The 288,358-nt window shown below is 44.2% G+C and overlaps 2 protein-coding genes and 1 pseudogene across 9 annotated transcripts; 1 reads left to right on the top strand and 2 right to left on the bottom strand.

The window, feature by feature from the left end:
• Window positions 1–46,137: 46,137 nt before the first annotated feature.
• LOC147880642 (uncharacterized) lies at window positions 46,138–214,447 on the bottom strand. Of its 8 annotated transcripts, none has more exons than XM_087371004.1 (13): window positions 214,233–214,446; window positions 185,772–185,863; window positions 185,430–185,532; window positions 185,007–185,188; window positions 184,725–184,860; window positions 167,352–167,453; window positions 158,198–158,254; window positions 137,849–137,976; window positions 128,137–128,326; window positions 101,908–102,094; window positions 101,469–101,524; window positions 62,930–63,013; window positions 46,138–46,456 (listed from the first exon to the last, which is right to left on the bottom strand). In XM_087371004.1, exons 1-13 carry the CDS (start codon window positions 214,389–214,391, stop codon window positions 46,295–46,297), a joined length of 1,638 nt encoding a protein of 545 aa, XP_087227130.1. In that variant the 5' UTR covers window positions 214,392–214,446; the 3' UTR covers window positions 46,138–46,294. The 8 variants fall into 8 exon arrangements, with proteins under 8 accessions (XP_087227130.1, XP_087227129.1, XP_087227132.1 ...); XM_087371003.1 differs by having other exon boundaries at window positions 46,138–46,462; XM_087371006.1 differs by having other exon boundaries at window positions 46,138–46,462; window positions 185,430–185,522; window positions 214,233–214,398.
• Window positions 123,640–127,735, top strand: LOC147880643 (uncharacterized; annotated as a pseudogene).
• Window positions 214,448–246,483: 32,036 nt separating the features above from the next.
• LOC147880644 (uncharacterized) lies at window positions 246,484–249,104 on the bottom strand. The gene has a single exon (XM_087370988.1). It carries the CDS (start codon window positions 248,958–248,960, stop codon window positions 247,362–247,364), a length of 1,599 nt encoding a protein of 532 aa, XP_087227114.1. The 5' UTR covers window positions 248,961–249,104; the 3' UTR covers window positions 246,484–247,361.
• Between the last annotated feature and the right edge of the window lie 39,254 nt (window positions 249,105–288,358).

Below are 288,358 nucleotides of genomic sequence, written 5' to 3' on the forward strand. Positions count from 1 at the left end.
AAGGGTCTAGGTGTAAGGGAAACTGATGCAAATGACTTCGTTAAAAGTATTTGCTACAATTGGGACACTAATACTTAGTTCATATACAACGTATTTAGTATGTAGTCCTTCATGACCTTTGCTCAGCATATGGAGATTCAAAGCTGCTTGCTTGATTCTACTGATGGTGAAACATGTGCAAGAGGCGGGATGGGGTGATTGTGAAATGTTGGATGATGGCTAGTGAGGAATGTCATACAATGTGCATGCATAATAGTGCTAGAATGTTGTATCCATGAGAGGCCATGGGGCTTATCAATTGAGAAGCTTCCAACATATATCTTTAGAGTTGTTACTAAATAGAATATTTATAAATTCTTAGTTATGGTGAATGAAAGCTTGCTTGTTTCAGAGGACCAATTGGGTATACTCGCATATCATCTCCGCATCACTTGAAAGGTTATGATTAGCCTCAAAATTGATTTCACTGCATAGAGCATCATTGTACCAACTATTGTAGGTTATTGAATCAAGTGGATGAAGTGTATGTGAAGGCACACAAGGTCACCTCATGAAGGAGGCAGGTGATCAGAGTAGCTTGATCTTCTAGAAGCGATGTGTCCTCAAGATCTGTAAGTAAATTGTAAAGGCATGCAAAGTACTCAGGGAAAGAGGTTGTGATCAAAGTGGATGTCATAACATGTAGTATGTGTGGCCAATGTCATGGTGTGTGTCGTGTGGTAGAAGACAGATATAGTAAAGATAAGATAGGTGTGGTTAGCTCCTAGTGCAAGGATGGCAACCGTAAGAGTAGTCATTGCTATGGCTACATCAAAGGGATGGTCTTTACATTAGATGGATGTAAAGAATGCCTTCTTGCATGGTGATTTGCAAGAAGAGGTCTATATGGAGTAGCCACCAAGTTATGTGCATGCTGTTCATCCTGAGTTTGTTTGCAGGTTGAAGAAAGCCTTGTATGGCTTGAAGCAAGCATCCAGAGCATGGTCTGACAAGATATGATAGTATCTTGTCACTATTGGCTTTTAGATTTCCACAGTAGATTTCTCTTTATGTGAGAAAAATAGAGAAAGGTATTATGCTGCTTGTCATTTATGTTGATGATTTGATCATCACAGGTGATAGTGATGAAGATATCCTTCATGTGAAAATGCTATTGAAGCAGAAGTTTGAGATGAAGGATTTGGGAGAGCTGCGTTATTTCTTGGGCATTGAGGTGATTAGATCCACAAGTGGGATATGGCTCTTGTAGAGGCAGTATGGATTGGACATGCTATCCAATATGGGATGACAGGCTGTAAACCTATTTCAATTCCTTTGGACCAAAATATGAAGTTGAGTGCAGATGCAGATGAGCTTTTGGAAGACCCTACTATGTACAGATGCATAGTAGGAAGTTTGATTTATATGACTATTACCAGGCCACATTTGAGCTATGCTATTAGGTTGGTAAGTCAATTTATGCAGGCTCCAAGGAAACCGCATTTGGATGTGGTTAGATGCATATTGAGGTATGTGAAGTCCACATTGCAGTATGGACTATTTTATGGACTGAGGTTTAGATACAGTTGCATGGATACACTGATGCTGATTGGGCTAGTAGTATTTTTGATAGATGATCTACTAGTGGATATGTGTTCTCTTTTGGGAGTGTTGCAGTCACTTGGAGCAGCAAGAAACAGCCTACAGTTGCCTTGTCAAGCACAGAGGCTGAGTACAGGGGTGCATCAATGGCTGCATGTGAGGTAGCTTGGTTGTGTAAGCTACTTTATGATATGCATCAGTCTACAGATGGGCCAGTTGTCATTTATTGTGACAACATGAATAGTATACACTTGGCAAATATGCCAGTCTATCATGCTAGAACAAAGCACATTGAGGTGCATTATCATATGTGCGGGAGAAGGTTCTAGTAGGTTTTATTGATCTAGTTTATGTCAGCACGGAGGATCAAGTAGCTGACATATTCACAAAGGCATTGGGTGTAGAGAAGCTGCGCAAGTTCAGAGACCTACTTGGTGAGAGTGCTCTCAACGGAAGCAAGAACGGAAGAGGGAGAGAGAGCGAGAGAGAGAGACAGAGAGCCACACAAGTTTTGGTGGGTGCAGAACCACCCTAATCTTCTTTTTCATTCATTTATATATGTGTTTGAGTATTGTACATAACTGGGGTTAAGGCACAGTGACCTTTAACCCCCACAACCTCCCACTTAAAGGACAATGTGCCTTTAAGGGAGAACAACCAGTGAGCATACTATCCAATGCCCATCAATACACGACAATACTCAAACCGCTGACTAGGTAGACTCTTCGTCAGCATATCTGCAGGGTTATCATCTGTATGAACCTTGACAAGCTCTATGCGCTTGTCCTCAAGTACCTCCCTGATGAAATGGTACCTGACCTCAATGTGTTTGGTCTTTGCATGAAAGACCGGATTCCGTGCTAGCTGAATAGCACTCATGGAATCACTATGCAATGTCGGTACACCTATATGAATCCCCAAATCTCCCACTAGCCGATCAAGCCATATAGCCTCCTTGCAACCCTCTGTGGCTGCAACATACTCAGCCTCTGTGGTAGATAAAGCAACACACTTCTGTGCGCGAGACATCCACGACACTGCACCACCTGCAAAGGTGAACACATAACCAGAAGTGGATCTCCTACTATCCACATGCCCTCCATAGTCTGAATCTGTGTACCCAAGTACACGCATGTCTCCTCTACCAAAGCAGATGCACATCTCCTTGGTACCCTTCATGTACCTCATGATGCACTTAACTGCCTCCCAATGCCTCTTTCCTCGATTAGCCATATACCGGCTAACAACTCCCACTGCAAATGCAATGTCTGGTCTAGTAGCTATCATAGCATACATAAGACTCCCAACTGCTGATGCATAAGGAACCTTGGCCATCATGGCCCTCTCCTCATCTGATTTGGGACTATCTGTATGACTCAGTTTCACATATGGAGGCAATGGAGTACTCACTGCCTTCCCCCCCTCCATATTGAAATGCTGCAATACTTTTGTGACATACTCTTTTTGTGAAAGCCAAAGGAGTTTCCTACTCCGATCACGCGTGATGTGCATACCAAGAATATGACCTGCAAGTCCCAAATCCTTCATATCAAAGGAGACATACAGGTGTACCGACATTGCATAGTGATTCCATGAGTGCTATTCAGCTAGCACGGAATCCGGTCTTTCATGCAAAGACCAAACACATTGAGGTCAGGTACCATTTCATCAGGGAGGTACTTGAGGACAAGCGCATAGAGCTTGTCAAGGTTCATACAGATGATAACCCTGCAGATATGCTGACGAAGAGTCTACCTAGTCAGTGGTTTGAGTATTGTCGTGTATTGATGGGCATTGGATAGTATGCTCACTGGTTGTTCTCCCTTAAAGGCACATTATCACCTGTGACCTTCATTTTGTAGACCCATTTACATGGCAATGCTTTCTTTCCATGTGGCAAAGAAACCAAGTCCCAAGTCTTATTCTTCATAAGTGAACTCATCTCTGATTGCATAGCATACTCCCACTTGCGTTGATCCTCACGCATCATAGCCTCTCTATAGCAAGAAGGCTCCCCGCAATCAGTAAGCATCACATAGTCTACCCCTGGAACAAACCTATCAGGCGGTCTAGACACTCTAGATGATTTTCTCAATGGCATTTCAGCTTGCTGTCCCATTTGCATATCAGCCACATTTGGCTCATCATTTCCACCAATAGATGATCCATCATCTACCCTTGATTGTATACCTGTGGGAGTACTTGGTTGTACCATTTCTTGCACATTTGGTGCATGGACAGCTTGCTGTCTATCAACATATGTAGGTGGATTCACATCCTGGAAAGTGATTCTCCTCATTTCCACATCCCTCATGGGTGCCTTATGCATCTTCTTCTCATTGAAGACCACATCATGGCTGCGTATGATCTTCTTTGCTTCTGGATCCCAGAGACGATAGCCCATCTCTCCACTTTCACCATAACCCAGAAAGATGCATTTCCTAGACTTAGGATCTAGCTTCTTTCGAAGCTCTTTTGGCACATGTGCATATGCCTCACACCCAAATATACGCAAATGAGAGTAAGAGGGCTTCTTGCCACTCCATGCCTCTTCAGGAATACCACCATCCAAACTCTTACTAGGTGATCTATTGATCACATGTGATCACATGCACTGCAGTCTTCATTGCCTCAGCCCAAAAACCACCAGAAAGACTTGCATTGGAAAGCATGCATTGCAACCTTTCTTGAATGATACGGTTCATCTTTTCTGCAACTGGATTTTGCTCTGGAGTACGAGGGGATGTAAGCTCCCTCTTAATCCCACGAGTATCAGAGAAATGCTGAAAGTCATGAGAGAGATACTCTCCACCATTGTCAGTCCGTAGGCATTTAAGCATTCTAGCTGACTGATTCTCAACCAAGGCCAGCCATTTCTGAAATACCTGGAATACATCACTCTTCCGAGCTATAGCATAAGCCCACACTTTCCTAGTTGCATCATCAATGAATGTCACATAGTATTCAGCCCCGCCTAATGACCGTGTAGGCATGGGACCACATACGTCTGAATGCACCAAATCAAGCATTTCAAACTCTTTCTTTCCCCTTCTTTTATGGGCTGATTTAGTCTGCTTCCCATAGAGACAGTGCTCACAAAATTCAAAATCAGAGAAACTCAAATGCGGTACATAACCCAAACGGCATAAGAGTTTCATTCCATTCTGGCTCATGTGCCCCAACCTGCAATGCCACAAAGAAGTGCTTGGCTGCTCGGTTATTGCAACAACATGATCAAATACCCCTGATACATGTAAGGGATACAAAGTCCCACACTTGGCACCCCTAGCCAAAAGCATAGAGCCTTTCTGAATTTTCCAACTCTGAAAGCCAAAAGTGGTGTGAAAACCATCATCATCTAGCTGACCCACTGAAATAAGACTCTTGGTCAGCTTAGGCACATGTCTCACATGTTTCAAAACAAATGCAGACCCATTTGCAAAAGAAAACTTTATGTCACCTGCTCCCACTATGTCACATGCATAGTCATTTCCAAGATGCACACAACCTGTCTTTCCACTATCATAAGTGGAGAACCATTCCCTATGGGGAGTAACATGGAATGAAGCACCAGAATCCAAAATCCAATCCTGGGAATATGCATCATCTGAAGTGGTAAGCAACTCTGCAGATAAACTAGACATGAAGAGAACATCATTGTCACTATCACGTGTGACTGCATTGATCTCCTCGATCTTCACTTTTCCTTTGTCCTCCCTTGGACTCTCTTCCTTTTGATTTGCACCCCAATTTGCATTCTTTTTCTTATCCTTTTGCTCTCTTTTCAGCTTGTAGCAATCCTTTTTCATATGGCCCTTCTTGCCACAATGGTAACACTCAATGTTCCGTGCCCTGGATTTGCTACGAGACTTCCCTCTTTCTTGGGACTTCCCCCTAAACTGTGATCTGCCCCTTTGCACATTTAAGGCTGCATCCTGCTTGTTGCCATCCATAGACTTCTGTCTAATCTCCTCGGCCAACAAGCTACCCACAACATCATCAAATTTCAGTACTCCACCAGGTGCAGAGTTACTGACAGCTGTACGGAAGGTATCCCATGAGGATGGCAATGAACATAAGAGAAATATTGCCTTAGTCTCCGCATCAAAATTCATTTTCTGAGCCTGAAGCTGGCTGAAAATATTATTGAATTCATTCAAGTGAGAAGCAATGGAGACCCCTTCCTTCATCTGCAGCTCAAACAACCTCTTCATGAGGTAAACTTTATTAGAGGCAGTTTCCTTTTCATAAGTGGCACACAATTTCTTCCACAAATCTTCCGTAGTCTGCTTATTTACTACTGTGAAATAAACTGACTCTGCAAGATGAAGTCTAATAGTAGACTTTGCTAATGCATCCAACTCATTCCAATCATCCTCAGACATATTTGCAGGCTTAGCTTCAATCCCTGCCAAGGGTTTAATCTGCTTCTTTTGAATAAGCACATCCCTTATTTGTTCTTTCCACAAAGAAAAGTTTGTCCCATCAAACTTTTTAATGCTGAAAAACTCCTTTTCAGGCATGGAAGAGGATGCCATGATGCAAATGAAACAAAATCCCAAATGCTAGTCCCTGCAACAGAGAATCACACCAAATACCAGGTGCACCCAAATGTGTATGCCACAATAGACTGAAATATCACAAAAAACTCAAAGCTCAAAGCATCAAAAGATGCATCTGACTCATGTGCATATACTATGCATCCATATGAGCAAATCTGGCCCAAAAGAAAATGCCAATAATTGCCAAATGACTCAAGCATAAACACTGTCCATTGGCATATGCATCAATAATGTCTCATCCAAGAGAGCATAGCACTATCAGTGCATCACCTGCAATGTTTCAAAGCTGTCCCTCAGCTTAAAATAGCATCCATGTGCAAAGCGCCCATAAAAAATAGCATCCCACAAGGCAATTTGGGCCTATCAGCGCATCCAACAAGGACCGCAATGCATCCAAATGGCCTATAAATCATCCACTGCAACCCAATGCATACCACGAATGAGCGCACACTGCTCAAACTGCAACCAGAGTGATCTGCATAAGGTATGCTCAAGAAATCATAGTCCCACGGTAATGAGCGCTACTGAAAATAGAACCTGAGATGCTTCAAAGCATGGGCGCCATTGCATAATCGGACTAAGCAAGAAAATCTGCAAATATCTCTCTTCTGCCAGAACTCCAAAATCCCAACCGATGAATGAGAAATGGGAGTCAACACTTATCCACTGCCATGTGGCATAAATCTAAGGTTTCAAAACCTTAGCATGAAAAATGCATAACAGAGAGACGAAATCGAATACACAGAGATTTATAACTCTGAAAATCCTCCACCGAATCACGCAAGAATTGATAGGTAGGGGTTTTTGGGCGTCCGGAACGTTATGGGACAGACGGTTTTGGAAACCGTGGTCTCAATCACTGGGTCCAACACACGGACTGAAAAACGTTTTTGGAAACAGAGCTATCTGTAAACTCCACCGGAGTGCGAATGATGAGCAACATAGAAGTTTTAGAACCTCCTGAGTCCATCGGAACTGACAGATCTGCAAATGGTTGCTCCAAACTTGAGTTCCAACACCCGAGCAAAAAACGCAGGAACTGACACAGTGAGTCAGAAATCCAATGAAATGATCTCAGATTCAAGAATGAAGATGTTTCCAAGCTCCTGAAGTAATGTGGATACCAAAAGCAAGCAATAGTTGCCTCTACAAGTCAATATGGAGTCTCTGTCATCGAACGGAACAGGGAAAAGCTCAAAAAACGACTTTTTCTTTGAAAGCTCTTAACAGGCTCTCAAAACCACTTCGTAAAGCCAAAGTGACTTTTCCAAAGGTTCCTCCAAGGTCTTTGCACACTCGGATGCAAGTAAAGTCACCCACAAAGCTTCCCACAGAGCTTCTCCTTCCTCCCACAGAGCTGTTGAGCTTCCAAGCATTCACGCACGCTCAGCTAGATCACCCGAGCTCTGATACCAGTTGAGAGTGCTCTCAACGAAAGCAAGAACGGAAGAGGGAGAGAGAGCGAAAGAGAGAGACAGAGAGCCACACAAGTTTTGGTGGGTGCAGAACCACCCTAATCTTCTTTTTCATTCATTTATATATGTGTTTGAGTATTGTACATAACTGGGGTTAAGGCACAGTGACCTTTAACCCCCACACTTGGTGTGCAGGAATTGGGATTGAGCTCGAGGGGGAGTGTTGAGATATCGAGCTCCGCCCATGTGTCAAGGTGACCATTGTGCATTTATGTCACCGACTTGTTAGCTACAGATGTGGTTGGTACACCGCCCATGAATAATAGCTGGATGATAGCTATCTTTATGCACTCTAGTTAGTAGTTCAGTTAGTATGCCACCTAGGTTAGCTGAGTTTGGTTTTAGACCCACATATAGGGTTCATCTATTCCTTTTGTACTAAGAGAGAGTTCTTTTGGCTTTCACAACTAAGAAGAGGAAAACTATTTTCAGCCTCCACCTTTGTGTGTATTCCCCCATTGTGTATGTGAGAAAGCTACAAGTGAGACTCCTTACCTCTCTCCCACTCTCTTCACAAGTGATACATCCCTACTAAACGAATCAAGATCGACCCATTTGGCACTTTGAGCATTGTTTATGCATTGAGTCAATGTTATGTTGTGGTCTCTCAATGATCTCATGCTTGGAACCAATCCTAGCTATTATGTCAAGTTTTGGTTGCTTTCTCTTAGTTGTATATGGCATTGTGTAGGTGCCACCCAATGCTACTAATTGCTAACTCATTTGCTACATGTTCTTTTGGCCATGGACTATTATGACACATATGTTATCTATTGAGTTGCCCAACTATGGATATGATTGTTGCTAGAGGTTTATCAACTATGGATTACTTCGACAACATCATAAATTGTCCAAGATCTATCCAGAAGTGGCAAAGATCTCCTTCGTTGGCTACTTAAAGGTGTATTCTCAAGTAGTAAAGCGAGACTTGTAGTAGTTTGTTGATCTGATCAAGATCCTCTTCAAGCGACTATGTAGTGTGAACATGAGTCAAACTATTTCAAAGCACAAGAGATGAAAACATTTGGATGAAAATGTAGAAGGGAGTGAAACCTAGCTAGAAATAAGTGGCATCCATGGCACAAGTATCTAGCTTCTTGTTGCAAGTCCTTTCATGCAGCACTGATGCAACTCCAAGCTTGCTCAAGTCTCCTCAATCTTTCTATTACTGCGACTTCCCATCCTACAACATTCTCTTGAGATCTGTGAAATTGTTCCCACTTTTTTTTTGGGGCTTTTCCAATAATCATGGCAAGCTTGCACAAAAGTGCAATCCAATTTTAGGGAATTGTACGCACCCTTCCAAAATTATACATCCTCTTTTTCTCCTCCACCGTGGCTACTCTTTGTTCGATCTGCATCCTTCCTTGACTTGAGGATGTCTTGCAACTCCTACATCAATGCTCCGGTTTTTGCATTCTCCCTTTTTAGTTGCTCTACTATCATTTAATCTTTATCAATGTTCATTGTGTTTTGCATTTACAAAGCCATTGGTAAAGAGCCTCCTTGTCGGCTTTTTGATCTTCAAGAACTTTTTCCATCCGTGCTAGCTCTTGTTACTCTCCTCCCTCCATACCCCCTAACTCTCTTCAGCCCCCATCCCCTTCCTCCCACCATCTCTCTAGTCTCTCTACACCCCCTTCCTCTCTCCACCCCGGGCCTCTCTAAACCCCCATCTCCCTCCACCCCACCATTCTCCCTTCCTCCCACCATCTCTCTACCCCTCTCTACACCCCCTTTTTCTCCCTCCACCCCACCATCCCCCTTTCTCCCACCATCTCTCTAACTCCCTCTACACTCCCTTTTCTCTCTATACCCCATCTCCCTCCATCCCCCCCTTTCCACACCACCCGCTCCACCCTCCCCTCCTCCACCACCACCCCCTCCATCCCCCCCCCCCCTTCCACCACCACTTTCTCCACCCCCCCACTACACCCCCCCCCCCCCAACCCCTCCCCTCCACCCCCCCCCTCTCCACCCCCCCCCCTCCTCCACCACACCACCCCCTTAACCCCGCCCTCTCCTCGGCCCTCTAACCCCCACTGGCCTTCTGCACCCGTCAATGGTGGAATGCCCAAGGTGCGATCGCACACACAACGACACAATTGCATCGACTGTCGCAGCGATATAGTGCATAAGGCATGCCTGCATCCATCAAGACACGTGCCCATGCCATGTGGTCGGGATGTCGTCTCCTCTGTGTCACACCACCTACCATCTCCTCCATGTCACACCCTCGACAGTGCAGTGCCCAAAGTGGCCTCACAATGACTAGCTCCCCCCACCATCGATCCACCGTAAACACGCTCGACTCGCCTCAAAACACACCTGCTCTACCACCCGCTCCCTCTATCTGCCTCCAACCTTGCGCCACCATAACCACGTCCACATACAAACCCTAATCAAACTAACTAACCCTAACCTAACTGAGTTTTAATCATTTAACCTTAGTTAACCTAGTTTAATTAACTACAATTAGATACTAACCTTACTTAGTTCACACTAACTATAGTTAGGTTGACTAAACCACACTAATCCTAGGTAAGATAGTGGTGACTATAGTTAGGTAAAGTCAACTTGTGGTTTGCATGCAGATTAGTTGATCCAACCAAACTGTGATTAGTTAGTCAATCCACATTAGTTAGCTTAACTACGTTCTCTTAAGGCTAAAGACCATTCAAACCTAGTCTTAAAGACTAAAGTCCCTTCACAACTAACCTAAATTCAAGGGCCCTTCAAAAGGCATAACTTTCACCCTAACTTCAATTAGCCATAACTTAGTGATTTGAAGTCCAAATTGGACCCAGTCAAAGCAACTTTCACACCCTAAAAGAGAAAATTTTGTAGAGACTTTACAACTCATTTAACCTAATTTTGTGCATCATTTCCAAGGCCAATAATTGCACCAATTATAGGCATAATTTGAAGGAGAAATCATCATAACTTTCACTATACATATCAAAACTATGTGGAGTCTTCACCAACAGTTTGGCTATTCAAAGGAAACATTTGTACAACAACTCTAAAGATTTTTGGGCAATTTTATCAAGGTATTACTCAAACGGAAACACTTTGGTGAGACGAATTGACATTGCTTGACAACGTCCTCATCCATTGAAGAATTTCTACATCAAGACCCAATGAGGCAAATAAGGGTCAACCAGTAGTGAAGCATAATCCTTGGACTTTATTACTCTCTAACAAGACATAGCCTTAACAAGTGTAAAATCTTGCAATGGAACCCATATGGGATTAGATTCCAAAAGACTACTTAGACTACATAGACATGTGTACCAACAATACACTCACAATACAATGGACCAGATGGAGTCAATTCCATAATAACTTGATACACAATGAGATCCATTTGTATGCCTACCTATGCTCTTAGGAAGAGGTAATCCCAAAGGGGTTTTGACATTTTGCGAGTAAAATTTTTTGTGAGTTTGCGAGTTTTTCAAGTATTTTATGTGTGAATTTTATACCTATTGGCTAGTTATTTTTCTTGCATATCACCATGCAAGTATAAATAATAATAAAGCCAGGCAATATATTTCATAAACATAGGAAACACTCAATGGGAACCATGGAGCTAGTTCTATTAGAGGACAAGATCTCATCATAGATACCTTGTATTAATAGATCACCATTAAGCTATAAAGGGAAGCAAGCAGTAGCCAAGCATCATTGCATTTATAATGGTTGAGACAAGCATAAATAGCTGAAATAATAGCTCAATGGCGGTGGCGACCTATAAAGACAGGGTGCCAAAAACTTTTTTTCCAAATGGCATTTTAGGGTTTCATTTAAAGGTACCCATGGTTGCAGTTGTTTTCAAGGTTTTTGCGCCTTCTAAGCTCATTTCTGGTGTCAAAGAGGTCATATTGTGAATGTATCAAAAGTTTTGTTTCTTCAAATGAATTTATACCCCTCTAGCAACATAGTTCAAGTTTTGTTTTGTTCCAAGGAATTTGTACTAATGGAGCAGAGTAACGATGGTCATCCATAGGTCAAATATTTGAACATCTATAATTTCTAGTTTTGTGGGAGATGTGTATTGGGTCCTTTGCATGTAAGAATACAAGTTGTGCATAAAATAATATTTTAAATTTCTCCCAATGCTAAATGTATAGTTCTGCTTAAATTTTACCATTAAAAAAAATAATTATGGTTAAGTCAAATCAATCCTTGTAGTTAGAGATCAAGGTGGTTGTAAGAGTTCTACATAAGAGTTCTACACCATACGACCTTTAATGGCATGCCATGAGCTATAGAAAAAATTCAATAAAAACTCACAAAACTCGCAAAAACTTACTCACAAAATGCCAAACCCCATCCCAAAGAATTCATTTCTTTGTTTGAGTGCAAATGGTTAGGGGGCACCTCAAGATACTCTATCTGTTGTTGCCACATTAGCACAAGTGGCTCAGTGCTACGTCAGTACACTAGCCATATTGCCACATCACATGGATTACACGTCAGCTCTGTTAGCTTATTGGCCACGTCAGCTCACCCCATCAACACCTCCCATTGAGTGCCACATGGTACCTTATCCACATAGCTGCCACCTAAATAGGCCCATAGGTGCCACATCATTAGCTTAGCACACACATTAGCATACCACTTAGCCTGCTACATGAACTACCACATTAGCCACTATCCAAGTCATCACTGGCAATGCCCAGTCAACAATGCCATGTGGCCCAGTGCCAGCCAGGCACCGAGCCTCTCCATAAGCACACCTTAGCATCTTTCATGTGCATCCATGTGCCACCTAAGCGTAGAGTGCCTTGAGGGAGCATGGACTCAAGGAGAACAAGCACATGAACACTAAAATGAACTAAACATTGAACCCCAAAGGAGTGGGAGCTTCATTCCATTGAGAGATGTGTATATATGGTCTCTACACAATCTGTAGGTACCTCCATAGTGGGACCTCTTTTGTAAGAGACCTTTTGGACAAGAGTCCCTCCACTTTTTCTGGGGACCTTTTCGGTCTCTACACAAAGTGGGGGGACCTTTTGAGTCTCTACAAAAAGTGGGGAAAACTCATCAGTCCCTACACAAGGGGACCTTTTGAGTCTCTACACAAAGTGGGGGGACCTTTTGAGTCCCTCCACAAAGTGGGGGACCTCAAAAAGTGTAGGCTTGTAGTCTTTCTCTCTTTAGATCCTATTTTTTCAAGTATGAGTGGATCTTTTCTAAAGAGGATTTTTGCTATTCTCAACCTTTAAGATTCATCATACCATCTTTCATGCTCAAGATATTACAAGCGGAGCTTTGCTATTTTGCACACACAATGATCTCATCTTCCTTGCTCTAGGTTGTAATTGTCCCTTGTTGCCGTAGAGTGAACAATGTCATAAGTCACCACAAACTGTGCATCTGCTCTATAGAAGAGGCATGTGGATGTGAAGCTAGTCGATGTAGCTATGGATGTGTGATCTGGTAGTTATGACAAACAAGGGTGTCACCAACCCAAAAGGACTGACATCAATATGTGAGGTATGCTGCTGCAGTAGGACTATAATCTCTGTCAAATGATGCAGGGTTGAGGAAGATTGCATAGTCAGCATGGACAAAGTTATCCAAGGTCTGAAAATATGGGGTTGAAGGTGTAGATATGATACTATGCTGTACTGAAGAAGAGGCCCATAAAACTGACAAGGTATGGTGGCTTGTCAAACCTGTATGCTCAACTATCATGAGCTAAAGGTGATCTGATGTGTGCATGGCTAAACATCCGTCAGCATGGGATGGAGCATCTATCATAGGCTCTTTAAGAAAGACCTGACAATATAAAGGCCTAGAAGCCTAAAATAAAACTGAGAATGCATAAGATGCCCCTGAGGCATATGAGGTGCCAAATGCTGACGTAGGGGGATTGATCTAAAGTTTTGGATCCACAACCACGAATCTGCATCAAATATGGATTGTATACTATAGCCATAAGATCATGCTACATCACTGAGGCTGCCCTGGTTGCACTATAACCTAGTGATATCGACTGCACTGGGGGAAGATTGCATTGATGCATAAATGTCCTCGTGATGATGATGAGGAATGATCTGCTAATCAAAAGAGGTGGTGATCACTAGATCCAAGCACGATGCAATGCGACATGAATGATTTGATGTTGGAATGTCTTAAAGACTAATCTACTGATCTGTACTACTAATGGGAACTGGGTCTAAAGTATGCTCCATGTTAGAGGTGAAGGCATCGATCAAGGATGCTAGAATGAAATCACCTAAGGAGTTGAATGCACTATGGCATGTATCTTTGCATGCTGCTAGAGATGTGAGTGCCTCATACTGAGGAATTGCCTACTAAATAATTACATGATCATGGGTGAACTCTTGTTGTGTATCTATTTCATATGTGGCAAAAGATGGAGTTGGATCCATGCATGAAAATGATGGTTGTACATCACTAGAATCAGACTATGCTGATGTAATGGGAGTGCCTCATGCTGAGGGCTTACCATCAAATGTGCCTCATACTAAGGACTTACCATTGAATGTGCATGATCAAAAAGTGTGAATTGATCCATGCTAATATGTGGTACATCCGCATCCAATCTCTTGAGTATAATGATGCTTAAATCTACATCATAAAGTGGTACATGCCCTGTGGCAATGAATGGTTGGAGTAGGTTCTCTTTCCACTCACGGATCTCATCCATGTATCATTAATTGTGTGATGTGCATAACTCCATGTTGGAGGCGGTATGGTGCTCTATGCCAGAGACTTACCTATGTACCAGCAATGAGAGTGTCTACCCATGAGAACACTACAAGTGAGGTGCCACGACTATGGTCTGATGCTCGAGCCACCACTGGGGGCTTATGATAAACCTATAAATGTGTGAGCCAAGTCATGTGATGGAAGAACAACTATGTGCCAAGGATCAAACCTATAATAAAGTGATGACAAATGTGTGTCAGAAGTAGCCAAGAGGTTGTACAAGGCTGATGTATGTGTGTAGGAACCAATGCCGAAAGATAGTCACTAACAATGATTGTACATCGGTGGCATATGTGCATGCAAGAAGAATGAAACAATCTTGAATCCGAGAGGAAGATGACTGCTCTATGGCTATGCTTGTGGTATCCACCTAATGTACTGCACTTACTTGGCTTCATGGATTTTAATCTCCTCTATGGCTATGCTTGTCTAGAGCTAGACTTTTAGCCTCAAGATAGGCTAATAAGTGCATGGTCATCGAGCTTCAACTCGGTTGGAAGTAGTGGAGTTGGATGAGTACCCATTTTGTAGGAGAGTGCAGTTGATCGTGGCAACATAGCCAATCAAAGGACATAGGTTGGTGTACCAAGCACACACTCTTTTAGAAGGTGGTTCTTTAGGTAGTTATCTGCTTGTAACAGGCAGGGAAGAGAACACCAGAGCAGTGTGCCGAGTTCTCTTCCTCTGACTTGAGTTGCTAGGATAGGGAGTGTTCACTGCAAGCCAAGGAAACTTGGTTGTATCAAGAGTTTTTTATTCAATAGAAGTGAATCAACAACAATTAGTTCTCTATTCTCTTCAATACTATTGTGTTTACTCCATTGTCTAAGTGTGTTTATAACTCGGTGTTCTCCTTTCATCACACAGTTCTTATCCAATAGCTAACCTCAACCTTCAAGTGTTTTATATGTTGGCACCTGTCCTGCACATGAGCGCACTCTCCTTGGCACTACTAGAGCAAACATATTCACCAAGCATAGCACTAGGTTGGTTTGTAAACCAAGCACTTCTGAGTTAGTCGGGTGAGAGGTCACGACCATCAACATTTTGGCCATCTTGTTGGGGAAAGATTAAGTGAATTTCAAGTTGATGAGCTATCAGGATAGGAGATTTAGAGAGCCGAGTTAGTAAGATTAGTGTTAGAGTAGGACAAGAAGAGAGTTCATGTTGTCCCATGACGAAGTGAAACAGCTGTGGGAAATCGTGGGCTACTATAAAAAATTCATTCAAGTAGCTTTAGATGAGTGGCATCAATTGGTGGTGTGCTTGAAGACTAGTGTGTACTTAGAGTTCTCTTTGACTACTTTCTGACTTAAACAATGGTTGGCACACACTCAGAGAGACAAAGAAGATACACGGCCAGGTGTGAAGAGTATTCGACCCTGAGGCAATGGTTACATCCGACTATGCGAAGTGGAGCAGTCTCAGAACCAAAGTTCAATGCCCGAAGGATGATGGCAGAAGCAACTATCCAATAGGAGCAACAAGCATGAGAAGAGAGACTTAGTTACGGTACCCCAGAGGTGGAAGTTGACTATTATGTAGATCTATAAGGTCAAAATGATGGTATCAAGCCAAGGTGTCCAAAAAGATTGGCAGGTGAAGGATTGTCATGGCAAATGGAATCCAAGCACTCATCTACGGAGAGTTTGGAATTTGAACAGATGGCCATCTCCTCAGTAGAACATCAGAATGAATGAGGAGATGACTCAGAGAGCAACAAGAACATCTTCAACGATACTCGAGATAGGTATGAAGATAGAAGATCAACTATGTGGCTGATGGACAAAGAAAGATAGGCGTGCCTCTGATGGAGAGAGGCACCACCAAAGATCCGAGGTGAATGAGGAGTAGCTAAGGTAGTTCACCAAATTTCCTCTCACAACACATAGAGATACCACTAGGCTGACAAGAATGCGTCAAGATGTGCCCTTAAGGCTTGAAGACAGTACCAACGGAATTAGGAGGAGTCTGCAATGACCATGAATGTGATTATGAGGCGTGGGGAGCTAGTGAATCAGTTCTTCCTAGTGTAAGACCTACCTACTCGATTTTTGGAGCAAAAAACTTTAAGTCAAGCTCCGACATCAAGGTAAAGTTTTAAATTTTCAAAGGCATGGATGATGAAGATCCTTATAGTCACTAGCAGAGTTATTTGTGTGTCTGCCACATCAATGGTGCAACAATAGATGAAGAGTATATGGACTATTTCACATTTACCTTAATTAAAAAATCTCAAAGGTGGTCCAATTAGTTCTCGATTGGGTATTTTCCCAACTGGTATGCAATGTCCAAAGCTTTCTTGAGAAGGTTCTAACAAGAGATTAATGAGGACGATGTGAGAATAAAGTAGAGTGAACTAAAGCAAAACAAGGGAGAACATGTCCAAGACTTTGTGCTTAGGATGAGACCTCCCATCAATCAGTTGAGTACATTTCCAAATGACAGGTCCATGTGAGCCTAGTTAATTAGAGGATGTACCCAAGTAGATTTGTGCAACCCACAGAGATAGTCAATCCAACTAGAACCTATGAGGAACTTTTAAACTAAGATAGTCAATCCGACTAGAACTTATGAGGAACTAATATGTCGTCTTGGAGAAGAGCGAAGGTTTGAAGAACAAGGTGAAGAAGAAGGACGTTAACAGTGACAACAAGGAGACGCCAACAAAGAAAGATAAGTTGAAAACCGAGCTGAAGAAAGCCTTAAAAGAATTGGCCATTCGAGGTAAGCCAAGTAACAATGAGAAATGGTGTAATAGATGTTCTAGAGGTGGGCATGTGGAAGAGAACTGCAAAACTAAATATTGCAATACCTACACCAAATTTGGCCATGATGAGTTAGATTATTGGTTTAATGGGAAAAATCACCAAGTCTTAGCAAACCAAGTGTTGACTGATAACCAAGCAACGAGAGGAAAACCACCGTGTCCCAAGCAAAAAGGTAAGGGTAAGAATGGTAAGGAGAAGATTGATCCATCTAAAATCAATTGCTTTTATTGTGGAGAAAATCACTTGCTTTCTGATTGTCCTATTTGGGTGGAACACTTGAAGTTCTTGAAGAATAACATGAAAAGAAAAGAGGTGGATCCAAAATGCCAACCAACTATAGATGAGTTTCTAGATACAGTTGATGCTCAAGTTATCACTTGGTTAAGAGGGCCATTCCCAATCGCTAAAGACAATGATGCTTCAAGTAAAGACATCAATTGGAAAGCACAAAAGGAGTTGGTAGCTAAAATTGCAAGGGAATTGAAAGGAAAAGCTCTAGCAGTAGAAATGCTCAAGTAGACTCAATACTCTGTCACTGAGCATGGGGAATCCTTGAAATCTGGGACTAAAGAAGAAAAAATAGACACTTCACAAGAAACTAGCACAGATCTAGCCTGAGTATGGGAAACATTCAAGAATAGGCAAGTTAGTTTAACCTTTTCTGAGCTAATGCAAATAGCCCCATACTCTCATGACTTCTTTGCTTCAGCAACAGATCAAGAAGTCAATCGAGCAATCAAAGGAAGTATAATCCTTAGCTACCATGGTTGTGATTGATACTCCGATAGATAACAAGGAAGTTCTGATAATCACTATCAAGATTAAAAAGCAAACTATACCGGGTGTGATAGTAGACGGAGAATCATATTTCTGAGGAGATAGCATAGAGGCTAATGCTCAAATCATATATTAAGCCATTGCCATTTTGAGTGCGCATGGTAGATTAACAACCAGATGACCCCAAAGGGATGTTGCAAGATTTAGTCATTTCGATAGGCGGTATCTATTTTACAGTTAGTTTCATTGTGATTTCTATGGAACAACATGATTACCCAATCTTATTGGGAAGACCTTGGCTAAAGAGTGAAAAAGTACTAAATGAATGGGGTACAGAAGAGATGACTTTCAAGATAGATAGTCAAGATGTGTGTACCGACAAATCCTTGAAAAGTCCCGAGTTATTGTCTATCTAAGAATTTGGAAGTCAAAGATACATTTTCGCAAGATGTTGAGCCTCGGTTAATGGAGTTGTACATCTTACCTGTTGGTGAGTTAGACATTTTTCAAGTGGCTGCATACATCAAGCAAAAGTTAAGGGATGAGCAAATTGCTAAACCGAAGGATCTCATTCTGAGCACCTTCACTGAAGACATTGAAGGAGAAAGGGAGATTGTTGAAATGCCAGTGACTATCACTCGACTCAATACTAAAACATTAGTTCTAGAACCTACACAAGAATTCAATCTTGGAACACAAGATCACCCAACTATGGTAGTGGTGAATGCCAATGTATCTACTGAGCAACTCGAAATGACAAGATATATATTTGTCAGATATAAGGATGTGCTTGCATGGAGTTACACAGATTTAAGGGGGGTTCCTCCTGAGTTGTGTCAACATAATATCCCTTTAGTGTCAGATGCTAAACCAATACAGAAACAAAGGTACAAAATGAATGCTAACTATGCTAAGAAAGTCAAAGCCGAGTTGGATCAACTCTTACGTGTTGGGCCTATATATTCCATTGATCGTAGTGACTGGCTCTTTCCTATTGTGGTTGTGCCTAAGAAAAATGGCAAACTCTGAGTATTTGTGGACTATAGGAGATTAACTACCCAGACAACAATTCCTGATCCATTTCCCATACCCTTTAGGAGGTAGTCAATAGAGCGAGTGGGAAAAAGTGAGCGAGCCCAAAAAAGTGAGCGACAATTTGTTGAAGTGATAGGAAAATCAAGCAAGAAAGAAAGAATCTAAGTATCCCATAAAATAATTTCTTGAGGTAGAAAGTATACAAAAGGGGGGTTATGTGTCACGTTTCTTGAAATTAAGTAGTCCAAAGTTAAGGACTATTTTTATGTGACCACATTTGGGTTTGGCAATTACCCCAAGGGGTCACTCATAAGAAGTAACATAGCACTTTATTGCATTGAGGGGTATTTTTTTAATGGGGGACCTACATGCCGTTTATCTACATTAGAGGATTATAAATAGCAACTTGATGTAATTTGTATATGTAGATTTATGAAGGAGTATCATGGTTTTAAGTTTGAAAATGTAAACGTGTATAGTGGTTCAACCAATTACATGAGAAAATGTTAAATTACAAGAATATGGGTAATTTTTAACCCATGCTTGCTCGAACGTGCTTTGAAGAGTGAACCCTCGAGTGCAATTAAAAGGTAGAGTATTATAAAGTTTGCCTTTTTTTTGCTAAAATAGACAGTGGATTCTTGCTCCCTATTGTGGCTAACCTTGCTTTAAATTTGGTGCAACAAATTGGCCAAAAATTCACAAAGTTCATATTCTAATGCACATAATTTTTTTAGATTGTGCAAAAGGCATGATATTCATTTAAATCATGCCTTGTCATTTGATTTGACATGTAACATTATGCCATTTGTTTTTTATAATCAAAATATGCAGGGATGTTCAAAACTCTTCTTTTGGGCCAAAAAAACCAAAATTTGACAACTTGCACGGATAGCAATATGTGATGCCATCTTTTGGGCCAAAATAGGGAGCGTGTTAATGTGCTCCCTGTTTTGGCCCAAAAGATGGCATTTTCACGCCTTTCTATCTTTTAATTTACAAGTCCAAACGGGATCATGTTACATATCAAATCAAATGACAAGGCGTGATTTAAATGATTATCATGCCTTTTTGCACCATCTCGTAAAAGTTCATGCACCAAAATATTAATTTGTGTGGTTAATTTGTTGCATTAGTTGGGTTAGTGGGATGTAAGAGTGAAAATTTGGGGAGGGATGTTTTTGCAAAAACAAAGAATTGTTCCAAGAGTAAATAGAGTTTAAAAAGCTAAGAATTTAAATATGCATGGAATGTAGACTAATCCATTCAAGGATTCCTTGGAAACACCCCACTTGTGTGGAAGGTTGCATTGATGATCTCAAGTACTATGGTGGAAAGAGATAACTTGATTTAGCAATAGGGTTTGCATTTGGTACTAATGATGACTTGGCAATGAAACCAACTCCCTTATAGTTTAAAGTTACATGGATATTTAACCTTCTAGCATTGAGGAAACAAATGTACTTTTGAATAAATTATATATTTTTTCTACTCAAATAGGCAATTTATAAATCTTTTATTGTTTTTTAGCGCTCGCTTTTTTTGGCTCGTTCGCTTTTTGGTAATCCTCACCAGATTACAGTGGCTCAATAGGATTTATTAAATATTGCTTCTATTATTGAATGGGGTGCCTATGCAACCAAAGTAATGCCTTTTGGATTAAGAAATGCCCCATCAACCTTCTAGAAGTTTATGGTTGATACTTTCCATGATTACCTCACTGGATTCATTGCTATTTATTTACATGATTTCTGTGTATTTTGCTCAGATGTCAGTCATCTTGGATACCTAGAGAAGGTCTTTTTGAGATGCAAACAAGTGGGTATCTATTTGAATCTAGCTAAGAATGTGTTCTATGTTTGAGCTGGTATTCTATTCGGCCATGTTATTTCCAAGGATGGTATCAAAACTGAGCTAGGTAAAATTAAAGTCATACAACAAATGCCTCAGTATCAGAACTTAACTCAATTACATTCTTTTTGGGGTTTATTAGTTTCTATCAAAGATTTATCAAAGACTTTGCCAAGATTGTAGCACGAGGATGAGCTCTATGTGAAGAGTTGAAGAAATCATGAAAATGCCTCAATGAGAGGGCTTGTGCCTTGATGGAAGCAAGGGCTTAACACTTTGATGAAGCAAGGGCTTTCACTCTCTCTGATGGAAATCTCCATTGGACCAAAATGAATTAATGTCTTTTATAATTAATTTTTTTTAAAAATGAATGCAATAACACTCAACTTACTTATAGTGGTGGTGAAAACTATGGCATTCATACGAATATGACAACTTACATACAAATATGAACTTAATATTAGAGTTGAAACTATATGTGTACGGCTTACACAAAATTAAAAGATCCACAAATTCTACAATGTAAAAAATGAAGGTAAATCAAAATCACACAAGCACTTATAAACCCCAAAAAAAAATATAAGAAAATATAAGTAAAGAGACAGAATTGAAGTAGGTAGCTTTGGTGCAACTCCCTGACTAGTGCTACCCAATCATATTACAAAAAATAAAAATATTCACAATTTCTATGATGTAAACAATTTACGTAAATCAATATCACAAAGCACTTGCAACAACAAAACAATAACAAAATATCAATAATTAAAGTAGGTAGGTTTGCTACAGCTCCCTCCTATATTGTGATGACAACCACCCAATCATGTTACAACCCCTCCATTACTTTTTAATTGAAATTCAATAACCCATTTCATATGATTGCTTCACACTCGACAAACTCTCCCATTGTTAAGTTTGCTACCACACATTCCTAAGTCATGCTATAGCCATCCCTTACTATCATTTAAGTCAGATTAACCTACCCTAACTACTTCTCTACACTTGTTTTAAGTTCCTTCCCATGCAACCTCTTATTATACTACCTACTCACATCCTAGCCAAATTATCTTAGATTGTGACCATGATAGGAAACATTTAACTACCAAGTTTATCCTTAATATCATCTCTTAGAGGATTATCAGAAACTTGTACTATTTGATGTGGGATTGAGGGCTTACTTTGAATCATCCAAGATCCCACAATCATGTGTAGCTTCTCAAACTTCCTCCAATCAGTCATCGAAAAATCACTCCCCTAGAAGGGTGCTACATACATGGTTGTTGGCCTCCATATCTTCTTCGAGGAGTCTTGAAAGTGTGTCTAGAAAATCATAACCTTAGTCTTGCCAAGGTTTACTGTCAAGTCTAATCTCGGAGATCTTTGGCAAGGTCAAGATTGCATGCTATCTACTCAACAAAAGACAATTTGAGCTTGCATAAATGTAAGAGCGTTCACCTAAGGATGGCAGTAACATAAAGTACCTTCTAGACTTTGACAAATGCTTCAATATGAATGTGGAGATAAAAATGAAAGCCAATATACATGCATCAAATCAATACTCATGCCACATAAAGGATAAACCTACACACGACAATATCAAGATGTGAAACAAAATAAGAAGCTTTCATGATACATTTTCTTTCAAAAAAGAAACAAGAGAGTGGTTCTTGTATGGTGCGTCATTAAAAGAATAATTTCAAATCAGAAGATGAAGAGCCAACGATAAACCATGACTCAAGCCAGTCACACTTCATGATGAAACCAGGTAGAAAAAATGAAGAAATAATCTGAACCACATGACAAGGACCACATTGACATGGGGACATTCGCCCAAATGCAGCTTGTGAGAAGACAAAAGTTAAACAAAGTTTGTGTAGACCCTGTCCCATCACTTTTGTAGTATGGGAAAGCTATGGGGCGTGCACGGTGGTTCCAAAGCTTTTTGTCACCTACAGATATATCGATGTCATTGTTTGTAGTATAAGTGTAGTAGTGTAGGACCTTGGGTCGTAGTCCAATGAGAGACATAGGTTCAAGTGTGTGGAGCAAACATCACACATACTTGTGTGAAAGGAACATTCATCAACATGGTTGGAGTAATGAAGGCTTTCACCTCCATTGGGGTTTTTAAGGTTTAGAAAAAGTTTCAGAGTTCAAAATGGACTTTAGTATTAGAAGGAGATTCCTAGATTCAGAAGAAGGCTCGAGGTTTAGGAGGAGGTTATAGGGTTCAAAAGGGAGTTCAAGGTTAGAAGGGGGATCCAAGGTTCAGGATAGAGTACATGGTGGAGAACTCATCTCCCTCATAGATCATGGAGGTCAAGGGTCGCGGAACTAATCTAAGAGGGTGAGGGATTAGGGGAAGCATAAGAGGGGGAGAGAAGGAAGGTGTAAGAGCATGGGGGTGGGGGAGGGAGAGGAGAAGGGTAGAGAAGAGGGAGGGGAGGAATTGCAAGGTTGGAGGAGAGGGGAGAATAGGCAAGGTTAGGACATGCTTTTGGATGTGGAGTTCAAGGGAGCATGGAAACTTGAAGACAACAAGTTGGAGAGGTTCTCTCTGCATGTAGGAATAGTAGACTTTCTCTCTTTACATGTAGAACTTGCATCTAAGATGTGCATGTAAGAGTTTCATGTTGCATGTAGGAGTTTCATGTTGCATGTTGAAATTGCATATAGGAATCGTATGTAGAACTTGCATGTAGAACATGCAAGTAGGAGTTGCATGTAGAACATGCATGTTGGATTCCTAAGGGAGATTTTATTCCTAGCCCTATGCAAGTACAAGTGGATCTTTTCCACTATTCCACACACATATTCTATGCTACTTGTCCATGTAGACACAGAGTTAACACGTCCCCGAAACCATTTTATTACCCATCCTTGGGTTAGTGATCACAGAGTTGGGATGCCATGCTTGTAACCAAGTGGATGTGAAATTGTGGCACATAAGTTGATCATGCTGTAATGTCTTTGCACCATACAATCTCTTCTTTCTTTTCAGAAAGCTTTTATCCACTTGAGGCGAGGTAGATGATTGTGAATTTTGGAGGGGTTCTCATTGTTGAGGCTACGGACTCTGTCATTCAATCTTCTTGAGAAGAGGTTTCGCAGTGGTCTCATTGCTAAGGTTGTGGATTATTTCAGCCAATCTTCTTGATATTTGCACTTCTTCCTATCATGCATTCATGTTTGATGGGATTGCACCTGGATTATTGAACTCGTAGATCAATTTATATGCGGGTGTGATATTTGTGCATGAGGAGACAGCTATGATGTTTGGCGGGGGTCTCATTGGTGTTGACATTGTAGACTCGTTCATCAAATATTCTTGATTTTGGACATAGCATCTTGTCCTACAATGCTCTCCAAAATCTTTGTTGATGTAACGGGATTTTTGGGGGTGGAAACGGAAGGTGGGTGGATGGCTAGGTCATCGCAAACGAGAAGGGCTCGAAGCAAACTTGAAGAATGAGGATGGGAGTAGGATGGCGTTTGATGGAGAGGGAGGAGGGTCTTGTGTAGGGCTTAAACTTTAGAAGATGATGGAGGCTAGATGTGGAAGAAGAAGAAAATGAAGGGGTGGAGAGGGTTTTTATAGGAATCTAGGTAGGTTGGGGTTAAATTTTGGAACCTTCTCGTGCCCATAGCTATTCATGGTTATCTCATATCACTTTTTTGTAAAAAGGAGAATTGTTTGGAATTTTGAGTTCTACAAAATGCTACCCTTAGATGGCTTGATTTGTTCTTTAAGTGGCATCTTTTTAAGAAGTATAAAATTTCTTAAGCTAGTAACCCAAGCTTTATGCTTGGGATACATATTCTAGGCTACAGTTGGGGAAAAAAATAACTCTCCTAGCCCTTGAGTGATATGTCTGTGATAGTTCGTGGTGGTTTGTTCTTCACACATACTTGCATGTCTACCTTTTACTTAAGACGCTAGTCTCCTCGACAACGGTGCCAAATGTAGGCTCTATCCCACAGCTTTCGCAAAATGAGTAGGGTATGTAGGGTGTGCAAGGTTTTGCATCTTTTTGTCACCTATAGATATATCGGTGTCATTGTTTGTAACATAAGTGTAGCTTAGGACCTTTGTTTGTATTCTAGGGAGAGATGTAGGCTCAAGTGTGGGGAGAAAACATCACACATGCTTGTGTGAAAGGAATATTCATCAACATGGTTGGAGTAATGAAGCCTTTAACCTCCATTGGGATTTTTAAGGTTTAGAAAGAGTTTCACGGTTCAAAAGGGGCTTCAGGGTTAGGAGTTTTCAGGGTTCAGAAGGAGGAACCAAGGTTCAAGAGAAGGTTCCATGGTTCAAGAGGGAGTTCAATGCTAGAAGGGGGATCAAGGATTCAGAATCATGAGTACATGGTGGAAACTCATCTCCCTCATAGATCATGGAGGTCAAGTTTTGAGGAACTAATCTAAGAAAGTAAGGTTTTAGGGAAATCATAGGAGTGGGAGAGTGTAAGAAAACAATACAATGTCTATGCTCAATAGATAACAGGATCTCGTATGCAAGAGAGAAAAGCAGATAGTATGGAGAATAAAAATTTTGATTACTATAAAACTGATACAATAGATGGTGCTACCTCCCAGCCATGCACTCTTGTGTGAGAAGCTTCGATGGCGTGTTGGAAACAGTAGAGGACGGAGGCTGGATGCTAAGGAATCAGGGTTGCTATAGCCAGTGATGAATATGGGCTTCATGGGCTTGCTCTTATATAGCCACCAGTCGTAGTCAGTTAGACCCAATCGGGAAACCGACCCAGTCGGCCCAAAATGGCCGACTGGAGGTCGGTCCCGAAATAGGCCACTGACCACACGTTAGAATCATGGTGCAAAATAGAGCAATTGACCTACGATTGTCGTTTGGCCCAGAGCCATCCAGGATCATCTGAGGCTCCAAATGGGCCTCGCAACTTGAGTGGGTTGCCCCGAGAAATGCTCCGTCTACCCTCAGTGCGGTCAGTCATGGGATGCTTTCCCGCACTTGCATATAGCCTATTTGGTAGTGTGCCAACTCTATCTGAAGCCGTCCAGCCATCAGGCCACACATGGCCCCCATCTGGTGTCTAAACTAGGACCTACCGGATAACTGAGCTACTCAAATGCCTTCTCCTCATATGGGAGGGCTTACAAGTAGAGTTAGCTGGTTCCCGCGTAGTTACACGAGAGTGGAGCATTGATATCTAACACCCTCCCTTAATGTCCACCTGTAAGTGAACTACTTTTTCGGCCCAATGCCAAGTCGATGAAGATGCCTCTCCAGCAAGTCTCTTCCAAGAGCCTTCGTGAAGATGTCTGCAACATTCTCTGTAGTCGGATAGTACACCAAGTCTCCATCCATGATGAGCTCGCATACAAAGTGATATTGAATCTCAATGTGTTTTGTGCAAGCGTGGTACATTGGGTTCTTGGCAATTGCCATGCAACTCTAATTGTCACATGATAACTGCGTAGGCTTGTTCTGCACTACACCCATGTCCCCTAAAATCCTCAACCACACTGCCTCACAAGAAGCAAAACATGCTGATTTGTACTCAACCTCGGTAGAAGAAAGAGCAACTGTAGGTTGCTTCTTGCTGACCCATGACACAGCTCCAGATCCAAGTGAGAAACAGTAACCTATCATTGATCTCCTGCTGTCCACGTCTCCTACCCAATCCGAGTCACAGAATTCGGTCAAGATGTTTCCCTTGGTATAGGTGATCCCATAATTAAGTGTGCCTTTGATGCATTTCAGCACCCACATCCCTGCCCTCCAATGGTTCTCCCGGGACTTATTGGAAAACCTGCTTAGTACACCAGTCACAAAACTGATGTCTGGCTGCGTGTTGCACAAGTAAATCAAACTGCCCACAAGCCTTCTATACTTTGCTTCGTCCACCAGTGGTGATGAATCCTCATTTGAGATCTTCACGTCAACCTCCATAGGGGTGCCAACTGTCTTCCACTCAGCCATGCCAAATGCCTTTAATATGTCTCCAGCATACTTCAGCTGTGAGATGAAGATTTGTTTTGGCTCTTGCCAAACTTCAATCCCCAAACAGAAATGCATCAGTCCAAGGTCTGTCATTTCAAACTCTCTTCCTAGCAACTGCTTTGTCTGCAAGATCTTTTCTTCATGGTTCCCTATTATGACAAGGTGGTCCACATAAAGGACCACGATCATACACCTGCCTCCTTCTTTGTAGATATACAAATTTGCATCAGATGGTCTCCTCCTGAACCCATTTTGCAGAAAGTAGGCATCAATCCACTGGTACCATGCTCGTGGGACCTGTTTCAGCCCATAAAGTTCCTTCTTCAGTTTACAGACTTTACCTTCTGAACTAAGGATCACAAAACCTGGTGGTTGTTCCATGTATACCTCCTCATTGAGATCTCCATTCAAAAATGCAGATTTTACATCCATCTGAAACACGGGCCAACTTTCCTGTGTTGCTAAAGCCAAAACACTACGAATTGTGGTTAGTCGAGCTGTGGGAGCAAAAGTATCATGACAATCAAAACCATGTACCTGTACGAATCCTTTTGCCACGAGCCAAGCCTTTACTTATCTAACGTGCCGTCGGACTTGTACTTGGTCTTGTACACCCACTTGTTGCCGATGACCTTGCGTTTTGGTGGTCGATCCACAAGGTCCCAAGTGTTGTTCTTCATTATGGAGCCATACTCCGACTGCATATCCTCCATCCACCTATCATCACCCTGTGCCTCTTTAAGACACTTGGGTTCTTCAGCACGGATCACCTTTATCATCAAAGCATAGTTGACCAAGTGTTCTTGTGCCCTTCTTTGCTCCCTTAATCTCTTGGACCAGCGGTGTTCAGATGGTTCCTCCTCAATGGCTGGAGGTTCTCTGCTGTCCAAAAGCTGCTTTACCCACTTCGGGAATGGCCGTTGCCGTTGTGGTTCTATAGGCTCTTCTTCCTCTTCTTTATCTTGAATCCTCCCAAGCACCATTGGGGGAGTTCGATTTGCTGTTGGTGGTTGTACTAGATGGATATCCTGGTCCTGGTTGTCTGGGAAGGAAACATCCTCCTCCAATTGATGCGGCTATTCTAAGAAGACTACATCGCGACTTACTATTACCTTCTTGGTAATAGGATTATAGAGACGGTAACCCTTTGCCTCTTCACTGTAGCCCAAGAAAATACACTTTCGGCTCTTCAGTTCCCATTTGGTCCTGTTAGCATCAGGGACATGCACAAAACAGTCACATCCAAAAACTCTGAAATGTGTAGCTGAAGGTTTCTTACCAGAAAAGGCTTGCAGTGGAGTCATCCCGTTCACAGCCTTTGTGTAGCTACGATTCAGAATGTAAACTGTCGTGTTACATGCTTCAGCCCAGAAAGTCTTTGGCAAATCTTTCCCTTTCATCATACTCCTGCCCATTTCGCTGCCCATTTCGCAGATGCATTTCGCAGATGACGCGCATCTTGCGCTCTGCTACTCCATTTTGTTGTGATGTATGTGGCGGGGGTTTTTGCCTCTTGATCCCGTGACTTTTGCAGTAACTTTTGAATTCACTTGATGTGAACTCACCACCTCTGTCTGATCTCAACTTCTTCACCTTCCTCCCCGTTTCTTTCTCGACCATTACATGCCATTCTTTAAACTTACTAAAAGCCTCATCTTTAGTCTTCAAGAAGCATATCCATATCCTTCTATTGTAGTCGTCGATCAGCGTCATGAAGTAGTAGGAACCACCCAAAGCTTCCATCTCCATCTTTCCGCAGAGGTCCGTGTGAACGAGCTCTAGAGGAGCCTTTGCCCTGCTATCCTCTTTAGGAAAGGGCTACCGATGCTGCTTGCCCATCATGCAAGCTTCACATACATCGGGCAGATCTGTAATTTCTGGTAGGTCTACAATCATTCCACTTTTATGCATCTTCTTTAAAGAACTAAGGTTTAGATGACCAAACCTCTCATGCCATAGCTTAATGTTGCTCACATCGGCTCGAGCACTGAAAGCTGAGAGTTCGTAGATGTTGTTGCATCATGTAGCTTTACCAATGACCTTCCCTTGAAGATCCAAAATTTGTGCGCCATTCTTATCGAAGTGAACTTTGAGGTCCCGATCCGTGATCGCAAAAATGGACAACAAGTTCCTCTTGATATCTGGCACATAAAGAACATCGGACAACTGTTTTACAACTCCATCTGACTTGAGAGCAATCGTATCTTTTCCTTTTGTTGGACATTTTGCATCATTACCGACTGCTACCAGGATGTCATTCCCTACCGGATGTAGAGAGGTATACCAATCCTTACGACTGGTCATGTGGCGCGATGCACCACTGTCAATAATCCAAGGTTCATCTATGGGTACATGAACTGCCTCCGTGCAAATCTCGTCAATTGCTACGAACAGCTCTACTAGTACTGCCTGCGCGCTGTTGCTGGACTCTTTCTTTACTCCGTTCTCATCTGCAATCTTCTTTTGGCACTCATTCTGCTTGTGCCCTACCTTGTTGCAATAGAAGCACTTGATCTTCTTCTTTCTCTTTTTATCGTTAGAAGAAGATGGGTTACCAAAGTCCTTACCCTTACCTTTCTTTAATCCAGCCGAGAAAGCCAAATCTTCTCTAGTCCTCGTCTTTTGACGCATCTCCTCCTCCAGAAGCATCGCGCTGAAATCCTCAAAGTTAAGGGGTGGATTTTTATTCTATGTATTCAGCGCCATAACAAGACCGTCGTACTTTGGTGGGAGAATCCGTATGCACCTTCGTGCTAGATTCTCGTTGGTGATGGTAATGCCAATCACAGTCATCTGATCGCACAGATTCTTCACCCTGGTGATAAACTTCTCTACTATTTTAGACTCAGACAGTTTCTCATTTGCGAGTTGAGTCTCCAGATTCTGAATCCGCATCTGATTCATGGCCTTGTACTGATTTTTCAAGAGCGGCCATGCCTCCTCTGTTGTGGTGACATGTTGAATTAATGCCATGAAGAATCACTTACATTGCAGACAATAGAACACAGCGCATCTGCATTTCTTTTTGTCCACACAAGAATCTGATCCGCAGTTGGTACTATCTGTTGTCCTACTTTGGTTAGATCCAGTCTCGCAACCGGCTTCATGTCCACCCCAGTAGCAGTATCCCAAAGCTCGTATGCGCTTAGGATGGTCTTCATCTTGAACTTCCAGAGTGGATAGTTAGTGCCGTCTAACTTTTCGCTTTCGCCGAACGGTGGGATTCACAGTCTTACGGGCTGGGCCATCTCTCACAATTGCTCGCAAACAGAAACACACTATCAAATCTTCTTGCTAGAGCCCAAGCTCTAATACCATGTAAGAAAACAATACGTCTGTGCTCAACAGATAACAAGATCTCGTATGCAATGGTGTAATGGGATTGTTGGGGGCAAATATGGAAGGTGGGTGGATGGCTAGGTTATCGCAATGAGAAGGCTTGAAGCAAACTCGACGAATGAGGATGGGAGTAGGATGGTGTTCGATGGAGGGAGGAGAGTCTTATGTAGGGCTCAAAATTTCGAAGAGAATGGAGGCTAGATGTGGAAGAAGAGAGAGAGAGAGAGAGAGAGAGAGAGAGGGCTCAAAATTTGGAAGAGAATGGAGGCTAGATGTGGAAGAAGAAGAGAGAGAGAGAGAGAGAGAGAGAGAGAGAGAGAGAGAGAGAGAGAGAGAGAGAGAGAGAGAGAGAGAGAGAGAGAGGGACACACACACACAGACACACACAAAAACATTTTGGGAGACCTCGTGGGCCTATGAGACAAACTAAAATCAAGAAATCAGCTCATACAAGCCAATGTGGGCTGAAGGAAAGGGCTCGCTAAGCCCTTTTTGAGTGCTAAGATGATAATCTCAAAACTAAAACATGCAAAGCTAGTGCTCCAAATACATACCCAAGCACCATAATGGCTCTTCGATGAGACACAAAAATGTCTCGTATTTGTTTCTGTCAAGTCATCCCTCACTATGATTCGGAGCATGGTATTCATGATCTATGTATTCAATGGGTCATATCAAGAGTGGTACCTTGGCTAATACGGTCTCCTCCAATTAGAGCACGAATGGGTTGGACCTCTATCATGTGTGGTTTTGTTGGCCTTTGCCTCGTGCATGTTGTTTATGTCTCTGGCTTCACCACTTCATGCCATCAATTCCTATTGCTCCATGATGTCCTCATGACAGCTATCTCATCCTCCTCTACTCCATTATATATTGGGGTTGACTTGAAGGCATAGATATTGGTAACTTGCTATTATGGTCGACCAATCTCTTGTGGCACTGTCATGTCCTTATGTTTAATCTGCTACAATAAGGTCTCCCTCTATTGCTGCATCTCCATCAAATAGAGGCCAACACAGACTTGTCCATGGAAGTGCATCAACTAGAGAGTGGCCCACACCTGTGTCCCTCCTGAAAGAGCATTAGGGGAGAATCGGGGTCTCAAAAGGGCCTCATAAGGAATGGATTAAGAAATGGATTAAGTTAAGAACAAGTGAACCTACTATGGTAACCCATGGGCTAAGGGTCCCTAGCATTTACTCAACTTACATGGTTACCTTTATTTTGAAATTAATCAACCTTGGCCTTTGGATGGAGGTGGATGGTGAATGGATCAAAGGCCTAGGATGCTCAAAATGGTTGGAGGCCACTTTGGTGGGCTCCAAACTGGCAAGAGTTGACAAAAGGGGGGTCTAATAAAGAGGGAGAATTTGCCATATTCTATGGACCATTAGATCTTGGACAAATCAAAGGTGGAGATGAAGAGATCAAATCAAGGGCTAAGATCTAGGCGCATTTTGGAGGGTGGAGATGAAAGCAACTGATGGAGATGAGATCAAGGGCTGAGATTGAGGCTCATTTTGGAGGGTGGAGATGATGGAGATGAGATCAAGGGCTGAGATTGAAGCGCATATTGGAAGGCCCAAATTTCAACGCCTTTTGCATCCATCTCCTCCACTAGATCTTGATGGAATCAAGGGCCCGAATTCTAGCGCCTTTTTCTTGCATCTCTACCCTTGGATCTATTTCTTGATGGATGGCTAAAAATGACCCTCCTTCTATTTTGATCTCATCCATTAGATCCTTCCCTTTTTTAAGGGTTTAGATTTAATCCCTTTATCATCTGATGGTATCCCTTGGATCTAGACCTTGATCTAATGGCTGGAAGTGTTCTACCCCACCCTTGGATTGTAGATGAGATCAATGGCTAGGAGTGAAGATCAAGGTCTAAACCATGGGTGAGATGTCTACCACCCATAAATGCTCAACATGGCCTTTTATACACATCAACATACCATTTCCCCACACAAAGAAGCACTCTCATTGGTACACCTCAAATCTCTCTCTAACCCTTTGAAATTAGGAAACACTAATCGGAGGCTCTTTTGAGACCCCATTTCTTCCCTACCAGACAATGGTACCATCCTTGGGTCTCTTAGCATACAAGGCAAGTATAGAAGAAGTAGTCCTCTATCTCCACTTCAGCCAATATGCAAGTTTTCATAGCGATTCATGTAGCTCGATCATAGCTTACATGAGGTCAAGGATCTATAGCCCAACTCTAGCGAGAGTGCTTCCAGGAACAATTCCAAGACTCCCCAATGAAGGAATGATTGCTTGATACACTAGTGAGGTGGACAGCCATGTATGCAACACTAGGAGAGTGATCTCTCGACCACTAACTAGAGGTGATCTTAGAGGCTACATGTGATTATGGAGCCCCGAATGATTTAGAGTAAGCTCTCAATCCCTCAAATAGTACAAGTTTCTTGTAATCCTCTAAGAGATGTTAAGGATAAATCTGGTAGTTAAATGTTGCCTTTCATTGTCACAATCTAAGGACATCTAGGCTAGGATGCAAGCAAGTATTATGATGACAAGTTGCACAAGAAGGAACTTAAAACAAGTGTAGAGAAGCAGTTAGGGCAAGTTCATTAATGTAGCTTAAAACAATAGTGAGGGAAGGCTACAACATGTCTTATAAATGTGTGGTAGTAGACTTAACAAGGGGAGAGTTTGGCAAGTGTTAAGCAATCATATGAAATTCATTTTTAAATTTCAAGTAGAAAGCAATGGAGGGGTTGTAACATGATTGGGTGGCAATTGTCACAATATAGGAGGAAGCTATACGTACCAGAGCTACCTACTTTAATTATTACTCTTCACTAACATTTTGTTATAATTTTTTTTTTGGGGGTTCTTGCAAGTGCTTTGTGATATTGATTCACGTAAATCTACATCGTAGAAATTATGGGTCTTTTTTGTTTTTTGTAACATGATTGGGTAGCATTAGTCACATTATGGAAGGGAGCTGCACCAAAGACTCATACTTTAATAATAACTCTTTACGTATATTCGATTATAGTTTCTTTTTCGATTTACAAGTGCTTTTGTGATATCGATTTACCTAATTATTTACATTCTAGAAATTGTTGGTCTTTTTAGTTTATGTAAGCCTTAAACACATAGCTTCAAGTCTAATCCTAAGTTCATATTTGTATGAATGCCAAATTGCCGCCACTGTAAGTAAGTTGAGCCCTATTGCATTCATTTTGTTTTCTTTTTTTGAGATAAAGGACATTGATTCATTTTGGTCCATTTTTGTTTGGAGGCAAGAATGGATACTAGTCTTAAGGAATTGCTCCACAACTTGTATTTGGGTGCATAGAGGCCTTGTAAAAGACAAGAGCGACTTGTAGAAATGTGGAGTGAAAGTGTGCAAGATATAAAGGTTGATTCCATGGTTACAACACTTGCAAAGAATGATCATCTTCGCCATTTATTTTGAATCACAAAAATGATTGGTTTGAACTGATCTGAATCTGGAGATATTACTTCCCTTCAGGTGCATTGGTTTTAGAACCAAGAGTCATGAAGCATACAATGGAAAGTAGACCCCTGAAATGGTCACAAATGCTCATGGTAGAGGACAACAAACAAGGAGGGGCAAAAACCCATCCTCATGTAAGTGTGCTTGTTCTATATATATATATATATATATATATATATATATATATATACAAAGTGTGCTTGTTCTTGATGGGGTTGACATTCTTGTTTATTACTTCCAATCAACCAATGCCGAACATCTTCGCAAGGACACAATCGACATCATCAAACAAAAGCTTCCCTCTAAGAATTGCTTTAATGAGGTGAACCCTCTTCAATAGTTACTTGAGGACAATAAAAGAAGCATCATTAGATCGCTTTTCGATAAGGATGAGGGAGGATGATGTCCATAGTCAGAAACTTACGGTATACGGATATATACAAGGATGTAATACATGATGATTTGTAAGCTCTTTGTATGATTATTTGGACTACAAATATGCTAAAGATGTATTTTAAAGAATGATTATATGCTTCCTTCATTTTGATATGATGGTGTTTAAAAATTTGAGATCATGTTAACTTGTTCCCATGTGCATACCATGGTTCAGTGGAGAATAAACTAATTTTATATATTTAAGCAAATGTAGTCCAATAAAAATTTACATTTTCCAGTGTTTTTTTCTTGGGACTTATGATAAGAAGCCATGTTTCTAATAAAAAGGATTTTTAAATGGCAAATTTTAATGATATGAAAAGAAGTATTCCATTTAGTTCTCATTTCTACGCAATATTCTCCCTTCATCCGCAATAGTGTTCCCTTTAGTGATGGATGTTAAAGCCCTAATGATTGCTTTGAATATGGTCTCATAAGGGCCAAAGCTAGCTCCTTGTGGTCAAGAAACAATGAAGGATGTGATTGCCCCTTAGAGCATGACACATACACTGACTGAGGCACAAGTGGAGTTTTGTATAAACTAGGTGTGCAATATATTTCCACATTTAGAGGCAAAATCATCTACTATCAACTTCAATATGTTTGAAACTAATCATTTCAAGGAAATGTGGATTCTTAGCATTGCATGTGGAATCACAAATAATGAATGCCTAGTACTACACATCTTTGGAGCAAAGATCACTGACTCCTACTATTCATGCAACTGACAACATTATGATGTACTTCCTTTGCAATGTGACAATGACACCTTTGTAAGGTATCCCATAGAATGAAGTCTTGACTTTGATTCCAACACTAAACATGTAGAATTATGTCGCATCAATGTGTTGCCTCATCCTTAAATGGCATTGTCCTCTTGAGCCTCTTCTTCAAGCTCTCATCTCCGATGTAGAGGACTAGAAAGAAAACATAAAAATGCACACTCCGACACAAATGCTCGCTGTAGTAGAGTCTTGCATGATTAATTTATCTCAACCATCAAGAATAAGTAGAGAGAATATGACCAAAATGAGATGGTACCCAAGGTAGGACATTCATTGTGATAAGAAAACAAACAATTACAAGAAAGGGTGGGAAGTGATGTGGATATTTTGTAGGCAATTCAAAGTAAAAGAGATTGGGTAGGTTAATAATCAATGTTGATTACAAACACACTTGACTACCTTCTATCGTCACCTCTTGCCTATTTCGCATGCACTCGTATAGGTTGCTCGTACTTCTAATCAGGTCCTAAATCTGTTCACCCATTGCTACCCCTACCTTATGCTATCATCTTGTGCCGTCTTGCCATGATGCCCTCACCTTCTACCACTTCCATATGACTATTGTTTTTGCTCACTCTTGCTTGTCTTTCACCCACACTTTGTGTCACTTTTCTTTCCTCCATCCCTTTTTTCTTGCCCCACCCACAGTTCACACTCTCCTCTTTCACCTTCCATTTCCTGATGATGTTAACAATTGACATATGAAATTTAGAATCAACATCTGCCTTGAACTGACAAAAGGCAACCTACTCAACCCACCATTCTTCTGCCATATTGGCCATGAGAATGTGTTTATTCTCAAAAGTGCAAGTTACAACAGCTACATAAAGATGTGGAAAGCTCCATTTTCACACGCATTCATGGACCCGACCCCACCCTTCAATAATTCAAGCTCAAGATTGCACGCTTTCTACCTTACCTCTTGAACTCTCCAACATTTATCAAATGTTTTGATTTTTGCATAGTCATTTTTTAGCACAAGTACTTCAGGCTAGCCCTCTTCTCAAAGATGGCAGTCCTTTCTCCTTATACCTTCGGGCTTGATCCAGTAGAGGAGGACAAGTGGATCACCACTTTGTTTACCAAGCTTCTAGGCCTTCCACACCTTAATCAAGTATGCCTCTATCAATAGTAGAGAAAGTTAGATCAGAGGAGGTCCCTTGTGTTAGATAAAAAAAGTTAAGGTCATATTTCTAACCCTAACATCTCTAAGGATCACATCATGCTTAAAAAATATGACGATTTCCTCTATCAATACAGGATCGAGATTATGGTCATCAAGGTCAGCATCATTGTAGATTCTTTGGGAATAGGATCCCCCCTCCAGATAAGCCAAAATAGCAAAGAACTAATTACCCCCACTTTTCTTTTGATAGGATCCCTCTTTGGCCTCGCTCCTCCTCAAACCTAGAGAGTAGTAAAGGATGGCAAGTTTGTTGTTCCTGCCCCCTAGGATCAAGAGTCCCTTGCTCATGCCAAGCCTTCTTAGACTCTTGATCAATCTCTCTCCCCTTCATCTCAACATGTTCTTCAACATGTTTGGGCAACGCTCATATAGTTAGGTCCCCAGACAGTACTACTAGAGTGGAGTCCTCATTTTCTTCCTTGGCTGCCCCATTACAGGCTAGGGCTCCAACTGCCTTTTAGCTGATTGCTTTTACTCCACTAGATGATTGTGGAGATATCTCTGAGTTCATGACTTTCACTCTTTTGATGCTCTAGATATTTGGAGAGGGCATTGACTCCCTAGCATGAGATACTATCGTATCATCCATTCTCCGGTGGATTTCCTGCACCTCACCTATGCCAAGAGAGGTTCCAAGAGAGAAAATTCTTCAGTCTCACTAGGTAAGGGAAGCAGTTCTAGGCTTTTCTTTTCCACCGTTGAGTGCTAGTCAGAACATCAGGTTCTTCTTGGTGGTGTTTCTTGCTGTCGAAGACAATTGATTTGTAATTAATTGCATCATACTCAGAGGGGGGACCATTGATATTATTTTTCTTCTGTTCGCACCCAGGGAGGGACTTGCATTTCAGTTTCATCCTCTATTTTACCCCCATCTAGGGTTCAGTACATTATTTTACTAATAGATGGATGTAAGATCCGCTTCTTAACCTCTAGAGGGGAAACGGATCTCTTTGGAAGGAGCTACTCTCTAGGGCCCCTATTCTGGCCTCGTGGGGTAATTGGAGGTGCCTTCCACATGGAGGAGTTGCATAGAGACAGAAGAGGGTAGGAAGATCTCTTAGGGGGATATCATAACCATATCAAATGGATGAGTGCTTTTTGAGGCACAAGTGTCCCTCTTCAGGTCATAGGTGCCTTGTGGGACAATGGAGAGGACAATTTGGTTTGCTGTGTGCAATTTGGAGGCAAGTTAGTTAGGTCCTCGAATTATGACACGCTTTTCAATGCACACTTGGAGCTAGGCAGAGTTGTAGCCATTATTTAGCAGCCGTATGTTTGTGTCCGGCTGGATTGTAGACCTTTGTCCAGAGGATATCCCTTTGAAATCCTACGAGCATGTGTGTGCAGCTCAAAAACCAAAATAAAAACCAAATAGTGCTAAGAAGTAGATACCATAGAAACAATATAAATAGTACCACCTCTATCCAATGTTTAATCATCCTCAATTCGTGTATGGATGGAACTCAAGCATCTCCTATTTGACCAAGAAAATAGGAGCACTTATGACAAGGTATGAAAAGCATCATCAATCCAACAATCTCTACCTCTGAACTGCAAAATGAATGCATCCTCGGAAGCTCAGCAATAGGAGCCTAAGAGAAGCTCCTTCCAAAAAATAATTCTTTCCCCTCTTTTATTAGCAGCATACAGGTTGAGGAAGCAAATCCTAAATCCATCTGTCAAGAAAATATCCACTCAACCTTAGATGGAATGATGATTACCACATGGGATAGAATAGAAGCCGAAGTGCCAAGAAGAAGCTTGGAACTGCTTCCTAAATGTAGTGAAGGGAGCATCTTCCCTCTCTGAACCTCTATTGGTATAGGTGGGAGGGGATGCTATGCCCCTATCTCATGCTAGTGCGACAAATGAGTTCGACTACCAACAAGAGTAGAAGGTACTAACTCAAAACAATCTCCACGATTAGCAAAAGCGCAAGGCATTGCTCTACATGCAAATATGACACTGATTCTAACGACTAGTAATCTCAAAACTCTTTCGAAAGAGGTCTTCGAAGAACGATGCGATCATCAAAGATGTTAGGGTCAGAAGCGATGACCCTAACATGTGTGACTCCATCTGACTTAACTACTTCTGCCGCTAAAGAAGGCAAACCAAGGAGAGGAGGAACCTTTGTAACCACTCCGAAAGTGGGGGGAGGCCGATGAGACCTGTGGAAGGTCTAGAAACCTGATAAACAAAAAGGTGATTTGCTTGTCCTCTTCTACTGGCTCAAAACCGAGGTATAAGGAGAAAGGAACACCATCTTTGAGGAGAGGGCTAGAGAGCTAGCTTGAAGCACCTATATTATGGCATCTGCTGAATCAAAAACCACCAAGAAAAGAGGAACTGGCAACTGCTGCTGCTCCCCGCTCCTCCTGCTCCCCTCCTCACTGCTCTCCCCGCTCCCTGCTGCTGCTGCTCCCCCGCTCCCTGCTCCTCCTCCTGCTCCTTCCCTCGCTGCCCCCTTTCTTCCCTCCTGCTGCTGCTCCTCTCCCCGCTCCCTGCTGCCTCTCTCCCCGCTCCCTGCTGCTTGCCCCCTCCCTTCCCTCCTCGCTGCCCCTACTACCTGCCCTCTCCCCCACACTGCCCCTTCCCCCGCGCTGCAGCCTCCCCCCCCTGCGCTGCAGCCTCCTCCCCCCCCCCCCCCACGCTGCTGCCCGGAGCTGCAGCCCGCTGCTGGCCTGCGCTGCAGCCTGCTGCTCCCCCCCCGCACCCGCTGCTGCTCTCCCCCCGCTGCAGCCTGCTGCTCCCCCCCCCCCCCGCTCCTGCTGCTGCTTTCCCCCCGCAGCAGCCTCTCCTCCCCTCTCCTTCCCCTCTCCTCTACTCCTCTTCTCCCCCTCTCCTCCACTCCTCCTCTCCCCTATCTTCCCCTCCTCTTCCCTCCTCCCTTCTTCATCACCCTCTCCTTCTTCTGGATTACCCCTATTCTCCTATAGGGGTCTCCTGGGATTCAGGAAAGCGGATGGAGTTTCTATTTTTTTTGTGTTTGAATCGGCCAACACACCTCGATTGACGAATCGGTTCCCATTCAGTCAATCCGTCTCTGCTCACACCGGCCGTGAGAACTGTCACTTTTTCAAAAGATGAGCTACAGCAGTTGCAAAAGGATTTCGAACTTGAGTGTTCCACGACTCTCTTCGCACGCATTCATGGCTCACACCCCTCCAGGTTACAAGCTAGAGATTGGATGCTGTCGGCGCTTCCTCAGGACCTCGCCCCCCACCTCAAGGATGTTCGTTTGTTGGGATGGGGTTTCTTTCAAGTGTGCCTAGATTCCCCGGACGTCACGAGAGACCTGCTACACGCCGGGTTTCTACTTCTAGGCTACAGGAGGATGTTCTTGTTTCCTTTCCAACTCGGATTTGACCCAGTGATGTTGAGATAAGACCAAACATCAGTATGACACAATATCATTGTTTTTAATCCAAATTTAATAAACACAATAAGAAATGGTTCTAGTACTCATCAGGTTCCCTGGTCTTCCCTCAATTTATCACCGGCTTCTTTCACTTATTGGCGAGAGGTTTGGTGTGGTGGTAGAGATCCCCCCTCTCCCTGGCGAGCCCTCTTCGGCTGCTGAGGCGGTCAGGATGGACGGGGTTCCCACGGTTAGGGTCATTGTCCAGGACCCCAATATTTCAGATGACCACATCATGCTACAACGACCCGATGGGTCTTTCTTCCGCCACAGATTTGAGGTTGCAGGTCGGCAGGACCAGCAGTGCAGGATTTGCAGATCCTCGGGGCACTTCGCCAGAGATTGCCCAAAGAAGAAAAAGAGGCCCACAAAGCAACCAGCTCGTACTAGTTTACGACAGAGAGCTGGAGCAGGACATACCGCTCCATAGACACGGCCTCAGACACGGGCTCCCCCCTCTCCTAGGGCTACTCGAGTCCCTTCGGCACCCCGTGCCACCTCTGGCCCACGGTGGGTTCCGGTCGCGGCTAGGCCCTCTACTCTAGTTCACTCCTCCACCTCTTCGGAGGCTACCCCCTTGGAGCCTCAGGAGGAGACTACTGTTTAGGAGCCTTGTTCGACTCCACCCTTGGATCAGGCTGTACCTTCCTCAGCAGCGCAGGTTGTTGGCACCTCGTCTGCACCACTTTTTGATCAGGATCCAGTACAAGTGCCTCCCTCTTTGGACAGAGGGAAAGGGGTTTTACATTCTCTTCCTGCTTCGGTAGGAATCCTTCGTACCCCCTCTCCAGGACTGGCTCAGGGGAACTCTTTTTCCGCTTTGGAGGACCTCTCTAGCCTCCCAGATGATGATTTTGTACCCTCTACTTTTGGAGAGCCAATTATCGGCTTCCCTGTTGAGAGATCCTTCTCTCTCTCACCTGTGGACTTTCCTCCCCTCGGACCTCGTGTGTATGGCAGGAGGGCTGCTCCGGAGGCTTCTGTTTCCGCCACCAGGTCGGGTAAGGTTTTCCAACCCACTTCCTCCCACCGATGAGGATAGCCAGTTGGAATATACAGGGATTGGGCGGCATCCCTCATCGCCGTCGCAGACAGCTGATCAGGAATCAGCTCCATCCAGGTGTTTCACGTGGTTCCCTAGACATTCTTTTTCTTCAAGAACACAAACTGGATATAAGAGATTGCTCCAAGTCAGGAAAGCTGCTCTCAGGCCGGACTTTTTGGCTTCCTGCCTTGGGAACCAGAGGAGGTACATGCATTTCAGTTTCAGACTCTGTTCTCCCTCTGGTCATTGGACACGGTACCATAAGCCCCTCCAGGGTCCAGTGGGTTTTACTTCTGATTGACGGACGTAAGGTTGGTTTCCTCAACCTTTATGCTCCGAACAACAGAGGGGACCGTGTTTTGTTTTGGAAAGAGTTGCTCTCGTGGGCTGACATTGCGGATTCATGGATTATTGGAGGTGACTTCAACATGGTTGAGGCACCTTCGGATAAGAAAGGGGGTAGAGAAGGTGGTATCCACTCCCTTGAGAGAGCAGCCTGGGATGCCTTCTTGTTCAGGTTCAGTGGCAGAGATGTCTGGTCAGATGATGCATTTCTTGTTCAGTCTCAGTCACTTTTGTTTTCATGGTCGAACCATAGGGTGCAGATGCCTATCCATGCTCGGATTGACAGATTCTATGTGGGTGACTGGGCTCTTGATAGAGGGGGGACAGTTTGCATTGCACCCAGTGTTTCCACTTCAGACCATTTTTCGGTAATTTTGTCCATTTCAGAGCCTCATCTGAGAGGACGGTCTCATAGTATCAGGATCCCAGACGCCTTATACACGGATGAGACTCTCACAGAGGCAGTGTTGGAGATCTGGGTTTCTCACATGCAGGGGGGGTGGCCGGTCCTTCACATGTGGCCACAACACTTGACAATATCGACGACTTCTATCACTTAGTTGCTAGTGCTTGGCGTGGTGAGGTACTCAGGCGAGAGATCGGTATCCGCCGGAAGTTGGCAGCCCTTCAGACGGAGGAGCAGAAACGACCTTCAGATGCTTGGATACAGGAGCGCCTTGCTGCGGCAAGGGCTCACTTGCATACCTTGCTTGATCAGAGAGCAGAGTATGCCTTCCATGCACGGGAGTCCTTTTGGATACGGATGGGAGGGAGAGTCAATAAACACTTTTTCTCTACACTTAGCCCCAGACATAGTAGAGAGAGTGTCAGGCAACTTATTGACTCTGACGGCGTTTTGCAGTCCCATCCGGAGACCGTCATGCATTTAGCGACAGATTTTTATACCTCCCTTCTTTCCGCAGATCCGAACTCACAGGCCAGAGAGATGGCTAGAGATGAAGTTTGGCAGAGTTTACCTGTGTTGGTCACCCCAGAGATGTTATGCTCACTCGATGCACGCTTTACCAACACAGAGTTCAAGATTGCTCTTTCTGCCCTTCATAAGGGCAAGTGCCTTGGTTCCGATGGTCTTACTCTCTCTTTTCTTATAGCCTTTTGGGATATGATAGGTGATCATATTACTTCAACCCTGCAGGGCATTTGGGACTCGCGCGAGATGCCTGACTCACTGACCGAGGGACTCATTCACCTTATCCCGAAAGGTGGCAAGAGGAATTTTGTATCCCATTGGAGACCCATCACTCTTTTGGGCACTCTTTACAAAATCCTTGCCAAGGCGATCAGCATCCGACTACAACCCCTTCTTCCAGATCTCATCCATGATACTTAGACAGGCTTTGTGCATGGCAGGAGCATTTTTGATAATATCTTTTCCTTTTGGTGGGAAGCCACAGAGTGGGCTATGCAGAGTGGACAGAGGCTAGCAGTTTTACTCTTGGACTTCGAGAAAGCCTATGACAGAGTAGATTGGGGTTTTCTTGAGGGCACTCTTCTACGGTTTGGATTTTCAGATGCTTGGATCAGAGGGGTGGCCTCCCTTTACAGATCAGCCCACAGCCAGGTTTCGATTGAAGGGGTAAGGGGTGACAGGTTTCAGATTTCCAGATCAGTTCGCCAGGGATGTCCTTTATCCCCCTTCCTCTTTCTTTTTGTGGCAGAAGCTATGAGTATCTTCCTTAGATCTCAGGCTGAGCTTTTTGGGCTGAGACTGCCCTTGAGACAGGAGCAGGAGCTTTTTGACTGTGAGTTGGCTGATGACACTGCTATTTTTATTCAGGCCTCCTTGCAGTCACTTGATTCTTTCTGGACAGCCTTGGATATCTTTTGCTCAGCTGCAGGGGCACACATTAACTGGCATAAATCCTTTGGCTTTTGGATCAGTGATGAGGACACTCCAGGCTGGGGAGTTGACATTGGTTTTTCTTGGATTCAGAGGGGTGTTCCTATCAGGTATTTGGGATGCCAGGTAGGATTGGACATCTCTCTAGCACAGCAGTTTGCCCCAGTACTAGAAAGTATAAGGAAAAAGCTCCTTTTCTGGAGCTCTACCAAACTCGACCTTGCATCTAGAGTTGTGGTAGTGAACCAGGTTCTCTTGGCCACCTCCTGGTTCGTGTGTTCTTGCTGGTGCCGGTCTAGGGATTGCATCACTCAGCTCATCAGACCAGTCAAGAATTTTTTATGGAGTGGACTTGATGGCACAGCAGATGTTGCAGCAAGGGTGGCCTGGGAGACTATTATTCTCCCTACATGTGAAGGGGACCTTAATGTCATTGACCCGGACTTGCAATGTAGGTCTTTGCTTTGTAAGGTGGTGGTGAGGGGACTCATGCCTGGGCAAGAACCTTGGAAGGATATCTTTTTTGGACGCATTCAGGCTTGCACACCAACCTTGGGAGATGATTGGGTGGACAGCCCTCGATGGATTTTCACATCAGCCCCTCTCAGATCTCCTGCCTCTCCTCTCATGACTGCCATCCTGAAAGCTTGGGGGAGCTTCAGGAACACTCTTCGAAAGATTCCACCTTCTACCATCGAAGAGATTGATAGGCAGCCGATCATTTGGAATAATAGTATTCTTGACGAGCATGCCACACCACTGGGCACTTCCCATTACATGCAGTGGTCTAAATGGGAGAGAGGCCCCGCCTACATAGTAGGCACTTGGAAATCTTTTATTAGGCTACCTGTGGATCAGAGACTGCAGTCCGTGAGTCACCTCAGAGGGGTAGCATGCAGGATTCAGCAGATAGATGCAGCCATCCCGGTGGAATGGACAGTTGAGCTGCCTATTACTTCCACCACTTAGATGGGGGCTTTTTCGAGGACATCAGTTCCTTTACAGGTCATCGCTCTCCGAGGTCTCGGGGAAGACGCACTAGTCTATGATGTTGGGGATGAAGGTTTACTTCCTACATCCAAGGATGGCATTCTTCTTGAGGTTGCCTTTCAGCCTGTCAGGATTGCTGGTTTTGTGGACCTTGGAGCGGGCTTGCAGTGGTACTTAGACCCCGACCCTCTACTCTTGGCCTTGGGATCCTGGAGGTTGTGGTTATATGGAGGTGCACCTATCACGTGCTTGCAGTGGGACCCAGGAGAGTGGGAATGGATAGATCATGGGCACCGAGAGAGGGGGATTCCCTTCTTTCGTTTCACGGTTGGTAATGCCAAGAGGTTTCAGCTGAACAGTAGGGGTTGGATTCCCTCCAGAGCCCCCCATTGGGAAAGCTTCTTCATCACTACAGACTTGCGTAGAAATTTCTGGAGGAGGCTCTGGAAATCCCTTAGAAATAGAAAGATCACTCTTTTCTTTTGACTTTCTATTCATGCAGGGATTGCAGTGAACCTGTGGAGATCACGATTTGGGGCTGATCCCACTTGTCCTCGATGCCATTCTGCAGAGGAGTCAGTGCAACATTGCCTTTGGGACTGTAGTCAGGCGATGACTATTTGGAAAGGGGTTGCTCGGATACTCAGCATCTTTCACACTTCCCCTTTCTTCATGACTTGGGGCTCGGTCGCATGGTTATCTCTTACCGGGCCCCAGGTGTTTTATGAGGGTGAGCCTTCTTCTTGGGCACTCTCGGTCCGCCGGTAGGTGATAGAGCCCTGCTCTCTACAGGATGTACCACTTACTCCCTTCAGAGCTTCTCATGTTTCAGTGGACACCTCTTGGGAGATTTTGGCTAGCATTTCCTCTTGGCATATTTGGAGAGCCAGATGTAATGAGGCCTTGGATGGCACCCAGATACACCCATTACAGGTGTTCACGGGTATTTGGTCTGACACGGTTCACACTTTGATAGTCATATGGGCTAGCATGCAGGGCCCTTCACGGGCAGCCTCTTCTAGAAGGACTATATTTCTTCGAGTTTGGAGAGGTTCTCCCTTTTTCTCGGAGGTTTCTACCGGATTGAGATGGCACTATCAGCCTCAATCCTTTCTTTTTGGCTCTTGAGCTTTTCGTGCATTGCATGATGTATCCCGTATGGAGCTTGCTCTAACGGTTTTTCTTTAATACTGAATAGAAGTCTCTTTTTGCAAAAAAAAAAAAAAACCACCAACGAGAAACCTCTAACCAGGAGCAAACCATCTCTTAAATGTCTAGAGAGGTCAAGAGGTATGGTAGAAAGCATCCAATCTTGAGACTGATTTCTTGAGGGGTGAAATCAATGAATGAGTACAAAAAGGGTATCCTAGAATTTCATTTTAAAGGGTAATTTAAGAGTTCTACTTCTAGTTAAGCTATTTTTGAAGGGTGACATGGCAATTCTTTTCAAAAAAATTCCACCGTGGCACTTCTTTTGAAAGTTCATTTCTGTGCTTCGGTGTTGCAACCTTCAAATTTAAGCACCTGATCGTCTTTTAACATGTTCTCAAGATGTAAGGGCAACTTGAAAACTTGAGTAGTCTGTCCGAAGCATCACCTCAGCAAGTGAGGGGGGGAGGAGCAGCAGCTCATCATTGAAAAGCAATCACCTTTTACTCTCAATGCATCCATAGTTGACAAAGCCTCAATGCATCCACAGTTCACCTTTCCCCTTAAGTCATCCACAGTTCACATTGGCTGTGTATTCACAGTCTATCCCAGTAGCCCTTCCAAAGTCAGATATCCCATAAGCACCAGCGCTTCAACAGTGCTTCAAGAAAAGAACTCCTGTTCCTCTTGTTTTTCTCAAAATATATGTTACTTTTGTGTAGGTCATCGATGTGTAGGTTGGTGTCATTAGTCTTCTGCATCAGTTGACGGCTATTCAGCTGACGGTGTTGCTTCAGTTGTCCACCGCTGCAGTGATTGTTGTCCTTCGTTGGACATGCTGCAGATCGTCATAGGAGTTTTCCACTGCCCTCTTTGCCGACTTCAAATTTGTACCAGACCGATTTTACATCTAACAATAATTGTTCTAGTCTATTGGTAAGACTCCCTAAGCGGGGGGTCATGGTTTAAAATTCATTGGAGCTTATAATAAAGGTATTGGGTGGATTGGCATGGCCCAAATGTTAGCTGAATTGGGATATTCTACACAGCATCACGCTATGACAGCAGGCAAGATTGATAGAGCAAAAGAAGAAGAAAAATGTATCCATATCAAATTCCACACAGAAACTGATTGATTTCTCACCCCCCAAAAAATTTGTCGTTCTCCTAGGACAAGGGAAATTGGATAGTTTTGTGAAATTAAGCATCTTTAGAATAGGTTAATGGGGAGTGCAGGTAAGCAAACTAATGGTAAAATCAAGTGAGAGCCATATTCAACTAATAGTCATTCTTTTAAAATTGGCTTCCTTACAAGAACTTTCAATTTCATAATTTGACCTTCTACAAAGAATTAATCCCAGGCATTAAAATATATGGATTTGAACATCAGATACGACATCTGTTTTGCAGAACATTTTTTACTTTTGACTTGTATCACCCTTTGGAACAATCAATTATCAGTCATATTAGTAACCACCCCATGAGAATGAGACATTATGCAATGGGAACCATTGTTTGAGGAGCGTAACTGTCACTGAATGATTAGCTTGCCCATAAGCTTGGGAGAATCCATAGACATGAATGTTGCGCTCTTGAAGATGATGTTCTATTCGTCCCCCACCTAGCACCTTGCCCTCAAGCATTCAAGACATCATTGCAGACTGATTAATGATCTCATAGTTTTGCAGTTAAAGATCTGCCTAGAAAATCAATGACTGAAGTCCTATATGTGCTGACCAAAATCTTCCCTACATCCCTAAGCCATGAGATCGAATATTATCACGAGATTCAGATACAATCATTATAAATCTGTTCACACTACGATTAAGCAAATTCACTATGCCTCAAAACAAGAGCGCTAAGAAGGTAGCAAACATGTTATAATTAGGCAAAATCTCTATGCCCCCAAACAAGAGCATTACATATTGGCATACTATGCAATGCAGAAAGAAATTATGGCCTCCTGTGGCTTGAGACAATGGAAGCTACATAGCTAACACACTGTGAAGCACCTGCTCTTGCCTCGTCTCTCCAACAGATGCACGGATCAATGAGAAGGTCCATGGAAGCTGCGCTAATGTGTCCTCCAATATTTGCTATGTGCTAGCAGCTCACAACAGCCATGCTAGAACACCATAAGATGAGGGGCTCTGAGATCCTCTCGTGCTTATGAATTCGACCTCGGCTGCTCACTACATAACCGCCGTAATTATTGGTTTCACACAAATAGACAATCTCTGGAACCCATATTTATGAGCTTCTGATGGTGCTCCTTGTATGTAGGTATCACCTGCAAACATGTGGGAGCTGTCAATGCAGGAAGAAGGCAAGCTGGGCCTGCCTACAAGTCCACCCTTGCTTCCTTCTTCGTGCCACTCACCTGTTTACATTGTTGACCACCGGATCATTGCCTGGGCCAAAATGAATGACCATCTAGGTGGGTCCCTCAATGGCCTGGTGGGCCAACCTCTTGGAAGGCTGTAACATGGAGCATCAAGATGTATATTGCTTGGAGGCCAAACTGTGCTTTCTGTCTCTGCTCCATGGTGCTCCCACAACGACTATCTTCCACTGGCCTATCATAGGCCTCAAGGCTCGTCTAAAATCCAAAACTTGTATAAGTTGTATTTTGCAGTCTCTTGATTAGAGAATTACCGCTCAATCTGCAGCATTGTTTCACTATAAAAATTCGCCAGAATGCAGTCTCGTAAGGCACACATTGTGTCCCAACACAACTTGCTAATTCTGATACCAGACCAAAACATGATGCTCGTGTACCATAATCTAGCATATGTCCAAGTCGGTCATCCAGTGAAATTTTTGAGGGAATGGTTTCCGTAACAAGCATTGTCAGATCATCACTGCTGCAATGAAACCAGCTTCCTCACTCTTCCTGGTTCCTCATCTTTCTTCCATCCTGGACTGCTGCCGTCTCCAGCTCTTCTCTATTCTACTTCTCTACCTCCTCTCTTCCCTTGTTGTCACCTTTTCTTTTCATTTATGGGCCATTTCTCATCTCCCTTTCTTGATGGTGTCAGGCTGCTCACTTCTCTCTGGATGTCTTTTCTCTTGAGGCTTTTTTCCCTTCTCAGGGCACAGACCAGTCTACCAGCCAGTCCCACCCCCTCCCTGAATACCCCTTTACATATGCTTCATCGTATCCCCCCATTTATTGGTTTGCAGATCCATTAATAAATCTCCTGCAGCAAGCACGCCTGCCTTCTTCTGTCCTGGTAATCTGTATTTGAGCGTCCGTTCTGTTTATAGGCCTTTATTCTGCATTCTTTGTGAGGGGTTTTTAATAGCTCTCTTACCTACTCTTTGTTCTCTTCTTTCAAAAGATTCTATTGTTAATCCCCCAGTTGCGCTGAATGTCAGAAAATCAACCAAAGAAAACTTAGGGCATTAAAGGACTGCAAAAACAAAAGACCAACGTACCATACTCTCAACCAAGATGGTCAAAGTAACCTATGGTAGTGACAAACAGACTAGACAGAAAATAGCCACCCTGAAGAAGAGTGATGCCAAGTCACGTCATGTGCCGTGGAAAAAAAGAGGAAGTCACAGCTCCAAGTCCGCATCACAACAATCTTGAGCTGTAGGTGAGCTACCCTAGCCGTGATCTCAGATGCCTTGAAAAATGTGTAGGAGGTCAGTCCAGATAGATTAACAATATCTTCAATATCAAGAAACTGGCCACCCATCACCTGGAGGCAGCTGCCACATAGTTGATGCTTACTATGAGCTCCATAAGCAAAGGGATACATAAAACCCTTGAATCTCTGGTACGAAGTTACTATCCTGCACTGATTATAGCAAGCTCTAAAGCCTGGCGCTCTTCCAAGAAAACCAGAATTTCTTGCGTAAGTGATGCCACTGTCCCTCAGTAACAGTGGAAGGTGGATATCCGGATGTGGCTCAACAAGAAATGACTTCTCCAAATCTAAGTGACTGGGCAATCCCTGAGGCAGTGGTGCTAAATCTTAGCCTTCTGTGAGACATTGATGAATCATCCAAAGGCTCACAAATTTCATTTACGTCCCCACTGCCAAACCACCATGGAGGGTAACCAAAACAAGGGGAGATTTTCCAAGGCATTCTTCTACCCTCTCAAAGTTGCAACTAGAACTGGTGATAAAGATTTTTATGGATCTAAAGGGCCTCTTAGTGAGGGGACTATATGCCTGCTCTGCCATAGGGGTGAGCTGACATACATCACCAGTCCACATCACGTAGGAAGGAAGTTGGGAGGTCTCTTGAAGATCCTCCTCTCTTCTGGGTCCCACAGTACATGAGACTAGGATCTGCATACACCAAATACGCCCCAGGTTGCCAACCACGATGACTGTTGAAATGACATTTTTTTCCCCTCCAAGAGAAAAGAACCTTCTATTAAACTTGAGAGTGAACCATACAAATCAGTGATCCACAAGGCGCTGAGCATGGGGAAGAGAAAAACACACTGGTTGTTAGAAAATACTTGGAGAACCCAGCTTAGTGCCTAGGGAATCTCTAGAACAGGGACTAACAGCAAGGAGAAAGTGTATGCAACCACCGAATACCTCTCACTGTGATGATATAAAAGATACCGACAGACCAAGCCTTGCATAAATGCTCCTGCCTTTCGGCAGTAGCTCTAGAATTTGGAGTCCCGCGCTCCCACATGGCACGCACAGTGTAGATGATATCTTGCTAGATGGCAACCAAAGTGGCCTCATGGGGGGCTTCATGTCCTCCCATCACAAAACTGCAGCGGATAACCCAGATGTTCCAAGCATTGATACTGGACACCATCTCCCAAACCCTATCCTCTGGCGAAGGCTAAGAGCACTGATGAGAGGGACTAGTCGCATCGTAAGCCTCCGTCCTGAGAACATGCTGGCTCTAAATCCTGTAGGCTGGGGTGGCTACGTAAATGGAAAAGGCATGCCCTCCCTCCGTCAACCACACGACCATCCCCCAAATGAAGTCATGCTTCATCCTCCGCATGCTGGCCAAAATATGGAGGGCTCCCAACCATATCCTTTGCATTGCCAGCAGCCCAAAGACAATGCAGAATCATGTCTAGGACTCTTATTTGCACAATGAAGGTGTCTACCTTCCTCCCGCATCTGCTCCACCCATGGGTCAATGGGCAAGCCTCTGTGTGCCACCATTCAAAAAAAGCAAGAGATCTTTCGGGGCCTAAGGCTGATCCATTAATGTGACAAAAAGTGGGAAACCACCTCCAAGGGAGCCTATTACTCCAACCAATGGTGCTCTCGCGAGGGGGACCAAGCCAATGCCTCCAACTGCAGCCGTCATCCAATCCGAGTGGTGTAAGACCTCAAGTTTGTTTGAAGTGGTCGTAGAGATCCCCCCTTCCCTAGTTTACCCTCTTCAACAGCAGAGGCGGGTTCCCAGAGTTAGGTTTGTTGACAACAACCCTAATATATCCAATGACCATATCATGCTCCAATGCCTAGATGGTTCTTTCTTTTGGCACAGAGTCAAGATTGCGGTCAGACACAAGACCAGTGCAGAATTTGTAGGACCTTTGGGCATTTAGCCAATGCCTCCAACTACAGCCGTCACCCAATCCGAGTGGTGTAAGACCTCAAGTTTGTTCGAAGTGGTTACGGAGATTCCCCCCTCCATAGTGCACCCTCTTCAGCACAGCAAAGGCGGTTTCCCAGAGTTAGGGTTGTTGACAACAACCCTAATATATCCAATGACCATATCATGGTCTAGCGCCTGGATGGTTCTTTCTTTCGGCAGAGAGTCAAGATTGCAGTCAGATACAAGACCAATGCAGAACTTGTAGGACCTTTGGGCATTTTACCAAGGAATTCCCGAGAAAGAAGAAGAGGCCCAAAAAGCCTTCTGATGCAACTCCTCGTCCTCGACATGTGCCACACGACCTGCACCCGTTGCACCTGTCGTCTCCCACTGGGTTCCGATTTGTGTCTGTGCTCCTCCACAACCAAGAGGTGCCCTCACTCATCCCGGGCAGTAGAGGTCGGGGCTACGCACATTCATGTTCTGATTGCGACTAGTGACTCTCTTGGTCCTCTTAAGGCTGCGACCACAACTGTACTTGAGGCTACCCCCTACTTAGCTCAAGACACTACTACTCCAGATGCTGCCTGAATTACAGCTCCTCCCATTGATCCGATTGCAATTCCGTCCACTGACCCGATTGCAGCTCCTCACCTTGACCAGGTCGTTATTGTTGATGATTATGTCTTGGATAGGACCAATCCTGGAGCCTCTATAGTTCTTCGTAGTCATGGTTCGTTCAAGAAGCCCCATTTTTCATCCGCATCCCCCCTCACGGAGCGAGGGAAGGGGGTTGTGCATACTGTCTTCCCAGATTCGACTACGGGGATTTTATGTACCCGAGAACTCTTTTTCGGCCTTGGCAAATCTACTGGACTATCATACGAAAGAATTTGTACCCTCATCTTAAATGAGGCAGTGATTGGCATTCCTTTTGATAGGTGTCTTCCTCCTCAAGTGGACAAGCTCTTTCCCCCGTGGATTTTCCTCCACTTGGTTCTCTCCCTCGCCCTTCGAGCAAGTGGTCCTTGCCCTTGGAGGGGTTTGTTTATGCCACTAGGTCGGGTAAGGTGTTCCATGGTACTTCCTCCCGTAGATGAGGGTTGTAGTTGGAACATACAGGGCCTTGGTGATGTGCCACATCACCACCGTAGGCAGATTATCTGTACTCAACTTCATCCAAGTGTTAAAGGGCGTGCCATGATATTCTCTTTATTCAAGAACACAAGCCGAATGCCAAAGATTGTGCAAAGTTAGGTAAATTGCACTTAGGTCATATGTTGTGGCAACCTACTTTGAGCACTAGGGGTGGGGCTTGCATTGCAGTTTCAGATTCTATTCTCCCCCTGGTTGTTGAACATGGTATCATTTTTCCTTCTAGAGCTCAATGGGTCATTCTTTTGATTGGGAGACGTAAGATTGTTCTTCTCAACCTCTATGCCTTTAATAATAGAGGGGACCATGTCCTTTTTTGGAAGGAACTTCTCTCTTGGGCCCCCATTGCAGATTCATGGGTTATTAGAGGCAACTTCAACACATTGGGGTTGTCTTCCCACAAGGAGGAGGATAGAGAAGGAGGCATTCACTCTTTGGAGACAGCAGCCTAGGATGCCTTCCTGTTTCAGTGTAGAGGCAGAGATGTTTGGTTAGATGACGCCCTTCACACTCCGTCATAGTCACTCCAGTTCTCATGGTCAAACAGGAGACCTAAATGCCCACTCATGCATGCATTGACAAATTCTCTGTTGATGATTGGGCTTTGGATAAAGGTGGGTCAGTATGCATTGCTCTCGAGGTTTCTACTTAAGACCACTTTCCAATGGTTTTGATAATTTTTTAGCCTCATAGGCGAGGTCACTCTGTGATGCCTTCTATGCAGAGGAGGACCTCACTGAGGCAATTTTCTACATTTGGGTGTCTCATATGTTGGATGAAATGCCGTCCCCTTCACATGTGGGAGCAGCCCTTTTTGGTGTTAGTAGTAACTTCTATCACTTGGTCGCGAGTAACAGAAGGCATGCGATTCTCAAACAGAAGATTGGCCTTCGCCAACAGTTAGCAACCCTACAGAAGAAAGAGTAGAAACAGCCTACACTAGGATACAGGAGTGCCTTGCTACAACAGTAGACATTGTTAGATCAAAGAGCAGAGTATGCCTTTCATGCACGAGAGTCCTTTTGGATTCAAATGGGTGGTAGAGTCAATAAGCATTTCTTCTCTACTCATGGTCCGAGACATAGTAGAGAGAGTGTCTCATAGCTTATTGACTCCGACGGGGTATTACAGACACATCCGAATGCCATCATGCGTATAGCTACTAATTTTTACGCCTCCCTTCTTGCAGCACACCAGGGTACACCTGCCAAAGATGATGTCAGGTCTCCTATTTGGCAGCATATTCCACTTTTGGTGAAACCAGATATGACAATCTCGCTAGATGCACCTTTCACCAATGTGGAATTCAGGACCGCACTTCTTGCTCTTCATAAGGGCAAGTGCCCAAGTTCGGCTAGGCTTTTACCATCCTTTTGCATTGCCTGTTGCATGAGACTAGGGATCACATTACCTCAGCCCTACAGGGCGTTTGGGACTCTGGTACTATACTTGACTTACAAAGAGTCTCGTCCATCTCATTCCAAAGGGTGGGGTTGCAAAATTTTGGTGTCACAATGGAGACCTATCACTCCTTTGGGCACCTTATACAAAATTCTGGCACAAACAATTAGTCTATGTTTGCAGCCCTTTCTCCTGGATCTCATTCATGCCACGCAAACAAGCTTTGTGCATGGTAGGAGCATTTTTTATGATATCTTTTCCTTTTAAGAGGCTTCACATTGGGCTATAAATAGCAGCCAAAACCTAGCCATTCTACTCTTGGACTTTCAAAAATCTTATGACAGGGTAGATTGGGATTTCCTAGAGGGAACTCTTTTATTTTGGATTCTCAGATGCATGGATTAGAGGGGTGTCTTCTTTGTACAAATTAACCCACAGCCATGTGCTTATCAGAGGAATCAGGAGAGAGAGATTTCAGATTTCTAGATCAATCCGTCTGTGGCGGAAGCTATGACTTTCCCTGAGAGACATAATCAAGAACTCCTAGATTGTGAGTTAATGGATGATACTACTGTCTTTTTTTTACGCCACTCCTCAGACTATCATTTCTTTTGTGCCAGCCTTGGATATGTTTTGTACTGCAGCTAGTGCACACATTAATTGGAAAAAATCTGATGGCTTGTGGATTAGTGATGAGGACACTCCAGATTGGGGGGCTGATTTTGGATTTAATTGGATTCAAAGGGGTGTTAGTATCAGATATTTAGGATGCCAAGATGGTATGACTATCTCTTCTTCACAGCAACTTGCTCATGTTGGAGAGCATCAGGAGAAAACTGCTTTTTTGGAGTTCAGCCAAACTAAACCTTGCTTCCAAGGTGGTGGTTGTCAAACACGTTCTATTAGCCACAGCTTTGTATGTTTGCTCTTGCTGTGCAGCTCTAGGGATTGCATTACTCAGCTCAAGAGACCCATAAGGAGAGCTTTTTATGGAATGGGCTAAATGGCACCTCAGACATTATAGCTAGGGTGGCTTGGGAGACCTTGATCCTTCCCACACAAGGAGATCTCAATATCATAGACCCAAACTTGCAATGCAAGGCCCTATTTTGCAAGTTTATGGTAAGGGGGCTTATGCCTGGGCAAGATAGGTGGAATGACCTTTTTTATTCAATGCATATAATCTTGTACCGCTTCTTCAGGTGGAGATTGGAAAGGCATCACCAGATGGATTTTTACTTCACCATACCTAAGATCTCCTTTCTCTCCTCTTATGGCTACTATTCTGAAAGCTTGGAAGAGCTTCAGTAATACTCTTCGGAGAGTTCCCCCAACCTCTCTGGAAAAGATTGATAGGTAGCCTATCATGTGGAATGATAGCATACTCGACAAGCATGGCAGACCACTTGGCCAGTCTCATTATATGCAGTGGTCCAAATGGGGGAGAGGCAGGGGGAACCTGGAAAGCTTTCAAAAAGCTTCAGGGGATTGCCAACATCAATGGGTATGCCACCTCAAAGGAAGTGCGGGGATGATTCAGCAGATAGATGCAGCCTCTACCCGAGGATTGGGTGGATACAGATGATAGGCCGGTTGTTTGTTCTATTGAATGGGGGCTTTCTCGAGGGCAGGTATCCCTCTTCGTGTCATAGCCTTTCGAGGAGTACATGAGGATGCCTTGGTCTTTGATGCCAGTCGGATGGAGGGCTCTATCTAGATCTTCAAATGATATTCTTTTGGGCATTCCCTCTCAGCTTGTCAGGATTGTAGGGTTTGTTGGGATCTTGGAGGATTTGGCTATATGAAGGGCTCCCCATCAAGTTTTGAAGTGGCATCTAGGAGAGTGGGAATGGATTGATGCAAGGCACCAAGAGGAGTCTCCCTTTCTTTTTATTATACTGAGAAGTAATGCCTGGAAGTTTCAGATCAGTTTTAGAGGGTAAAGACTCTCTAGAGCCCCTCATTGGGAGATCTTTCATGTTTTTGCCAACCTGTAGAGAGTCTTTTGGAGAAGACTCGGGCAATCCCTTAGGAATAGAAAATTCAATGCTTTCTTTTGACAGTCTATTCATGGAGTCATGGAGGGAGTGCAGTGAACTTATGGAGGTCCAAGTTCGGGGTGAATTCTACTTGTCCTCGCTCTGCAGGTCTGTTGATGAGGAGTCAATTCATCATTGTTTATGGGACAGCAGACAAGCGAGGGTTATTTGGAAGGGGATTGTTAGGATCTTCAGTACTTTATCTCCTTCCCGTTTCTATATGACATGGGGTTCCAACGTTGGCTCTCCCTCTTTGAGAGGCAGGACTCTTCTTGAGCTATTTCAGTTCGACAACACTAAGTTGAGTACTGCTCTCTAGATGACATTCCCTTCTCCCCCTTCAAACCAGTGCATGCTTATGTGGATATCTCTTGGGAGATATTGGCAAGTACTGCAATGTGGCATATGTGGAGAATCAGATGCATAGAGGCATTGGATGGATCTCACGTCCATCCCTCTCACACCACGGCCAGTATTTGGACTGATACCATAGATACTTTAATGACCATTTGGGCCACCATGCAAGGTCTTCTCAAGCAACCTCTACCAGAAGCGATATTTTTATCAAAGAATGGAGGGGCTCTCCCTTCTTCTCAGAGTCTATAGTAGGACTGAGGTGGCACTCTCAACCTCCTCCGTAGTTTCTTTCCAGTTTGTACTGAGGCTTTCTATTGATCCATTCTAGGTGACTCTTTTGTTCATGCAATGCATGATGTATTTCCGCTCTGAGCTAGCTCTTGCGGGGTTTTTTGCATTTACTTAATAGAAGTCTTTTTCATTGTTTTTTTTGAAGTCTCCGAGCATCCTATGCGAACTACTTAAAACCAATTCCTCAGATCTCACTGAATCTTTTTGAGAGGCCAGTCCTCCCATAACCAAAGGTGCCATTCTGCCCCTCCCAACCCTCCAAAACCTGAACTAGCTTAATGGTCCTATCCTTGCCTGAGTGGCCTATCACTCCAACTCTGCCACTCAAGCAAATCCAAAACCCTTCCTCTGCTATACTCTATAGAATCTAAATTGGTAGGAGTCAAGGAACTACCACATAAACTGAGTCGTCAGAGGTACCAAGGTCCTCAAGAGCTGCCCACACCAATGGTGGAGGGCCGAGGCATATAGTCCCTCCACCATGTGTTTGGGATTGAAGCAGGGCAATATGTTACTCTTCTGAAATGCAATGCCAACCTGGCAGTATATATATATATATATATATCACCTGTGGAAACACCAGCGTGAGGTTATGTACCACGCCACCGTCAAGAGGACTCGATTGACCACAAGGGCCCCTCCTACTACAGAAAGTTTGGCTGAGCTCCAATACAAAAGCTTGCACTGTGCACTCTCCAATATTGGGGCAATATGCTACTCTGCTGAAATGTCAATGCCAACCTGGCAGTATATATATATATATATATATATATATATATCACTGTATGCCCCATCAGAATCCATCGGAAGCCAAGCGCAGTCCCCTAATGCTGGCCAGATTATAGGATCAGGCATGAGAGTAATGGGTCTCCAATCTGCAAAAGACTCACACAAATGTTTTTTAAAAATAATTTAATCAATCATTTCTTCCAACTGGCTGGCATCTTTTGAATTCAACCATATATAATAATGCTGGAGAAATGGTATCCCAATATTGTAGGAAAAACTCACCATGAGACCATTCCAACCCGGATTTTTCCACTTCCCACATGTTCTTTTGGCATCTTTGAGTCTCTCTCTTTGAAAGGAACTTCAGGACAAAAAGGGAGTGACATATTGAAGAAGCTCCTGCCGAGGTGACATCACATCATGAGCCTGTGAATCAACCTGCTCAAATTATGTAGCAAAGTGGCCAGCACATGCCTGAGCAAGTTGTGCCCGCGAGTTAGTCCAAGTACCATCCAAATTTTTAACTGGGCATATATTTGCATATTGCCTCTTATGATGCAAGCCTTTAAAGAACTCCTTAGAGGATCAGCCCTTATCAGTGAAGGCCCTCTGCCTGGCCCTGGTCTCCCACTACTCAACCTTTCTACGATCATTGCATCGAAGAAAGTATGTAGCCCGACATAGGCAAGCAGCTTCGGCTTGAGATAAGTCCTGGAAATGATTAATTTCTGTCAACTCCTAGCAGGTACTTTTAGCCTTGGCAACATCCTCTCTAAGATTATGCATGTACTTATTGCCATAAAATGCTACATATAAGGAACAAAATCCATCCAAGCATAATCAGCATCAATGTGACAGTGTGTCCAAAGAGGAGCTATAGCATCTTGCACCATACTTTTGTATGCCTCATGCTGCAAATAATTGTTGTTTGCAAGAAGCAGCATTTTATCTGGCAATGTGTCAATGTGCATATCATAAAAGGACAGCTGCAACCAAAGAGAAACATGATCTGAATGCAGGAAAGCATAATCAGCCCACATATTGCAAGTGAAGGCGCCATATTGATGTGCATTAAACAAATATAAATGACAAAAAGGAACTCAAAATGCAAACTGCAGTTTATCCTAAAAAGCATAACCTGGAATCTCTTTCTAGAGATCAACAAGGCCACATTTGGAGAGTAAGTGAGTCCATTGCACTCTCTCGGAGGAAAGCATATACGTATGGCCAGATATGTTGTCTCCTGGCTCTTACACATTATTAAAATCCCCAAAGAGAGAGGCATTTTGCCTCCAAGGATATAGCAATATATCTCGCCAAGTCAAAACTCTAGAATGTGATGTGCATTAAACAAATATAAATGACAAAAAGGAACTCAAAATGCAAACTGCAGTTTATCCTAAAAAGCATAACCTGGAATCTCTTTCTAGAGATCAACAAGGCCACATTTGGAGAGTAAGTGAGTCCATTGCACTCTCTCGGAGGAAAGCATATACGTATGGCCAGATATGTTGTCTCCTGGCTCTCGCACATTATTAAAATCCCCAAAGAGAGAGGCATTTTGCCTCCAAGGATATAGCAACATATCTCGCCAAGTCAAAACTCTAGAATGTGATGATTGCGGAGCATAAACCAAAGGAAACTAAAAAATGTCTCCCACAATGCATTGCATAGTAATCATAGTTACCAAGGAACGGTGTTCTGACATCCGGAATGTCTGGAACGCCATTCTAGGGAAGGAGGGCGAAACCGGAACGGCCTCGGAACATCCCAAAAAACATTTTTTCCCCCTTTTTGCACTTTGAAAGTTTCAAATGGGTATTCTAGAGCTTATATGGAAAGTTTAAAGCTGTAAAATGTTAGTTTCTTTCATTTTCTAGCATAATCTTATGTCATCTAATGACGTGTCGTGTATCATGTGGCGTTCCAATTCCCATTCCCCCGTTTCCCCTTCCAGGAACGTTCTCGTTCGGACACCTTAATTTCTGGACGTTCCTGTTCCCTGGTAACTATGATAATAATCCAACAACCATTCCAGTCATTAAAAGCCACAACTAGTTGAAGGGCATGTTTTGTAAGAAGAACCACAAAAAGGAGTTCTCAGCCGCATAGAAAATATCGTATCCCACAAAATGCCCAGTTTGGCCTGATGATCATGCCCCTACAAGGCCACTATATCAGGCTACAATCTCTTGACATAAGCCCAAACGGTCTTCCATTTCGTAAATCACACAATCCCTGTACATTATATGTCAAACACTGTATTTTTGGCAACGTATTTACAGATATGTACAAACTATCGCACATGAAAAGATAGTTAAGATTGCATATCCACCTCAAGATCCAATACATGATCCTCAAGGCCAAGTGATCAAAGGGAAACCTCATCTAGGAACAGAGTATGGCTGGTAGTCACGGCAGCCCAAGCAATGCCCATACCAGAATTCTCAGCAGGGGAGTACCCATTAGAAGATTGACCCATCCATGTACAATGAGGAAGATTCCTCTTGGCCATAGACAGTTTTCCTCAAGGTTTGCCAACCTTCATTCAAGGATGTATCATGTGTCCTTTGCTATTACTTGAGCTGCAGGAGTCATTTGAGTATTAACACTGCTAGTAGAAAACGACCTTAGCCTTTACTTTATCCTAGACAACACTAGCCGGCTTATTCATTTTACTTTTAAGTCCAGAACGCCCAAGGGCATCCTCATTTTGCATGGAAGCAGGTATTGCTTTAGGAGGCATCTTATGCAAGGCCAATGGACATTGTGAAGCCATATGGCCAAACTCCTGCATAATCATAACAAGCTCCTGCAAAAAGACCCCATGTGAGCTTGTAAAATGCCTTGCCATTGCTACATTATTCATACTAATAGAGTACGGTTCTGCGTAGGGACATCCGTATCCATTAGTATGCAAAGCCTGTTTGAATTTTCCATCCTGCCTAGGCTGACACACCGCCTTGCCTAATGAACACACACACACATTTTTTAAATTAAAAAAATTGCATTAAGAAAACATTACATTCATAGTTGTCCCAAAATGGGACAGCTACTACTCAAAACTAAAAACAGTAATAAAAAACCTCCAAACTAGGCCTGAGGAAGGTCTCCAAGGGAATGAGCATCATGTAGAGCCCGAAGCAAAGAAGCTCGAAAGTATGGAAAGGCATTCATTGAAGAGTGTTCCTACTTTTGAATGGTACGAGCACAATACAATGACCAAAGAGCCCAATATCAACACAAGAAGAAGAAATGATCATACTCCGGGATGGGAGCATATCTTCCAAACAACCAAAAGTGCTTCCCAAAGGAAGTGGAGGGAAAACGAGCTCGAGGCCCTGTCATCAACCTGAAAAAGAGATCCCGTGCAAGAGGACAGGTCCAAAACATATGCAAGCCCCTCTCTCGTGAATGAGAACAAGTGGGGCAAGCCGAAGAAGCAATGCACATGGCAAGCAAGAAATATCCCGCTGGAAAAGCCCCAACCAAACAGTGCCATTGGAAGACTCTTTACTTGACAGGTACTTTACTGCTCTAGATGCACCGAACACAAGTTCTCTACCAAGAAAGGGACTTATTCAAATGCCAAAGTGATTTCCATGGTCCTGAATCCAAGGTCGTGGAAGCAAGAAGCGATATGCCCTCTTGGAAGAAAGATCCGCGAATGAAAAGGAAGAGTAACCTGGAATCTCACGATCAAGCCGCCAATCCGGTAAGGGGAGAGTAGAAAATAGGCGAGAGACAGGCTAAAGAGGCTGCAACAAGGTAGTAATATTACGCCAAATATATCTATAATGCAGCCCTAAGCAATGTTGTCTCCTGGCCTGTGGAAATGAAAGTGTGTAACCATGATCATCCACAACATATGCCACTATAGAAACTCCCAATGGATACAGGAAATACACCTTGCGAGGCTACAAGTGAGCTAAAGGAAGAGGGAAGACCCGACTCCAATGAAGACTCTAGAATCAAAGTGTGTTACTAGGATCTGGAGGTCTACCGGACTAGTGGAGATAAATCCAGAAGCTGATGCCAACCCTGAATCAATCGAGAAGAGAACGGACATAAATACTAACAGAAAAGTGACCAAATATCACATCAGAAATAGCCAAGACCAAAATGGCCAAAAGCCTTCATATGTAGAGAGGTGAATAAACAAGACAACATGAGGGTCCATAGCTGATGCTTTTCCAAAAAGGTAGGCAAGAGCGCAGCCTTGTGGGTGAGCAAGTAAAGATCAAGAATGTTCAAATTCCATGGAGCCTGCGCAAATAGACATAATTGCTTTTGAGAAGGCGGAGAGCCTTACACACACGTTTTTTTTTTTTTTTGCAATAAAAAGCATTTACATTCATAGCTGTTCCAGTGTGGAACAACTACTACTCATACGAAAAAACTGACAACTAAAAGCAATAAAAGTTGTTCCAGTAAAGAACAACCAATACAAAGGCCCTAAAAACACTCAAAAAACACTTCTAGTTGAATCACCGAAAGGTCTCCAATACAATGTGCATCCTGCAGAGAGTAAAGCAAGGAGGAATGGAAAAAATGACAAACATCCACAAAAGTGCCTTACACACACACACACACACACACACACATACACCTTCACCTTTTTTTAATAAATAAAAGCAATTCTCATTCAGCCAAAATGTACACTCATAGCTGCTCCAAAGCGCGCGCACACACACACACACAAAGCAGCTATTTACACACATGTGCGTGAGCATGCACGAACGCATGCATGCATGCTTGCACACGCAAACGCATAGCGCACACAAAAGCACACGCACAAACATTTTTTTTTGTGAGAAGAATATTTTATTGCTGTGAAATAATTACATTCATAGATACTCCAAAAGCGGAGTAACTACTACTCAACCGAAAATCTCAGTATAAGGCATATATACATCATGGTCAATCAAATGAGTCTGAAAGCAATCATAAAATGATTGCCGCAGAGATCGTTTGAAAAAAACAAAAGATGGAAAAGTAGGATCACCAAAGACTCTATGATTTCTATCCATCCATAGAGTCCTAAGTGCCCAGTAGCGCACCCAAACAAAAAATAAATCAAAACCCTGTCCAGCTGGATGAAAATCAAATAACCAGAAGAACCTGCCAAAAGTAACAGTAGGAAATCTCGCTCGAAGCCCCTGACGAATGAGAGCGAGGAAATCACAAGTATGTGGACAGTGCCAGAAAATGTGAGGCACAAATTTAGCAGAATGTAGACATCTGTGACAAACAGCCGAGGCAATATGTCTATGCGCGAGTAACTGCCTAGATGGAAAAATGCCAAGTAGGACTCGTCACAGGAAAACCTGTTGCCGAAGAGGAACTTTATAATGCCAAAGGAGACGTAGCCGCTTCCTCCACCACTTTGATGGGCAATCCATATGCCAAACAGAATTGGCTCTGTCAAAAACCCAAGACGGAGGTAACAACACTTTATATAGAGAAGGCATTGTGATATGTGACGGCTTCAAAGGACGAGTTGAAGAAGAGGAAGAATAAAGAGTCCAATCCTCAAGCCTATCCTGAAGTTCCAAACGAGGTACCGGCAAGAAAGGTTGAAGTATTTATAAAATTTTGTGCCATAAAGGACAATAATGAGCTCCCAAACTGTACTTACTCGCAGCCACAGAAAAAGATAAAAGAGAGCCATCATCCTGAATTACATCCGCCACAGAAGCAATAGCTTTGAAAGATGTAAAATAAGAACACTTGGGTTCTTGTATAGCCAAAGGAGGGTGGAATACTTTGGACCAATAAATATTCTCAGCCCTCAAAAAATTTTCCACCAAAGAATCCCTGCCATTCCATTCCAAGTGGGATAAAATATGCTTCCAATCAAGAAGCAAATGAGAGACAGAAGGGCAGTAGCCTCTGATCTTGCCTTGAATAGAGCCAAGTAGAAAATCCCACTGTGTAGACTGCCAATGCCCAAAAGCAGAAGTATCAATATGCAACAAAAGAGAGCGGATCATGAAAGCCCAAGGCTAATCCCCTTCCATAAATTCCAACATCATTTTCTCCCTATCAGCAAGTATATGCACTTGAATATTGAGTATGTTCAACCCCCGTGCATCTTTGGAGAACAGAGACGATGCATAGAGAGTAATCTGAGACTTTTCTTGCCATTTTTTGAATGCCAAAAAATCTCCATGATAGCAGACATAAAGGAAGCCAGATCTGCCTTAGTAAACAAACACACACACACACACACACACGAGATGCACCTATGTAAATAATAACTCTTTATCCTTGCCGTGTCGTTCCTGTTACAAGCATTCAAAGATGTAACTACTCCAATGTCTTCAAACCACTGCTTACACCTTGCTATCAATGATGCATGCATTATGATTTTCAGCAAATAGAATCATTAAGAAAATAAGGACCACCTTAAACTGTGAGAAGCGCATTCTTCTAGTACACCTTTATTACATCTATTTTGAGAATATAAGTGAGCTTAAATGTGTGCGTAATCATGTATTAAAGCACAAGTGCAATGAGAAACATGTTTGCAAGCAAGAATATTTTGGTTTGCTTCAGCAAATTGTTAAAGCATAATCTTAAAAGCCATACCTGAAGCTTTAGATGCTTGAGATTATCTTGTGTATGATTGAATATGTCTGCATGATAAGCCATTCTTCTGTCACCTCTCACTACCTAGAAAAATAAATCAAAATAATTCTTATTAGCAACGCACTTGTTACCATGCATCGATGTTTGTTTGCCACGTGCACATGTGCAAGTCCATGTTTGTGCTTGTATGGTTGTCAAAGGGTTTGGGTGTGGGTATTCATATTGTGTATGTGAGTGGGGGGGGGGGGGGGCAGAGGTGGGGTGCAATGTGTGTGTGTGTGTGTGAGAGAGAGAGAGAGAGAGAGAGAGAGAGAGAGAGAAAGAGAGAGAGAGATTGAAACAGATTTGGCACTCCAAGGTTCCACTATGCCAACATGTCTTTTTATGGTGTGTTCTCTTGGGGGTTGTTCCGTCCGGATAGCTTTTATCATGCAGACCTATTGCTCCAGCTATATGTCGTCGGTGTTTAGCTCCAAGGGAATCAATATCTCGTATCTTTTGGCATTAGCCTTACACACAGAGCTTCTTGGGCATCCTCCGACACAAATTGAGAATGCGATTTTCTCAAGCTTCTTTTGGAAAGCCTTTTTGGTTGTTTGGGATCTATCCTAAACGCCTAGATTTTGATTTGTTCTTTACCTGGGTTAGCTACTGGGCACTCTAGACTCTCTGGAAAGCTAGAAACCACAGAGTCTTTGGTGATCCGGTTTTTTCTACTTTTGTTTTCTTCCATCACTCTTTGCAACAATCGCTCTTCGATTGTTTACAAACTCACTGCATAGATCAAGATGTATATTTGTCCTACATAAACATTTTTGCTTGATGTAATATTTCAGCTTGCCAGTTTTTTTCTAGATAGCTATCTTGTAATATAAAGCATTCAAAGTTTTCACGAGAGAGAGAGAGAGAGAGAGAGAGAGAGAGAGAGAGAGAAAGATGTATTAATGTCTTCGACAAGCCTCACGAGCAAATGAGACAAAAGTACAATAAAAAAAGTAACTCATACAAGCCAGTATTGGTTGATGCAATGGCTCGCTAGGGCCCTTGCTGAGTGCTATACTAAGAAACTCAAGTACTAGAACTAGAACTCAAAAACCAAAACTCATAAATCCTAAGATTGTAGAAGATGTGATTGCCTATGTGATCGGGGAGATCAGCTGTGATCCTCGTGCCATGACAGCCCTCTGGTGGGATATGATTGTATCTGTCTCTGCCAGGTCGTCTCTCACTAAAGCGGGGGGCATGGCCTCCGTGATCTTTGTATCCGGTGGGCCATATCAAGTGTTGACACCTCGACTCTAGGGATTCCCTCAAAGTAGAGTCGGGATAGGCCAGACCTCCATCGTGCATGTTGTGGTCAACCTTTGCCCTGTATGTGGTCTCTGTGTGTCTAGATCCACAACTCCACGTCTTCTCTTCCGCTAATTCACTATGCCCTCATATCAGCTAGCTCCTCCTCATATGTTCTGGGGCTGACTTGAACATGTAGAGGTCTGTGGCAAGTCCTTATGTCTAGTCTAGCGCTGTCCCTTGTGCCATCGTCACCTCCTATTGTTTCATCACACCTCAATCAGAGTCTCTCTATCATCACATCTCGATCAGGTCTAGACCAATGCAAACCTGATCATGAAATTGGATCCACCGAGAAAGCGGCACAAAACCAGGCCCCTCTTGAAAAACGCAGTGGTAACATTCAGGAATCTCTAGTAGTAGGCATGTACATAAGAAGTGCTCCTCTATCTTCACCTCCAATTTGCCTAGTCTACACATCCACTACTCTTTAGGTGTGCTCCTGGCTCTCCCTGCCTCAATCCTCAGCTGGTGGGAGGAGACCCGTAGATGGCCAATGCCAATCCTCAATGCATGTGAGACTCCTTTGTCTTTGAGGTACTCAGGTCCAGTAATCACTCCATTCTCTGATAGTCTCAAGAAGTGATTGTGTAGAGCTGGATCTTGGTGGGGAACTCCTGGTCCCCCCCAATCCGCGACATATAGAGCTAGAGTAGATCCAACTATATGATACACTTGGTCTCATCTCGTGGGATAGGAGGTATGGTGTGTCAAAATTGTACTGAAAAGGGGATAGTTGATCCATCTGAATACCCTGACTAGCAAACATCTAGATATACATGCATACCGTGCTAATATCTCTATTTGCAAGTCATTTGGATGACTCTAGTGCAAATCTCGATAGCCTCAGCTAGGCAAGCCCAAACCCTATGAAGGTGCATCGTTATCTGAAAAATGGCATCAATTTGGACTGGTGTCATTGTAAACTCTACATGTACTATCTATGAGGGGCTAAGGGCTTACTCCGAATCATCTAAGATCCCATAATCACCTGTAGCCTCTCAAATCTCCTCCAATCGATCGTTGAGAGATCACTCCCCCAGAAAGGTGTTGCACCAAATGGCTGACGGTCTCACTAGTGTATCAAACACCTGTAGCCTCTCAAATCTCCTCCAATCGATCGTTGAGAGATCACTCCCCCAGAAAGGTGTTGCACCAAATGGCTGACGGTCTCACTAGTGTATCAAACAGCCACCCTTTCATCCGGAGGGCTTAGATGTGTGCTTAGAAGCATTAATGCTCTAGTCGGTCCGAAGCTCCCTGATCTCTTGTTAAGTCATGCCCTGGCTGCATGAATCATCATGAAAATTGTCGCGTCAAGACAGCCCTAGGTAAGTCTATGACTCCATGATCTCCATTGGCTCCCCTAAAATCTTCTAGTGGCCTCATGGGCCTATAAGACAAAGTACAGCAAAAAATAGTTCCACATACAAGCTGCCATAGACTGGCTCAAGGGCTTGCTAGGGGCCGCTGAGTGTTCGCCACCTAACAAGTGTTGTCATTAGTGCTCCATCACACATGATCGCTACCGCTTGGAACACATTTCACAAAAATCCATAGTCTGCCTAACGTGGCCGTCCATCTATGGGTCAAAGTTAGATCTCTAATGCCATGTTGTGTTCAAAAGGACCCACGCGTCCACTCTACTCCAAGTGCTCCAATGAGCCACCTAGCCACCCACCTCATACCTTCCAAAAGAGGTCCTTGCAAAAATGCAGATGAGGGAGGGGGGTCTTCAGCCCATATATTACAACCACATTTGAAAAGGAAACACTTAGTAACTTGACCTAAGGATATTTCAAAGAAAGAGAAATCTAAAAGTTCAAGGGTTTCACAAACGAGTAAGGCCTGAGAGATTGATGGCTATCTCTGGTGGCTATGCCGATTCAAGATTATATAGCCATATTTACAGCCAAGCCACAAAGTAGATATAATTTAGACTAGTTACATGGTCTAACAGCATACATGCAAAGTTGTGGTAGTCAGACATGGCATCCCGTGATGCTCTAACAACCCTCACTAAGCTTAGTGAGACTCCTTGCTCCCGCCTATTGAGAGATGCAAATCGGTATTTGTCTTTTAATTTTCCATGCTTTCCTTGTATTCGATTGGCTCTCACCTTATGCATGCCTTGCTTTTGTAAAGGCCTTTCGGCAAGCATTTACTCTCATGTTGATCATCTTTTGTCAAACAGGCTAATCACACCGTGTTGACTAGCTAGAATACAGTCGCTCCACCTTGCAATACCTACAAGATCCTCACAAAATCCTTTCATGTTAACCTTAGTGGGTTCTATTAGACACCTCTTGTCTAAGTCAAACGTCATGTAGATAACAATTTTGCTTTTGGAAAGTCATGCAGTATCATCGTAACTCTTACAAATACAAGACTATGATTTCAAGAAGGCTAGTGAGAGAGTTGCTTGGTTTTACCTTGAAAGCAAAAAGATCTACACTAGAGTCCGTTGACAACAGGATTCGTGCATCTCAAGTTTGTATTCATGTTCAAGTAGTGAGTTTTCGTTTGTGGTGGCACGAGCAATCCTCTTGAGATATTTGGACTAGTCACAAGATGCCCTTTTGGGCCTTACCTTTTCTCTAGGCTCTAAGATACATTTTGCATGCAAGGACTCATAGGAGCTTGATCTATTGTAGCCTATGAAAAGTAAGAAGAAGCTACTCGACCCAAGATTTTACAAGACATGGGTCCGTACTCTATCAATACTTATAATAGTCAAGACTACAATGGACTTCTTATCTATCTCCAAGGAGTTTGTCAAATAGGATGAAGAATGAGGGTTTCTACATGGCACCAAAGAAGGACACCCTAGATTGAGGAACAAAGGATGGTTCTTATTGGGTTCCTCATAGCTTCCACTTAGAACTAGTAGTAGCAAAGCTCAGTCAAATTCTGGTGCTGTATGCAGAGGGCGGCAGGTCAAAGTCTACAATTGACTACACAAGAGCCAAAGAGCTTCATGTAGAACCATCTCAAGCATTCAAGAGTGGATTACATTCTGGATCATGGAAGTATGAAGTACTAACAACTCAGATAATATGCAGTCGAGTCTCACTGGAAGAACACATCAAACCTAACAGAGTAAGGGGAGCAAAAAAACTTATAGTATTCCACCAGATAACGGATATAGCAGGGTCATACATTGTTGCAGCCATCCTGTGGCTTCTTGACACAATTACCGTCAAAGACCCTAATAACATTTTGTGAATACATGGCTGTCTAGCATGCTATCAGTTCCTTTATGGGATGCTAAAACAGCTGTCTCTAGCCATACATGTGACACAGTGCTTCCAATACAAGCTTAAAACAGCCAAGCAACTCCCCAGTTCCTTGGGTACAAGACTGTGGATACATGTTTTAAAACCACAAGATAAGCTGCTATGTAGCAATGCAGACTAAAATGAAGTTACATGGCAGACACACATGCTAATGCATGCCAACAAGCTTATAATAGGCAAAGGCTTCAAAAAATATTTGCAACATGATGAGATACAATGGTTAAACCATAGAATTGCAGAAGGATAAAAAAGAAGCAGTAACGAGAATGTATGTTTCATCAATTCGAAAGTGCTGATCATGTCGTTAGTAGATAAGATGACGAATATTTACAGCCTTGGTAACATAGACCTTATACACCTATGCAGACAAATTCTGGACTTCAGAATTTATGGCCTGAGCTCCACTACTACCTCAGCATGCATGTTTATGGACTCAGTGAACTCCTCCATATGGTTCATGATTGATCACAGAGCAAAAATATTTGTATGCAAGCAACACAGGTCCGATTTCACTTTTTTCACTCATGGGATCACTCCCATGCTTGGGACACAAGAATTGCTTCCTTGAGCTCCTTTTTCCAAATCACTCATCCTTTTTTTTTTTTTTGCAAAGAAAGGAACATTCTATTAATGCTCGAAAGACTTCATACAAAACAACAGCCCCGAAGGTGCTGAGTATGGAAAAACTGGAAAAAGGCTGAAAGAAGAAAAAACCGGCCTGTTCCAGAGAAACTTTGCTCACTGCCTAGGGGATCTCTGGTAGTGCGGCTAACACCCAGGTGGGGGGACTATACAAGCAACAAATCCCTCGCGGAGTGAATATGTAAAAAACTCCTACAGGCCAAGCCTTGCAGAATCGAGTGCTCCTCGCGACAGTTGCCCTAGAGCCTAGGGTCCCACGCTCCCAGGTGGAGCGGAGGGTGTACATGATATCCTGCCAGATGACGACCAAGGTAGCTGAGGGTGCAGACAGATGCTCACCCATCACCAGATTGCAACAAGCAACCCAAATGTTCCACGCCGTGATACTGGCTACTACCTCCCATACGCTGTCCTCCGGAGGAGAATGAGGAACAAGGCTATCAGGAGGGACCACCTCATGAAGCTCTATCCTCTGAATGCTCTGACCTTGTATCCGGTAAGCAGGGGAGACCTCATCAATCTAGAACGTGTGTCCTCCCTCAGTCAACCAGGCCACCATCCCCCACGTGTAGTCCCTCTGAAGGCTCGGCATATGGGTCATAATCTTCAAGGCTCCCATCCAAACCCTCGCTGCGCTACGACAGCTCCAGAGGCAATGAGGGATCATCTCCACAAAACCAGCAGAGCAACAATGACACTGCCCCTCCACCCGCATCTACTCTAACCACGGGCCGATGGGCAAGCCTCCGTGGGCGGCCAGCCAAAAGAAGTAAGAGATCTTCCTCGGCTGCAAACTTGACCATAACCGCGTCCAAAACCTAGAATGGACCTCCTGGGGCAGTCTCTGGGCCACCCAATGCCTCTCCCTCAAAAGGGTCCAAATCAAAGAGTCCATCTGAAGCCTCCAGCCAATCCGCGTGGTGTAGGAAAATAAGGGCAGCTCATCCACCTACTCGGCAAGGCCGCCCCCGGAGGGCCAGAACCACTCTCCCGGATCCCACTGGACCTCCCTCAAGGGCCTTCCCTCCCAAAGCCAAAGGGCGCCATCTGGGGGCATCCTGCTCTGGGATACTGGGAGGATCAACGTGCCACTCCTTCTCCAAACATCCCACCACTCTTATCATCTGCCAATGAATCCCATCCAGACTCCCACCCATCTCTAGGTCTCTCTCAGTGAGTGCCTGGAGTAGGCCTCTAAGTCCTACATGGAAAAAACCAGGCTGCATGTTGACTCGCTGCATCATCCTCAAGGGGACACCAATCCGAGAAAACTGACCCAACCAACTGCTGTCCCTGCACACGCGAAGTCCCTCCTACCAAGACCTAGGGATGGCTAGGTCAATCTCTCTCATCCACTGCCCTGCCCCTCGCAAATGCGCTAAGGCACCAAGCCTCGCCTCTACCTCCATGGGTAATCTACTCCATATTCCAAAGGAGTCGGCCGGTCCACTGTCCCACTGTGCCCAACTAATGTGAGTCCGCTACCCGATCATACACGCATCTTGATCCCTGATCTTTGGGTGCCAAACAAGGAGGCGATACACAAGGCTGTGGCAAGAAGGACCTGGTTCGCCACTAAGGCACGGCCCGCTAGGGAGAGTTTAGCCGAGCTGGTAGAGAAGCTTGTGTCCAACACTCTCAAGGACCGAGGCGATCTGCTGCTCTGTTGTAATATCAATACCCACCTGGCATCCGAGGTATCTCACTGTCTGGCCCTGCGGTATCCAACGGAAGCCAAAGTAGCATCCCCACTCTCGAATCTCCTATGTCTCCTCACAGCCTGTGAAGAAACCTATGGATTTTGTCCAGTTGATCCGTGCACCCGAGGCCTCACAGTAGATAGTCAGGGCTACCCTAACTCTCTCCAAGCTCGCTATGGTGCCCTCTACGTACAAGGCCGTGTCATCGGCAAACTCAGAGTCTAGCAGCTCCTCGTCCTGTCTGATTGGGATCCTCAACTCTGTGAGGCCTTCCGCCTGTGATCTCAAGTAGTAGCCCAAAGCCTCCACCACAAACAAGAAGAGGAAGGTAGCGAAGAGGCAGCCCTGGCGGACCGAGTGAGAGAAAGGAAGGGCCTCACCCGTGTTTCCACCAATAAGGAGAAACTCCTCTGATCCATCTGCCTGAGAAACTCAATCTCCACATAGTACCCTCCAGGAAAGACTACTCCACCCTGTCGTAAGCCTTCTCAAAATCCAAGAGAAGGACAGCCAACGATTGTGACTCCTTCCTGGACCAATCCACTACTTCCCAGAATGCGAAGATGCCAGGATACTGCGCTCCTGAACAAACCTGGTCTGTGTATCGTGGATGATGTCAGTAAGATGGGACCGTAACCACAAACTCAAGACATTGGCGAGGATCTTGTATGCAATATCAAGCATAAGTTATTGGTCTCCACTGCCGGATGTCAGACCTATCTCCCCCTTTCGGGATCAAATAAATCCACCCCCTGCTCATGGACTGAGGAAGGGAGCCGGCGTCGAAGATCTCCTAGCAGGCTAGGCAGAAAGGTGTGGAGATGATCTCCCAGGAGTTCCGAAAAAAGGTCAAAGTCAAGCCATCTTTGCCACGACACTTCTGGGTCAAGAGAGCCTTAAAGGCTTCCCAAAGCTCCTCATCCATGAAAGGCTTATGGGGGTTAAAGGTCACTGTGCCTTTACCCCAGTTATATACAATACTCAAACACATATATAAATGAATGAAAAAGAAGATTAGCGTGTTCTGCACCTACCAAAACTTGTGTGGCTCTCCGTTTCTCTCTCTCCCTCTTCCGTTCTTGCTTCCATTGAGAGCACTCTCAACTGGTATCAAAGCTCGGGTGATCTAGCTCAGCGTGCGTGAATGCCTGGAAGCTCAATAGCTCTGTGGGAGGAAGGAGAAGCTCTGTGGAAAGCTTTGTGGGTGACTTTACTTGCATCAGAGTGTGCAGAGACCTTGGAGGAACCTTTGGAAAAGTCACTTTGGTTTTGCGAAGTGGTTTTGAGAGCCTGTTAAGTGTTTTCAAAGAAAAAGTCATTTTTAAAGCTTTTCCCTGTTTCGTTCGACGACAGAGACTCCGTATTGACTTGTAGAGGCAACTATTGCTTGCTTTTGGTGTCCACTTCACTTCAGGAGCTTGGAAACACCTTCATTCTTGAATCTGGGATCATTTCATTGGATTTCTGACTCACTGTGTCAGTTCCTACGTTTTTATGCCCGAGTGTTAGAACTCAAGTTTGGAGCAACCATTTGCAGATCTGTCAATTCCGGTGGACTCAGGAGGTCCTAAAACTTCTATGTTGCTCATCATTCGCACTCCGGTAGACTTTACAAACAGTTCAGTTTCCAAAAACGTTTTTCAGTCCATGTGTTGGACCCAGTGATTGAGACCACGGTTTCCAAAACTGTCTGTCCCATTGCGTTCCGGACGCCCAAAAACCCCTACCTGTCAGTTCTTGCGCAATTCAGTGGAGTATTTTCAAAGTTATAAATCTCTCTGTATTAGATTTCGTCTCTCTGTTATGTATTTTTCATTCTAAGGTTTTGAAACCTTAGATTTATGCCACATGGCAGTGGATAGGTGTTGACTCCCATTTCTCACTCATCGGTTGGGATTTTGGAGTTCCGATAGAAGAGAGATATTTGCAGATTTTCTTGCTGAGTCCAATTATGCAATGGCGCCCATATTTTGAGGCATCTCAGTTTCTATTTTTAGTAGCGATCATTGCCGTGGGACCATGATTTCTTGAGCATACCTTATGCAAATCACTCTGGTTGCAGTTTGAGCCGTGTGCGCTCATTCCTGGTGTGCATTGGGTTGCAGTGGATGATTTATAGGCCATTTGGATGCATTGCGATCCTTATTGGATGCGCTGATAGGTCCAAATTGCCTTGTGGGATGCTATTTTTTATGGACGCTTTGCACATGGATGCTGTTTTATGCTGAGGGACAGCTTTGACACATTGCAGGTGATGCACTGATAGTGTTATGCTCTCTTGGATGAGATATTGGTAATGCATATGCCCATGGATGGTGCTCATGCTTGAGCCATTTGGCACTTATTGGCATTTTGGATTGCCATTGCAGTTGGCATTTTCTTTTGGGCCAGATTTACTCATATGGATGCATAGTACATGCACATGAGTCAGCTGGATCTTTTGATGCTTTGAGCTTTGAGTTTTGGTGATATTTCACTCTATTGTGGCATACACATTTGGGTGCACCTGGTATTTGGTGTGATTCTCTCTTGCAGGCACTAGCATTTGGGATTTTGCTTCATTTGCATCATGGCATCCTCTTCCATGTTTGAAAAGGAGTTTTTCAGCATTCAAAAGTTTGATGGGACAAACTTTTCTTTGTGGAAAGAACAGATAAGGGATGTGCTTATTCAAAAGAAGCAGATTAAACCCTTCGCAGGTATTGAAGCTAAGCCTGCAGATATGTCTGAGGATGATTGGAATGAGTTGGATGCATTAGCAAAGTCTACTATTAGACTTCATCTTGCGGAGTCAGTTTATTTCACAGTAGTAAATGAGCACACTACGGAAGATTTGTGGAAGAAATTGTGTGCCACTTATGAGAAGGAAACTGCCTCTAATAAAGTTTACCTCATGAAGAGGTTGTTTGAGCTGCAGATGAAGGAAGGGGTCTCCATTGCTTCTCACTTGAATGGATTCAATATTATTTTCAGCCAGCTTCAGGCTCAGAAGATGAATTTTGATGCTGAGACTAAGGCAATATTTCTCTTATGTTCATTGCCATCCTTATGGGATACCTTCCGTACAGCTGTCAGTAACTCTGCACCTGGTGGAGTACTGAAATTTGATGATGTTGTGGGTAGCTTGTTGGCCGAGGAGATTAGACGGAAGTCTATGGACGGCAATAAGTAAGATGCAGCCGTAAATGTGCAAAGGGGCAGATCATAGTTCAGGGGAAAGTCCCAAGAAAGAGGGAAGTCTCGTAGCAAATCTAGGGCACGGAACATTGAGTGTTACCACTGTGGCAAGAAGGGCTATATGAAAAAGGATTGCTACAAGCTGAAAAGAGAGCAAAAGGATAAGAAAAAGAATGCAAATTGGGGTGCAAATCAGAAGGAACACAGTTCAAGGGAGGAGTTCAAGGGAGGACAAAGGAAAAGTGAAGATTGAGGAGATCAATGCAGTCATACATGATAGTGACAATGACATTCTCTTCATGTCTAGTTTATCTGCAGAGTTGCTTACCACTTCAGATGATGCATATTCCCAGGATTGGATTTTGGATTCTGGTGCTTCATTCCATGTTACTCCCCGTAGGGAATGGTTCTCTACTTATGACAGTGGAAAAACAGGTTGTGTGCATCTTGGAAATGACTGTGCATGTGACATAGTGGGAGCAGGTACGTTCTGCAAGCGAACACAAATTCCGTGCAAACTTAGTTTTGGCATATTGTCAAGTAGCTTATGGGGCAAGTATGCATGGGATGGATAGTCTAAGAATAGCTAGTGTAGATCCCTTCGTGTAAAAATCACAGGGTTCCATGCTTCCATGTGCTCAGTTGAGCACTTAGCACCTCCATTACGACAGAATCGAGCAACCTGTCGAGCTAGGGTGGAGGAAGAGAAGAGGGGCTTCTACTCTACTTATGTAAGCTCCGGGCAGCTCAAGTCTCAACCTCCCACCATCATTGCGCCCACTATGAGCGCTCAGCCATGGAGGTTGGAAGATGGGCAGGGTGGTAAGGGAAGAAGAGCATGTTGTGTGGTGAAATAGCAAGAACAAACTACAACGGGTCTGTAAATGCTCGATCCTCTTCTCGGAGAACCTGCTGACCTGGTTGGCTTCCATGCTTGGTGTTGTTGTCGATGTAGCATGTGGAGGTGTTGTGGTTTTGCCTCAAGCCCCGAGAAGAGTCTTATTTCAGTGGGTCAGCTAGATGATGCTGGTTTTCACACCATTTTTGGCTTTCAGAGTTGGAAAATTCAGAAGGGCTCTATGCTTTTGGCTAGGGGTGCCAAGTGTGGGACTTTGTATTCCTTACATGTATCAGGGGTGTTTGATCATGTTGTTGCAATAACCGAGCAGCCAAGCACTTCTTCATGGCATTGCCGGTTGGGCCATATGAGCCAAAATGGGATGAAACTCTTATGCCGTTTGGGTTATGTACCGCATTTGAGTTTCTCTGATTTTGAATTTTGTGAGCACTGTCTCTATGGGAAGCAGACTAAATCAGCCCATAAAAGAAGGGGAAAGAAAGAGTTTGAAAAGCTTGATTTGGTGCATTCAGACGTATGTGGTCCCATGCCTACACGGTCATTAGGCAGGGCTGAATACTATGTGACATTCATTGATGATGCAACTAGGAAAGTGTGGGCTTATGCTATAGCTCGGAAGAGTGATGTGTTCCAAGTATTTCAAAAATGGCTGACCTTGGTTGAGAATCAGTCAGGTAGAACGCTCAAATGCCTATGGACTGACAATGGTGGAGAGTATCTCTCTCATGACTTTCAGCATTTCTGTGATACACGTGGGATTAAGAGGGAGCTCACATCCCCTCGTACTCCAGAGCAAAATCCAATTGCAGAAAAGATGAACCGTACCATTCAAGAAAGGTTGCAATGCATGCTTTCCAATGCAAGTCTTTCTGGTGGTTTTTGGGCTGAGACAATGAAGACTGCAGTGCATGTGATCAATAGATCACCTAGTAAGAGTTTGGATGGTGGTATTCCTGAAGAGGCATGGAGTGGCAAGAAGCCCTCTTACTCTCATTTGCGTATATTTGGGTTGAGGCATATGTACATGTGCCAAAAGAGCTTCGAAAGAAGCTAGATCCAAAGTCTAGGAAATGCATCTTTCTGGGTTATGGTGAAAGGGGTGTGATTTTTTGGTGAGCTTTTTGTCATGAGCTTTTTTTCAATTTTCATGAATATTGTGAGCTTTTCATTCACCTGAGAGAGAAGAAGAAGAAGAAGAAGAAGAAGAAGAATATATTATCGTCCTCTGAAGACCAAAACCGGCCTATGGGACCTGAGCAATACAATATCACAAGTACATGAAAGCTCCTCCCGAAGATGGGAGGGTGGAAAGAGAAACCACCTTCTAGGATTCAGGTGGATTCCTATGCTTGAAGAGCTTATACACAAATGTTCCTAAAGCTGAAGGTGACCCTTTATGCAGCAAATCAGCCAGTTTGTTATGTCCCTCAAGGAGGTGATTGAACTCTTCCCTAATGTGTGCATAGTGAGGGCATATCATTACCATGTGTTCTTCTGTTTCAACCATACCTTGATCACATAGTTGGCATATTCTACTCTCCCTTGGCATCTTTTTCCATCCCCCTGTTTCTATTTGCAGCTGGTGTGATCAGGTGCGAAGTGAGGCTAAAGCCCTCCGTTTATGCACTGCTATAGGTGTACATATGTTTGGGGGGGGAGTTCATGGAGTCGGGTGGGTTGAAAGTTTGGGTTGTGGTTGCAGTTAAGAGGAGAGAGGGGGGGGAGGGGAGATAAAGGAAAGGGGGAGGGACGGGCACATGGATAAGGTGGCATGGAGAAGGGAGGGAAGGGGAGTTGGAACATATATTCGTTATCATAATGGAGAACGTAGAGGGGGAACTTATAAGGTATGCAAAGAGGAGTGCAAGGAGGAGAGAGAGGATGAGGAATGTGAAAGTTATGTTCATCTACTAAATGTAAAGGGGAAGGGAGAGCATGTGGGAAATTTGTTTATTTTCAAAGTGTACAATTTGACAGATTTGACCTCATATTTGGATTCCTCGTCGAATTCCGGTCATTTCGAGTACCAACATGACCATATTCCGATAAAAATTGAAAAAATGGTATTTTTGTCATTTTGGCCAAAATGACAAAAATACCATTTTTTCAATTTTTATCGGAATATGGTCATGTTGGTACTCGAAATGACCGGAATTCGACGAGGAATCCAAATATGAGGTCAAAAGTTTCAAATTATACAGTTTTAAAATGTACATATCTCCCATAGTTCCTCCCTTCTACTTTGAATATGGACATATCTTCCATAATTTTTTGCCTCTTACTTCCACTCATATCCGCCCCCCCCTTGTGCATAGTATATACTCTTCCACCCCTCCCACATGCTATGAAAATGAACATATCCTATATTCTCTCCCCCTCTTTCTAACCTCCCCATCTTTCTTATAACAAAAACATGTATGGATTTCTAAAAAAAGCTCGCAAAAACAAAGGAAATGGTAAAAAAGCTCACATTAAAAAGCTCGCCAAAAGATTTCCCCCTGGTGAAAGTGGAGAGATGGGCTATCGTCTTTGGGATCCAGAAGCAAAGAAGATTATACGCAACCATGATGTAGTCTTCAATGAGAAGAAGATGCATAAGGCACCCATGAGGGATGTGGAAATTAGGAGAATCACTTTCCAAGATGTGAATCCACCTACATATGTTGATAGACAGCAAGCTGTCCATGCACCAAATGTGCAAGAAATGGTACCACCAAGTACTCCCACAGGTATACAATCAAGGATAGATGATGGATCATCTATTGGTGGAAATGATGAGCCAAATGTGGCTGATATGCAGGTGGGACAGCAAGCTGAAATGCCCTTGAGAAGATCATCTAGAGTGTCTAGACCGCCTGACAGGTTTGTTCCAGGGGTAGACTATGTGATGCTTACTGATTGCGGGGAGTCTTCTTGTTACAGAGAGGCTATGATGCGCGAGGATCAACACAAGTGGGAGTATGCTATGCAATCAGAGATGAGTTCACTTATGAAGAATAAGACTTGGGACTTGGTTTCTTTGTCACATGGAAAGAAAGCATTGCCATGTAAATGGGTCTACAAGATGAAGGTCACAGGTGATGATGTGCCTAGGTACAAGGCCCGTTTGGTCGCTTAAGGGTTCAAGCAAGAGAAGGGTGTGGACTTTGATGAGATATTCTCTCCGGTTGTGAAGATGACCACACTTAGATGCATGCTTGGACTAGTGGCAGGAGAGGATATGGAGCTTATGCAGATGGATGTCAAGACAGCTTTCTTGCATGGGGATCTGCATGAGGAAATTTACATGGTGCAGCCGGAAGGCTTTGAAGAAAAGGGCAAAGAGCATTTAGTTTGCAAGCTGAAGAAGAGTCTCTATGGTCTTAAGCGAGCGCCTAGAGAATGGTATCAGAAGTTTGATGCTTTCATTCGGTCCTAGGGTTTAAGAAGGAGTGAAATTGATCACTGCCTCTACACTAAAAGGGCTAAGGATAATAGCATGATAATCCTGGCACTATATGTGGATGATATGCTATTGGCTAGCAAGAATACTTATGAGCTAGATGCATTAAAGGCCAAGTTGCATGAGGCCTTTGATATGAAGGATTTTGGACTTGCAAGTCATATTCTTGATATGCGCATCACGCGTGATCGGAGTAGGAAACTCCTTTGGCTTTCACAAAAGGAGTATGTTACAAAAGTATTGCAGCGTTTCAATATGGAGGGGGGGAAGGCAGTGAGTACTCCATTGCCTCCATATGTGAAATTGAGTCATACAGATAGTCCCAAATCAAATGAGGAGAGGGCCATGATTGTTATGCTCTAGCCGAGATAGCATGACCTCGGAAAGATCGGTGGGCATTTTCTCTTAGATGACCAACTTTTGTAATAGTTAATGTGCGTAATTGAAATGGTCAAGAGAAGTAACTGCCAAGGTCCTAGGTGAGGGTGAAATGGCATTGACTAGGTAGTTCTGAGTGCTAAGGCCTAGGTGCACCTAAATGTGCAATAATGCCAAGGGGCAAGTGGTTTTTAATGTGCCCCAAGAGAGGGGTAAAAAGGTGCACCAAGTGGAGAGGCTAAAATGATGACATTTGGCAAGGAGAACTATCTAGGGAAATGAGGGTCTCATGGATAAGCATGAAAATAACGAAGGAACGAATTAATCTGATGATCTGTGATCCACGAGAGTAGGCTGGGTGGAACAAAAGAAAAGCCATCGCCCGTGATTGTATTAACGCAGGAATAGAGATTCAGGACCTAGCGATAGAAGGGTCTGACAGTTGGTATCAGAGCCAGGTTGAGAGGTAAAGGACCAGAGAGGGGTAAACGTGTGAAACGAGGTGGTCACGGAGATGCTGGCGACGCCTGATCGACGGCGTTCTCGACTGTCGATGTAAAAAGTCTAGCGGGGTGACCTGGGGGTCCCGTAACGCGCTGACGCGCAAGTGGCCTATGTAGCGTGGGCACTGGACTACTGCGATGGAGGTCGTCAAGGTTGACGATGTTTTCCCAAGCGGGGCTTGAGCGCATAGGACGCAAAGGTTGGAATAACTTGGGACGGATGGTCGCTGAAAAAAAAAAAACGTAGGTGCAGATTTAAGTTCCAGATCGTGCGCGGTCTTACAGGATTAGGCCGTCGCTAGTGAGTTGACGTAAGTTTTGGTTGAACGGCGTATACTTGACTGTAAGCTGTAAAAACAAAAGGGGATACGTGTTGACGCCTTTGAAAAAAAAAGCAATTTGGAGAAAAGATTATAGACATCACGACCTGCATATAAACATCAGAATTGAGTACGCTGTGAACGATTGACGCTGAGCAGCTGGGATCGTTGCGAACGTCTTTTGAAGACAACCAGGGAGCATCTTTTCTCTTATATATACATATGTTTCAGGTTTTCAGTTTGCAGTAGTTGTTCCTGTACAAAAAGGGATTTGGAAGTGCTGTACTTTTGGAGTTTTCCTGTGAGAAAAGAAGAAAGAAAAATTATAAAGACTGAAAAAAAAAAAAAAAACCATCTTCTATTGTGAAACTATGGAGGCAGAAGGGCAGAATTCTAGGATGAATCCTAGTGAGTCTAGAGTGCAGTCTACACAACAGATGTCACATCATGCAGCACCTACTTTGATCGGTAGGATTTTGATATTAGAAGATGCTTTACAGCAGATTATGAACCAGCAGTTTCAAGTGAATGCTGGTCAAAATGAGATCAGGGAGATGGTGCAAGCCTTGTCGGCTAGACCGTCTAGAATTGATAAGGGCAAAGCTCCAGCAGAGCCAGAGCCCAGTATACATTCCTTAGAGCGCGCAAGGGTCAAAGTGCCTAATATCGCTAATTATAGACCGGAGAAGTACGCTGGTCGGATGACCGAGCGCAGCTCTGATGTGATCGAGGTTTGGTTACACAAGTGGGAAGAAGCCTTCGCCATTTGTGAAATTAGATCCGATCTAAAGAAAATCCGCGAGGCCACACACCTGTTTATTGAGGCAACGGACAGATGGTGGATAAAGCGACAGAAGGATCAAGTTGCTCCAACCATCTGGGAAGGGTTTAAAGCTGAATTCAAGAAACACTTTCTCCCACCTGATGAAGAATCCCGAGCTTGGGATGCTTATAGAAATCTTCGTCAGAGGAGTCTGTCAGTGGCAGAGTACACTGACAAATTCAGGGAATGTGTCATGAAAATAACAGACCCTCTCCCTATGTCGGTTCAGTTAAAAGACTATATCTATGGACTGAACGACAAAATCAAAATGGAAGTTCGGGCTAAATATGTGACTACATTAGATAAATCTATTGCAGTACCCCTGAACTATGAGGATGCCAGGGGCAGATCTGGTGGATTTGTGCAGGCAGGGACTCAGTATGAGTACCCGAAAAAAGGGGGAGTTCAGAGGAAATGGATTTCAAAGACAAGTGTCTCGCAGCCAAGTGGCCAAACCAAGCAGGTGAAGCCGGTTGAGGGACCAATAAAAACAAGTACCACCGTTGGGGTGAAATAACTCCAATGGCAGCCCAGGCTTGGTCAAAGTCCTCGTTGACCCCTGAACAAAAAGAGAAAGCTAGAAAAGAAGGATTGTGCTTTGGCTGCCTTCAGCGACATCAGTGGAAGGATTGTCCACTGAATAAAGACCGTCGCACGGCTAATATGATAATATCTGAATGCGACGTGGAAATGCAGGAGAGTCCCAATGCGGAACATATGCAGATGCAACTGGCGGGACCTTCTCAGAGGTTAGTACCTTGTTTGTTATGTGTATCTGTTGCTAAGTTAGTGACGAGTGCACCTGATAACATCCTATCTAAGCCCGCAGCAACGGGGTATACGGCCTTTAATGATACGGAGTTAATTAAAATGAAAGGGCAAGTGGCCAGACATGATGTCATTGTGTTGTTTGACTTGGCGTCAACCAAGCCCATCTGACTATGCGTATACAGTCAGAATGGCCAGATAGAAGTTCAACTGAAGTATGGGACCAAAGGGTTACCCAGTTGGAGCTTGAGATTCAGGACTATGCTGAGAAGCTTGATTTTGAAATGACCAAGCTTGCTCATGCAGATATAGCCCTGGGTATGGCGTGGCATTCTAGGAAGAATCCAGCCATTGATTGGAAAAAGCACGTATATCAATTCAAGATGAATGGAGTGCTTTATGTCTTGCGAGGGGAAAAAGATATACCTCAGGGACCGTTGGTTTCTGTGATGGAAATCAGAAAAGCTCAAGTAGAGTTTTTATTCCTTTGCACAGCAGCATCGGTAGAGCCGGTGGATGATTCTTCGGCTAGCACTGATGTTACGCAAAGTGGTGAGATGGCCAAGCTGGCTAATCTTATAACAGAGGAGTTCTCTGAATGTTTTAGGGATGAACTACCTTATGGGTTACCTCCACAGCGGAAAGTTCAGCATAAGATTGAACTGATCCCGGGGGCAGAACCTGTAAATAATGATTTGCTAGATGCATTACATGGAGCCGTGATTTTTAGCAAGATAGATCTTAAGTGTGGCTACCATCAAATCCGGATTATAGAGCCGAGGATGTGCACAAAACCGCTTTCAGAAGCAGGTTTGGTCATTATGAGTTTTTGGTAATGCCCTTCAGACTTACCAATGCTCCAGCGACCTTCGTCATGCTTATGAACGATTTACTACGTCCGTATATCGGAAAGTTCGTAGTACATTTTATTGACGATATCCTGATATTCAGTAAAAGTGTTACTGAGCATTGTGAACACTTAAGAATAGTGTTCAGTACTTTGAGGAAAGCCAGTCTTTATGTGAATAAGAAGAAAACTATACTATGTATGGTTAGGCTTGAATACTTAGGGTTCATAATTACTCCACAGGGGGTAGAAATGGATCCGAAGAAAGTGGCTGCGATACTAACTTGGCCAATCCCTCAGAGTCTGACCGGATTGCGATCATTCTCGAGATTTGTCCAGTTTTATAGAAGGCATATCAAAGGATATTCCGGAATAGTATCACCATTGACTGATCTGACTAGTTACGGAGAGTGTTCCCAGATTTCATCATCAAGGACGCTGATGCTTGAAGAGGGAAGGAATGTTATGCTCTAGCCGAGATAGCATGACCTCGGAAAGATCGGTGGGCATGTTCTCTTAGATGACCAACTTTTGTAATAGTTAATGTGCGTAATTGAAATGGTCAAGAGAAGTAACTGCCAAGGTCCTAGGTGAGGGTGAAATGGCATTGACTAGGTAGTTCTGAGTGCTAAGGCCTAGGTGCACCTAAATGTGCAATAATGCCAAGGGGCAAGTGGTTTTTAATGTGCCCCAAGAGAGGGGTAAAAAGGTGCACCAAGTGGAGAGGCTAAAATGATGACATTTGGCGAGGAGAACTATCTAGGGAAATGAGGGTCTCATGGATAAGCATGAAAATAACGAAGGAACGAATTAATCTGATGATCTGCGATCCACGAGAGTAGGCTGGGTGGAACAAAAGAAAAGCCATCGCCCGTGATTGTATTAACGCAGGAATAGAGATTGAGGACCTAGCGATAGAAGGGTCTGACAATGATGGCCAAGGTTCCTTATGCATCAGCGGTTGGAAGACTTATGTATGCTATGATAGCTACTAGACCAGACATTGCATTTGCAGTGGGAGTTGTTAGCCGGTATATGGCTAATCTAGGAAAGAGGCATTGGGAGGCAGTTAAGTGCATCATGAGGTACATGAAGGGTACCAAGGAGATGTGCATCTGCTTTGGTAGAGGAGACATGCATGTACTTGGGTACACAGATTCAGACTATGCAGGGCATGTGGATAGTAGGAGATCCACTTCTGGTTATGTGTTCACCTTCACAGGTGGTGCAGTGTCGTGGATGTCTCGTGCACAGAAGTGTGTTGCTTTGTCTACCATAGAGGCTAAGTATGTTGCAACCACAGAGGGTTGCAAGGAGGCTATATGGCTTGATCGGCTAGTGGGAGATTTGGGGATTCATACAGGTGTACCGACATTGCATAGTGATTCCATGAGTGCTATTCAGCTAGCACGGAATGTCACGGGGGCGTGAAATTCTAGGTACTTTAATGTACTACAAGACCGTGACAACTTTGGTTTTAAAAGTCCAAGCGTGGGCTTAATAATGTGTAATTAAACGCGGCATGGTGCCTAGCACATAAGCGTAATTAATCCCTAGGCCCAAAGGCATTCCAAGGAATTAAAAGAGTGGTTGTTGGGAAATGATGATGTGGCATTTTTAATGGGCCCCCTAGAGGGCCATGTACCTTCAGTGGCCCCCCTAGAGTTCCAGGTGGCTCTAGTGCCTTCTACATGCTCCTTTGCCATTCCTGGACCTTCCTGGGCCTTCTAAACTTCACATGTGTGGTTTTCTCTCTCATCTTCTTCCTTTGTTGAGATTTTGGACTGGTTTTTCAGCCTCCTCCAGCTGAATTCCGTTTTTCTTCATAACTCCTCACCCGTTTGGATTCCTCGACTTCCGTTTGGCCCGATGGCTTCCCCTCTGCCTCCCCTTCGTAGTGATATGCTTTTCCCTCTGTGCGTTTGGTAGAACGCGCAGAGCTGAGCACTTCTTTTGCTGGTCGAATTTGCAAAAGTGGCTTTTTCTGGACTTTTTTTCTTCTACCGCCTCCTGGGCCTCTCCTCTTGGAAAGCTACAGCTTTCTGTTGAATTTCGAGTGGTCCGACGCGCTGGTTGACTGGTTTTTCTCAGTTTTGGAGGACTTTCCGGCGATGAAACTTCTCCAAAACCTTCTCAATGCATTCCTCTCTGAAGCACGCTTCTTTTGAGCCCAAGAACTCCCACTTCTTCGCGACAGAAGTGTTTCTTTTCGCATTTTTCAGTGGAATTCTTGCTGGTCGGCTCTTGTAAATGCTCTTTCTTCATGCCTTTGCACTCCTCTTTGGCTGAGAATGCAATTGGGCATTGGCTACTATGTCCTCTTGGTGATTGAGGACTTGGTTCGAGTCTTCAGGGCTTGGTGAGTTGTGATTTTGCTACTGCAATTTCTTTTTGCCATAAGCTATTGGTTGGCCTCGTGTGCCGCCTCTTTCTTGGCTCACAGGTGCCCAGGCAGTGCTATATGAGTCATTCTTTGGTTGGGTACTTTGCTGATTTTATTTTGGAGCTTTGAAAAGCTTTGTGAATGCCATCTGGAAACCACTCAAAGAGAGTGCAGCTGGGGTGCAGTGTGATTGCATCTGGACAGCCAATGGAATTGCACTCGGAAAAGAGAATGCCTTTGGGTTGAGCCTACGGGTTAAGTGCACTCATGTGATGGTGTTATATGCTTGAAAGCCTTGCGAAGGCTTAGTGAATTGGGGCTGCGTGCTCGATTACAGGGAAGGTCTCCCAGATGCAACTTGTAATCATTTCACTGTGAAATATAAAGAAATACCGAAAGGGGCGCCACGGTGTTTGGGGCCAATCGGGTGCACTTGTCTATGTCTGTTGAGCAGGGGCATTCTAGCCTCCATCCCTTTTTCAGTGGTTTTGTTTGTGAACAAATGGGTAAATGCCAAATGGTGATCATGCAATGGTTAATGGTTGTGATATATGCTTTGTGAGCTGTAAATAAGTGCTGAAGTGATTAAAGGTTTAGTTCCACTGCCCTCTGAGTGATTAGAGGCCGGTTTCATTGGTTCCATTGCCGGGATACCACACACTCTTTCTCAAGAGGTGGGCCTCGGTAGTTTGGTGGAAGGATATCTTTGCTGCACTTTTTGACAGCTGAATATTACAACCATAAACATGGTGAGTACCCATGAGCAAGAGAGCTCCACAACTCCTCAAAGGAGAAGGCAGGAAAGCCTTAATGATCCAGCTAGTGTACAGCTGCAGGGAGCACAACAAATGCCTTTTGAGCAGGCCACACATGAAGCTACAACTGAGCTCAACGGTGATACTAGTTCTAGCAGCAGTGAGTCAGATGATGCTACTATGTTGAATGCACAGCTTGCAAGTGCAGTGACTGCTTTGACTCAGCTGGCTCAAAATTCGGCTCAGATTGTGCAAACAAATGCCAAGAAGAAGAAGAAATCAAGAAAGCACAAGCAGGGAAAGAGTGAGTACACACATGCATCAGCTTCTCATGGCGGACCGCACACTCATGCATCAGTTTCCCATGAGGGACAGCCATAAAAAATGACTCAGAAAGTGACTTCCAAGAGAGAGCACTTGAGAAAGAGGTACAAAAAGTACATCCAGTGCAACAGTATGAGCAGCCAGCACAAGGCCTTGGTTTGGGTATTTCTACTCCTCAAAATAATAATGTGCAGTCCATAAATGTGGCTCAACCACCTCAGCCATATTTGAGGCAGCAACCTGAATATTTTGGTACAGATTCAATCTTTGATGCTATGTTGATTTCACCGCCAATTGGGCATAGAAAACAAGCCATGTATGACAATGTGGGAATGCAGCCAGGCATGCAAGCCACAGCATATGCTCCCATGCCTAATGTTCAGCCATCTTTGGGACAGCCAATATCAAATGTATATAAAGAATTTAAAGATGGTGGTTCTCATGTCAAGTTTGATACATATAATGGAGTACAGGACAGGTACAAAGCCCTCACATTCCTTCAACAGTTTGATGCTGCATTTCTTGGGGGTTTGTTTACAGAAGCATCCAAGATGAGGAAGGTTGCCACATTTTTGAAAGGCAATGCACTTAAGTGGTACACCAACCTTATGCTTCATGGAGATGCACCTACTACTTGGCTGGAATTTAAGCAAGTGTTCTCTTCTACTTGGCTTACTCCAACTTTTGAAGTTGAAGTACTTTCACACTGGCATGACTTGTCATACAAACTTTGCAAGAATCTTGATGATTACACCCAGAGGTTTTGGGATGTTTTGCTGCCATTGAGCTCTTACAGGCATGTTTCTTTGAAAGAGCAAATAGAGAGGTACTGTTGTGGATTGCCTAGTGAGCTACGTGATTATTGCATCAAAACCAAGGTGGGTTCTATGACTCAATTAATTGAGAATGCAAGGACAGCATATGCATGGATGCAGGAGAAGGATTTGGGCTTTATGGACAGCAAGAAAGAAGACAACAAACGGGCTGCCAAACACCAAGATAAAGACATCAAATCTGAAAATAAAAATTATGGCAAACGACCGTTTCAAAAGGGAGGAAAAGCCCAATTCAAAGCTGGTCAAAGGCGTGGACAGCCTAATAAACAGCCCCGTACCAAGTTATCTGATGAAGAGAAAAAGTCACTCATGGAGCAAAACAAATGTTTTATATGCAAAGGAGAGGGACACCGCTCTTATGATTGCCCATTCAAGAAAAGAGACAGGTCAGATGATGATAAGAATGGTGATAAACAGGCTGATCGGAAGGGCAAAAAGCCTAAACCTTCTGCAGGACTTCTTCCAGATGTGATAGGGAGTTTGCCACATGCACATGATGAAGAGGAAATGAAAAAGACAGAGATGTGCAGAGCATGGGTAAAAATCAGAAATCAAAATTGTTTGTTTTTCTTTGATTCTGGGGCAAAGGCAAATTTCATAACTCCTGATATGGCAGGAAGGCTTGGCATTGAGCCTGAGGAAATGGGGCCATCCGGCATGTGTGATATGGCCAACCCTGAACTCAACACACCTGTCACTCCTATCATTGGCAAGTTGAGGATGCATATCCAGGGATATCAGGATGTAGAGGACTTGGATGCTTTGCTTGGGATGCCTTGGATGTACAGGGTGGGGGCTGATGTGCAGATGAGAAACAAGAAGATTTCTTTAACTCATAGAGGCAAAAATCATGTACTTGATGTAAAGTTGAAAGGGGAGTCCATCCCTATAGTTTCAGCTTCTTGTATTTCCAATGTAATAAAGCGTCATATTTCAGCGTACTTGATTTTTGTCAAAGAGGACAGCCAACCAGTTCAGGAAGGCTCTACTCTTTCTGCTTTAGATAGAGAAAGGGCTGCTTTTATTTCAGATTTTCAGGATTGTTTCTCAGATGCACTTCCTCAAGAATTACCTCCCAAGAGGCCCGAGGATCATCAAATTGATATAATTCCAGGAAGCTCACCGCCTAATATACCTCCCTATCGTGTCAGTAAGGCACAACAGGAAGAGATAATGTCACAAGTGAAGGAACTCTTGGAAAAGGAATTAATACAGCCAAGTAATTCTCCTTACTGTTCCCCTGTGTTGCTTGTGCAAAAGAAGGATGCCAGTTAGAGAATGTGTATTGATTATAGGGCTTTGAATAAAGTCACAATTAAGAACCGTTTTCCAATTCCACGCATTGATGATATATTGGATCGGTTGGAAGGTTCCTCAATGTTCAGTTGTATTGACCTTAAAAGTGGATACCATCAGATAAGGATACGGCCTGAAGATGTCTACAAGACTGCCTTCCTCCGCACTTCATTTGGCTTATATGAGTTCCTTGTGATGCCTTTTGGTTTGACTAATGCACCTGCCACTTTCAATAGAATGATGGACAGAATTTTTAGAGCACACAGAAAGTTTGTGGGCACTTTCTTCGATGACATCATTGTGTTCTCTAAAAATGAGCAGGAGCACAGGAAACACCTCACTATTGTGTTTCAAGAGTTGAAAAGACACAAAGCTGAACATGCGTTACTATGGTCCTTTCCAGGTTTCTGAAAAGATAAACGAGGTAGCTTACAGGCTGAAGTTGCCTCCGCATTGGAAGATACATAATGCCTTTCATGTGAGTTTATTAAAGCAATATCATGGAGATATTCCCGAGGATGTACCTGATGAGGTGCAGCCTGAAGTGGAAGAACAGGATGAACTTCTGGTCCCAGAGCAGATTCTGGCACACAGAGATAGAAAGCTCAAGGGTAAAGTTATCCGTCGCTACTTGGTAAAATTTCAAAATTACCCATCACTTGATGCGAAATGGATGGAGGAAGGTGAACTGGCAGATTCACCTGGGATATTGCAGCTTTACCTTGATGCTTTCCAATTAAAGCCGACTGCGGCCCGGGCTCCTACAGGTAGTTCAGCAGAGCGAGCGTCTGGAGCATTACCTGATGTTCGAGAGGGGGGTAGTACCTCCACTCCCTCAGTACAGACGGGCTCACTGTGATTTCATGAGGTCGCTTGATGACAGTGTATGTTTCATCCGAGATACTGAGCTGACAGTATTTCTGCTGTGAGACTTCATGATATTGATGCATCTTGACTATTGATCGCCGAGGATCACATAGATTTTGAGCAGTATATATGGATGGATGCATGCCTCTCCTAGCCATATTTTCACTGTCTCTGTATACTATAGCTGCGGCTTTCTTGTATACTCTTTTATGCTATATTTCATGCTCGCTCCTGTGTTTTGGGGCAGCAAACTGTGGTTTGTTGTTTCAAGAGAGGGGTATGTCACGGGGGCGTGAAATTCTAGGTACTTTAATGTACTACAAGACCGTGACAACTTTGGTTTTAAAAGTCCAAGCGTGGGCTTAATAATGTGTAATTAAACGCGGCATGGTGCCTAGCACATAAGCGTAATTAATCCCTAGGCCCAAAGGCATTCCAAGGAATTAAAAGAGTGGTTGTTGGGAAATGATGATGTGGCATTTTTAATGGGCCCCCTAGAGGACCCCCTAGAGTTCCAGGTGGCTCTAGTGCCTTCTACATGCTCCTTTGCCATTCCTGGACCTTCCTGGGCCTTCTAAACTTCACATGTGTGGTTTTCTCTCTCATCTTCTTCCTTTGTTGAGATTTTGGACTAGTTTTTCAGCCTCCTCCAACTGAATTCCGTTTTTCTTCATAACTCCTCACCCGTTTGGATTCTTCGACTTCCGTTTGGCCCGATGGCTTCCCCTCTGCCTCCCCTTCGTAGTGATATGCTTTTCCCTCCGTGCGTTTGGTAGAACGCGCAGAGCTGAGCACTTCTTTTGCTGGTCGAATTTGCAAAAGTGGCTTTTTCTGGACTTTTTTTCTTCTACCGCCTCCTGGGCCTCTCCTCTTGGAAAGCTACAGCTTTCTGTTGAATTTCGAGTGGTCCGACGCGCTGGTTGACTGGTTTTTCTCAGTTTTGGAGGACTTTCCGGCGATGAAACTTCTCCAAAACCTTCTCAATGCATTCCTCTCTGAAGCACGCTTCTTTTGAGCCCAAGAACTCCCACTTCTTCGCGACAAAAGTGTTTCTTTTCGCATTTTTCAGTGGAATTCTTGCTGGTCGGCTCTTGTAAATGCTCTTTCTTCATGCCTTTGCACTCCTCTTTGGCTGAGAATGCAATTGGGCATTGGCTACTATGTCCTCTTGGTGATTGAGGACTTGGTTCGAGTCTTCAGGGCTTGGTGAGTTGTGATTTTGCTACTGCAATTTCTTTTTGCCATAAGCTATTGGTTGGCCTCGTGTGCCGCCTCTTTCTTGGCTCACAGGTGCCCAGGCAGTGCTATATGAGTCATTCTTTGGTTGGGTACTTTGCTGATTTTATTTTGGAGCTTTGAAAAGCTTTGTGAATGCCATCTGGAAACCACTCAAAGAGAGTGCAGCTGGGGTGCAGTGTGATTGCATCTGGACAGCCAATGGAATTGCACTCGAAAAAGAGAATGCCTTTGGGTTGAGCCTACGGGTTAAGTGCACTTATGTGATGGTGTTATATGCTTGAAAGCCTTGCGAAGGCTTAGTGAATTGGGGCTGCGTGCTCGATTGCAGGGAAGGTCTCCCAGATGCAACTTGTAATCATTTCACTGTGAAATATAAAGAAATACCGAAAGGGGCGCCACGGTGTTTGGGGCCAATCGGGTGCACTTGTCTATGTCTGTTGAGCAGGGGCATTCTAGCCTCCATCCCTTTTTCAGTGGTTTTGTTTGTGAACAAATGGGTAAATGCCAAATGGTGATCATGCAATGGTTAATGGTTGTGATATATGCTTTGTGAGCTGTAAATAAGTGCTGAAGTGATTAAAGGTTTAGTTCCACTGCCCTCTGAGTGATTAGAGGCCGGTTTCACGGAATCCGGTCAGATACCATTTCATCAAGGAGGTACTTGGAAAGACCAAACACATTGAGGTCAGGTACCATTTCATCAAGGAGGTACTTGATGACAAGCGCATAGAGCTTGTCAAGGTTCATACGGATGATAACCCTACAGATATGCTGACGAAGAGTCTACCTAGTCAGCGGTTTGAGTATTGTCATGTATTGATGGACATTGGATAGTATCCTGCCTGGTTGTTCTCCCTTAAAGGCATATTGTCCTTTAATTGGGAGGTTGTAGGGGTTAAAGGTCACTGTGCCTTTACCCTGGTTATGTACAATACTCAAACACATATATAAATGAATAAAAAAGAAGATCAGGGTATTCTGCACCCACCAAAACTTGTGTGGCTCTCTATTTCTCTCTCCCTCTTCCGTTCTTACTTCCGTTAAGAGCACTCTCAAGGCTCATCCGGAGTCCTGCACAAATCTTGCGAGACTACCGTCGGAACGTGGTCCCAAACTGACTCACGGGCCACAAGACAAGATGGAGTCATCCTCTCCGTCTAAAAGAGCTGGCTGTAGAAACCTGTGGTCAGGTCTAAAATCTCCTGCGGATTAGTGTGCATAATGCCCTGCGAATCCCGTAGACGCTACAACTGTGTGCCTGCCAATCTGGACCCGGTGGTTTGAAAGAATTGTTTCGTCATCCTGTCCCCCTGTTGTACCCACCGGGTCCAAGAGGATTGATAGGAGAACTCAGCCCGCTGAATCTCCGTGTCCTTAAGCTCAAGGTGTGCGCTCTCAAACTTGCCACTAAGCCACTGGGATCCTGGGTCCTGCTTCCTGAGCCTCTCTATGGAGGCAAGGTCTCTTTGTAGTGCCCGCTCGCACTCTTGCAGCTCCTCTGGATCGCGTCAGCCACCCAAGAAGCCCTCGTAAGGTGCCGTCTCTGATTGCTGCCAAATCTCTGCCATGACTTGTTGAATCTCCCCATCCTGCAGGAGGTCCTCTGGAATGCGGACCCCCTTTTAAGGAAGACCTCGGCGGGGCTGCTCTAAGTGGAGTACTGTTGGAGACTGCTTTGACAACGTGGTCCTGCCAGAATCCCGGTAGAGCCGCCTCTGTGCAATGCCCAATCCCCAACGTAGAAGCGGTCCAGCCTCTCAAGCAATCCATATGTCTCCTCTATTCGAAAGAGAAGAGGAGGCTAGTAGGTATCCTGTTGAACTCTTGCTCTTGCCACGAGTCTATACCACAGATCATGAAGATGAACTACTCCCAAGTCATAGTTGCACGAAACGGCCGTTTCGTGGCCGGAAACAGAAACGGCGAAACGGAAACGGAAATGCCGTTTTGTAAAACCTGTTTTTGCCCTAAACCCCCAAAGGCGTGATTTCGCCGCCTGGCTCCATCTTTCGCCGCCTCTCGCCCATTCCACTCCTCCTGTGCATCCTTGCTACTCTCTCCACCTTCTCTAAGCTCTCTCCATCCCTCCATCCTTTGCTCTTGGATCAGTAGTCCTGCTGCTTTTTTTTATATCATCCATGGGTGCTTTTATTTTGAGTCTTGCATGACTCATGAGTCATGATCATGAAATTTGTGGATCATGAATCATGATCATCTATGGAGTCTGGACATTGGATACTTTCAAGTTTCAAGTTTCAACTTGTGTGCTAAGTTTAAAGTACTTCAAACTTCTGAATTTCAGATTCTTGTAATGCCAAACTTGTTAGTCATGACTCATGATACATGTTGATTTCAGATTATTGAAGCATCATTCAAGAATTTAGAATCATAGAGGCATGAATGCTTGAAGGCTGAAGCTTCAAGTATAGATAATTGTAATTTGTATTATGTATGATTTGCACTCTATTGATAATTATATTATGTATAAAAAATAAATTCTTATACATAAATTGTATCATATTGCCGTTTCTTCCGTTTCTGTTTTGGCGGGGCTCGAAAACTCCGTTTCTTCCGTTTTCGTTTCGGCTGGTAACTATGTCCCAAGTGCTCCGCTCTGCTGCTCGCATCTCAGAGAAAGAGGCACCGCCTTGCTTCTCCTCCCAAACCTCCAGGCTGTTCCAGTCTCCTCCAACAATCCAGGAGTCTACATCCGCGAGACACTATGTCAGCCTCCTCCAAAAAGGCGAACGGTGCTGTCTACACGCTGGGGATACACGTTCAGGATCCCAATCTTGAACTCTCCCATCCTAACTCCCATCCAAATTGCCCGTCCTAAAGCTCGCCCTAATCATAAACCTCTAGAGACACTGTCTGTGAGACCGAGATACAGACCCCTTTGCTTCGTCCTACTGCAGGGGACAACACCTCCGAGCCTTTCCACGAGAGAAGGTGGTCTCGCCATCTAATGTTTGATGCTGAGAACATATGCTCTTGAATCAAAAGGAACTCCATTGCCCGCCCTACCACTGGCCTCTACAGCTCCAGCCGAAGGATCAGGTACTGCACTTCACTATGAGCACGGTCATAGATCCCGTGCATGTTCCAACTCACTATGGTCCAACTCATGAGGACAAGAATGTAGAAAACAAGTGGGTGCTTGTTCCAGAAAGACTGCCTTATGTGACTTTGCCGGCGGTTTGAAGGGCGAGTAGTCCATGTCTGTACATCGGCGTACAAAGGTGTACACCGGCTCAATGCCAATCTTCCATGCCCACTTCATCATGAAGGAGACTTCCACCCCGAACAACTCTGCACACTTCTGAAGTGGCCACTAGTATGCTTGATCAACCTTTGCCTCAAGCGGCAATCTAAAAACTCGTACTGCTAAACCACACAACGGCTTCTCCCGTATGAAGCACAACTAAAAAATCACCTCAGCACCATGGGCGTGCCAAAGGTCCAGTCCCTATGGCCCCATCCACTCATCCATCATGCGTGAAATCTGATCTCCCAGCATAGCATCAAACACCACTAGAGACCACTTCTCCAACCCTGTGGAGGCAAACTGGAATCTCCAAACCGGGTGTGTCTGGGAACCCACTATGCTGATCGAACCCCCTTTCTGGGGCAGCAAGATCACAAGCGTTACCTCTAGGGATAGAGGGTAAGAGTCTGGAATCTCTAGATAATTCCAGGGTCCCAATCTCCAAAAGTCTCGCAGTAAGGGATGCCCAAGCTAAAGATTGGGAGTTGCTGACTGGGACGATGAGCCCCTTCCCTCTAGCTCCCCCCCCGAATGGAGAGAGGGGACGAGATGCTACAATGAGGAAGTGGAAGGGAGCGTTTTCTTATCCTTGCCCGCTAGCAGGGGAGCCGAGGTAGGGGGAGGAGGGGAGGCTGAAGAACCTGCTAAGGAGGTGGAGGGGGGGGCTGAGGGGGAGGGGGAGGGGGACGGAGCGTACGGTTGGTGAGGATGACCATAGTAGGATGGGCGAGGGGGGGGGGGGAGGGGGCGGAAGGAAACCCAGGAGGAAAGGGGTGGAGTGGAAGGGAGAGGGATATGGGGGGGGGGAGGGGGGGGGTAGGGGCGACCACAAGCCCACCTACTGATCAAGCTCGCCAAGGTGATCCTCCTCAACCGCTGCCGAGGTAACCCATGCAGCCTCGGCCATTGCAACAGCAAGGGTGAATGCAGGTGCTGGACGTCCATCACGGGACGATCACCTAGCTGAGCAGTGGCCCCTATCGCTTGGGGGGGGGGGGGGTTCTCCACGTATGCGCTCCTGCTGTTGCTCCTCCTCAAGTGTCTCTCGAAATACTCTCTCTCTCTCTCTCTCTCTCTCTCCCTCGCTGCCCCCCCTCGCTGCTCCTCCTCTCCCTCTCTCTCTCTCTCTCTCTCTCTCTCTCTCTCTCTCTCCCTCGCTGCCCCCCCTCGCTGCTCCTCCTCTCCCTCTCTCTCTCTCTCTCTCTCTCTCTCTCTCTCTCTCCTGCCTCGCAACAGCTTCAGCCCGCCACTCACCCGCTCCCCTCTCTCCCTCACCCGCTCAGCCTCAGCCCGCCACTCACCCGCTCCCCTCTCTCCCTCACCCCCTCAGCCTCAGCCCGCCACTCACCCGCTCCCCTCTCTCCCTCACCCGCTCAGCCTCAGCCCGCCACTCACCCGCTCAGCCCCTTTCCCTCCGCCTCAGCCTCTCTCGCAGCAACAGCTCCCTCCTGCTCAGTCGCAACAGCTCCTCCTGTCGGGCAGCCAACCCTCACTGCGCAAGCTGCTCCTCTCTCGCCTCCTGCCTCGCAACAGCTCCCTCGCCACAGTCTCTGCTGCTCAGCCCCGCAACCTCCCTGTGCAAGCCAGCAGCTCAGCTCCCTGCGGAAGCCTCTGTTGGAAGGGAAGGGGGTTTAAGGAAAGTCTTAAACTCCCCCCCCCCCCGGTGCGAATAGACTTACAGCAAGTGTCCTTAAAGTGCAGGAAAAACAGAAAAGGGGCAGTTTTTGAGGGCAAAAGGAGGCAGTTTTGACAGTTTTGAAAGCAGAGAATTTAGCAGCTCCACCATGGCCCTTAGAGGCAGTTTTGAGCAGAGAATTCAGCACTTCCAGGAGTAAGGAGATGCCACAAACAAGGAGCTCCACCATGGCCCTCCAAGGAGCAAAAGTAGAGAAAGATAAAAGCATAGGCAGCAATACAAGAGCCGAAGAGGCAAGTTCTTCTTTACCCTTAACATCTCCTTCCCCACCACCTCCAACGACCTCCCTTGCCTCCACCCCAACCCTTTCCTACCCATCTACTTTACTCAATCCTCCTGTGGCTCCGACCCCATCTCCTTTACTTCCATCTCCCCCATCACTTCCGGTTACCTCCCTTGCCTCAATCCCAACCCTTTCCTACCCACCTCCTCTACTCAATCCTCCTCCTCTCCCTCCTTCAGTCTCACCTCCTCCTCTTGCTCCCGTTCATTCCTCCCTAGCCCTTTCCCTTGCTTATTCCTCCCCTCTCCTAGTCCCTACCCATCCTCTTCCTTCCTCTTCCTCCCCTCCCCTAGTCCCTATCCATCCTCTTCCTTCCTCTTCCTCCCCTTCCCTATTCCCTACCCAGCCTCCTCCCTCCTCTTCTTCCCCTCCCCTAGTCCCTACCCAGCTTCTTCCCACCTCTCCCCACCGACCCTCCCTTTCAGCCCCTTCCTCCCCTAGTGCAGGCTCTTCTTCGGTCCCTGACTCCCTACTTCCTTCTACCGGATCTCTCTCTTCAGGACCTCCATTTTCTGCACCCCTCCTTTACTCACCTTCTTACCCTCTTACCCCCTCATCCTTGTACCCCCTCTCCCCTTCACCCTCCACAGCGGAAGCAGTCCTGGCAGATAATCTGCGATTGAGAGATTTAGTTATGCAGTGCATGGAGACTTGCAGACTTCAGGGCGCTGCGATTCAGTCTCTCACAGCACAAATACACACACTGACTGATCAGCTATCGACAGTTGAGAGTCATAGATCTGATCAGGACTCCCATATTCGCCAGCTTCATACCAGAGATATTGATCGGGATATCCAGTTACGGACACATGCTGAGCGCATAGTGCAGCTGGAGACACGCATTCAGGAGCATGTTGTGGCATGCGATGATCGCCTCCAGCAGCTGCATGTAGCTCCTCCAGCTAGTGCAGCAGTTGAGGAGAGGTTGGCCACACTGCAGACAGAGGTACAGAAGACCTCAGAGTGGGTGGACGTTGTGCGTAGAGCCCCACAGGCCCAGCAGACCACAGTCTCTGAGACTATTGCCGAGAGTCAGCGGCGAGCTCAGAAGGCCCTCAACATCCGCATCCGCGGAGTTGAGCGATCAGATACGAGATCAGCCATGGATCAGGCGACAGATTTCATATCTGGGACACTCGGAGTTCAGGATCATGGCATAGTAGCTGCATATCGAGTGGGCCGGGATCCAGCACGGCACCAGCCACTTATCATCAGATTCAGAGATGCTGAGGCCCGTCTCGCAGCATTACGAAGGAGATCCAGATTGAGGGACCATCCACAGATTCACATGGATGAGGACCTTACAGCTCTTCAGTGGGAGGAGCATAGACGTCTCATTGCACAGAGGGATGTTGCCCGTCGTGAGGGCAAGTGGGCCGTGATCAGAGAGGGCAGACTTTTGATAGGAGCTATGCGATCTAGACCGGCTGGAGCCCACAGTTGACGACACGAGGCCTATGGGACACGTAGTCTGCCAGATAGCTTGAGTTTCGCAGTTTGGAACTGTAATAGTTCCCTCACAGCTCAGCCTGGCAACTTACGAGAGGCCTTTTTTGATCAGGACATCGTCTTCTTTACAGAGACCCATGAGAGCCCAGAGAGAGGCTTGCCGCAGGTGACAGGGTATGCCTGGGAGTCTGTCTTTCGACAGCAGACTAGACGATCAGGAGGAGTCAGAGGATCTTGCGGTGTGGCAGTTCTTTATAGAGAGCATCTCAGATCGATACTCACAGTCATGAGCAGAGACCATCGGGCCAGATATCTTTGGGTACGGATCAGGAGACCCCCCCTGAGAGACTTGTTTATTGCAGTATGCTACTTTCCCCCGAGACAGTCTCGTTATGCCTCAGATGGACCAGGACAGTCACCTTTTGAGGATTTGTCAGCCGATGTATTGGAGTACTCACGCCGCGGAGAGGTCATCCTTTTAGGAGACTTCAACGCGAGGACATCAGACAGACAGGCAGAGATTTTGGACTTTGCTGAGGATCCAGTCTTAGTTCCAGCTGCCCCAGATGAGAGTTTTCCACGCTTATCTTCAGATAGAGGGGTAGAGGTGACAGATCAGGGACATCGCCTATTGGAGCTTCTCTCATCGCACGGCATGGTCATTTATAATGGACTTCGACAGTGGCCGCATTCATCCACAGCCACATGTTTTCCCTTCGCGGGTGGTGGCACGAGCGTCATTGATTACGTCTTGGGTCCCCCGACTTTAATCCCTTTTGTACATAACCTCACAGTCGACCCTTTTATGCCTTCAGCCGATCATGCACGTCTGCACTTTATTCTTACCCAGATTCCTCATGCCCCCCCTTCTAGACATCATGAGCGTCAGCCATACTATGAGGTTCATTTTGACCACCAGTTTGATGATATTTATAGCCAGCACCTGAGTGGTCTTCTCCGTCCGCACCTTCTCGATGCCCTACCCTCCACACAGGATCGGTGGGACCTTGTACATACCTCCATCATCTCAGCAGCCCACAAGTCCTTCCCCGTCACTTGCCACACATCCAGTCCTCCACCAGTCGGTCTTGTGCCTTGTAATGGATGGTATGATGAGGAGTGTAAAGAACTCCGCAGGAAGCTTCGCCTTGAGACACAAGAGAAGTCTCCCCTCCTCATTGAGACCAAGAAGAGTTACAAGCGTTTGGTGCGACGCAAAAAGTGCCAATTTCTAGCCCGGAATGAGGAGGAGCTGAGAAGTTTACTTTTCAGCTGTGATTCCAAGGAATTCTGGAAGAAATTCCTTCGCTTGAAATCTCAAACTCCTCTTACAGACCCGCAGGTTTGGCTTGCCTATACTTCCACTTTATATGATATTCCAGACCAGCCACAGATCGACTTATCCCATGTGCCTAGACCCACCTCCTCTGCCTTATTCTCATCCAATAGTGTCCGAGCAGCAGCTCATCGTTTGAAGACTGGGAGAGCTAAGGACCATGATGGATTGCAAGCGGAGTATGTAATCCATGGGATTGATGCCTTAGCTACAGTCCTCTCCCGTCTTTTTAACGAGTCCATTTGTACAGGTCTTCCACCTAGTTGGCTAGAAAATACCATAGTACCCATACACAAGTCGGGGGATCCTTTGGAGGCGTCGAACTACAGGACCATTATGATTGGCCATGTCATGGCCAAGATTTATGCGACCATTCTAGAAGGACATATAAATGACCATGCCGAGGCGACAGGCATGAGAGCTAGAGGGCAGGCAGGATTTCGTGCAGAGCACTCGACTCTAGATCATATCTTCACACTCAGGGCTTTGATTGAGGAGGCGAAGTCACGTAAGCAACGGCTCTATTGTTGCTTCGTGGACTTCAGAAAGGCATTTGACACTGTGCCGCGTTTCAGACTCTTCCAGCGACTTCGTGACTTGGGATTCAATGGGGAGATTCAATGGGCGATCATGGCCTTGTATGAGAGAGTCACAGGTAGAGTCAGGACACGGGCGGGGCTGTCGGCGGAAGTACGCAGTACGATAGGGGTGAAGCAGGGGTGTCCTTTGTCTCCGACACTCTTTGGTCTCTATATCGATGAGTTAGAGACGTACATACAGACGATGGGTGGTACAGGTTCTTTACTGGCAGGATCCACGATACCGATTCTCCTCTATGCAGATGACGTGGTTCTTATTTCTTCCTCCCAGCAGGGTTTACAGGCACATCTCCATGCACTCCACAGCTTTTGTCAGGACAGAGGGTTGTCTGTAAACCTTGGGAAGACCAAAGTCATGGTCTTCAACACGTCATACCAGGTTTATAGGAGAGGCGAGTTCTCTTTCACATTTGATGGGCAGGAGGTGGAGCTAGTTAGGGAGTATACATATTTGGGTGCCACATTTAGAGGTCCAGTCTTCACCATGACGCATGCAGCACGAGATAGGATCAGTAGAGGGTATGCCGCCTTGGCTCTTCTCGAGAGGCAGTGTGCACAGTCACATTTTCAGCATCCCGACACGAAGTCCTTACTTTTCGATACGCTGGTGAGACCTGCAGTCATGTATGCTAGCCCCTTTTGGGCAGGAGATCTCAGGGTTGCAGATTGGAGACGAGTAGAGAGGTTACAGATCATCATGTTCTCCAGATTGATCAGAGCGAAGCCCACGGTACCGCATCAGATTACGTTCGCAGAGTTCGGAGCTACACCCCTAGCGCTAGATGCAGCATTTCAGTCAGTTACGTACTTGCATAGGATCAGGGCGCTCGGAGACTCAGCAGCAGGCAGAGCACGATTACCGTGGCTAGCACTGACATCCTCGCAGATGTTAGCGGAGAGAGGTCATACTTTTTGTTGGTACCACACACTCTCCACATGGCTCACCTCGCTGGGCTTGGATATGGATAGGCTGCCACCATTTCGATACAGCATAGATGCCCCTCGCCTCCCTCTCACTCGACATGAGCTCAGCCAGGTTATCAGGGCAGATTTGTTGCAGCTATACACGTTTCGCACTTGGGTTCATCCCACGGAGCTTCCTACGAAGATGGCCACATATCGTGACCATTTTCTCAGGATTTCAGAGGATGGCTTCATCATATCCCCAGGATATATCGGCGTTCATATGTCGCACTCACTCAGGATTGCCTTGGGCCAGCTCAGGGTATCTTCCCACAGATTAGACGTTGAGGCCGGCAGGATGCGTCGTACAGCTACCGGACATAGACCCAGGCGAGAGACTAGGATATGCCCTTGTTGCACTATGGGGGAGGTGGAGACTGAGGAGCACTTTGTTTGCAGATGCCCTTTATATTATGAGATCCGTGGCAGATTTCACTGTTTATTTGGGCACGGATTTGGACCTCTCTCTCGGATTATGGAGTATGAGGATCAGTATTGCTTAGCGTTGTTCATCAGGGAGATCACCAGATACAGAGAGAGATTCCTCAGAGAGCACCGTCGCATCCCTGCCAGAGACCTGGTTATTCATGAGGAGCAGGACGAGGCGCAGGACCATGAGCACAGAGATAGCCCATCTTGCCAGAGAGCACCGATGGTTCCACCCCGAGGATGTACATATGACATGATCCGGCACAGCACCGCAGGATGATCTTACACAGAGGCCGTACCCGTCGCTTTATTTCTAGACGACGGAGGATGATGGCAGATTTTCGGAGGAGATTGCTCCATGGAGACTTGGCACCGCCAGCAGCCCATTTGACACTTGCCCAGATCTTCACACTCATGGCAGGAGGCATGGTCGATGGCCATGACTTCCATCATTTCTTTGGATCACAGACCCCTTAGGGAAGACGATGTTCCTCATATTCCATATTTTACATTTTGTATCTAGGCAATTTTGGTACTCTATTTCATTTCATTTTGTATCTAGGATTTTTGTAGCCATTTTTTGCATCTTAGCGGTATTACGATGAGGCCACCTAGTTGGCGCATCGTTGATGATGTATTTTCCTTTCGGATGATTTTGTGTCCCATAGGCCATGTATGGCCTTCCGTGGACCTTTAATAAAATTTCTTTCTTTCTTTCTTTCTCTCTCTCTCTCTCTCTCTCTGCGTCTAGCTCTCTGCCTGCAGCGCTTTCGAGCCTGTTTGCTTGGTTTCTTTTTTGTTTTTAACCTAGGTCTAGTCCCCTTCTAAAGGGGTCACCCAGGGGATCTGAGACTCATGTTGCTCCTGTCTGGGGGGTGCTAGGCTTTGACCTGCTGACTCTGCCTGCTCCGCGGGAGTGGGGGGGAAGGAGCTCAACCTTGGCCACGGGGGCGATGTTTGGCTAGGTGACCCATCGTAGCTGTAGGGGCGATCTCTGGCTAGGTGACCCATCTGTCTACAACGAAGACACTGGCCTGGTGACCGAGAAATCTCCACTCCCTGGCGAAGTGTACCCCCTTCAAGGATCTCTAGGAGGATCAACTCTGGGACGAACTCTGGGCTCTTAACCACTTGCCTGATCTTGAGGACCCCGTCATCTGCTACCACTAATGCGGCCAAATCTGATGGAGACTCTAGCACAGTGCCAAATGCTCGACCAATGGAGGGGAGGATGGCTCTATATTCCTTTGGGAGCCCTGGGAAGCGGAGCGTAACCGAAAAACGGGAAACATGGTGTGTCGTGTCCAAGTCCTCCACTGTAAAGCTATGGTACCAAGGGAAGAGGTATACCAAATGCGGGCCAAGGAGGATGGGGCTCTACTCCACAAGTGTCGAGTCAGTATTGGGGGAGCTTAGCTGGATGAGGAAGACGCCTCCTCCATAGATGGCAACCTCCTGAACATGGTCAACCTCTAGTGCCAAGCTCCCCTCGATCCACTCTCGCACCTGTCTCCTTGTGGGTGTGAGGCCCACAATTCTGCCCACGATCGCCTTGTCCTAGAGGGACTAAACTACTTGATGTACCTGTTTCTTGTCGGATGGAGAAAGAAGGACCTTAATGGCTGTGGGATTCGAGGGTGTTGCCATAGAGCCCCTCTGGCCGGACCAAGAGTCACCACCAAGATTTTCTTTCTCCGAACAGGCACAAAAGCTCCCGCTGGAGGGAGATAAAAATAAAAACCCGGGTAGGGAGGTGAAGAGGAGGGGCGGGGTGAGGCGGAGAGATGTCTGAGGAGGAGGCAGAGAAGAGGCGAAGAGGGGAGCAGAAGAGGACAAGCTGAGGGAAGGAGGGAAAAGGCGGGGAAGGAGGCGGGAAAGGGGCGGTGGGGCAGCGGGCGATGGCAGGGAGGAGGGGGCGAAGAGGCAAGGGGGAGGAGGTGGAGAAGGCGGGGAGGAGGAGGCACGGAAGGCGAAGAGGAGACAGGGGGCAGCGGAAAGAGGAGCGGGGGGGCGACGGGAGGCAAAGGAGATGGCGGGGGGGGTGGAAGAGATGGGGGGGGGAGAGCAAGCGGAGGGGAGGAGGCAGAGAAGAGGACGGGGGGGAGGTCGAAGAGAAGGTGGGGGGCAGAAGAGATGGCAGGGGGAGGCAATGGCGGGGGGAGGAGATGACGGGGAGAGGGGAGAGGCGGAGGAGGAGGGCGGGGAGGGAGGCGGAGGAGGAAGAGATGGTAAGGAGGCAGCGGGCTCAGCCAGGCAACAGCTCCTCCGAGGTCAGGCCCTCAAGCTCCTCCTGTATAATATCACTCATCCTTTTTCGGAAGGTCATAGTGACAGAGAGACCAAAGCACAAGATTGTCACACTCACCTCCTTATATTGAAAGACTTGCAATATACGAAACCACGGCTTATGCTCTTTTTTTATTGTCAAACAAAGAGCTAGCAAGTGCTACATCCGTCTCTTGGACGGAAGACAGTCCTTCTAGCTTCTCCAAGTGCAGAGATATTTACTTAACCACTACATTGATATCACTTGTTAACTCAATAGTCACACAATAATTGATGTGAAAGTCCAACATGTTATCTGCCTTAAACTAGTAATGATACATATGTTCCTTGCTTTCAAAAACCCAATCAAAACTGGAATAATCTTGCAAAGGAAAGTATGTTATTCTCAGGACTACCAAAAGAAAAAAGTTATGCATAGGGATCTTTACCAGTTTCTGATTCCCACAATTATCATACACACGAATGAGGACATATTTAAAGACACCTGCCAATAAAAGACTTGATTTAAGATTTTGGAGTAATTGTCACTCTTTACAAAAACAAAAGGTTTAAACAAGATATTTAGCATGTCTACATGTTCCATAACAACAGTGGAAGAGTGCTCACAAAGATGTAGTACAAATATATGTATATCATCCAGAAGGCAAGAGGCAATGACTCCTTGTACACGTTACTAAAAATTCTTTTTCCCAGAAAAAAGGGAGAGCAACTACACCAAATTGCATGCAAAGATGAACCTTTGAATCTCCTTAAAATTATTTTTCCCAGAAAAAAGAGAGCGACTACTCCAAAGTGCATGCAATGATGAACCTTTCAATCCCCTTAAAGTATGACAAAAATACATGAACTCCATAGCTGCACAGATACCTTCATCAATCTCTATGGTGGGCAGATGGTTTCCGGACCAATCTGTATCTTTATGATGCGATATCCACCACTGCATGAGAAAGTGAGCAATAGCATTCTTCCCAGGAATGCTAAAGACTTCATTAAAAGGCAACGGAACTCCTTGGAGGACTGCTTGAAGAAAGCTTTTGTGTACCCACCTTGCATCCTTGAAATTCAAATTACTGAAATTAATATCCTCACTGCTTTGAAGAGATTTATTTCACTCTTTTCACAATCAACAAAAAGGTGTTGCAACCCCAACAGTTTGTAATCTAGTATATGACTCTAGACTCAAAAAATACCACTTAAGCTACTATCCTGTATTTTGTGTCACACCAATTGAATTATGTCTTCCTCTCCTTCTCCTTGACAAGGGAATGTTAGAACCTTTCTTAAGAATCATAAGCATTAAAATTGTAATCATGTAACTGAAGAAAAATAGCTAGCCACTTATTCTTTGGACAAAATATAAAGCGTTAGTTTATAGGTTAGAACTCGAAACCAAAACATATCCAAGGACATTCGAAGGATTTAAGAGTTTGGAGGAAGGCATCCAAATAGACTGTTGTATCATCTAACAGTTCACGGTCAAGCAGCTCCTCATCCTGTCTGATAGGCAATCAAGCCTAGAATCCCAGACTGAGATCTCCAAGAAAGCCTTGTAGCCTATGCCACAAAAAGATAAAGCGATTGAGCAAGCAAGCATCCCTGGCATACAGATATAGCAATCTGAAGTCTGTCGCCTCTGGTACCCCTGATCATAACCTACTATGGACTGTCCCCAGTAAAGTGAGGATACATTTCTGGCCTAAGAACCTGAGTAGCCTAGACGTAGCAAAGTACCCTCCAAGATCACCCTCTAGAAAGCCCAAATCTATGCACTCATAGGCATTCTCCAAATCCAAAAAAAGGATAGACAAATCCTGATCCCTGCACTTGGCCCATGCTGAAGCCTCCCAAAAGATAAAAATATTATACAAAATTATCCTGCCACGCACAAAGCTCATCTATTTATCATGAGTCAACTCTAGAAGCAAGGGCTATAATCGGAGGCTTGGCTAATATTTTGTAAGCTATGCCAAACAAAGTAATAGCCCTCCATTGTGTGAAGTGACAAGGTCACCAATGCCATCCCAAAGGGTGATGAAAAAGAACGGTGTCAATCCATCTGATCCAGGGCTCTTACCCTTACGAAGGACAAGTACAGCATCTCAAAACTCCTTGTTGGCAAGGAATACTTTGAGTGAGAAATGGACATTCAGGCTCAATAGGAAACTCTGGATCCCAAGAAGCTCAGCTTCCTCCCCGTCACAGTCTCCCCTCCTGCTGCCCCCTCCCTGCTGCTCCACCCCTCCTGTTCTCCTACCTGCTGCCACTGCCCCCTGCTGCTATGTCTCCTGTCTTCCTGCCCTGCTGCCTCTCTCCCCTCATCCGCCTCATCTCCCCCTGCCCGCTTCTCCTCCATCCACCACCCCTCCACCCCCGCTGCTCCTTTGCCTGCCCCCTGCTGTCCCTTTCCCTGCTCTTTCCCCCACCTCTCCTCAGCCTCTTTCCACCCTCTCCTATTAGATCAAACAGGGATCCAAGTCATCGGAATCCTTGGTACACCCAAGCATAAACAATTTGGCTCCAAGCTAGGCAGATCCCCCACACAAATCAATGAGTTGGGCAATACATGATGAATGGGCTGTAGGCTGTTCAAGACACCTACCACATTCACGATTAAAAAACAAGTCCAAGTCAACAATTGCCATCCTTGGCACACCCAAGAATATATTATTTGGCTCCTAGCTAGGTAGATCTCCTCCACCAACTAATAAGTTTGGGCTATATCTTGATGAATTGGGCTGTATGCTGCTCATGACACCTACCATATGGATGATTTGAATGTAGGCCCAGATTTTTGCCATTGGTTGCCTTTTTCATAGTTAGCTTGCCTTCCAAACAAGCATACGTCCTGAATAAGCAGGACCAAATCAATAAATCACTACCTTAAGCGCACACAATGGCAACAATGCATGATGTGTTTGTGTTTTTAAAATCATGATGAGGCTTTGGATTCGTTGTTTGAGAATTGGGCTTCCTATCCTCAAATCACAGTTCAAGTCTTGGAGGCTGGTCCTAGTGTCATAGCTCATGGTTGTGTGCATGTGTGTGTGTGTGTGTGTGTGTGTGAGAGAGAGAGAGAGAGTTAATGTTAGCTGTAGACCTTGTGCCCCCTAGTCCAGGGCAACGATAAGACCATGGCTGGGTGAGTGTGGATGTGGGTGTGTTTTTTTGTTTTTTTTTAAGCCTAGGCAAGACAATCGATGCTAGTCAATGTGGACAAGAGGAGAGACACACATACCCCCCTCTTACAAAATATTCATTCATATACATCAATGGATATCATTTGACTACATTAGGTCTCTTTTTTTGGAAACTATGTATTTAAGTATTGATTGTTCACCTTTTGGTTTGGATTCTAGATGTATGACACACGGGATTAATAAGTTTCAGCCTTGAGGTCAGGAGTGTCTCCTCACCAAATGTGAGTCCTATATATGCTTGACATCACGAGTGGCTTGTCACAAAATCTGAGTTCCATACATGCTTTTCCATAGAGGTTCAAGTTCTTGGATAACTAATGCATATTATGGATATATAGGATCCAAAATATAAGGTTTCTGGGTCCACTTATCTAAATTCTAGATTTGTCAAATAACCTTATGATAGGGCCAACTTATTCAAGATTTTTCATAAGGAAGACCAGGTACGACATTCTCAAACCTAATGTGCCTAGTTTTGAGTCCCAATTGACCTAAATCGAAGTTCAAGGTTTCCACATTGCCGAGGAGATAGTTCTCTTGGTAATCAGATACATGCATCCCATACCGCAAGAACCAATTGCCAAAACCCAAACAACTCCAAAGCCCATCAATTCTAGGCTTTGGAGAGACACCTTGAATAATGAGCCCTCCACTTATGTGGCTCAGCTATATTAAGCATGCAACCCTAAATACGAATGATGTGTCCTAAATAGCCCAATATTCCCAAAGTAGCCATGCTTATCCTAGAGAGCCCTGCTTCCCTAACTAAAGCCTCCTTGAGGGATCTACCTCGTCCAGCCCGAAAGCTAATCTAAACCCGGATTGTCGCCAACCACTGGATATTAGACTACACTCATCCCTCTAGATCAATACGAATCCTAGATGAATCCAGCCTCAACCTTAAACTTAGTTCATCTATGGTTAGTTCGACTGTCCTAGCCTCGAAGGTTAGCTAGCTTGCATAATACCCATCCCACCTAGCTAAGTACATTAGATACAAGCTTACCAGAACTAGTTAGGGACATAAAAGGTGTGTATTGGAAATTGGTATCCCCCTTTAGTCACATGCCATCAAAAATGGCATTCTAGAGAGCATGTCCTCCTACAAGAGGATGGCCTTATTTAAGCGATAGCAAACTTAGAGATCCACTCTCACATCTAATATGGATGGTGGTGGGCCAGCTCTAGAAATCATTCACCTGGTTCTAGATTAAGGCAAGACAGGAGGATGAGGTCACATAACACCATGACACTTGAGCCTATGCACTCTATGCAAACATGCACAAGGTAGATACTAGAGATGCAAAAGCATGTACTAATGAGATGACCCACATCCTACGAGATCCACGTTCAATGTCACTACTTGTCTAATCAAGGATTTCTAGACATGAGTTAGATTGCTAATAATTTGAAACAGCATTGTATTGCTTTCTTTCTATCAAAGATTACAGATATACACATTTTTATGCTTTTCCGCTAACCTTAGTCAAAGGTTGAGTTTGTGTGTTAGTCACCACACATGTTTTGACCCTAGTTAGGGTCGAGTTGAGATAACATGACCTCAGAAGGGTCAGTAGACATTTTCCTTTAGAGGACCAATTTTTGTATTATATTTCATTCCGCTTCAAGCATATGGTTAAGGAATTAATGTCAACGTCCTTGGTGAGGGCGAATCGACACGGACTAGGTGGTTCTAAAGGTCAGGGGTCTAGAGACATCAAATTATGTAATTGCCAAGGGGGAAATGAAATTTAATGGTACTCCAAGAGAGGGCTGCATGGTGCACCAAGGATCGACCCTAATATTGTGACATGTGGCATGTAGAATCATCTAGGGATTTGTGGGCTTTGTGTATAGCATGTAGGTGGAACACACATGAGAGATTATGAATACGAGCTTGCTATCATAGAGATTGGCTTGGTGGAACAATCGTGTGTCATAGCCCGTGATTTACTTGAGTTTAGTAGTGGTGTCTAACATTTGGTATCAGAGCAAGGCTACGTTCAGCCGCTAGATGTTCATGTAACCTTGTGATGGTGAACGAATGTTGTGGCGGTGCTGCTGATCTGCAGATTTCCATATGCAAGTAATTCGGAGAAGTCTTTGACGATTGTTGTGCCATGATGACCAGAGAGAAAAATCTGATGTGTTGACGGCGATTTGTTTGCGGTCACAGGCTTTTTCTGGTGAAGGCAGCTCGCAAGGCATATGACGAGTAAATGTGATCAATGAATGGGGTTCATAGCATATGGGTTGAAGGCTTGTGCACTTGAGCAGCACGTTTGTCTTCTGTTTCTTCGCTATGTTGTCCCAGTCATGTAGCGCAGATAACTCGTAGGTGGAACAATCGCTAATATGGGTTGACAAATTTAGGAATGGAAGGTCTTGTGAATTCTGGCTCTTCGCTTTTGTGGAGCTTGATTGGTCGTAGCATCGTGACACGTGAGAACGAGGAATCCATTGTAGAACTTGAAGCAAGCTTCGTTGGTTACAAGGTCAAAGAGATTTTGCTACGTATGCTGGGACGAAGATTACTACGATTCATTTTTCATACGCTCTTGCTAACGTCATCCATCACACCTTCCTTCTCCTGATTCGATTTGCCTCACCTAAGCTCTTTCTTACAAGTTTTCATGGTTCATTGAGCCTAAAGGACAACTACGTTGTATAGCTTGATTGCAGCACCAAACTCTCTTTCAACCAAGTAGCAGCCACAGCCACTCATCGTTGTTGGGTGTTGGAAGCAATGGAAGCTCAAAAATGGAAGCACAAAGAAGAAAAACGAGATGCTGTAATAGATTGCTGCAAAACTGAAGTGTGGAGGCTCAAGGGAGAGCCAACATAACAAAAACCTAGGGCTAACTGCGCTAACTGGACTAAGTGTCCTAACTGACCTAGATGGTACATAAACTAACTGTACCAATAGTCGTAACTGACTATAACTAGGCCTACAAGGCTCATACCAAGGTATAAGTGGCATCTATGGATAGCCCATGAGATAGCCTACAAACCCCCCTCCATGGTATGGGCTGAAGTATCCTGGACATGGCTCAGGATACCTAAATATCTAGTGTCATGATTGCACATGTTCGTCCTGTAGGATATAGCAACCTATGACTGTACAAAGTACAACAGATCAAGTTACAAAAGGTACTAAGTTTAAAGCTTGCCGAAAAGCCTCATAGGTCGAGGTAGAGCCTTCGTAAAAGATCTGCCAAGTTGTCTTCAGTGGGAACATAAGACAACTCAATATCACTTGCCGATAATCGCTCTCTGACATAGTGATAGTGAACCTCAATGTGCTTTGTGCGAGCATGGAAAACTGGATTCCATGCAACAGCCAAAGCACTCTGACTATCAATGAAGATGACGGTAGGAGCAGTCTGACATGCACAAAGATCTGCAAGTAGCTTCCGAAGCCAAACACACTCCATTGTAGCTATAAAAGCCGCTCTGTACTCAGCTTCACAGCTAGAGGTAGCAATTGTACTCTGCTTCTTGCTGAACCAAGAAACACTTGAAGTACCAAGCATAAAACAGTTCCCACTATGTGACACACGAGTGTCAGAACAACCAGCCCAATCACTATCAGTGAACCCATGCATGACAAGTGAAGTATCAGCCCCACAAAGAAGGCCTAAATGCTGAGTGCCTTTAAGATATCTGAAAACACGCTTCACGGCATGCCAATGGTGCATAGATGAGCTATGCATATATCTGCTCAACCGTGAGACAATATACTGTAGATCAGGTCTCGTATGGCATAGGTAAATCAAACAACCAACTGCCTGCTGATAGAGAGTGACATCACATGTACCGCTGCCATCCTCAGAAGAGAAATGAAAACCAGTCTCTAATGTTGTGGATACTCGCTTGCAATCCTCAAACTGAAAACGGTGCAAAAGCTGTCCAATGTACTTGGATTGTGACATCAAAATGCACCCCTCACTGCTAGCAAATTGGATGCCCAGATAGTAGTGCAAAAGACCAAGATCAGACATAGCAAATGTCTGCTGCAAATCAATTTTAAAATCTGCAATTTGCTGAGCATGTGTCCCAATCACAAGCATGTCATCCACATAAAGGACTAAAATCAGCAAATCTATCCCACGCTTGCAGATGTAAAGGGTAGCCTCTGTAGGGCTGTTTTGAAAGCCACATGTGAGCAAATGAGAATGAATTCTCAAATACCAAGCCCGAGGTGCCTACTTCAATCCATAGAGGGCCTTTTTCAAGTGGCATACCTTGCTTTCAGAACCTTCAACCTCAAAGCCAGGAGGTTGGGAAACATAGACCTCTTCCTGCAAATGCCCATGAAGGAAAGCTGTCTTAATATCAAGCTGATGTATCTGCCAATGAAAGTGGGCAGCAAAGGCAATAACAATGCGAATGGTAGTGATCCTGGAAGTGGGAGCAAAAGTCTCCTCAAAGTCAATGCCATGCTGCTGAGCATAGCCCTTAGCAACAAGACGGGCTTTGTAACGGTCCACTGAACCATCAGCTTTCCAATGGCATTCTTGCCATGAGGCAAATCACACAACTCCCAAGTGTCATTCTGATGGATAGAATCCAATTCAGGTTGCATGGCCTTCATCCAACAATCATTCTGAAAGGCATCTTGATGACATAAGGGCTCTTCATTGCATGCTGTAGCAATCCAAGCATAAGCAACAAAACTAGCATGCTCTTTTCGGACAATTGCTCTCGTACGGGATGGCAGAGAGTATCTTGTTTGCTGTCTTTTAATGTGTCAAGGAGCCAACGGGGTGCCTTTTTAGGCTCCTGAATTTCTGCTCTTTTCTGGTCAAGAGCCCGGTGCAAAAGATCCTGATTAATGATAGCCATATCAGGCTGAATTTCTGCATGCACATGTGGCTGCAAATGACCAATAGATGGAGGAGGGACAACCTCAAATGGAACATCATCCTGAGCATCGGATGGAAACAAAGGCATCAAGCTGTCAAATATGTCTGGGGCATCAACAACGGGCTGTTTTTGACAGTCCAACAAAGGCATCGTGGAAGATTCATCAAACACAACATCCCGACTTCCGTGCGGAGCTGATATAGCTTATATCCCCTGCTCTCTGAACTATACCCAAGAAAAATGCATTTAACAGCTTTATCATCCAACTTAATGCGTCTCCGTGAAGGCACATGAACATAAGCTAAGCATCCAAAAGTCCTCATGTGGGAAATGCAAGGCTTACGAGTCATGACCCATCCAAGGCTCATAAGGTGTGATAGTCTGCAATGCCTTTGTAGGACATCTATTCAAGATGTAATTTGAACACATGACCTCATCCAACCACAACTTATTAGGCAAATGTTTGCCTTTCAACATGCATCTGGCCATTTCCATCACTGATCTATTCTTCCACTCAACCACGGGATTCTATTGAGGAGTATAAGGCACCGTGCATCGATGATTAATGCCACGGGAAGCCCAAAAAACAGCAAACTCCTTCGACGTGTATTCACCCCCCCCTGTCTATATTAATGTGAGCAATGTGCAGCCCACTCTTATTCTCAGCCAAGGCAATAAAGTGCTTGAAGCATGAAGAAACATCAGAATTGGATTTCAATGCGAAAATCCTAGTGCACCTAATGAAATCATCAATAAAAGTAACAAAATAGTAGAACCCCCCAAGAGCTGCAACCCTCATGTGTCCACAAACATCACTATGAACCAGATAAAGCTTACGTGAAGCACCAACTCTCCCATCCTTGGGAAATGTACCACGGTGCATCTTACCAAGTAAGCATGGTTCACAAACATGTTTGGTAGGCATATGCGTTTTGAGAAGATCCACAACCATATCTTCCTTATATAACTTCACCAGGGCTCCAAAATTGAGGTGTCCAAACCTCTCATGCCACAAATGAGTATCTGCCATGGTAGAATCAACAGCAAAGGCATGTGCATCGGCAAGTACAACATCATCATTTGAACATCTGTCATAAGCATCAAGTCTGTATAGACCGCTAGACAATGTGCCAGTCAAAACCAGGGTAAAGGCATGTGTAACATCATACACTGCACACCTCACACCATCAAAAATAACCTGAAAGCCACATGTAGCAATGGCTGAAATAGAAATGAGTTTCTTACGAATGCCTGGAACATAAAGCACATGCTCTAGAGTAACAATACCACCAAAGACAGAAGTAAGAGCAGCTTGCAGAATACCTTACACGGTATATGATGCATTATTGGCACATGTGACACTGCCCCCCTTAGTTGTAAGCTCCAATCAGTTGAATAACTTCCTGCAGGAAGTGATGTGCTTGCTAGCACCAGTATCAAAGAACCAGGCATCACGAACATTTGAAACTGCCATACAAGCATCATGAACATCAGGATTATACCGACATAAAACCAAGAAAGCCCAATGGTGGTCTTGTGCGAAATTAGCGGACTCATGTCGATCTTCTGCACTAGAAGAACCAGATACTGCAAGACCAGACTCTTTCTTTTTCTTTTCAGATGCTATGCGCTTCCTGCATTCAGAAATATCATGCCCAGGTTTCCTGTAATAATGACATCTCTTCTTCTTTTTGTTATCCCCTGAAGAAGAGGCACAGCATGGGAATGAGAGGACTTTCCAACTAAAACCTTGCCTTTACCTTTTTGTTTGTGATGGGCAGCAAATGCTTGATCACTAGCCATAGTAGCATTGCGATTCACACGACTTTGTTCCTCCTGAAGAGAGCAACAAGCTGGTCAAAAGAGAAATGATTGGCATCACCCCCTGCAACTAACCTCAATGTAGTAGCAAAGCCTTGATATGAATCAGGCAACCCATCAAGGGCATTAGAAATCAGCTAAGAATTAGGCATAATCTCATCAATGTTGGCCAACTGTTCTTTCAAATCCTTTACATTAGTGAGATAGGCATCCATGTTACCACCCTCATCAAGCTTTAAATCTTTCAACTGCCTGCCAAGATAGGCAACCCTCGCCTCATTCCGCACCCGATACAAAGATGCAAGCTGATTCCATGCTTGCTTAGCTGTCTTGCAAGACCGAATACGAGGGATAATAACCCGTTTCACTAAAGAGCAATCAAGGCATGTGCTTTGGCATCACGACCATCCCACTAAATTTACTCTTGTGAAGGAGGCAAAGCTCCTGGAGCAAGAGGTGCAAGAGTCTTAGCTGTAGCATTAGAACCATCACCTGAAGAAGCAGAGGCTGCAGGTGTAGCACCAGTAACAGTGCGTATAGGCCTAGCATCAGAACCTAAAACAATATGCCATAGATTCTTGGCAACCAAAACATGTCCCATCATGTATGACCACATGGGGTAATTGGTGCCATCAAGCTTGTCATCGGCCCCAATCAGCCCAAACAAACCATCTTTGCCACCAAACATGGTGCTGAAATACAAGGCAAATGCACCAACTAGCAAAGCAAATGAGAGAAAGGCAACCTCTCAAGATCAAGTGCCAAAAATCTGCCCAAGCTTCAAAGCTTAGGTCTGCAAGAGACTCTGTTGTCCCAAGGTGTACCTGTTGCAAGAAAAATCCCCAAAGGCAACACGAGGCCTTTCCAAAATGCAAATGAAGCAGAAATTGAAAAAAGCCAATGCAACAAGGGCTTACCCAATGATGTACAGCAGTGACAGGCTCTAAAAGCGAGCAAATGAGGGCTGGAAATGAGAATTACAGCAAAAAAAGTGCTCCCACGAGGTCGAGAGCACGTAAAAATGGAGAGAAGCTCGCAGCCTAAGGCAAAGGGATGCCAAATGAGGAGGGAAGGGCTCAAAGAGAAGTCTCCGGATCAATTCAGCAGTTCCAAATGGCTCCAAATGCCGGCACACAGCTCGAGGCAGCTCCAAAATGCTGGCACGCAGCTTGAGGCAGCTCCGAAATGCTGAGAAACCTTCAATATAACTGGCACGCACCCCGAGGCAGCTCCGTACTGCAGTAAATGCTTGCTGATGCAGTCCATACAGCCTAAAATGCAGTAAATGCTTGCTGACGCAGTCTGTCAGTCTGACAGGTCCGTACAATCCGTACAGTCTGAGAGGTCCGTATAAGTGTACAAAATTCGTCCGTACAGTCAGACAGATCTGTACAGGTGTACCGAATTCACACATGCGAAAATCCATACAAGGTGTACGGAATTCCGTACAGATGCTGCGAACAATAAATGTGCAGTAAATGCACCGATCTCAGCAGGAAAAGCTCCAGAACACTGATTTCCCATGCCAAAAGTGAAGTTCCCGCGACAGAAATGCTCGAGCAGGTTCTAGGTCCTCACAGATGTGTAGAAAACCTCGAAAAACTGAGCAAATCAGCAAGAATGAGAGCTCAAAAGGCTGCCAAACAGCTCAAGGCAGCTCCAAATTGCTGGCCACAGCTCGAGGCAGCTCCGAAATACTGAGAAATCTTCAATATAACTGGCACACACCCCGGGGCAGCTCCGTACTGCAGTAAATGTACGTAATTTCTGACAGTCCGTACGGAATTTCTGACATGTCCCTACGGTTGTACGGAATTCGTACATAGGTTTACTTCAGTTTGTAGTAGTTAATTTGAGGTTGCAATTTCAGTTGTGGTAACTTGTATATGCCGGATAGCTAGAATTTGAGCATTCGGAGTTTACAATTGCAGTTGGAGGTTTCTTGTATTTCAGGTTATATGGGAGTAGGGGTGGTTTTGAAGTCAAAGTTATAGATGACTTGTACATAATTAGAAGTTGGGATTTCCCGTTGTAAAGGCACTTTTTTTATAAAAAAATCACTCGATGGATAAAGGTGAAGCTATAGCAATGGAGGTTGAAGAAAAGACTTCAAGGGTCGATCCCATAGAATCGGGAGTCGCGCCAACCCCGCAAGTGTCGCGCCCAGCGGCTTACACACTATCAGCTAGGATTGCTTTACTAGTGATGCCTTACAACAAATTCTGACTCAGCAACTGCAAGCAAATGTAAGGCAATCCAAGCTTAGAAAAATGGTACACAGTATGTCTACTAGACCATCCCGTGAGGAAAAAGGAAAAGCTCCAATAGAGCCTGAAACCAATGTTCATAAGGTCGAGCCTAGGAGGGCTAAGATACCTAATATTGCCAATTATAGACCAAAAAAGTATTCTGGTCGAATGAGTGACCGTAGCTCTCACATCATAGAAACCTGGTTACACAAATGAGAAGAGGCTTTCGCCATTTGTAAAATTAGGAATGACATGAAGAAAATCCGTGGGGCCACCCTTATGTTTAATGAGGCAATGGATAGATGGTGGATTAAAAACAAAGAGATGGAGTGAAACATTCCATTCTGTTTTCTTCCAGCTTTTCGTTGAATCACGGGCACAAGCACTTGGTTTATCCTTCCAGCCAACCTCGTTGGTTGCAAGCTTATCTGCTAAAAATCCAGAAGGATTCGTTTTTCGTAACAGCTTTTGCTTGCTTAATTCTAACGAGCCCCAAACTCCCTAGATTCATCTAGTATGCCACATGTCTTAAATTTAGGGTCCTTCCTTAATGCATTATTTACCCCTCTCTTGGGATATCTATGAAACATTTGCCCCTAGGCACATTTCATGCATTTAGGTCCCTTAGCCTTAGATCCACCTAGTCTAGTGCCATGTCACCCACACCAAAGACCTTGACCTTTATTCCTTTTTTATCTTTTACATGAAGCCCAAACAAATATAATACAAACATTGATCCTTTAAAGGAAAATGTCGACTCACCCTTCCGAGGTCATGTTACCTCGACTTAAGCGTAACATTCCTTCCCTCTTCAGCATCAGCGTCCTCGATGATAAAGTCTGGGAACACTCTCCCTAACTGATATACGGATTCCCAGGCAGCTTCTGATAGAGGTAGACCATGCCATGCAACCAACACCGTGGGTATCTTCCGATTGCGTACTTGCATTGTTCCTCGGTCCAGGATTCCTGTTGGTTTGAGTCTTGCATTATCCTCTATCTCTTGAAACAAAACAACACCCTCGATTAGTGAGTCACCTGTATGCAAAATTTTCTTTAAACGAGAAACATGAAACACTAGGTGCACCTTACAACCCTGTGGCAATTCTAATTTATAGGCTACCTTGTCTATTCTTTTTAGAATTAACCATGGCCCACAATATCGAGGTGATAACTTAGCACACTCTCCTGTAGTCAAAGACTTAGAGTGCAAAGGAACTCTGAGAAAAACTTTTTCTCCTTCCTTAAATTCTCTAGTGGATCGGTTTTCATTCGCATACGCCTTAGCTCTATCCATAGCTTGGCGGATGTTAGCTCTCGCAAGTGCTAGCATCTCCCGCATCTGAATCACAAAGTTCGCGGCATAGGCACTTTCTGAGGTACTCCAACTATAGTTGGGTTCGATGGCCTATAACCATAATTCAGCTCAAACGGACTGAACCCTGTAGAGGAATGTTTTCTATCATTGTAGGCAAACTCTAACAATGGCAACCACTTGTCCCATGTATGTTGCCTCAATGACACATATGCTCTAAGCATATCCTCTAAAATTTGGTTGATTCTTTCCGTCTGACCATCCGTTTCTGGATGATCCCCACTGCTCATTCCCAACTCAGTCCTTAGTGTCTCAAACACTGCAGCCCAAAAATGACCGGTAAATTTGACATCTCTGTCTGACACTATGGATTTGGGTAATCCATGCAAACGAAATATATGTCTAATAAACAAATCCGCCACTTGCGGGGCACTAACAGACTCTCTAGTTGGAATGAAGTGAGCCATCTTGGTAAGACGATCAACCACCACAAGGATAGAATCATATCCACCTTGTGTCGTATGCAAACCTACAATAAAGTCCATGGAAATGCTCTCCCACTTACTTAGTGGTATCTCCAAGGGCTGTAAAAGTCCGGGTGGCTTCACCCGTTCTACCTTACTTACCTGACACGAAAAAAAAACGTGTCACATATTCATAAATATGCTTTTTCATCTTTGGCCAAAAGAAATCTCGCTTCACGAGATCATATGTCTTCTCGACTCCTGGATGTCCCGCACATGGGCTATCATGGCATTGTTGAATGACTCTCTGCCTGAGATCATTCTGATTAGCTACTACTACCTTGCCATTTCTTTTCAGCATACCATCCCTTATGGCATATCTTGCATAAGTTTGGCCTTTTCTGGATGCCAGGTCATCCTTTTTCCCAGGTTTGAACACATGAGCCTTAGACCAAAGGCTCTGGACGAACTCGTTCACCTTTTGAGTTTCTCTAATCTCGGTCATTAGAGCACTCTCTAACACCGTGAAACTCATGTTATGCATAATGTGTGACAACGCATCAGCAACCTTATTATCCTTCCCTCTTCGGTACCGAATTGTCAAATTAAACTCCTGCATGAGTTCTGCCCACCTAGCTTGGCGGCCTCTCAAGTCAGGTTGTTTACAAAAATGTTTCAGAGTATCATGATCAACATCCACATAAAACTCTGATCCATACTTGTCTCCATGTTTTCAAAGCATGGACAACAGCATACAACTCCAATTCATGAGTTGGCCAATTTCGTTGAGAGGGAGAAAGCTTCTTGCTTTCAAAGGCTACAAGCCTTTCCTCTTGGAGGAGAACTGCTCCTACCGCAATGCCACTTGCATCGGTTTCAAGAAAAAATGGTTTCTAGGGATCAACTATTTTTAACACCGGTCCTCTGACCACAGCTTGTTTTATGGTGTTAAAACTTTCCTGTTGATACAATCCCCATATAAAAGATACTTTATCTGAGGTCAGATCAGTCAATGGCGATACTATTTCGGAATATCCTTGGATATGCCTTCGATAAAATTGGACAAATCCCAAGAATGATCGCAAAGCGGTCAAACTCTGACGGATTGGCCAAGTCAGTATCGCAGCCACTTTCTTTGGATCCATTTCTACCCCCTCAGGAGTAATTATGAATCCTAAATATTCAAGTCTTACCATACACAGTATAGTTTTCTTTTTATTTACATAAAGACTGGCTTTCCTCAAAGTACTGAATACTATTCTTAAGTGTTCATGATGCTCAATAATACTTTTACTGAACACCAGAATATTGTCAATAAAGTGTACTACAAACTTTCCGATATACGAACGTAGTAAATCGTTCATAAGCATGACGAATGTAGCTGGAGCATTGGTAAGTCCAAAGGGCATTACCAAAAACTCATAATGTCCAAACCTGCTTCTAAAAGCGGTTTTATGCACATCCTCGGCTCTAATACGGATCTGATGGTAGCCACACTTAAGATCTATCTTACTGAAAATTACGGCCCCATGTAATGCATCTAGCAAATCATCGATCCGAGCCATCGGATACCTGTGCTTAATAGTGATATTATTCAATGCTCTGTAATCTATACAGAGACGAAAAGTGTCATCTTTCTTCTTCTTTAATATCACTGGCGAAGCAAAAGGTGAAAAACTTGGTTGAATCTGCCTCAACTTGAGGTATTCTTCCAGTTGTCTTCGCACCTCCGCCTCTTCAGTAAAACTCAACCTATAGGGAGGTCTATTTACAGGTTCTGTCCCCGGGATTAGTTCAATCTTATGCTGAACATTCCGTTCTGGAGATAACCCATAAGCTAGCTCATCCCTAAAACAATCAGAGAACTCCTCTGTTATTTGATCAGCCAACTTGGCCATCTCTCCATTTTGAGCAACATCAGTGCTAGCCGAAGAATCATCAATCGGCTCTACCGATGCTGTACAAAGAAACAAAAACTCTTCTTGAGCTTTTTGAATTTCCATCACGGAAACCAACGGTCCTTGAGGTATATCCCTTTCACCTCGTAAGACATACAGCACATCATTCATCTTGAATTGATAAATGTGCTTTTTCCAATCTATGGCTGGATTCTTCCTAGAATGCCAAGCCTTACCCAGGGCTATATCTGCATGAGCAAGCTTAGTCATTTCAAAATCAAGCTTCTCAGCATAGTCCTGAATTCGAAGCTCCAACTGGGTAACCCTTTGGTCAAATACTTCAGTTGAACTTCCATCTGCCATCCTGACTGTATATGCATAGTCAGATGGACTAGTTTTTAGTTTCAGCCTCTTTACGAGCTTGGAGTTAATTACATTGTGCGTTGACACTGAGTCAAACAACACAATGACCTGATGATTAGCTACTTGCCCTTTCATCTTAATTAGCTCCGTATCACTAAAGGTTGTATGCCCCGTTGCTGCGGGCTTTGACAGGATATTATTAGGTGCACTAGTTACTAACTTAGCAACAGACACACATAACAAAAAAGGTACTGACCTTTGAGAAGATCCCGCTAGCTGAATCTGCATCTGTTCTGCTCTGGGACTTCCCTCCATTTCCACATCGCATTCTGAGACCATCATCTCAGCCATCCGACGATCTTTGTTCTGTGGACAATCTTTCCACTGATGAGCCTGAAGGCAACCGAAACACAAGCCTTCTCTCCTCGCTTTTTCCCTTTGCTCTGGGTTCAAAGAGGACTTCGACCAAGCCCGGGCTGCCATTGGTGTTACTTCTCTTTTCATTCCAATGGTGGTACTTGATTTAGGAGTCTCAACTGGTTTAGCCTGCTTGGCTTGACCACTAGGCTGTGAGGCACCTCCTTTGCTAATCCACTTCTTCTTAAACCCAGTTTTCTTCGGGTACCCATACTGAGTCCCAACCTGCACAAACCCACTTGGTCTGTTCCCTTTTGCATCTTCATAGTTCAGGGCTATGGCAATTGCTTCATCTAGCGTGTTCGCATACTTAGCCCGAACTTCCATCTTTATCCGATCATTCAATCTAAAGATAAAATCTTTTACTTGGATTGACTGAGGTAGGGGTTCATCAACCTTCATTACACTTTCTCTGAACTTATCGATAAATTTCTCTGACGAAGGTTTCGATATTGATCCCAAGCTCGAGATGCTTCGTCAGGAGGTAGGAAGTGTTTTCTAAATTCCTTTTTAAACCCCTCCCAGGTAGTGGATGCTACTCCATCTTTCTGTTGTTTTATCCACCACCTATCCGCTGCCTCATTAAACATATGGGTGGCCTCTCGGATTTTCTTCATATCATTCCTGATTTCACAAATGGCAAATGCCTCGTCCCATTTGTGTAACCAGGTATCAATGATATCGGAACTACGGTCAGACATCCGACCAGAATACTTTTCTGGCCTATAATTGGCAATATTAGGCACCTTAGCCCTCCTAGGCTCGACCGTACGAACACTGGACTCCGGTTCCATCCGAGATTTACCTTTCTCCTCACGAGATGGTCTGGCAGACATACTATGCATCATTTTCCTGAGCTCAGACTGCCCTACATTTGTTTGTAACTGCTGCCCTAAAATCTGTTGCAAGGCATTCTCTAACATTGCAATTCTACCAAACAATGTATGACCTGCTGGGCGCGACACCTGCGGGGTCGGCCGGACTCTCGACTCTACGGGATCCATCCTAGAAGCTCCTTCTTCCACTTCCATTTAGGTCAATGGGTGGTTTTTTTTTTTTTTAATAATAAATAAAACACCGCTTGAAACTGTAATTACAAATCGAAAGTCCAACTTCCAACTTTACAGCTGACAAAGCATATATCACACTGTAACCAAACCCTCTTTTCCCTATACTAGGGAAACTCCTGCAATCCAAGAAACCTCAAGCCCTTAAATCCAAAGGCATAAATCTGTTCCCAATCCAACTCACACACCTCAAAACTACAAAAATTTAACCAAATAAAATAGAGGGAATAAAGAGTCGAAAGCCCCCTGGTATCTCCACGCGAACAACACACGCTGAGGTATGCTATAAGCGTGATTCTGCGCAGTGTTTGCAATTGACTCCACCAAGGTACGCTTCCTACTTCTAAGGACCTGTTCACGCGCAAGGCCTCGAGCTAGGCAACTGCCAGTCTCGAGTGACTACGCTTTGGTCCTCTGTCGATCGAATTTTCCACGCAGCCCCAACATTAACGATCTATTGTGAACAAAATAAAAACGTGATCGTTTATCACGTCCACAGCCAGCATCGATTATCACGTTGAAGGACTTCCATGCCACGCAAGTATCAAGAGTCAAAGTTCCCTAGCCCTGAGCTAGCTGTAAACCAGCGGGTGTCCAAAAGATACGTCTGCCTTCCGTCACCTATTTCGTCACCAACCTACGCGAACCGTACCCTCCTGCGACAGCTAGTGCCGTGACCAGCACTACAACGACGTGCGTGAACCGTCAGTTGCGCCAATACCTGTGGCAGCTAATCTCGTGACCACCCGATAGCACAGCTGCGTCATCACCTGCGACAGCTAATCCTGTGACCACCCGATAGCCCTCGTCGCGCGTCGTTCATCCACGCTACCCAGACTTACGTGAACCGTACCATCGTCCGTCGTCAAACGCCCCATATATTCTGCGCTCTGATACCAAATGAAACATTCCATTCTGTTTTCTTCCAGCTTTTCGTTGAATCACGGGCACAGGCACTTGGTTTATCCTCCCAGCCAACCTCGTTGGTTGCAAGCTTATCTGCGAAAAATCCATAAGGATTCGTTTTTCGTAACAGCTTTTGCTTGCTTAATTCCAACGAGGCCCAAACTCCCTAGATTGATCTAGTATGCCACATGTCTTAAATTTAGGGTCCTTCCTTAATGCATTATTTACCCCTCTCTTGGGATATCTATGAAACATTTGCCCCTAGGCACATTTCATGCATTTAGGTCCCTTAGCCTTAGATCCACCTAGTCTAGTGCCATGTCACCCACACCAAGGACCTTGACCTTTATTCCTTTTTTATCTTTTACATGAAGCCCAAACAAATATAATACAAACATTGATCCTTTAAAGGAAAATGTCGACTGACCCTTCCGAGGTCATGTTACCTCGACTTGAGCGTAACATGGAGTGGCATCCACTACTTGGGAGGGTTCAAGAAAGTATTTAAAAAACACTTCTTACCTCCTCACGAATCATCCCGAGCTTGGGATCAGTATAGAAACCTTTGTCATAGAAATTTGTCAATGGCTGCATACACTGATAAATTTAGAGAATGACTAATGAAAGTTTATGAACCTCTTTCTCAGTCAATACAAGTAAAGGATTTTATTTTCGAACTGGATGATAGAATCAAGATGAAAGTTCGGGCTAACTACACAAACATTCTTGTTACCTCTGTGGCCCCAAGGGCCAATCAATGCGTGCGTGGAGTAGCGGCAAAGCTCTGCTTGTAATATCTTGAGCTTGGAATACAACTTGACAAATCTAGTGGGACAAAAATAGAAAAAATCATCTCTAGAAAAGATCTGGTCATACTTGTAAAATCAAGATCTAGAGAGAAAAAAGACTAAAACTAGAGAGAGGAAGACTAAAGCCTTCACTCTTTGAAATATCTTCAAAATTACCTTCACAAGTGAAGGGACCCAGAGATATCTTGACAAGTACCTTCACAATTGAAGGGACCCAAAGGTGCCTTCGCTTGTGAAGGGACCCAAAGGTATCTTCACAAGGTACCTTCACAAGTGAAGGGACCCAAAGGTACCTTCACAAAGTACCTTCACCAATGGAAGGGACCCTCATAAATAAATCTCTCTCTATGGAATGAAGCTCCCACTCTTGAGTGGCTTTGTGTTCAGTACGACTGGTGTGTTCTTGCACAAGTGTCCATGCTTTCTCACGCTATTGTGTTCTAGCATGCTCTCTCTCCTCCTCCCTCCTCCTCTTTCGCCCTCTTTCCTCCTCCCTCCTTCTCCCTCCTTCTCCTTCCTTCTCCTCCCTCGTCCTCTTTCCTTCTCCCTCCTCCTTCTCCTTCCTCCCTCATCCACTTCCTCCCTTCTTCCTCCCTTCCTCCTCTTGAACCCCTTCTAAACCCTTAACCCCGTGAATCAGTGAAGGATACTAGCTCTCCACTCCTCAACCCTGCAATCCTCTCTCAACCCTAAACTTCTTCTAAGCCCTGGAACCCTTAGTTAGCTTCCTCAACCCTATCCTTCTTCTAAACCCTGCAAATCCTTTTCTAAACCCTTGAACTCCCATGGAGGAGAAAACCTCCACCTATCCATGTGATCAACTCTTCTTTCATGTTTTAGCCTACACCTCTCACAGGAATACGACCCCAGGACCTATGCTACACTTGTCAGAGCACCTATGCTACAACGAGCGACAACACGATTGTAGGTGACCAAAAACCTTGGACCTTGGAAATGAGAGAAAAAGTGACTATTTTGGTGTCGTTGCCGGGGGTGTTAGTACCTGAAGCGAAAGCGGAGCACGTGTTCGCATGTGTGAAAAAGAACCCCTTCGAAAAACCGTTCAAGACACATCCCTCAAGGCAGACATGAGGAAATGATTCCAATTGGTGCAAAAGGATGAGATTTACGTCCTAAACAATGTTGACTTACACAAGCATATTAAACAGAAGAGTCTCACATGCATTGAGGATCGCCATTGACCAGATGCAGGTTTAATCCCATCAGCGGAGGATTGAGACAGGGAGAGCAGCACGTATATCCAGAGAGCAACAGACCTGCACGCTATGCACACTGGGAGTGATTAGGACAGAAGAACACTTTCTCTGCGCGTGCCCAACCTACTACAAGATCCAGGGGTAATACCACTGTCTCTATCAAGATGGGAGTGGCTTCAACCCACTATCTCGATTGATCCACTTTCATGAACAGGTCTGCATTGGGCTCTACCTGCTTGAGATGCGCCGACACAAAGAGATCCTGCTATGACAGATCAAAGAGCAACATGAGGTGATCAAACCACAGGACACAAAGGAGGCTGACCAGACATAGCGGCATGTCACAAATTTCTATGCATTTGAGTCCAGCTCCAGGACACATTGGAGTGGAGGAGGAGGAGCTAGCTGCTATGCGGTCAGTCTGGATTACCTAGAGAGGATTGCACAGACCACCCACGACACAGAGAGTGACCAGAGTACACTCAATTGAGGTATGCCCTCTCACAGCTTTCCTCAGAGGGGACCGCCCGAGACAAGGGGTCACTCTGAACATAGCTCAGCAGGTTCAGAGATCGAGGAGACCACGCCCCCCTCCGACACCACACCATAAGATAGTCAAACAGAGTCAAATCCGAGACATTTTCACCGCTCATAAACGAGCCACCGTAGTGCCGGGTTTTGGTTTTTGAGTTCCAGCTCCTGCTGCTCTCAGCTTGCTCCAGATAGCAAATAGCACACGATATGATATGATATGATATGTATTGTACTTGACTTTGCTTGACCTACTGAGCTCTCTTTATTTCAGCATAGTACTCAGCAAGGGCCTTAACACGCCCTTTGCTCCAACCCTTTGTGGCTTGTATGAGTTTTTTTCCCTTTTGGCATCACTTTGTCCCATAGGCCCGCGAGGCCTCCCGTGGACGTTAATCTCCTCTCACTCAGCAGCCTTTCTCTACTCCCCTGCCCTATACAGCCAGCATATCCCCCACGCCCCCCCAGCCATACGCCATGTCCCAGTTCGCATCCACCCCATCATCGGTATTCATCTCATACATATCCATACCTATTTCATCCATTGACAGAGGGTAGGGTCACTCTTGTTGAGTCATTTTGCATTTTGGGTTACTGATTCAGGACAGTTGCACATATTCGACTCGCATGCCACCTTGTAAAGCCACTAGTTGACTATTTTGCATTAGTTCTTGCACTATCTTCTTAAGTCTTGTAAAGGCTCTCGCTATCACTGGCAATTAGTTGCTATTCATATATAGGTTTTGATTCTTGGTTCATACAACTTGCTTTGGTGAATCACATAATAATCCCACCTGAGACGCTTGATTACATCTTTATGGAGCTGCATCGGCTACGGGATCGTATCGTAGCACAGGACCAACTTATCCAGAGCATGAGCCAGGAGATCACTCACCTCCGTCAAGAGGTGGTCTCCCTCACCGCTACAGTCACAGCGGTCCCGCGCACCACACCAGAGGTGGAGGAGCGGATCGCCACCATCCAGACAGCTATTGAGGAGACTACCAGATGGGTAGATGTTGCGAGACGCGCACCCAAAGCAGCAGTTTCAAGTAAGGCTCTCAACATCCGAGTTTGAGGTATCCCCCGAGCAGATTCACTTACCCCCCTCGTGGACGCGACTGCTTTCGTGACCTCTACCCTCGGCCTCGCCAAGCATGGGATCGAGCATGCATGGCGCACGGGACGGGATCCCACACGTCCACAGCCACTTATCATCCGATTCAGGGACACTCAGGCTCGACTTGCAGCACTCAAGTAGCGCGCTACACTGCGGGACCACCCTACCATTTTCATGGATGAGGATCTCACACCTATGCAGGTAGAGGAGCGGCGCACCCTACTTCAGCAACGAGATGAAGCCCGTCAGGAGGGGAAGTGGGCTGTCGTCCGAGATGGCCGCCTGCTAGTTGGCCCCCGCCGCCGAGCCCCACCAGGTACTCAAGACACGATAGCAGGCTCCCCCCCCAAATAGGGAGACATGGTCTATGAGATTCAGACTCAGCACACAGTACCCTTGTCATGCACCATATGAAACTGTAATGGTACCCTATGGTCTGACCCTGGGAATTTCTCAGAGTCATACACTGGACGTGACATAGTTTTCTATACAGAGACACACCAGAGCCCCAAGCGCCCTCTCCCCTCGGTCAGTGGCTATACCTGGAAGTCAGTATTCCGTGAGGAGACCAGAGATACTAGGGGGGTCCGAGGCTCAGGCGGAGTTGCAGTACTCTTCCGTTCAGCACTCATTAGTCTGATATCCGTTGTCAGACGGGATGTTCACGCCCGTTACCTATGGCTCCGCTTACGACGCCCTTCCACACGCGACCTTTTTATTGCAGTCTGCTACTTCCCCCCTGAGACGTCACACTTTGCACGGGTGCTACGCGAGGATACGGGGGTATCCCCCTATTTAGATCTCCACCCAAACATTGTGGAGTTTTCCAGACACGGAGAGGTCCTCCTAGTTGGGGATTTCAACGCACGGACAGGCACACATCAGACATCCCTCCTGCATTTCCACTCAGATCCGGTCCTATTACCTGAGATGGACATAGAGGACTCAAGCTTCCCCCGCTCCTCGGCCGACAGTCAAGCCCTCGTTACTGCATATGGGCAGGCTCTTTTGGATCTTGGACGTATACATGATCTGGTCATCTACAATGGACTAGATCGGTGGCCCGTCTCCTCTGGTTTCACATGTTTCCCACATGGCGGAGGAGCCAGTGTCATCGACTACATTTTGGGATCTCCTGCTTTAGCCTCACAGATCACTGACTTCCGTACCGCACCCTTACCCCCAGGAGCCGACCACACTTACCTTTTCTTTCATCTCCTTATGCCTCGAGCCCCTTCCAGCCACACTCCGCACTACACCACCTATCACGATATACACTTTGATCATAACCTCTCACCTGACTACTCAGCCCACCTAGCCTCTCTCCTCAGACACATAGACACCATACCCTCTCTAGATCACCGAGCCGCCCTCATCACCCACTCTCTCCACAATGCAGCCCGCCACATCTTTCCTTACACTACTCGGTCTACCCGCCCGCCACCCGTTGGCTCCACCCCTTGCAATAGCTGGTATGATGATGAATGTAAAGACTTACGCCGCACACTCCAACTCACAACCCAGCAAAATGCTAGGGCTGACCCACACCTCACCCGGGAATATCGCCGCCTAGTCCGTCGCAAGAAGCTAGCCTTCCTGCGCCAGAATGAGGATACGCTACTAAACATCCTGTTCAGTAGCAACTCCAAGGATTTCTGGAGGAAATTTCTAGAACGCCGATCCCCTACCCCCCTCACAGACACTTCCCTCTGACACTCCTACGCACGCACACTCTATGATATCCCTGATTAGCCCCCTCCTGAACTCTCCGCCACCCCCTGCCCCACATCTTGCACCCTTTTCACAACCGAGGGAGTCACCCATGCAGCGCACAAGCTTCACAACGGCTGAGCCAAGGATCATGAGGGCCTATGCACAGAGTTTGTCGCCTATGGTATCAAACTCTAGCCCCCATCCTGGCAACGTTGTTCAATGAAGCTGTCTGCCATGGATTCCCCAGAGCTTGGACCCTTGAACACTATCACACCCATCCACAAAGCAGGAGATCCCATGGATCCAGGGAATTATAGGACCATCATGATTGGACATGTTATGTCCAAGATCTATGCATCAATGTTAGATGGTGAGGTCAGCACTCGTGCAGAGATATGAGGCCTCAGGGCATCTGGACAGGCCGGAGGACGGATCACTCGACTTACGATCACATTTTTACACTTCGAGGGATCATTGAGGAGGCCAGACACAAGAGACAGAGGATATACTCTTGCTTTGTGGATTTCTGCAAGGCATTCGACACTGTTCCTCAGGCCCGCCTTGTCAGACGCTTGCAGGAGTTAGGTTACGACTCGGAGGTTATATGGGCGGTAGTAGCTCTCTATGAGAGGATGACGGGCCGGGTCAGGATTGGTACCAGCTCGACCACAGAGATCACGAGCACTATAGGAGTCAAACAAGGATGTCCCTTGTCACCGATTCTATTTGGCCTCTACATCGACGAGCTCGAGACCACCATCAGGACACTCGGAGGTGCAGGCTGCTCTCTTGCGGAGGCTGTCATCCAGATTCTCTTATACGCAGACGATGTAGTACTACTATCCTCCTCTGCTACTGGTCTTCAGCGACACCTGGATGGACTTCAGATCTTCTGTGATACCCACGACTTGAAGGTCAACCTTGGGAAAACCAAGGTCATGATCTTCAACACCTCCCGACCAGCTATGCACCGAGAGCAATTCCTCTTCGCCGGCGACCTTGTTGAGATGGTCGACTCTTATACATACCTGGGCGTTGTATTCTCAGGCCCGATCTTCACGATGCGCCCGGCCATGCAAGCCAGGCTCAACCGAGGCTATGCCGCTCTTGCCAGACTGGAGCGACAGTGCTACCACTCACTTTTAGGACCCGCAGACCAAGTCTCTTCTTTTTGATTCCTTGGTCCGCCTAGCAGGCATATACGGCAGCCCATGGTGGGGGGCCGACCTTTCAGACACAGAGTGGGCACGCGTCGAGCGCCTACAGATACTGATGTTTGCTCGGATGATCCGCAGCAAACCATCGGTACCTCATCGGATCATCTTAGCAGAATTTGGCGCCTCACCAGTACAGCTTGATGCGGCCTTCCAGGCTATCACTTATCTACACAGGGCCAAGGACTTCAGCTCCTCTTCCGACAGTCGCTTCCGCCTACCCTGGCTAGCCCTATCCTCCTCTATGGCCTTATCCGCTGATGGGGACCAGCGATGTTGGTATAGATGCCTTTCCAGTTGGTTCACCCGACTGGGCCTCGACATGGACCGGTTGCCTCCTTTTCAGTATAGCCTCGACGCTCCACCATCCCCTTTCTCCCCCACTGACCAGGAGGTCAACCAGATCATCCGAGAGGACCTGCTCCAGCTTCACACCTGGAGGACTTGGTTTCTTCATCCCGAGCTTCCTGTGAAGCTCGATTGCTATCGCCGACACTGCCTCCAGATCTCACAGGAGGGTTTCATCACGCCCTCGGACTATACACAGATTCATCTACCGCATGCGCTCCGGATTTCACTCGGCCAGTTTAGAGTTTCGTCACACCGATTACGATCACTGATTTCTTCCAGTCACAGGATACCTCTCCTCAGTCTAGCCGACGACGCGGACGTGAGCGAGAGCCAAAGCCACGACAGCTCCGCCAGCGGACAGACTCACACATCCGGGTCCATAACATCCCTTCTATGCTCTCAGCACGCCCTACCGGGGTCACCGTCGCTCTCGTTCTTCAACATAGGGCCTCCCGCCGCCCCCGACGACCGAGCTCGACTAGGCAGCGTGACGTCAGAGGCCAATCATCCATCACAGGGTTTTTTCGACCTCCCATTGGACGGGCCCTCTATGATTGGCCTCTGACGATCACCACAGGCATATATATATATTTGTATCTCCCCCCTTCTGCTCCATTTTTTTGTGCCATTTTTTGTATCATCTGGAGATAGATACACATTTTTTGCACCAGGACTAGACACACCGTCCTTCATAACTTTTTTGAAGAAACGGTTGGCCGGACCGTTTTGAGACCGCCACCGTTATGCTCATTGTACTAGTTATCTTTAGTCTCATAGACCTTCACGGTCTCCCAAAGACTTTAATAAAATTTCTTTCTTTCTTTCTTTCTCTCCTGGTCCTACACACAGACACACACACACACACAAATTTCTCTCTCTCTATCTGAGTACACACATGTACGTGGGCATTTGCGTAAAACTGTTTATATAATACTTTGCTATTCAAAGAATTATTGGTTTCAGTTGCATTTTTATCTATCTCCATAGCAAATTTTTCACCTCTTGCCTCTAGTTCATATCATTTGGCAGGAGGAGACTTTCTCATACCATAATCAAAGGTCAAAATCTTCTTATCAATCGGTTCTATCTCTATTAGGTTTGGACTTGAGATTGGTGAGGTCATTTCCTAACAGGTCTTTTTAAGGGGGCCTGAACTCCTTGTTACTTTTACATTCTAGGCGCTTACCTTGAAGGACTTCACTAATTGCTTGAGCTGGCATATTTTTGGTCCACTCAATCTTGTCTCCACCAGTATGAAGTCATGCACTTGCTATACCATCAAGCCTGCTCTTTAAGTGCAGTAACCCTAGGGATCTGTTGAGGAAGTTACACATTCTCTATTTATCTCTTCAATGTATCCAAGAAAATTCAAAAGTTTTTATGTGAAAGAAAAACAAACAACAGTTTTCACAACTCATGATACTCACCCAAATTGTTGAAAAGTATCACCTCTAGCACATATGAAAGGGACTCGCATTACATTACAGGTTCTTTTGTCCTTTTCCTTTTTATGGATTAGTCATGAGCCCCTTTTCCACATGTGTATTAGAAAAGGCAGTGCACTCCTTTATCTTCTTACCTCAAGTTCTTTTGAGTCTACTTCAACCTTTGGAAGAGAATGCATTTCTGTCACCACATGCAGGCTTTCATTCCCAACTGGCACAACCTCATCAGGCTCAAAACATTGCAACGTGGGATTTTGTTTGGCCTTTGCAGTGAAGCCCACCATCAGAGATGAAGGAAATGGCCAAGGCTGGCTTGCTACATACCTAAGTACCATAATGTGAATAACAAAAGAATTGTGATTGATCGGTAGATTTACATTAAAAACACTTGCTCAGAAAAGAAGATATTGTCTCGCTAAAAAAGTGCCCATAATAATTAAGATGTTGACTATCTGAATACCAAAAAGAAGGACGATTGATAGATTACAAAAAACACATGCTCAAAAAACAAGATATTGTCTCACTACAAGAGAATCTAAAGCAACCAGAAAAAACAAGAAACAAAGAACGAAAGACGATAGACATCATTTCCTGCTTTCTAAACTCATTCCATGAAGCAACAAAACAACGTACCAGAAATGAAATCCAAAGAGCAGCGAGATTTAAAAAACGTGCCTATGGGCAGCCTGCCTTTGAAACAATAGCTTAAAAATGCTGGCACTAGGTAATTCCAGCTCACTGCTACCTACTGCAGACACCCAACCCCTAGACTTTTTTCTTTATCTCATAGAAGGCTTGCTATTGTGCAGCCTCTTCTTAGAGATTCTCTCTACTACTCCCTTCTAACGTGCCCCCTGTGTATCCCCTTGCTGCCTTCACCCACTCCCTACTGGCCTCATCTGTGCTGCCTAAAGCTTCTGCTTTTGGCTCCTGCAGCAACCCTGTTTCAAGCCCTCCCCTTCCCCCTTCCCCCTTCCACCCTTGCTCTCCAAATTTTACAGCCCTCCCTTTCTTCCCTCTATGAATCCTCCTTATTGCCCTCTCCTCCCTCTTTATTGCTCTTTTTTTTGTCACCTATGCAGCTTGCAGCTGAGGGGGACGAACAATGCTGGTACACACGAGTATCCAGATGGTTCCAGTCGCAAGGCAATTCTATTGACCACTTACAACTACTTACACACAACTTCTTACACCAAACACGAAGGACATTGATCAGATCATTCAAGATGACCTTTGGCAAGTATACATCCATAGGACCATGATATCTTCCCCATAGACACACGTCTCCATGTGGAAAGCATGTGAAGCCACCTAAGGAGGGCCATATACTTATACCTAGATGAATCCAGGAACATTCCCAAACTCATCCTCTGAAAACACAACATAGTGCAGTTTCAATCTCATGATAGTCACTCATAAGGTTGAAAACCATAAACTCCATCACGCATAGTAGGGACTAGCTACTATAACATCCCCACTGACGTCAGCAGCGCCCAATAGTGGGTGTAGACCATAGTATAAAAATATGCTCTCACACATACAAATCCACACACCCACATACTTGAGCATCCATTTATACAAAGTCTTGTACTGAGTTTTTGTTGGCACTCTAGAGGTGAAGGGCAGAATCAGCCATGACGAAGGCTAGCACTAAAGGAGAAGGCTTAGCTTAAGACCATTATTTATGACAAGACCATGCATCCTACCCATATCCAAAAGTGTGTGACCGTTTATTAGCAGGTACTCGTGTCAAGCCTGCCTCATCAAGGTCAATATCTGGCAGCAATATGGCAACATCTCAAAAGTCCAGAAGTGGTACTTGACGTGTGCTCGTCCTCACGCTGAAGTCCCCAACTAGAAGGACTTCCCCGCAGCTCGAGAGATCTAGATGAAGATATGCTTCCTCGCGTATATCCCTAGCAAAGTGAGATGTCTCAGGTGGAAAGTAGCATACTGCTATATAAAGATCGCGGCTATCTGTACGCCGGATCCGGACCCCGGATCCGGACCCATAGGAATCTCGAATGTACATCCCTCCTCTCCACTGAGATGACTCCAAGGAGAGATGACCTGTAAGTACTGCCACACCTCCAGACCCTCACACTTCGCCTGTCTCCCTCCCCTCATCTCTAAGGGTTGACTCCCATGTGTAACCGCCGCTGACGATCGGCAACAGATGCTCTGGACTCGTGTCTTTGTGTAAAAGATTATGTCTCATCCTATGTATGACTTCGAGAAATTACCTGCATCTGACCATAAGGTACCATTACAGTTCCAAATGGTACACGATAGGGTCTTGATATCCTGAGTCTCATAGACCCCGGCCCCCTATGTGGGAGAGCGGGCAGGTGCCCGGCCGGGTCAAGAGTCTACCATCACAAACAACAGCCCACTTCCCCTCCTTGCAGGCCACTTCCCACTGCTGCATAAGGGTACGTTGCTCCTCTATATGTAAGGGTGTTAGGTTCTCATCCATAGATATCTCTGGGTGGTCCCGTAGGGACGATCTACGTCGGAGTGGTGCTAGTTTTGCTTGGGTGTCACGAAAGTGAATGATAAGTGGCTGCTCTCAATTGGGATCTCTCCTTACTCGCCAGGCTCCATCAATTGCATGCTCTAAGACCCCCAAAGTGGTGATCACAAAGGCAATCGCATCCTCCATGGGCATGCTGTCTGTGTAGGGGACCCCCCGTACTCTGATGTTGAGGGCCTTATTGGCCCTCTGTTTCGTGGCCGAGAAGGTTGCCTTTGCAAGTGCTCGCTTCGCCACATCCACCCACCTAGATGTCTCCTCGATAGCTGACTGCGTCATGGCTATCTGAGCCTCTACAGCCGCTTGAGCGTCTCCTGGTGCTGTCCTCAGTGTGGTCACCTCCTCTCTAAGCTGCATATATCCTGTCTGAGTCCGTGGATAAGCCCCCCTACTTGTGTATAATGTGAACCAGCTCCTGGGTGCAGCGGGTCTGCTCCTCCGTGAAACGGGTCAGCTCAACCTCTCGTGCTTGAACACTATGTACCTCCACCAAGAGGTTCTCCCAAGCGTTGGGTGGGGTGGCTCTAGGGAAGGCGGGCCCCTGTGGTAGCTGGAACTCAAATGGAGCTGGTACAAATGTGGTGGGTTGGGGCTGAATAGTAGGTGGCTGTAGTAAGGGATAGGTGAGCTGAGCGGTGGGCGACAAAGGCCTCTACGTGGACCTGGTGAGAAGCGTGGACCTAGCGAGAAGCATGGACGTGGCGAGGCTTGCTGATGAAGGGAAGGGTGGCTGGCTGAGAGGTAGTGGTGATAGGAAGGAGGCATAAGGGGCAGTCCCTGGCTCAGCTGGTGACGCTATCACCTCTAATGTCAGCGCTACCATGTTTGGGGACACTGGTGCTGCTCCCCCCTAGGTGACAAGAGTGATGTCACTGGTGATAGTGATGATGTGGAGATCGGTGTGGAGGCTGAGATAGGGGCTGTTGTGGGGGTCGATGGAGAGGTCGATGTAGATTCCAGTGCAAGTGTCGATGTAGAAGTCGGGGCTACTCATGTAGAGGCCTTGGTGGCTTGCCATTTTGTGGCAATGCTATCCACCTGGAGGCCACTCCAATTGCTGCATTTATTCATGTCATCAAGTGTGAGTTGCCTTTGTTGGTGTTGCTTCCCCTTCTCTTTTGTCATTCTTCCTTAGTGTTTTCCAAGAAAGCTGGGGGTCAGAGTGTTGGCCATAGGAGGAGTTTAAGGTGCAATGGGATGCAAGGTTAAGGGGTGTGAAGAGGGGCTGAGAGGCTCAGCAAGGGGCCTGAGTGCTGACTAGGGGGGAGGGACTGAGAGAAGGAGCAATGGAGAGGGAGGGGGTTAGGCCAATGGCAAAGGCAAGGGAGGGGCCGGGGCAGCCACAGCTCGAAGGAAGCAGCAGCAGCAGCAAGGGCAAGGCAAGGGGGCTAGGCGGCGGGTCAGCAAGGCGAGCTAGGCAGGTCAGCAAGGCAGGTGACGGAGCAGCAAGGGGCGTGGGGGCAGCAGAGCAGCAGGGCAGCAAGGCGGCTAGAGCGTGGTGCGCAGAGCAGCATGGCAGTGGAGCAGGGAGGAGCGGGGCAGCGTAGGTGGAGCAGCTAGGGGCAGGGTAGGCGGAGCAGGGCAGAGCAGCATGGCGGCTAGGCGAGAGAGAGAGCCAGCAGCAACATAATGGGACACAAAGAGTGAGACACAAGTAGATGTGATAGATTAGGCATAGAATCAAGTACAGTGTGCCTCCTTCACACCTGGCATCATAGGTGAGGTCAGTGGAGGAATATCTCCTGACCTCACTAATGATATCACACACATAAGGAATCGAATCTAGGACTGGACAAGTGGCATAGGAACACTCCACGTCCACACAACTATAGGACACTCTAGCACAATCACAAGTGGCACATCCAACTAGGCCACATTCACACCCACAAGTAGCACATTCTAGGCCTAATGTTCACACACCTTAGGCTATGAAATATCCCAACAAACCCCCTTCAGAGTAAAAGGTGGTGTAACTAAGAGAAAACCTGAAATAAGGCCTATTATGGTCTCCGGATTGTGCCATGTTAGAACTAGACATGGTTCCCATGCCAACTCAGAGGCTTTAGTTTGAGCATGGTTCAAAGGTTGAACTAAGCACTCTCATGGCTTTACGTTCAAATATGACTCAAAGGCTCCAAGTCAAAGCATGGATGCATGGCAACCCAGAGGTCTAGGACATCCTAGTAATTCCCTTTTAAGCCTGATTCATAGGAGCTCCATCCATAGCCATAAACAAGTTTCTCCATAATAACCTCCTGCTCACTGGGGAAAGGGAATCTCTAAAGCATGTAACTAAGGCTCACACACACAAATAAATAAAATCATTTTTGGAGGACTATCCAAGGCAGAGAACCATTATTTGCTCAAAAAACATTCATTTTATGCATAGCAAGGTCAGAGAAACCACACCCATAAAATAAAATGTAGATCTCTCAAAATGAGAGATGTCCCCCTAAAGCTCCTGCATGCAAGGATACGCATCCGAATGTCAATGAAACACTCAGTAAGGATGTCCACAAATGATGTGTCGATGAAGGCCATAGGAGTAGCTTCTTGGGGCAATCGGCCCATCACTCTGGGCTTAAACTCACAAATGTCGGATAGGAGGCTTTAATTTTGACCAGTTCTGCCTAAATCGGCGAAATCTCCGAAATCATGTGTAAATAAAGGATGAAATTACACTAATGTCTCCAAGGCCCCAAACTTTCACGCGTTAAGGCTTGGAGTTTGATAAAGCAATTGAGAAATCAGGAAAGCCCCAATTTCAGAATGGGCTTTAGTATTCCTGATTTTTTAATTGACAAAGGCGATAGTCTAATCAGAAAATGACAACCTCTGGAACTGGTGACTCTGAGGGTGACACAATCCACCACACAGCCAAAAACTGTGCGGTTGAACTACGGTTACATCAATCCTGAGAAATTCTGAGAGTTCATATGCATTCAAAGATTGCCCATAGCATCCATGAACGCTCCACAGTAGCCACCCTATTTTGCATCTGTGCTTGGCATTGCACCTGGAGCTGTACAACACTCATCGCAGGCTTTGTGAACTCAACAATATGGAGTTTGAAGAGATCAAGACAAGATCAGTTAGATCTGCAATCCATAGGGAAGCTGCTGTAGGTCGTCATCTTTAGGTCCGAGCACAGACAACAGATTCAAGCAAGTGCGAAGGCAGCGCAGGATGAGTGGCGGAGATCCACGATGGGCAGCAACTCTAAAGCAGGAATAGATCCACCAGCTCATCCGAATCCCTTCCCTGATACCATGTTAGAACACATGGTGTGAGAGAGAGCGCCAGCAATCACATGATGAAACACAGAGACAAAGTAGATGTGATAGATTGGGCATAAGAATCACGCACAACATGCCTCCTTCATAGGCTTGGCAAGCCTCACCTGACATCATAGGTGAGGTCAGCGGAGGAATATCTCCTAACCTCACTAATGATGTCACAGACAAGGAATCAAATCTAGGACTAGGTTTACTTCGACAAGTGGCATGGGAACACTCCACACCAACACAACTGTAGGACACTCTAGTACACTCACAAGTGGCACGCCTAACCAGCCACATTCACACCCACAGTGAATGATTCTTCTAGGCCTAGTGTTCCCACACCTTAGGCTACAAAATATCCCAACACATGTGCAATAAGTACATGAGCAATGCACAGGAGAGATGTAGAACCCACAAAGCTTTATATTTATGTCCACAATGGACAATATAGAAAATGTACGCCCAGTGTCTCACCCTCTAGTAGCAGAGTGCTACCCAGATGTGGACACCTGTGCACAACCAATAGTTGTTCTCCTACCTCCGTGGCACTCACAAAACACTCGGCATGCATGCTCCCTCTGAGCTTAGGTGGGCCTCGTTGTCGTGTCCCATAAACACACCTTCAGAATATCCTCCCAGACAACCACTGGTAAGGCAGTGCTGGCCTTGGTTGCTCTGGAATGTTGCCAATGGTGAGGCCCAAGCTCCCCCTATGATCCATTCTTACTGCCCTGAATGTCCGCATACGCATGAAGCCTCCAGTGAGCTCTTTGTCTACAAATGTCTGCCACCTTCTCTAGTCCTTGACAAGTTCTTTAGGCTGGCTTTCTACTGCTCCAATCTGCTACTCAGATGCCGCTCCAATAGAAAACTTATGTGAGCCTCCAATGGCTCCCTTTTAAAGGGACTGGGAGCCCTCCATATGGCCAACCCCAGGTCTGTCCCAACCAACCTGGTTGGCTGCCCCAGCCTGTGGCTGGCCTACCTGACCGTGTGGCTGGCTGCCACTGGCCCAGGCCTAGGCCAGCCAGATCCGCCTCTATATGAGTCCTTTCCTGGCCCAGTTTTGCCACGCCAACTCTTGCAGTCTGTCGCCTTTCTCAACTACTGCTCCATATAGGCGCCTATCTGCCCTGGCCATTCCACCTTTGTTCACGACCTGCTGCTTCCCCGAGGGCCCTGTTTCAGACCTGTATAGCTCTGTACAGTAGGCACCACCTTCCCGGGATGTTCCTGCACGTTCCTGCCATGCTGAAGTCAGATCCCACACCACCAAAGTTGCGCAGATCCGCTCCAAACTGTTGTTGATGCCATTGTCTCTGTTCCATAGAGTCCTAGGCCTCCAAAGAGTCTCCAACCTCCCAGGTATGCCCTTAGGTGTGCTGCCCACGTGGCAGCCCTAATACGCCTAAGTCCACCTCCCCCACACTCTTCTCATATGGGGGCTTACAGATCGGGGAGGTGACTTTTCCAATAGTATGTTGTGCCATATGGCAAAATTTTTAAGATACGTAAGGTATGCTGGCTTTGTAAAATTTTAAAAGTAATTTCCAAAAAGAGGGAGGGAAGGGTGAGAGAGGGGGGATGCACCTGACCCAATTGTGCAAGTGTGTGAGAAATAGAGAGGGTAAACCTAGTCACCCAGTTTGATGAACTCAATCAAAGTTTTGAAACTTTAAATAGCAACAGTTTTATATGAGAAGGGCGGGCCTATAGCATTCAAAAGCGAAAAGCTTTATGTTGCATGCATGAGATATCCTATCTAAGAATAAAGCAGAGACGGTAAAGGTGGAACGATGAACTCGATCAAAGCTTTGAAACTTTAAGGTATCCACTTACCCTTGTTCCTAAGGTGCAATTTGTGGATCCAAACAAACCTTTTGTGGATGAGACCGATTTTGCAATAGTAATAGGTCTGCCACATGAGTAGCATATTGGCTGCCACGTGGGCAGCACACCCAAGGCACATACCTGGCTGCAAGGAGGTATTTCCTACAAATTCAGGGCAGGAGTGCAAGGAGATCTGCCAGGAAGTGCGCAATGCCATATGGCACCTTGTGGATGATGCTCAGCAGGTGTACAGCGTGTTTTGGGCTTGGACCCGGGATTGAAGGCGCCTATGATTGCAGCCATACAGAATGCTGCAGCAGAGTGTACGGAACTAAGGAAGAGGTTCCAGGGCAAGAGAGTGTCCAGGAATGGCCCAGGACAGATGGCGGCATGTTATGAGTCTGTACGGAGCTGCAGCAGGTGGTATGGGCTTGAAAAAGGTCTAGACAGATGGCAGGATACCAGGATCCAGGAAGTGGCTGTCTGGTAGAGGGATTTGCAGCAGTTGGAATGGGCTGGACCTGGCCAGGGTCGGGGGAAAACCAGGCCAGGTTAGGGTGGTCGAAGCCATCCAACCAAGGTCAGTTGGGACAGGTCAACCCACACTGTGGAAAGTTGGAGTTTGAAGAAACTGAGAAAGTCTATCTTAGGGTGCCCAAGTCTTAAAGACGGGTAAACCTGCTAAGTAATCTCCTAGGTATCTTGTGGACCATTTTCAATACTTGAGAGATTGGAGAACTGGCTTACAAATTAGCCTTACCAGGAGGATGTAGAGTGCATTCAATTTTTCATGTAAGTAGGCTTAAAAAGAAGTTAGGAGATGATGACAATCTCATTGGAAATTAAATCCTACTTCAACTCATCGAACCTACATCTTTACCATATGAACCAAGAAAATTTTAGATAGACAAGAAACAAGAACAGGACATACAATATATCAACAATCTATACCTTCACAAGACTAGAATATATCCAATCTTACCAATTAAAACTTTTTATAGAGCAAGTGAAAGAACAAAGGAAAGAAGGGCATCTGTATGCAACTTTAGACAAAATTATGAGTAATTGAGAAAAAATTTAAAGTATAATAATTTAGTAAGGGAAGCTACACTTATGTTTTCATCAGTACCCAAGCATACGTTGCCATCTCGGTTTCAGGTTCCGAAATCTCTTGGATTAAGTGGAAGAATAGACGTAAAGAGGTTTCCCAATTTTGTTCTCAAGGACATGACCATTCTTAAGGGGAAGGAAACGTTACATCAACCATAATTGTGAAAGCTTATGGTCTGATTATGGTGAGACAAAAAACAAAGAGGTCTAGACAATGCTTGCATGTGGGATCAAAGGGCTAGGGTCTAGGGGTATTCCTAGGCCTGGGCATTAATAAGTCAACAAATGGAATGCCCTTAAGAAGACTTTAGTGAAAGGTCCATTCAAGGGCACATGGCACCATGAGAAGGACCCATATGGAAAGCATTGGGCATGGGGGAGGGTTCTAGAGAGGGAGGAAGGAATTGAGAGGAAAAAGAACCTCACAAGAGAAAACACACATAGCAGCCTGGGCTCATGTGGGAACCCGTGGCTGGGTGGAAGCTTGAAGGAAATCCCCCTTAAGAGTTTTGTTTCTCTGGTATTGACGTTGATGCTTCAATACTCATTTTGCATGTAACTTTTGCTCCACAATTCATGCCAATGCCCCACATTAGATCGCCTCTCTGAAGATAACCTCGTTTGAGATACTAAACCCTACTTGGAGATGTCCCTCTTGGACCGAGTACATGTGCCAACTGTAAAGACTTTGCTAGACTGACTCAAATGAAAGGTAACCCTTTTGAATGAGTACTATCCCCTCTCTTTTTTTATCAAAGGTACTACGCCCTCTTTTTGTGGGGGGAAGCAAAAATATCTAAGGATACCCAATAAACAGCCTTGTCTTTTCTCAGCACTCTAGAATCATCACTAGCAACTCAAGAAGATGCATAACCTTAGCAATCATTGGCTTTTTTATTCAAATCATTTCTATGGATGGGCACATGGCATCACTCGATATCCTTCTCTACATGTATAGCTATCTTTTCCATATTGAGAGATACTAGCTTTTGGCAAGGAAAGGAAATCAAAACAAAGTGACCTCGCATGCAGGCATTGTTGAAAAAAGGAAAGGGTTAGCAAAAGTAACATGTGGTCAGATAGCATAATTACTTGATACTGTTACAATTCAACTTTACTCCAGCCTCTTCCTGCACCTCCCTAGCCACTGCTGCCTCAAATGTCTCGCCAATTTCAACAAATCCTGCAAGCAATGAATAGCGGCCCGGATCCCATCTGCTCTGCTCATATGAAAAAAACTTAGCAAGCATCTCTCTCTCTCCCTCTCTCTCTCTCTCTCTCTCTCTCTCTCTCCGTGTTTTCATTTCATAGACTACTCTAGAGTCTACTAGTAGAGCAATATGTAGAGGTTTGACTAGATAATGCTGACGTACCAAGGGATAAGATCCAATGAATTAAAGCTTTCACCAACCACCTTTATAAAGGTCGTCAAGCATTGGCAGTATGCCAACCCAGCTTGTAAAGGATCACCCACAACGTAGTTGAACCATTTTCTTTTCAATACTCTTATAGCAATCCTTCAACTCATCAATTTAAAGTCGCAACAGCAAGTTGAAACCCATGAAAAAAAAAAATCTTGGGTAGAGGTTGAAAGGAAAAAGATCTAAGCAGTAAATGATCAACTACATCATGAATAGAAAGAACTAGCAATAATGAGCAATTTATTTCAAATTTACTGTATTTAGGTCAATGCAGCTCAACAAATTAGTGTACATGGACAACAGTGGATGCTCGAGAGCTGTAGGGGTCAGGATGGAGTTCACTCAATTGTAGTAAATTAAAAATGAGCTCACACTATTGGGAGGGCTCTCCCTACTGCAGCCAAATAGGAAGACTGACGTACACTACGCCAAATCAAGAGTAAACAAAGAGATCTTCCCACATCCCCGTAATTGTAGCATGATCAATTCTTCCTACTAAATTATTATCTTTGACCTTCGAAATGTGGATGAGTATATATAGAGATAACTCATACTTTAAATATGGGTTTTTTAGTAATATGTAACTTCAGTAACATCCTCTTATGTATATCCATGTCATTAATCACAACATACACTTGACATATGTATACGTGAGTGTGTGCGGCATGTAGGGCACACATGCACGTGTGTAAAGACTTATAAGATATGATAGTATACTCATATATGTACATTTCATATACCTTGTATGTATATATTAACAAGTATGCAAAATATAATGTCATGTGGTAATATATGTGTCATCCTGCTTCAACATGTATCCACTTGCTTGGTACTATTTCTTTTTGTTTTTCAATAGTATGCTTATTAAGAAATGAAATGTTTTCCTACTGTTCAGTTATAGACAATGGGGACTAGGTCTAGCATTTGAGGGTGGACCCCCTTGCTTGCGGTTATGGGCATTCGTGCCCCCAAGCGTGATGGCCTCTCTTTGAGAGGGACATCTGGAAACCACACCCCACCTGAGTACCCAAACATGGGACCAATCAAAGGCATAGATTGCATACTGCCTAGGAACCATTCAAGAGAATGTTCCCTGAGCTTTGGGTGTGGGCCTGGCAGCATGCCAAGGGTAATGGAGATACACGATAAGACGACAAACAAATGAGCTCAGTATGGCTCAATTATGACCTTAGAGTACGTCAATAGACTCCCTTCGTGGCTTGACCCTTTTGTAGATGAAGTCCTTGATGCCTCTGAAGCTACCTTGGGTGAGGAGAGTGTGGAAATGGGGCTGGAATGAAAACAGCTTTAAAAAAATAGCATGTAGGCTAGAGAGAAAGCTTTTATGGAGTGATAGCTGTAGAGAGAGAGTGCCAATGCTGATCCCAAGGGAGGGGATGTAAGAGAGGAGCTGCTGCGGTTCCAGAGGTGCACAGAAAGGCAGATTTCTGCAAGGGGAATGGGCTGGAACAGTAGAGAGAGAAATTCTGCAGTAGAGAGAGAAAAACTGCAGTAGGAGAGAGAAAAGGGCTGTGGCTGCTCGAGGCTAGGAGAAGGAGAGAGGATGCTCCTGCTGTTCCAGAAGAGCTGAGAGGGGGCAGATTTCTGGAGAGGAGGGGCTGGAACTGTAGAGAGAGAACGTGCTGTTGTAGAGAGGTTGCACGCTTCTTCCTTGTGGATTGGGCAAGCCAAGAGTTGAAACCTAAGCTTGGAGTCCTCCTTTTTGTTGTCTACCTTGTACATATGCTCTTGAGTCTTGTATCTAGGTCCTAGGCTTTCACTGAGTTCATCAGTTTGGAAGATGCATTGCACCGTGGTCTTGTATCTCCATTTTCAAGAATAAAGTGAGCCTGGATAAGGGGGGGGGGGGCGTCTTGGCCCCTCAATCATATTGCAATTTCCAATGATGTCACTTTGTGTTTAAGCTGTATAAGTCTTAATTCCAGCTTAATTGCAATCTCTTAAGTTCAAGTATATGTGTTTGGCAACTCGCAATCATTTCATTCAAACGCCTCTGCAAAATCCGTTGTCTGAATTGATAGAAAGCACCGAGTAGTTTACAATATGTATGTGTACCATATATATATACACCTTTGTAAGACTAGAATATATCCAATCATACAAATTTAGTTTTTTTGTACTAGAATATATATGTATGTGTACTATATTTACAATAATCATGCATACACACAATCATCAGAAACATTTCTAGAAACGAGTTTCCAGGGTTTGAAGAGAATCTTTCAAAAAGCTCATAGGAGTTTCACCTGGAAAAGCGCATAATTAATATATGTAAAATATACAATATAAACATGTACATATAATCTGAAACACTAAGATACATGTCAGACATCTCGATTCTAGACATCATATTGCCTCTCCAGGCGGATAGTACAGCCATATATTGTGTTGGCTCTATCACACACTTCTTGCTGACTCATCTGCCCTCAAGCCCCTCAGACGGTCTGTCCTAGCTCCCCTCCCCCCAGTCTTTGGCTCAGCCCTCTGCCCCTCCTCCTCTTCTGTCACCTCTCCCACTCTCACAATGTAAGCTCCCACACACCCCCTCCCCCCTAGATACCCATGCCATACCAGACCATGGCTGGTTTCTCCCAAGCTGCTGCAGACCTCCTTGATAGACTCTTCTCAGAGCTCGATCACTGATTTCTTCCAGCCAGACCATACCACGAGGCCTTGTCACGATTGTGACACAGAGCCAACGACGCGACAGCTCAGACAGAGGATGGATGCACATATTACAATTGGGGATATTCCTTCCTTGTTCAGAGTTGGGGCTCCCCCGATAGAGGTTACGTTAGCCCTTGTCAAACGTAGAGCTACGACCAAAAGACGACACAGGACCACGTCCGCAGGTAGCTGCTAGCACTCTATCTCTGACTTTATGGCCCCACTACCTCATCCACCTTCGACACTCTGATGATGAGGATGTGAGTGTTGTGTAGACGATCATCATTTTGACATGACTATGTAGCACTATTACACTCAACACTTATCATTTTCCATTCTGCATTGGAGTGGATGCTCATTTAGTAGCTCCACCCACACAGCTTGTTTGTATCAAGATTTTTCACAGTCTCATAGACCCATCAGTCTTTCTTTCTTTCTTTCTCACTTTGCCCTCCACCTCCATGCTATATGCCTACTCACCACAGCCCATGGTCTCTCTAAAGGTCATACAACAGGTACTCACAGAGATGCACCATATGCGAGCCAAAGAGGCGGAGCAGCAAAGACGGCTAGATACTCTTAGCCGCAACTTCATCACAGCCCATGCATAGGCTGTTGATCTCCATAAGGAGGTAGAGAACCTCAGAAGACTGGTAGAGATAGCTCCAAGGAGCAGCCCTGTAGTTGTGGAGCGGATTGCCACAATGCAGACGGCGATTAAGGAGACCTCCAAGGGGGTGGATGTGAAATGTGAGCCAACAAAGGCAACTATTTCAGCAACAAGCACCAGAAAGAAAGAAAGTCCATTAATGTCCATGGGAGACCAGCTAGTCTATGGGACAGCGAAAAAACCAGCTAATACGTCCACTTAGGGAGGGCACATGGCAGCTCCCTAGGAGTGCAAAAAGCAACTCTAGTTATTCACAGTACCTACATATATTCTAAAAAACAAAAGCATAATTGGGCATACATCAGTTTCAGACTGAGAGTCTTTTGATTTGGATTTAAACTCCTTGACGAGGGCTATGTCCTCACGATAAACTGCCCATCTTCCATCCTTTCCAACAGCCTTGACTTTCAATAATTCCATCACCTTCTACTTCAATTGAGCTCGTGTGAGTTCTTCAGCTATCAATACCTTAGTCCCTTTCAACATGTAAAATTGTCAGAGAATCTTAACACATAAATCTCGTGAGGTAGGTGTAATGGTGGCATGTGCTCTAGAGTGCTAGATACGAGTTAGGCTGGCACCTTCATCGTCGCCAACCGTCCATTCAATGCTAGGCAAGGCCACTTTGATATGTGCTAAAGTATCACTGAAAGAGTCCTCCTTTTTGTACCAACCTGCAAGCAGTCCCCCTATTCTAATCTTCAGTGCATTGTCCCGTCTTGCTTCATGCTCCTTAATCTCTTCTTGGATGCCAGTTTTACTTGCCTTTGTATCAACCTCCATAGTCAAATCCTTCTTAAATGTGAGGGTCTCAACATCAAGGTCCGTGAGATCCCATGTACCACCTCTGCCATTTCCAATGCCAGCATCTCTGTCGCTGACAATCTCCTGAGGGAAGCCATGATGCTTAAAAACATGCTCAATGAACTGCCAAGCAACATGTGATGCTGAATAACGGGTCGTAGTGGGTATGAAATGGGCCTGCTTTGTCATTCTGTCAATCACCACAAAAATGCTATCCCATCCCCGCTCTGTGGAAGGCAACCATGTGATGAAATCCATAGCAATGTGAGTCCATTTGCCTTTTGGAATAGGTAATGGCTGCAAGAGACCCGCAGGTAACCGGCTGTCCACTTTATTCTGCTGGCAGGCCAAACATTCACTCACAAATTTAACTGCATCTGCAACCAGCAATACAACCCGTATTCGACGAAGGGTAATACAACAGCTATGGCTTATACAACCCAAACTGACGAAACAGCTTTGACTTTATTTCCACGACGGAAATTAACTCTCCAAAGGCTCTCCCTCTCTCTCTCTCTCTGAACATACACTAGGGCCCAGGACAAATTGTCGGGCTGGACCCCCCCGAAGGTCTTTATTCATTTCAGAAAAACTATTACAGAAGTTCAGCTTCAAGCTGTCTCGTAAGTCTCTCTCTCAAAACATGAAAAGAATTCTTCTTTTACAAGAGCTTCAAGCCCCATTCAAATTGGCAACATGCCACTTGTCTAAAATCTAGACTAAAACCTATTACAAGCCACTATGGGCCATTCTGGAGTCTTCAAAGCTCTCGGTCACACGAACCGCTTCCTGGATGCTTGTCAGGCTCCCATTTCGCTTAGGAAAAATAATCCTTCCTAGTACCTGCAACAATTAATTAAAGCGCACCACCATGGTACCCATTAATTGTTAGCGCTTTGCATGCAAATAACACACTGTGGACTAATCCTAGTCATGGTGGGCGTCCCCACTAAACACATGTGCACATCTAAACAAATATATATATATATATATAAATAAATATATATATATTTTCTCTGGTTGACCGGAGTCAACACTCTTGATTATAATTAAAGAGCTTCGACCCAAGGTCAAGGCGCCTTAATTATAGCCAAGTCTCTCCAACCGGAGTTGGCACATCTTGGTTAACCGGGGTTAACCCTCTCTTGGCGCATACCAAGTCTTGTTGACCGAAGTCAACACTCTCTGACCGTAGTCAGGTTTACTTGACTAGAGTCAAGTATCTTTGACCGTAGTCAATCCTTTGACCATTAAAATAACTCTTTGACCGTAATTAACACATATAAAACTCTTTAATTATGATCAAATAAATGGTCAACTGTACTTTGACTTAGGATATTTACATTGTGGTGACATCCCCTCGGCTTCTATTCAGTTGACCGCAACTGAAAAGCTTCCTTGTAAACATCCAAAAGCTGTGGATGATCGGATAACATATCTTCGTTCATCCACTTGGCATCTAATGCCGTATAATTCTTGAATTTTACAAGATACCTGCAAAATTCCTTACCCTGAGGGCCTTTACGTACAGTATGGTACACAATTTGCTCTGGCTGAAGGACTTCCTCCAGCTCATCCACTTCTGGTGGATCTTCTGATAATGGTTCTGTAGGCTCTGGTCCCTAAAATTTCTTTAGAAGACTCACATGGAATGCATTGTGAATCCTCCAATGCTCTGGCAATGCTAATCTGTATGCAACCTCATTTATTCTCTCTGTAACCCTGAAAGGGCCATAATATCTGGGAGATAACTTTGCATACACTTTCTGTTTGCCTTTAAACTTGCGGAGCCTAGCTTTTTCAAACTTCAAAAGTATCCAGTCCCCTTCCTTGAGATCTAGCTGTCTCCTATGTTTATCTGCAGCCCTTTTATGTTTCTCTTGAGACCTTTCAATTGCTGTCCGGACTTGGCTGTAAGCTGTCTGGAGGTCTCTTACAAACTGATCAGCTGCAAATATTTCATCTTTAGTCCTCAATATAGGTGGCAAAATCACCTTTCCATATATGACTTCAAAAGGGGCTTTCCCTGTAGAGCTATGTACTGTATTATTGTAAGCAAACTCTACTAAGGGTAGGTACTTTTCCCAGTCTGAACTCTGGTCACCCACGTAGCATTTTAGCATATCCAAAATGGTAGAATTTGCTACTTCACTTTGACCATCTGTCTGGGGATGGAAAGAAGAAGAAAAATTCAGATTCGTCCCCATGTTATCAAATAAAGCTCTCCAGAATAGACTGGTCATTCTAGGATCTCGATCACTAACAATGGACTTAGGCATACCATGATGTTTAAAAATTTGTGCCATGAACAGCTTAGCCATATGATCTGCCTTTATGGTTTTGCGAACCGGAATGAAATGAGCTTGCTTGCTGAATCTATCAATGATAGTCCAAATCCCATCATTCCCTGACTTTGATCTCGGCAAATCAAAAATAAAGTCCATTGTAATATTTTCCCATGGTGCCTGAGGCACGGGAAGAGGCATAAGTAGGCCAGGTGCCTTCTGTCTATCATATTTCATTTTCTGACACGTAAGGCATTCAGTAACAAACTGATGTATATCTTTCCGCATTCCTGGCCAAAAGAAATACCTCTCTAGTGCTAGAGTTGTTGCTGTAATTCCTCTATGTCCAGCATAGGGAGGTGCATGGCATTCCCCTAAAATCTTTTTCCTCATCTCCTGGGTGATGCATAGGCAATCATCTTTCATTAAATACCCATCTTTCAGGGAATAGTGACAGGTGGATTGCCCTTCTTGCATCTGCTGTAAAATTTCACCAAAATCAGAATCATGAGCATATTGCTCCCTCATGCCTTCCAGGTCCTGATGATAAGCAATAGTTACATTGTTGACCTGGGGTCTTCGGGACAAGGCATCTGCCACTCTGTTCCGAATTCCTGGGGTATGGACAATCTGAAAATGATACATTGACAGCATGTTTGCCCATTTCATATGCTTCTCTGAAAGCTTGGTCTGAGTCAAAACGTATTTCAGACTTTGGTGATCTGTTTTGACAGTAAAATCTGCACCCAAAAGATAATGTTTCCAGGTATGGATAGCATGAATTACAGCCAATAACTCTTTCTCATAGATTCCTAAATATCTTTCCGCATCCCGAAGTCGCCTGCTTTCATAGGCTACTACATGACCATTCTGATGCAACGCAGCCCCAACACATTCTCCACAAGCATCGCAATCCACATCAAAAGACTGATACAGATCCGGAACTACCAGAATAGGCTCTGTAGTCAACTTTTCCTTGAGTGTATTGAATGCTTCCTTCTGTGATAATCCCCATGTGAAAGCTGCATTTTTCTTAGTGAGGTCATGTAATGGAGCTGCGATATCAGCAAAATGTCTGATAAATCTTCTGTAGTAAGAACACAAGCCTAAAAAGCTTCGAACTTCATGCACAGTTTTCAGCTCTGGCCATTCCTGAATGGCACGGATCTTTGCTGGATCCATTTGTATCCCATTCTTGGATATTATATGCCCCAGATAGTGGATTTCTTCCAGGAAGAATTCACTTTTCTTGCTGTTTGCATAGAGCTGATGATTTCTCAGCTCTTGAAACACTATAGCAAGATGTTCTCTGTGCTCTTCCTCTGTGTTAGAAAAAACTAAGATATCATCAAAGAAGGTACCCGTAAAATGCCTGTACTTCCGGAAGATGCGATCCATCATTCTATTGAATGTGGCTGGAGCATTTGTCAATCCAAAAGGCATCACTAAGTATTCATACAACCCGAATGTTGTGCGGAATGCTGTCTTATGCACATCCTGAGGCTGTATCCTCACTTGGTGGTAGCCACTCTTCAAGTCTATCCTGCTGAAAACTGAAGCTCCATTTAACTGATCCAAGACATCATCAATACGCGGAATAGGGAATCTATTTTTGATGGTCATTTTGTTCAGTGCGCGATAATCGACGCACATACGGAATGAACCATCTTTCTTCTGTACTAACAGTACAGGGGAACAAAAAGGAGACGAGCTGGGCTGAATCAACCCTTTGGACAGCAAGTCCTGTACCTGAGCCATAATCTCCTCTCTCTGAGTCGCACTGACTCTATAAGGGGGTCTGTTTGGTGGCTCACTACCAGGCATTAACTCTATCTGATGATCTTCTGGTCTCTCTGGGGGTAACTCCCCTGGCAAAACATCAGAAAAGCAATCTTTAAAGTTTACCAGAAACTGAAACCTATCTTTGTCTGCATCATTCATTTCAGCATGCATATCATTCTCTTTTTCTTTTACAAAAACCATGTACGCAGAAATTGCAGACTTTATTGCTTTACCGCATGAAACATCAGATACAATGGGGATAGTGTCCCCTTTATTCCTGGCAATTACACGCTGATTTTTCCCCCTATGTACAAATTCCAGCACTCTTTCAGGAAGAGTCAACTTCAGTGCCTTGTGGTGAAACCAAGGCATCCCCAAAACTACATCATAATGTTTCAGTGGAGAAATGAAGAAGTCTTCCTGATCCACATAACTCTGAATATGAAGACGGAGCTTCCCTATCAAGGGAGTAACTCGCACAGGATTCCCACAAAACATTTGATCGGCATCCAAAGCCCTGCCTAGCTCTTCCGTCTTTATTCCCAGCCTCAGGGCTAGATCCTCTGATATGAAATTATCAGTAGCCCCTGGATCAAATAAAATTAGCGCTTGCTGGTCTCTAACTTTGCCCCATGATAGCAGCAATTCTCGTTCTTCTGGGTTCAAAGCATGACCCAGTATATCAGGAATTCCCCCCGCCATTGGCTTTTGCGGTCCTCGTGGCTTCTCTGCCTCTTTTCCCTTCGATGTTGAAGGCTTTTCTGGGCACTGGGCAGCCACATGCCCCTCTTTACCGCACCTGAAGCATTTCCCATCTCTACGGAATTCCGCTATCTGTTCAGGGTAAATAGAGATTTGCCCTTATAGGTCTTCGAGAACTGAGTACCCCTCGGCTTCTGAGGCTGAAACCCTTTCTTTTCAGCCTTAGGGGACTCTTTCTTTTCTGATTTTTGAAAATCAGTTTTCTTTTTATCAGCACGTCCTGCATGCAAGGATGGCACTGTAGATGGATCTTGTAGCGGCACAAGACTCGCTACTGAGGCTGAATGCATAAGATCTTGAATATTCTTTGCCCCCAAAGCATTCACTACTGCCTGAATTCTTGGAGTGAGACCTGCTCTGTATTTCCTCATCTGGGTGCCTTTGGAGATCTTTTTGAACGGTGCAACCTGCAAATAAGCATCCCAAAACTTTTGGTTGTACCCATCCACTGTATCTCCTGCATCCATGTGCAAGCTGTCCCAATCTTGAAGAACATGGTCTCTAAACTCTTTAGGCATGAACTGCTGGTAGAAGGCTTTCTTGAAGCCCTTCCACTTTCTTGGGGCTGATCCATCTGTGGTCAGTGCACTCCACCATGCACTAGCCGTTGCTGTTAAATGTAGGCTGACCATTCTTAACTTGGAGGATTCTGAAAATTTCTCAGTACCGAATGCAGCATCAAACTGTCTGATAAACTGCAATGCTTTGTCTGTATGACCATACTGTCCATTGTAGGTCATAAACTTAACAGATTTTCCTCCCTCTTTAAATTCCCTGGTCGCTTTGGAAGATTTTCTCTTCCCAGACTTCTCGTCTTTCCTTCTTTTCCTGGATGGTTTATCTGATAAGGAAGAAGAAGACACAGAAGTCGAACTCGAGGTAGACGGTGATGGACTAGGAGATCGGTGATGACGCCTCGATCTCTTTTTACTATGGGACCGTCTCCTATGAGATCTATGAGATCTCTCTCTCTCAGACTGTACACGAGAGTGTGCCTCTGGCATTGGCACGTCATATACTGGATTAGGCATAGCCTCTGCTGGAAACAAATGCTGAGCCCTGGGATCCCTTTTAAGATTTTCCAGCTCTTGTATACGAGTGCGTACCATTTGTTCAAATTCTTGTTGAGTCTGTGGCACATTCCTCTGTCTTGGATGCACATCCCTATCTTGAGAATCCCACTGGATAGGTGATTGATCCATATTCTGAGATCTGCAGATTTTCTCACACTGTGCAAGTAACTAATGCACACTACCTTTGCTTTTCCAACAGAAAAGGTACCTCAACAAGAGGTGTTTTGCATTCACAATCTATGCCAATACTGGCTGTCAGTTTAAGGCATATACCCACACAGTTGCCAAAGCATTATCAACTATATTGCCCTTTTCTGGCTGCTGCAGATGGTTTCAAAAGGCATCTGTTTTTCCCTCTTTTTACTGCTCAAAGGCATGCATACTCCTTTTTCTGCAAATCTCTGTTTTCTCTGCTTTTCTCTGGTTTTCTGCTACTTTTCTGACAGTAAAAGTCTGACAGGCAGGAGAAAATTGATAGCCAAAACTGTCTCTGCAACTGTCTTTTTTTTTTTTTTTTTGTTGAAAGAACAGTAACCAGATGGGTAACTACTGGTTACATTAACCAGATCAGTCCTGTTCTGGTCTGGTTAGATGACTGTAACTTGGCCCCTAACTGAAGCAAACTGGTTAACTGCACCAGTCCAGTCTGGTTAGGCTGTCCTCTGACCAAATCCCTAACCAGGGTCAGCTAACTGCAGTTAGTTTGAATAAGGTCACACTAACCACAGGTCTGCCAGCCTGGCTGCCACGTGTCAGAGTGCCACGTCAGTTCTGAGCTGGATGCCACGTGTACTGCCACGTCATCAGCCTGCACATGCTGCCACGTCAGCATCCACACGTGTCTGCCACGTCAGCTCTGTGCATGCCACGTGTCTGCCTAGGTGGCACCCTGGCCACGTCAGCACAGCCAAAGGTTTCAAACCTTGGCTATGCAGGAGTCATCGCGCGTCGCGCCTGCGCCTTGATGACCATCGATCTAAGCCTTCACGAAGATTCGCTGAAGGTCTTCGTCAGCATCTCTGTTAGACAGCGGAATAGCTCACCGCGCATTGCCTTCCCAATTTCCATAGTTTGTCCGTCCGTCTGATATTCACGGGACCCCAAATATTGGCGCAACAGAGGCGTACACATTCATCACAAGCTCGGAATCCCCCATCGCGAAGGCGTGTCCACACCTTCATGCTTTGCTTGAAATTCGATGTACAGAGGTCATTCCCTGTAGTACGTTCATCGATTATCACCTAGGCTTCAAAGTTAATGTTCTTGCCCCGTCCAATTTGAAGCCCCAAGCCTTCCAACTGCCACCTCTTAGGGCAACGCCATCCTTTCTTCGGGGTCAACGTTGCATCTTTACTCTCTTGCTGAATCGTCACAACCTGAGAAGGCTATGAACCTACGCTCTGATACCAATACAACCAGCAATACAACCCGTATTCGACGAAGGGTAATACAACAGCTATGGCTTATACAACCCAAACTGACGAAACAGCTTTGACTTTATTTCCACGACGGAAATTAACTCTCCAAAGGCTCTCCCTCTCTCTCTCTCTCTGAACATACACTAGGGCCCAGGACAAATTGTCGGGCTGGACCCCCCCGAAGGTCTTTATTCATTTCAGAAAAACTATTACAGAAGTTCAGCTTCAAGCTGTCTCGTAAGTCTCTCTCTCAAAACATGAAAAGAATTCTTCTTTTACAAGAGCTTCAAGCCCCATTCAAATTGGCAACATGCCACTTGTCTAAAATCTAGACTAAAACCTATTACAAGCCACTATGGGCCATTCTGGAGTCTTCAAAGCTCTCGGTCACACGAACCGCTTCCTGGATGCTTGTCAGGCTCCCATTTCGCTTAGGAAAAATAATCCTTCCTAGTACCTGCAACAATTAATTAAAGCGCACCACCATGGTACCCATTAATTGTTAGCGCTTTGCATGCAAATAACACACTGTGGACTAATCCTAGTCACGGTGGGCGTCCCCACTAAACACATGTGCACATCTAAACAAATATATATATATATATAAATATATATATATATATTTTCTCTGGTTGACCGGAGTCAACACTCTTGATTATAATTAAAGAGCTTCGACCCAAGGTCAAGGCGCCTTAATTATAGCCAAGTCTCTCCAACCGGAGTTGGCACATCTTGGTTAACCGGGGTTAACCCTCTCTTGGCGCATACCAAGTCTTGTTGACCGAAGTCAACACTCTCTGACCGTAGTCAGGTTTACTTGACTAGAGTCAAGTATCTTTGACCGTAGTAAATCCTTTGACCATTAAAATAACTCTTTGACCGTAATTAACACATATAAAACTCTTTAATTATGATCAAATAAATGGTCAACTGTACTTTGACTTAGGATATTTACATTGTGGTGACAGCATCCCGCCACAAACCATCCCATGTCTTAGTAATACCCGCATGTCTTGCCATAGGAGATGAGTGCATTTCCTGTAAGACCAGCAGTCGGTACTTTGAATCTGACACCAAATAAATTCTGTCAACAGCCCATTATGCAGCTTAAATTCAGCATGCCCCTGGGTCAATGGCCTCTGTAACTCCACAAATATGGAAGCTGCCTTAGAATCCTGCATGTATTCTTCCTGAATACCATGAATCCACTCCTGGTAGATGGTAGAAATGGCAGACAAACTACAAGCCCACATACGGGATAAGGCATCTGCAACCACGTTTTCTTTCCCTAAGGGGTGAGAGATTTCAGATTTCCAAATCAGTCCGTCAGGGATGCCCCCTTGCTCCTTTCCTATTTTTGTTCGTGGCCAAAGCTTATGAGTATCTATGTTAGATCTCAAGCTGACATCTTTGGGCTGAGACTTCCCAGTAGAAGGGAAGAGGAGTTACTTGACAGTGAGTTGGCAAATGACACAGCAGTTTACTTGGATGCCACTCCAGAGACGCTCACTTCTTTCAGGACAGCATTGGATTTATTTTGCTTGGCGGCGGGGGTGCAGATAAATTGGCATAAATCCAATGGCTTTTGGATCAGTGATGAGGACACTGCAGTCTGGGGGCTTGACATAGGATTCACTTCGGTTCAGAGGGGTGTGCCTATCAGGTATTTGGGCGGCCATGTCGGCTTGGATATTTCTTCCACGCAGCAGTTTGCTCCCGTGTTGGAGAGCATCAGGAGGAAGCTCCTTTTTTGGAGCTCAGCCAAGCTGTATCTTGCCTCTAGAGTTGTGGTGGTCAACCAGGTCCTCTTGGCCACGGCCTAGTTTGTTTGTTCTTGCTGGTGCTATTCTAGGGACTGCATCACTCAGCTCAGGAGACCGATCAGAAATTTTATTTGGAGTGGGCTTGATGGCACAGCAAATACCTTAGCCAGGGTGGCTTGGGAGACCCTCATCCTCCCTACACAGGAAGGGGGTCTCAATATTATTGATCCAGATTTACAGTGCAGAGCTTTACTATGTAAGATGGTGGTGCGGGGACTTATGCCAAGGCAGGAACCGTGGAAGGCCTTTCTTATTAGCAACATACACAGGTGCACACCTTCTTCAGGAGGAGACTAGATGAGCAGTATTAGGTGGATCTTCACCACAGCACACCTCAGATCACCTTCGTCCCCTCTCATGGTTGCCATTCTGAAAGCATGGGCCAGTTTCAGGAGCACTCTTCGGAGGTTTCCTCCTTCCTCTCGTGAAGAGATTGAAAGGCAACCCATCATGTGGAATGACAGTATTTTAGATGATCATGGCAGACCACTTGGTGCCTCACTCTACATGCAGTGGTCCAGGTGGGAGAGGGGACCTGCATCATCTTTGGGGTCTTGGAAAGCTTTCCGTAGGCTTCCAGAGGAGACCAAGTCTCAGCTGACAGGACATCTCAGAGGAAGTGCAGGGAGGATCTTGTAGATTGAGGCAGCCCTTCCAGAAGAGTGGGTAGACACAGATGATATGCCACTCACTTGCTCCACTTGGGCAGGTACTCTTAGCAGAGGCAGTGTTCCGCTTCAGGTTTTGGCCTTTCGAGATGCACAAGAGGATGCTTTAGTTTTTACTGTGCAGGATGGTGGCAGATTGCTCAGATCCACAGAGGACATCTTGCTTGAGTCTGCTTTTCAGCCTATCAGGGTTGTAGGTCTTTTGGTGCAGGGATCAGATTCAGAGTGGTTCCTCGACCAGACCCCCGGCTACTCTCCACCAGGTCTTGGAGGCTTTGGCTCTACGGGGGCGTTCCCATTAGGTATTTGCAGTGGGACCCTGGAGAGTGGGAGTGGATTGACGCAGGGCATCGAGAGGAGAGCATCCCCTTCTTTTATTACACGCTCAGTAATGCCAGGAGATTTCAGCTCAGTAGTAGAGGTTGGAGACCTTCCAGAGTTCCTCATTGGGAGACATTTGATATCACTGCGGATCTGCAGAGGTGCTTTTGGAGGAGACTCTGGAAATCCCACAGTAATAGAAAGATCACTCTCTTCTTTTGGCTTTCTATCCATGGTGGGATTGTAGTGAACCTTTGGAGATCCAGGTTCGAAGCCGACCCTACTTGCCCTCGTTGCCTCTCTGCTTTGGAGACTATTCAACACTGTTTATGGAATTGCAGACAAGCGAGGATGATTTGGATGGGGGTAGCCAGGATTTTTAGTCACTTTGCCCACTCCCCATTCTTTATGACATGGGGCTCAGTGGCTTGGCTTTCTCTTACAGGGCCTCAGGTATTCTATGAGAGACTTGACTCCTCTCGGGCCATTTTGGTTCGACATCATCAGATTGAGTCCTGTTCATTGGACGTGATACCACACCTTCCTTTTACAGATGTACATGTCTCTGTGGATACTTCTTGGGAGATTTTAGCGAGCATAGCATCCTGGCATATCTGGAGAGCCAGATGCACAGAGGCTATGGAGGGTACTCAGGTTCATCCCTCGCACACTTTGGCTAGTACACCGTACATACTTTGATGGCCATATGGATGAGTATACAGGGAGACTCCCGTGCAACCTCAGCTAGGAGGGCTTCTTTCTTCAGGGAATGGAAGGATTCTCCTTTCTTCTCTGAGACTCCTACAGGGTTGAGGTGGCACTTTCAGCCTCAGCCTTGGTTGTTTTCCACCTCACTTTGAGGGGGTTTTATTTATCTTCATGATTTCATGATGTTGTATTTCTGCTCAGAGCTTGCTCTAGCGAGTTTCTTTCTTACTTAACAGAAGTCTCTTTTTTGCCCAAAAAAAAAAAAAAAACATTCTCCCAATCTATAAGGCAGGGGATCCCATAGGTCCAAAAAACTAGAGGACAAATATGATTGGGCATGTCATGTCTAAGATTTATGCATCAGCATTTGATACTCATATTACTTAGTTTGCGGAGCATGACACATTCGAAGAGGTTGGCCGGTAGTTTGTGGAGCATGAGGGATTCAGTGTGGTTGGGCACGTAGGCTTCCACGCCACAAAGCATGCTACAATGGAACACATTGGCATAGTGAGAGGTGTCATTGAGGAGGTGAGGACAAGGAGGCAGAGAGTCTACTATTGCTTTGTGGATTTCCACAAAGCTTTTGAGGCAGTGCCACGGGCCCCACTATTCAAGCGACTACATGATCTGGGGTACAATCACTACATCATCTGTGCAAGTGTTCTTGTCCTTTCATGTCTGTCTTCCCGTCTTTGAATATCCCACAATTGAATGTCCAGCTCATAGATATCCCCCTCTACAGGGTCATCTTGACGTATGGAAAAGACCCAATTTTTAATTGCAAGACACTCTTCCTTCACCAGCCAAGGATGGACGTCACTAAACCCATTGCTCTGATACCAAATGTTACAGCTAAGTCCTCTCTCTCTACCTGAACCACTCACAGGTGTCCAAGCGATAATCTTCACCCAGCCAACTATGCAAATAGCTTTCTCAACACTCAGCTTGAGACGTTCATTCGAATAATTCATCATTCTTTTTTAATGCGGGTGCACTCAACATCCCCCATATCCCTAGAAGACTCCATACTAATTTTAGCCACTTGCTAACGTTTTAACAACTTCCCATGCAAATAATCATTTTGCCCCTGTGGTTCTTTTCTAAATCGCTAACCTTTATTTGCCCCTAGGCACTTGCCCCTGGAGCATGGCTAACCATTTAACCATCCAATATGCATGGGAGAGCCTCATAGTCATCTCAGATCCCGATCATCAAAGACCTTGACAACTAAATTCTTGAACAATCCTGATAACATTTCAACACAAGGACCCACCCTGTAGCTTTAATTCTATCTTGTTTTTTTCAGCCTCATATACCCTTTGGTCTTTCGTAAACGTTATTACGCTTTCTCTCTCTCTCTCTCTCTCTCTCTCTCTCTCTCTCTCTCACATACACACATAGTTGGTACGATGATGAGTGTAAGGCCTTACGCCGTCAACTCAGATTCGAAACCAAAAACAGTCTTCTGAGTGCACCAGATACGCTACGTGAATACCGTAGACTGGTACAAAGGAAGAAACTAGACTTCGTTCGTCGAAACGAGGAGGAGCTACTGAACATTTTGTTTAGTAACAACTCTAAGGACTTCTCGCAGAGATTTCTAGAAGGACGGTCCCCTCCGCCACTCACTGACACCCAGATCTGGTTTGATTATGCACGCACACTTTATGACATCCCAAATCAGCCAGTCCCTAGCCTCTCACACATGCCTTGTCCCACATCCTGCACCCTCTTCACTAGAGGAGGGGTAAAGGATGTTGTAATGAAACTTCATAATGGCCGAGTGAAGGATCATGAGGGACTATGTACTGCGTTCATTTCATATGGGATTAACCTCCTAGCCCCGATCTTAGCAAAGCTTTTTAATGAAGCGGTTTGTTTGGGATTTCCACACACTTGGACCATTAACACTATCTCACCCATCCACAAGGCAGGGGATCCCATGAGCCCGAAGAACTACAGGACCATTATGATTGGACATGTCATGTCCAAGATTTATGCATCAGTACTTGACTCCGAGGTTAGCAGACTTGCAGAGTGTCGAGGACTCAAAGCAGCAAGACAGGCCGGATTCCGGCGTGATCATGGAACCATGGACCACATTCTGACGCTCAGATGTATCATCGAGGAGGCGAGATCATGGAAGCAGAGGGTTTATTGTTGCTTTGTGGATTTTCGCAAAGCATTTGACACAGTCCCGAGAGCCCGCCTCATACGGCGCCTACAGGACTTGGGTTATGACCAGGAGATCATTTGGGCTGTCATGGCACTTTACGAGAGAGTTTCTGGCAGAGTTCGGGTAGGATCCGGGTGGACAGACGAGATCATGAGTACCATCGGGGTCAAACAAGGGTGTCCTTTGTCGCCTACCTTGTTTGGCCTCTACATTGACGAGCTTGAGACAGTGATGCAGACACAGGGGGGTGTAGGTTGCTCTGTTGCAGGCACGTTGATCCAGATTTTGCTCTATGCAGATGACGTGGCTCTCTTGTCTTCCTCAGCAGAGGGGCTTCAGAGACACCTAGACGCACTACAGTCCTTTTGTGAGTCTCATGATTTGAAGGTCAACCTGGGTAAAACCAAGGTCATGATCTTCAATACATCTCGAGCCATCATGCGTCAGGAGCAGTTCACATTCGCGGGGTCATCTGTTGAGATAGTTTCATCATACACTTATCTTGGGGTTATCTTCTCCGGACCAAGCTTCACTATGAGACCCGCAATGCACGCACGCTTGAGTAGAGGGTATGCCTCATTGGCCAGGCTCGAGAGGCAGTGCTTCCGCTCACACTTTCAGGATCCACGCACCAAGGGGTTGCTTTTTGACTCCTTGGCCCGCCCAGTGGGGATGTACGGCAGTCCTTGTTGGGGACCAGACATGTCGGATACAGAGTGGGCCCGTGTGGAGCCGCTACAGGTTCTCATGCTATCACGGATGATTCGTGGTAAGTCATCCGTTCCTCACCACATCATTCAGGCTGAGTTTGGGTCACCCCCTTTACAGCTAGATGCTGCATTTCAGGTCATCACATATCTGTACCGAGTTAGGGAAAATGGGGATTATACCTCGGGGCGTAGCAGGCTACCATGGATAGCTTTATCCTCTTCTATGGCACTTGCAGCAGGAGGAGATCAGAGGTGCTGGTATGCACGTACAGAGAGATGGTTTGAGCGACTGGGGCTCCACATGGATAGACTACCTCCCTTCCAGTATAGCATGGATGCTCCGTTCTCTCCCCTCTTATCACACGAGGTCAACCAGGTTATCCGTGAGGATCTACTACAGCTACACACTTTTCGGACCTGGTTGGAACCGAGTGAACTCCCAATGAAGCTTAGCTTCTACAGAGATCACTTCTTACATATCACAGCGGAGGGTTTCATTGACCCACCAGGATACACACAGATTCACCTACCCCACTCGATGAGGATCTCTCTTGGGCAGTTCCGGGTCTCTTCACACAGACTTCGCATCGAGAGCGGCAGAGCAGAGCGACTACCCAGGGAGCGGCGCACATGCACACTATGTGACATACAGGAGGTTGAGACAGAGGAGCATTTCATCTTCAGGTGTCCTGTGTACTATGAGATCCGAGGACGTTTCCACTGCCTCTTCAGATATAGTTATGGGATTTTAGCCCATTTCCTCTCCTACCCAGACCAACGGTGTTTGGCAGGTTTCATTCATGAGGCACTTAGACACCGCGAGAGGATACTCCGAGCACGGAGACGGGAGCAGACTTCTTCCTCGGTTGATCCCTCTCAGAGCTCTATCACGGAGTTCTTTCAGCTAGATCACATGGATCCCAACGAGACGAGGCCTCGACATGACCGTGACCCGGTACCCGTGACCCGACAGCTCAGACAGAGGGTCGACACACAGATCACACTTCGAGACATCCCCTCCTTGTTTAGAGTTGGAGCCCGGACCAACGGGGGTCACAGTAGCCCTGGTTAGACACAGAGCTACGACCAAGAGACGTGCCAGGACCGCACCTCTGAGTGGCCGACAGCACTCTATTGCCGACTTCATGCCTCCACTGCCTCATCCATCCTGATATCTTGCTGTTGCTGGGGATGATGATGATGATGATATTGATGATGATGCTGAGATTGATATGTAGTCGACCACCGACATCACTATGTTGTACTTAGGACTTAGTACTGCCACTCTGCATTTTTGGCATTTTGCATTTTGCATTGGTATGGACGCTCGTTTAGTAGCTCCACTACCACAGCTCGTTGTATCAGGATTTTCACAGTCTCATAGACCCATCGGTCTTCTGAAGACTTTAATAAACTTTCTTTCTTTCTTTCTTTCTTTCTCTCAAAATCAAACAATGAAATATATATGGAATGTGGATCATTCGTATATATGAATATATATGAAATCTACATCATAAATGTATGAACATATATGACATTTTTGGGTCTGCCCTGGTGTACAAGTCTCTAGAAATGACAGCCCATTTCAGATGTCTCATAGAAACATTTCAGACAGAAACGTCTCTAAACATTCTACTTCTAGAAACACAATTTGTGGTGACATGAAACACACCTTATATATAAATGAAAATGAAAAATATGTTTCTTGGAAGGTCTTTCTCTTGTGGGTGCAAAAGATTTATTGAACCAATTTTGAACATGAAAAGAATAGTTTGCCAAATCTAGAGCTACACTGCATGCACATATGCAAAAATGTTACACAATTATCCTTTGTATATGACTCAGCTTGAAAATTTCATACCCCAAAAGAATTGTGGGCTTTGACAACAATCGACTCATAGAAGTGAACACTGATGTACATCTATGTTGACAGATAATAAAAGAATCGTCTTCTTAAATTATTGACAGGAATGGAGAAAACTTTGCCTATCTATTGCAGTTGTATACAAGCGTTAGTTTTAATAAAAAGGAATATAGCAAGTCCCATGGACACTTCCAAACGGCATGATGACTAGTGAGCCTTGCTTAGATAGAGGGGGTTAAAAATTATTGATCCCACATGTACATACCTGCCTACCCAGAAGAACATAATCGCTACAAGTGACAATCATTATAACTGCCGGATCCTGCATCCAAGAAGACAAAGGATGAGAAGATAGATGCAGAAAGAAGATTTAAAGTCTGACTAGTATGACAAAACAATCAAACTATAAATCAAACAGCCAATCTAGTACTTTGCCACCAGTTGTCTTCAATTAAATAAGCTCTAACTAAAGCTTTACACAGGCTTGTAAGTCACACGTTTGGGGCTCACAGTTGATTCTCTTGTATTACCATGTTACCATAACTACAGCTCTCCCTGAGAGAGAAATTTCACTTTTCACATTAAGCATAACAAGTTATCAAATACATATGCATCTGGTGTAGAACATTTGGACAAGAGGATTACATGTACTGCTAGGTGGATATAGGATACTTTTTACAGGAAAGCCATTCAGCACAGCGTTCTTTGGGAAGACCAGGGGCCTGCCAATGCTAAGGTCAATTATGCATTGATGAGCACTGTAATGGCTGCTCCCATTAAGCCACAGACATTTCAGGATGTACATGGTTATATATTATGGTAGTAAACCATAGAATCTGAATTAAGATCCATTGTTAAAAATGCCAACTTGGAGTAAGTTAACCAACCTGCAAGGAAAGACCACCGTTGGCCCTAGATGGCCAACCAGGTCGGTAGAGGCCAGTCTACAGGACGATGCTGCAAGTAGGGGGCCGACCCCCTGCTGGTCGGTTTTTCCAGCCCCAAGCACGGCCTATAAAAAGCCCCCTCTCCCCCCCTCATTTCTTATCACCTGCACTTACAGCCTTGTACAGGCAAGCGCGCAGAGGGAGAGAAGTGGCTCAGCATTTGACAGCATCCTTTGGCTGTTTGTACATGCTCACCCGTTGAGCTTTTGTCTGCCCACGATTGTGGAAGAATATATTTGAGTTTTGGCTATCTCTTTCTCCATCTCTGTGAGTGTTGTATGAGCTAGATCGGGAGTGAAGTGTGAGTGATTCTATCCTCTATTTCCAACAGTACTCAGTACTTAGTACTACCATTTTGCATTTTTTTGCATTCTGCATTGGTGTGGATGCTCGTTTAGTAGCTCCACCCTCACAGCTCGCTTGTATCAAGATTTTCACAGTCTCTTAGACCCATCGGTCTTCAAAAGACTTTGATAAACTCTCTCTCTCTCTCTCTCTCTCTCTCTCTCTCTCTCTCTCTCGCGCGCGGATGACAGAGTAATCATTCGAGAAAAAGCAAAAAGAGGGGAGACAGAAGCAGATAACACATGACCACGTCAGGGCCATGGGATGGGGGTACATCACATATTGAGTATTGCAATGTTACCTTTGGTCGGACCCAGGGGGCTTGTCAGTGACATACATTGAGAGAGATGTCATCTTCTATACTAAGACAGATTCTTAGCACCTAGCACTTGTATGGCCTTGTAGGCCAGCTAGGACTTTAGTCAACCCTCAAGCTGACGTCATTGGTGAACTCTTTGGTTCACTTTAGGGCCTATATAGGCCACCACATGTACTTTCTTCCTTATCCATTTGCAAGTACTTTGTTTCCTCAGCTTGCTCTCTTGCATTCCATTGCTCCTCGTACCCAATAGTGGTATCAGAGCAATGTTCTTGACTCCTATCTGCTTTCCCCGTGCTCAACTTCATATCAGCTCCATAACAGCAACGCGTTTTCCAAGATTGATAGCTCGTTTTTTGTGACAGCATCTCATTTTTGTCTTCCATTAACATGTTGGTGAACTAGGCAAACTCGCGGTCGGGTTGAGTGCATGGTGGAGACAAGGGAGGATGGTAGAGATACTCCCCGTGGAGCATGCATGGCGGGCTGCATGGAGTACTTGGAGAGCTCATTTAGACGACGTGGTCTTTTCTGATTTTTCACATGACTAATTTACATGATGATTCATACAGCCGGAACATGGCTTATGAGGGGTCCAGGAGCTCTAACTCGACTAGAGTGACAATGCTCTCATGCACATTTCCAAGATCCCTCGATGAAGAAATGGATGCCTAACCCTCTCAGGTCCTACAAGATGCTATATTATATGGTTGGATATACTAGCTCACCTAGGGCATTATGGTACAGTTACAGACCCCTTCATCAATGAGGAGCTCTTAGAATCCCTCAAGGCTCTCCCACTGCAAAATGCTAGGGAGAGGATAGCATGTCCCTGAGTTCTTTCATTGCTTTTGGGAGCACCTCCGTACCAAGAGGTCTTGAGTTCAGGGCTGCTCCCCCAGTCGCTTGTCCACGGCCGAATCTTCTTAATCCGAAAAGGAGGGGAACATATTGATTTCACAAGCAGTATATGTGGGTAGAATTAGCGGCAAAGAATGGAAACATTAGATTGGCAGCATGCTATTTTGCACCCCCGCAATCACCCATACACAAGCACAACAATCGCATATCACAGAAGGATCCGCTCATGCGTTTGGGAGGAGATATAGCAGTTTTCCAAAGATCGCACAATTATTTTAGCAGGTGACTTCAATGCAAGAACAGGTTTGAGGAAAGGTATAATCACAACAGAGGAGAGAGACCCCTATGGATCAAAGAGTTGGATGAAGACAATGAGGAAAGGAAAGAGTGGAAAGGGACATTAAGAGACACAGGAGAGACCACCGAAATTGGGAGGCAGTCTGCCAGTCACTCACTTTATGTGGTTATTTTGGGCTTCAAATATGTAATGGCACACCACTCTTTTTTTCTTTTTCTTTTTTTCAAAGACAGGAACCTTCTATTAATGCTTGAAAGATTTCATACAAGACAGCAGCCCCGAAGGTGCTGAGTATGGAAAAAACTGGAAAAGGCTGAAAGAAAGAAACCGGCCTATTCCAGAGAAACCCAGCTCACTGCCTAGGGGATCTCTGGAACTGGGGCTAACAGCCAAGTGGGTGGACTAGACAGCCAGTGAATCCCTCGCAAAATGAAGATGTAGAAAACACTTGCCGACCAAGCCTTGCAGAAACGAGCACGCCTCTCAATAGTTGCCCTGGAGCCTGGAGTCCCGCACTCCCAGGTGGACCATAGAGTGTAAATGATATCTTCCCATATGGCAACTAGGGTAGCCACGGGTGGAACCAGGTGCTCACCCATCACAAGACTATAGCGAGCCACCCAAATGTTCCAAGCCGTGATGCTGGCTACCACCTCCCAAACACTGTCCTCCCTAAGAGGAGGAGGAGCTAGGGTGTCAGGGGGGACTGCCTCATGGAGTGCAATCCTCTGAATGCTCTGACCCTGTATCCAGTAGGCTAGAGAGATCTCATCAATCTGAAACGAGTGCCCTCCCTCTGTCAACCAAGCCACCATCCCCCAGGTGTAATCTCTATCAAGACTCTGCATACGTGTCATGATCCTGAGGGCTCCCATCTAGATCCTCGCTGCGCTACAATAGCTCCACAGGCAATGCGGGACAGTCTCTAGGACACCATCAGAGCAACAATGGCACTCTCCCTCCACTCGCATCTGCTCCAACCACGGTCCAATGGGCAAGCCTCCGTGTGCAGCTAGCCAGAAGAAGTAAGAGATCTTTCTCGACCACAAGCTGAACGACAACCACGTCCAAAACCTGAAGCGAACATCCCGGGGCACTTTCTAGGTCACCCAGTGTCTCTCCCTCGAAGGGGTCCACCTCGACAAGTCCATCTGAAGCCTCCTACCAATCCATGTGGTGTAGGAGAAGAAGGGCAGCTCATCCACCTGCTCAGCTAGGCCGCCCTTGGAGGGCCAGAACCACTCTCCCGGATCCCACTGGACCTCCCTCAAGGGTCTACCCTCCCACAACCAAAGGTGCCATCTAGAGGCATCCTGCTCTGAGATACTGGGAGGGTCAATGTGCCACTCCTTCCCCAAACGTCCCACCACTCTGATCATCTGCCAGTGTATCCCATCAAGACTCCCATCCATCTCGGGGTCGCTCTCAGTGAGTGGCTGAAGTAGGCCTCCCAGTCCTACATGGAAGAAGCTGGAGTGCGTGCTGCCGTGCTACATCAACATCCTCAAGGGAACACCGGTACGGGAAAACTATCCCAACCATCTAATGTCTGTCCAAGCGTGAAGTCCTTTCCACCAGCACTCCGGAATGGCTAAGTCAATCTTGCCCACATCCGCTGCTCGGCCCCTCGCAAATGCGCTAAGGCATCAAGCCTCGCCTCTGTCTCCATAGGTAGTCTGCTCCAACGGCCAAAGGACCCTACTGGACCACTGTCCCACTATGCCCAACCAATGTGAGTCCGTTGTCCGAGCATACGTCCCTCCTCATCCCTGATCTCTGAGTGCCATATAAGGGGCTGCCGCTTAAACTCCTCTCTGCATCTGGGCGGAGCATGGATGAGACCTGCCAGTCTCTGCCATACCCTATGAAGACTCCTCATCAGGGGGGAGCCCTTCCCCGTAAGGGGGGCCTCTATGAAGATCCATCTATGTGAGGGCTGCCACTGTCCCCCAGTGCGTGGGGTGTTCCTCAAAAGCCCTCACTGTAAGAGAAGCTTCCAGGGCTCTGCACCTGGGGCCCTGCTCTGCATCTTCGGGTCAATGACACCCAAGCCTCCCAATGCCTGCAACATGATCACCATCTTCGAAGCTACTCGAGCCCTAGTGTTCCTCGTGCCGTCTGAGCCTGCCCAAAGGAAGTTCCATACTAACCGTCGTAGCTGCCCAATGCATCCTCTGTTAAAGCACCAGCAAGAGGCGATATATCAGGCCGTGGCAAGAAGGACCTGGTTTGCCACTAGGGCGCAACCTGCTAGGGAGAGTTTTGCCGAGCTCCAATCGAGGAGCTCATGCCAAACACTCTCCAGGACCGGGGCAATCTGCTGTGATGTCAATATCAACCTAGCACCCGAGGTATCTCGCTGTCTAGCCCCGCGGTATCCATCTGAAGCCAAAGTCACTCTCCCACTCACGGATCTCTTGTGTCTCCTCAAAGCCTGTGAAGAAGCCTATGGATTTCATTCAGTTGATCCGTGCCCCCGAGGCCTCACAGTAAATAGCCAGGGCGCCTCTAACTCTCTCCAGACTCGATGTGGTGCCCTCAACATACAAGGCCGTGTCATCTGCAAACTCCGAGTCAAGTAGCTCCTTCTCCTGTCTGATTGGGAGCCTCAACCTTGTGAGACCCGCCACCTGTGATCTCAAATAGTAGCCCAAAGCCTCCACCACAAACAAGAAGAGGAAGGGAGCGAGTGGGCAGCCCTGGCAGACCGAGCGAGAGACAGGAAAGGCCTCGCAGGTGTATCCTCCAATGAGCATCTGACTAGAGCTCCCTGCATATAGTGCTGAAACTCCTCTGACCCATTTGTCTGAGAAACCCAATCTCCTCATAGTGCCCTCCAAGAAAGACCACTCCACCCTGTCGTAGGCCTTCTCAAAATCCAAGAGACGGACCGCCAGCGGCTGACTCCTCCCTGGACCAATCCACTGCCTCCCAGTATGTGAAGATGTTGTCCAAGATGGTGTGCTCCTGGACAAACCCAATCTGTGTGTCATAAATGATGTCGGTAAGATGGGGCCGTAACCGCAAACTCAAGACCTTGGCGAGGATCTTGTATGTAGTATCAAGCAAGGTGATCGGCCTCCACTGCTAGTCAGTGTCTGTGCAGCGCTGTACTAGGGTGGAAACCGGCTCAATACCAATCTTCCGAGCCCACTTCATCATAAAGGGGGCTTCCACCCCGAACAGCTCCGCACACTTCTGGAGGGGCCAGAAGTGTGCCTGCTCCACCTTTGCCTCCAGCGGCAATCTGATAACTCCTGTCGCCAAACCACACACCAGCTCCTCGCGCGTGAAGCTCAAATGAAAGTTCACCTCTGTGCCATGGGCGTACCAAAGATCTTGTCCCTGTGGTTCCATCCACTGGTCCATCATGAGTGTAATCTGGTTACCCAAAATAGCATCGAACACCTCTGGGGACCACTACTCCAACCCTGTGGAGGCAAACGGAAATCTCCAAACGGGGTGTGCCTTAGATCCCACTGCACTGATCAAACCCCCCTTCCGGGACTGAAGGACCATGAGCGTTACCTCCAATGGTAGAGAATAAGAGTCCGAAATCTCCAGATAGTTCCAGGGTCCTAACCTATAGAAGTCCCGCGGTAAGGAATGCCCACGCTGGAGGTTGGGAGCTACTAGCCAGGTGACGAATCTCGTCCCTCAAGATCCCTCCCTGGACGAACCTGCTGCTGCGATGAGGAAGCAGAAGGGGGCGTCAACATTCCCTTGCCTGCTGGCAGGGGAGTCAAAGCAGAAGAACCTCTTGCTGAAGTGCAGGGGGGGCGGCGGTAGAGGGAGGGGTAGGGATGCAGGGGACATGGGAAAGGGGGCGGGTGGTGAGAGTGACCATAGAAGGGGGGGCTGAGGGAGGGGGGAGGGGACGGGGGAACCCTGGAGGGGGAGGGGGAGGGGGAAGTGAAGATGAGGAGAGGGAGGGGGAGGGGGAGGGGGGGGGGAGAGAGGGGGAGGAGAAGGAGGGATAAGGATGACATCAAGCCCCCCATGCTGATCTGGCTCGCCAAGGCTCTGATCGGCTCCTCCACAGTCCTCATTGAACTAGCAACTGCAGCTTCCGCCATCACTATGTCTAGAGCTACTGGGGCTCGCTGCTGCTACAAGGGTGGGTGCAGAGGCTGCACCTCCGAAGCTAGAGGATCGACAGAGTGAGCCCCTACCGCCGGAGGTGGTGGCTCATGTTGATCCTCCTTCAAGGCCTCTCGGTCAACCCTGTCCCTCTCTCTGCGATTGGCCCTCTGCCTGCAGCGTTTGCAGGCCTGCTTACTTTGTTTCTTTTTCTTTTTAACCTGTATCCAATCCCCTATTGAGGGGGTAACCCATGGGGTCTGGGACTCCTGCTGCTCATACCAAAGAAGGTGCTGAACTCGGGCCTGCTGACTCTGCCTACTCTGCGGAGGAGGGAGGGAGGCGCACAAGGGAGGCCACGAGGGCAATCTCTGGCGAGGTGACCCATCTGTCTGCACCGAAGACACTGGCCTTGTAACCCAGAAATCGCTACCCTCGGACGAAGTGTGCCCCCTTCCAAGGTCTCGAGAAGAATCAACTCTGGGAGGGACTCCAGGCTCTCCACCACCAATCTGATCCTAGGGACTCCATCATCTGTTAGAACGGAGGGCGGCCGTCTCTAGCAAGGACTCAAGCACTATGCCAAATGCCCGACCAATGGAAGGAAGGATGGCTCGACCCGACCAATGGAAGGGAGGATGGCTCGATACTCCTTGGGGAGCCTTGGGAAGCGAAGTGTAACCGAAAACCATGGAGCATGGTGTGTTGTATCCATGTCCTCCACTGTGAACCCATGATACCAAGGAAAGAGATAGACAAGGTGCGGGCCAAGGAGTATGGGGCTCTGCTCCACAAGTATCAAGGCGGTGTCGGGAGAGCTCAGCTAGATGAGGAAAGCGCCTCGTCCATAGATGGTGACCTCCTAGATGTGGTCTCCCTCTAATGCCAAGATCGCCTGGATCTCCTCTCGCACCTATCTCCGTGTAGGCGCGAGGCCCACAATTATGCCCACAAGCGCCTTGTCCTGGAGGGACTGAACTGCCTGCTGTACCTATTGCTTGTCAGCTGGGGAAAGAAGAACCTTAACAGCTGTGGGATTCGAGGGTGCTGCCATAGAGCCCCTCTGGCCAGACCAAAGGTCACCACCAAGGTTTTTATTTCGCCTTCACAAGCACAAGTGCTCCTGCTGCAGGGAGGGAGATGAAAAAAGGGGGGAAAAAGCGTCAGAGGGGGAGGCGGAGACGAGGCGGGGCAAAGGAGGGGGCAAGGACAGAAGAGGAAGAATGAAGGCAAGGAGGGCGGAGGGCGGAAGAGGAAGGAGAGCAAGAAGGCGAGGGGGGAGAGGAGGGGAGGAGAGAAGAAGGCGAGGAGAGACAAGAGGGCGGAGAGGAGGCGGAGAGGGGAGCCGGCGGGGGAGAGGAGAAGGGCGCGGGAGGCGGAAGAGGTGGAGTTGGTGGGGGGCGAAGGAGATGGAGGAAGAGAAGGTGGAGGCGAAGGGAAGAGGGGTGGTGGGAGGCGCAGCGAGCGGAGGGGGGCGCAGCAAGTGGGCGGGGAGGCAGCAAAGGTGGGAGAAGAAGGGGCAGGCGGGGGGCGCAGCAGCTGGCGCAGGAGGGGCGGCAAGAGCAAAGGAGGCGAGGGAGTGCAGAGGGGGCGGACGGGGCGGAGGCAGCAGGGCAGCCAGGGGCGGCGCGGCGTCACGGGGAGCAGCAGCTCGCTGCCCGCAGCCGGCACACCACTCTTCAAAGACACGGGGGGTTATACTTCCAATACCCCACAAGCATCAAGTGTGATAAAGTCCAGATGCAGGATATGCTTTGGAATATCTCAAGATTGATGAGGAGACTTTGGTATCCGACCACAAAGCAATGTCACTAGGACTCGAGGGGACAAAGTCTGATGTAGTAAAACAGAAAAGAGCAAGGTAAGGAGTAAAGGCATGCCCTGCAAACAGGAGTGCAGAACAGCAAACAAAGCATGGAAGACAGTAAACACAAGGGACAAGGAAGGCAAAGCTAAAGTCTACAAGCAGATGGCGAGAAACAAGAAAACAGACTTTTTCAAGGACAAGCAACATGAAAGTTTCGAAGACCTTAAACGGGATTAGGGATGAAAGTTCTCACAAAAATTCAAGGGGCATTAGTAAATTGTCATTTTGATATAAACTCACATAGTCAAGGTTTGCCAAAACTTGTTATATCCCCGTGGGATGAATTTATGTACCATAGTAGTTAAGTATACTAGGTACTCTAGAGACACTTCCACAAGTACTTCAGCCATACCCTTGAAAGGAACTCAAGCCCAAGAACAAATCCCTGAAGACCAACACCATAATAAAACTTCAGGTACAATGGTATGGTCATGTAGATTATTGGTCAACAAAGTTTTGACTTTCTAGTATTAGTGTTAGGTCAAAGTTTTTAGTAGTGTGGTCTACTGTGCAATGTACACCTTTATGTCTTGCTTCTCCAATCTCTTTTCTCCTCCATGGTGTCCTTCCAAATGCTATATTGCTTGCACAACCATATTATCTCGGAGTTCATTGCCTCACAAAATCCTTTTTTCCATGACACCAACATTTCATACAAAGAAAAAGAAAAACAATGCAGCAATGTAGGCATCAATAACATACCAAACGTGGATAACATGAACATCCACAAGATGTTGAGGAGCATTGCAAGCTATGGCCTCCCTCTTTGACCTGCATCTTTTCACCACAATGGCTGCAAAATCTCTAAAACCAAAAAAATCCTTCATGAGATTACAATGTATCTTGTCACCCAAATCTTAAACTAGGAAAGCCATTCACACAAAACAAGACACACCCACAAATGATAAAAAGAAGAGCGAAAAATAGCCTCAACAGCCTTAGGCTGCACAACTAACCAGAATAATAAAAGAGCACAAATCCATGCAAATATTTATGTAAAGAGAAACAGACCATTTGCATATACAAGTAATAAGTTTGAAAAAAAGTTATGTACGATTACATGTAATATACCTTTTCATTCTAGCCTGACCACCTGATTCGATGGGATGAGATCAACCGGATCATATGGTTGGACCTACTCGAGCTCCACACATCGTAGACTTATAGGGGGGGGACCAGGACTTCCCCACCAAGATCCGATTCTACCGTGATCATTTCCTCAGAGTATCGGATGATTTTGTGTCCCATAGGCCATGTATGGCCTTCCGTGGACCTTTAATAAAATTTCTTTCTTTCTTTCTTTCTCTCTCTCTTTGACTCCTTGGTTCGACCAGCACGCATGTATAGCAGACCTTGTTGGGGGCCGGATCTCTCAGACACAGAGTGGGCTTGGGTAGAGCGACTATAGATCTTCTTACTCTCACGGATGATCCGAGTCAAGCCATCAGTGCCACATCATATCATTCAAGCTAAGTTCGGCTCGTCTCCACTACAGATAGATGCGGCATTCCAGACCATTACCTATCTACACTGCGTCAGACAATACGGGCCCAGTACAGCGAAGCGACGCAGGTTGCCATGGCTGGCTCTGTCTTCATCCATGGACCTCGCAGACAGTGGGGATGAGAGAGGTTGGTATGCCCAAACACGTAGGTGGTTCGAGAGATTGGGGCTTCACATAGACAGACAGCCTCCCTTCCAGTACAGCTTGGATGCTCCATCTATCTCACTAGGATACCATGAGGTCAACCACGTGATTCAAGAGGATCTACTACAGTTGCACACATTCAAGACCTAGTTGGAGCCGAGGAAGCTTCCAGTGAAGCTAAGTTTCTACAAAGACCGCTGCCAGCGCATCTCAAAGGAGGGCTTTATTGTCCCACCAGACTACACTCGGATCCACTTGCCACACTCACTAAGGATCTCTATCGCACAGTTTCGAGTCTCATCACATCGACTCCGCATCAAGAGCCGATGAGCTGAGGGGTTACCAAAGGAGAGATGCCTATGCACATTATGTGATCAAGAGGAGGTGGAGTCAGAGGAGCAATTCGCCTTCAAACTTCAGATGCCCTGTGTCCTACGAGATCCGCAGTAGATACCATTGCCTTTTTAGGGCCGGTTTTGGGCCACTATCTCATACCCAGACCAGGGATGCCTCATTGCCTTCATCCATGAGGTGGTCCACCACAGGGAGCACTTACTCAGGATGCAAAGATAGTCTTCAGGCACATGGCCCGACACTTCTCAGAGCAGGATCACAGAGTTCTTCCAGTTAGATCACACGAGCCTCGCGGCCACTGATAGTAGGCACCGCAGAGATCCTGATCTCGAGACACGCCGCACTTAACAGCGGACGGACATGCAGATCACATTGTCCACACATCTCGGACTTGGGGGGAAGATCAAATTCCTCACCAAGACTCGGTTCTACCACGACCACTTCTTGAGAGTATCAAAGGAGGGATTCATCATCAGACCCTAGTACTTCGAGGACAGAGGAGTCTCACATGCATTGATGATCACCATTGGACAGATGCGGGTTTCATTGTTACCAGACTTCTCTCCACAAATGTTACCAGACTTCTCTCCACTAGCGCTTCTACTTACTGATCACGGGAGTAGCACCATGTCTATCCACCCAGCCAATTCCGCCAAGGCTACCCAGCTTGGGAGAGAGAGAGAGAGAGCTGTATCCAAAATCACGTAAAAAATCCCCATTCTCCACTTCTCTCACTAGCCTTGACAGACCCCAATTCCCTAGATAGATCTAGATGCCACATGCCATCCATATAGGGCCTTTCTAATGCAACATTTCACCCCTCTCTTGGGATGCATTTAATTCCTTGCCCCTAGGCACATTCTTTGCACTAGGCCCCTGGTCTCAGATCTATCTAGTCCGGTGCTATCAGCCCTCACCTAGGACCTTGACATTAATCCCTCCCGATCATTTACATAGAGCGCAAACACATATATTACAAAGATAGATCCTATAAGGGAAATGTCGACTGATTCTTCCGAGGTCATGCTACCTCGGCTAGAGCGCAGGGGTCCCCCTGGTCTCAGATCTATCTAGTCCGGTGCTATCAGCCCTCACCTAGGACCTTGACATTAATCCCTCCCGATCATTTACATAGAGCGCAAACACATATATTACAAAGATAGATCCTATAAGGGAAATGTCGACTGATTCTTCCGAGGTCATGCTACCTCGGCTAGAGCGTAACATTCCTTCCCTCTTCAGACATCAGCGTCCTCGATGATAAAGTCTGGGAACACTCTCCGCAACTGATATACGGATTCCCAGGTAGCTTCGGATAGAGGCTGACCATGCCATGCAACCAACACCGTGGAGATGCAGGGAAGTCCCAGAGCAGAAGAGATGCAGATTCAGCTAGCGGGATCTTCTCAGAGGTTAGTACCTTGTTTGTTCTGTGTGTCTGTTACTAAGTTAGTGACGAGTGCACCTGATAACATCCTATCTAAGCCCGCAGCAACGGGGTATACAGCCTTCAATGATACGGAGTTAATCAAAATGAAAGGGCAAGTGGCCAATCATGATGTCATTGTGTTGTTTGACTCAGCGTCAACTCACAATGTGATTAACTCCAAGCTCGTGAAGAGGCTGAAATTAAAAACAAGTCCATCTGACTATGCGTATACAGTCAGGATGGCTGATGGAAGTTCAACTGAAGTATGGGACCAAAGGGTTACCCAGTTGGAGCTTCGGATTCAGGACTATGCTGAGAAGCTTGATTTTGAAATAACCAAGCTTGCTCATGCGGATATAGCCCTGGGAATGGCGTGGCATTCTAGGAAGAATCCAGCCATTGATTGGAAAAAGCACGTATATCAATTCAAGATGAATGATGTGCTTTATGTCTTGCGAGGTGAAAGAGATATACCTCAGGGACCATTGGTTTCCGTGATGGAAATCAGAAAGGCTCAAGTAGAGTCTTTATACCTTTGCACAGCATCGGTAGAGTCGGTGGATGAGTCTTCGGCTAGCACTGATGTTATGCAAAGTGATGAGATGGCCAAGCTGGCTAATCTTATAACAGAGGAGTTCTCTGAATGTTTTAGGGATGAACTACCTTATGGGTTACCTCCAGAACGGAAGGTTCAGCATAAGATTGAACTGATCCCGGGGGCAGAACCTGTAAATAGACCTCCCTATAGAATGAGTTTTACTGAAGAAGCGGAGGTGCGTAGGCAACTGGAAGAATACCTCAAGTTGGGGCAGATTCAACCAAGTTTCTCACCTTTTGCTTCACCAGTGATATTAAAAAGGAAAAAGGATGATACGTTTCGTCTCTGTATAGATTACAGAGCATTGAATAATATCACTGTTAAGCACAGGTATCCGATGGCTCGGATTGATGATTTGCTAGATGCATTACATGGAGCCGTGATTTTCAGCAAGATAGATCTTAAGTGCGGCTATCATCAGATCCGGATTAGAGCCGAGGATGTGCATAAAACCGCTTTTAGAAGCAGGTTTGGTCATTATGAGTTTTTGGTAATGCCCTTCGGACTTACCAATGCTCCAGCGACCTTCGTCATGCTTATGAACGACTTACTACGACCGTATATCGGAAAGTTCGTAGTACATTTTATTGACGATATCTTGGTATTCAGTAAAAGTGTTACTGAGCATTATGAACACTTAAGAATAGTGTTCAGTACTTTGAGGAAAGCCAGTCTTTACGTGAATAAAAAGAAAACTATACTGTGTATGGTTAGGCTTGAGTACTTAGGATTCATAATTACTCCACAGGGAGTAGAAATGGATCCGAAGAAAGTGGCTGCGATACTGACTTGGCCAATCCCTCAGAGTCTGACCGCGTTGCGATCATTCTTGGGATTTGTCCAGTTTTATAGAAGGCATATCAAAGGATATTCCGGAATAGTATCGCCATTGACTGATCTGACCTCAGATAAAGTACCTTTTATTTGGGGACAGAATCAACAAGAAAGTTTTAACACCATAAAACAAGCTGTGGTCTCAGGACCGGTGTTAAAAATAGTTGATCCCCAGAAACCGTTGTTCCTAGAAACCGATGCAAGTGGCATTGCGGTAGGAGCAGTCCTCCTTCAAGAGGGAAGGCCAGTAGCCTTTGAAAGCAAGAAGCTTTCTCCCTCTCAAAGGAATTGGCCAACTCATGAATTGGAGTTGTATGCTGTTATCCATGCTTTGAAAACATGGAGGCATTATCTGTATGGTTCAGAGTTTTATGTGGATGTGGATCATGATACTCTGAAACATTTCTGTAAACAGCCTGACTTGAGGGGCCGCCAAGCTAGGTGGGCAGAGCTCATGCAGGAGTTTAATTTAACGATTCGGTACCGAAGAGGAAAAGACAATAAGATAGCTGATGCGTTATCTCGCATTATGCACAACCTGAGTTTCACGGTATTAGAGAGTGCTCTAATGACCGAGATCAGAGAAACTCAGAAGGTGGACGAGTTTGTCCAGAGCTTATGGCCTAAGGCTCATGTGTTAAAACCCGGGGAAAGTGAAAAGGATGACCTGGCATCCAGAAAAGGCCAAACTTATGCAAGATATACCATAAGGGATGGTATGCTAGTTAGAAATGGCAAGGTTGTAGTACCTGGTCAGAATGATCTCAGGCAGAGAGTCATTCGACAATGCCATGATAGCCCGTGTGCGGGACATCCAGGTGTCGAGAAGACATATGATCTCGTGAAGCGAGATTTCTTTTGGCCAAAGATGAAAAAGCATATTCATGAATATGTGACACGGTGTTTCTCGTGTCAGGTAAGTAAGGCCGAGCGGGTGAAGCCACTCGGACTTTTACAGCCCTTGGAAATACCACTAAGTAAGTGGGAGAGCATTTCCATGGACTTTATTGTAGGGTTACCTGCAACACAAGGAGGGTATAATTCTATCCTTGTGGTGGTTGATCGTCTAACCAAGATGGCTCACTTCATTCCGACTAGAGAGTCTGTTAGTGCCCCGCAAGTAGCGGATTTGTTTATTAGACATATATTTCGTCTGCATGGATTGCCTAGATCCATAGTGTCAGACAGAGATGTCAGGTTTACCGGTCACTTTTGGACAGCGGTATTTGAGACACTAAGGACTGAGTTGGGAATGAGTAGTGGGGATCATCCTGAGACGGATGGTCAGACGGAGAGAGTCAACCAGACTTTAGAGGATATGCTGAGGGCATATGTGTCATTGAGGCAACATACATGGGACAAATGGTTGCCATTGTTGGAGTTTGCCTACAATGATAGGAAACATTCATCTACTGGGTTCAGTCCGTTTGAGCTGAACTACGGTTATAGACCAGCCAATCCAACTATAGTTGGAGTACCTCAGAAAGTGCCTAGTGCCGCGAACTTTGTAGTTCAGATGCGGGAGATGCTAGCACTTGCGAGAGCTAATATCCGCCAGGCTATGGATAGAGCCAAGGTATATGCGGATGAAAATCGGTCTATAAGAGTATTTGAAGAAGGAGAAAAAGTTTTTCTCAGAATTCCTTCGCACTCGAAGTCGTTGACTTCAGGAGAGTGTGCTAAGTTATCACCTCGATACTGTGGGCCGTGGTTAATTCTAAAGAGAATAGGCAGTGTAGCCTATAAATTAGAATTGCCACAGGGGTGTAAGGTGCACCCGGTTTTTCATGTTTCACGTTTAAAGAAATTTTTACATACTGGTGACTCACTAATCGAAGGTGTGGTTTTGTTTCAGGAGATAGAGGATATTGCAAGGCGCAAACCAACAAGAATCCTGGACCGAGGAACAATGCAAATACGAAATCGGAAGATACCCACGGTGTTGGTTGCATGGCATGGTCAGCCTCTATCCGAAGCTACCTGGGAATCCGTATATCAGTTGCGGAGAGTGTTCCCAGACTTTATCATCGAGGACGCTGATGTCTGAAGAGGGAAGGAATGTTACGCTCTAGCCGAGGTAGCATGACCTCGGAAGAATCAGTCGACATTTCCCTTATAGGATCTATCTTTGTAATATATGTGTTTGCGCTCTATGTAAATGATCGGGAGGGATTAATGTCAAGGTCCTAGGTGAGGGCTGATAGCACCGGACTAGATAGATCTGAGACCAGGGGGACCCCTGCGCTCTAGCCGAGGTAGCATGACCTCGGAAGAATCAGTCGACATTTCCCTTATAGGATCTATCTTTGTAATATATGTGTTTGCGCTCTATGTAAATGATCGGGAGGGATTAATGTCAAGGTCCTAGGTGAGGGCTGATAGCACCGGACTAGATAGATCTGAGACCAGGGGCCTAGTGCAAAGAATGTGCCTAGGGGCAAGGAATTAAATGCATCCCAAGAGAGGGGTGAAATGTTGCATTAGAAAGGCCCTATATGGATGGCATGTGGCATCTAGATCTATCTAGGGAATTGGGGTCTGTCAAGGCTAGTGAGAGAAGTGGAGAATGGGGATTTTTTTTTTTTTTTTTTTTTTTTATAAAACCCTTAGAACACTGTAATCACAAATTGACACTCTGAACACAATCTGTCCCTGCTACAGCATCAAACTCTCATGCATAATTGTCACTTTTCACGCAAACGGAGTATCAGCAAACCAAACCAGGGAAAAAAAAAGCATAGAATCGACAGAAATGACAAAGAGCCTTCCTGGTCTATGAATTCTGATCCAAAACCAAAAGGGAAAATAGATAGAAGGCCCCCTGGAATTCGAATCCAGCTGCTTGCAGCCTGTACATACGGTCTATTATCAACCTACGGGCTTGGTCTACCCCTTTGTAGCCTGTACTTCACCGATCGGCGCCGTGCCTTCAGCGATCTCTGTTCCGTCAGGCATACGTGCCTTCAGAGGTCCCTGCTCTCCGTTCCTACGGACTATTCACCTGCGCTGACGATCTACTCTCCATCGTTCTGCACCAATCTACCAGCCCACGGACTAATCACTCGTCGTCAGTGCGCTACACAGCGTCGTTGCAGTTATCACCTCACCATAGTCTGGAATCTCCACGTGAGCGCCGATCGATGCCTTCATTAGACCACGAACCAACATGCGCCGCCTGTCTGCGCTCTGGTCTTTCGACGACCGTCAACTTCACACCACGCTGACGTTGGACTTCTTGTCCAAGCCCAAAGATCCCAACTCGCTGTTCGTCGCCACCGTCGGGTGATTCGCCACCACCGCTCACCCACGCTCCACACCTTTCCCTTTCGCAACCCTCGGCTCTGATACCAAATGTTACCAGACTTCTCTCCACAAATGTTACCAGACTTCTCTCCACTAGCGCTTCTACTTACTGATCACGGGAGTAGCACCATGTCTATCCACCCAGCCAATTCCGCCAAGGCTACCCAGCTTGGGAGAGAGAGAGAGAGAGCTGTATCCAAAATCACGTAAAAAATCCCCATTCTCCACTTCTCTCACTAGCCTTGACAGACCCCAATTCCCTAGATAGATCTAGATGCCACATGCCATCCATATAGGGCCTTTCTAATGCAACATTTCACCCCTCTCTTGGGATGCATTTAATTCCTTGCCCCTAGGCACATTCTTTGCACTAGGCCCCTGGTCTCAGATCTATCTAGTCCGGTGCTATCAGCCCTCACCTAGGACCTTGACATTAATCCCTCCCGATCATTTACATAGAGCGCAAACACATATATTACAAAGATAGATCCTATAAGGGAAATGTCGACTGATTCTTCCGAGGTCATGCTACCTCGGCTAGAGCGCAGGGGTCCCCCTGGTCTCAGATCTATCTAGTCCGGTGCTATCAGCCCTCACCTAGGACCTTGACATTAATCCCTCCCGATCATTTACATAGAGCGCAAACACATATATTACAAAGATAGATCCTATAAGGGAAATGTCGACTGATTCTTCCGAGGTCATGCTACCTCGGCTAGAGCGTAACATTCATCGTACTGCTACACTGAGAAGAACTGTGCTGGCATCTTCACCAAAGCTTTGGGGAAGGAACATCTTATTCAGCATCTTCATGAGCTTGGCATTAGGCCAAGAATCTAGTTCACCTTCAGGTGGAAATTGAGAGGGGGTGTTGGTATATGTGCAATGCCTACCTTTCATATGTAACCACCAATGTTCCATAGTGCCCTTTTGTAAGGCCCCCATTATGAGAAGAAGCCATGGTGTGAGCAATGCACATTGGTAGGATCCTAGTTTTGACACTAGATGAGGTAGCGATCCTAGAAGTGGGAGCAAAAGTCTCCTCAAAGTCAATGCCATGCTGCTGAGCATAGCCCTTAGCAACAAGACGGGCTTTGTAACGATCCACTGAACCATCATCTTTCCATTTGATCTTGTAAACCCACTTAGTTCCAATGGCATTCTTGCCATGAGGCAAATCACACAACTCCCAAGTGTCATTCTAATAAATAGAATCCAATTCAGCTTGCATGGCCGTCATCCAACATCATTCTGAAAGGCATCTTGATGACATAATGGCTCTTCATTGCATGCTGTAGCAACCAAAGCATAAGCAACAAAACTAGCATGCTCTTTCCGGACAGCTGCTCTCGTACGGGCTGGCAGAGGAGTGTCTTGTTTACTGTCTTTTAATGTGTCCACGAGCCAACGGGGTACCTTTTTAGGCTCCTAAATTTCTGCTCTTTCGTAGTCAAGAGCCTATGCAAATAATCCTGATCAATGATAGACATATCAGGCTGAACTTCTACTTGCACATGTGGCTGCAAATGACCAATAGATGGAGGAGGGACAACCTCAAATGGAACATCATCCCGAGCATCGGATGCAAACAAAGGCATCAAGCTGTCAAATATGTCCGGGGCATCAACAACGGGCTGTTTTTGATAGTCCAGCAAAGACATAGTGGAAGATTCATCAAACACAACATCCCAACTGGCAAAACACTTGCCCGTGCGGGGCTGATATAGGTTATAGCCCCTGCTCTCTGAACTATACCCAAGAAAAATGCATTTAACAGCTTTATCATCCAACTTAGTGCGTCTCTATGAAGGCACATGAGCATAAGCTAAGCATCCAAAAGTCCTCATGTGGGAAATGCGAGGCTTACAACCCATCCAAGCCTCATAAGGTGTGATAGTCTGCAATGCCTTTGTAGAACATCTATTCAAGATGTAATTTGCACACATGACTCCATCTGACCACAACTTATTAGGCAAATGTTTGCCTTTCAACATGCATCTGGCCATTTCTATCACTGATCTATTCTTCCGCTCAGCCACGGGATTCTGTTGAGGAGTATAAGGCACCATGTGTAGGCCATCTTCTCCCAGTCGTATTGATGCCCTCTGGGCCCTGGTATGTGCCACGCAGCTTTAGTTATTGGCACTTAGGTCACCTAGTACTCTTTGTGTCTTATGACACCTAGTACTAGTGGTACCACTAGGACACTAGGTCCTAGGGTTCTCTTTTATAGTACTTTGTACTCTCATTTTCATTACACTAGTTGATGTGACGGCTTCACTTCTTGCTCCACTCTTGTGCATCCTTTTGCTTCTGTGAGCCTAAAGTGGTATCAGAGCACTTCCTTCCCGGACCTGCTCCCTACTCCTAGCTTCCTCCTTCCACTCCAGCTCCCGCACAGCTCCGACGCGACTCCCCAACCTGCTGCCCGTATGATTCTGTATGGCGCGTCAGCTATCGGGGAAAAAAAAATCACTGTCCGTATGATTTCGTATGGCTGTCCGTACAGCGCGTCAAAACCTATCCGTATAGTTGTATGGAGTTCTGTACTATCCGTACAATTGCACGGATTTCCGTGCAATTTTTGATTCCCGTACAATTTTCAATTTCGTACAGTTTTCAATTTTCGCACATTTTCGTACTTCGACGTCCGTACAATTCCGTACCGGCTATACTATTCCATATCGGCCGGAGCAAACATTGCAACAGATCTGCAATTTTTTGCTGACATTTGGGACTTTTGCATTCGGGCTTCGATTTTGCAGTTTTGGGGCTTTTGCAGGACATTGGCAAATTTGGGGTTTTTCAATTCATTTCTTGCAATTCTTGCAAGACATTGGAGCTTTGGGATTTGGATTGCAATTTCTTCTTCAGATTGCAGGACATTGGGTCACATTTGTAGGACATTGGGTCAGATTGCAAGACATTGGGTCACATTTGCAAAATCTCAGCAAAATTTGGGGTTTTTCTGTATTTTCCCTCTTTTTGGCTTTTTTGCCCTCATTCCATTTAAGGCTTTTGCCAGATTTGCTGATTTTTGCAGTGTCATTGCCTGACACAGTCACATTTGGGTCAAATTTGCATTTGCCCTTTGATTTGGGCTGGAAATTTGCAAGACATTCACTTGTAGACATTTGCTGTCATTTTTGGACAACCAGCTCTTTGCAGTGATAGCCTTGAGGCTTTTGTGTTTTCAAGTCTCTTCTTTTCAGGGTATCCCATTTGCAATGGCTGGCAACAATCATGATTTATTTGGCATTCTTCGTGAAGATGATAAGTTGGATGGCACCAACTACCCGATGTGGTCTTATCTCATGAAACATATTCTTGCAAGGCATTTTTGGAACATTGTTTCTAGAGTTGATCTGAGGCCAGCCAATGCTACAGTGGCTGCTCCTACTGCTGGTCCCTCTGCACAGGGTACTCCTCCTGATGCTTTATCCTCTAGCACCCCTGTTGCTGCTCCTCCAACTCAGGAACAAACAAGATGGGATGCAAGAGATGCAAACGCACATTCCTGTATTGCTTTATCATGCAAGAGAATCATTATTCCACACATCCGGTCATGCAAGACAACAAAGGATGCTTGGGACAATTTGGCTTCTCTTTATCAGATTCGCAATGAGGCACGTGTTGCATATTTAAGAAGGCAATTGCAAGAAGTCAGCATAAATGAAGGCGACGCTATGGATGCATACTTGACAAAGGTAAGGACCTCATGGAACAACTTGCCAATATTGATGAGGTGGTGCCAAATTCTCAGCTCGTCAGTACCACATTGAATGGGCTGCTAGATACATATCAAGGGTTTGCTACAACCCTTCGACTAGTGGCCATGGGTAATCCAGACCACTACTACTTTGATCAATTAGTCACTTTGCTTTTGCAGGAAGAGCAAAGTTGTGCTAATAGGCAAGCTACTATTCGTGATCATGCATTTGCTTCACAGCAAACAAGAAAAGACAAGGCTTCCAAGCCTATGGGCAAGCCTAAATATGCGCCTGGCAATTTCTCCAATGCATCTCAAAATACAGCAGATAAGTCAAAGAAGAAAAGATGCAACTATTGTCGCAAGCCAGAGCATGAAATTTCACAATGTTGGAAGCGCATTGCTTCGGAGAAAAAGAAAGCAGGATTGACAATCAATGCCTCACATGCAATTGAATCCCACGAGCCAGCAGAAGCTTCACATGCACATGCTCTCCAGGATGATTGGGCATGGGCTGTCCATGGCTCCTTTGATCCCTCCAAAGTTGATGCATTCTTTACTGCTAATGATGCTCAGTCTTGGTATTTTGATAGTGGTGCTTCTAACCACGTCACATCTTGTAGACAGTTGTTTCATTCCTTAGCTAATGCACCTCGAGGGGGGACTCTCACATGTGCTAATAATGCTTCCTATGCTGTAAAAGGAATTGGAGATGTGCAGCTCACATCCATTTCAAGCCATCTTGTCACTTTGACAAATGTTCTTTTTGTGCCTAGAATTGAAGTCAACTTGATTTCAATTTCAGCAATTGCCACTTCAGGTTTCAGAGTGATTTTTTATGGATACAGATGCCTAGTATATGATCTTCGTGATGACAATGCCATAGTCCTCACTGGCACTTTGCAAAAGGGGCTTTATCACCTTGATCATCACTCAGCTGCACTTTCTATTGAAGCATTTGCTATTTCAAATTCACAGCTTGTTGAAACTCATCTTTGGCATGAGAGAATGGGTCATCTCAATTATAGAGCTCTTGCCAAGTTACATTCACAAGGCATGGCAAATGATGTACCTCAAACTCACACAGTTTCCAAACATGTGTGTGAGGGTTGTCTTTTAGGTAAGATGCATTGGTTTCCTTTTCAAAAGAATTGTCCCAAATTCTCACAAAGGAAATTGCAGCTAGTGCACAGTGATGTCTGTGGCCCAATGAGGACAAATACCATTGGAGGGTACAAATATTTCATGACTCTAATTGATGACTTCACAAGATATTGCTGGGCATATGCTTTAAAAGCCAAATCTTTCTCATGCTTTCAAAGGTGGCTGAATATGGTTGAGAATCAATCAAGATGCAAGCTTGTCACCCTCAATACAGATAGGGGGGGAGAGTATATGTCAAAGGAGTTTGATGCATTTTTGTCTTCACGGGGCATTGTTCACTCATGCAGTTCACTCATGCACTACTCCTTACACTCCTCAGCATAATCCTATTCCTGAAAGAAAGAACATTACCACTATGGAGATGGCCAGATGCATGCTTAAGGCCAAGTCCTTGCCCAATAAATTTTGGCTTGATGCAGTGATGTGTGCCAACTATGTGCTGAATAGATCACCTACAAGGGCATTGAGGACTGTTACACCTTATGAAGCATGGAAAGGCAAGAAGCCTTCACTTTCACACATGAGAGTTTTTGGGTCTCTTGCATATGTTCATGTACCATCTCAGCTGAGACATAAGCTTGATGACAAGGCAATCAAATTCATAATTATTGGTTACATCCAGGAGAGCAGAGGGTATCAGTTATACCAACCAAATACTGGAAAGATTATTGTCAGTAGAGATGTAATCTTTGCTGAACATTGGGCTTCTCCTCTTGTGGACTGCAAAGCTAAGCCAGAAGTTAACATGTTTGATGCCTTTGACTCTTGTCTACCTATGCTTCCCTCAGAGGGAGACTTTGACCAGCAACATGAGCCTCCTGCAGGCCCTCCAACAGCAATGATCAGCCAGTACCCCATGCTGATTTGCAGGTTCCTCTTCCAGCACAAAATGATCCCACTATTCATGATGCAGTGATTGAAGAAAGAGCTGTCAATAGACAGCAAAGGCAAGTTCCCAGATGGCTTCTTGACACAATGAGGGACAGCAAACAAGATCAACCTCTTGCTGCCCGAACAAAATCAGGGAATAGACAGATGCATGGTCACTTTCTTGAGTTTGCACTCCTTGCTACAGCTTGCAATGAAGAGCCTTTGTGCCATAAAGATGCTTTTGATAGCAAAGAGTGGATAGATGCAATGAGAGCTGACCTACAATCTTTTGCCAAAAATGACACATGGGATTTAGTAGATCTCCCTCCCGGCAAGCATGCCATTGGTACCCAGTGGGTCTACAAGTCAAAAAGGAAATCTGATGGCAGCATAGATCGACACAAAGCCCGTCTTGTTGCAAAAGGGAATGCCTGGAACATAAAGCACATGCTCTAGAGTGACAATACCACCAGAGACAAAAGTAAGAGCAACTTGCCCAATACCTTTCACGGTATATGATGCATTATTGGCACATGTGACACTGCCCCCCTTAGATGTAAGCTCCAATGAGCTGAATAACTTCCTGCAAGAAGTGATGTGCTTGCTAACACCACTATCAAAGAACCAAGCATCACGAACATTTAAAACTACCATACAACCATCATGAACATCAGGATTATACTGACATGTAACCAAGAAAGCCCAATGGTGGTCTTGTGCAAAATTAGCGGACTCATGTCGATCTTCTGCACTAGAAGGACCACATACTGCAAGACCAGACTCTTTCTATTTCTTTTCAGATGCTATGCGCTTCCTGCATTCAGAAATATCATGCCCAGGTTTCCTGCAATAATGACATCTCTTCTTCTTTTTGTTATCCCCTGAAGAAGAGGCACCATGTGAATGATCAGCATGGGAATGAGAGGGCTTTCCAACTGAAACCTTGCCTTTACCTTTTTGTTTGTGATGGGCAGCAAATGCTTGATCACTAGCCATAGTAGCATTGCAATTAACACGACTTTGCTCCTCCTGAAGAAGAAGAGCAACAAGCTGGTCAAAAGAGAAATGATTGGCATCACCCCCTGCAACCAACCTCAATGTAGTAGCAAAGCCTTGATATGAATCAGGCAACCCATCAAGGGCATTAGAAACCAGCTGAGAATCAGGCATAATCTCATCAATGTTGGCCAACTGCTCTTTCAAATCCTTCACATTAGTGAGATAGGCATCCATGTTACCACCCTCATCAAGCTTTAAATCTTTCAACTACCTGCGGAGATAGGCAACCCTCACCTCATTCCACACCTGATACAAAGATGCAAGCTGATCCCATGCTTGCTTAGCTGTCTTGCAAGACCGAATATGAGGGATAATAACCCGTTTCACTAAAGAGCACTCAAGGCATGTGCTTTGGCATCACCACCATCCCACTTAATTTGCTCCTCTGAAGGAGGCAAAGCACCTGGAGCAGGAGGTGCAAGAGTCCTAGCTGTAGCACTAGAACCATCACCTGAAGACCCATCACCTGAAGAAGCAGAGGCTGCAGGTGTAGCACCAGTAACAGTGTGTGTAGGCCTAGCCTCAGAACCTAAAACAATATGCCATAGATTCTTGGCAACCAAAACATGTCCCATCATGTATGACTACATGGGGTAATTGGTGCCATCAAGCTTGTCATCGGCCCCAATCAGCCCAAACGAACCATCTTTGCCACCAGACATGGTGCTAAAATACAAGGCAAATGCACCAACTGGCAAAGCAAATGAGAGAGGCAACCTCTCAAAATCAAGTGCCAAAAATCTGCCCAAGCTTCAAAGCTTATGTCTGCAAAAGCTTCTGCTGTCCCAAGGTGTACCTGTTGCAAGAAAAATCCCCAAAGGCAACACGAGGCCTTTCCAAAATGCAAATGAAGAAGAAATTGAAAAAAGAAGTGCTCTGAAAGTGAGCAAATGAGGGCTGGAAATGAGAATTACAGCAAAAGAAGTGCTCCCACGAGGAGGAGAGCATGTAGAAATGGAGAGAAAGAGATCCAATGGAGAGAAGCTCACAGCCCGAGGCAAACGGATGCCAAATCGGATCAATTCAGCAGTTCCAAATGGCTCCAAACACCGATACACAGCTCGAGGCAGCTCCAAAATGCTGGCATGCAGCTCGAGGCAACTCCGAAATGCTGAGAAACCTTCAGTATAACTAGCACACACCCTAGGCAGCTCCGTACACATTTCTGACAATGTACGAATTTCTAACATGTCCGTACAGTTGTACGGACTTTCTAACAGGTCCATACAGTGTGTACATAATTTTTGACAAGTCCGTACAGTGTGTACGGAATTCCATACGGTTAGGTTTTGCTATTGAAAAGTGCTCAGATTTGCTCCAAAATGTGTCTCCTTCGCGGTAGCTACTCCAAAATGCGATCTTCTCGTGTCAAAATGAGATCTTTCGCGACAGAATTGCTTGGAAAGGTCTCAAACACTCGTGGGAGTGTGAAAAACAGCAAGACCAGCAAGAATGAGGGCTCCAAAGGCTGCCAAACAGCTTGGGAAAGCTGTCAATGGCTGAGGGAATGGATTCCCAACCTGCTCTGATACCACTCTTGGGTGTTGGAAGCAATGGAAGCTCAAAAATGGAAGCACAATGGAGAAAAACGAGATGCTGTAATAGATTGCTGCAAAACTGAAGTGTGGAGGCTCAAGGGAGAGCCAACATAACAAAACCCTAGGGCTAACTGCCCTAACTGGACTAAGTGTCCTAACTGACCTAGATGGTACATAAACTATCTGTACCAACAGTCCTAACTGACTATACCAAGGTATAAGTGGCATCTACGGATAGCCCATGAGATAGCCTACAACTAGCTGATATGCGTGCAGTCTGGATTACCGAGAGAGGGACATAGAGGCCACCTGCAATACGGAGAGCAACTATAGCACACTCTATTGAGGTCCGGCCTATCACAGCTTTCCTTAGGGGAGACCGCCCAAGACAAGGTGTCACCCTGAAAACAGCTCAGCGGGTTCAGAGATCGAGGAGACCACGTCCCCCTCCGCTACCACAGCATGAGACAGCCCGACAGATGCAGATCCGAGACATTTTCACCGCTCACAGACAAGCCATCACAGTGCCGGGTTTTGGTTTCTAAGTTCCAGCTTTTAGCCTATTTCGGATAGCATATGTTTTGTACTTGATTTTGCTCGAGCTATTGAGCTCTTTATTTCAGCATAAGGTCTTAGCGTGCCCTTTGCTCCAACCCATCGGGGCTTGTATGAGTATTGCATTTGTGCTTTGCACTTTGTCCCATAGGCCTGCGAGGCCTTCCGCAGACGTTAATACATCTCTCTCTCTCTCTCTCTCTCTCTCTCTCTCTCTCTGCCCTTTATCCCCTCAGCCCCCCCGTCTCAGGCCCCCCCCCCCTCCCAACCCATCACTGGTCGATCACATGGTACATGTACATAAATCTTCATTGACATGCTCACTAGAGACTGACATGACGAATTCTTCTATACTCAGCATTGGTCCACAGGTAGAACATTAAAGGAGAGTGGTCAAGAGGAGAATGCCCACCCAAACACTCTTTGGACCTATTTCACAAGACCAATAGGTAACTCTAGAGTAATGGCTTCAGGTTTGGGACTTGGCAATAATCATAAAGGTCATGGGTTATCTTAAAATAGTCTAGTCACCTAAACTTTTGGGACAGCCAAAGGGGCTTAGCTAGATATTAAACCTCTCGGGCCCTCTGTGAGCTATTGTTGGCCCACTAGGACTCAATCACACTACAGTAATTGAGGATTGTCGCCATTTGGCATAGTAACTTCATACATGGATCACTAGCTTCTAGGCTCTAGCGTGTGGAAGTCTCATTTCTTCTCCTTTAGGTGTCCTACTCCCCAGACTTTTGAACAGTGAAAGATGTTCACTGCATTCCTAACTAGTAACTTTCAGACTCCAAGGTAGGTCAAATTATTTCCAAACCTTATCTTTGCAACTCATTACAGATTTGAAGCTTGATTTAAAGGAACTTCATGAAAAGAGAAGTTTCTCTCCACCCCAGCCCCCAAACCCCCTCTCCTTCTTTCCCTTGCCTTCATCCTAAGAATAAACAAGGAGAAGATAGAAGTCCATAAGCAAAAGAAAGTTCTAATTGTAGAAAAAAATGATCATACATGTCTCGTGTGCCATTCCACCATCCCACGAGCATAGGTCAAGAGTCCTGCATCATTAATCTGCAATTGAGATCCGTACCGTCGAAGATCCACCCATTCAGTTCCTTCTAGCCACATGGGCATGTCACTGCTTTCACTGCTCCGAATGAAACTTGTAAAACTCCCATTTTTATTTTTGGATATTAAACAAAATCATCAATAAGAAAAAGCCATATTTAAAACCCACGAAAGTTCCAAATTTGACGAATTGATCAACTTTTATAAAGGTTTGACTACCTGTACCTGCAAATGCCACTCACTTCAACTGCAAAGACAGGTTGGCTTCCAGCATCTGTCAAGCCAAGAAAAATGGGTTTGGACACAGATCCTTCCTCCAAAAATTTAGCAGTTGGAAAGCTTGTTGAAGATACCATGACAGGCTCCCCACGTTTTACTAAGCTTTTGGTCCCTAGCAAAGGAATGATCTACACAGTGTCTGATTACTAAGCTTCACAATAAAGACAAATGCAATGAAAAGAGTAAGAGACTAGGACTTGTAAAATGTGATCCATCCTTGCACATAATGTCAAAGAACTGCAAAATCTCAGTTGTGTCAACTTTTTCCAAGATTCAGAAGCACCAAAACGCAGCACATATAATGATATCAACATTGCAAGGATGTGGAAATCCAGAAAATAAAGAACATCATCTGATTTGAACCCCTACAAGGGCTGATGTTGAGAATGCATCGGAAAGCCAGGTAGAATCACCACGCCTTTCAGCAGCCCTGTTAAATGCTGGTTGAGCAAAAGACATTTCCTGCACAGGTCTAAGCACCTTTAAAACCTTAATAACTTAACCTGCAGTTTTAGTTGCCTTACTTTTGTTTCACATTCTGATTCTTGAATGACGATATAGGCATAAAAGAAAAAAGACAAACATAATTTTTCCAACCTATGCCTGAGAGAGAAACACCAACCTCTTCAATCTTATTACCACCAGTTGCATAAAAGTTAAAAAACCAAATAGAATCTACTCCACTGTATGCTTGAGATCAGAAGCACTGACCTCTTTAATCTTACTAGTATCAGTCGACATTGCAAGTGCAAACAGATTTTTGAGCTCGTTGCTCCTGCTCCTATTACCCTTGATCCAATTCCCTACTTATTCCAAAAATTGAATAAGAAGGGCACCATAACTTTAATGTCAACATGCTAAAAGAAAGAAACACTGCAAAAGAGAAAATTGGAGACCCTGGCAACCATATTTTGGCTTCAACACATACATCTAGATTTAGTTCTTTAAACACATATATCTAGATTAATCCAACAATGCGCCCAAACTGATCCCATAAAAGTGAAATAAATTTGTGGTTTGAACCTCACGATATCCAGACATCAAAGACTGCATCATGCATAGCAAGGACTACCTACTATGAAATCACACTCCTATCAGCAAAAGATAGACAGTCAAAAGTTTCCAGAGTCATAGAAGAATACCATACCACAGCCACAGGCAAGAACTTCACAGAGACCACAAGCACAAGATCCGGACTCCTCCAACCCATTTCAAGCGTTGCTCAATCACTTTTTCAGCAATCTAATAGTACTCGTCAGCATTTTTTTGGCACTTCACTTCTTTGGCACTTGTCAGCACCACCACGGTGGAGGGGAAACAGGATTCTTACTAGATCATGCCAGCACTTTTTTAGCACTTGTTAGCACTTTCTTCCACTTTCTGTCAACCTGTTGGCACTTTTTTAGCACCTGCTATCACCACCGCAATGGGGAAGAGCAAGATTCTTTGTAGAACATGCAACCACCTTTTTTAGCACTTTTTTAGCACCTGTTAGCACTTCTTTATTTTTAGTTTTTTTGCGCAAAAAGTAGTGCTAGTTATATTACTTGAAAGCGAGAGTACAAGAGGGCCTAAAGGCCAGCGGGCATAATGGATACAGCCCGAGGAGCCAAAATGCTAATTACAAGCCTCTCAGGGCATAATCATCGGAGAGTGGACAAACAGCCACGGTGGGGGGGCGTAATGCCACTGAAGACTCTGAGCAGAGTGCTGGAAGAACAGCTCCCGGTGGTCCCAGTCGCGAAGGAAGCACCGTCTCTTTTCCTTCCCTGCCCAGGACTCCCCCTGAATCTGATCCCACTGACCCTTGAGCGTGTGAATGATCGTGCTCCAAATGTCTGCTAGGGTCTGGGTAGCAGAAGAAGCCTGATCTCCTACGGTCTGCGCGCATCTGGAGGTCCAGATATGCCACCTGTAATGCTCCCTATGATCTCCCAAACTGGGTGCCGAGTCATCGCTCCTGCATCTGTCTCTGTCAGATGCCAAGGGAAGCTGTCCATGTATGCCCAGGTGGCCTGCGTGATGAAGAAGACGGGATCCTGCCTAGAGAACTCATAAGCCAAGTGATGTCCCATCTCGGTGCTGCACCAGCAAACGGCTCCCCAAGTGATCGGTCCTAGCTCGGGTGTAGCCCTCGCTAAGATCCCCATGACTCCCTTCCAAACTGTCTGCGCATGCGAGCAGCTCCAAAGGCAGTGCTTCAGGGACGACTCCTCCTGAAAACACATCTGGCAATGCCCCTCCTGCCCCATCTGCCTCAGCCAGCTGCCAACTAGTAGCCCCTTGTGTGCCGCCATCCAAAGAAAGTAAGAGATCTTCCTCGGCCACCAGCTTGCCCAAAGAGTCTTCCAGAAAGTGCGAAGAAAGACCAGAGATATCCCTTGGGCATACCAACTATGTGCCTGTGTGGGTAGCCCGCACTGGAGAGCCCCAAGAGCACGCCTACCAGTACGCGCACTGTAAGAGAAGAAGGGGGTAGGGTTCTCTGAGGTCTCCAATGGTGGCCAGCGCCACTCCCCTGGGTCCCACTCCACCTCTGTCAAGGAACGGCCCTCCCATATTCAGAGTCTCCAGTCCTGGTCCTGCATAATCAGGGGGTCTATATGCCACGTTTTCCCTTGCAGCCCTACGATGCGAAGGCGCTGCCAGGGAAGCTAGGGGTCGATCACGGCCTCTCTGCTAAGTAGGCGGCTATCATTGGCGACGGAGAAGAAGTGGATCGAGGAGTCCGAGAAAAGGCCTGCAACCACCAAAGGAATGCCCCGTGGAGGGAACTGTCCTAGCCACCTCTCATCTCCCGGGAAGAGCTGGCTGGTGACCATGGGAATCCTCCAACCTGCAGGAATGGCAACATCGATCTCCGCTCGCCGAGCCTGGATCCCACGTGCTGTACCTACTGCTGCTGCCAGCTCGCCTGGGCTCAGCTGGTTGTAGACGTCCCTCCAAACCCGAAGCAAGCGCGCGGGCCCACGCGCCCAGAGCGCCCAAGGGATATGGGATCTCTCTCCAAGCTGGCGACCTATATCATCTGTCACCTGGCTGCTCCAGATCAGGGGCTGTCTGTCTATCTCCTCTCGGCAGCTAGGGGGAACCTGGGAGAGGCTGTGTCGCAACTTCCTCCAGACCGAGACGAGGCTACGAAGGAAGGGGGAACGGGGCTGAGTCAATGGGGCAGAAGTGAAGATCCACCGGATAGATGGCTGCCAATCACCCCCTCTCTGGGGGGTACACGTGCTGAGACCATGCTGAAGCAAGAGCTTCCACGTCTGCCCTCCTGGGGTCAGACCGCGGATGACTAACTTGCCAAGTAGTGCCTGACTCTGCAGTTCTGGATCTATGATGCCAAGGCCACCCTCTGTCTGGGGGAGAATGACCGTCTGCCTGGTGGTGCCGGAACCATCTGAACCAGACCAAAGGAAGTTCCACACCAGTCTCCTCAGCTGGGCTACACATGATCTCGAGAAACACCAGCAAGAGGCCACATACCAAGCAGTGGCAAGAAGGACCTGGTTGACCACAAGGGCCCTGCCTGCCAAGGATAGCCGAGCCGTGCTCCAAAAAGCTAGCTTCCGTCGTATGGAGGCTAGGACCGGCAAGAACTGCTGAGCCGGCGTGATGTCCAGGCCTACCTGGAATCCCAGGTAACGTGTCGTCTGTCCTCTAGGGATCCAGCAAAACCCCAAGAAAATACCCCACTGTGAGCTGGCTCCCGGATCCGTAAGAAAACCAGCTGACTTATGCCAGTTGATTTTCGCCCCAGCGGCTAGGCAAAAAACCTCTAGGGACAGTCTCACTCGCTCCAATGACTCGATATCATCCTACACATATAGGGCTGTGTCGTCTGCATACTCGGAGTCCAGAAGTTCTGCATCGTCTCGAATAGGGAGACGCATCCCGCGAAGACCAGTGGTACGGGCTCGTAGGAAGTGGGTCATGGCCTCCGCAAAAAATAGGAAGAGGTAGGGCGCAAGCGGACAGCCTTGACGCACCGAGCGCTCGAGGGTGAATCTCTCCCCCATCCTGCCGCTGATGATAACCCGGCTAGAGGCCGACCTGTAGAGGCTAGCAATACCTCTGATCCACTCGTCCGGGAAACCGAACCGAGAGAGTGTACCTTCCAAGAAGGACCAGTCTACCCTGTCGTACGCCTTCTCAAAGTCAAGAAGGAGTATGGCAAGGTGCTGGCCACTGTGCTGGGCCCACTCCGTCACCTCTGAGAAAGTGAAGATGTTGTCCAAAATGCTGCGATCTTGGACAAAACCAGTCTGGGTGTCATGGATCAAGTCGTGTAGCAAGGGGTGGATGCGGCTACTGATCATCTTGGCGAGGATTTTGTAGGCAGTCGGGAGGAGGGTGATAGGGCGTCACTGTCTAATCTCCTGACGGTCCCCCCCTTTGGGGATGAGGCATATCAAGCATGTCGCAAGGCTCACCGTTGGAGAAGATATGCTGGAAGGCTGCGAGCAAGGGCTGGTGCATCTGCTCCCAAAAGGTGGTGAAGAAAGCTCTGGAGAGGCCATCCTCACCTGGGCATTTCTGCCCATTAATAGCGCTCACCGCATCCTGCATCTCTGCCACGGTGAAAGGGGCGAGAAGGGAATCACTCATGCTAGGCTGCACGAGCCGCGGTGTAGACCTCCACACCTCCTCCCTGCATAGACGGCCACGAGGGTCTGGGGGCTCCTACTGGAACATTGATCTGTAGAAATCTGTCGCTAAGTCCCGGACCTCGTCTGGATCTGTCCTGACACTACCATCCTGCGCTCTAAGAGATCGGAGCTGTTCCCCTGCTGACCTCTGACCATAAGTTCTGAAGAACTCTCTGCACATCCTGTCGCCTTTCCTAGCCCAGAAGGACTTGGAAGCATGAAACGAGAACTCTGAGCGTCGCTGGGTGATCTCCTCTAGCATGGCTCGGGCCCGAACCTCCAACTGTCTGAGCTCCTCAGAGCCTGGAGAAGACTGCCGCATCCGCTGAATCGAGGCGAGATCTCGTCTGAGACCCCTCTCCTTCGCTCAACACTGCTGCCTGACCTGAATCGCCTCCTGCTGACAGATGAGGCTAGACTCAGCAAGCGCCTGAGCTACCTGTGCTGCCATATCCCCCGTGGGGTCCCAATCCTGCTCCCACAGATCCACTATTCTGCTGCGAACCGCTGCTTTGGAGTAGATGGAGTCTGGGATCCGGCATGAGCGTGGAGGTGAGGAGTGAGAGGCTGAGTCCAGGACTATGAGTCCAGGACTAGGATGACTGGGGCATGGTCTGAGAGTGTCGTCCCTGGAACCACTCCTGACTCTCCACCTCTGCCAAGCGCCCAATCGCTAACATAGAAACGGTCCAGCCGCTCCAGAAGTCTGCCTCCCTCCCTCCTGTAACCCCAAGAGAAGTCCAGACTCCCTGTCCATCTGCGAAAGGAAGGCTCCCTGCAGCTGTCCCGACCTCCCACTGCGAATAGGAAGAAGTCCCAATCTGCCTGCTCTACCTGAGCTATACCGAGGAACTCTGGGCCCCGTCCCTACTGATCCTCTAGGGTCTCAAGGTTGTTGAAGTCCCCTCCTACAATCCAAGAATCCATCTCTGGCAACAAGTCTGTCAAGGATCTCCAAAAAGCAGCTCTCCGTCCGAGATCGGTCGGGGCATAGATATTGAGGATGCCGATACGGGATCCCTCAATATTCAAGCCCACCCAAAGCGCACGTCCTGGGATCAAAGTGCCAAAACCACACACATGCTGAACTAGAGAAGCGTCGATGGAGGTACAGACACCCCCGCTCCTCCCCTGCTCGCCAATCGAAGGTTCCCAGTAGGTGTGGGAGCGTCCTGTGAGGACCTTCCCACAAATACTGGTCTGAGAAGCCGAAAGCTTGTGTTCCTGCAATAGGAGCACATCTACCCTTCCCACCAAGGCTGGCTGGAGATCCTGTCTGAGCACCATCTTCCTGGGGCCGCGGGTTCCTGATGAGTGGAACCCATTGACGTTCCAAGAGATAATGCGTATACTCATGAGGAGGGAAGGTGGGCCACAAACAGCTGTCTGCTTGCGGTCGATGTCGAGGTGGTCGGAGGATGTCCAGTGTGTCACCACAATGTAAATATCCTAAGTCAAAGTACAGTTGACCATTTATTTGATCATAATTAAAGAGTTTTATATGTGTTAATTATGGTCAAAGAGTTATTTTAATGGTCAAAGGATTAACTACGGTCAAAGATACTTGACTCTAGTCAAGTAAACCTGACTGCGGTCAGAGAGTGTTGACCTCGGTCAACAAGACTTGGCACGCGCCAAGAGGGTTAACCCCGGTTAACCAAGATGTGCCAACTTCGGTTGGAGAGACTTGGCTATAATTAAGGCGCCTTGACCTTTGGTCAAAGCTCTTTAATTATAATCAAGAGTGTTGACTCCGGTCAACTAGAGAATATATATATATTCGTTTAGATGTGCACATGTGTTCAGTGGGGACGCCCACCGTGACTAGGATTAGCCCACAGTGTGTTATTTGCATGCAAAGCGCTAACAATTAATGGGTACCATGGTGGTGCGCTTTAATTAATTGTTGCAGGTACTAGGAAGGATTATTTTTCCTAAGCGTAATGGGAGCCTGACAAGCATCTAGGAGGCAGTTCGTGTGACCGAGAGCTTTGAAGACTCCAGAATGGCCCTTAGTGGCATGTAATAGGATTTAGTCTAGATTTTAGACAAGTGGCATGTTGCCAATTTGAAGGGAGCTTGAAGCTCTTGTAAGAAAATGGATTATTCACGTTTTGTAATGGAGATTTTTAAATAGCTCTACGCTGAACTTCTGTAACAGATTTTCTTGGATGAATAAAGACCTTCGGGGGGGTCCAGCCCGACGATTTGTCCTGGGCCCTAGTGCATCTTCAGAGAGAGGGAGTGAGGGAGAGCTTTTGAGAGCATAAATCCCGTTGTTTAAGAGTGGTGATAGCTGTCTTTCACCATCCGTCTGGTTTTATTGGTATCAGAGCCTGGATCATTGTTTTCCTTGACAACGACGATCCAAGATGCTCAATGCCAGTGACGTGGACGAAGCGTTGGTGACAGAGAGGCTGACTCAACTGAGTCGTACGCCAGACGTGGGTTTCCAGGCAGTGTGATAGGGACTAATGTTCTGGGCAACGATTGTTTTGGCGCCAATATTGCTCTGAGCGTCCGGTAGCGTGGAGGCTGTGTGAAGGGAAATTCTCCGTCGACGACTAAGGAGGCTTAGACAACTCAGCAGCTGACGTGGCAGTACACGTGGCAGACAGCGCAATTGCTGACGTGGCATGCACGTGTGAGATGACCTGGCATTCTGACAGGTGACATGGATGCTGACATGGCTAACCAGGGGTTAATCTAACTCAACCTTGGTAGTGGACTGGTTAGAGGTCCAGTTAGTTGACCCAACCAGACCAGTCTGGTCACTGCAACCAGACTGTGACCAGTCCAGTTGGCCCAGTTGCAAACTAACCAGACCAGAACCAGTCAGTCTGGTTAGAGTAACTAGCCAGTTACTCTATCTGGTTACTGTTCTTTTCAAAAAAAAAAAAAGAGAACAGTTGCAGAGACTGTTTCTGCTAGCAATTTTCACCTGCTTGTCAGACTTTTACTGTCAGAAAAGCAGCAGAAAAACAGAGAAAGTAGATCTCTACTGTCAGAAAACAGCAGAAAAACACAGGAATCAGAGATTTGCAGAAAAAGAGTATGAATGCCTTTGAGCAGTAAAAAGAGGGAAAAACAGATGCCTTTTGAAGCCATCTGCAGCAGCCAGAAAAGGGCAATATAGTTGTTGATGCTTTGGCAACTGTGTGGGTATATGCCTTGAACTGACAGCCAGTACTGGCATAGATTGTGAATGCAAAACACCTCTTGTTGAGGTACTTTTTCTGTTGGAAAAGCAAAAGTAGTGTGCATCAGTTACCTGCACGGTGTGAGAAATCTGCAGATCTCAGAATATGGATCAATCACCTATCCAGTGGGATTCACAAGATAGGGATGTACATCCAGGACAGAGAAATGTGCCGCAAACTCAACAAGAATTTGAACAGATGGTACGCACTCGTATACAAGAGCTGGAAAATCTCAAAAGGGATCCCAGGGCTCAGCATTTGTTTCAAGCATAAGCTATGCCTAATCCAGTATATGACGTGCCAATGCCAGAGGCACACTCTCGTGTACAGCCTGAGAGAGAGATATCTCATAGATCTCATAGGAGACGGTCCCATAGTAAAAAGAGATCGACGCATCATCACCGATCTCCTAGTCCATCACCGTCTACCTCGAGTTCGACTTCTGTGTCTTCTTCTTCCCTATCAGATAAACCATCCAGGAAAAGAAGGAAACACGAGAAGTCTAAGAAGAGAAAGTCTTCCAAAGCGACCAAGGAATTTAAAGAGGGAGGAAAATCTGTCAAGTTTATGACCTACAATGGACAGTATGGTCATACAGACAAAGCATTGCAGTTTATCAGACAGTTTGATGCTGCATTCGGTACAGAAAAATTTTCAGAATCCTCCAAGTTAAGAATGGTCAGTTTACACTTGACAGCAACGGCTAGTGCATGGTGGAGTGCACAGACCACAGATGGGTCAGCCCCAAGGAAGTGGAAGGGCTTCAAGAAAGCCTTCTACCAACAGTTTATGCCTAAACAGTTTAGAGACCATGTTCTTCAAGACTGGGACAGCTTGCACATGGATGCAGGAGATACAGTGGATGGGTACAACCAAAAGTTTTGGGATGCTTATTTGCAGGTTGCACCTTTCAAAAAGATCTCCAAAGGCACCCAAATGAGGAAGTACAGAGCAGGTCTCACTCCAAGAATTCAGGCAGTAGTGAATGCTTTGGGGGCAAAGAATATTCAAGATCTTATGCATTCAGCTTCAGTAGCGAGTCTTGTGCCGCTACAAGATCCATCTACAGTGCCATCCTTGCATGCAGGACGTGCTGATAAAAAGAAAACTGATTTTCCAAAATCAGAAAAGAAAGAGTACCCCAAGGCTGAAAAGAAAGGGTTTCAGCCTCAGAAGCCGAGGGGTACTCAGTTTTCAAAGACTTATAAGGGCAAATCTCTATTCACCCCTGCACAAATAGCGGAATTCCGTAGAGATGGGAAATGCTTCAGGTGCGGTAAAGAGGGGCATGTGGCTGCCCAGTGCCCAGAAAAGCCTTCAACATCGAAGGGAAAAGAGGCAGAGAAGCCACGAGGACCGCAAAAGCCAATGGCGGGGGGAATTCCTGATATACTGGGTCATGCTTTGAACCCAGAAGAACGAGAATTGCTGCTATCATGGGGCAAAGTTAGAGACCAGCAAGCGCTAATTTTATTTGATCCAAGGGCTACTGATAATTTCATATCAGAGGATCTAGCCCTGAGGCTGGGAATAAAGACGGAAGAGTTAGGCAGGGCTTTGGATGCCGATCAAATGTTTTGTGGGAATCCTGTGCCAGTTACTCCCTTGATAGGGAAGCTCCATCTTCATGTTCAGAGTTATGTGGATCAGGAAGACTTCTTCATTTCTCCACTGAAACATTATGATGTAGTTTTGGGGATGCCTTGGTTTCACCGCAAGGCAGTGAAGTTAACTCTTCCTGAAAGAGTGCTGGAGTTTGTGCATAGGGGGAAAAATCAGCGTTTAATTGCCAGGAATAAAGGGGACACTATCCCCATTGTACCTGATGTTTCATGCAGTAAAGCAATAAAGTCTGCAATTTCTGCGTACATGGTTTTTGTAAAAGAAAAAGAGAATGATATGCATGCTGAAATGAATGATGCAGACAAAGATAAGTTTCAGTTTCTTGTAAACTTTAAAGATTGCTTTTCTAATGTTTTGCCAGGGGAGTTACCCCCAGAGAGACCAGAAGATCATCAGATAGAGTTAATGCCTGGTAGTGAGCCACCAAACAAACCCCCTTATAGAGTCAGTGCGACTCAGAGAGAGGAGATTATGGCTCAGGTACAGGACTTGCTGTCCAAAGGGTTGATTCAGCCCAGCTCGTCTCCTTTTTGTTCCCCTGTACTGTTAGTACAAAAGAAAGATGGTTCATTCCGTATGTGCGTCGATTATCGCGCACTGAACAAAATGACCATCAAGAATAGATTCCCTATTCCGCGTATTGATGATGTCCTGGATCAGTTAAATGGAGCTTCAGTTTTCAGCAAGATAGACTTAAAGAGTGGCTACCACCAAGTGAGGATACAGCCTCAGGATGTGCACAAGACAGCATTCCGCACTACATTCGGGTTGTATGAATACTTAGTGATGCCTTTTGGGTTGACAAATGCTCCAGCCACATTCAATAGAATGATGGATCGCATCTTCCGGAAGTACAGGCATTTTACGGGTACTTTCTTTGATGATATCTTAGTTTTTTCTAAGACAGAGGAAGACCACAGAGAACATCTTGCTATAGTGTTTCAAGAGCTGAGAAATCATCAGCTCTATGCAAACAGCAAGAAAAGTGAGTTCTTCTTGGAAGAAATCCACTATCTGGGGCATATAATATCCAAGAATGGGATACAAATGGATCCAGCGAAGATCCGTGCCATTCAGGAATGGCCAGAGCTGAAAACTGTGCATGAAGTTCGAAGCTTCTTAGGCCTGTGTTCTTACTACAGAAGGTTTATCAGACATTTTGCTAATATCGCAGCTCCATTACATGACCTTACTAAGAGAAATGCAGCCTTCACATGGGGATTATCACAGAAGAAAGCATTCAATACACTCAAGGAGAAGTTGACTACAGAGCCTATTCTGGTAGTCCCGGATCTTTATCAGTCTTTTGATGTGGATTGCGATGCTTGTGGAGAATGTGTTGGGGCTGCATTGCATCAGAATGGTCATGTAGTAGCCTATGAAAGCAGGCGACTTCGGGAGGCGGAAAGATATTTAGGAATCTATGAGAAAGAGTTATTGGCTGTAATTCATGCCATCCATACATGGAAACACTATCTTTTGGGTGCAGATTTTACTGTCAAAACAGATCACCAAAGTCTGAGATACTTTTTGACTCAGACCAAGCTTTCCGAGAAGCATATGAAATGGGCAAACATGCTGTCAATGTATCATTTTCAGATTGTCCATACTCCAGGAATTCGGAACAGAGTGGCAGATGCCTTGTCCCGAAGACCCCAAGTCAATAATGTAACTATTGCTTATCATCAGGACCTGGAAGGCATGAGGGAACAATATGCTCATGATTTTGATTTTGGTGAAATTTTACAGCAAATGCAAGAGGGGCAATCCACCAGTCACTATTCCCTGAAAGATGGGTATTTAATGAAAGATGATTGCCTATGCATCACCCAGGAGATGAGGAAAAAGATTTTGGGGGAATGCCATGCACCTCCCTATGCTGGACATAGAGGAATTACAGCAACAACTCTAGCACTAGAGAGGTATTTCTTTTGGCCAGGAATGCGGAAAGATATACATCAGTTTATTACTGAATGCCTTACGTGTTAGAAAATGAAGTATGATAGACGGAAGGCACCTGGCCTACTTATGCCTCTTCCCGTGCCTCAGGCACCATGGGAAAGTATTACAATGGACTTTATTTTTGATTTGCCGAGATCAAAGTCAGGGAATGATGGGATTTGGACTATCATAGATAGATTCAGCAAGCAAGCTCATTTCATTCCGGTTCGCAAAACCATAAAGGCAGATCATATGGCTAAGCTGTTCGTGGCACAAATTTTCAAACATCATGGTATGCCTAAGTCCATTGTTAGTGATCGAGATCCCAGAATGACCAGTCTATTCTGGAGAGCTTTATTTGATAACATGGGGACGAATCTGAATTTTTCTTCTTCTTTCCATCCCCAGACAGATGGTCAAAGTGAAGTAGCAAATTCTACAATTTTGGATATGCTGAAATGCTACGTGGGTGACCAAAGTTCAGACTGGGAAAAGTACCTACCGTTAGTAGAGTTTGCTTACAATAATACAGTACATAGCTCTACACGGAAAGCCCCTTTTGAAGTCATATATGGGAAAGTGATTTTGCCACCTATATTGAGGACCAAAGATGAAATATTTGCAGCTGATCAGTTTGTAAGAGACCTCCAGACAGCTTACAGCCAAGTCCGGACAGCAATTGAAAGGTCTCAAGAGAAACATAAAAGAGCTGCAGATAAGCATAGGAGACAGCTAGATCTCAAGGAAGGGGATTGGGTACTTTTGAGGTTTGAAAAAGCTAGGCTCCGCAAGTTTAAAGGCAAACAGAAAGTGTATGCAAAGTTATCTCCCAGATACTATGGCCCTTTCAGGGCTACAGAAAGAATAAATGAGGTTGCATACATATTAGCATTGCCAGAGCATTGGAGGATTCACAATGCATTCCATGTGAGTCTTCTAAAGAAATTTCAAGGACCAGAGCCTACAGAACCAGTATTAGAAGATCCACCAGAAGTGGATGAGCTGGAGGAAGTCCTTCAGCCAGAGCAAATTGTGTACCATATTGTACGTAAAGGCCCTCAGGGTAAGGAGTTTTACAGGTATCTTGTAAAATTCAAGAATTATACAGAATTAGATGCCAAGTTGATGGACGAAGACATGTTATCCGATTATCCACAGCTTTTGGATGTTTACAAGGAAGCTTTTCAGTTGAGGTCAACTGAATAGAAGCCGAGGGGATGTCACCACAATGTAAATATCCTAAGTCAAAGTACAGTTGACCATTTATTTGATCATAATTAAAGAGTTTTATATGTGTTAATTATGGTCAAAGAGTTATTTTAATGGTCAAAGGATTTGACTACGGTCAAAGATACTTGACTCTAGTCAAGTAAACCTGACTGCGGTCAGAGAGTGTTGACCTCGGTCAACAAGACTTGGCACGCGCCAAGAGGGTTAACCCCGGTTAACCAAGATGTGCCAACTTCGGTTGGAGAGACTTGGCTATAATTAAGGCGCCTTGACCTTTGGTCAAAGCTCTTTAATTATAATCAAGAGTGTTGCTCCGGTCAACCAGAGAATATATATTTATTTATTTGTATATATATTTGTTTAGATGTGCACGTGTTCAGTGGGGACGCCCACCGTGACTAGGATTAGTCCACAGTGTGTTATTTGCATGCAAAGCGCTAACAATTAATGGGTACCATGGTGGTGCGCTTTAATTAATTGTTGCAGGTACTAGGAAGGATTATTTTTCCTAAGCGTAATGGGAGCCTGACAAGCATCTAGGAGGCAATTCGTGTGACCGAGAGCTTTGAAGACTCCAGAATGGCCCTTAGTGGCATGTAATAGGATTTAGTCTAGATTTTAGACAAGTGGCATGTTGCCAATTTGAAGGGAGCTTGAAGCTCTTGTAAGAAAATGGATTATTCACGTTTTGTAATGGAGATTTTTAGATAGCTCTACGCTGAACTTCTGTATAACAGATTTTCTTGGATGAATAAAGACCTTCGGGGGGGTCCAGCCCGACGATTTGTCCTGGGCCCTAGTGCATCTTCAGAGAGAGGGAGTGAGGGAGAGCTTTTGAGAGCATAAATCCCGTCGTTTAAGAGTGGTGATAGCTGTCTTTCACCATCCGTCTGGTTTTACAGTGTGCAGACGAAGGCGCTTCTGTGAGGGTTTCGAAGGAGAGGCCGGATCATCGGACCCATCCTCTAAAACCTTCAACAGAGGGGAGAGGCCCTTCGTCCCATGGTGGTAGGCTCTCTCTAACCAGCTCGACGCCTCTGCCAGGGAAATACTGTAGAAGCCCGCTACCTCTGAGGTCCTCCATGGGCACAGCCCTTCCGTGTAGACCCACTCCAGAGGCGGCCGAATAATGACCAAGAGGCGGAAACGTTTGGCGCTGTGGCGCCATCTCAGACGAACGTCACCCTCCTTCCATTGCTGCTGAAGAAGCTCCGCTGCTCTGCTATCGATCCAGTCCTGCACCTGCTCCTGGGACTGATCTCGTATCGTCTCCCAAACATTTTCATTCGTCCATTGCTCATTCCCGTCACTGGTGATAGTGAAGGAATAGCTAGGACCATCGTGGGGGGTAAGGATGGACACCTTACCCTCCGCCCCCTTGCGGAGGAAGAAGATGCTGATGTCTAGGCATGCAGGGAAGGAGCCAATACCCGCTGCATCCAGATAATCCCAAGGTCCTGCTCGGTAAAACTCCAAAGGTAGAGCTCTAGGAGCAGCCCTTGGGTGTGGGGACGAGGATGAGGAGTCTGAACCAGAGAGAGGGGTGCTGGCCTTCTGCGGGGAAGGGCCTCTCCCCTCCGCCGGGCCAGGAGGGATAGGCGCGGGGGAGGTCTGTGTTGGCTTCGGGGCTGCAAGTGCCTCAGGCAGAGAGGGGGGTTCCCTCTAGATCATGCTCGAGGAAGAGAGGGGAGCGAAAACCACCGGTGCTGGGGGGGATCCTGGAGGGGGTGGAGGTCGGGGGACCGAGGAGGAGGGGGGAGGGGAAGGAGGGCGGGGTGAAGGATGAGGGGGGGGCTGGCTGATCTTCTCCTTCCCTTTCTCCTTCCCCTTACCGGGCTGCTGATGAGTAGTGACCACAGGGGGGGGCTCTTGCTGTAGATGGGAAGGCTTTTTTGGTCCTGCTTTGTTTCCTTTCCGTTTTCTTTTGACCTCAGTCTAGCCTTCCCCCTCGGGAGGGGGTGTCGCTGCCTGGTGGGGGGGATTCTGAGTTGCCTGGATGGGGGTCTTCTGAGGTTCTGTACCCGTGAAGCGAGGGCAGGAGCGCGCCTGGTGCCCGAAGCCATGGCATCTCAGACACTGATTTGGGTGACCAGTGACCAGAATGCGCTGCGTCACCACACCTGTGTCCGTCTCGATCTCGAACTCCGAGGGGATACTCTGCGGATCTAGGACTGCTACTTTGACACGTGGCACCCCTTGGGCTGCCGCCGCATCAACGTAGGTGTCCTGCATAGGCCAGCCAAAGTGCGCCCCCAGGTCCTTGATGATCGGGCGAAGCTCGGTTGCGAGGCCTGGGAAGATGAGGATAACTGGATGGCGAGGAATGCGAAAGCGGGCATCGAAGTCCGCTACACTGAAACCCCTATACCATGGGACCATAAGGATGATCTTCCCACCCACAGAAGTAGGGGATCGCCTGACCATATCGCTCGCAGCCTGTGCTGAGGAGAGCTTGAGCCAGAAGATACCACGTCCCATGAGTGCAACCTCCTCAATGTGGCTGTCCTCAAGGTAGAGGGTGGACTGCAACCAGTCCCTGATGTCTGCTCGTGAAGGGGAGTAGCCAATGACTCTCCCATAAACGGATGTCTGGGAGAAGTCCGTGGCGGCCTGCTTCACCAAGGAGACCTGGTGCTCTGTCAGTGTTACGCGGCAGGCTGATGGAGGGGGGGGTCCGTCTGGGCTACCGGTTCCGGGCTCGTGGCCACCATACCGCACTGACAAACTGCGAACGCTCCAAAGTCGGGGGAAAGACAAGGAAATGGAAGAGATGAAGGATGGGGGGAGTGGTACGGAGGCGGGGGAGGGAAGAGGGAGGGATGGAGAGGTACGGGGAAGCGGGGGGGGAGAGGTGGTGACGAGGGGGCGGGTGGCGGAGGGAAGGAGGAGGAGAAAGGGGGGGGGGGGGGGGGGGGGGGGGTAGCGCAACGCGAGGGGGGAGAGCTGAGAGCGGAGAGGGGAGGAGCGGAGCGGGGGGGGGCGGGGAAGCGGGGGGCGGGAGCGGAGAGTGGCGAGGGGAGGAGCGGAGCGGGGGGGGGAGCGACAGGCGGAGTGGGAGGAGAGGGGGGCGGAGGGCCGCGGCGGGAGGCGACGGTGAGGGAGGAGGGGGAGGGGAGGGCCGCGCAGCGTGAGGGGGGGGTAGACGGGAGCGAGGGAGGGGAGGGAGTTCACAGGAGCTGGTTCTGCTTGCATGATTGTGCTAGATAGCATTGTCAGCACTTTTTTTTATTGCCAATTAGCACCATCACAATGGGCATGATAACGAGTGGGCTATCTCATAATATAGACGCCCAACTCGATGAACTTTTTTAATAAATTGCAAGTGGAAATTCACAAAGTTCTCACTACAGGTAATGAGGCAGTTCTAATAAACACTCTGCTCTCAATGTTATCCATGTTTGAGGAAAGCTAAGAGTAAACATATTATTAGAAGAGACTTTCAACTCTATAGAAAAGACAAAAGTATTGTTATTAATACATTACAATATATACCTAGATGAGTCCAGGAACATGCCCAAACTCATCCTCTACAAACACAACACATAGTACAGTCCAGCTAATCAAAAAGTAGTTCACATTCTCTTCATTTCAAGATACACTAATCCATCATTCCAAGTAAGGAGTATCTGAAATGGGATGCAAGGTTGATGAACTAGATGAAAGAAGGTTTGATCTAGGCAAAGAGAATATTTGGGCCTCTCATTCCTGATATTTCCTTATCCACAAGATATATATATCTAGATGAATCTAGGAACATGCCCAAACTCATCCTCTATAAATACAACACGTAATGCAGTCCAGCTTATCAAAAAGTAGTTCACATTCTCTTCATTCAAGATACAACTGCTTGTGAAGACCATATGATTTCTTTTTGGTCTCTCCCAAACAAGCATCCAAAAAAAAAGCTTAGACCATCTAGCGCAACACACCACTTAAGATAGAATTTATCTTAAGAATTCTAGTCTACTAGATATACCTTTATAAGACTAGAATATATCCAACCGTACAAATTCAGAATTTTGTTGATCAAAAGTCCAAAAAACTACTAAGAACTGAGAAGTTTAGCTGTTGGGGCTTCCGCTCCCGCAAAAGGTATTTCGATAAAGTCGAACAGCTGATCATCAATTGGACAAAAATTCAAAGAATTTGCATGTCCACTAAGGTGATAGAAAAATATACCATTGTAAGGGTAGAATATATCCAATAGTACAAATTCAGATTTTGATCTAAAGTCCAAAAATCTACAAAGAATTGAGAATTTCCGTCTCTACTAGAGATGGCAATCACAAAATTATCCAAGCTCGTAGTTGCAGCTTTACTCAATCACAAGAACAACCACAATAGCTAGCTAAATCGGACAACCTAGCAACCCAATTCACTAAAGAGTAGGTCCTCCAGAAATCCCTAACCTAAAGAGCAAAAGCCTTGGTCGACGCAAAGCCTCTGCCAAGAGATAGGACAACCATGAAACGTATAGTAAAATTAATCTCCATGAATGTTCAAGGCTTGGTGGACATCAACAAAGTTGATGTCAGCACAATCACAAAAGGCTTGCATGAAATTATGACACAAAATTGTCAAGACAAAGAAATGTAGCAGCTTGGATCTAAAAGCTCGGAAGCACGTTCTTGAACATGCAACAAATGATGCTAGCACTATGCTACCAACACCGACCATGCCAATTCATCAACACAACACCAACAGAAGACTATGCTTTCATTCTAAAACCACCTATATCATTGCAACATCTACCAAATGATTATATTGATATCATCTATCCATCGACGATCTACAAGTATATTTTTGTGATCCAATATCCATTGAAAACTTCTCGCTGGCTTAAGCAAACTAGATAAAAGGTTTGGCCATTAGTGTAGACATAGTAGTTTTGCAAGAAGTCAAGGTTGGCTTCAAGAGCTTTTTGCATGCCTTCCGAGAGTGGATTTGAGGACATGAAGCACCCAATTTTCCAGCATGACCAAAGTTTGGTATGAGTGAGCTGGCCACCATGGAAGGGCGTAATGACCTACAGTAGATTTCCTGCATTGACTGCAAGGTAAACAAAGATGCCTCTAAAAAAATATGCAAGTTCTAGAGGAGTACAGTGAAGCAAAGCTACCTTTTGGAGAAATATCTCCATTAATGAGAACGTCTATCATACACAAGATGAGGCTCAGCTCACCTAAACACGAGGGAGGAATATCAGCTTGTGGGGTCCCATAATCGTGCTGGGTTTTTTAGGATAATAGTAGATTAAGTATTTAATGGATGTTAGTTCCAAGCTGATAGCATTGTCGTTTCAAAAGCTACAGATAGCTAGGGACCTCTCCCCACTATAGATGAAGCAAAACATATCGGAGCTGTAGGAGTTGCGAGAAGCTAGGAATAAATGAGCAAAGCTCTCGTACAAGAATGATGCAAAGGTAAGGAAAGATAGCAAGTTCTCGATGTAAGAAACACATTCTCTCATAAGACTGTGGTTTTCTTTCTTATCCTCATTTTTAATTAGGGATTTTGTAATGTTGTTTTGATCCCATAGGTTGGCGTTAATACGATTATCATCGTCAACACAACGAAGGATTCTGGGAGGTTTAGAAGCATTGTACAGCTTCCAAAATAAATGCAAAAAGCCACATTTGTGTAATTAGGAGAAGAGGAAATTTTTATACACCATGCTTGTGCAAATAATGTTGGAAATAGAGGATAGAATCACACACCTCACTTCCTCTCTAGCTCATACAACACTCAGAAAAACTGAAAGAGAGATAGGACAAAACTCAGATATATTCCGCCACAATTGAGGGCAATAAAAGCTCAAGGGTAGGCGTGTACAAACAGCCTGAGTGCTGTCAATGATGCTGAGCCTCTTCCTCTCCCCGTGCGCTTGCCTATGTGCAAGGTAGTAAGTGCAGGTGATGAGGAATGAGGCGGGAAGGGGGGGCTTTTTATAGGAGGGGCTAGGCCCCCTCATTTTGGCCAACCAGGGAGTCAGCTCCCTGCCTAAGGCACCAACCTGCCAGCCCACCAACTGACCTGATTGGTCGGCCTTTGCTGGCTGGTCAGGCCGGCTTAGGCCAGCCCTATTTAAGGGCCCATAAGCCCTGCTTATGGGCTGCTGTTGCAGCTGCCAACTCTGCCCGTGCACAGGTCCAGGAGCGCCTAGGATGTCGCACCATCTTCACGCTGCAGTGCGGGTTCCCTGGCAGGTAGGTCTTCTGCCTTTTCACCTCCCCTAACCCCTATGGTCTCCTGCCCCCTTGTCCCGGGGCTCACAGGTGGGGCAGTGACCTTCTAACAAATAGCTCTATGGGTGTCCAGCCTTGGTGCTCCAAAGCTTATTGTAAAAGAATAAAAAGTGCACAAATGCTTTATCATAAGAGAGTTGGGAGTTAGGACTCAGACACCTTATCCCATCTTGTTAGCTGAAACAAGTATGATACCACTGGAAGGTGAAGCATTATGCTATTATATGGAATACTCAACAAGATTAAAAAGATGGTTGCATAGCGGATACCACACAAAGAAATGGAGGCCACTAACACCGCCTGCTGTTACAGAGATGGGAGGAATGGATGGAATTAGGGGGATAATGGCAGCTAATATACCAGAAGAACCAAGTGATCAAAGAGTGACGCTGAAAATGATATAGAAGATATCGCACGACCCAGGAACAGACATGTAGTTCTACAAAACGGGAAATCAACCCAATGGACAGCTATGCAATGCAGAAATATCTTGGGGATGACATCTCAATATTCAGAAGGCATTTAACCTGCAAGGACCAGCTCACATGACCTAGAAGTGGGCCCAGGATTGCAAGAGAAGCAAGGTTATGCAAAATTAAACCTACATGGGACATAGAAGATGAACCACACCTGCTCTTAAAATGTCAAGCATACGCACACATCAAGGAGAATCATGGGAAGAATAGATGTAATTTCAAAGAATCTATTGGAGAGTTCAGCCCACAAGTTTGGAAGCTACGTAAAAGAAATCTTGGAACATTGCAGGACAAAAAATAGCCCAGCAAATACTCACGATGTAGAAAGATTTGTGAGAATTTTATTTCACCGGTTGTAATTGACCACTATTCAGCTTAATAGTGGTCACCAGTCCTAGAGATCCTGAGGGCCTCAAGAGGACTTTTATTTATATAACCATATCATATCATCTCTCTCTCTCTCTCTCTCACTCTCTCTCTCTCTCTCTCTCTCTTCACCCCTTCCTCTTTGGAGGACAGAGACTTCCTTTTTTGTATCTTCTCTGATCAGATGAGGTCCCATGGGTCGTTTTTCGGCCCCCCGAGGACGATAATACAACATTCTATTCTATTCTATGCAGGTGGAAGAGCGGCGCACCCTGCTTCAGCAGCGAGATGTAGCCCGTCAGGAGGGGAAGTGGGCTGTCGTCCGAGATGGCCGCCTGTTAGTTGGCCCCCGCCGCCGAGCCCCACCAGGTACTCCAGACATGGTAGCAGACTCCCCCCCCAAATAGGGAGACATGGTCTATGAGACTCAGACTCAGCACACAGTACCCTTGGCATGCACCGTATGGAACTGTAATGGTACCCTCTGGTCTGACCCTGGGAACTTCTCAGAGTCATACACTGGACGCGACATCGCTTTCTATACAGAGACACATGAGAGCCCCGAGCGCCCTCTCCCCTTGGTCAGTGGCTATACCTGGGAGTCAGTATTCCGTGAGGAGACCAGATATACTGGGGGGGTCCGAGGGTCAGGCGGAGTTGCAGTACTCCTTCGCTCAGCACTCACGAGCTTGACATCCGTGGTTAGACGGGATGCCCATGCCCGTTACCTATGGCTCCGATTCCGACGCCCCTTCACACGCGACCTCTTTATTGCAGTCTGCTATTTTCCTCCTGAGACGTCACATTTCGCACGGATGCTTCGCGAGGACACGGGGGTATCCCCCTATCTAGATCTCTACTCAGACATTGTGGAGTTCTCCAGACGCGGAGAGGTCCTCCTAGTTGGGGATTTCAACGCAAGGACAGGTGCACGTCAGACATCACTCCTGGATTTCCACTCAGATCCGGTCCTATTACCTGAGATGGACACAGAGGACTCGGGCTTCCCTCGCTCCTCGGCTGACAGTCGCGCTCCCGTTACTGGGTATGGGCAGGCTCTTTTGGACCTTGGACGTATACATGATCTGCTCATCTACAATGGACTAGATCGGTGGCCTGCCTCCTCTGGTTTCACATGTTTCCCACATGGCGGAGGAGCCAGTGTCGTCGACTATATTCTGGGATCTCCTACTTTAGCCCCACAGATCACTGACTTCCGCACTGCACCCTTACCCCCAGGAGCCGATCACACTTACCTTTTCTTTCATATACTTGCGTCCCGAGCCCCTCCCAGCCACACCTCGCACTATACTACCTATCATGATATACACTTCGATCATAACCTCTCACCTAATTACTCAGCCCACCTAGCCTCCCTCCTCAGACACGTAGGCACCATACCCTCTCAAGATCACCGAGCCACCCTTATCACCCACTCCCTTCACAATGCAGCCCGCCACATCTTTCCTTCCACTGCCCGGTCCACCCGCCCTCCACCCGCTGGCTCTACCCCTTGCAACAGATGGTATGATGACGAGTGCAAAGCATTACGCCGCACACTCCGACTCACAACCCAGCGAAACGCTAGGGCCAACCCACGTCTCACCAGGGATTATCGTCGACTAGTCCGTCGCAAGAAGCTAGCCTTCCTGCGCCAGAATGAGGATACGCTACTGAACATTCTGTTTAGTAGCAACTCCAAGGATTTCTGGAGGAAATTCCTAGAACGCCGATCCCCCTCCCCCCTCACGGACACTTCCCTCTGGCACACCTACGCACGCACACTCTATGATATCCCTGATCAGCCCCCCCCCGACCTCTCAGCCACCCCCCGCCCCGTTTCTTGTATCCTCTTCACAACCCAGGGAGTCACCCACGCAGCACATAAGCTTCATAACGGTCGAGCTAAGGATCATGAGGGCCTATGCACAGAGTTTGTTGCCTACGGCATCAAAACTCTAGCCCCCATCCTGGCAACGCTGTTCAATGAAGTTGTCTGTCACGGGTTCCCCAGAGCCTGGACCCTGAACACTATCACACCCATCCACAAAGCAGGAGATCCCATGGATCCAGGGAATTACAGGACCATCATGGTTGGACATGTTATGTCCAAGATCTATGCATCAGTGTTAGATGGCGAGGTCAGTGCTCGCGCAGAGATACAGGGGCTCAGGGCATCCGGACAGGCCTGCTTCAGAATGGATCACTCGACTTACGATCACATTTTTACACTTAGAGGGATCATTGAGGAGGCCAGACACAGGAGACAGAGAGTATATTGTTGCTTTGTGGATTTCCACAAGGCATTCGACACCGTTCCCCGCGCCCGACTCATCAGACGTCTGCAGGAGTTAGGCTACGACTCGGCGATTATCTGGGCAGTAGTAGCTCTCTATGAGCGGGTGACGGGGCAGGTCAGGATTGGCACCAGCTGGACCCCAGAGATCACGAGCACTATCGGAGTCAAACAAGGATGTCCCTTGTCACCGATACTATTTGGCCTAGCGACAGTGCTACCACTCCCACTTCCAGGACCCGCGGACCAAGTCTCTCCTTTTTTATTCTTTGGTCCGCCCAGCAGGCATGTATGGTAGCCCTTGGTGGGGAGTCGACCTTTCAGACACAGAGTGGGCTCGAGTTGAGCGCCTGCAGATACTGATGTTTGCTCGGATGATCCGTAGCAAACCATCGGTACCACACCAGATCATTCTAGCAGAGTTCGGCGCCTCACCCCTACAACTTGATGCGGCTTTTCAGGCTATCACCTACCTCCACAGAGTCAGGGATTTTGGCTCCTCCGCTGACGGTCGCCTCCGCCTACCTTGGTTAGCCCTATCCTCCTCTATGGCCTTATCCGTTGATGGGGACCAGCGATGCTGGTATAGTCGTCTTTCCAGTTGGTTCACCCGACTGGGCCTCGACTTAGACCGGTTGCCTCCTTTTCAGTACAGCCTCGACGCTCCACCATCTCCTCTCTCCCCCACTGACCAGGAGGTCAACCGGCTCATTCAGGGGGATCTGCTCCAGCTCCACACCTGGCGAACATGGTTTCTTCACTCCGAGCTTCCTGTGAAGCTCGACTTCTACCGCCGACACTGCCTCCAGATCTCACAGGAGGGCTTCATCACACCTCCGGGTTACACACAACTTCATCTACCACATGCGCTCCGAATCTCCCTCGGTCAGTTTAGGGTCTCGTCACACCGATTACAGATCGAGAGTGGACGCGCAGAGGGTATCCCACGAGAGGACCGCCTTTGCCCACTTTGCGACTTACAGGAGATCGAGTCGGAGGAGCATTTTGCTTTCAGATGTCCTATTTATTATGCCATTCGAGGCCGATACCACTGCCTCTTCCGCAACAGATTCGGCTCCCTCTCACACATGCTACAGTTCCTGGATCAGCGGTGCCTTGCCGCTTTCTTACATGAGATGACCCGCCACCGAGATACTTCTCTCCGAGCACGGCGACACGAGCAGCACACACAGCGTGAGGATAACCAGCGGCCTATCACTGACTTCTTTCAGCCACAGGATACCTCTTCTCAGTCTAGCCGACAACGCGGACGTGAGCGAGAGCCAGAGTCACGACAGCTGCGTCAGCGGACAGATTCACACATCCAGGTCCATGACATCTCGTCTCTGCTCTCGGCCCGCCCCACTGGGGTGACCGTTGCCCTCATCCACAGGGCCACCCGCCGCCCCCGACGACCGAGCTCGACTAGGCCGCGTGACGTCAAAGGCCAATCATCTATCGCAGGGTTTTTTCCGACTTCTCATTTGACGGCCCCTCTATGATTGGTCTCTGACGATCACCACCTGCACATGTATACTGTATCTCCCCCCTCTGCCCCACTTTTTTGTGCCCCTCCCTTCTTCTTCTTTGTATCATCTGGAGGTAGACACATATTTTTTGTAATCAGGACTAGACCCATAGTCCTTCATAACCTCTTTTTTTGTAGAAACGGTTGGTTGGCCCGTTTTGAGACCACCACCGTTATGCTCATTGTATCAGTTATCTTTAGTCTCACAGACCTTAACGGTCTCCCGAAGACTTTAATAAACTTTCTTTCTTTCTTTCTCTCTCTCTCTCTCTCTCTCTCTCTCTCTCTCTCTCCCCATTACAGCTAGATGCTGCATTTCAAGTCATCACGTATCTGTACTGAGTCACGGAGTATGGGGATTACACCTATGGGCGTAGCACGCTACCATGGCTCGCATTGTCCTCTTCTCTGGCACTTGTAGCAAGAGGGGACCAGAGGTGCTTGTATGCACGCACAGAGAGATGGTTTGAGCGACTAGGGCTCCACATGGATAGACTACCTCCCTTCCAGTACAGCATGGATGCTCCGTTTTCTACCCTCCTATCACACGAGGTCAACCAGGTTATCCATGAGGATCTCTTACAGCTACACACATTCCGGATCTGGCTGGGACCGAGTGAACTCCCAGTGAAGCTTAGCTTCTACAGAGATCACTACTTACATATCACAGAGGAGGGTTTCATTGACCCCCCAGGATACACACAGATCTACTTATCCCACTCACTAAGGATCTCTATTGGGCAGTTCCGGGTCTCTTCACATAGACTTACTTCGTATCGAGTGCGGCAGAGCAGAGCGACTTTCCAGAGAGAGGCGCATATGCACATTATGTGACATGCATGAGGTTGAGACAGAGGAGCACTTCATCTTCAGGTGTCCTGTTTACTATGCGATCCGAGGGCATTTCTACTGCCTCTTTAGAGATAGCTATGGGATTTTGGCCCGATTCCTCTCCTACCCAAACGAGTGATGTTTGGCAGGTTTCATTCATGAGGTACTCAGACACCGCGAGAGGATACTTCAAGCACGGAGACAGGAGCAGACTTTTATATTGGCTGATTCCTCCCAGAGCTCTATCACGAAGTTTTTTCAGCCAAATCACATGGACCCCCACGAGATGAGGCCTTGACATGACCGTGACACGAAGCCAGTGACCCGACAGCTTAGAGAGAGGGTTGACACACATATCACACTTGGGGACATCCCCTCCCTGTTTAGAGTCGAAGCCCGACCGACAGGGGTCACGGTAGCCCTTGTTAGACGCAAAGCTATGACCAGGAGACGTGCCAAAGGGCCGCACCCGTGAGTGGCCGACAGCACTCTATCGCCTATTTCATGCCTCCATTGCCTCATCCACCCTGATGTCCTGATGATGATGATGATGACGATGATGATGATGATGAGATTGATATATAGTCAACCACCGACATGACTATGTTGTACTTAGGACTTAGTACTACCATTTTGCAATTTTTGCATTCTGCATTGGTGTGGATGCTCGTTTAGTAGCTCCACCACCACAGCTCGTTAGTACCAGGTTTTTCACAGTCTCATAGACCCATCGGTCTTTTGAAGACTTTAATAAACTCTCTCTCTCTCTCTCTCTCTCTCTCTCTCTCTCTCTCTCTCTCTCTCTCTCTCTCCAGCTTCACACATTTCGGACTTGGGGGAGGGGCCAGGAGTTCCCCACCAAGACCCAACTCTACTATGACCATTTCTTGAGAGTATCGAAGGATGGCCTCATCATCAGACCCCAGTATCTTGAGGACAAAGGAGTCTCACATGCATTGAGGATTGCCATTGGACAGATGCGAGTCTCCTCCCATCAGCTAAGGATTAAGGCGGGGAGAGCTGTAGGCATACCCAGAGAGAAGCGGACTTGTATGCTATGCACGATGGGTCAGGTCGAGACCGACGAGGAGCACTTTCTTTGTATGTGTCCCGCCTACTATGAGATCCGAGGGCGCTACCATTGCCTTTTTGAGGAGGGACACGGGTTTGGCCCACTCTCACGACTGATCCACTTCCTAGATCAGGTATGTCTTGGGCTCTACCTGGTGGAGATGTGGAGACACAGAGAGACACTACTGCAACGGATCAAAGAGTAGCAAGATGCGACCACCACGCCACAAGACATTGAGGTGGATCGAGCGCAGAGGCAAGTCACCGACTTCTATGCATTTGAGTCAGCTCCAAGGCACTCGGGAGTAGAGGAGGAGGAGCTAGCTGACATGAGAGATAGATGAGTCAGTAGAGGGAGTCGACACGACACCACTACTGGACGAGGGACATGGGGATCTCACATGCGACAGGAGACCAGAGCACACACGATTGAGGTTCAACCTATCTCAGATCTCCTCAAAGGCGATCGACAGAGACGTGGCATTACACTTGACATAGCCCATCGGATCTAGAGATCGAGGAGACCACGCCCCCCACCACAACGCCAGACAGCTCGACAAATGCAAATACATGAGCTCTTTGTGTCACACCAGAGAGCTATCACGGAGCCTAGATACATGGAGCCTGATCGTGTTGTTGGAGCATTAGCCCTGAGCACCTGACATGCCTCACTCATGTTACACACTATTTGGCTTTTATGGCCTGACTTGATATGATTTACTACATTAGTATTTCAGTTTATGTGTTTTCTAGTACTTAGCGAGCCCTTCGCTCCAGCCCACAGTGGCTTGTATGAGTTTACATTGATTCCGCACTTTTGTCCCATATGCCCGTGAGGCTTCCCGCGGACGTTAATCTCTCTCTCTCTCTCTCTCTCTCTCTCCAACTCCAAGATCCACCAACAAAGGGCTTGCTTTTTGATACGCTAGTGCGGCCGACTACCATGTATGCAGCGCCCTTTCTGGGGGATGCAATCTCCCGAAGATAGAGTGGAGGAAATTTGAGCAGCTACAGGTAATCATGGGGTCCTGGATGATTCGGTGTAAGCCCTCAGTCCCACATGAGATGGTACAGGAAGAGTTCGCCATGACACCTCTCCATGTTGATGCCATCTTTCAAACAGTGACATTCATCCACAGAGCTTGGGACTTACCTCACTAGAGACTTCCAAGATAGTATAGACAGAGTTCACCATAGCACCTCTCCACATTGATGCCATCTTTCACACAGTGACTTTCATCCACAGAGTTTGGAACTTACCTCACTAGAGACTTCCGATACTAGCCCTGGAGTCATCCAAACGACTAGCAGAGGGTGGAGCAAACACATGGTATGCACGTATATCCACCTGGCTTGCCAAGCACGGTATCCAGATGGACAGACTTCCTCCCTTTCAATACAACATGGATGCGCCTCCTCAGTCAATCCCATGAGATGAGATCAACCGTACGTGAAGATCTCCACCAGCTCCACACATCTCGGACTTGGGGAGGGGACTAGGAGTTCCCCACCAAGATCCAGTTCTACTTGTTTCGTTGTGAGGGCCGGGGAACAAGGGCCCACGGCCCAACCCCTATCAGCATTCGAATTCAAATCTTCAATCGAACTTATTGGTCGTTTTATCGAACTTATAATGGGATTTGGATTGTTCGTTCACGAAGCCTTGTTGACTAAAGGTCACATTTTGCGACCACTTCTTGAGAGAGTCGGAAGAGGGTTTCATCATCAGACCCCAGTACCTCGAGGACAGAGAAGTCTCACATGCACTGCAGATTGCAATTGGACAGATGCGTGTTTCATCCCACAGCTGAGGAATGAGGCAGGGAGAGCTTCATGTATACCCACAAAGCAAAGGATTTGCATATTATGTACACTGGGAGCGGTTGAAAAATAATTCATTTAAGAAACATCCCTTATAATCACTCTCAACATAATAATATTATACATAAATAATTACTTATTAAACACATTTATATCATATGGCAATATTTGTCAAGTGTTTTTATAGTATTAATAACAATATATTTATGGACATGTTTCTATAGAAGTTTAAATTACTATAAATAAGTATTAACTTGGGCTTATATATCACTCTCATAAAATACATGTAATATTTAATACTATATATGCAAGGTTTTCCAAAATATAACCCCATAGATGTGCTCAAATGGGGTTTTCCGATCAATTTGAGTGGCTGAATGACTATATTTGGACATTGGATGTGAAAGTTATGTCACTTTTAAAAGTGCTGTCCAAGGTAGTTTCGCCAGCGAAACTACCTTGAAAGACCTTGTTCAAAGGGGTTTCGCTGGCGGAACTACCATGATGGCTTGCTTCAATGAGTTTTCTTTGGAGAAACCCTTTCATGAAGATAGGGTGGGAGAGGTTTTTCAATGTCACCCCCTATTAAGTAAAAAGTTGTAAGAAGGATCATAAGGGAATTTTCATAGAGAAGTCTACTCTACATGTGGGTTTCTTCAAAAGCCATCCAATTATGTTCTCACCATTCCCAAAGATTCACATAAATATTCATGTATAAAATAGGCATTCCTATAATACTTTTCATATTTCTAAGTGAAACTATGTTTTCTTCTGATCCATTTTTGTCATATTTTTGCATAGTTAGAAGCTTTTTTTTTCCTTTGCTCGGACGCTCGGAAGATTTTGCTCGGAAAATGCTCGTCCCCTGGTTATGGTTATGGTTATGATTATGATTTTGCTAGCATAGATTAGTACTCAGCAAGGGCCCTAGCGCGCCCTTTGCTCCAACCCACTGAGGCTTGTATGATTCTACTTTTTTTTGCGCACTTTGTCCCATAGGCCCGCAAGGCCTCCTGCAGACGTTAATACATCTCTCTCCCTCTCTCTCTCTCTCTCTCTCTCTCTTTAAAAAACTTATCTACTATCTATCTCGCTTGTCGCCCTTACACACACATACACAAAAACAAACAAGACAAACACATGAAGTGTCATGTGGCCACCCCCATTGCAAACCTGCCAATGGTGAGATGCAAACTTTTCTCCAAGCATTGCTTGTGGTCCATGTGGAGTTAAGCAAACTTTTCTCCAAGCATTGCTTGTGGTCCATGTGGAGTTAAGCTAGGCTGCCATCAAATGACTAACGTGCGCAGAAAGAGTAAGAGGGCTATCTGTGTGGTCTATCTGATGTACCGCAGCTGCTACCAGGCAGCTTTGTGGAAAGTAAAAGAAAATTCCAATTGCTTTCTCAAGCTATTGGCCCTTCGTTTAAGCAACGTTTGTGAATGCATCTCGAGATTTGGTTTGTATGAGCTGAGTTGAAAGGTACAAGGTACTTTGAACACTCTTTCTCATAGTGAGAGGGGGCTTCATGTTCTGATTAAGATTTTAAATTACTTGGGTTTCTGTGTAGAGCATCGAACGAGTTATCTCTCCTGTTTCATGATTATGATTTTAAATTGCTTGGGTTTCTGTGTAAAGCATCATTTCACATTTCTTGGGTCGGGGGTACCAACAAAGCAATGTTATCAACTTTGATGTGTTTGTCTTCTACGTTGCTAAGCGAGAATAGGTTGTAAGGTTTCCTGGAAGCATTCCCATCTTGTTGGTGTATAGGCATGATATTTAGTTGAGAACGATACAAATCGAAGTTATGATTGATCATCTACAAGGCATACTAAGTATCTGATGGACTGAAAGTTCAAAAAGCAAGGGATACAAGGCGATCTAAGTCTGACCTCTTGAAAGGGTATTGCGGTAGGTGAACACAGAGAAAGAAAGGCGAAGGGGATGAGTTGAGAAGCCTGGGCGAAGCAAGGGTCTGGACAGCAGAAAGACGTTCGCCCACATGTCGCCCTCGAACTCCTACCTGAAGCTCGAGAAGAGCATTTCAACATACAATTGGAGGTCCAAGTAGATAAGCTCTCGTTGTAAACTATAGCACTCCCACTTTTCACGTAACTAGGGTGCGGTTCGCCACCTAAGGGGAAAGCATGAATTACAAAATTTATAATACCTCAGATTTAAATTAATAATGTTTTAAATTGAAATGAAACAAGGCACACGCGTGCATGGTCACACTCATATTGCATTGCACAAACATAAAGAAAGAGGAAAGTTGGATCCCTTTTTAACACTAAATGCGAAAAGCATAGAATTGGTCATGCTTACTCCGGAGGTCGTGAGAGAAGATAGACATTGCCATTGCAACGTGGAGCCTGTGAACCTACGCAAAACCTCGCAAGAGGGTAAAATGAAGATAATGGGAGCTCTCCATTTTTATACCCCGAAGGTACGACACGAACCCCTTCGTGAAGTAATACATATGCCTACTCAGAACTATCACCGGGCAAAACTTTACAAAAAAAAGTTCAGAGATTTCTTGTTATCTTGTCTTGTTGTTAGGCCTACCTGCTCTAGCATTTTCAGCACTTGGCCCATGGGTGACAACTTTGTGTCTGTAAATTACTCGAGGCAATCTCTTGTCAAGTTCAACTGCTTAGTGCTTAGTGCTTACCGTTTCTAGCAATAGGGCTACGGCAAGCTACAAAACAGGTGACGAGCTGCCCAATCCTTTTCATCTATTTCCATGGATCTACTTTCCTGGTAGTAGACGGATTGTTGTTGTCCAAGAACTCCTCCATGCTTTTGCAAGTCCTTGGATTCCCCTACTCTTTACCAATTGCCTTCAACACCTTAGCATAAGGAGTTCAAGAGCTCGTAGTGCAATTGCACGCGTATGACAACACATAAACATTGTGACGATACGCAAAGAAATCGGCCAATATGTAAATGAGGTGAATTGCCAACAAGCAATACAGTAGCCAGACATGACGCATCTTTTGAGATCCTGAACGATCTCTAAAGGCTCCCATCTTCGTGAGGTATACCTTACCTGAGCATGCTTCATTCGTCATTACCCTTGCAACAACCATAGTAGGGAAGATCCTACAATAGACAAGATAATTCAAGTCATCCACTCGAACGGAGACGCAGAAGATTGTCAAATAGATTATAGAGAAAAATGGCAAGATGAAATACCGAAACACTACAAATGCAAGTCCAGCTTGGACATGAGAGCAAGCTGAGTGACAAACTTGAGGAAGTACAGTGGTGTGTATGGGTCTGAAAGCAAAGACGAAGCTTGCAGAGGCCTGATGGGAGAAATCATAGTAGCTTTACCCCGTGCGAAGGAAGGCATCTCTCTACATCAGCTTCCATCTCGTGAGGTTTGCTGGGAATTCTAAAGCCACGAGCAGGTGCGCATGGGTGCCACATAACTGCGAGAAGACTAAAGAGGACTCACCTTGGAACTACCATGCCATGCCTACCCGTGTCTTGCAATCCAAATTTAAAGGGCAAAGCAAATCGTTGCTATAGCTCGACTCCTTACGGGGCAGTGCTAAAAAGTAAGTTGAGAAGATCAGAATTGTATGCTTTTTACCTTTTGCATTTAAAATGCAGAAAGATGTTTTTACCCACGAGTTTTTATGCTATTTGAATAAAACCTTCATTAATTAAAATCAATTTAACAGCTAAAATCAATCTAGGGGCTCATTTTCGTAAGGGCTAAAATCAATCTAGGGGCTCATATTCGCTACACGTGGCTCTCAAGGAGATCGAAGAAAACCGAAAAATATGATTTCTCTAAGTTTTGAAAGTCAAGAAAGGAAAATACTTGACTATAAACTAAGCAGGCAATAGTAGGTCCGAGCAAATATTGTGTGTGTTTAAGCGTTCCCTTCTTGCAAGAGTACCCCAACATAGAAACAGAAAAGAATTTAGAATACGCAAAAGCAAAAGTCAACAAATAAGGTGAAATTCAAAACATATATATAAAATACTTTATATAACCACACATAGTGTGGGCAGGGAGGCGGTGTGCTTCCTTCCCCAAAGAGTAATAATCCAAGGGAATGGGCCCTTCCCCATGCGTCGAGATTGGAATCACTGAGAATATTAGTGTCGAGATTGAGTATCGTGAATATGTAAGAGACTGACATGTTACCTAAATCTCAATGGGCGTGTTTGTATTCCAAGTTGAGCATCCAAATTCGTGTATACACCAAGTATGTACGTCTGCTTTACTTTTAAAAAAGATGCAAAAAACACGTCCGAAATGGAAACAATATTAAAATACGATATTATTGAACAACAAATTATTAGTCTAGCTTGTATCAGTATTTTATATATGAATTGCTACATGAAGTGTTGGACTGTAACACAACATATTCGAGAATAAGTTTTTAAATTACTACATGTGGTGTTGCAATGTAAAATGACATTTTTGAGAATACATTTATAATTTGATCTACAAAAGTAAAAAAGCCTTAGCTCAAAATATGTTATGTCCAATTCATCATTTAATTACATAAAATATAAATTACTTTTACATGCAAGGAAAATGAAAGTTTGCTTTACCATATAAGTGTACGACTTCAAGATAGGACAATGGGATGCACTTTGATCTTATTTGGTATGTCATATAAGTGTAGGACTTCAACATAGTCATTTTCACATGAAAGGGAAATCAAAGTTTTCATTGCCATATAAGTGTACAACTTCAAGGTAGGACGATGGGATCCACCTTGTGTTTTTATTACCGATCTTTGCATCAGCCTCCTTTTTCATCTTCTTTTCACATATGTAAATCTTCTTTTCATTAAGAGACTTTTGAATAATTTCCAAGAAAAGTCTTTTGATTCATTGATTCTTCGATACTTGTTGATGACGCCATCTTATCAATGCAACAATGAAGAATTAAAAGCTTACTATATCGACCTCAGGCTTTGAATCCCTTGCTTTATACTGAAGAATCGATCAATCGTGCACCTGAAATCATAGAGGTCACTACGTCATTTAATTACAAAAAATAAAAATAAAAAAATTCATACTCAAGACTAAATGATAGACATGAGTCCAAATTTTACTCCACATGACTAAATGATATACATAAGTAGATGCATGTCCTAGATGAACTTATTCCTATAAAAAGAAGATGCCTTAAGTCACCAATATGCATATCCAATGTATATCATTTGACCCATTCATTGCTGCAACCCACAACACTTGGATTAGATGTTGCCCTTTGGTAGGGATCTCAAGCACTAGATGGAGCTTTTGTTTGGTTTTCCACTAGCTATGTGAAAGAATGAGAGGGCAAGCTTTTGAAGTGAGAGCATTCTATTTACGTCATATTGTAAGATGTTTCCATCCCCAACCATCCAGTAGATGATCTATAGATTCTATTTGAATATATTTGCATTCAAAGACCTTAATGCAACCTCTAATGCTTTTGCGCTTGGCAACAACCATGAGAAAGGTAATGATGGAACTTTAAATTTTCTTATTGAAAGCAAAGATGATCGCATGTCGAAGAAAAATGGATGGAAGAGGTGCCAGCCAGGACAATTTGGTTGGGTGCTACGAGTTTTCGATTGTCCTCTTCAAATCTGGATACCACCAGTGCATAATTTAGCTTTGTTTAGATTTTCAAAGGATGTTTAACTTTCACCTTGATCCTCATCCTGGATTTGCATATGTGCACGTTATAATTGATATGTATATCCAGGTAAAGTTTCTATTGCCCGTTAAAAGAACACGGATCACATAATGGAACTTATTGGATAGGTTACAACCGATATGAGTGAAAGAACACGTCACATAAACTAGGATTAAGAAGTTAGCTCATGGTCTTGCCACGTTTACATAAACAATCACGGGAATGGGACACCTTTCTGCACAATCTTAGTGATCTACCTGGCCCGCTGAGACCACATTTATCACTCACATTTGTATAGTCAATCTCTCATGACATTACACAACACAACCGCCTCCAATACAATGCAGTATAAACTTGCACACTATTGATTTTAATTTCATTGTAAAATGAGACACCAGTGCATAATTGTGCGATTGTTAGGTAGCGTCGTAGCGTCTTTAGAGTCTAGATGTAGATCAAAGATGATTTTACGTGTGAGACTATAAAGTTGAGCTAGAACAACATAGAGAATTATATGTCATTCATCAGCGACATATCATGCTTGGTCAATCCTATGACCAACCTTTCGGAACATAGTAGGAGAAAAGAAGGTAAAGGAAAACTCGATAATGGCAGACTTAGATCTTTAAAAGGTGATGCAAATTGCAAAATTTCAATGGATATGCAAACCTGGAGACTATTAGTGTTGCTCCACCTTCTCCCATGAATTCTTGATATGATATTCTCAATGAAAACGAGTTGTGCTCTAGCTTCAAAGTTAGAATACTTATATAGATTTATCATGAAAAGCATTTGTATGTCTGCTTTTTTCCTTTTACGCATGAGTTTTTAGTCTAGTTGAGTAAAACCTCCAATTAAAATCAATTTAATGGCTAAAATCAATCTATGGGCTCATATTCGTTACAGTGGCTTAAGGAGATGGAAGAAAACCAAAACATCTCTTTAGGTTGCCTACCATAACCACGGTTTAGATGTGTGCCTTCACTTTAGCCATTCATCTACTTAACTTTTAAGTGTATCCTCCCTTTTTTCACTTTCGGGTCTCTTTGAGAAATGACATAGCTTCAATGTGTCTCCTTGTCTTCAATTGTTTCAATATAAGGTACTTATTCTAGAAAGAATGCCCTCAAGCCTTCTCATATGTCTTCCCCTCTAACCTAAACTAATGAGCAGGAGGACATGCTAATGACCCCTAACGGCTCTCACCTAACTCCTTCATTTGTTTGCTCATCTATTCTTGGCTCTTAATAGCTCAACTTAAGGAGAGAGGCAAGTTGAGAAAATGGGTTTTAAATGCTTACCCCTAGAAATAAGAGTGGAAAGGGATGTCCCCATTAATACCCCTTTCTCACTCTCCTCTTTACCCCTCCCCTTCTCCACTTTCCAGTAATTGATACAATTTTCATCTTTCTTAAATAGGGGAACTATTATGCACTTAGCCTAGTTAGATAGATAAAACATTAAGTTTTCTTACCTTGGTCACATAGTTTAAAGATGAAACTTCACTTACCATAGTCAGTTAAGGGTTGAGACCTTGGATCTAATTAGTACAACTCCAAGTTATATGCTTACTTTTTATTAGTTTGAAATGATGTAAGACTATCAACTGCATGTAAGCTTAGGAACTATTTTTCCTTTTTCTGAATGTTGTTCTTAAATCCATGTGTAGAAATCAATCAAGTAAAATAAAAGCTATATATTTTCCCTTCTGATAGGGTCATCACCTCTTCATACATATCCCTTCAAAACTTTGCTAAAGCAATTGTATGTGAGATTATACTAGTGTCACTCTTCATATATGAGATTGTACTATGATTATATATGAGATTGTATTAGTGTCACCACCTCTTCATACCTTCAAAAATTCGCTACAATGATTGTATATGAGATAGTACTATCTAGTGTCACTTTTTGTCAAGTTCAACTACTATTGCATTATGTCAAGTGGGACTAGCATGCTTTTGACATTGATCAACCAACCAAAAGCAAGGGCACAATACCGTCCTTATTTCCTCATGGATGAACATCTTCAAATTTCACATTTTAACAAAAGTATATTATTGTTAAAATGCAATTATATGTGGTCACCAATGATAAAAGAGATCCACTACCAAACAAACCATGTTATTTTCCTTTGCGAGGAATACCAAAATAACAAGACTATGATATAGTTTCAAGCTACAAATGTATCGATTTATCTTATCACTCTCATCTCTAAGAAGTCATTTTTTAAAAATAGAGATAGCAAATATTGAATAGGATTTATTTAAACAATTGACATTCTTGTGTTGATACCCAAGTATAAGGTACCGTACTCTTCCCTTAGCCATGAAAAGTCCCGACAAGGCTCCAACCTCCTCGTATGGAAATATCATCCTCCACAGGCTTCTACTTGAATAACCTCAGCTTGTGTCTATCCATGGGCCTTCATTGCCCCAAACTTGAAAATCTCAATGTGCCCTTTGCAAGGGTCAAAGGAATGCCCCAATCAGAGTCTATGCATAAAATTTATGTCTTTACAAAATTTCCCTTCCACAAGGCCCTCAGTGCGCGTGCAGTGTAGTGATCTCCACTTATTACTGCATGTTACCTATCCCCTCCCCCTCTTGCTTATGCTCTCATCCCTAAATCCCAGCTTTCCTTCGTGCATGCAAGAAAATCAAGGGCACTAAGAATGGTTACAAAAGGAAGAATTGTATTCACAAACAATCAATACACAAGAGAAGGGGCATTGCCAATAGGGAGTACTACTTTGCCTATATACAATCAATAAAGTTAAGGGCACCAAGAATGCTTACAAAAGGAAGACTTGTATTCACAAATAGTCAATATATAAGAGAAGGGGAAGGGGAAGGGAGTACTACTTCCCATATAGTAGGAGCTAAAACATAGGCAAGTAGATTGCAAACTCCACCAAGCACTCACGATGGTCAACTCTAACATTCACTCCCATAGGTCAACCCTGATGCTGACTTTTCACTTTCTTATACTCTCACTGGCCCAAATGAAGTTGAAGTTCTCTTCAAGAATTGTAGAATGTTGGAACCATGTTGCAATAGTTGTCAATCATGTGTGCCTCAAGAATCTATCTTCATTCTGTCATGGGCCTATGTTTCAACTTAACATAAAATTCTACGTTTCAAAATTGCCTCTAGCTCATATGGTAGGCTTACAATGTTAGAGAATGATGGGTGGACTTTCCTACCAAACCTATTCTCTGGGTAGAAATGACAAAAAAGCTTTACTTGAAAAGAATTATTAATGGCAACCTCTGGTGGTAGTTTCAACTTGTAGGTCATTTCATCTAATGCATACATAATTTCATAAAGTCCATAAAACGTATGATTGAATTTCATTCTTATGATGTGTTGATCCTTTAACATCTCAAAAGATGACAGTAAGGCACAACTCAACGTACCATTCTTGGTGACACAAAGTTGATTTAAGCTTTGCAATAGTAACATTATCAATGGATTTTTTTTTTGGGCAATAAAATTGCCAAATTTTTTATTAATAAAAAGATAAAAGAATTGTACAAAAATGAAAATTGGCAGCCTTCACATGGAAGGACAAAAGCTGCTATTCCCAAAACTTTCTCAAAGTCTTCAAGGCAACGCTTCTTGTTCCCAAAAACCGAGCAGATCTCTTGAAATCCACCATAAAGTCTTCTATCGGCAATCTAGTGACATGCATCCTCTTAAACACCTCTATTTCTGAGAGACAAAGCCTGCTGTATAATTAAACCCCTCACCAACTATCATATAGAATATAGGGCATCGTTCATACCATTCTTGTCACCCAATAGAGCCACCTTCCATCTGATATTAAAGTGAACTTAAATAGATCTAAATCTTAGCATCAATCCTCTCCGAAATTCGTGGATTATTACACACTCCCACAACAGATGATAGTGTGTTTCCTTGTGCTTATTGCAAAATGAGGGGCACCTTTGGATTCCAATTTGAGATCCTGGCTCTAACAAGTAGCTTACCCCGACCAACACTCTCCACAATAACAAATATACTTTGTAGGAGGGAGTAGCCTTTCACATCCTCTATAGTCTCATGGCCCAAATATCAATCATGTCCAAAGGGGATTTTCCACTGGTCTCATGCAATTACAAAGACCTGCAGTGGAGTCTCCTCGTTGAAGTCCTTGAGGTTTAGTTTTGCAAATGGCTTACCTGTTTCCCATAAAAATCCCTTGAAGGCAAAGTCCTCTTTAAATATGGATATGGTAGGCCAATCATCTCTGATCCTACCCATCAAAGACTTGACTACTTCACACTCAGTATTAAATAGTGCGAACATCCTTTTGATACTAGGTATATCCTAACCATCTCTGTCCCCTTGGATCCCAAACTTCTCTAAAAGTCCTCATACCCATTAAACACTCCCTTTAGACAAGTTTGGGATCCAGGGGGATAGATACATAGTATTAAAAGGATGTTTGCACTGTCTAATGCTGAATGTGAAGTAGTCAGGTCTTTGATGTGTAGGATTAGATATGATTGGCCTACCGGCCCCATAGTTAAAGCGGAGATTTCACTGCAGGTGTCTATAATTGCATGAGACCAGTGGAAAATTGTTGCCCCTGTGTATTTGGACCATGAGACTACAAAGGATATGAAAGGCTACTCCCTCCGACAAAATAAATTTGTTGTTGTGGTGAATATTGGTGGGTAAGCTACCTGTTAGAGCCAGGCTCTCAAATCGGAACCCAAAGGTGTCCCATATTTTGCAATAGGCACAGGGAAACACACTATCATCTGTTGTGGGAGCATTTAATGGCATATTTGCATTGCTTATTAAGGTTACACTTTTTTGAACTAGTCATCCCTAGATGATGCATTTTTAATTTTAAAGCCATTCTTATCAATGTAAATTAATTTCTCTTTGAAATATAAAGGTGCAAATTAGAATTAGAATATCACATTTGTTTTTTTTGAAAATAGAAGCAAGATAAAACTGATCCAAATCCTCCTATCAGATCATTGCTACTACTACTGTCATGGCTGTGGAATAGTATACACACCCCATTCCATCTATACCCACTCTTTGTAATTGTGGCCCTCATCAACAATCTATTGAAAGTGAAAATTAGAAAACTATTAATTCAAAATCTCCTTTGGAATAGGTAAGCAAGCAAATCACATAGCTCACCTCAATTAAAAGAATGCAAATTATAATCTAATTAGAGGCATATCTCCTCTCTTTCATAATCTATGGTTGCAATAAATGATAATTAATGTTTATTCCCTTTGTTATCTCTTCACTTGCCATTTTGTAGACTATCATGTAAATATGTTTAAAGAAGAAAATAGTGAGTCAAGGATGACACAAAATCAAACCATCTCCTCTTACAAAAGGGTAACATGTGCCTAAAAATTCCTCCTCATCTCTGAGCTCAAGTTGGAATTAAAAAGGAGTGTGGGTTTCATGATGTACATCACTAAGCGAATGTGGAATAAGCCAAAGATTAAGAATTAGCAATTTTGTTAATACCCTAAAGGATGAGTTTTGCAGTTTATGAACATTGATGCCCTAAGTATCTATAAGGCCATAGCTTCCCTTAAAAGTGGAAAACTTGTAGTTTTGGATTCTTGTTGTGGAAAGCATGTATATATGTTTTGATAAATGGGAACTGTGTCTTCAAGCTTAATGGATTACATACAAGATTTGTGAGTCTTTCTGTTATTTTGTGTAGCTCTTTTGATGAAAGGAGCATCTCCTCTTGGGTATCAGCAAGATTTGAGTTTGGTAGGCAGTTATTCTTGGGCAAGTAGTTATTCTTGGGAAATTAGTGAGATGTATGTGACGCTCTGATATTCATATGAAGTGCAGGAAAATCATTTAAGATTGCATTTTGTATGTCTTTTGTGTGATCTTGGTGGTTGCAAATCACATACAAAGCTACTGCACATAATCAACAAGTAGGATAGTGCAACCATGAGGCAAAATGGCAAGTCACCAATATTGGTCCATCCCTTAGATTAAGTGTGGCTAGCTAGTAGGTCCCTAGTAGGCATGATGTAATCAACTTAGCAAATATCAAATAGTGAGACAAGTAGCAAAAACTTAAGGTGTCCATCCTCTATCTTCTTGAGAACAAAGTAAGTGCTAGGGGCAATGAATCACTAGGCCAAATCAACTGAGTTTGGTGGGAGGGATATACATCAATAACGAAAACTTGAAAACATGGAAATGGAAATACAACAAGGAAAGCATGGCAATGGAAAATAATTTAAATCCTCATGCTTATAATTCCTTCCAAGTTATGCCTCTCCAAATCCAACAAATTTGTTTTAGGGGGGAATATATCACAGTAATGTAAAATACATTAACTTCTCATGCGTAAAAGCCATTCCTCTCCAAAAGGGAATATTGATGAAAGACATGAAAGAGCAATGAAAATAGGAAAGGACACCTTGCTCATTGACAAGGAAGCCATGGCACTACTTTATGCATTCTTGAGGAAGTGGCAATTCTTTACAGATACTTTGTGAACATTTTGAATTGAGGGCTATCACGTCTTGTCTAGAAGGTTGGACAATGAAGAGTAAATTTAGCAAATCTAAAAGGAGATAAATTCTTAGATTGATAGGACCCCCATGACCTTATTAAAATAATATGTCTTCTTTATTGTAAGCTTATGTAATCCCACACCAATTGTTGTTATGACTTCTTTAGTATGGAAAACTTTGCAAAATGCAAGCACATAAGCTCTCCTTGATTAATTTTATCAAGAGATCCTTTCCATAATTGACTTAAGTTTTCTTCTTAGACATATCCAAGTTCACCTTCACATTGGCATGTCTAGTAGCACCATCATCCTCAAGCAGTGTGCTTGTAGCGTATTTCTACCATTTTAAAGTTTCATCATGATGGATAACATTGTTGAACCAAAAAGGTTGCCTTTGAATTTTCATTTAAGGAAAAGGTCATGAATATTTTCTTATGTGTTGGTCCATTTTACCCCTTCTTTATTCCACTCCCTCAACTCACATTTGGAAACGAAGTGTCCTAATCCTATGCTAGCTAGGTTAAGCCCTACCCCTAAAACAATGAGGTGGTAGCCCACAATGTTTCTAAGAGACATGGGGTGCAAACATCACATTGGCATAGAAGAGGACATAATTGAAGATGGAAAAGAAGTGCTAGAAAACAAATGTGAACCAAAGAAAAAAGGTCAATAATATATCATTTTTTGTGGAATAATTTTGGATTGTGGGCACATCAAATGGAGTATGATATAATAATTAAGTATTTCAATGGGATGTACCAATCAAACATCCCAATGGTACCAATAGTGATGGTAAAGGAATGAAAATTGAAGCTCCATTCACTCGATGTTAGTCAAGGACATGAATCTACTATAATAATAAGGAAATATATATTCCAACATACTTAGAGAAGTTGTATCTTTGAAGGAAATAATTTATAAAATAAAAGACATTTTTTTCTATTGCATATACTTGATTATGGTAATTTTTGTGTGAACCTTGGGTTTTGGAGTGCATGTGAGGTGTATTTGGGGTCTTTGCTCTTCTTCCACCCATAGGGCTACTGCATCAATTCTTATTGCAACCAATATACAATAATTGTGTAAGTATGAATAAAATAACTACAAGGCATTCAATAGATGAAAACAAAGCAATAGTATTCTTATTTCACTATAAAAAGGATAACAAACCATTTCTCTGAATGTGAGTGGTCTAAACATTGCAAAGTTGGATATTAGAAAGAAGGGCTTGACTAATTCTCATATCTCATGATCCTAAAGCCAAGGAATTTAGTGGCTCTTTCTTGGACCCTTTCTTTTGCAATCACATGATCAAAACTAAAAAGCCCTAGCACTTTTACACTTATAACTTGGATCTCCTACTCTTCTCCATGCCTCCTATATTTCACTATAAAAAGAATAACCAAACCATTTCTCTGAATGTGAGTGGTCTAAACATTGCAATGTTGGGTATTAGAAAGAAGGGCTTGACTAATTCTCACATCTCATGTTTCTAAAGCCAAGGAATTTAGCGGCTCTTTCTTGGCCTTTCTTTTGCAATTGCATGATCAAAACTCAAAACCCTAGCAATTTTACACTTATAACTTGGATCTACTACACTTCTCCATGCCTCCTATATTTTAGGCTTGTATTTTCAAGATACACTTCAACCCTCAATGTGAGAGCCTCTACCCCACCCCCATTGCAAATCTAAAAATAAAAAAGAGATAAAAGGTTTTGATTTGCATTAATGCCCATGATGAGATTCAAGACTTTTTAATAAGAGGCTAAATGCTTAGGGTTTTAGAGCAAGTTGGAGATTCAAAGATATTAGAAAGAAGAATCAAAGAGAGGATGGAGATGAGCAAGATCTCTAAGGTAAAAGTTTGAAAGTATTGGGTATTTTTAGTTTTATTTGTGGAATTGTGTAAGAAAGCAACCCAAAAAGGGCCAATAAGACCCTAGAGTCTTAAAGCATGAGATCCGAGAACTAACCAGGCCATTCCTTGTTATATAAAATTGGAGCAATGATCTAATTTTAAAATTGACACTACCATAGAACTACTATCATTTTCTTTCAATCTAAGGAATGTATTATAGTTATTTTCTTTCAATCTAAGGAATGCAGTATAGTTATATTTACTCATTAGATTATTATTGCACAAAGGTTGCTCCATGATAAGCTTGTTATGGCTCTACATACGTAAACAAAGTCAATGTTAACTAAACAAAATTAGGTGCAAGTAATAGAAAATAAATGTATTCAAATTATTAGGCATGTGTAATAGAAAACAAATATATTTATGTATCAATTGTCTGCTTTAAGGAGAGAAACTTCTGTAAGTACATTAGAAGTCACCTCTTTTGTTTGTTAGGATAGTGTATAATTAGCAATCCTTCTAATAAAACAAGGGAAATAATGATAAAAATAATTCACTCCCTTATAGTGTCCCTTCCTAGCCACTAACCCAAAGCCAAGAGCCAAATCATGGATGGGATATCAACGTCCATTATCTTTCCATTTTTGGAAACTCATGTCAACCATGAAAATAAAGCTACACATGGGTATGATAAAGGCAAGAACAACTTTTGTGGAAGATGAGAGAGTCACTCAAGAATGGGTAAATCTCCTCATTAAGGGATAATACCCACTTGCATTATCAATTCCCAATGTGGACAAGAAGTTACATGTAGGTACAATAAAAACTAATAAAAAGTTTTGTATTATTCTTTAATCAAGTATTACACCTAGTTGGATCAAGCACTTAGTTTATAAAATCATTCGCATCCTCACATGTTGTCATATGTGCAGTACTTTCCAATCAAAATTTCTTTATGAAGTGGAATGGTTGTATTCTCAAAGGTGCAAGGCTTAGTCTTACCTTGACATTGATGTGAAGAACCTTCCATTTGTGGATATGGTACACTGTTATTTTACATTTAAGACAAGTCATGAAAACCATCAAAGTACAATTGCATTCTACTATTTTGAAAAATACATAGGCACACACAAAATGTGCACATTTGAAGGTTCTTCATCCTCCTCTTCCATTTTCTTTTATTCTTACACGTTCACTTCTTTTATTATGCTTAACTTTTTATGACTTAAGTGCCTCGTTCATGTCCTTCCAAAGGGACTTGATTTGTCTTCTATCCTTGTATTCCACAATAGATTCATTTGCCACTATTAGACCCATGAATACTTTACAATTGTCATGACTAATCATGAAAGGAATTTGAAGTTAATGAGAAGTGAACACAACATAGTAGTAAGGCTAGAATCCACCAGCATTATATCCTTTTGAGAGCTTTGTTGTTTTGAAGGAGCTCTCTTAACTTTAGAGTAGGGGTGCCATTATAAGGATGCCTTTTGAGAACTTTGTATTGTTTTGAAGGAGCTCTATCACCTTTAGTGTAGGGGTGCCATTATAAGGACACCTTATTTCATTTTTGTTTAGGGGAAGGTACATTGGGCCCAAATTAGGGATCGATGATTATAATGAGCATTGTTAAAGTTGCCTCCACATGGCACCACCAAGAAAATGACCTCAATATGAGTAGTAAGGGGCTATGCAAGTAGAGCCAAAATAAATAATGGTTGAGCAATGAGAATACAAGCTGACACCACTTGATATCCTCAAATCTTATTCTCCATAACAAAAGAGGAAAATCAATAATGACATCAAATATATAGGGAGAAGTTATTGTCAATGCAAACATTATACTTAACTTCTTCAAGAACTATTTTACATATTGGAGAATTTGGTACCGAAATGAAACTATGCACCCAAATCATGTATTTAATGTAAAATCTCAAGTCCCAAAGATATTTAAGCATAGGATAAGCTAACTGATATGCATGCACAACATTATGGGTGTTCAAGATGTTTCCTGAACACCTACGTTGGAAGTTTGACACCTAGTAATATCAATGTAAATGGTGGAAAGAGTTCATACAACAAGTTGAACAACCAACTTGTTTAAAAGTGCATAATTAGTAGATGACAACTAATAATGCCACATTGTAGGCAAGTTTAGGCTCAACATTGACACATTAATTATTTGAAAGTTGGTTACAAAGGATGGGTGACTAAAAAAGGGGAGTTTATCCAAATTTTGGCCAACAAATTTTAGCCCCACCAAGTGATCAATACAACCAAGCTAGCTAAAGAGGATTAATTGATAAAAGTTGCCTTTCTTAGATGCTAAAATAGAAATATCCCTCTTCTCATAAAAAAAAGAAAAAGAAAAATCATGGGTCTGATTTGTCCTAGGAGAGTTAGGGCTCACTGATGATCAAAACTGTAGTAATGGATAAGCACATCTACCAAGTGATGGATAGATTGAGCTCATTGATGCTCGAAAATGAACAAAAAGCTATAGACATTGAGACTTGTACAAGAGAGGTTGAGTTTGGACTAGAACAACATGATCTTAAGGGAAGGCTAAGGGATCATGCTAAGAATTCTCAATTATATAGGGTTAGAAGATATTGATTGAAATTAGAATATGACTCAAGAGAATTAGAGGGATGAATATCCATGACGATTTTTATCCCAACCCCTAATGTGTGACACCTAGCATGTAATATGGGAGTGTAGAGTGGCTTCATTAGCAAGTTGTCCCATTGAACTATTTGTCTACCATGAAAAGCCTCTATGCTCATTAAGTGGCTGACTTAATGAAAAATAGTAGATGGTTGCAAAAAACAAATTCTCTTTGCTGAAGTGGAAGTACTTGCTAAAGAAAAGATGGAAAATATCTCTTGACCCATTAAATCTATTGAATATAGTGATTATAGATATGTATGTGTGTGGAAGTCTCAGGATCTTTTGGATTGTTCCAAAGTTATGTCACTTTGGTTATTATAAAAAAATATTGAATAATGTTGGAGGAGCTATCATAGTCATATGGAATCACAAGGCCACTTAGGAAGCGAGATATAGTTATCCTATGATGTGAAATCTCCCTGGATTTGGATTGTTTCTTATAAGAATATGATACAAAATGAAAATCTAGCATAAAGTTGTATCCAAAAATTGTCTTTAACCTAGAATCACCCCCCAAAATTGCATTACAAAATTTGATAAGTTGTGGATTTTTGGACAAGTTGTCTCTAAGTTATGATAGCTTCTGGCTTAATATCCTAGTAAGATATTTGAAAGTTTTCTTCACTCCATTTCAATGGTGAACACACAATTTTGCTTCATAGGCCCAATTGCATAGCATATGTTGGGCTGCATTTTTTGAATCAATCACATTATTTTGTTGATATAATGTAGGATTCTCAAAAGCATCACTCTCGCAAATTTTGCTACCAAGCATGCCAACTTGCCAACTACTTATCAATATAGTGTAGATTTCTCAAAACGATCAATCTCCATCACTCTTTTTTCTTCCTCATACCCACCCATAGTGCTTTCAAGATGTTTGCATCAAACTCACATTCTTTATCTTTCAAAACATGAGTTTAGATTATTGATCTAAAGACATTGTAAAGTTAGACACATGACTTTTGGTGTGACATCATGAAAGGGAATTGGTGGATGAACTATTAGTCATGTATATCATTGTGTAAAACATTTCTTCCCAAAAAAATTTGGGCATGTTCTTAGTCTGCTTCATGATCCTTGCACATGCAACTATCACGTAGTCCTAGTATTCAACAACACTATTTTTATATTTAGTTTTATTACACCAAAATTTGTATGCAAGTATCCCATGGCTTACAAAACTCAATATATATCCTTAATATTTCTTATTAGCCATTTTCAAATTGGAATAATCTATTTCAACAACAACTGATTGAGCTTTTTCAATCACTAGTGCCATAGAATAGGGCTATTTTTCAATCACTAGTGCCATAGTCATAAATTAGGGTGTTTGGTCCCCATTATGCATAAACACTTACCTAGGGTTACTATTGGTTCCATATATTAGGGCTATTATTCCCCACCATGCATACACACTTACCTAGGGCTACCTCTACAAAGATCATGAAAAAGGACAATCTTTGATGTGTTGCCTAAGTATCCCTTCATTTGTAAATAAGACAACAATCTTATCATCAAATAAAATATTATTCTTCCAATATGATTGCTATCGAGCTGTTAAAAGTTCACTGCTAGGCTAGGCACAACTCAAGCTCCACATATTGTATTGATTTATATGGTAAACAGATAAATTTGAAATGTTAGCAATTGATGGTGCTCACTAAGATGAATATCTAGTGCATCCTTGGTTGGAATAATGAGCTTGAGCCAGTCTTTTTTTACAAGGTATGTTCTATGAGGCACCCAAATCTACTATTAAATGTATCTAGTATACTCTTTGTTTATAAGTAGAGTATTGAATAGGCTGTAATAATGTGTTTTATGCCCCTAAATGGATTTGTTAGATCTATAGGCACACTTGACATTTTATAGAACATATTTTGAGGTGTGTCTCACTTTTCTGACCATTTTGAAGTGTATAGTATTAATCTCTCTAGTACAGTCTCTATTTATAAGTAGAGTTGTCTATAGGCTAGCACTAATGTGTTTGTGTCCCTATATGGATTTATTAGCTCTATAGGCACAGCCGAAATTTTACCAAACATATTATGAATAAGTACACTCTCTATTAAGTAGAGTTTTGAATACGCTGGGACAAATGTGATTGATGTCCCTATTGGATTAGTTAGCTCTATAGGCACACTTGACATTTTACAAAACATAATGTTAGGTGTGACTCATTTGTTTGACCATTTTGAGCATGCATAGTACTAATCTTTAGCTTTGTTGAATCTTAGGCTTGATCACAAAATTTTTAACAATATCTAATGTAGTTTGGCATAGTTAAAGCATTTCACCTTGCTTTAAATTTGCATATAGGCTTCTACTTTGGATTTGATTTCTACTATTTCTAAAGTTAATTCCATTTGTTATGTCAACCAAGCTTGGACAATGAATCACATTATTGGGCTTCATATTATGGCCCTTGCTTTTTAAATGTTTAGCACACATCCTTGCAACTAATTCTCCATCCTTATAGTCTTCTTATGTGTTTTTGCATTGACCCTTGAATAAAAATGTTAGCCAACTCTTTTGATGTGATTGCAATGCCTCTATAATGTGTAGGCCTTTGAACTAGGGCAGTGAACTATGTAGAGTTTATGCAATAAAAAAAAATTCCTCCATTTCAAAGTCTTTTTCTATTGGTCTATCATGTAAAACCTTCATGTATGATCCATGATTGCATTACCATCTCTCATTTTAAAGTTTTGAAATCCAGGACTTGAGATCTAGATGGTTAATGAGGGTCTTCCATCACACCTTGAGCTCAATGTGGACCATATTATAGATTCTTAGACTAATGCAAATATTATAAATGCCTCTGACTAATGCACCACCTATGCAAATATTGTATTCCAACATGTTGTAAAACTGAGAGTGTTCTTTGCATTCTCATCTTGAGGTGTGTCTTCATCTATATCCTTTGTTTCACGAATGATAAGATTCCATAGCTTTCTCCATGGTGAAATGATAATTAATTTTCATTATGAAGGCCAATGTCCTAAATCCAATATCCATGGATATCTTTTCAAATGAAGGACTAGGTTTTTAGAAGTTGATCCAATGGTTTTAGATCTCATTAACTTATGGAACAACACATCCAATCTTTGAAAATAAGACTCGAGTCATATCCCAATATTCATGCATGAATATATCTTCCTTAGTCTTTGCAATGAAATAAACCTTGCAGAGAACATAAACTCTTATATTTATTGATATAATCTAGAGGATTATTTGAGTGTCTGCATTTTGGTGGTTGAAATGCATAATTTACATTTATCTTATAAGATCAAGGTGAAGCTTCTGAAGATAGTGTGCGCCATGCCGTATGCAATTTCATTTCTTTTGAAATAATTGCCTTCTTTTTGTTATATATGAAGTTTCATTTTGTATTAACATTTTAACTTCTCCTTTCCATTTGCTCGTGATGATCATTATACTACATAGTTAGGGACATAGGTTTGGGTCATACATGCTCTACCCCATGATAAAAAGATACTACTAGGGCCATATAATCCTACATAGTTAGGGACATAGGTTTTTGTCATACATGCTCTACCCCATGATAAAAAGATACTAATAGGGCCATAGAATCCTACCAAGACACCCTGGAGTCAAGATTAATGTAGGAGAGGAAGACAAACCATGAACTAGTCAATACACAAGCTCTTGGTAAAGTGCCACTCATACTATGGATATTTTCAAGATACAATGAATGTGAAATTGTTATTCATAGTGCAATTGAAGCTATCTTTACTCACATGTTGAGTTTGATGAAGATGCAAGCATGGTTGCATGTGATTGCAACACCACAAAGGTAGATGTTTGTAATGTAGATATCTAGTGGGCTTGTTGTAATTGTGGATGGGCCTAAAAAGGAAAAAAATTCAAGCACCAACTGAAGGTGATAATGCTTGATGGAATACCTTTTGATATAGTCTTTGAGGATGTGAAGAAGAAATGCAATTAAACCCTATACATACCATGTAGGCATCTTATAGTAACATGTAACTTCCTTTCATTAGTCGAACTTGATATACATCCTTGAAAATTCCATGTGTTTGCCTTGTGCAAGTTCTATGAGAGAAATACATTTAAGTAAATGAAGATTACATAGGTGAGACTAGAGGCAAGCAACCTAGTGTTCATACTGAGTGTATGATTGTAAACATGTCCAACACTGATGTCTCTCCAAAAATGTGCATGGGATTGTCTAATTGAAATGGTTTAACATACTAAAACTTCCTTTGCATGAAATACCACAACTATAATATCATTTTATTGATGTGTTCACTCATTGCACAAAGCAAGTGCACACCATAGCCCACCATATTATGTGATTATTATTTGCATAGGTTGATGTCATTATGTGGAGGAGATCAATTCCATTTAAAAAAATCAATTCTTGCATCCAAGCTCTAAGCCATGGAGAATGTTCTTGCATGGTATATCCAAAGACATTAGGGGAGAATTGGGGTCTCAAAAGGGCCTCATAAGGAATGGGTTAAGAAATGGATTAGGCCTAATGCAAGTCCTCTTATGGGGTCCAAGGGAGTCCTAACCCCCCCTACCTAGGTGGGTTAAGCCCAGTTGATCTCACCTCTTATACCTCTTACACCTAGGAGGGGGCCACCTCTTACACTAATGAGGGGGCACTTTCAAGAAAGTCAAAATTTTGAATTTTGAATTTGAATTCACTCTCTCTCCCTCCTCCCCCCATCCTCCAAAGTCAAACTTTTGAATTTTAAAATTTGAATTTAAATTTCCTTCTCCTCCCCCCATCCTCCTCCTTGTCTCCCTCCTACCTCTTCCTCTTCCACATGTCCTGTTCCTCCTACCTCTTCCTCTTCCACACGCCCCTACCTCCCTCCTCCCTCCCCCCCTCCTCCTCCCTTTGTCCACATGCCTCCTCCTCCCTCCTCCCACATGCATCCTTCTCCTCCCCTTGCTGCTTTTTCCTCCTCCTCCCTCGTCCCACATGCGTCCTCCTCCTCCCCCCCCTGTTGCTTTTTCCTGCTCCTCCTCCTCCCTCATGCTCATCCATTCTCATCTTCTCTCATGCTCATGCCTACTCCTCCTTCCTCCTACTCATGCAAGCTCCTCTTGCCTCATGCTCACATGTGCTCTTGTTGCTTCTACTCCTCCTACTCATGCGTATTCATCTGCCTTCATCCTCACACCTAGTCCTTCACTTGCTTCTCCTCCCTCGTAATCATTCATTGTCCTTCTCATCCCTCCTCAAACATCACCTACCTTCTATCATGTCCTATCACAGTCTCTGTAAACTCTGCGACTATTGATGGCACCATTTGTGGAGATCTCCCATCTTACCATGTGACCGTACAGTTGCAGGATCAATATGTGATCCATGATTGTTTTTTTAAAGAAAAGAAGCATCTTGAACCTCAGTAGGTGATCTAAAGAGGAGAATATGAGATAAAATGTTAATTTCATAGTGTTTCAACGTAATTTCGTACTTTGGATTATCCACAGTGGTGCATTGCTTTTCCTAAGGTTCCCTTAGTTGTTCTTTCAAGACCTTCATGGAGGATGATATGAGAATGGTGGGCATGGATGATATGGACTCCTCATATTGAAAGACACAAAGTCATGCATGAGCAAGTTGTTTTGGAGGTGATGTAGGACTTGAAAGGAATGGTGATGCAAACGAGATGCCTGGAGCTTGTGATGCTGCTAATGTAAGTTTTAAAGCTCAAAAGTTTATTAAAGAAGAAGAATTCACATGATGCATTACATCTATTAAAATTTAAATTTCTAAAATGATGTTTCTTGATATGTGTAGTAGCAAAGCACGAATGGAGAATCTATCCATTTGGAACAAGAAGGCATGGAGAATTCACAGCATTGACCCAAGGCAACCTACGTGATCCATTCCAATGTGTTGTACATGAGATTATAAGAACTTACAAGTTGAATGTGAGATTCCAAATAGCATAGTGGTCTTTCTAAGGACTTAGTCGAGGATTCAAAGACCTATTATTGGTGTATTAGAGTTGAAGAAGAAGAGAAATAGGCTATGAAGCCTCTTTGTAATACAATTTTAAATACAAACACCTATTTCTAATAATATTCTTCTATCTAAAGCAAAACAATTTCATGTATCTATGGCCAAATGGTTAATCTTTTGTTATGTCTATTTTAATTATTTGTTGTTTTTAATATTGCATCTTTTTTTATATCAGCTTACACACAAAAGTTATATCACATTTTGATGTAACTTACAAGTCAATAAAATGTTGTTTACTAAGTTTGGCCATTCCAATACATATATAGAAGGGATTTGACCATGGCACCACATTGATTAGATGGAGTGTTTAAAAACCAAAATTTGAGATTTTCCTACATCACCTTGTAAAGGATTAATGCATTTCTTGATTTTCTATGAAGAAATAGAGATTTTGAAGGGGTAGATGAAGAAATTTGACAACTTTGGCGATTTCAATGTCAATTTTTGGCAAATGTAGGAGGAATTTGATTGCGGCGGAGAAGGCAAAGTTGGTCGGGACATCATGGGGTGTCCAAAAATGCCAAAACCCACCATGGTGTGAATTTGGCCATTTGGACACCCTCCAAATGGCCAAATTCGCACCATGGTGGGTTTTTGCAATTTTGGACACCCCATGACATCTTGACCAACTTTGTCTTCACTGCCATGGTCGAATTCCTTCAACATTTGCCAAAAACGGACATTGGAATGGCCCAAATTGTCAAATTCCTTCATCTACCTAATTGAAATCCATGTGTCTTTATAGATGCATTAACTTCAACATAGATAAACATGGAAAAGAAAATATTTACAAAGTAACTTAGCAAATGACGGTTGGTCAATATAACAACTTATGTGCCTTGTAGCACAGCTCTAGTAAGACCCTTAGGCAATATATTCTCTATATAATTTCTTGCGCTTTGGAGGAACCTTGTAGGTTGGCTATGTCAATGTAAATTTTAATTTAATCCAGAAGACTTTGATTGTTTACTACATCACCTTGTAAATTTTCATTTTCTTTGTTTATCTTACCTTTGGAGCCACCTTTTAGGTTGGCTATGTCAATGAAATATTTGATTTCATATCACTAACTCACCTTGAAATAATTTGATGCATTACATGAGAAAATATATATTTTGAAGAGGAATCTAAAAATTTCATTTTTTATGTTTTCTTAGTCATGGAGGTTGGCTATGTCCATGTATCTTTTATTTTAATTTTTAGGTTTGTTACTATATCACCTTGTAAAGGATTGATGCACTTCATAATTTCCTATGAAGAATTATAGATTTTGAAGAGATAGATGAAGGAGTTTGACAACTTCGGCCATTTTGATGTCCATTTTTGGTAAATAAAGGAGGAATTTGACGCTCCAGATGGCCAAATTTGTGCCGTGGCAGGTTTGTGCATTTTTGGACACCCCATGATGTCCTGACCAACTTTGCCTTCTATGCCATGGTCAAATTCCTCCTACATTTGCAAAAAAAGGTCACTAAAATTACCAAACTTGGTCGAGAGTATTATTTTGACTTGGAATATTCATAATATTTTCCTAAATTAGTTTTACAAATATATATATACAAGTAATAGAACTTAATTGCATGGAATATGGAGAGAATAGTAAAATAGCTATAACTTTTGTGCTATAGCTCCGATTGCAAATTTTTTAAGTTCAAAATCGAGAGCATGAGTAGCTCTATGATATTTGATTGTAAAAATATGGTCTACTTTTCCCCGAATGTTCAAATTCAATGTAGAAGACCTTCAAAAATCAATCACAAGTTGAGGGGGTCATAATTTATAATTACTCTGGATACAAATAAAGGAAAAGGGACAAGTTTACATCTAAAATGTTCACCTCTCTACACAACAAACTTGGAGGTGGTGTATTCAATACTCTACAATTCAAAGCGACATTACCTTATATTGAATTAACAACACATTCAAAATTTCAACCATGACTCAATCAAAATTATTGCTTATGACATGGTATCTTGCAAGGAAGGTATGTGATAAAATGTACATTTTTGTATTATAATCTCTCCATTCAAATACAAAGACTCTTCATAGCCTATACCTCCTCTTTGCTACCTCTAATACATAGAAAAAGAGGCTTTTGAAATCCCCAAGTAAGATCCTAATACTAATACCATTAAGGCTCTCCTCTCAAGATAGCCAGGCACAAAGTTTTTTACACCATTGCTAATGGGATACAATGCAATAGGGGAAGCCATGTGATGTGGATCACAATGATCAAGCTGTCAATACTTTGATGCACTTCAGTAGTTAAGTAGGCCATTCTAAAAATTGGATGTGGAAGACCACAACGTATCCTCCTGCTTGACTAATATAGTGCACTAATGAGTGATCTCAAATACCTTTTGCATCAATTCAACAACCATTACATTAGTAGACCTAACAAAGCACATTACATTAAAAGACCATAAAATATAAATCAATACATAGGATGCTTACCATCATGGCATTGTCTCCTTTAATGATGCAAGCAAGGAAAATATGTATAAACTGTAAACTTTAGACATGAAAACTTTAGGCATGAAAACTTTATACATATTACCTGAAAACTTTGGACATGAAACCACATAATAAAACCATCAATTCTTTTAATGTCCTCCAAGTCATGAAGAAAACCTATGCAAATTCCAAAATGCCCAACCTACAATTTATGGACAGCTTGTACTAGTCAAACACATTGTTTGATGTTGCATGAGGGATAAAATGGACATTTTCATGCATTTCTCTTTATTCTTGCCTGCTATTTCACCATTTCAAGTAAAGTTGAAGGACTATACATTTCTTTTTCCATGACTAAAAGGTATTCCTGCACATAACTTACAGACAGTCCATTGTCAGTTATATCACTTCCCATTCCTATGTTAAAATAGGATCTTGTAAAGAAGATAGGCAAGGAAGGTACATAGTCTAAGAAATACATCCTTCCTCTTGGGAAGCTTATGTGGACCCTTGGCAAAACCTTCCATGACTATCTAGTTAGTCAAACTGTAAGTTCAAGTCATCCAATATATTTTTCATGTTCTAGAACGCACTAGAGCTCACAATATTGTCAATTTTTATCACTTTCTTCCTGACCATGCCTCTAGAACACACTAGAGCTCACAATATTGCCATCTTTTGGCCAATTTGGTCACTTTGTTCCTGACCATGCCTCTATAAAACACTCGAGCTCACAATATTACCAGCTTGTGTCACTTTCTTCCTGCCTATGCCTCCAGAACACACGAGCTCACAACATTACCACCTTGTGTCACTTTGTTCCAAACCATGCCTGCTGGGAAAACAATAGTTGTGGGTGAGAAAAGAGCAGTTGTATCCTATATGAGAAGGAAAAGAAAGAGGGAAAAAGCTCCTGTAGGAGAGCAAAGAGTTGCTGTACAATGGAGGGACAGGGAAGTTGGACCAGAGCAAAGGAGCAAAGAAAGGGGGCAGACCTACATTAGGCTAGAGGAAAAAAGAAATTCATCCAAAAGGTCCCACAATGGAGGGAGAGGGAAGTTGGACCAGAGCAGAGGAGTAGAGAAAGGGGGTAGACCTGCAGTAGGCTAGAGGAAAAAAGAAATTTGTCCAAAAGGTCTCACAATGGAGGGAGAGGGCAGTTGGACCAGAGCAGAGGAGCAAAGAAAGAGGGAGCAGACTTGCAACACACCTAAGGAGAAGAGAAATTCACCCACAAGGGCCCACAAAGACATAAATGAGATTTGGGGATGATTTGGGGTGGGTGCACATGGGAGGGTGGTCAAGCACGGGTAAGGGGGGGAGGATGGTTTGGGTGGTCCCCAATGTAAGACGAATAGCCAATAGGGGATCTTTGCATGCCTGCCATCCCTCCACCTCAACATACCATTACCCCACACAAAGGAGCTCTCTCATTGGTACACCTCAAATCCCTCTCTAATCCCTTGAAATTAGGAAACACTAATTGGGGGCCCTTTTGAGACCCCATTTCTTCCCTAATGGCTCATCCTTTTATGAAGAAGAGTTCCACATAGCACCACAGAAAGGTGGTGGACAATCAATTGACATGTGGCGGATTGGATAGGCTACTCATGAGCACCATGTGGGCAAATAAGTAAATCCACTAGTAGATGACATGTGGCAAGTTGTTGGCCACATCCTCACGCACAAGACAACTACTATTTGATAGATTACATTAGCCATTAAAAAAAGACCTATGGTAGCCTCAAATCTTAATACATGGAGCTACCATATTAGCATGCCACATCATAAGATCATCACTAGAGGAGTATGTCAACCCAAAATAATGTTATCTAGGTTTAATCAAGATAATTAGACCAAGATACCTCAATTAAACTAACTAGATGTTATCCAATTAGGTCCAATTTCGTAAAAGCCTAAAATTGGTTCACACAAAGGCATGTATTAAAGATTAAAAAGCATTGAATTTCCCTATTTTACCCTCATTTTGAAAGACGATAATGTGGAAGGATCAAGGAGAGAGAGATAGAGGAGTGCACAAGTGATACCTAACTATATGCTAATTTGCATTCAAATGTTATCATCATAACCACCTCCTAATCCCATTGTAGCCATCCAAGTTCACATAAAATGAGCACAGAGAAAAATCAATTCTTTTATTTTACTCATCGACACGTAGTCTAGCTATAGACTAGCATATCCATAGAGGAAATTCAACTCCCCCAATCCTAGTGAGCCATTTTCCATATCACCCGATTTGTTCCCATTGGCGTTAGTCCCCTTAGATCTATCATTGGTATACACACATTCATACATATAGCATTCCACCTAGTATCTTTGGATTTGGTAGTTCATCATAGAGTGTTACACTTGGAAGGGTGATCTTCCTTGAATTTAGGATAGTTGCACATTTGCACACACATACCACCCATGCACAATCAACTACATTTGCACACATGCCACCCATGCACATTTGCACAATCAACTACATTTGTCGACAAGCCTCTTGGCTATTATTGACACAAATTATCATCATCTTCTTATAAGCTTTATCTTTGTCACAAACTTGGTCTTGGACCCATGACTTGGATCATAGATTGGATGCTTTAGCATAAGCCCCATAGTAGTAGCTAGAGCATATTAAGCCCTAGAGTGGAAGATCACACACAATGTTGAAACTATCCACTTGCACATGGGTAAGCTACCTCCAGCATGGAGCTATTCACATCACACAATTGATAATACACTAGTCATGACTCTAGATGAGATTAATGAGTGGAAAGAGAACCTACTTAAGCCTTTCATTGCCAAAAAGTATGTACAAATTTACGATGCCAACTCAGACCTCATTGGTCTTGAGTAATTGGATGTAGATTCATCATATGCTAGCATCCCCTACATCACTTTGTCCACATCAACTATGTAGTCTCCTATGACCCAACATCATATGACGAAGATTACTCTATTGTAGCATACCTCATTCATTGCTGTCAGTTCTTTTGCCTTGGTGGCACACTTGTTTGTCACACCCTTCTGAATTATATCTTCATAGCCACACTTATGACATGTTCAACTTTGATATGTTTAACACACAATCACACATGGTAGTCATTCACACAATCATCTTTCAATCGACAAATCTTTGGTCTAGATGGAATCTTATCTATCGGCAATTTTTCCTCTTCCCTTCAGCCTACTTCACGGGCTTAGTTTCGAAAAGTGAAGGATGACCTTCAACTTAAGAGGGGGAAATGCACATTTATGTATAGAATCTAAATTGTATGTATTCTACAGGCTTCCAGTACATAGTCATTATGATCACACATGCACATACTATGATTTTTTAAAGTTTTCTTTTTAACCTTGGTTGCACTATATGTAGCACAACAAAATCACAAAAAAGATATTTTACATGCACCCTCTACTTACCCATCGTCAGGATGGTGGAAATTGCACCATATCATAAAGGGCATAGGGGCAAACCCCAACCCTAACCCTAAGGGGTTCTCATGTATGTATTCATGATTATGATCAATAAAACATAGTGTACAGTTACTATGTTGTGCACTCCACTCTCTCTCGATGATCGTCCAACACTTAACATTGGACCCATATTTTAAGATCAAAAGAGTAATCTTTGGGAACATTTATTCACTCCATGGTGTATTGCAAAGCTAAGACTTCACATAATGCCAAGCCTGCTATAGGAAGTGGAAAAATGGCACACGATAAAAAGTATAATGGCATGCTACGATAAAGCTCATTGAATGGTGAATCACAAAGCCACATTATGCTTCTTTCTCTGTTTAGGAGTGTAAATACATTGTCCTCAACTTTATGCAATGCACAAAATATTTCATGATGGTATTCGCTATGTAATTTACAAATTTCTATGTCATATTAAAAGAAGGGTTCTAACCCCTAGACTTTTAAACCCTATGTCCCAAACCCTTGGATCCTACACCTAAGACCCTATACCTCAAAGCCTCTACATTATACCCTAGACTCTTGAAACCTTAAACCTTAAACCTTAAACCCTAGACCCTCTAGTCTTAGACCTAAACCCTTGACGTTACACCTAAAACCTAAAACTTCAATGCTAAACTTTGACCTATATCTTACACCTTTAGACCCTAGACTCTAGACAATACACTAGAGACTCTAAACCCTAAACCCTATTCAAAAATAAATGATAGACAACCTAGAACCTAGACCCTTGAATTGTATACCTTAAACCTTAGAGCTTAGGCCCTAGGTTTAGATTCTATACTTGAGGAACTACACCCTATATCCTTAACTTTAATATCTTTGCAGTATTTGTAATAAGAATCAATTATTTAGTATTCTTTTAGGTACAATAAAAAAGTAAATTTCCTATTTACTTTCCCTACAATGTATTCCATTAGTGAGTTAGTAAGTGAACTATGCAAAGCAATTCAATAGATGAATTGTTGAAAGCAAGTCATCACGTATAATATGCTTCCTTATGAATGGATTTTTATAGTCACAAATCTATCAAGTATAATTATCTCCTCCTATAAAACTTAATCAAAGTACAAGCTAAAAGAATCAATGTCACTTCTCAAAATAATGATTATTGGAATGCTTTTGTTGTCTGAATCCAAACATATCCATCAATCTAGTAATAGACAATAAATTAGAGGGTTATAAAGGTATTCTACTTATATCAACTTGATTGTAGGTCATAATGACTGTGCTACTCATTAGAATGATTATAGGTCATAATGACTGTGCTACTCATTAGAATGTTAAGCAAGGTACTCTCTGCTAGCCCATAATATCTACACCTTGCCAACTAGGTGAAGAACGACCTCGAAACGTTTAACTCAATGGAAATTTTGAGAAAAATAGGCCAAGCAATTCAGTTTTATGTTCAACATGTTCATGCAAAACCTAGCTTGATGACCTTGTGATCCAGATACTTGCATATACTAAATTCTTTGATTTGTTTAAAGAAACACATCCACTATTGCTCAGAAAGGTCTTTAAAAATTCCATACAAGTGCACTCTTGCAAATCTTATGTTGTATTCCAGAAGGTCCTCCCAATATATCTTGCATGGTTACTAAACTCTTACACTGCTATTCCAAAAAACGAACTTGTTAGTGATCCCTTTGTGAGTCCTAATTTCTAATAGTGAATGTATGTACTTGTCTCTGATAGTTCTCCACTTAAGGTCATAAATGAAAAGGTCCTTTACACTATTAGTCCTCCAAAAATCCTTTCCAAATAGTCACAAGTAGATACCTATGCACACAATGATCTCCCTAGTATGTACACTTAGGCAAATAGCAGCAAATGAAAGCACAAACCTTTGGATTTGATGACATTTTATCTATGTGAATAAGAGAGGAAAAATAAAATGTTATTCAGAAAAAAAAATTATGAATAAGAGAGGGAAAAATGTTGGATTCATTTTAATTCATAAAATCCACACTTTGCCCTTTTTTGTGTGTTGATTTTAACAACATTCGAGCAAATTAATGCAACATAGTTCATGATTATGCTCCAAAAGCAGAATTTGAAGCCAACATAAGCATACTTGAAGCTAGAACAAGCATTCATATCTGCAAATGAAGTCATTGTTGAAGTAGAGGAAATGAAGAGGGTATACTTCTTAGTTAACAAACATATTTTGTTCTCTAATGTTATCACTCTTTACAATTTGGATTGTTGGTTTTCTTTGTAGTGTGTTTTGATGTCATAGTATAGGTTGGCATAGAAAATATATAATCATGACTTCTGCAACCTGCTATTGAAAAGGATGAGTTATCCAACAAAGGATTCAGCCCTTGCACATTATTCACTTTGTTATAAGACGATGAGCTTGTACTATTTCATAATAAATTAAGTCCTAAAAGTTTTGCCTTTGGACTTGCATTAAGGGCATTTTGAAAGAGGGATTCTAGCACAAAAAAAGCTTTGCTTTGCAAGCTCTCAATATCAGCGTAGAGAATGAGCCACTTCCAAGTATCTTAGTATATACCTTCATAAGACTAGAATATATCCAATCTTACAAATTAATTTTTTTAATAGAATAAGCAAAAGAACAAAGGAAATTTCTTTAAAGAAATGAGTATATGAGAAAAATAGAAAGAAGAAGAATAACTTAGTAAGCAAAGCTATACTTATGTCCTCGTCAGTACCCAAGCATAAGTTGCCATTTGGGTAATTCAAAAGATTCCAAAATCTCTTGGGTAAACCGAATGCTTACTAAGCTTTGAAATCACCACCAAACCACAAAAAATTTGAAAGCAAAAAGGAAGAAATAAGCATAAAATTAGAAGAAGAAATGCGGAGAGAGAGAAAGAGAGTTAAATTAGGTTAAATCTCCACCACAACCCAAGCTAACCTTGCAAAATTTTAAATTGCAAAAGAAGAAGAAAGAAACAACAATTGTGCTAACACAAGGAAACAATATAAACCAACGCAAGGAAACAATATAAACCAACGTACTTATAAAACAACAAATTAAACTTCATTATTATTGTGTAATTAGTTGGTTATTTATTTATTTATTTCAAATGTATATTTAAAAAAATATATAAAACAAGAAGTGGGAGAAAAAACATAAAAAGCAAAATTATATTTATATTATATACATACACACACATAGCATAACTAAACTAAACACGTACCTAAGAGTACAAGAATTCCAAAAATAGAACAAATCTAAGAATTAAAAAGAAAATGGGCTAATGAAGCTCCCCACTTTGGATTTTGATTTTACGTCCAACGATCCAAAACATACCCAAAGCCAAAATTCCAAAGATATAACGACTACAATGAAGGACAGAGTGGAGTTTCTTCATTACTTTTGTTGTATTATAGCCTTTTCTAAGAAGTAATAGAATTAAATGACTAAATTGAGAGATAAATGCACTCTTGTGCAAAGAGAGAGAACCTATACAATTAGGAAGTAATCACTCCAAATTTAGCCATATCAGAGATAATCAATGTGAAGCATTTGTATGATATTCAACGTAATGTACTCAAGCTCATAGATATTAACTTCTAAACTTCCAAGAATCTTCGTATTACCTTATCCATATACTCTTGCAAGGAGACACTAAGTGAGTCTTTGTCGCCTCAAGAATTCTTGCATAGAAACTACTACTAGACTTTCGAGTGTTTGCATTTCAAAGAAGTCTTCTATATTTCAAGTGTGTGATATTCGTAAAAATATAATCGAGAGTCAAGGGTTTCCTCTTTATATTTTCATTTTAAAACTTAGTATGTATGTGCTCTTCACCAAAAGTTCAAAAAGAAAAATTGACGACTTTGCTATATTCCCAACGCCAATAGAAAAAGTCTCTATTCATAATATAATTATGCTAGACCTTATTCGATTATTGATCTATAAAAGTGAGAAGTTAGCAAATTATTCTAGTTGCAAATATAGCTCTCACAAAGGTTACTTTGTCAAATGCACACCCTAAATGAGTACAAGGGAGATTCTAGTGGTCTCTTTGATCTTGACATCTCTATGCTACATCTCACTCCTCTAGCACTTGAATCTAGGAAGTCACCATCTCAATAGGCCTTTTTCCTTTGTTGAAGGAGATTTCCATGCTTGGCCTTGTTGTCACAATTGGATAAGTCACCATCCCAGAAGAGGAAGGACGATAGTGGCTGATGCAAAGGGACAAATAAGGCCTCCCTTGGTGAGGAGCTTTGATTGGGTCTAGGCATGCTCCGACCATTCAATGCCTCCTCTTGTTGCTCCTTTGCCTCTTGATGGGCCTGCTCAAGCTTTGCTTTAAAAAGGAACATATGGCTGCTGCTACTGAATTCTGAGCATGGCTATCCATCCTTTGCTTGCTTGCTTTTGTTGTCACTACTTTAAGCCTTCCATGAACTGTCATGTAGTAACGTTGTCTATCCTGAAACCATCCAAGCCCTGAGTAGGTCCCCGCATGAGCTGAGCTAAGTCTACTACCTGAATTGAAGTCAGTAGAGCATTCTGCGTTGTTTTGTCTTTCTTCACAAAGCATACTAGTTGATGCATAGTGGTCGCTTTCTCAAGGCTCTAAAAGTCTTCTACTTGCTCGTCAAAGTTCGCACCTAAGCCCACTTTGCAAACCTCCAAAAATAGCAAGGAGGGTGGGATCTTCACCACTACCAAAGGTCTCCCCACCCAAGGCAAGGTCTCACACTCTCTCACTCAAAGAACAGGAAGTGACATAGGAAGCAAGAGAATCTAAGCCCTCCTCTCAAAACTCTGCAATACAGGATGCTTGCTTCCAAAGTTAACTCACAGAAGACAAAAGAAAAGGCAGGAAGAATTTCACTCTCTCAAACTTGTTGCTCAAAACAAGATCTCACGCTGTTTCCTCGCACATTTTCATCATTGCAATGAAGTGTAGAATTGAACACTGGGTTTAGATTTGGAAGACAATATGCAAGGATCTCCCGTTTAGAATCTTAACAAAAAGGAGACAAATACAAGATGAAGGAACCACGTTCCCAAATCAACATAACTAAGGTCCTCATGGAGAAGCAGAGGGCTAAGGCTTAGGCCTATGAGTACAAATTATCAAGAGCATGGAAATGCCACAATCACATAACTATTCAATTCCATAGAATTAGTTCATAAGGGCTCTTGTGAAGGGCTTACCACAGTGGCTGCTTGTTTCTCTGGAGATTTCCAAGTACAAAAGAGGTTCGGTTGGGTCGAGATAACAAGTAGAACTGAGGTTTGCTATTTGTTCTTTTGCAGCAGCACTAATATTTTTTCAATGTAGTAAGCTTCACATATAGTTTTGGCCTCTATGATAAGGTTCAGCTCAAGATGATAGTGCACAGGAAACGTTCAGCTTTGGCCTTTTAACAGATAAATTTTCACGTATGGATACACATCAATGCTAGTCCATATCAGACAGCTGTTCCTCGAAAAATATATGAGGCAGCAGTAAAAAGGCATCAGGGAAGCAAGCGATAGCCTACAGGAAGCTATTTGAAAGCGCTTGGGTTGAGAAACAGGGTGGTGATCGGTAGCACCTAAACTTTCGATAAGTTTTCGTTATCCTTGAAATGGTAATGAATGTCACAATCAAGCTGTATAGTGGCCTGAAGAGCTCAGGCAATTCCAATGGCATAAAGTGCATGGTAGAACAGGTGAATCAACACCTGCATTTTTTCGTTTCCGTCTTTGATCCTAAACATGCTCTCCATATGTTACAGGTTATCATCTTCAGATGGGCAGGAAGACTCTATCAATACAATGAATTGTTTACTGTTCAACAAAAGGGAAAAGAGCTCTCATTAGCTCTTCCACAGATAAGGGCTGTTGAATTGCATTTCCATTCTTACAGTAAGCTAACCATGCCAGGAATATGTATTAAATAGGCTTCATTGCAGGCCACCCGATACACATATGTCTAATCTGTGTGTATGAAAACCTTCGATATCTGGGAGAGCACATTCAACCTCAATTGAATTTACTGTCAGTTTCCAATATTAAGGAAAAAACATAGTGGTGCTTCTTATTCCGCTATTGTCGATTGAACAATGGGGAAATCTGCTATGATAAACTCAAACGAGAGTTTTTATAAGACTTCGGAGGATGAGCCCTGTTTATTCGGCTCCCTCTCTGGGCAAGAACTTCAAGACAAAGTCTTCGATGATGCAGGAACCAAAAACTTGAAGAATGATCAAAGCAGAGTCGTTAAGGCTGCGTTCTTGACTTCCACAAAGCTTGCAGTCCTTAATCTCAGTCCCAGCACAACATTTGAATTTGTTGTTCATCTTACATGGTCTGCAACAAGAGAATTGGACGGTATCAAGTGTAAAGATGACATTGGTCACCTCACCCAGTGACTCTGCGATCTCTCTCCAGAATTCCCTCCATAATGACCCTTTTCCTGTAGTCTTCCGGACGAATATCGACCTTGCCGATTGCAGAACTTACGCTTCTGTTCTCGCCCTTCTGGTTTGTCTTTCCTGTAAGCTCTCTATGCTGCACTCTAGCAATGATCGGCTTATCGCCAACAAAGAGCGGAATCACAAACCACCAGCATACCATTGCTACAACTGCAATAATCCGTCCCACAAACAAGCCAGCCAACCCTATCAAGAGTCCAACTGCTGCCAAGGACACTCTGATTCTAGACCACTTTTGCAGTTCCTGCTCCACGCGAGAGACGTTTGGTTCACGGTGCACAGGCATCTGTTGGCTCGGATCTTGCGAAGGTGCTCCGGAGCGCTTCTCTTCCGAGAGCTCGCCCATGCGTAAAACTTGGTTATTGGAAGAAGGAGGTGAATTGAAAGCGGAGAAGGGCCGATCTCTGGCAGCAGGCAGTCGCTCAAGTGCACGAGGGGGACTGGCCTGCGGAGAAGGACTCTCTTTCTTTGCGTTTTTCGGGCACTTGAATTTGAATTTGCTGTGTTTCTTCTTACTGGGACTGGACAGGGGGCTCTCTCCGATGTTGGGCGTTGCAGGACGAGGAGAGGAAGGCGAAGAGCCAGTCATTGGAGTGGCAGCGATCCGGTGAGAGGATTTTGGGGATTGAGGAGACGCTTTGGTTTCTGTCACAGGCATCGGATTGGAGATCTCCATCGTCTGAGACTGAGGTAGAGGAAGGGGTGCAACTTTGACCGACGAAGTATCCCTCGCGAGACGAACCGTCTGCGCAAAGCCGCAAGCCATAGCCAGGGACATGGTCGCTCCGGTTAAGGCGATCTTCCCCACAGCCAGAGCTCCGGTAGTGGCTACCGCTAATGCAGCTCTCGTCACAGCTAGAAGCGTTGCTCGATCGAACGTCGAAGCCCAGCTGCTACGCTCTATTCTTCCGTCACTGCCTTTGGATTCAAAGCTCGCATCAATGCCTTTCGATTCAGAGTTCGATTCAGAGCTCGCATTGACCGGTTTTGCCTCATTCAAGCTCTCGCCCGATCCTGCATGCTGTCGTTGCTCCTCCTCCTCTTCCGGGATCAAGAGCTCCGCAGCCTCCGGCTCTGTCTCAGCGTCGGCGCTAGCCTCCTGGATAGATGCAAGCTCCTCTACTTTCTGGATCTGCGAAGAGCTCAGCCTCGGCGAGGAGGGAATAATGACGGGCACCAGATTGTTGTGCGATCCAGGGGCGAATTTCACTCCCGCAGCCGGGGCGCCGGTCTGCGCAGACACTTGCTGGCGCTTCTCGGAGAGCTCCGCGTAGACCTGGGCGAATTGTTCGAGCCCGGTGTCGGAGAAGGAGTTGCTCTTGGAAGAAGAGGGACGCCGCAATTTTCGACGGAAAAACGAGCGATGGCGACGAGGGGTGGGGGGGGGGAGGGGCATGGAAGGCAGCGGGTGGTCGGAAGGCAACTGGAGCTGAATGGTGGGAGGAGAAGGGGGAGGAGGAAGCAAGGGGGAAGGGGAGGAGATGCGAGGGCGAGAGGGGCGGGGAAGGAGGCCACAACAACGCATCAATGGGAGGGAGGAGGGAGGCGATTCAAGGAGAGAGAGGCGATGGAGGATGGAGCTATGGTGATTGTGGAGATGGAGGACGAAGCTCTACTGTTAGTGTGGCTATGGCGGACTGAGCTCTGAAGCTTTGGCTATGGCGATTGAGCTCAGAGCCTCAAAATGAAGAAGATGACTCAAAATGTCAACCTTTGTAACACGTCCCAAAACCGCTAAACCGCTCATTTATTTATTGCCCCTCAGCGGTTTTCTTTTGACCCATTCCAAACCCCCCCCCCCCCCCCTCTCCTAAAGTCCCTTGGTCAAGCAAAGCAAGCCCCTCATCAAACAAACATTTCTATGAGAATACAACATTTCTCTCAGTCTACACAAAGCCTTTCTCTCTGCCTGCTTTCTGTGTGCTTTCCTTACACTGCTTTCTTTGTCCTTTCCTCAAAGTTCCTTGGTCACCACTTTTCTAATCTCTCATCACCATATCGTGGGCTTTGTCCTCTCTTGGAATGAAGTATCTCTCCCCCAAACAAAATGTTTATGCCAAATTCCCACGTGCGCAGCAGTGCCCGCACATGTACTTCTCCACACATAGAAACCTCTGGCTTTCGCAGAGAATTGCATTTTTGTCCGAACTTGGAATGAAGAATCTATAAAATGTTTACCGATCGAGGCATCATTCCGAGAGAAGAAGTTCTGCTTTTGTAGATATGGAAACCTTCTCAGAGAGAAGCTTTATTTTTGTAGATATGGAAACCTTCAACTTTCCACCTCAGAGGTTTTTCTTGCAACTTTTCATATTCTAGCACCACAATATAATTAAAATATGGAAAAAATTATGAATCTTAACAATTAGTAAATTTGAAAACTTGAAGTTTCACTCTACACAATTGGCCGGTTTTTTCTCAAGACTAGATGGAGGGTTGTGGGACAAGTGACAAGTGGAAGGTGAACTTTTCTACTCCAACGCATTTAAGTCAATTCAGAAAACAACATTTTTCTAACCTTAAGACTTAACATTGACTCTTGACTTTGATTGGTTTCAATACCCACCTTTTTTTTTTCTATTGTTGAAATCAATTAAACATACATTAGAGATCCACTTTAGTAAGCACCACACATCTCATCCTCTTGCAACCAAACTTGGGGACTACTCTTAGGCCCACGTGATATGCCATTTTCTCCTTGGAGAATGTGGAACCTCCATGTATTTGTCTTGGCTAAACAACATGAATTAGTTGAGAACACAAGGGGAGGTCACTAGCATTCAATAAGGATGGTGCTTGCAACATGTTATTATAAGTCACTATGCCTTGACCCAAATATCAACACAAGGACCCCACTTGGTTACTTATGGTCAAGTCAGTTGGTTAAACCATGTTGAAAGGCCTCGTGTGTATTGCCCATCTTGTTTTTTGTGGGACAAAAGGATAGTAACACTTTAATGATTTATAAAAGATAGAATGGCAATATTAAAAGGGAGATGCATACTTTTGGAAAACAACCACATATAAAATGTGTGTTTAGTATGTTATATTCTTAGCTAAAGACACTCCCACAAATCTCCATTTTGTTGGGCCACCACATAACTTCCTTTCACGTGCACAATGCACTAGTAGAACCTACAAAACTAATAAGAGCATTTCACTAATGTGACATCACAGAGTAGGCTATCAAGGAGCATCAAATTCAATGGCAAACTCAAGGGCCTTAAACAATTCGTCTAGGATTGTGACCATTCGGAGGTCCATGTCCAAAAAGACAATACACCACCCCAAACACCACCATAGCACGAAACATGCTTGACTCTCTCAAGGAGGCTCCACAAAGACAATGCACAACCTTTTACCCATTCTTGGTACTCCTTTAACCCAAACTAAGGAAAATGTATGGCTAAAGAGGAAAAACATTATGAGACACTATGCCTACTAACTAAAAATTTTACAAACTCACTTTTGACAAGTCCACCCTACTACGTTGATCGATAGGGGGAGGGTAATCATAAGAGGACAAGTCATTTAGTAGAAGACAACTCAAGTATGAAACAGATATAGCCTCATTGTGAATCACCTTTTATGAGCTAGTGGGTGTATATATATGTATATGTATATGCATATGCATATGTATATGCATGTGTGTGTGTGTGTGTGTGTGTGTGTGTGTAGGTAGGTCGGTATATATGTACACATATATATACATATCTATCTATCTCTTTCTATCTCTCCCCCCCCTCTGCCCCCAAATCTCTCTCTCTCTCTCTCTATATATATATATATATATATATATATTGTAATACTTAATCGAAAGTTTCTCTAAGCTTACTAAAATCATAGGAACCTCATGAACCATCTGGTATTGTTGCTCACCGACCCTCTCCTAGTAGATCAAGTCCCAACTTACCCTCCAATACCTTGCCTGATCCCCCATCCTCCTTTCACCTCCTCAATGAACCTTGTGGCAAGTCTAGTGTGGCTTTGAGCTTCCCTTGCATCTGTTCTATGATCCTCCATCACACCATCTTTGCACTACTCCTTCCCTTAATGCTATGATCTTATGTCAAATCATTCTTTGCATTACTCGTTCCTTTCATCCTCTAGATAATCAACCTTAGGGAACACCTAGGTCATTTTCATAAGACACCGACCTCTTTTAACTTGACATCATAAGCTTGTCATTTTTTGATAGTTATATAGCCTCACTTGTGAAATTTAAATATAAAGTCCCATGTTTTTGGTTTTGTAATGTCATTGTTATATATAAAGAATGGCCCCACTCTCATAATGAAGGCACTTGTATCTATAATGAAGAGCTTCACATGATAGAAAGTGATCACCATGATTGATGGTACATGGTATCATGGAAACTTAGATCCATAAGTATTGTGTTGGCATGGCTTTCAAAAAAGCTCCCCCCTAACACTTTATTAGGGAATTTGGGAGTTTTCAAATAGTTTGGGAATTCCCAATATGATTAAGATTTGGCCACATGGTCAAATTGAACCCATTACTTAAAAGTGGAATCCATCTTGAACACCAAATTAGGGAATCCTCCCAAGTCCCACTTTCAAATAAGGGTTCAAGTTTTGGCCACATGGTCAAATCTTTACCCCTTACTTAAAAGTGGGACTTGGGAGAGGGGAAGGGCAAGAAGCGAGTTTTTTGAGCGAGTTTTTTTTGGCAACCAGCATGTTTTGTTCCACCTATTCCACTTAGGACATCTCTCTCTATTCTCTCTCTTTGCAGCATCTCTCTCTCTCTCTCTCATATTGATCCTCATTAAGTCTACATGGTGTGTAGTTTGTAAACACAAAAGGCCTTCATTTCATTTTTACAGCTTCTCAATTACATCCCTCTCTCTCTCTCTCTCTCTCTCTCTCTCTCTCACTCTCTCTCTCTTCTCTCTCTCTCTCTCTCTCTCTCTCTCTCTCTCTCTCATCCTCAGCAAGCTTGTATGGTACATAGTTCGTAAACACAAAAGCCTTGTATTTTTTTTTTAGAGTTTCACAATTTTATCCACTTGAAGTCTCTCTCTCTCTCTCTCTCTCTCTCTCTCATTTTTATCTTCGTTCTACGTGTAGACCCTCTATCTCTGTTTTGTCCCACCAATTTGCGCAAAAGTTTTTAGCCCAAAAGGGCTTTCAGAGGAGATCTGGCATGTACAAAATCACCCTAGAGATGAAATTTCATAAAATAGACAAGAGGAATGAGCTCATTTGACGTATTCCAATCGTTTTGATACTAAACATGACTATTTGGATATTCCTAGAAAAATTATGAATCTTTAAAGCCAAAATTGGCATCCAGAGGAGGGCGCTAGAGGATAGCGCCCTCCTCTGGATGTCAATTTGGGCTTAAAATTTTACTTCAAATCCTTCTCTCTCTCTCTCTCTCTCTCTCTCTCTCTCTCTCTCTCTCCGGTGCCCTCCTCTAGATGTCAATTTGGGCTTAAAATGTTTACTTCAAATCCTTCTCTCTCTCTCTCTTGCCTTGATGATTTGTCTTTTGGGCAAACTTTTTAGCCCAACAGGGCTTCTAGAGAAGATATGGAATTTCATGAAACTAACAAGAGAAATGAGCTCATTCAATGTGTTCCAAATATTTTGATACCAAACATGACTAAGTTTGAACATTTCTAGCAAAAGTTGAGAAACTTTTGTTAGCCTAAACTCTGAGAGAGAGAGAGAGAGAGAGAGAGAGAGAGAGAGAGAGAGAGAGAAAAGAAATCAAGACGCCAATTTGGGCTTGTAAAAGAATTTCACAACTTTTGCTAAAAATGTCCAAATATAGTCATGTTTGGTACCAAAACAATCGAACTACATCAAATGAGCTCATTTCTCTTCTTATTTTTATGAAATTCCATCTCTAGTTTAATTCTGTGCATGCTAGCTCTCCTTTGCAAGCCTTTTGAGCTAAAGAATTTGCCCAAACTGGTGGAAAAAGAAGATTAATTAACGACAAAAAAGGGGAGAGAGAGAGAGAGAGAAAGAGAGAGAGAGAGAGAGAGAGAGAGAGAGAGAGAGAGAGAGAGAGAGAGAGAGAGAGAGATGTTATAAGTGGAATAGGTGGAACAAAACACATTGGTTGCCAAAAAAAACTTGCTCAAAAAACTCGCTCCTCGCACACACTCCTTGGGAGATTCCCGAATTCTCCAATATTGTGTTCCCTACTCTCTTATTAGATTAAATGCTAAAGTTTAGATTGACGTTCAATCTTAAGGATGGCGCAACAGAATATTCACTCTTAAAGTTTAGATTAATGTTCACTCCTAAGGATGGTGCAACACAATTTTCCCTCTAAAATTTTAGATTGATGTTCACTCTTAAGGATACAAATTTTCCTCTATTCTTGTGCATCTTGCTTGCTCCCACTATTCCCTCCACTTTATATTGGTCTTTATCTTCTTTCAAAGGTAAATAACTCCATCACAATCATAAATAATATAATACATAGCTATACATGGGATTCATAATCTTATTTAACTACCTTCAAAAATACATTTGGAAATCTCAGATAACTATGTCAAACTAAATAAATTGTAATTTGTTATCAATGGATAATATTGCTATGATGATCAAGTTCTCAATGGCCATCTAAGGCTCTGTGACCACTTGTGTAAAGTCAACATTAGTGTAATGTTGTTATCATATTTTAATACCCATTAAATGTAATCTTCTAAACACTAGATCATTATATAGATTTCCTAAATTAGTCTCTAATGCCCTTTTGTAAGTAGGTACATCATGGGAAAGTATGAACATATATAAAACAAAAAGGAACTTCCCTTAAAGTGTCCTTGAAATGTAACTTAAGTGACTCAAATTTCATGTGTAAGGGGGATTTAAGTTTCTCACCCATGTGATGTGGCTTTGATGATATTTTTGGAGTGGCTATACTATAAAATAGAATTACTTTATGAAAAGTAGCTTCATCACTTTAAAATGTATAGCAATCATCTTTAAGAATGTGAGCATTTAAATGATGGGAAGGGCCACTACCATGGCCTTAAAATGATCTTACCATTTCAAGTACATACCGTAAATTTCTACTTTTGAAGTAAATTAATAAGTGTCGTTCTTTTAAGTGGAATATTCAAAGCATAAATTCTCTCATAAAGTTTATTGATTCAAATATCATATGATGATATTTCAACCACTATTGATATGTAGAAATATAACCCCGTAACTTGAAATTTGGCAATGTTATTTTTCTTAATGCATAGTAAAAATGTTTAATCTTTTCTTACCGCTCTATAGTTGAAGAGGAATCAACTCAACCACACCTTCAGCACATGCGAATTTCCTTTGCATGAAGTGGTGAGAAGTAACATGTGAATTTCCTTTGCATTAAGTGGTGAGCAGTAACATGTGACTCAATACATCAGTTTGTGCCCACGTTTTGCAATTCACATTTTAACATTTTACTTTTTCAAGAACATTGTAAGAGTCTATGTTGCTTTTAATTTACTTAAAAAGCTACCTATATGTACTTCTTTTCATTTACCACATTTCTTAATGCATAGTAAAAATCAACTCAACCACACCTTCAGCACATGTGAATTTCCTTTGCATTAAGTGGTGAGAAGTAACATGTGAATTTCCTTTGCATTAAGTGGTGAGTAGTAACATGTGACTCAATACATCAGTTTGTGCCCACGTTTTGCAATTCACATTTTAACATTTTACTTTTTCAAGAACATTGTAAGAGTCTATGTTGCTTTTAATTTACTTAAAAAGCTACCTATATGTACTTCTTTTCATTTACCACATTTTAAGGACTAGTTTTTGTTTTTGGGTGTGTGGAAAAGTGCCGAATATATTAAAAGGGTGGTCAGCCTTGCCAAAAAGAAGACCTATACAAAAATTGGCCCAAAGTGGACACATGTCCGGGGCCTGCATTGCAAGTAGCCTAACTCTTGGTAAAAGACCACCAAATTTCTAGGAGGGCTTTGCTGAGAACTGGCTCCTTTAGATGTAAGACCGGCTAAAGTCTCTAAGGTTTCCTTTGTTTCATCGAGGCCTCCACACCAACAGGAGCGCCTAGATACTTGATAATTTGGCCTCTAGGAACCTCCTGAACCTGCAGATCTTCTAGCCACTGGGGGGGGGGGGCATCTGTGTTAGTGTGGAGAAGGAATGATTTCAGCCAGCTGCATTTTGAGCCTGATGTCGAGCAAAAAAGCTCCACTTCCCTCATAAGAGTTGCAACACTTTCACTGTCTTCCTAGGAAAGGGCGAGGGTGACGTCGGCAAACATTTGCACGCTGAGTTGCTCACTCGACGGAAGGCGGATGCCTTGTAAACTACCTGAGAGGATGTCCGCTTTAATTTTGTGTATAAGGGGAATGGTTTTGATGTCCACTTTAATTCTCTGTATAAGGGGAATGGTTCTGATGGCAAAGAGCAACGGCGCCAGCAGGGGTAGCCTTGTCTCATCGATCTTTTGAGATTGAAACACCCCACCACCCCCTATTGATGCAGAAGACAATAGAGGCATTCCTGAAGAGGCATCTGACAATTGCCTCGAACTCCTCATTGAAACCAAGCTTGCTCAACACTTCAAGAAGGTAGTCCCAATGCACACGGTCATAGGCTTTATCCAGGTCGAGGCCGAAAGCAACCACCTTTTGCTTCGTGGCTAGGGTATAGTCAACAATTGTAGCCACATTGAGGATATTTTCAAAAATGTCCCTGCCTTTAACAAAACCTTTATGCTGAGTGTCCACCACTATCATGCAGATCTCCTTAATCTGGGAGGTAGTCGCCTTGGCAATGAGTTTGTAGGAGGTGTTCAACATTGTACTTGGCCGTCGCTAGTCCCCAACTTTCATCCTGCTTGGCTTCTAAGGGAACAGCTTCATGAACCCCGCATTGATGTCTTCTGATAGGGAGCCTTTCTTTACGCCTCATTGGCCATGCAAGTGAGGTCGTGGCCCAAGACGTCCAAAATTCCTTGTAAAAATTTGAAGTTAACCCATTAGGGCCGAGAGACTTGTCATCTTTATGGCACTTTAGTGCATCTTCCAGCTCATCAATGGAGAACGGCCTTGCCAGCTGTGCCATCTGTGATACGGATGTACTTTGCCATCGATACCTTCTAGGATTCTTCGCATCTCATCCCTCCATCCTTGATCCTGCTTTGTTGGCTCTTCGACTATCGTACTGAGCTCAATCTTAAAGACATCGGAGATGTGCCAGAAATCGGTGATGATGTTCCCTGCAAGTCGATGACCCAATCAATCTTCTCCCTCATATGCTTGCATTTTATTGATTGGAAGAAAGCCTTTGAGGGGCAGTGTCCCACAGCTAGCCAAGTTTGCATGCTGATTAATCTTGCATGGTTGGCTTCCTCCCATGCCCACACCGCCTAGGTAACTCCTGCTTCTACCACGATTACATCTTTTGGGGCATTTGCCAAGGCTGCTCGCATGCATTTAATTCGAGCCGTCATGGTGTCTTTGAACTCCTCCTGCCGGCTCTAGTCATCTTTTGCTCCGCTCTTGCATGCACATGTACTCTTCTAACAGTGGCCGCATCCCAATGATCAATGGCATTAACCAGCCCTTCTTTAGCTTTGTGCCACTCCTCCCTCATCGCCATGCAGAACTTCTTGGAGTTTAGAAGCAATTTATTGAATTTAAAGTGAATATCAAGGGACTTTGCCACCTGGTGCAGAGAGTGAAATTTCCACAGCACAGGGGCATGGCCTGAAATGCTTGAGGATGCTAGGTGCTCACCCTCCAATGGCCTACGAAGCCACCACCCTTATTCCGAGACATATATCCTGTCTAGCCTCCCCGCTCTAAAATCCTCACCAACTCTCCGATTCGACCAAGTGAACCCGGAAAGTCCTATGGGATCTAAAGAGGAGTAGTCCACAAACCCATGATTCATGCATAAACAATCCCACTCATCCCTCTCTGACCCCAAAATCGTTGTAGTTTCGTGAGATATCACCTTCTTCCATTGTGAAGTTCCAGTCACCACCCAAGATCCAATGGCTATTGGAGATTGCAGCATTCATTTCTTTCCAACACTCAGCTCGATCTTGGGGGTCATTAGGGGCATAGATGCTCATTACATTGCAGGAAAGCTCCCCTAGGGAGAAGGCTACAACAATCGCCCATCCTTCCCTAATTTGCAGCACCTCCCGAGCAGCTAGATGACTGGCAACCAAGACCGCAGAGCCCCCCTTTCCCCTAACTAGGATAGTGAAACAAATCTAAACACACTTTCTGCTTAACTTTATCACAACACCCTCAAATGTTCCAAGACAGTAAACTAATCTCCTCCCTGCCTCTAAAGGACCCTCCCCGCATCCTCCTACTGAGCAATGGCCTTGTATGCATCCTTAAGGAAATTAAACCTGTTCTCCCTACCTACGTTGACACCCCTCGCCACTTCTTTAAGACGTTTCGAAAGGCAGGGGGCGGGGGTCTTACCTTTCCCATTGCCAGGGCTTTCAGAAACCTTTGTCTTTTTTTCATCGTGTGATCTTTTCTTGTGATTTGCATCTAGCATTGCCTCTTCAATGGCGGTCGAAAGCTACTGCATGACGCCAGCCTCTGCTGTCCCGTCGTCTTGCATGTCTTCTGATATCCTCACATCCAATCGGTTCTCAAGTGGAGCCTCTATTCTGGGAGGCATCTGGGTCTCGTCGATCTGACTGACTTCGACTTCAATTGAAATCATCCCCTTTTTGCCCACTGTCTTCCATGGTTCCACACTAGGGAGGCTTCCCGGGGAATCTTCATGCATGCGTTTTGTCTTCTCAGAGGAGCTTGCATGGAGTTGTGTCGCTTCCACCTGCAAGATTTCCACGTCATTTCTTGTCGTCCCTCCTTCCGGGATTTCTCCTCAGCTCCTGGTACTTCGCATGCCAAAGTAGTGTTGTCACCTTCTTGGGGCAGTTTTTCGCATAATGACCCAGCTTCCTACATATGTAGCAAGCATCCGAAAATGGGTCGAATTTGACACGTAGAGCCACTGACGTACCATTTGGAAATGCAATCTCCACAAACTTTGGGATCTCCTAGCTCCGATCCCAAAGGATCCAAACCCGTCTTTTGCCAGTAGGCGGTTTCGATGCATGCGGGACTAGCAGCACTTTCCCTAGCAAGGTGGCCACCCTTTCCAACTTCTCCACCAGCCATGATGGTAGACTGGGGAACTCGACCTAGACCGGGTAGTCATGGAACAAAAACTCATTGATGGAGAAGGCTGGACTCCATGGGAGCACTTACACGGACGCTCTAGCGAAAAAGAAGTTGTGACCCACTAGTTCGTTGCGAATCGCCTCCGATTCACACTGCACCAGGAAGAACCCTCTCCCTAAAAACCTTGCTGAGTAGTAGCTAGGGGAAAGATCACATTCATACACCATGAATTGTGAAAGCTCTTCATACGATGGGACTCGACTAGTGAAGAAGAGATACACCACTCCTTTCGTTGCCAGCTTGGCCAGCTCGAACTTGACATCCTCCATTTGCAGCTTGCAGACCACTATTATGCCCGTTTCGAACCATGTCTTGTTTGCCACCTCCTTTGCCCTACGTGCCAGTTCAGCCTGTAGGATATGATTGGCTTCATCATCATCTAGCTAAGAGAATTCTCCGCGGAGCTTATTTGCCAGGATGTCAGCATAGGATGGCACAATGGACAACTCCTCTTCTTCATCCTCATCATCCGCAATGACCACCATCTCTGTTTCCTCCTCTTTCGAGGCTGCTTTGACATGCCCATTCTCTCCAGTCATTCTCTCCCTCTCTATTTTCAAGGAACTACGTAGGCGTTTCAAGCCTCTACTAAAGCCTTCGTTATGCGGGGGCCACGTGGCGAACATGCATAGGCAGACTAGCCTAGAATCAAGCTCTACAAAGCTCCTCAAGCATAGTTGGTGGGTAGGTTGCCTACAAAGAAAGCTAGTTTTTCATTTAAGGATTAGTTAAAACACACTCAAATGGCTTTTCTAAGGAGATATCATGTTTTTAAATTTCCTTCGTTGATAATATGATGACATTATCTTCAAATTTTTATGACTATAATCTTGTTGATATGGTGGTACCCAAATTTATATCTCTAACCATATTACAAGAGTTATACTCTAAGAAGCATCAACATACGAACATTTAGAATGTAGGCACCATTTTGCTCTATGGTATACATTCTAATTAAAGTCCAAAGTATTAGTGCAAATTGATGACAATTGTTCATCCAAATTGATTATGTAAAGCCTTCATTCCTATTGTAAAGTGTATCACTTGGATATCATATGATATTGATACAAGGGCATGTTCACATCCATCATCACTTGTTACTAGAATCTACACCTCAACAACATTTATAAAACATGAAAATTTCAATTTAAAATTTGTGACAGCAAATAGTGAACAAATATTACAACTTGTGCTTTCATTTTTCCATTTATTGTGGAACGTTTCCCTTTTTAACAACACAATGGAGGGTTAAGTTTTGTTATACTTCATGCTAAAGGATTCTTAGTTCTTTGATGAAGAATATTTTAAGGATTTGTTTAAAAATAAAGTTTTGAGTGTAGCATAAGTAAATATATTTAGGACAAGCAAGGGTGCTTTTGTAATGGAGTTCACACATTTGCATATGCATATGCATTTGAATGTGTATGTGTATGTGCACATATATGGGTGTTGATGAATGTTTCTATGCATGCCGATTCCTACATGCAAGGCAAAATAGTATATGCTACTCACCCGTGGGAAGGAGTGTACACTTGTGAGGGGGAGATGGCATCAACTATATTACTTGTTTGTTTACAAAATGGTGCAATAGCATATGAAGACATGTATGAACGTTGGCACATGAAAGGGAATTTCCTTAGACATGTACAAAGAATAGATACACCATGGATGAAATGCTTATCTTCGTATTAAAGGTGCATTGTGACCCATAAACAGACTCCAAAGTAGAATACCTTTGCATGTTAAAAGTGCTATAAGAAAATATGTATGTGTGTGCATAGATAATCGCTCCTCTATTGGAATTTTGTCAAGCTTTGATGGCTTGTTGCCTTTGGTTTTTTAATTGTATGATCATGGATGGATCCCATTTTGTGCACACCTTCCCTTCACATGTGAAGATAGTGAGAGAGAAGGAAGGAGTCTCACTTGCGGCTTTCTCACATACACAATGGGGGAATACACACAAAGGTGGAGGCTGAAAACAGTTTTCCTCTTCTTAGTTGTGAAAGCCAAAAGAACTCTAGTACAAAGTAATAGGAGAACCCTAATGTGGGTCTCAAACCAAACTCAACTAACTAAGGTGGCATAGTAACTGAGCCACGAACTAGAGTACATAAGGATAGCTGTCATCCAGCTATTATTCATGGGCGATGTACCAACCGCATCTGCAGCTAACAAGTCGGTGACATAAATGCACAACGGTCACCTTGGCATTGGCACGAGTGGAGCTCGATATCTCAACATCACGGTCTAGCCCTGAGCCTTAAAATTGGTTTTGCAAAATCAAGATTTCTCCTTATAGGATTCGTGCCATGATTCCTCCTTGCTTTTGGGCTCTTGCCATAGGGTGACTTGCTTTGCCACCCTGGCCATGTATGGCAAATCTCATGAGTGCTGACCACATGTAAGCTCAAAACATGTGGATGCGAAGGATTCACATTCACTTGGACTTAGCATGCACACCAAACCCTTGTAGTCTAATGCATTAATGAAACTCTGGATCTTGTGCTTATTGTGAGCTACTGGTGGAAGCAACCATGAGAGAATTTCTCAAGATGTTGGCAAATAAGGGGGAGAGAGGCATGGCCTAGCCAAAGAACAAGCATGGAAGCTTAGCAGACTTGTGACAAAGATTTGGTTAGGGTGTCCAATGAGGGTCACTATAGTAATAATCTTAGTGGCCCTAAAGTGAATTTCTATCTAAGCATGGCTACTTGCTTAGGGTCACTTTGGTGTGCTAGGTGGCTGTTAGCATATGCTCAAGGGAGTCACACATAAAAAATATTGCTATCACGTGCTTTCAACAAAAGGAAAGTTTTAAAGCATGTTTTGAAGTATATCCATTTTTTAAGGTTGAAAAGATGTATCGTATATATTGAGTATAAAAGGGTTCACAATGAAGTTCATAGTAGCCACAATCTCGGAGTAGATACTTACATTGGTTTCTAACATGTGGTATCATGCTCTTGCCGTCATACCTTTACTCATACCTTTCCCTTATCTTATGATCATGGCACCACAACTCTCAATGCCTCCCCTTGTTGCCATGATACATAGGCTATTGCAAGGTGGTGAGTTACACAAGAAAATACATCACCCTCCCCTTAGTGCACACATTGCTACTCAAGGTGGTAAAGTGTGGTATTACAACATGTCAATAGGCCTTAATAGGCTCAATTCATTTGCATTCCCCCTAGGCTTGCTTTATGCAAAGTTCTAACTAGAGAAAAGAGAACACATCTTAGATATCCTTCCTAGGAAAACATAGGCATAATAAAATATGAGTCTTCCCCTATATCAATTTTCTTATATAAATAAAACTAGGAAAAGAGGGGTGAAAAAAACTAGGAGTTTTATTCTATAGGAAGTGCCCTATATAGATAAAGGTATCTTGTTTTTCTGCTATCTTGTGAAACTTTTTTTGGAGGCAAAGCGTAATCTTGGAGCGTATATGAATTTATTTTAAAATTACTTGCATTGAAAAAATAATAGTCCAAAATGTTACAACATAGCGACTTCTACATCATTAAGATGCAAGCGTTGAGTTGTTTAATTACTATCTTGATTTCTTGCAAAAGACAATGTAACACCTCCTCTCTTATGGAGTTATAATTTTGTTTTCTTGCATGTGAAATTATACTCTCGGTCTTTATGAAATTGTACTCTTATTCTTTGTGCGATTTTAGATGTCTTTCATTAGGTATACATCTCCTCTACAGTCGTTACACCAATAAACTTCATCACCATGGTTTTTTGATTGACTACACTCCACCCCAACTTGCAACAAATAAAAACATAAGTTGAATGCACTAGATCTTTTAATTCATAAGTTGATCTTCAAAGGAATAATGATAAAATGTTGAAAGTATAAAAATAGCATTAATATTTTTTAAAAATCACAAATAGCAATGCTTTATGTCACCTTATAGGTTGTGCAAAATCTTTGCTTTTCATCTTGGGAGCTTCAAGGTTATCTAAGTCTTACTATTATAGAAAGTCTTAATTATAGGTTGCACAAAATATTTGCTTTTCATCTTGGGAGCTTTAAGGTTATCTAAGTCTTACTGGGTGAGGAAGGGATTGATTGTGACAAATTTCACTTCCTTAGAAAGGGATATTATGGTTTTCTCTTTGAGAAGGACAAAATGGATACTAAGGTCCTCCCTAAGGGAATTTGTACTATCAAGAACCAACCTCTTTACTTGGAGTGTTGGTAACTTGAATTCACCCCTGACAAGCCTAGGTCTATAAGAACCCCAATTTGGGTAGAACTTCTAGGCTTACCTCTCTCACTTTGAAACCAAGACTTGGGGATGTTATTAGGGTTGAAAAAGAAAAAATTATCAACCCAACAGGAAATCCCCCAGTTTGTGTTTAGATGGGCAGCTAAAGATTTACCCAGCACCTTGGTTATCCTAAATAAAAATGGGGAAGTCTACAAGGACAAACAATTGCTGTATAATAATTCACCAAATTCTTGCTTTTTAAGTGGTCTCTCAACCCACTTAGTAAAGAAATATCCATTGTAGAGGAAGAATAAGTCTAAAGCTCCTCTTGAACCCTGTTCCTTTTGCCCTAGATCTAAAGCCAAGTGGGTTCCAAAGGATATAAAAGAGCACCCTGAGTTTAGCTTTGAACTTTCTAAGGGCATTGAAAAGAGCATGCTTGATCATGGAGATCTCATAAGCAAATAAAAGGAAGCTTTATCTATGCTTTTAATGCTCTTATAGACCAAAAGACTGATGATTGGATCTAGGATAAGATAATATTAAAGTTAAACTTACTTGTCTAAGGATTGAAGATGAGATAATTCAAGGAGATGCAATGGTGACTGAGTATGCAGATAAGGGGAATTTTGAAGAGGAACTACCTCACCCAAACTTAAGGGAGATAAAATTTTCTATGTAGTCAAAATATCTAGCCATAATTCAAAACAAAAGGAGGTTGTCTCAAATTAAGTAGGCTACCCAACAATTGAGAAGCCTTGCCCCTGAGGCAACAAAGGGAAAAATTAAGAATATTAATAAGTAACCCATTTTTTTTCTTACCCTTAGAGTGTGTGGTCTCACTGACCCTTTTAAAGGGCATGAATTGTCTAGCAAGTTAGAAGAAAACTCCCTTTCTCCAACCTTTCTAGCGCTTCATGAAGTTAAAGTTACAAATGGGGTAGTCATAGCAGTTTCATTAAGTGTTTGGGTTCTTTAATGCCTCAAATTGAGTTGCATACAAAGAAACAAGGAGGTCCAAAAACTGTGAGAAGTGTAGCGGAACTGAACGGAAGTGAGAGAGAGAGAGTCAACCTCACACACACCAAACAAGACAAGGAGAGAGAGAGAGAGGAGAGAAAATGCACGTGATCTCAGGAAAAACCTCCATCTGACTCTATATAGCCCCAGCCCCCCCTGCTTGGTCTAAATCTAGGGAGCCGACTAGCCTGCCGATCCACAACCCTAGGAGCCAACCCCTCCTGCTCTGCACCTCTTGCCAATTGAATACATGGGGTTTAGGTAATCAAAAAACTTATATTTATAGAGGGGTATCATAAATAATATGTTGAAAAAAGTTATAGATTTGTATGGTGTCTTTACATCATACAATATTCACAGATAAGAGATTTAAAAAGTAGGCCTTGAATGCACACGATATATAAGGTTTACATATAGGGGATCCCTTGATGCCATTTGGCTAGTATGTGGTGGTGGTAGAGGGGCACTCATTGCAAATGTAGAATAGGGGCAATGGAATCTCCATTTCTTGATGTCACCTTTGGGGGGGAAGGTGCATTGATTTCCATAGGGGTACCTAAGCAGATGTGCCACTGATTTCCATAGGGGTACCTAAGTAGATGTGCCACTCTTTCTTATATTGTTCAGTCACATGAACATTTGCTAGATGGACGTGTAAGTGCATGAATTGGAGTTGTCGTTGCTTCTTTTTGGCAAGGACCTTAGACCATGTTGCATTACTAGTGGATCCACATGGATTGAGACTCGGTGAGAGTGATAGTAGCCAACAAATTTTTGAGATATTAGAGAAGCTTGGTGACATACTCTAACAATCTCACCTTGGAAATCTTGGGCTAATATTTGCTTGGATAGTGTGATGCTCGTCCTTTTACTTGGCTCATTCCCATTGAGCTAGTTCATTTTCCTTATCCATATAGGCTAACCTTTGTGTAAGATCTAGAGATTCTCTTAGCTCGGGATGGCTTAGAGTCAAGTCTTGGAGAGTGGTAATGCTTCGAGCAAGAGCACTTCCATGGATGGGGGGTCTTAGTGATGACAAGGGAACTTGGGCGGGTGCTCATGCAGTAGGCAAGAGGTTTCATGAATCTCTACTAGTCACCTAGGCTATTTAGCTCCCTTGGCTTGTAACTGCTATAGATGGATTGAGGGGGCATCATGCTCCTCAGTCAACCATGAGAGCCAATGTTGTTAGCCTCACGGTGATGTATCTTCTTGTTTTGTGTCTTGCACTTGTTCCAATAGCACCTAACCTAGGTCTCAAGGGTTTCCTTTGAGTCTAGACTCAGCCAAGGGCTTGCCTTTAAGTCATTCTTGTAGCATATTGGGCACAAAATTCTTATTATTGGTTGTGAAGTTCTTTTGCTAGCTTGTTACACGATATTTAAGCTTGACTTCACGCAATCAACTTTGACCTCATTAGTTTGGGTGACTTGTGAGGGAACCCAACTTTAACCTCATTAGTTTGGGTGACTTGTGAGGGCACCCAATGCTAAGCAATGTGGGCGACCATCTTTAGTGCTTGCTTGGTGTTGAGTGTAGGGTCTCCCAAGATTTCCTATACTTGGCCACATGTCAAGCCCTCTTAGTAAAGACAGAATAGGTTAGGGATGTCGTTGAAGGGACAACTGGTGGTACATTAGATGGAAGCTTGGTTGGGGGAACCAAATCAACTTTTGCTACTCCAATTTTCAAGGCACTTCTTCCTATGAGAATGGCTATGATAGGGGGTGTGTAGGGGGTCTTTATGGATGTGATACTATCACTAGATGAAGTTTCCAAGAGTTTGGCCCACATGGGTTGTTTCTTTGTGGTCGGCTCACTACTAATCATGTTCTTAGCTTGACTAATACCACTAGTACTGGCATCCTCTTACAAGTCCACAACTTGGAAACTAATGGTTGGGCCAATGAGGATGAAATGGGGCAAGTGGCCGATGTAACTGTTGGTCCATCTCAGCTTCTATTGAAGAATGCAAAGATTTAAGTGTTGGTCCATCTCAGCTTCTATTGAAGAATGCAAACGTGGGTGCCCAACTTACAATGGCTCCCTCTCTAAGCAGCAAGAACTTCAAGAGATAAAAGTGGTGAGTAATGAAGAGCCACTTTTGTCTCGAGTAAAGGCCAATGCCTAGCCTCTACGCGCCTCAAAGTTGTTAAGACAAGGATGGTGATTTTTGAAAATTTAATGTGATATGATGGATGAGGGAAAAAGTTTTGTACATGTAATTGATTGTTGAAATTTTTTACTGTGATGTCATTGGCAAATTTGGGAGTTTCAGACATGTCATTGAACTCGAAGTGCCCACCATCGCCCACCATCTTTTGGATATTATAGGTAGTTGATCCAAGGGTGAGGATCTCTCCTTCAAGCCCTGCAACTTTGATGAAATGATCAAAGCAGAATTGTTAAGGCTGCATTCTTGACTCTCACAAAGCTTGCAGTCCCTAATCTCACAAAGCTTGCAATTCATAATCTCAATCTCGTGACAACATTCGAATTTTCTCCTCATCTTACATGGTCTGCAATGAGAGAATTGGATACTCCAAATTTCAGCAATAGGTACAAGGATGGTGGGTCTCTTGAGAATTCCATCCATACCTACCCTTTTCCTATAGTCATCTAGATGAATATTGACCTTGCTGGATGTAAGTTTAGTGTGTTTACAGACTAGAGTTGTCGAATGCCCACTCATGGTACATTAGATGCATCTGGGCAGTGGGCTCAATGGGGGTGGGTAATCTTGATACAAGTGCGATGCCCATGGTGCATAGTTTGTAAAATCCTTAGGCTTATCTTCTTGCCCTTCTTTCCCATTAGATCTTGCACTTAGTTTGTAAAGATGCTTAGAGTCCATCCCCATACTAGCACAAACTGTCATCGTAGGTTGGTCTAGTAGGTAGGGGTCCCCATGCCTTGATGCAAGGCACCCTGAGAAGGTGCTCAACCCTCTGCGGAGGAGGGTCTGGGGGGTTGGGAAGGGGTAACCCCCACACCTCGGTCCCAAGATGTAGTCTGACAAGGTGGACAATCTAGCCAATACAAATGAATGATTTTGGTGCAGCCTTTGATGAGATTAAGGGTGTTTACACACAAGGGGATGCATCTAGACTGTGGGCTAGTAGTCTTACGAGTCCATGAGACTTGGGCATGCCCACAGCCCACAAGTGTGTAAACACCCTAAAGTTTTTTGGTGAGGTGACCAGGAATTGAGTGTGAGAAACTCTCCTATGGGGACAAAACTAAAATTTAGAGGTGAGGTGGAATAGCCTCCACTAAGGAGGCTCTATATCATTAATGTCCCTAGTAGGGGGATGGTCTCTGAGGCTTCTTTTTCCCCCCCCGTTATAAGTGCCAATAGCACTCCCATACGAGGTGACCAAGATAGAATCCTGAGCTGCCCCTTGGGCTTGACTGGCCCCACACATTTTAACCCCTTAAACCCTTCTTTCCCATTAAATTCCTATGGTCCCTTAGTGCACTTTCCCTTTCCATCAATGCCTCTTGATTCAAAGATCGCATTGCTCGGTTTTGCATCATTCAAGCATAGCCTTGAGCATGCTATCATTGCTCGTATCTCCACTTTCTGGATCTTCAAAGTGCTTAGCCTTGGCATGGAGGCAACAAGGATAGGCATAACATTGTAATTTCACTCCATGGCTAGGGCGCCGGTCTGTGCAGACACCTACTAGTGCTTAAGGGATTGACCTAGGTGAATTGGTCGAGTCTGCTGTCGGAGTAGGGGTTGCTCTTGGAGGTAGAAAAAGAAGAGGGATGGCGCTATTATCGACGGAAAAACAAGCGATGTCCGACGAGGGATGGATGGGAGCGTGGGAGGTAGGGGCAGATGATGCAGCTGCAATTGGTGTTGAATTGTTGAGGGAGGAAGTTGTAGGATAGGGGAAGATGAGGCAAAGCAAGGACAAGAGGTGAGAGTGTGGCTATGGCAGATGGAGCTGTGTTGTTTGGCTAAAGCTCTGGTGTTTGGCTATGGTAGAGTGAGCTATGAGGTTTGGCTATGGCGATGGAGCTCAGGCCCTCAAAAGGAAGAAGATGACCAAAATGTCAACCTTTGTAACATGTCCCAAAACTGCTAAATTCTTTGTCCTTTCTTCTATCAAGCCACAATGTCCCTATTTCTAATCTCTTCTTCTCCTCCAGCATATAAGGTTGTCCTCACTTATCTTAAAAAACCAATTTTTTTAAAAGAATTTTACAAGTTTTAATGCCAAAATATAACTAGAATGTGAAGAGACTTATGGACCTTAAAAATTGCACAGCTAAATCTCTTAGGTATATTTGAAAACTTGAAGTCTCAATGTACATAGTTTGCTAGTTTTTTGTGAGCACTGGATGGAGGGTATGGGACACTGTTGAGAGTTCACGCTCAACATCATGTGATCATGTGTGCATAGCACCATCATGTGATCATATGTGCATAGCACTAACCTTATAGAGTGCTATAAAGGAAAGGGTTAGATCCCCTAACCCTAACCCTAAATGGGTTTGTATATATTCTATTTTTTCAACTAAATCTAGTGTACAGTTAGTCATTTGTGGTGTGCTCTCTAGCTGTGCCCTCTCTCCTCATCTGCACTCTGGGTCTACACATAGACCATTAGGCAATCTAGCCACCAGTAGCTCTATCTCCATCTGTTGTCATAGCACCAGCAACGGGATCTACATCGGGATCTATAGCTATACAAACAGTTTCTTCGCCAGTAGCAGATCCTGCCATTGCCTGAGCTCAAGTAGAATGGGATAAGAAAGACAAGTATGCCTATCATCTGATCAAGCAGAATGTGCAAGATGTCATGCTAGGACAGCTCAACACAGTCAAGACATCAAAAGAAGCATGGGATATGTTTGCAGCTCTCTACAAGTCCAAGAACACATCTAGGATTCTCACCTCGAGAAACCAAATAAACCAGAGTTTCTACAACAGCAGTGAAACCGGTCATGCTTATGTACTCCGCATAAAAGACTACAACAATCAACTTGCAGCAGTAGGAGAGACTATGGACCCCGCAGAAATGGTTAAAGTCATTCTGAATGGACTAGGAGAGGGATATGAGAATCTAGTCTACAGTATTGCCATCCAACGGCAAATTCCGACACTGGAAGAACTTCAGTCAGTTCTACTTGGTGAAGAACTCAGGACTCAGGCCATTCAAGCACGTAAAGGTCATTCTAACGATCATGCATTCACAGCTTCATATAGAAGTAGAAGCAGAGGCAAAGGCAGAGGTAGATCATATAAAAAAGGTGGTCATCATCAGCAACAAAATCAAAGTCAGCATCAACATTAGCATCAGCATCAACATCATCCTCAGCAACATCAGAATCAGCAAAAGAGGAAATCATTCCAACCGAGGAAGATTTCAAGGACGAGGGAATGCATCCACCAACGTGTCAAACATTCAATGCAACTACTGTAACAAGTTTGGACACTATGAAAGAGATTGCTACAAGAAGCAGTACGACCAAGGCGGTCAATCCAACAGTAATCGATGAGGGAATTTCCGAGGTAGAGGAAATCATCGTGGTGGACATTCTAGTCACAGTCATTTTGTAAATGAACATGGAAATATGTTTCTTGCAAGCAAGGAAATGCATCAGATTGATACAGTGTACCCAGACACCCAGACACTAATTTCAATCCCAAAGAGGATTACAGCTATCAAGTTGATCAAGTGGAACAGGATCCTTGGTACATCGACAACGGCGCATCATCTCACATGACAAATCATTAGGAATGGTTCACAGAAATGAAACCATTAGAAGGTCAGAAAAATGTCATCTATACAGTAGACAGTACACCAAATCCGGTTCAAGGGACAGGTGTTATCCCTATGAACAATTTCACTAGTACAAAAGGATTAGTGAAAGATGTGCTCTATGTTCCGAAGCTCAACAAGAAACTTTTGTCAGTAGGTCAAATGACATAACACAATTACAAAGTCATCTTTGATGGTGATGAATGCACTATCAGAGACAAATCCAAAAGATGTCAGCTAGTAGCAAAAGGTGTCAAGGAAGGACGCTTATAGAGAATGCTAGCTACAGTACCAGATAAGCATGCCATGTCAGCTCAACCATGACAGATGCCACTATCTGCAAAATGGCACAAGAGATATGGTCATGTCAACTTCAAGTACTTGTTAGATCTCAGGAATCAGAATATGGCAATTGGGATTCTGAAGCTACAGTTTCTTGGAAAAGTTTGTGAAGCATGCTGCTTCGGCAAACAAAAGCGAAACAACTTTGTCAGAAGTACCTCTCATGCACAAGGTATTATTGATTTGATACATACAGATGTATGGGGTTATGCCCAGACCCGCAGCATTAATGGTTCACTTTACTACTTGACTTTCATCAACGACTACAGTAGATATTGTTGGGTCTACTTTCTGAAAGAGAAATCTGAAGTGTTTTCCAGATTTCAAGAATTCAAAGCCATGGTAGAAAACCAGACAGGTAGAAAGATCAAGGTCATGAGATCAGATAGAGGAGGTGAATACATGTCTTTAGCATTCATGAACTTTTGCAGAAATCACGGCATTCGAAGACAATTCACATGTGCAGATACTCCTCAGCAGAATGCAAGAGCTGAAAGGAAGAATGGGACTTTAGCAAATAGTGCTAGAGCAATGCTTAGTGAAAAGCATCTTCCGAATTAGTATTGGGCAGAAGCAATAGCTACAGCAAACTACTTCCTTAATCGGCTTCCTACCAAACCGATACAGGGTATGACTCCTTATGAAGCATTCACTAGACACAAGCCACACATTGGGCATCTCCGCATATTTGGTTGCATAGCATATGCCCACATACATGATGATCATCGCAGGAAATTGGATGCAAAGTCACGCAAATGCATCATGGTTGGCTACAGTGACGAAAGCAAAGCATACAAATTGTATGATCCCATCAATCGCAAGGTCATTATCTCCAGAGATGTAATCTTTGATGAGGAATCAAAATGGAAAACCTTACCTACACAGGAGATAGAAGCATCGACTTCACAGTCATCTATAGAATAGGTTGATGAGGAAGAGCAAGAATTGCCAGCAACACCCCAAGTAGAGCCACAGCAGCTCAGATGATCTACTAGGGAAAGCAGACCACTAGCCAGATTGACATATGCTCAGAAAGGCAAAGCAATTCAGGTGGAAACCACCAACTATGCTCTTATGACTACCATCATGGCTACAAAAGAGCCAGTGTAGTTCGAAGACGCAGTAGACAAGCCAGAATGGCAAACTGCTATGAATGAAGAAATGGATGCTCTGTATAAGAATAATACTTGGGAATTATGCGACATTCCACGAGGAAAGAAGGCCATAGCAAACAAATGGGTATACAAAGTGAAGTACAATCCAGATGGTAGTATTCAGAGATACAAAGCCAGACTAGTTGCAAAAGGATTTGCACAACAATATGGTCAGGACTATGATGAGACTTATGCTCTAGTAGCAAAGATGTATTCCATACGGTTCTTGATATCACTAGCGACACTCAATAGATGGAATGTGTATTAGCTCGATGTCAAGAATGCATTTCTCAATGGTTATGTAGACGAGGAAGTGTACATGCAACAACTAGCAGGTTATGTTGAACCAGGAAAGGAGAATAAGGTTTGCCATCTCAAGAAAAGTCTCTACGGCTTAAAACAAGCACCCAAAAGTTGGTACAGCAGAATCGACAAGTATTTTGTTGATCTGGGATACATGAAGTCCAATGCAGATCATACTCTCTACTACAAAGTTCAAGGGGAAGACATTACTATTGCACTTTTGTACATAGATGATCTGATTGTGACAGGAAGCAAGGATAGCTTCATCAAAAAATTGAAACAAGACTTATCTGCAAAGTTCGACATGAAAGATCTTGGACTTATGCACTATTGTCTTGGAATTGAATCCTGGAGAGATTCAGATAGCACATTCATGAGTCAGCTCAAGTATGTTGATAGTCTCCTGAAGAAGTTTCATATGGCAGATTGCAAGATTGCAGCCACTCCCATGGAACAAAGTTTGAAACTTACTAAAGATTCAAAAAAGCCTACAGTCAATGACAGATACTACAGGCAACTCATCGGATCTCTTATATATATGACAATCACATGGCCAGATATTTGTTATTCAGTAAGCTCACTAGCACAGTTTATGGCGAATCAGAGACAGAGTCTCATTGGAATGCAGTCAAAAGAGTCTTGAGATACATCAGAGGTACAAGACAGTTTGGGATAGAATACAGAGGAAGTCATCCACGGTTGCATGGATACTATGATAGTGACTATGCTGGAGATCATGAGACCAGGAGATCGACACAGGGATATGCATTTTTCCTTGGTCAAGGTGCTATATCATGGTTGTCAAACAAATAGCCAATTGTTTCTCTGTCTTCGAATGAAGCAGAATATAGAGCACTCATTATAGGTGCATGTGAGGCTATATGGCTCAGAAGACTATTGTCAGAAACAGATTACTTTGACGAGTTTAAGCCAACAACAATATACTGTGATAATGAGTCAGCTCAAGCACTGGCCAAAAATCTAGTATATCACTCCAGGACAAAGCTCATTGATGTTAGAGAGCACTTCATCAGAGAAAGAGTGTTACTTGGTGACATCACACTGCAGCATTGTGATAGCAAAGAGAATGTTGCAAACATCTTTACCAAACCACTCAATAAAGTGCTATTCGAAAAACACCGACTAGCTCTTGGTTTGACGTAGAGGAAGGACATTTCCATGAAAGGGGTGTGATGGAATGTAATGCTCAGTCCTTCTTCGATTCCCCAGAATCATCATCTTGAGGGAAGGCCTACTTCGTGATGTTAATCTTGAGGAAAGGTGTTGAGAGTTCACGCTCAACATCACGTGATCATGTGTGCATAGCACCATCATGTGATCATATGTGCATAGCACTAACCTTGTAGAGTGCTATAAAGGAAAGAGTTAGATCCCCTAACCCTAACCCTAAATGGGTTTGTATGTATTCTATTTTTTCAAATAAATCTAGTGTACAGTTAGTCATTTCTGGTGTGCTCTCTAGTTGTGCTCTCTCCTCATCTCCACTCTTCTCCTCTCCCCTCTTCATATTTTGTCAGACACGTGGTGTTGAGATATCGAGCTCTACTCATGATATGCCAGGGTGACCGTTGTGCATTTATGTCACCGACTTGTTAGCTGCAGATGTGGTTGGTACACCACCCATGAATAATAGCTGGATGACATCTATCTTTATGTACTCTAGTTAGTGGCTTAGTTAGTATGCCACCTAGGTTAGCTGAGTTTGGTTTGAGACCCACATATAGGGTTCACCTATTCCTTTTGTACTTAGAGAGAGTTCTTTTGGCTTTAACAACTAAGAAGAGGAAAACTATTTTCAGCCTCCACCTTTGTGTGTATTCCCCCATTATGTATGTGAGAAAGCTGCAAGTGAGACTCCTTACTTCTCTCCCACTCTCTTCACATGGTATCAGAGCTCAGTTCGTGGTAAGGAGCTCAAGAAAGCAAACCAAGTTCACGGTGTCTTGGTAAGAGGATCAGTGTTGCTTTCCTTTTTTGAGTTTGGGAGCAAATCTATGTAGGTAGCACAGCCGGAAAGTGCAAGAGTGCATTGTCTCAGATCGGGACACCCTTCGCGATGCGGCGAGAGGGCAGTATATGCTGCGGGGCCCGTTTTGGTGGCGGAAGTTTTCCGCAGGCACTCAGAAAAGTGCCTTGTTTTTGCTGTGCGACCACTGTTCTGCATCGTATGCTTGTGCGCAGAGATATTGGGAGTGACAGAATCATTCTTATTGCCTGTTGATGCAAAATCGTCACTAGGAAGTGACTGTGTGGTCAAATACCACTTTCGTCAGTTTTGCAGATTTGCCCTTGTGAGATAGAAGTTGTGTTTTTTGCAGTGACAGAATATTTTTGCAGTGTTCTGTAATGGCCTCTGATGCTCTTTCACAAATTGTCACTGAAAAGCTTGACAAGAACAATTTCCAAGCATGGAAGTTTAGAATGACAAATTTCCTTAAGGGAAAAGGCTATTGGGAGTTCATTACTGGAGCTGAACAAGAACCAGTTATTCCTAATGTTCCCAATCAACAGGAGTTGCAGGCATTTAAAGGCTGGCATGAGAGAGCCATAAAAGTTATGTACTGGCTATCTATCAGTATTTCAGATTGTATGATTGTGCATATTCAGGATGCAAGCACGCCGAAGGAGGCATGGGATACTTTGACAAAAATGTATAGCACAAATACGCAAGCCAGGAAAATGCAGCTCAAGCAGGAGTTGCATAACATGCAGAGAGAAAATATGAGCATCAATGACTACCACATGAAGGTGAAGAAGATTGCAGATGCACTTGCTTCCACTGGGTCGCCAGTGGAAGATGATGATTTAGTTTCTGTGACCTTGAATGGTCTAGGAAAGGATTATGCACAATTCCGGACATCCATTGCCATCCGTGAAAAATTTCCTGATTTTGAGGAGTTGATTCCTCTTCTAATTTCTGAAGAGCAGAGAAATGGTGGTGCATCTTCTTTAGGAGGAACTTAAAAAGAAACAGTCTTCTACTCAAATGCTGGAAGAGGTAGAAGCAGAGGTAGAGCAGGCCGACCGTGGCAGAAATCAGAATATGCAGCAAATTCAAGAAAACCAGTCCTATGGAGGAGGACGTGGTAACTTTAGAGGCAAGGGGAGCCAAAGAGGTCGTGGTGGATAGCAGAGAGGCCAAAATGCAAACATCAATGTTGAATGCTACTACTGTGGTAAAATGGGTCATATGGTTAAAGACTGCTATAAAAAGCAAATTGACATCATGACTGGAAAATTATAGCAAGGCAATTTTGCATCCTCTAGTAGACAGGGTGATGACAGAAATGAGCATTTGTTTATGGTGCAGCACATGACCAATTTTGTGACAAGTGCAAAAGAAACCAATGATGTGTGGTATGTTGACTCAGGTACGTCAAACCACATGACAGGTCATGCAGAATGGATGCAAGATGCAAGGAAAATGGAAAGACTAGGATTTGTGGAGACTGGTGATGATACTGCACATGCTATTGTGTAGATTGGTAAAATCCCTTTGTCTATGTAGGATGGGGAAAAGAAATACCTGTCTGATGTATTTCATGTCTCGAATATCACCAAGAACCTAGTTTCTGTTGGTCAAATGGTTGAGCAATGCTTGCAGGTCAGATTTAATCCTCATGGATGCTTTGTTGAGGATATGAAAAATAAAGGTCGCTTGATAGCAAAAGGGAAGAAGAAGGGTAGGATGTTTACATTGGATGCGGACATGTCTGAATTGAGTGCAACAATGTTTGCACATGGGACCGGTGTAGTTGCAGATATTGATATCTGGCATAAATGCATTGGTCATGTTAATGTACAATGACTTAAATTAATGCACGCCCAAAATATTGTTGTAGGATTGCCTAACTTCAAGGCTGCAGAAATGCGTAAGGTATGTGAAGCCTGTCAATTGGGAAAACAGGCAAGGAAACCATTTCCTAGACATGTTCAAGAGAGTAAGAGGCCATTGGAATTAATCCACTCTGATGTGTGGACTACTAAAGCTGCATCTATTGGAGGCTGTCATTATTTTGTTACTTTTATTGATGACTACAGCAGAAAAGTTTGGGTGTATTTTATGAGAAGGAAAAGTGAGGTGTTTGGGCATTTCAAAGCTTTTAAAGCTATGGTTGAAAAAGAAACAGGCTTGCAAATAAAATGCCTAAGGTCAGATGGAGGGGGAGAGTACCTCTCAAATGAGTTTGCAAGGTTCCTACAGGAGCATGGCATAAAGCAGCAATATTCATGGAGTCATACCCCACTGCAAAATGGACTTGCAGAAAGGAGAAACAAGCATATTGGAGAGGTATCTCATGCCATGCTCAACAAAGAAGACCTACCATATTATTATTGGGCTGAAGCAGTTGCTACAGAAGTCTACATAATGAACAAGACTCCCACTGCAGCAATACATGGCATGACGCCAGAGGAGAGGTATACTAGTAGGAAACCATATATTTCTCATTTGAAAGTTTTTGGTTACATTGCCTATGTTCATGTGCTAGATGAGTTGAGATCCAAGTTGGATCCAAAAGCTAAGAAGTGCATCTTTATTGGTTATTCTCAGCAGCAAAAAGGGTATAGATGCTATAACCCTTCTACTCGTAAGTTTATAATGAGCAGAGATGTTGTTTTTGATAAGATGAGCAGTTGGTATAAACAAGTAAATGTGATTGATGATGTAGATGCACAAAATGGTAATGCTGCACAGAATTCACGACAGTAATCACAAAATATTAGTGGACATGTAGTGTCCTCTAGCAGTGGTTCACATACTTCGCCATGGATAGGTAGATTGAAATCAGGAGAATCTCCTCAAAGCAATGTAGATAGTGGTATGCAAGTATCACAAAAAGGAAAAGAGAAAGTAGATCAGCCCATGGTTGATGTGAATGCAGGTCACTCTCATGTGGATGGTGAATCCAGTGGCTCAGAACAGAGCCTTGATGATGAGTTGGGTATTTCTTCTGTTGTTACACCTAGAGTAAGGAAGACAAGGGATGTTTTGAGAGCACCTGGTAGTGAGCCTATTTTGCACAGGTCTACCAAAGTTAAGTATCCTATGGATAGGCTGAAATATGATGGATTTACAGCCATTCACTATGCCTATATGGTCAAAGTGATACATGAACTAGAACCCACTTCTTTTGAGCAAGCCATGGGAAAAGAAAAATGGGAGAAAGCCATGGATGAAGAAACGGATGCCTTGGAAGCAAATGCTACATGGGAATTGGTGCCTTTGATGCTGTCCAAATATGGGATGATAGGCTGTAAGCCTATTTCAGTTCCTTTGGAGCAGAATGTGAAGTTGAGCACAGATGCAGGTGAGCTTCTAGAAGACCCTACTATGTACAGACGCATAGTAGGAAGTTTGATTTATATGACTATTACCAGGCCAGATTTGAGCTATGCTGTTGGTTTGGTAAGTCAGTTTATGCAGGCTCCAAGGAAACCGCATTTGGATGCGGCTAGATGCATATTGAGGAATGTGAAGTCCACATTGTAGTATGGACTATTTTATGAGACTGGGTTCAGATGTAGTTGCATGGATACACTGATGCTGATTGGGCTGGTAGTATTTTTGATAGACGATCTACCAGTGGATATGTGTTCTCTTTTGGGAGTGGTGCAGTCACTTGGAGCAGCAAGAAATAGCCTACAGTTGCCTTGTCGAGCACAGAGGCTGAGTACAGGGGTGCAGCAATGGCTGCATGTGAGGTAGCTTGGTTGGATAAGCTACTTTATGATATGCATCAGTCTACAGATGGGCCAGTTGTCATTTATTGTGACAACTGAGGCAGTATACACTTGGCAAATAACCCAGTCGATCATGCTAGAACAAAGCACATTGAGGTGCATTATCACTATGTGCAGGAGAAGGTTCTAGTAGGTTTTATTGATCTAGTTTATGTTAGCATAGAGGATCAGGTAGCTGACATATTCAGGAAGGCATTGGGTGCAGAGAAGCTGCCCAAGTTTAGAGACCTACTTGGTGTGTAGGAATTGGGATTGAGCTCGAGGGGGAGTGTGCCAACGAAGTGGACATGAAGAGGGATGGTCATGGGAGAGCTATGACATTTACAACGGTATGGTATGAAGGGAAAGGAAGGACAAAGACTATGGATGACAACACGTTGTATACTAATTGTATGAAAACAGAATGGGTCACAAACAATAAATTGCCTTTAGAGCAACCCACACAAAAAGTCATAGTGTCTTGAATTTCAAAGACAAAGAAAACCAAGAAGCAGATGAAGTAGTATTTGATACAACCCAAAATAAGAATACCAAAAACAAATATTGTACAAATACAACAATTTTTAAGGATGCTTGCCAAGGAGGAAGTAGGAGACAATGCAAATGAAGAATTGCCATGATAAAGATGGAGGATCGTGGTGGTTAGATGAGAGTTATTGAAGGTGCCTTTAGAGCAACCCACACAAAAAGTCATAGTGTCTTGAATGTCAAAGACAAAGGAAACCAAGAAGCACATGAAGTAGTATTTGATACAACCCAAAATAAGAATACCAAAAACAAATATTGTACAAATACAACAAATTTTAAGGATGCTCGCCAAGGAGGAAGTAGAAGGAGACAGTGCAAATGAAGAATTGCCATGATAAAGATGGAGGATCGTGGTGGTTAGATGAGAGTTATTGAAGCTACCAACCAAGTGGTAGTTTGGTGAGGCATGGAATAAATAATATAAATAGCCAAACCACATCTTACAATAGGCGTGTGTTATTTATACTTCAATCATTTTAAAGGTGAAATTCAATGATTGTGCTAGTACGCATCAACTCGAACATCTATCAAAATTCAACTATCGTAAAGACAGAATTCAGAAAACCATGGGCAGTGCTCCTTGCCTCGAGCATCAAAATCTCTTGTTCAAAAACTCATTAAGTGCGTGCAATATCCACAAAATTATCTTCTACTGGCCTCTTTTCTTGCGAAAGAGATCAAGAGAAACGTGACTGATTCTCATAAACACATTTGGCCAGCTTGCTTAACGCTCGATACTAAACCCTTGCCGGCTCATACATTAAAGGAGGCTCTAATGCCTTGCAAGGGCCATAATAACGAGGCATGGGATTTCTCTTCTAGATCGTGGGTTAAGGGACAAAGCAAATCACGTGCATGAAAAAAGAGGAAAATCACCATTACTAAGGGCCTTAGCACATGGATGGGGCTAGCATGGGTTTAGGATGGGAATATTTTTGTCATCATTACTCCCATCCTACACCAAGTGGTTTAGGATGGATTTAGAATGGGAGTAGCCACTTTTTTTCCCATCCTGGACCATGGGCTCTAGACCTTGGCAGCCAGAATGGGTTTCCATTTTTTAGGGATTCAAAAACATGGAAAGATGACATGTGTCCTTGTCCCCACAAGGTCCTTGTGTCCTCTTCCTCCTAAACCCATACCTAGTTTTTTCTTTGTTAGCGGGATGGGAATAGGATAGAAATATGCATGGGACCACTTGGGACCACCTTTTTCCATTCCCATCCTATTTTTTCCGATGTGCTATGCCCCTAAGCCCCTAGGATAGAAATATGCATGGGACCACTTGGGACCACCTTTTTCCATTCCCATCCTATTTTTTCCCATGTGCTATGCCCCTAAGCCCCTGCAAGGTCTTCCCAGGCAGCAGAGAAATATAACTGTCATTCAGAGCTTCACATGGCGTTCTATCCATCTGGACGAACTTCTTGGTATAAGGATCTGCTCCCAGAGATTGAAGATCCTGAAAGGAGAGTATTCCCGCTCTGCTCCAGCCAAAAAGACCCGACCTTTGCTCACGGAGAGAGGCGGAAACAAGGGCATGGAACGGCCAAAGGGAAGCTGCAGGTGCGTCGTCTCCTGCTTCAGCTTATTGTAAGTCGTCATTTGATGGGATGGCGTTGGCTTAGACACGTCCTGTGTGCAAAATGTTGTTGTGTCCTCGAGGTTCTTCGACAAGGGGCAGTGCCGGTGCGCCCATGGGATGCCACCCATAGCTGTAAAACCCAGCTTGAGGCCCTCGACATACTGGGATAAGGGGCAGTTCCCGTGCGCCCATGGGATGCCACGCATCGTCCAGAGAGTTGTAAACGGCTTCAGCGATGTAGATCTTGTAAGAAGAGCCGTCATCATCCACAGTCATAGAGGTAAGGAAGTCCTGCGCTTGCAGCGGGAATTTGGGCAGCGATTTGCAGATGAAGCCAGAGGAGGAGGCAAGGATGAGCTTGCGAGGGTCCCCAGGGAGGGAAGGGAGAGGGATGGTGATGCAGAGGGAGGAGGAAGGGTTGAAGGCAGCGATGGAGTAACGGGAGCTATACATGATGATCCAAAGGGAAGCGAAGCCTGTAGAGCTGGAGGAGATGATGGAGTTCCAGAGCTTGCAGACGCAACGCAGCTGCAAGATGAAGTGGACGGGGAGACGAGCAAAGATTTTCGCCAGCAGATCTGCAGGGACATCCTGCAAGCCATTGAAAGACAGTCGATGGGCTTCTTCTTCTTGATCCATGGCAAGATTGCAAGAATTTCAAGCTCTTGGATGTTGCATTATTCTGGATTTCTTCGATGGTCTTGATTCTTCTTCATCCTTCGCAAGATTGCAAGAATTCCAAGCTCTCTTCGATGTTGCACAACAGGAAAATCATTCTCGCAGGAAACCTTCGATTCCAGAGCTTCGATTCTCACACCAATAGGGTGATCTCTCCCAATCAAAACAGCACTTAATTCAATTGGAGAAGAAGACACAATCACACCATGAAAGCCACAAGAAGACTCCACAAGAAGACTCGGTAGAAACTCCTCACAAGGAAGCCCAAGGAAGATCCTCCCCCAGTGCAAAGAGGACCCTCCCTCATGTCTTGAACATATCTTTGAAGGTTTGAATATGATCATCATGAAGATTGCAGACACATATGTATAGGTGCATAACTTGAGGGAACAAGGGTCCCTCATTCAAGTTGAAAATAATTTCTTCCCGAAGCTGTTGATGATTTTCTTCTGCCAGCAATGGGTCCAAGGTAGGTATGTCTAGAAGCAGATCCCTATTGGTTGACAGTTTGCCATTGTTGCGTATCCGTAATGTCATGCTATGAGGTGGATGCTGTGATGCGAGGCATGTGCCTGTGACAATGGAATCTCGGTCATGTCCTCTCGTTGATCGGTCCAATTTTTGTACATAGTGATCCAACGATAACACGGGCGATGCACAACGGAGAGTATAATGAGGCGACATAAAGCAAAGGTAGCGAAGTTTTTCTGACAGAGGGGATGTCGATGAAACTTACTTGTTTTCGTGAGCTTCGAGGACATCAGGATCTCATTCGCAAACTTATCATAGGTCGATATCTTTTTTATCAGAGTTGCCAATCTTGTGAGGGTTGCCAACGGGACTTCTCGCTCCTCCGGCAAAAAGCACGTTGCCATACCTTTGATGCATGGGATCTTTAGTATCAAGTTCGCTACGGAGATGATTAGCTTTAAGATGAACATATTATTCAATCTTTTACAAAAACCTTCTTCAATGTGGCTCTCTAAACCACCCATAACTTTTTTTTGCCATGGCCACACGGAGATCGACATCGTTGTTGCGCCTAGCACTGCTTGCTCTAAATATTTCAATCAAAACAGCAACAGCGCCTGTAGGTGGAAGTGACTTTGCGAAGCTAATCATCTCCGTGGCCAACTTGATACTAAAGATTCCAGGCATCAAAGGTATGGCATCGTGCTTTTTGCTCGAGGAGCGAGAAGTCCCATTGGTAGTCCTCATAAGATTGGGAACTTTGAGAAAAAAGGTCTCGACCTATGACAAGTTTGCGGAGGAGATCCTAATGTCCTTGGAGCTCATGTAAACGGCCAAAGAATGGTAAGTTCCTTTCACCTCTTTATTTTGCATCGATGTCTCTCTCTGTCAAGAAAACTTCGCTACCTTTGCTTTATGCTGCTTCACTACGCTCTCTGTTGTGCGTTGTTCGTGTTATCGTTGGATCACTATGCACAAAAATTGGACCGGTCATCGGGAGGGCTTGGGGGATGGTCTTCTGCGAATGAGAACGAAAATGTATGCTTACTCTTCCTCACAAGGAAGCCCAAATTATCCCTCTCTTTTTCAAAATAAGGAATTTGCTTTACATAGCCTCTTTTTGGGCCTATATTGTTCAAACTTGCAATATTAAAGAAATATAAAATTGGCCCATGACCATAAAAGATGTGCTTCTTGATCAGTATCCTCACACTAACTCAACTGCTCACTGTGAGTTCCATCACTTGTTACATTAGTTATTAACAATCGATTGAACGAATCATCAAATCAACCGATCCCAACATAATCGTGCTTAAAGTACAATAATCAAGCACAACACCAATAATACTAGCGACATCAGTGTTAACATGGAATCACTCACAATACCAGCCATCTAGTCAGGCGTGCCCAACTAATCACACAAAGCATCCACTAGGATCCCTGCCGCATCCGGTGCGCTCCTATGCAATACTTTGCCATAGTCACACTTGACTAAAATAAAATAATATCCAAAGCAAGATATACAAAAAGTATAATTTTCGTAATAAAAATTCTGGCAAGAAATCTTCGATTCGAGAGCTCCGATTCCTCTACGGTTGCAACAGCTCTTCAATTCCTGCTATGGCTACCGAGAGCTTCCTAGAATTCTTTCATCCCTAGCTAGAATTGACGAGCTCGGCAATTAGGCAAATCTTTTTGATTTCTTCAATCCGCAGGTGGCAAAACCTAAGCTTTCTCTCGATTACAAAGGATTGCTTGCATACCTTAAGCAGTGAATTCGTGCTCCTCAATTGCTGCTATGGCTACCGAGAGCTTTCAAGAATCCTTTTGTCACTAGCTAGAATTGACGAGCTTGGTAATCAGGAAAATCTTTTCAATTCCTTCAATCCACTGGCAAAACCTAAGCTTTCTCTCAATTGTTGAGGATTGCGTGCATACCTTAAGCAGTCGACTCTTGCAATCAAATCATGATGAGCAACCTCTTTCATCGATGTTGTCGCTTGCCTCAGCTTGCTCCAACAAAAACGCTCTTGCTATCATCTCGTAGATGTGTGAATCCATCTCAGCGTTCAAGAGTCCCTGGTTATGGTGACTCCCAGAGCTTCTCTGCACGCATGCCATAGCTCCCTTGGCGAAGCTAGAAACCCTTGGAGATAAGCTTATAGATTCAGGTCAATGTGCATTTATCGGGGCCCTTAATAGAGACATGCAGTTTGATTGCCTCGTTCTTCATTACGCCCTCATGCCGAACCTTACCTGATTGTGCAGTCAGAGGTCAAAATTTTACGTTTTAAAATCTTTGCGGACCCTTTGAAAGTCAAGTTCTAGCATGGAAAAAGGTGTTTTAGAACTGGGAACCCCTAGGATTTGCCCCTCACTTTTAGTAGCCTCGGTGATCCAAATTGTGGGCTTAACCCACCTAGAATAGGAGGTGCTCCATATCAGATCCAATCTAGATATGTTCCAAAGAAAGGTGATTGCCTCAACTATGGTGTCCTTACAAAGGCAATCAACAATACATTGAAAGGTGGTTGCCTCAACTTGTCTATAATGTCCCAACAACTGCAGTTAGATATATTACACAGTTGCAGCCTTATCATTATTATTAAGGTGTTGAAGCACATTCTCCACTCCACTACATTGCAACAACTCCAACATTAGACGAAAATCTAAGATCATCAAATGTAGAAATCATTGAAGAAGTGGGAGAAGTAGAAATACTTAGAAATTTTACACTATCTGTCAAAACAAGAATAATTGTAAAAGTGAGTATGGTATAACAAGACAATCAATATTCAACTTAGTGCCATTAAGCAAGATGCTAACAAGGGGGGCATAAGTGGGCTACCTAAGGGCATACACAAAGAGCACCAAAGGGTGGGATAAGAATGTGCCAACAAGAACATGTATATCATATGCAAGTGTTTTAAGCATGTGTAGATCTATTTGTCTTTTGGTGGAAAAACATGATATGACATAGTCTCCCCCATAATCTATCAGAGATGCATTAGATTTCCTGCAAGATATAAGGTGTTCTAGAAAACTCTAAAATGGATAGCAATGATTGTTGTTTTGTAGGGATAAATGAGAGTGCTCTTAACGGAAACGGAACAGAAGAGGGTGAGAAAGACGGAGATCCATAAGAGAGCCACACAAGTTTTGGTGGGTGCAATCCTAATCTTCTATGTCATCCATATATATGTGTGTTTGAGTATTGTACATAATCGCGGTTAAGGAATAGTGGCCTTGAAACCCCACAAACTTCCACTTAAAGGCCAATGTGCCTTTAAGGGAGAACAACCAATGGACATACTATCCAATGCCCATCAATACACAACAATATTCAAATTGCTGACTAGGTGACTCTTCGTCAGCATATCTGCAAGGTTATCATCTGTAAGAACCTTGACAAGCTCTATGTGCTTGACCTTAAGTACCTCCCTAATGAAATGGTATCTTACCTCAATGTATCTGGTCTTTGCATGAAAAACCAGATTTTGTGCTAGTAGCTAAATAGCACTCATGGAATCACTATGCAATGTTGGTATATCTAGCCGATCAAGCCATATAGTCTCCTTGCAACCCTCTGTGTCAGTACACCTATATGAATCCCCAAATCTCCCACTAGCCGATCAAGCCATATAGCCTCCTTGCAACCCTTTGTGGCTACAACATACTCGGCCTCTGTGGTAGACAAAGTAACACACTTCTATGTGCGAGACATCCATGACACTACACCACCTGCAAAGGTGAACACATAACTAGAAGTGGATCTCCTGCTATCCACATGCCCTATATAGTCAGAATCTGTGTACCCAAGTACATGCATCTCTCTCTGCCAAAGCAGATGCACATCTCCTTGGTACCCTTCATGTACCTCATGATGCACTTAACTGCCTCCCAATTCCTCTTTTCTAGATTAGCCATATACCGGCTAACAATTCCCATTGCAAATGCAATGTTTGGTCTAGTAGCTATCATAGCATACAGAAGACTCCCAACCGCTAATGCATAAGGAACCTTGGCCATCGTGTCCCTCTTCTCGTCTAATTTGGGACTATCTGACTGACTCAGTTTCACGTATGGAGGCAATGGAGTACTTACTGCCCTCCCCCCTCCATATTGAAGCATTGCAACACTTTTGTAATATACTCCTTTCGTGAAAGCCAAAGGAGTTTCTTACTCTGGCCACGCATGATGCACATACCAAGAATATGACCTATAGGTCCCAAATCTTTGTATCACAGATATGTTGAAAGTCATGAGAGAGATACTCTCCACTGGTTGCCAATCCGTAGGCATTTAAACGTTCTACTTGACTGATTTTCATCCAAAGCCAGCCATTTCTGAATTATCTGGATTACATTGCTCTTCTGAGCTATAGCATAAGCCCACACTTTCCTAGTTACATCATAAATGAATGTCACATAGTATTCAGCCCTGCCTAATGATCGTGTAGGCATGGGACCACATACGTCTTAATGCACCAAATCAAGCCTTTCAAGCTCTTTCTTTCCCCTTCTTTTATGGGCTGATTTAATCTGCTTCCCTTAGAGATCGTGCTCACAAAATTTAAAATAAGAAAAACTCAAATGCGGTACATAACAAAAACGACATAAGAGTTTCATTCCATTCTAGCTCATGTGCCCCAACTGACAATGCCACAAAGAAGTACTTGGCTGCTCGGTTATTGCAACAACATGATCAGACACCCCTGATACATGTAAGGGATACAATGTCCCACACTTGGCACCCCTTGCCAAAACCATAGAGCCCTTCTAAAATTTCCAACTATGAAAGCCAAAGGTGGTCTCAAAACCAGCATCATCTAGCTGACCTGATGAAATGAGACTCTTGGTCAGCTTAGGCACATGTGTCACTTTTTTTAAAACAAATGCAGACCCATTTACAAAAGAAAACTTTATGTCACTTGTTCCCACTATGTCACATGCATAGTTATTTCCAAGATGCACACAACCTGCCTTTCCACTGTCATACTTGGAGAACCATTCCCTATGGGGAGTAACATGGAATGAATCACCAAAATCCAAAATTCAATCCTGGGAGTATGCATTATTTGAAATGGTAAGCAACTCTATAGGAAGACTAGACATGAAGAGAATGTCATTGTCACTATCATCAATGACTGCATTGATCTCCTCGATCTTCACTTTTCCGTTGTCCTCCCTTGGACTCTCTTCCTTCTTATATTTACACCCCAATTCGCATTCTTTTTATTATTCTTTTGATCTCTTTTCACCTTGTAGCAATACTTTTTCATGTGGCCCTTCTTGCCACAATGGTAACACTCGATGTTCCATGCCCTGGATTTGCTAAGAGACTTCCATCTTTCTTGGGACTTCCCCCTGAACTATGATATGCCCCTTTGCACATTTAAGGTTGCATCCTGCTTGTTACCATCCATAGACTTACATCTAATCTCCTCAGCCAAAAGCTACCCACAACATCATCAAACTTCAGTACTCCACTAGGTGCATAGTTACTGACAGCTGTACGGAAGGTATCCCATGAGGATGGTAATGAATACAAGAGGAATATTACCTTAATCGCTACATCAAAATTCAGCTTCTGAGATTGAAGCTGGCTGAAAATAATATTGAATTCATTTAAGTAAGAAGTAATGGACACCCCTTCCTTCATCTATAGCTCAAACAACATCTTCATGAGGTAAACTTTGTTAGAGGCAGTTTCCTTCTCACAAGTAGCACATAATTTCTTCCACAAATCTTTTGCACTTTGCTCATTTACTATTGTGAAATAAACTAACTCTGCAAGATGAAGTCTAACAGTAAACTTTGCTAAATGCATCCAACTCATTCCAATCATCCTTAGACATAGCTATAGGCTTAGCTGCAATCCCTTTTGAGGGTTTAATCTACTTCTTTTGAATAAGCACATCCCTTATCTGTTCTTTCCACAAAGAAAAGTTTGTCTCATCAAACTTTTTAACAGTGAAAAACTCCTTTTCATACATGGAAGAGGATTGCATGATGCGAATAAAGAAAAATCCCAAATGCTAGTACCTACAAGAAAGAATCACACCAAATACTAGGTGCACCCAAATATGTATGCCACAATGGCAAGTAATATCACCATAAGCTTAAAGCATCGAAATGCATCTGACTCATGTGCATATACTGTTAAATTACACGACGCAGCAAAACAAAAACTGAACAAAGAATATAGAGTACACAGCAAATTAGAGAGGAACAAACTTGTCCTTCAATACTGATGTAGTATAGATGATGGCTCCGTCCACCCATGTGCTCCCACAGTGGAGCTTAGATGGCGATCTAGACAGATACTAGGTGAAGAGCTACTAGCTAGAAGATATGATCTGATCTGAACTGATCTAATACAATGGACTGGAGAGGTCGCCTCTTTATAGCTATGAGGGTGGTAGTCGGATCAACGTAGTCGGTGGAGTCGATCAGTCGACCTAGTCGGTGGAGCCGACCAGTCAATCTAGTCGGTGGAACTGACTAGTCGTCCATGGAATATTAAGGGAATATTTTCTATACCGTCGCCAACTAGCCCCCAGGCCCCAGTAAGAATAAGCCCACACAATCACCTTTCTATCATGAACAGTCTCATTGATAGACCTCATCTGACATGCAAGTCAGGATCCATCCTGTGTCACGGGCTCACACATGGCTTCTCCTCATATGGGGGCCTTACAACTTGAGCACCTTGGACCACTGGTGGTTACTGTAAGAAAACAATACAACGTCTGTGCTCAACAGATAACAGGATCTCATATGCAAGAGAGAAAAGCAGATAGTATGGAGAATAAAAACTTTGATTACTGTAGAACTGATACAATAGATGGCGCTGCCTCCCAACCGTGCGCTCTTGTGAAAGAAGCTTCGATGGCATGATGGAAACAGTAGAGGACGGAGGCTGGATGCTAAGGAATCAGGGTTTCTGTAGCCAGTGATGAAATGGGCTTCACGGGCTTGCTCTTATATAGCCACCAGTCGTAGTCGGTTAGACTCAATTGGGTGATCGACCCAGTCCGCCCAAACCGGCCGACTGGGGGTTGGTCCCGAAATAGGCCACCGACCACACGATAGAACCGGTGCACAAAATAGAGCAACTAACCTATGGTCTCCATTTGGGCCAGAGCCATCCGGGATCATTTGGGGCTCCAAATGGGCCCCACAACCCGAGAGTGGGCTGCCCCGAGAAATGCTCCATCTACCCTCAGTGCGGTCAGTCAAGGGATGCCTTCCCGCACTGGCATGTAGCCTAGTTGGCAGTGTGCCAACTCCGTCCAGCCATCAGGCCACACATGGCCCCCATCTGGTGTCAAACTAGGACCTACCGGATAACCGAGCTACTCAAATGCCTTCTCCTCATATGGGGGGGCTTACAAGTAGAGTTAGCTGGTTCCCGCGTAGTTACACGAGAGTGGAGCATTGATATCTAGCATGTACTAGGAGGGTGGGGCATTGAGCATATCTAACACCCCCCCTCAATGTCCACCCGTAGGTGAACTACCTTCTCGGCCCAATGCCGAGTCTCTGAAGATGACCCTGAAGCTGATCCTTCTCGAGTGCTTTGGTGAAGATATCTGCTCCATTTTGCTCGGTTGGACAGTAGACCAATTCCACTATCTCGTCCTTAATCAAATCATGCACATAGTGATACTGAATCTCTATATGTTTTGTGCGTGCATGAAACACTGGATTTTTAGCAATGGCCATGCAACTTTGATTGTCGCACCTCAGCACAGTTGCCTCATCCTCTTGCACTCCCATGTGCCATACGATCCTCCTCAGCCACACTGCTTCACATGCAGCAAAACATGCTGCCTTGAACTCAGCCTCGATAG

The sequence above is a fragment of the Dipteris shenzhenensis genome, chromosome 32, assembly GCF_047967505.1.
Source record: "Dipteris shenzhenensis isolate YYH24624 ecotype China chromosome 32, Dip_SZ_1.0, whole genome shotgun sequence".
Lineage (NCBI taxonomy): Eukaryota > Viridiplantae > Streptophyta > Polypodiopsida > Gleicheniales > Dipteridaceae > Dipteris > Dipteris shenzhenensis.

Bases quoted from the DNA above. Each gene is read 5' to 3' on its own strand.
- LOC147880644 (XM_087370988.1), bottom strand. From the start codon at position 248,960: ATGCGTTGTTGTGGCCTCCTTCCCCGCCCCTCTCGCCCTCGCATCTCC.
- LOC147880642 (XM_087371003.1), bottom strand. From the start codon at position 214,391: ATGTTGAAATGCTCTTCTCGAGCTTCAGGTAGGAGTTCGAGGGCGACA. The intron at 63,014-101,468 runs GTAAAGATCCCT...TTATTTTTCTAG, and splicing joins ATTGTGGGAATCAGAAACTG to GTAGTGAGAGGTGACAGAAG. The intron at 46,463-62,929 runs GTATGGCTTTTA...TGAATGCTTGAG, and splicing joins TCAAGCATCTAAAGCTTCAG to GGCAAGGTGCTAGGTGGGGG.